Raw genomic sequence first — 223,414 nt, forward strand, 5'->3', positions numbered from 1 at the left:
CATCACAGATGGTGAGGCCCAGGCACCCTCTTGGTCAGTCTAGTGAGGCCCAGGCATTGCATTGGTCTGTTTGGTGAGGCTCCAGAAGAAAAAGTTTGAGAAGCGCTGCTTTACACTATGTTTGATAGATCTCCCCCACAGTGTGCAAATAACAGTGGCAAACTGTACAAACAGGAATGGCATATTTTGTACTAATAATGAATGTGCATATAGAACTGTCATACTGTGTGATTAAATGCTGTCATACTGCTGCTATTCTCTATACATAAATAATACCACCATCTACTGCACACACAGATAATGTGGTTACATATGTCATGCAGATAATGCTGCCATATACTGTGCACACAAATAATTACCCCATATACAGTACAAAAAACATGTGCTGCCATATATTGAAAGCACATAAAATACTGCAATACATTTGTAGGCAGAAGTACTGGCACCCCTAAAAAATACCCACACCATGTAAAATATCTCCTGAAAGAAAAGGCCAAGATTCACTAAAACTGTCTTTTTGCTAAACAGGAAGTTTCTGTCCTGTCTGAGCTTACCTTAGGACCCTATCTTCATTACAGCTTTACAGGTGTACCACCCCAATCAAACACCTCATCTTTCACTGACTTCTTAGATAATGTAAACTTTAGGAGCGATTACAGTTAAAGGGAACCGATCAGCCCAATTGGGCTGATTTGGTTACCCGCAGCACTGCATAAAGCTCTTGTGCAGCTCATGGCACGCAGCAGCAGCTTTATACCCGAGAGAATTAAGTTTAATCCCCCCGCACGCGACAGGTAGACATCTGGGCGGCTCACTGCCTGTGTCACCGCTCTCTCCCTGTCATATACCTCCCAACTTTTGCAAAGAGCAAAGAGGGACATGTGCGCCACGGTCCCCATAGCCACGCCCCCATAGCCACGCCCCCATAGCGACCCTCCATAGCCACTCCCCTACAGTCACCACATGCTGCTGACTGAATAGTGCCCTATACAGTATCCAATCCCCCCAAAAATGCCCAATATAGCATACAATCCCCCATATAGCGCCCCACATAGTATCCAATCCCCCATTATAGTGCCCCACATAGTATCCAATCCCCCATTATAGTGCCCCACATAGTATCCAATCCCCCACATAGTGCCCCACATAGTATCCAATCCCCCATATAGTGTCCACATAGTAGTCAATCCCCATATAGCGCCCCACATAGTAGCCAATCCCCCATATAGTGCCCCACATAGTAGCGAATCCCCCATAGTGTCCACATAGTAGCCAATGCCCCCATATAGTGCCCACATAGTAGCCAATGCCCCCATATAGTGCCCACATAGTAGCCAATGCCCCCCATATAGTGCCCCACATATTATCCAATCCCCCCATATAGCGCCCCACATAGTAGCCAATCCTCCCCTTTGTGTGGCCCGACCAGAAAAACAATAAACCAGTAACTCACCTGTCCACCGGTCCCAGCAGCTCCTCTCCCGGCAGAGCGCGCACTCCCGTCATCCTCCGGGGCGGGCAGCGGGGTATACAGACACTGACTGTGCCGGAAGTAATTCATGATAGAGGCTGCAGGTCACTTCCGGCACAGTCAGTGTCTGTATACCCCGCTACCCGCCCTGGAGTATGACGGGAGTGCGCGCTCTGCCGGGAGAGGAGCAGCTGGGACCGGCGGACAGGTGAGTTACTGGTTTATTGTTTTTCTGGTCGGGGATGATTGACAGGGAGAGGCACCAGAAACTAGCGGCTCTGCCTGCCACCCATCCCTGCCGAGCATGCTGACAGGAAGAGAATGGTGACTAGACATGGGCAGTGAGCCACCCAAACGCCTACCTGCCGCGCCTCTCCCTCCGTTTCTCCCTGCATTGGAAATAACCTTCATCTTCTCAGGTATAAAGCTGCTGCTGCAGCCGCTACATGTCACGAGCTGCACAGGAGCTTTATACAGTGCTGCAAAGAACCAAATAAACCCAAATGGGCTGATTGTTTTCTATTAAAGAGCCCGAACCAGCCGGTGGACCCCAGTTCACCTGGTGCTGCCCCCGATTCCTGCTGCAACAAGTTCAACAGCAGGGGGGGCAAAAATGTTTGGGCTAGCCTCTATTCCTTTAGGGCTTGGGCCCTGAACATTTTTGCTTAGCGAATCCCCTGCTGACAACAGTTCTTTGTATTTTATATAATACCATGTGCTTTGAAATGTTTCTATTTACAATCACCATCACAGTATACAATAAATCAACTGAGTTAAATAATAAACTAACAGCAAAAAATATGACATTCATCAAAAACAAAAAAATATTTGCAGTGAAGTGTTGTAGTTCTTACTGGAGAACTTGAGGTGCATCGTTAGGATCTATTCGGCAGTGTAAACAGTTCTAAACATTCAGTGGATAATATTTACTTCTCCAGACTGTCTGCACAATTTTAGTGTCATTTTGGTAGAAGCGTAAGAAATAACTACAGTAAATTATTTATTTAAAAGTAATAACTTTTCTAGGGAGTAACTCCACAGACATGGAAATGCTACAGGATATTTGCATTTTTAATAATTGCTGGAGTTATTTGGTTTAATCATTGCAGCATGGCTTAAAAAGGGAAAGGCATTCATGATAACATTAAATACTTAAAGGACTATCTGTAAACTGGTTTTCAAGCACTGACCTATCCCAGACATTTTCAGATATTTTGATAATTTGCCGACCACCATTCATTAAGAGAAACACCAATAAATGTTACACTGCTGATACTTCTCGTTACCTTGATACTCTTTTACTTAAATTCCACAATTCTGAATCAGAAAGCTGTGTGTTTGTGTAAGGGAACCCAGAACCAGGATCGAATACAGGGACAGACAGACAGTGTGAGCCCTAGCACTAGACCCCCCAAGACTGTCTGTACCTACTTGCCAGCCCAACTTTAGCAGATAGGTGTGGTGGACACCTGTCAATCACCACAAAGCAAGTACTAGCCTAAAGGCTGTATAACACGACACAATGTTTCAGGCAAGAGAGCACCGACCTGTTAGTTCAGTGCTCACTCCCCCCTTGTTCCCTGCATGCTGTCTGTGCCATTACACGCAGACAGCAAGTGAGGAGGATCATTCGGACAGCCCATTGAAGTCAGCAGCGGTCTGCTGCCACTGCTCCTATTACACAAAGTTGCGCATAGCAGACGTGATCTCTCAGTGTGTTGAAAGCCTACGATCATCTGAAATCGTGCATGTCGGCTGATCAATGCCTTTCAACATGCACTATTACACTCAATGATTATTGGCCTAAACGGCCAGGTAGAGACGAAAATCCTTTAGTGTAATAGGGCGTTAAGACACAGTTCCGACTGGTGCAAGTGAAACATATACATGTTCACTGAAAGAGCTAAGACATAAGAGAACCTGTCACCCCCCCCCCCCCCCCCGTGCGGAGAGCCCGGCCGACCCATATATTTACCGACTTATCCACTAAGTCCCGGAGCCCGTCCCGCCGCCGAGATAGCCGTCTGAAGCCGCGCGTGCTCATCAGAGATGAGTCCGATGCCCATAGAGAATGACGCCTCCAGTCACTCTCTATGGACATCAGACTCATTTCTAGTGAGTGCGCGTGCAGCTTCGGACGGGGATTTCTCGGCGGCGGGACAGGCTATGGGACTTCGTCGTGGAAGCGGTAAGTATATGGGTCTGCACCAGGGGATCGTCCGGGCTCTGCCCCGGCATGGGGGGGGAAGGGGGTGACAGGTTCTCTTTAATGTTTCTTTTAAAAAATGATTTGACACTTAAATTATGGCTATATATTAGTGATGAGTGAGCATGCTTGTCCGAGCTTGGTACCCCTTCAAGTATTAAGGTACTTAAAGGCGCTCGATGCTCGGATGAGCATCTCGCGATACTCGAGAAAATGGAATCATCCTTTTCCTGCAAGTTTGAGCACAATTTCTCAGCCAATAAACATGCAGGAGACTCTTTGGTACATCGTGCGATGACGTGGGACGCATATAAGGCGATAGCAGGAATTGGTTGGCCAGATCAGATGACCCGAGCATATAAGAATCTGGGCCGGCGGTGCTCGCCTTACATGCATGCTGGAAGAGATTAGGGACAGAGCTGCTGATTGTTAGGGAGAGCGTTAGGTAGGGAATTAGCGTTCCTGTAGGCAGCGATACTAGACAAAGAAAGCCCTTGTAAGGGCTTAAAAAATTTTCTTTTTTTTTTTGGAGTACTCCAGACTGCTGGCTGGGGCTTGCAGTGCAGCTACCACAATCTTAGCTGCACACTGTCTGATCGACTGCTGGCAGAAAGGGGACAGCAGGTGGTGCATAAAGACCCCAAAGAAGTCCTCAGTACCAGGGCTGTATTTACCACTAGGCACCCGTGGTCCGGTGCCTAGGGCAGCACCTTGCAGGGGGGCAGCACCAGGGAGCAGGGGGAAGGAGACAACTTTTTTTTTTGTTTTTATTTTTTTAGTCTCCCACCTCCCATTCAGACTTGCCAGTAAATCTGGTGTCTTTTCAAGGGGGGAGGGGAGGGGGTTTATGGTGCAATTGTTTAAGTCTGGGGCTATTACCTACCAATCCTGTGGTGAGATTTTCGTCAGACAATATGCAGACGGCTGTAATCAGTGATTCAATGTGAAACTTTATGTTTTAAGCTGTTAAAAACCAGGAAAAAACGTGATTCAAACAATGTAGAGAAATGCATGTGGCGAAACCACTGTCCTCACGCTCCCCAAGATGGGGCGTCTCCAGGGTTAGTGCCTAGGGCAGCAGCAGCTGGTAATATGGCCCTGCTCAGTACTATTATTTTTTTTTGTGGCTGGTGCTGCTGCTGTTATACATTGTATTGCTGTGATTTGTAGTACAGCTGCATAGAACCTCATTGCTCATTGTTCTATTTAAGAGGTGGCATACACCATAAAGCACCACTTACACACAGACTCTATACGACTACCTCCAAAAACCTGTCTGACCAGTATCTGTTGTCATCTGCAGCCAATCTGCAAGGTTGCTTTCTTTTTTAGTGCAGCCATATCCAACCTAACTGCTCATTGTCCTGTATAAGACGTGGCATGCACCATATAGCACCACTTACATACAGACTCTATACGACAACCTCCATGCATGCTGCCCCAGCTGTTTCCTGTCAATTTCTGTGGTGTTTCCATCATTTTCTGAGGTTGACAGGTTTTCACGCAACCTTCCCTGGGCTGAGCTTGGGTCCCCTGCAAAAATGCTCGAGTTTCCCATTGACTTGAATAGGGTTCGTTACTCGAAACAAGCACCCGAGCATCGGGAAATATTCGTCTCGACAACCGAGCACCCAAGCATTTTAGTACTCGCTCATCACTATATATATGTATATATACATACTGAACCCAAGAAACCATATATAACTTTTCTTACCATTCAGATGAATGTAGAAAGCGGACAGTTAGACCTGTTAGAAAGAAACATACAATTCAGACACTGAATCATGGCCAAAAGCACAGTCTCGGCTGTACTTTATGGGCAAAGGACTTCACTGAGGTCTGAACAGGCATGGTCATATCAGTTTGTGGATCATCTTTTATATGTATATAATATTAGTAGATTTTATTCTTTTAAATGCTGGGATCCAATCCTGTTTTTGCCTAAATAATTCTGATGGAAGTATGAAGTGCAGATGTAGGCATATACATGAGCCCCAATAACAAGGAAAAAAGACATAGGTCTAACGGTTGTATTTAACCTTTGGGAGGCACAGTTCTTTTAAATGACGCATTCAATATTGTAGAAGCAACAGCACACTCTTCAACAGAGGTATGAAGGGCAATATACATGTGAAGGCCATTATATTATTCACAACAGAAAGTCATCCTCATTCATACAAGAATTTATGTCTTCATGTGAACTACTATCAGTATGTATGTGCACAGGCATAAGTAGGATGTTGTTATAATAAAGAAAAGGAATTTATAGTATCACATTGTTACAGCTACAGATAATGTAGAAATATAAGTGTGCATGAATACTTCATACTGTATGTACAGACTTACAGTTGATGTATTAACAGATAAATCTAAAAAAAGGGAGAGTTCTATATGCTGAAAAGTGTATGTATGCAAAGGCGTGTAAAGACCACACTTTAGCCAGGGTGCCCAATTTCTGCTTGTACTTCATGTGTTCATCCCACCCCACTGGCAGTAGTTTAATCCATGGCTAGAATCTGTGACAAATCCTCAAGAAAAAGAGTACATTGTGGGTTTGAAATGTATAAAGTCTGTGGATTTTACCTGACCTCGCAAGTCCACAAATAAATTCTACAGCTTTTCTGCCAAGTGTCATGGCCTCAGCCAGGCCAATATATACCAAAATAGCTTGTTTTCTGCTGGATGGAACAGTGCACAGGACTGCACGATTCCATACCATGGCATTTAAAAAAAAAAAAAAAAGGTTTTTGTACTCCATATAATAGATATGCTCCACTGTGACCCCATTGCGACATTAGGCCTCCTTTGCCTCTATACATTAGGCTCATCTGTGCCCCAGTGTTGAATTAGGCCCCTTCTGCATAGTACTTAGGCCCCTTCTGTGCCCCTGTGTAGTACATAAGCCCCCTTTGTGTTCCTGAATAGTATTAGGACTCCACACTGCTTTTATTTAATAGAATGGGAAAAAACTTGCCTCTGATACTGCTCTCACATGGCTCCCCACGGCACTCCAGTTCCTGCAGCTACTCTGTGAATTTCCAGTGCAGGCATCATCATACCGAGATGCTGCCTGTGTCAAAAGGTCCATATTCTCTGAACCTCTGTGTTGTACCTTCCAACTGTGTGTCTTAAATACGCACACACTGCTGGAAAGCATGCTCACTCTGGGATTTGGGTCATATATCCCGGATCCCCAGTTGGCCCCTTTCCCCTGAAAGCCTGGTCATGGTACATCATGACCTGTGGCCCTGTAGATTCCTTATGGAAACAACCTAGCCCTCCTCTGGACCAGGTTCATACCCTACTGATAAAACATCAATGACCTTAATGTTCCACCTCTAGAAAACCACTTTTAATAGATACAGCTATATAGTTGTTAAGTTATGAAATTACATCCCATAAAGAGCAAAAAGAGGCATGCCATTACAGAGAGTCACGGCACAATGTGTCCATCAATCACATGACTGCCTTCTCTGTGAGCACTCAGATGACCTGGAAAACACAGGACTTCCTGTGCTTAGACTCTGCAAAAAAAAAGTCTAAACACAGGAAGTCCAGTGTTTCCCTGGTCATCTGCACTCACAGAGAAGGTAGTCATGTGATTGATGGACACATTGTGCCGTGACTCTCTGTACTGGCCAGGACTTCATGTGTTTAGTCTCTTTTCTTCAATCTGCACAACGCTAAAATCGGGAGACTGGACCTGGATTTCTGGTGAGTACAGCTTTGTTTTAGAACATGATAAAAAAATTAAAAAAATAATGAATGTATATGGCAAACTTACTTTATTTACCATCTGCTGTTGATTTAGATTTTTAAAGTTATAACGACAGCGACAATATAAAGGAGAGCAACTCTCCCCCCCTTTATTAACGCACATTACTAAGTTATATAACTTATGTTAGCTTTGTTTTACAGCATAACATATAAAGAAAAAAAAAGATTAATGTAAACTTGCTTTATCACTTCTACTGTTGACTTAGATTTTGAAAGTTATAACGACAGTGACACTTTAAGTTAAATATAGTAAACCTTGTTCAGTGTACAGTATTAGTAAATGTATACACTGCTGTGACTGGCTGTATACCAAATGGTCATTTTGTTTATAAGATTGCTGTGTATGGAGAAGCATGTGACCCCCCCCCCGCGCCCATTACTAAGCCTGTATATGTCCAAGGAGGACACCGGGAGGGGGATGGTCACATGCTCCCCCATGTCGGCCATCTTATGGACAGACTCACCACAGAGTAGGGCAGCACAGTCTGGAGGAAGGGAGTCTGATTAGCTCTAAGAGGTACACAGGGAGTTGCTGTCAGTAAGTGCAGTGAGCACACTTATACTGTACAGAGCAATTTTGCTATAAAGTGGCCAACCCCTTTAATCACAGATGGTTTTATCACAAGAGTATAGACTGAACACTCAGTGTAATAGAAATATAGAACACCCTGGATAGGCCATATTGACATTACATGAGTAATATGTCCAATTGCTATGTAAATCATTTCAACACAGGCAAAAAGAAAAAAAAAACCCTTGCATGTAAATCTTAAAGGAACGGACAGTTTGTAGGTAAGGAGCCTGCAATGAAAACCAGAGCAGTGATACTACAGGACACTGATTACTAAGCATAAGCGAGCAGAGCCTGAGTGTAAAAGAAACGTTCATCATTACATGCAGATTGGCAGCTATGAACACTGACGTAGCACTACCTACACATTAAGGTTTTCATAGACTATTAGGTTATGATGTCCAACTAAGAAATCACTTAGCGCTTAGAGCTTCCTATTTTCTTGTGCAAGAACTGCAGGATGTTAGATTCAGTAGATTTCTAATTTATACTAAGCATTGGCTGTTATTTAGTTTATAGCTTCCCTGGCATATTTAGACACGACTAGGTTTATGCAATAGGAGGCAGTGAATCCCTGTGGTTCCTTCCAGTTTGTTTCACCTTCTTACTTCATGTGATCTTTCTTTTATCACAGCAGAAGGAGTGCAGCTGTTGGTGCTGCTGGAAGCATTTATGGCACCTTCTGACCTCTTGTCTATTAATCTCTTTGTGGTGCTGGCTTACTTTGGGTTCATTAGATTCAGAGCTATCTTCAGTTTTTTCTTTAACTATTACGAGATGTGCAATTAAAGGCTATATATTCTCTTTTTACTCTTAAGAGGTTTGCAGTGTTTTACTTATATAGCAGTAGTCATAAAATACACCAGTAGTTATTTTCTAATTGTGCAGTTTTTCTGGTTCCAGCATGTAATATGGAACATTAGACTATGTAGTGTAGACTACTCAAGAACCTGTATGACTATTCATGTCCATAACTAGAAACAAACATTTTTTTTTATAGTTCCTTTAAGCTGGAATCACATGTACATGTGTGTATTTTAACCAAACACAGAAGTGGATCCAAAAAAAGGAAGAGAGGACTAGTTGTCCTCTGAAAAATTTAAGCTTAAATCTGATTGGTAGCTGTGGGCAACTCTTCCACTATTTCATTGTTTAAGGGTTGATAAATACCCCCATGTGTTTCCAGTCTCTAGGAATAATTTATACTCACACGTAAAAGGGGTCATTTTATTAGAGCTACCACTTTTCGAGTAGCTTAAAAAGCAGCAACTTTTATCATGCCACACATTTGCTCTGGAGGGAAGATGTAGAAAGTCATTTTTCATAAGCAGCTAATCACTCTGGTCCGCAGAAGGAAGATCTGAATAGGCACCCTCTCCTAAGACATCAATACCAAAGAATATTGCATATGGACAGCTGATGCCTTGGTTAGGTATATTACAGAAGGGAACTGCTTAAAAAGCAATCCCATAATATGGTAGTATCCATTGATGCTATCTGGTTAGTAGCAAAGTAATGTATTTAAAGTCTGATATACAGGGTGAAGAAGGGCTGTGTGAACTAGACTGCACTGCCCAGGGGGCAGAAATCATGGATGACATTTTAGCTATAGTGTTTGCAAAAATGTTTATATCAATATAAGCATGGTATGGTATAAGTGAGTAGACTTACACATGTAAAAAAAAAACGAGATTATACAGAAGTAGCATGCAAATCTTGTCTCATACTAGGAAAATGAAAAGGACTAGATTTCATCTCTAGACATGATCAAGGTCAGCTGTGGATGACAAAGTTCCTTCAGGTTCTTGGGGCAGCAGCATTGAGCTTGAAGCTGGATTGCATCTCCTTTGCTAGACAAACCACATGCTCACTTCTGCATGGCCTTACCTTCTGAATCAAATGGCTTGGGGTGTTCTTCAGTCACACAGCAGAGGGGCTGGAGCTCACAACTGATCTTGAGAAGTGCACGTCTTTCACACCCATAATGACCAGTAATGATATTACTTCTTATTCGATTGAGTGCTTAATCACAAAAAAAAGAAAAAAAGATATCTATGCATATCATTTCATTGCTATTGTTTTAATTATTTTTTCTTCAATAATTTGTTTTACCATACGCTCTAATTTTCCAAAAGAAACTGGTTATCAAGTCTGCATATAGTATTCCTCGAAATTTCCTAGACAGAACAAGCTGTGACACTTACTCATTACTTGAAAGAATGGCCTGCCAAGATTTTATTTCCCTACTTGCGTCGTACGTGTTCAGAATATAAGTCACGCTGTTACATTTTGGTTTTTTTCTTCTCCCTAGGATGAGGAGCCAATGTAGTCAAATTTCAGGCTCTGGCTCCTCCCCTGCAACAGTCCCAACTCTAGGAAGGCTGAGCATCCCCCACATAGGATCACACAATAAAGACAAAACCAGTCCAATTTAAGGGTTCAGTTCCAGCTGATTTTATTTCCTTTAAAAAAGTTATTTACAGAAGAATATCAACAATCTGACAGGCAGTGAAGTAACCATGGTTAGCTGGCATGAAGGTATGCCTCAAATCTTTGTATTGTGGATTGATGGTTAGACAAAAGTATTTTACACGGCATATTGCACAGGATGGATTAAAAAATAAATGTAAAAAATTAGGTTAAAAACAGAGCTGCCAGCTCCGGCAGAAGTTCTAGTGCCTGTCATGTAATACATACATAAAACACACAATCTTTTTTTTTTTGTCATTTTTTTGCTTATTATAATAGACTTAAAGGTACAAAGATGTTTTCACTTTCTTGTTTTTTTTTTTTTCATTTAAAACACAATAGCTAGAAACCTGAATACATATGCTATCATCATGCCCAAAAGAGACTAAAACAATCATAGTTTAGCGACAAGTAGAAAGGATTAAATAGTCAAATACGAGAATGAAAATGCAGTACATAGTGTCGCGAACTCAAATCGGCATTTAGATAGGTCCAGTGGTTTAAACGGCACGGTTTTAGTTTTTATTTTTTTGTAATATAAAAAAAGTGCAAATATGTGGTCTAGAAGTTAAAGCTACAGGATCCCTTTTTTTGCTTAGAATGTGCACTGGTTGCTTTAAAGCATTTGAGTACAGGCTAGCATGTTTAACCCCTGAGGGTAACCATATTTCCAGGGTTAGGAGAAGCAAGCCTCTATTACAGAAGACTGGCATGGCATTTCTAACAAAAAAGACAAGTGTGTGGCTCAATGTTCTACCCCTATAGGCAACTAACATTGTTCCTTTCCTCCTTGAAGCATTAACAGTGCCAAACCCTATGTGCTGCCACTATTCCACAAAGGAGATGGCGGCACAATAATAATAAAAAAAACCTCTGAAGTAGAGTTATAAAGAGCTATATAAATACTACACAAGATTATTAATACAAAGACTTTTTTTTTTTGTAAGTTTTCAACCGATATACAGTGTATTAGGGACACTCTGGAGGTGACTGCTGAGTGCACTAGGCTGGAAGGGATGCTGTGACTTTAAGAAGCCTGCAGACTAAGAGTGTAAACATGGATAAGTATAGGCTGGTGAACTTTCTTGGTATTAACCAGCCTCCCTGTTTGTAGTATTGACAGGATATTCAAAACTGCAATTGACACCGGTTAAAACACCCCCTTTATATATTTTTTACAAAAATACACTGAGAAAATAATCAAACGTTTTTTCATCTGTTTTTTTTTTGTGTTTTTTGTGTTTTTTTTTTAAAGTGTCAAAAGTCTACATTTAAATATAAAAAATTAAAAGTTAAAACTCTAGCCCTTCAGTGAAGGATACATAAAAATGGTGTGGAGGGGGGAAGGAGAAGCTACCAAACAAAAGGAAACATAAAAAAGTTTGGCCAGTATAAATAGGTCCACATAGAAAAATGGGAGCTGAAGTACATATACAAGAAGGGGGGGGGGGGGTAACAATATGGATTACCAATGAGAAAGGGAACCCAAAAACGAACAGTCTGTCCATGTACAGCTATTGAGTACTAAGAAGAACACATACATACTCTGAGGAAAACAATTTGGTCCTGAATCATTAGTTTAGTCCAGCACAGATTTGAGTTGCGTTTGAATCCTTAAAGAGTTAAGAATGAGAAAAAAAGCTGGTGATTTTCTTAGGAATCAAACATAGCGCCACCTATCGGCTGTAGATTTATCCTAACACTAAAACTGTTCAACAGTCTTACAGAAACCTTAAAAGATAGACAGGATAACATGCTATATTATTAACCCACCAGTGAAATAATCCGACACCATCACGATTCTGAGAAACACATTGTAAAAGAGCCGCCCTCTCCCCCCAGGTACCACATAAATATGTAACAACATCTCTCCTCCTTGCCCAAGTAGTGTCCTTGTCTCAATGTCCATCTCTTCTCATGGATGGGTGCAGAAAAAAAAAGCTGGCAGCCTCCTCCAAAGGTGCCCTCCTTCTCCAGACGTGCAAATCCATTACAGTCAACTAGTAAAAGCCTCCCCTGTCCCAGCTGCCTGGGGGGCTGCCGGGGAGATCCACAGCCGCCACAAGAAGCATAAGAAGGTGGAAGTCTATTGTTTAAACTTTCCTTGTGCTCCTTCCTCTCCTCTCCATGTGGAAGGTAAAAGCTGCACTGGTGCTGGCGGGGAGGAATGCTAAAGAGTGGGCAGAGCCGGGCTCCCCCTCCCTCCCTACCGCAGGGCTGCTGCTGCTGCTGATGGCTTGCAGTATGTGGCGAGCAGTAGCCCCTTGTATAAGTGCCATGTTCCCGTGTGATGATGCCCAGCAGGCTGCAGTGCTTCTCTCTGGTGGGGACAGACAAGTGCCGCTCACACAACAATTCTCCATTCTCGTACACAGTCCGTGGAAAGCAGACGTGTAGTCGGCTCAGTAGGTGAACACCAGGTTGGAGATGCTGGACTCCAGCCAGTCCCCGGAGATCATCTCGCTCACCTCGGGCGTGCAATAGTCCGGGAACTCGAAGTGGGAGCGGGAGCCCGCCTCGAAGTTAAAGTCCAGGTCTCTGTCCAGGGCCGCCGAGCTGAAGCTGCCCAGGGACATGCTCTCAAAGCCCGGGCTGGGGTTGAGCTCCAGCAGCTCGTCCTCCAGCTCCTCGTCCGAGGAGGAAGCCGATGAAGAGGAGGAGGAGGATGCGGAGGAGGGGGAGGATGCAGCCGAAGAAGAGGAGGAGTGAGAGGAGGACGGGGCCGGGGAGGACGCCCTCGGGTAGCCGTCGTGCTCGGATGGAGAGTCCGGGGAGTTGTGCATGGAGCCAGCCCCGTCATCGTACAGGCTGAGCGGGTCGCTGGCCTCGCCAGAGCTGCAGCTCAGGGTGGGACTGGCGGGCACGGCCATGGGGGACGAGCCGGGGGCGCCGAAGATGTAGAGCCGGTGCTTGGGCTTCTTGGTGTCGGCGGCAGCGGCCTGGCGGCTGGAGGTGCCGGTGCTCCGGGACTTGTACAGGGAGTGATGGTCCAGGATGCACGGCTGCTCGGGGAAGCCTTTGCCGCTGCCCAGGAGCAGCTTGGTGTGAGGCTTGCTGCACAGCTTGGCCCCACCACCACCGCCGCCGCTGCTGCTCTTCTTCATGGGGGGCTTGGAGGAGCTGCAGCCGCTGGCAGGGTTCCCGGCCCCCGGGCTGCTGCAGCCCTTCTCCCCGGGCTTGGAGGCGCCGGACTTGACCTTCTTCCGGGGCCGGTATTTGTAGTCCGGGTAGTCGGCCATGTGCTTGAGCCGCAGCCGCTCGGCCTCCCGGATGAAGGGGATCTTGTCGCCGTCCTTCAGCTGCTTCCAGCGCTTGCCCAGCCGCTTGGAGATCTCGGCGTTGTGCATGTCCGGGGACTGCTCCATGATCTTCCGGCGCTCGATCTGCGACCACACCATGAAGGCGTTCATCGGTCTCTTGATGTGGCCGCTCGGCGTCTTGCACCAGCTCGGGTCGTCGGCTTTGCCCCCGGTGGAGGCGGTGGAGCCCGGAGTGGGAGAAGATGCCATATCCAGCTCGATGCCGGCCCCGGACTCCGAGCTCTCTCCCGCCAGCAGTGCCTCCGTGTTCTCGGCGTTGCCGCTCTGCTGCACCATGGTGACTGCTGTGTCCCGGCACACGGATCCAGGCACTGGGGCATCCAATAGGCGGGCCACGTTGTGCTGCTCCCCTGCTTACTGGCAGCTCCAGCAGCCGCTGGCAGGCATCACTCAGTCTCTAGGAGTTTATGGTGACTGCAGTTACTTGCTATAGTTGTGTAGGGCTCCAGCGCAGCAGGGCTACAGGAGAGTCCCAGGCAGAGCTGTGTATAGTCCTGAGTGGTGACGAGTGCGGGGGTTACACACACAGATGGCCGGCAGACATGTATGGGGACTGGAGGAGACGCTGGACTCTACACTAGCGCCGCTCCTCACACAGCTAACAGCGCCGCTCTATGCAGCCTCGCGTCCCTTTATCCCTTCCCGGGGTGCTCAGCGGCCAATCGCCGGCTGTTTCTAACGTTTTCTCGTGCCAAACCCCGCCCTCTGGCCTCCTATTGGCTGGGAACGCGATGCAATAATAATCACCGCGTGCAATGAGAAGCTCCAGAGCTGACCTCATTCCGATTCACACTGCAAACTTTCCTGCGAGGCCGGGGGAGAGAGAGAGAGAGAGAGCGCCAGCCCCACGTATAGCTGCTATACATACTACATGTGTGAGGAGGGATGGACGCTCACTGTATACTGTGCACCTCACCACCTGTATACTGTGCTCACATACAGAGAGAGCGCCAGCCCCACGTATAGCTGCTATACATACTACATGTGTGAGGAGGGATGGACGCTCACTGTATACTGTGCACCTCACCACCTGTATACTGTGCTCACATATAGAGAGATATAGAGAGAGAGCGCCAGCCCCACGTATAGCTGCTATACATACTACATGTGTGAGGAGGGATGGACGCTCACTGTATACTGTGCACACATACACGTGTGTGAGGAGGGAGGGATGGCCGCTCACTGTATACTGCACACCTCCTGTATACTGTGCACACACACATAGCACACGTGTGAGGAGGGATGGCCGCTCACTGTATACTGTGCACACATACACGTGTGTGAGGAGGGAGGGATGGCTGCACACCTCCTGTATACTGTGCACACGTGTGTGAGGGTCCGGCCGCTGAGCGCCTCCCCCGTCTGGGCACACTAGGTGCACGGCTCCCGCACTGTATGGGCTGAGTGCGCCCTGTACACACCACCTGCACAGCATGACATCACTGGCTATAGATAGTGCTCACTATACACAGCATTACCTCACTGCCCGTACCTGCTACTGTGTGTCATACAGTCCTCACTGTGTATATACCTGCATTATGTATATACAGCATTGTGGGCTGGATATAGCTATATACCGTATAGCTAAAAGAGCCTTGCTGTAGTATATACGTGTCTATTCTCTCCCTATGTATAGCTGTATATACACTGCTGTATACCATGCCCAGTGCATTACCTCATTGTCTCTCTATATATAGTGTATATAGCGCACACCCCTCTGCCTGCACACACGGCGCCATGTGCTCGCATTGTTTATACAGCGACAGCCGCTGTCTGCGCCATATACACCTGTGTGTACTCCCCACACCCGCTATATACACCTGTGTGTACTCCCCACACCCGCTATATACACCTGTGTGATCTCTACACCCGCTATATACACCTGTGTGATCTCTACACCCGCTATATACACCTGTGTGATCTCTACACCCGCTATATACACCTGTGTGATCTCTATACCCGCTATATCCCTCTGTGTGATCTGTATACCCGCTATACCCCTCTGTATACCCTTCTGTATACCCCTCTGTGTGCCCTCAGTGACGGCCGGTGCTTATATCCGGGCACAGGCCGCTCAGCAGTGTGTGGCCCCCGGCAGGTGTCTGTCAGTGTGAGCGCCGGTTGCTGCTGCTGCTGTGGAGAGTCGGCCGGTCACGCCCCCTCAGCGTGGCGCTCCACACACCTCTCAGCGCCCGGGATGGCAGCCTCGTCAGCAGGCACGGAGCCGGCTATGTGTACGGGGCTCCGGCGCTGCCCGTTCCCTTACACCGAGCGGCAGCGGCGGGCACAGCCAGCACACGTGCTGCTTGTGTGGAGTCTGCCCCGGGCCAGTGACAGGAGGGGGAAGGCGGCAAGGAGCGGCAGCTGCTCGGGGAGGGCTCGCAGCACACAAGGTGACAGGGGCGGGGCCTGACTCTCCTCCCCGTCTTGTCCGCATGGAGCGGCCTGTGGGCGGGGCGGAGACGTCCGGCCTTGTTTACACAATGAGGCCACGCCCCCTCCTCCAGGAGCTGGGGGTGTGCGCCGTCTGGCTGACTGTCTGCGGTGGGGGAGGGGAGGCTGCTGCTGCTGAACCCGAGGCGGCTGAGGTCAGCGCGCTGATCGCACGGGCTCCTTGTCACTATTATTCATAGCACGCCGCTCCGTGTCTGGGAGGAGGGCTGACATCACATTAACCCCTGCCGTGCCGCCGCCTGTCATCATGCTGCACCGCGCTCTGCCCCGCAACAAGCCTGTCACATCCCCAAATGTGTCCCGGGGGGGCGGCCATTCAGCCTGGTAACACGATACACGCCCACCGTGCCGCACGGCTGCTGCTGCCGCCGCCGCATAGAGACAGCCCGAGCTGCCGCCCTATGGCCGCCGCCGCTCAGCCTCTGCTCGGATACAGCGCCGTGATTTGCTGCGTGCTCCGGTGCTGTCACCCGGATGTCCGCGCTCACAGCTGCCGCTCCTGTGCAGAGGTCACTGCAGGCGGGGAGCCCTGTCCTCACTCCCCGGCGTGTTACCGGGACTTGTCCTGGACCCGGGGAAGAGTTCAGCCGAGGTTGCTCGCACTGTCTCGGGTCAGACTGAGCGGCAGAGAACGCTGGGTGGCAGAGCTGAGCCTCTAACTACACAGGAGAGGGAGGAGGGTGTGCTCTGCTGTATACAGTGCCAGGCGTGCTCTGCTGTATAAGGTGCCAGGCGTGCTCTGCTGTATACAGTGCCAGGCGTGCTCTGCTGTATACAGTGCCGGGCGTGCTCTGCTGTATACAGTGCCGGGCGTGCTCTGCTGTATACAGTGCCGGGCGTGCTCTGCTGTATACAGTGCCAGGCGTGCTCTGCTGTATACAGTGCCAGGCGTGCTCTGCTGTATACAGTGCCAGGCGTGCTCTGCTGTATACAGTGCCAGAGTGCTCTGCTGTATACAGTGCCAGGCGTGCTCTGCTGTATACAGTGCCAGGCGTGCTCTGCTGTATACAGTGCCAGGCGTGCTCTGCTGTATACAGTGCCAGGCGTGCTCTGCTGTATACAGTGCCAGGCGTGCTCTGCTGTATACAGTGCCAGAGTGCTCTGCTATATACAGTGCCAGGCGTGCTCTGCTGTATACAGTGCCAGGCGTGCTCTGCTGTATACAGTGCCAGGCGTGCTCTGCTGTATACAGTGCCAGAGTGCTCTGCTATATACAGTGCCAGGCGTGCTCTGCTGTATACAGTGCCAGGCGTGCTCTGCTGTATACAGTGCCAGGCGTGCTCTGCTGTATACAGTGCCAGGCGTGCTCTGCTGTATACAGTGCCAGGCGTGCTCTGCTGTATACAGTGCCAGGCGTGCTCTGCTGTATACAGTGCCAGGCGTGCTCTGCTGTATACAGTGCCAGGCGTGCTCTGCTGTATACAGTGCCAGGCGTGCTCTGCTGTATACAGTGCCAGGCGTGCTCTGCTGTATACAGTGCCAGGCGTGCTCTGCTGTATACAGTGCCAGGCGTGCTCTGCTGTATACAGTGCCAGGCGTGCTCTGCTGTATACAGTGCCAGGCGTGCTCTGCTGTATACAGTGCCAGGCGTGCTCTGCTGTATACAGTGCCAGGCGCGCTCTGCTGTATACAGTGCCAGGCGCGCTCTGCTGTATACAGTGCCAGTGCCAGGCGTGCTCTGCTGTATACAGTGCCAGGCGCGCTCTGCTGTATACAGTGCCAGAGTGCTCTGCTGTATACAGTGCCAGGCGTGCTCTGCTGTATACAGTGCCAGAGTGCTCTGCTGTATACAGTGCCAGGCGTGCTCTGCTGTATACAGTGCCAGGCGTGCTCTGCTGTATACAGTGCCAGGCGTGCTCTGCTGTATACAGTGCCAGGCGTGCTCTGCTGTATACAGTGCCAGGCGTGCTCTGCTGTATACAGTGCCAGGCGTGCCCCCTACCTCCTCTCACTACACACAGGAGAGGGAGGGTGTTCTCTGCTGTATACAGTGCCAGGCGTGCTCTGCTGTATACAGTGCCAGGCGCGCTCTGCTGTATACAGTGCCAGGCGCGCTCTGCTGTATACAGTGCCAGGCGCGCTCTGCTGTATACAGTGCCAGGCGCGCTTTGCTGTATACAGTGCCAGGCGCGCTTTGCTGTATACAGTGCCAGGCGCGCTCTGCTGTATACAGTGCCAGGCGCGCTCTGCTGTATACAGTGCCAGGCGCGCTCTGCTGTATACAGTGCCAGGCGCGCTCTGCTGTATACAGTGCCAGGCGTGCTCTGCTGTATACAGTGCCAGTGCCAGGCGTGCTCTGCTGTATACAGTGCCAGGCGCGCTCTGCTGTATACAGTGCCAGGCGCGCTCTGCTGTATACAGTGCCAGGCGTGCCCCCTGCCTCCTCACTACACACAGTAGAGGGAGGGTGTGCTCTGCTGTATACAGTGCCAGGCGTGCTCTGCTGTATACAGTGCCAGGCGTGCTCTGCTGTATACAGTGCCAGGTGTGCTCTGCTGTATACAGTGCCAGGCGTGCCCCTGCCTCCTCACTACACACAGGAGAGGGAGGGTGTGCTCTGCTGTATACAGTGCCAGGCATGCCCCCTGCCTCCTCACTGCACAGGAGAGCGGGAGGGTGTGCCCTGCTGTATACAGTACCAGGCGCGCTCTGCTGTATACAGTGCCAGGCGTGCTCTGCTGTATACAGTGCCAGGCGTGCCCCCTACCTCCTCACTACACACAGGAGAGGGAGGGTGTGCTCTGCTGTATACAGTGCCAGGCGTGCCCCCTGCCTCCTCACTTCACACAGGGGAGGGAGGGTGTGCTCTGCTGTATACAGCGCCAGGCGTGCTCTGCTGTATACAGTGCCAGGCGTGCCCCCTGCCTCCTCACTACACACAGGAGAGGGAGGGTGTGCTCTGCTGTATACAGTAACAGGCGTGCTCTGCTGTATACAGTGCCAAGCGTGCTCTGCTGCCTTTCACTACACAGGAGAGGGAGGGTGTGCTCTGCTGTATACAGTAACAGGCGTGCTCTGCTGTATACAGTGCCAAGCGTGCTCTGCTGTATACAGTGCCAGGCGTGCCCCCTGCCTCCTCACTGCACAGGAGAGCGGGAGGGTGTGCCCTGCTGTATACAGTGCCAGGCGCGCTCTGCTGTATACAGTGCCAGGCGTGCTCTGCTGTATACAGTGCCAGGCGTGCCCCCTACCTCCTCACTACACACAGGAGAGGGAGGGTGTGCTCTGCTGTATACAGTGCCAGGCGTGCTCTGCTGTATACAGTGCCAGGCGTGCCCCCTGCCTCCTCACTACACACAGGAGAGGGAGGGTGTGCTCTGCTGTATACAGTAACAGGCGTGCTCTGCTGTATACAGTGCCAAGCGTGCTCTGCTGCCTTTCACTACACAGGAGAGGGAGGGTGTGCTCTGCTGTAAACAGTGCCAGGCGTGCTTTGCTGTATACAGTGCCAGGCGTGCTTTGCTGTATACAGTGCCAGGCGCGCTCTGCTGTATACAGTGCCAGGCGCGCTCTGCTGTATACAGTGCCAGTGCCAGGCGTGCTCTGCTGTATACAGTGCCAGGCGCGCTCTGCTGTATACAGTGCCAGTGCCAGGCGTGCTCTGCTGTATACAGTGCCAGGCGTGCTCTGCTGTATACAGTGCCAGGCGCGCTCTGCTGTATACAGTGCCAGGCGTGCCCCCTGCCTCCTCACTACACACAGTAGAGGGAGGGTGTGCTCTGCTGTATACAGTGCCAGGCGTGCTCTGCTGTATACAGTGCCAGGCGTGCTCTGCTGTATACAGTGCCAGGTGTGCTCTGCTGTATACAGTGCCAGGCGTGCCCCTGCCTCCTCACTACACACAGGAGAGGGAGGGTGTGCTCTGCTGTATACAGTGCCAGGCATGCCCCCTGCCTCCTCACTGCACAGGAGAGCGGGAGGGTGTGCCCTGCTGTATACAGTACCAGGCGCGCTCTGCTGTATACAGTGCCAGGCGTGCTCTGCTGTATACAGTGCCAGGCGTGCCCCCTACCTCCTCACTACACACAGGAGAGGGAGGGTGTGCTCTGCTGTATACAGTGCCAGGCGTGCCCCCTGCCTCCTCACTTCACACAGGGGAGGGAGGGTGTGCTCTGCTGTATACAGCGCCAGGCGTGCTCTGCTGTATACAGTGCCAGGCGTGCCCCCTGCCTCCTCACTACACACAGGAGAGGGAGGGTGTGCTCTGCTGTATACAGTAACAGGCGTGCTCTGCTGTATACAGTGCCAAGCGTGCTCTGCTGCCTTTCACTACACAGGAGAGGGAGGGTGTGCTCTGCTGTATACAGTAACAGGCGTGCTCTGCTGTATACAGTGCCAAGCGTGCTCTGCTGTATACAGTGCCAGGCGTGCCCCCTGCCTCCTCACTGCACAGGAGAGCGGGAGGGTGTGCCCTGCTGTATACAGTGCCAGGCGCGCTCTGCTGTATACAGTGCCAGGCGTGCTCTGCTGTATACAGTGCCAGGCGTGCCCCCTACCTCCTCACTACACACAGGAGAGGGAGGGTGTGCTCTGCTGTATACAGTGCCAGGCGTGCTCTGCTGTATACAGTGCCAGGCGTGCCCCCTGCCTCCTCACTACACACAGGAGAGGGAGGGTGTGCTCTGCTGTATACAGTAACAGGCGTGCTCTGCTGTATACAGTGCCAAGCGTGCTCTGCTGCCTTTCACTACACAGGAGAGGGAGGGTGTGCTCTGCTGTAAACAGTGCCAGGCGTGCTTTGCTGTATACAGTGCCAGGCGTGCTTTGCTGTATACAGTGCCAGGCGTGCTTTGCTGTATACAGTGCCAGGCGTGCTTTGCTGTATACAGTGCCAGGTGTGCTCTGCTGTATACAGTGCCAGGTGTGCCCCCTACCTCCTCACTACACACAGGAGAGGGAGGGTGTGCTCTGCTGTATACAGTGCCAGGTGTGCCCCCTGCCTCCTCACTTCACACAGGAGAGAGGGAGGGTGTGCTCTGCTGTATACAGTGCCAGGCGTGCTCTGCTGTATACAGTGCCAGGCGCGCCCCCTGCTTCCTCACTACACAGGAGAGAGAGAGTGTGCTCTGCTGTATACAGTGCCAGGTGTGCTCCCTACCTCTAATTACACAGGAGAGGGAGGGTGTTCTCTGCTGTATACAGTGCCAGGCGTGCCCCCTACCTCCTAACTACACAGGAGAGGGAGTGTGTGCTCTGCAGTATACAGTGCCAGGCGTGCCCCCTGCCTCCTCACTTCACACAGGAGAGGGAGGGTGTGCTCTGCTGTATACAGTGCCAGGTGTGCTCTGCTGTATACAGTGCCAGGCGTGCCCCCTGCCTCCTCTCACTACACACAGGAAAGGGAGGGTGTGCTCTGCAGTATACAGTGCCAGGCGTGCCCCCTGCCTCCTCACTACACACAGGAGAGCGGGAGGGTGTGCTCTGCTGTATACAGTGCCAGGCGTGCCCCCTGCCTCCTCACTACACAGGAGAGGGAGGGTGTTCTCTGCTGTATACAGTGCCAGGCATGCTCTGCTGTATACAGTGCCAGGCGTGTCCCCTGCCTCCTCTAACTACACACAGGAGAGCGGTAGGGTGTGCTCTGCTGTATACAGTGCCAGGCGTGCTCTGCTGTATACAGTGCCAGGCATGCTCTAGTGTATACAGTGCCAGGCGTGCCCCCTGCCTCCTCACTACACACAGGAGAGAGGGAGGGTGTGCTCTGCTGTATACAGTGGCAGGCGTGCTCTGCTGTATACAGTGCCAGGCGTGCTCTGCTGTATACAGTGCCAGGCGCGCCCCCTGCTTCCTCACTACACAGGAGAGGGAGAGTGTGCTCTGCTGTATACAGTGCCAGGCGTGCTCTGCTGTATACAGTGCCAGGTGTGCTCCCTACCTCTAATTACACAGGAGAGGGAGGGTGTTCTCTACTGTATACAGTGCCAGGCGTGCCCCCTGCCTCCTCTCACTACACACAGGAGAGGGAGGGTGTGCTCTTCTGTATACAGTGCCAGGCGTGCCCCCTGCCTCCTCACTACACAGGAGAGGGAGGGTGTGCTCTGCTGTATGCAGTGCCAGCCGTGCCACCTGCCTCCTCACTACACACAGGAGAGCGGGAGGGTGTGCTCTGCTGTATACAGTGCCAGGCGTGCTCTGCTGTATACAGTGCCAGGTGTGCTCCCTACCTCTAATTACACAGGAGAGGGAGGGTGTTCTCTACTGTATACAGTGCCAGGCGTGCCCCCTGCCTCCTCTCACTACACACAGGAGAGGGAGGGTGTGCTCTTCTGTATACAGTGCCAGGCGTGCCCCCTGCCTCCTCACTACACAGGAGAGGGAGGGTGTGCTCTGCTGTATGCAGTGCCAGCCGTGCCACCTGCCTCCTCACTACACACAGGAGAGCGGGAGGGTGTGCTCTGCTGTATACAGTGCCAGGCGTGCTCTGCTGTATACAGTGACAGGCGTGCCCCCTGCCTCCTCTTACCGTGCTAAATATGATGGTCACTTACTGAAGGGTAAATCTAGGCTTTCCACTCATCACTCACCACCCATAAAGCTTGTGTAAATACTAGTTTAGAAATGCTAAAAAACTTGCAGAAAATCTTTTAAAACTTTACTTTTTTAAACCATACCTACACGACCACCATCACTACTATTGGTACTTATGGATATGACAGCAGCACTCCAAAATCATTAGGAATGGTTTATTTATTAACACGTTTTCATAATAATAATAATTTAATAATAATAATAATAATAATTTAATAATAAATTTACCATTCTTCTTGATTTTGGAGTGCTGCTGTCTTATCCATTGGACTGTATATTTCCACCTGTGGACCCAGGTGGGAGATCTGGCACCCAGCTTTTTCCATTATATCCTGAGTGCTGCGAGTTCTTGTGTTTGTTACTATTGGTGCCAGTCGTATATAAAAACAATCGCATAATGTGAACAGTTCCTTATTGTATACACAGCCTTTTTTCTATATACAAGATTCTTATTTAACTTTGCAACTCTGGACCTTCTGTGCTAGATTATTATTGTAATACATATCCCAGAATACTGCGGTATTCAAATGGTTAACAAAATACAGTACTCATACACTCACCGGCCACTTTATTAGGTACACCATGCTAGTAACGGGTTGGACCCCCTTTTGCCTTCAGAACTGCCTCAATTCTTCGTGGCATAGATACAACAAGGTGCTGGAAGCATTCCTCAGAGATTTTGGTCCATATTGACATGATGGCATCACACAGTTGCCGCAGATTTGTCGGCTGCACATCCATGATGCGAATCTCCCGTTCCACCACATCCCAAAGATGCTCTATTGGATTGAGATCTGGTGACTGTGGAGGCCACTTGAGTACAGTGAACTCATTGTCATGTTCAAGAAACCAGTCTGAGATGATTCTAGCTTTATGACATGGCGCATTATCCTGCTGAAAGTAGCCATCAGATGTTGGGTACATTGTGGTCATAAAGGGATGGACATGGTCAGCAACAATACTCAGGTAGGCTGTGGCATTGCAACGATGCTCAATTGGTACCAAGGGGCCCAAAGAGTGCCAAGAAAATATTCCCCACACCATGACACCACCACCAGCCTGAACCGTTGATACAAGGCAGGATGGATCCATGCTTTCATGTTGTTGATGCCAAATTCTAACCCTACCATCCGAATGTCGCAGCAGAAATCCAGACTCATCAGACCAGGCAACGTTTTTCCAATCTTCTACTGTCCAATTTCGATGAGCTTGTGCAAATTGTAGCCTCAGTTTCCTGTTCTTAGCTGAAAGGAGTGGCACCTGGTGTGGTCTTCTGCTGCTGTAGCCCATCTGCCTCAAAGTTCAACGTAGTGTGCGTTCAGAGATGCTCTTCTGCCTACCTTGGTTGTAACGGTTGGCTATTTGAGTCACTGTTGCCTTTCTATCAGCTCGAACCAGTCTGCCCATTCTCCTCTGACCTCTGGCATCAACAAGGCATTTCCGCCCACAGAACTGCCGCTCACTGGATGTTTTTTCTTTTTCGGACCATTCTCTGTAAACCCTAGAGATGGTTGTATTGTGAAAATCCCAGTAGATCAGCAGTTTCTGAAATACTCAGACCAGCCCTTCTGGCACCAACAACCATGTCACGTTCAAAGGCACTCAAATCACCTATCTTCCCCATACTGATGCTCGGTTTGAACTGCAGGAGATTGTATTGACCATGTCTACATGCCTAAATGTACTGAGTTGCCGCCATGTGATTGGCTGATTAGAAATTAAGTGGTAACATGCAGTTGGACAGGTGTACCTAATAAAGTGGCCGGTGAGTGTATGTGCAAAGCATTACTTGCTTTTTTTCCCTAAGGTGTTGAATCCACATGGTGTTTAACCCCTTCGTGCTGCAGCTAGTTTGGGCCTTAATGACCAGGCTAATTTTTCAAAATCTGACCTGTCTCACTTTATGCTCTTATAGCTCAGTGATGCTTTAACGTATGCTAGCGATTCTGAGATAGTTTTTTCGTCACATATGGCACTTTATGTTAGTGGCAAAATTTGGTCACTACTTTGAAATTCTCTGCTTCTAAAAAAAGAACGTCGTAGCACATAAATTAGTTACTAAGTCACATTACCAATATGTCTTCTTTATTCTGGCATAATTTGGTAAACATATTTTACTTTTTTAGGGTGTTATGGGGCTTAGAAATTTATCAGCAAATTATCAGATTTTCGTGAAAGTTTCCAAAACTGATTTTTTTTAGGGACCAGTTCTTTTTTTAAATGAATTTAGAAGTCTGGTATCCTGAAAACCCCCATAAGTGACCCCATTTTCGAAACTACACACCTTAAAGAATTAATCTAGGGGTATAATGAGCATTTTAACCCTACAGGGGCTGGAGGAAAGTATTCACAATTAGGCAGTAAAAAAATGGAAAATTTAAATTTTCCGATAATATATACGTTTAGTTTAAAGTTTCTCATTTTCAAAAGGAACATGAGAGAAAATGCACCACAAAATTTGTAACGCAGGTTCTCTTGAGTACAACGGTACCCCATATGTGGGCGTAAACCACTGTATGGGCACACAGCCGGGCTCAGAAGGAAGGGAGCGCCAATTAGCTTTTCCAATGCAGATTTTGCTGAAGAAGTTTGAGTGCCAGGTGCGTTTGCAGTGCCCCTGTAGTGTCAGCAGAGAGGAAACCCCCCCATAAGTCACCCCATTTTGGAAAGTGCACCCCTCAAAGAATTGATCTTGGTGTGTGGTGACCATTTTGACCCCACAGGTATTACAGGAAAGTATTTAAAAGAAGACAGTAAAAATGAAAAACTCAAATTTTTCCAATAATATGTTCCTTTAGTTTGAAATTTCTCAATTTCACGAGGAATAGGAGAGAAATGTCACCCCAATATATGTAACGCAGGTTCTCCTGAGTAGAACGGTACCCCATATGTGGGCATAAACCACTGCATGGGCACACAGCCGGGCTCAGAAGGAAAGGAGCGCCAATTAGCATTTTCAGTGCAGCTTTTTCTGAAGAAGTTTCTGAGCGCTAGGTGCGTTTGCAAAGCCCCTGTAGTGTCAGCAGAATAGATTCCCCCCAAAAGTCACCCCATTTTGGAAAGTGCACCTCTTAAAGAATTCATCTTGTGGTGTGGTGACCATTTTTACCCCAAAGGTATTAGAGGAAAGTATTCAAAATTGGCCAGTAAAAATGAAAAACTCGAATTTTTCCAATAATATGTTGGTTTAGTTTGAAATTTCTCAATTTGACGAGGAACAGGAGAGAAAACGTACCCCAAAATCTGTAACGCAGGTTCTTCTGAGTAAAACGGTACCTCATATGTGGGCAAAAACCACGGTATGGGCACACAGCAGTGCTCAGAAGGGAAGGAGCGCCAATTTACTGGAACAAAACCGCAGCTAGTAATGGTTATTAGAATAGCGCAGTTACTAAAATAAAATAAAAAAAATGAGATTACAGGTAATGTGGGGTGGTTATGGACAGTCTGGGGTGGTTATGGGCAACCTGAGGTAGTTACAGGTAATCTGGGGTGGTTACGGACAACATAGGGTGGTCACTGACAACATGGGGTGGTCACTGGCAACCTGGGGTGGTCACTGGCAACCTGCTGTGCTTACAGACAATCTGGGGTGGTTACGGGCAATGTTGGGTGGTTACGGGCAACCTGCAGTGCTTACAGACAAACTGGGGTGGATATGGGCAACGTGGGGTGGTTACGGGCAACCTGCAGTGCTTACGGGCAATCTGGGGTGGTTACGGGCAACATGTGGTGGTTACGGGCAACCTGCTGTGCTTACAGACAATCTGGGGTGGTTACGGGCAATGTTGGGTGGTTACGGGCAACCTGCAGTGCTTACAGACAATCTGGGGTGGTTACGGGCAACGTGGGGTGGTTACGGATAAACTGAAGTTCTTATAGGCAATCTGGGGTGGGTACCTGTAATCTGGCATGGGCACCGCAATCGGGAGGGGGGCATTGGCAATTTGGGGTGGTCAGAGGCGACGTGTGGTGGTCAAAGGCAAGGTGCGGTGGTCAGAGGCATCGTGGCGTGGTCAGAGGCAACGTGCGGTGGTTACGTGCAAACTGGGGGGTTACATATAATCTGGCGTGATTACGGGGAACCTGGGGGGTTATGTGCAACCTGGAAGGGTTACAGACAATCTGGGATTGTTACTGATAAACTGATGTGCTTATAGGTAATCTGGGGTGGGTACATGTAATTTGGGGTGGTTACGGGCAATCTGGAGGGGGTCACTGGCAATGTGCGGTGGTTATGGGCAACGCGCGGTGGTTACGGGCAACGCGCGGTAGTTACGGGCAACGTGCGGTGGTTACGGGCAACGTGCGGTAGTTACGGGTAATCTGGGGGGGGTTAGGGGTAATTTGGGAGTAAACTGCAATTACTATAATAAAAAGTGTGTTTTATTTTTTTGTATGTTTGTCACTTTTTGTACTTTATACATTCATTTTCACTGTATTACTATGATTACTGTGATATTTTCTATCACAGTAATCATAGTTCAGTGACAGAGTCCAAATTGGTCTCTGTCACTTTAAATTTTTAGATTTGGCTGGTTCTGGAGCGCATGCGCACTTCATAACCAGCCAGGACGCCGAAGAGGAAGGAGCTCCAGGATCAGGTAACGTATAAGGGGTAGGGGGGGTGACTGGGGGATGGGGGTGACAGGGGGGGTGACAGGGGGGGTGGGGGGCGACTTGGGGGGTGAGGGGACATCACTTTTTATCCCCTGTCACCAATCATTCATGGTGACAGGGGATAAAAAGTGCCGGGATGCACGTGGCACAAGCGATCAGCGGTATATAGTATATACCACTGATCGCTTGTACCGGGACCCCACAGGGGGGTCCCCGATCACTGCCCCATGCTCTCCACTACCTCCGGTGGCGGAGAGCATGGGGTTTTCATTCATTTTAACTTTTCCATCGCTGTGAACAGACATTAGTCTGTTCACAGCGATGGCGGCGGCCATCTTGGATCTGATGGCCACCGGGGGAGGGGGTTAGTGATCGCCCTACTAGGGGGGGCTGATCTGAGGTCTGGGGGACACTTATTTCATCTCCCCCCGCCGTAGATTCACGGCGGGGGGAGATGAAAGGCGGCGGCATCGGTAATCCCCTTTACCGACGGCCGCCACTATAACGTTAATAGCGGCGATCGTCGGTTAGGGGGGGGGGGGGGGGGCGGGACGGAGCCTTATTCTCTGCCATTGCCGTAAAAAGCTGATGGCAGCAGAATAAGGACCCTTAGTGACCGCCGTAAAAAGCCGTATCGGCGGTCACTAAGGGGTTAAAAACTATTGGATTACCCGTGGCTGAAGAAGTTGGATGCATTCACACATCTGTAGATTGTGCAGACGTACAGTCGATTTACTGATCCTATAGTGGTCTGTCACATTGTGGTGTACTGTATGTTTGTAGCCATGCAGTGTGGAAGTCACAGCTGATCCGGCAACGGTCCTTATAATAGATACGCTTTAAATGAAGGTTACAAATTATACAGTGGTCAGAAAATGCGTTACTACTCATATCCACACATGACAGCTTATTCTGTAAAGGAAAAATTCTGAAATGGATGATATCTACTCTTACTTTTTCTTACAAAGAGAAACTGGAAACAACAGATATACAGCATAATTTCCTAGTGAGCATTGATCTCTCCATAGCAATTTTAGGGAATGACTTGCATATACCCTAAAGTTCCCATTTGTAGTTAACCCCTTAAGGACAGAGCCTGAAATGGCCTTAATGACAGAGACAAATTTTATGAATATGACCAGTGTCACTTTATTCATTAATAACTTCGGGATGCTTTTACCTATCCGGCTGATTCTGAGATTGTTTTCTCGTGACATATTGTACTTTACATTTCTGGTAAATTGGAGTCGATACTCATAACAAATCTTTATGAAAAAAACCCAAATAATGTGAAAAAATGCATTTTTCCAACTTTGAAACTTTTTTGCGTATACAGAAAGTGGTTATACCACATAAATTATATATTAAATAGCATAAGCAACATGTCTACTTTATGTTGGCGGCATTTATTAAACTATCTTTCATTTTTTTTAGACAATAGGAAGCTTAAAACATTAGCAGCAAATTTCCAAATTTTCAGTAAAATTTCAAAATCAGATATTTTTAGGGACCTGTTCAGGTTTAAAGTGTATTTGAGGGGCCTTTATGTTAGAAAGCCCCACAAAGCACCCCATTTCAGAAACTGCACCCCCCAAACTCTGCAAAAGCATATCCAGAAAGTGTTTTAACCCTTTAGGGGAGTCACAGAAATTAAAGCTAAGTGTGTAAGGAATTTGAAAATTTTAATTTTCTGTGCAGAGATTTTATTGTAATCCAATATTTTTCATTATTATAAACCTATTACCAGAGAAATGCACCCCAATAATTATTGTCCCGTTTCTGCAGTTTATAGAAATACCCCATATGTGACCCTATTGCGCTATTTGACGCAACCACAAGCCTCAGATACAAAGGAGCGCCTAGTGAATTTCAACGCCTCCATTATATTTGGTCATTTTTGACTGTACCACTTCAGGTTGGCAGAGGCTCTGGGGTGCCAAAAACTAAAAAACACCCCTAAAGGGACACCATTTAGAAAACTACACCCCTCAAGGAATGTAACAAGGGGTGCGGTGAGCATCTGGACCCCACAGGTGCTTCACAGATTTTCAGAACAATATGGCTTGAAAAAAGAAAAAAAATTTTTTACACTAAAATGTTGTTCTAGCCTTCAATTTTTCATTTTCTTAATGGGATAAAAAGGGAAAAAAAGACAAAAAATGTGTAGCGCAGTTTCTCCCGAGTACGGAAATACCCCACATGTGGCGATAAAGTGCCAAGGGGGCGCAGGACAAGCCTCCAAAGGGAAGGAGCGCCAATTGGCTTTTGGAAGCTGAATTTCACTGAAAAGGATTTCAAGGGCCATGTCGCATTTACAGAGCCCTCGTGCTGCCAAGACACTGGAAACCCCCCACAAGTGACTCCATTCTGGAAACTACACCCCTCAAGGAATCTAACAAGGGGTTCAGTGAGCATATGGACCCCACTGGTGACGGGCACAAATGTGGAACAATGTGACGTGAAAGGGAAAAATTTCATTTTTTCACTTTCATGGCACAAATGTGCCCGTCATCAAGGGGTCCATATCCTCACTGCACCCCTTGTTAGATTCCCTGAGGGGTGCAGTTTCCAGAATGGGGTCACTTGTGGGGGGTTTCCAGTGTTTTGGCAGCACGAGGGCTCTGTAAATGCGACATGGCGTTCATCATCCATTCTAGCCAAATCCAACCTCCAAAATCCAAATGGCGCTCCTTCCCTTCGGAGGCTTGCCCTGCGCCCACATGGCGCTTTATGTCCACATGTGGGGTATTTACGGACTCGGGGGAAATTGCTCTACACATTTTGTTTTTTTTTTCCTCTTTTAACCCCTTGTGAAAATGATAAATTCAAGGCTAAACCAACATTATAGTGTAAAAAATTTAATATTTCATTTTCACGCCACATTGTTCCACATTTGTGCCCGTCACCAGTGGGGTCCATATGCTGACTACACCCCTTGTTACATTCCTTGAGGGGTGTAGTTTCCATAATAGGGTCACTTGTGGGGGGTTTAACTGTCTTGGCAACACAGGGGCCTCTTGAATGCAACATGGCCCCTCAAAATCCATTCCATCCAAATCCAGCCTTCAAAAACCAAATGGCGCTCCTTCCCTTCGGAGGCTTACCCTGCACCCGCATGGCGCTTTATGTCCACATGTGGGGTATTTCCGTACTCAGGGGAAATTGCGCTACACATTAAATGTTTTTTTTTATCTTTTAACCCCTTGTGAAAATGAAAAAATCATGACAAGATTAATGATTTAGAGTAAAAATTTTACAAAAATTACACTAAATGTTGGTCTAGCCTTGATTTTTTTCCATTTCCACAAGGGGTTAAAAAAGAAAATGAACACAAAACGTGTAGGGTAGTTTCCCCTGAGTACGAAAATACCCCACATGTGGGCATAATGTGCCATATGGGCACAGGGCAAGCCACCAAAGGGACAGAGCACCATTTAGAGGCTGGAATGGAGGATGGAGGCCATGTCGCAATTACAAAGCTCCTGTGCTGCCAGGTCAGTAGAAACCCCCGACAAGTGACCCCATTCTGGAAACTACACCCCATAAGGAATCTAACAAGGGGTGCAGTGAGCATATGGACCCCACTGGTGACGGGCACTTACGTAGAACATGTGCCGAGAAAATAAAAAATACAATTTTTTTCATTTTCACGTCCCAAATGTGGCCGTCACCAGGGGGCCATATCCCCGCTGCCCCCCTTGTTAGATTCCTTATGGGGTGTAGTTTCCAGAATGGGGTCACTTGTCGGGGGTTTCTACTGTCCTGGCCGCACAGAGGCTTTATATTTGCATCATGGCATCCTCTAATGGGAATGGCGGCCATACCTATTTAGCTGGGGAAAAGGGACAATTCTAATTTATTTGGGGGTATTAGGCCAATTATTAGTTTATAAGGTTGGAAATGACAGGTGTCCATCAAACTCAACCTGTGTTGATCCAGAGGAAGGCAAAAAACCCTCGTGAGGCAGACGACAGTAGCCTCATCACAGGGGAAAAATTCCTTCCCGACTCCATAATGGCGATCAGAATAATCCCTGGATCAACGTGACCCCTGAAATAGGAATAAGGGACAGAATTTAGATAATGTAGAACCCCAATGACGTGTAGTGCGCCTTGGAGCGATCCAGTATGCAGAGGCCGGGGTGATCAGGACAGGTGTCACACTGGAAAATGGTGCCCTTCCTGATCCCCCTGTTACGCCACACTCTGCACTTCTTCTGGGGTCTCCCTTTCTCCAGTGTGGGGGACGTCACCTGGAAAATGTTGCCCTGGTGCGATACGGGGTCCTTCATATCCAGAAGCGCTGGGTCTGCTCCATGGCTGCTAAATATTAGGGCCCTATTACGGCTTCTGATATTTACGGATCGTGCCGCAAGCTACAGGGCAGCGAGGGACCGGAAGAAGGGGGGCTGGTATAAAAGTTATCCCCGTACAGGTGGTAACCTTTATCCAGCAGTGGGAAGATCAGTTCCCGGACGATCTCCCTACTAACTCCGAGGATGGGGGGGGAGGGGGCATCTGGGGGCTGCATTCGGGTGTCCCTTCCTACATACACTCTAAGGGTACATGCACACTGCGGAATCGCGACAGATAACCCTTCGTTCATTCCGCAGTTGGCACCCGCCGGCGGAGTGATGCAGGCGCACGTCTCCATCCGTGTCATAGACTCCATTCTATGCACGGGCGGATTCCGCTCTCTGTCCAACGTATTCATTCTTTGGATGGACGATGGAATCCGCCCGTGCATAGAATGGAGTCTATGACACGGGCGGAGACGCGCGCCCGCATCAGTCCGCCGGTGGGTGCCAGCTGCGGAATGCACAAAGGGTTATCCTTCGCCATTCCGCAGTGTGCACGTACCCTAAATCTGTAAGTGTACCCAGAGGTACTCTCACAGAGTTTGTAGAATTTCACTCCATACCGTCATCTCTTATTGGGACGGTACTGGCGGAAAAAACGTGTCTGGGGGGCAGCGTACGCTACGCTACCCCCCAGACATGTCACTGGATGATGAGGATGATGAGGATGAATGGAGGAAAGAAGGATCCCCCCCATTCATCCTTACTGGCTGTTTCGGTGTCGGAGGCAATAATAACGTATTCCTCTGACACCGAAAACACCCTGGGGGCCATCTTTATATGGGGATTGGTATATGGGGTATGTAGTGGTGTATTGTCAAACTTTATTCAATGTAGTGTGGTGTAATGTAGTGTTTTTTACGTGTTTTTTTACAGTAAGTATAAAAAAAAACCTACGCCAACAAAGGAGTTGCTGATAAATGCCGCACTTATGTGCGGCACTTATCAGCAGACCGTGGCAGTAGAATATAGAAAAAAAACACCCTACGCCAAAAAGGAGGAGTTGCTGATTAGCAGCGCACTTTCGTGCGATGCTGATCAACACTCAGCGGCGATAGGGTGCGGAAAATAGAAAAAAAAAAATTTGGAAAAAAATTTTTTTTTCTACATTCTGAACATCCCTGTAGCTGCTGATAAGTGTATTACACATATCAGCCGCTAGAGGGCAGCAGAGCGCAAAATACGGAAAAAGCCGACGCTGGAGCCGAAAATAGCTGAGAGAAGCCGAACGTGACGTCACGGAGGAAGCCGAAGACCCGAACGAAGACGAGGACGCCGCGAACCCGGAAGACGCCGATCAGGAGCCCGGGACAGGTGAGTAATGTACAAATACCTGCTCTGGACCCCTCGGCTACCTAGCTGAGGGGTCCAGGGCAGGTATTTACTATTTTGTGGGACTCTGATCGCCGTGCCACCGGCCCGATTTTTACAGTAATGGCGGTCGGTGCCGTCCTCGGACAGCACCGACCGCCATTTTTTTCCGGGTCATCGGGTCGCCGATGACCCGGAAAGGTTCCGATCGCCGCTATTGGCTGATCTGAATTGATCAGCCTATAGCGGCGATCGTAAGCACGGGGGGGGGGGTTAACCACCCCCCGTGCCGTGAAGCTAAGATGGCCTGCTATGAATCATAGCAGGCCATCTTCCCCGATCGCTGTGTGCGAACACGCAGCGATCGGGGAAACATCGGGCGTAAATTTACGCCCTGATGCGCCAAGTACCAGGGCGCGAGGGCGTAAGTTTACGCCCAATGTCGTTAAGGGGTTAAAGGGAATATGTCAGCTGCAATTCACATTACAAATTGCGGACACTGTTAGCTGTCAAGAACACGCATGGTGCCTTTCAAATATCCCTTCCCCTAGAATATAGAAACATGCTTTTATTCTATAGACTGAAGAGTCAAAGAGGCGTTTTCGAGCTTCTGCAGTGCAGCAAGCTGTAACACGTCATCCCCTTTGTGACTCACCTTACAACCATCAGGCGGGGGGGTTGGGGGTGGAAGCATTAAAGCCTGCAGTGGATCAGGAGCTTTAAAAAGCTTCTTTGACTCTTCATAATATTGAATATGTTTCTAAATTCTGGAAGCACAGCTGGATATATGAAAGGTACCATGTGTCTCCTTCACCTAAGATTCACAGCAGTTTGGAATGTGAATTACAGCTGACAGATTCCCTTTAACAATCAAAAGAGGATTGTACTGTATACCTGTTGTCCCTGGTGCCTAAGCAGCATGATACAAGAGAGCTTCACTGTATTGCAGGTGGTATGTATTGTAGACACAAACTGCCCTGACATCTAAAGAAATGCTGCCAACCATCTGAGTGGCCCATCAAGCTCTGCGTGTATGACGATGCTTGTTTGAAGGAGCCTTCAATGTGGCACAGTAATCTGTTGAATTTTCCTATCCTATGGTTATTGTTGGGATCTAGGTTATGTGTTGTTAGGTCGCCTCAGTAACTGGTGGGTGCAGTTATAGCACCAGGTTCGGTATTATAATGTAAGCATGCACTTTCTCTACATTATATAGTAAATGTGTTATTTCAATGCTCCAGGGGGTGACGAACAGTAAGGCAGCGCTGCGGGGGGACAGGTAAGTAGCGCTTCTTTATTATGTTCCCCCCTGCTTTCAGAAAAATTTTCATGCTGGCCGGACTCCTCTTTCAACACGACCCAGTATACCGATGACAATATTACCAATAACAACACTATGCAAAGGGTAAATAATACTGCCACATCCTGACCACATATTATCACTGCCTAATGACAGAAAAATACCTCCATACACTAACCCTATACACAGACCAACATTAACCCCATACACTGACCATATAGTGATTACAGTGCAGGCTTCTTTCATAATGTTTTACTATTCCCATCTTTTGTCATTTGGCCCCGACCACCATGAAAACTTTCTTCAGGACTGTATATATCGGGCTGCCATTTGTTAAAAACCTAAACCTAAATCTTATATTTAATTGATGCTTTTGTATACTGCTGAAAAAAAAAATAAAGGGAACACTTAAACAACACAATATAACTCTGAATCAATCACACCTTTATGAAATAACCATGTCCAGTTATGAAGCAACACTGATGGTGAATAAATTTCTCCTGCTTTTGTGCAAATGGAACAATTAACAGGTAGAAATAGCAGGACAACCCCTTATAAAGGAGAGATTCTGCAGGTGGTGACCACAGACCATTTCCCTGTTCTCATTCCATTTGGCTGTTTTTTTTTGTCACTTTTGCATTTTGTCATTGCTCTTGCCTATAGAGGTAGCATGAGGCAGTGTCTGCAACCCATAGAATGTGCTCAGGTAGTGCAGCTCATCCAGGAAGACACATCAACGTGAGCTGTGGCAAGTAAGTCTGTCAGCACAGTGAACAGAGCATGGAGCAGATACCAGGAGACACGAGGAGATGAGGAGGGAGTCGTAGGAGGGCAACAACCTAGCAGCAGGACCACCACCTCCGCCTTTGTGCAAGGAGGAGAAGTGCCAGAGCCCTGTAAAATGACCTTTAGCAGCCACAAATATCCATGTGTCTGCTTAAACTGTCAGAAACCGACTCCATGAGGGTGGAATGTGTGCCCAACATCCCCAAGTTGGTTTGATCACAGCCCAACACCGTACAGGGAGACTGGCATTTACCAGAGAACGAGATTGGCAGATTCAAAATTGGTGCCCTTTGCTCTTCACAGATGACAGCAGGTTTACACTGAGCATGTGACAAAGTCTAGAGATGCCGTAAAGAGCAATATGCTGCCTGCAACTTCCTTCAGCATGACCAGTTTGCCAGTGGGTCAGTAATGGTGTGGGGTGGCGTTTCTTTGGAGGGCCGCACAGCCCTCCATGTGCTCACCAGAGGTAGCCTGACTGCCATTAGGTACCAAGATGAGATTCTCAGACCCCTTGTGACACCATATACTGGTGTGGTTAGCCCTGGGTTCCTCCTAATGCAGGACAATGCTAGACCTCATGTGGCTGGAGTGTGTCAGCAGTTCCTCTAAGATGAAGGCATTGAAACTATGGACTGGCCTGTCCATTCCCCAGACCTGAATCCGATTGAGCACATCTGGGACATCATATCTCGCTCCGTCCACCAATGTTGTGTTGCACCACAGACTGTCCAGGAGTTGGCAGATGCTTTAGTCCAGGTCTGGAAGGAGATCCCTTTAGAAGGGAGGCGTTGTAGGGAGGTCATACAGGTATGTGGAGGCCACAAACAATACGGAGCCTTATATTGAGTTGTTTTAAGGACATTACATCAAAGTTGGATCAGCCTGGAGTGGGGTTTTCCACATGAATTTTGTGTGTGACTCCTAATCCAGGCCTTTATTGGTTAATAAATTTGATTTCTATTGATGATTTTTGTGATTATGTTGTCAGCAAAATCAACTTTGTAAAGAACAAAATATTCAATGAGAATATTTCATTCATTCAGATCTAGGATGTGTTGAGTGTTCCCTTTATTTTTTGAGCAATGTATATTGTCTGGCTTGTCTGACCTCACTAGCTATAGTGAACATCACGACAATGGCAGCTTACAGTTATGGTGTACTACAACTGGCAGTCAAGAACAGATGCTGCCTAAGGGAGGCCCAAGATGTTTTGCTACAGAGTCTTAGAGATTTTAGCTATGGCCTTGCCCTCCACAGTTTGAGGCCTAGAAATGTTTTACCTCTTTTGCAGAATATGTCCACCCCCTATAGTGACAAACTGAATGTTTTGTTTCCTTTCAGTTGTGGTAGCCTCCTGGAAGTGGTAGAGGTAGTGCTGCCTCTAATGCTCAAATATTGTACCATCTGTCCTGTGCTCCCAATCTTATGCCAGGTTAGCTGTTCCAAAAGCATTCAGAGATACTCACATCCCTCAACAAATTGCAGCATCCTGAAGGAAGTAACAATAAGCACCTGATCTATCAAACATTACTTTCAAAGGTGAAAGCTTGCAGATAAGCAATCTGTAATTGCTCGGCTACATACTGCAAGTAATATTCCTGTGTATCTGAGATGTGAGGATGCGGATACTACCACAATAAATGTGGCAATTGATATGGTTGGGTGAAAGATTAGAGATGTATACTTCTAAAGCCTGAAGTTTCAGAAGCCACAGTTCTTTACCTCCTGATTATGCTCAGACTCTGCAGAGCTCCAGAGATTTGTTTTTAGAACAGGCGTAACAAAACTAAGACAGACATCAACTTATTGACCTCTATGAGAGCGTGCACATGATCTGTGTAAACTGCATTTGACAAAGTGCTTCATGGGGAAGGAGAAACTTAACAGGTAGGGCTGGGTGATATGTCCCCCCCCCAAAAAAAAAAAAAAATATATATATATATAATTTTTTTTTTTTAAAGATTATGGAAAACTATTGTTTTTTGTTTTCTTAATAGAAAATGTTCTCCTTGCAGCCTCAGATACTATTTTGTTTTGCTTTCTACTGTAACAGTGCTCCCTGTACCCCCATATTGTATAGGAGGTCTTCTTTCTGCCTCCATCTAGGTAGGGTGTAGTTGTATAAGTATAGTGGATAAGGGGTTTAGTAGTAGTAGTTGAGGTATAATGGATAAGGGGTGTAGCAATGGTAATAGAGGTATAGTGGATGAGGGGTATAGTAGTAGTACAGGTATACATCAGGGGTGTAGTAGTACAGGTAGAGATGAGCAAATTTACAGTAAAAATGAACTGAATCACTTTGTTAGCTCAGCAGTCGGATTATCAGCCAGCTACCTTTAATGTCTGTGCCGCTGCTGGTGCCAGGAAAAGCTGGATTCAGTCCTGGGAAACTTCTCCAGCTTTTCTAGGCAACTGTGGAGGAGCGGCACTGACTTTAAAGGTAGCCAACGCACTTTTTTTTGTTTTTTTACTGTAAATTCACTCATCTCTAAAGGACCTACTCCATAGAACAATTATCGACCGTCGCTCCGTGGAATAGGAGAAGTGGCAGCAGACCGCCGCTATCCTCTATGGGCTGCCCGGACGATCTAGCGATCACCCGGGAAGCCCCCCCGCGGCCCCTACCGCACTCACCCGCTTTCTGCGGCCTCGTGTAATAGCGGCGGCAGCGAGAGGGGATCGAGGAGCAAGCGAGCGCTAATAGTGCTCATTTGCTCCTCATAGTCGCCCCGTGGTTCTTAAGGACAGGTATAGATGAGGGAGTGTAGTAGTAGTAGTAAAGGAATAGATGAGGAGTGTAGTAGTATTACAGGTATAGATAAGGGGTGTAGTAGTACCTATATAGTAGTGGGTGTGGGTGGGGCATAGTGCTGGCTCCTCCCCCTGTTCTCTGGTGATGTTGCTCTAGCACTGGGTCACTCTCCTTCTCCTTCCACCGCTCTACCTCTGGTGATGGTCCTAGGGGCTCTTTAGGGCCAGTTGCCACTGAAGATCTCCGCTTCTGTTTATAGGCGTAAAGGATTAAGCAGAGTCAGCAGCGCTTGATCCAGCAGGGGACACCCTTGCCTCTGCAGCCTATTTTGTCCTTAAAGGGGTTGTCCAGCGCTACAAAAACATGGCCCCTTTTCCCCCTCTCTTGTCTCTAGATTGAATGGGGTTTTAAACTCAGTACCATTGAAATAAATGGAGCTTAAAGGACAACTCCGGCGGGACCCCCCCCCCCCCAAAAAAAAACCACAGACACCATACTCACCATCCCTCCGGTGACGATCGCCACTCCATTCGCCCGCCGTACGCCTCACCGTCACCTGCGTCCGCCGTCCAGCGATGCCTCTTACTTGCGGGTCCATGGGGGAGAAAAGGCTGCCAGTGCGCTTGCGCACCGGCTGCCTTTTTCATTGGCTGGAGCGCATCACATGGCTTCCAGCAAGCTCAGCCAATCAGGGTCAGAAAGTGGGGGAAGGGTGCCAGACCGGCCATTAGACCACATTACAAAGTTATATAACTTTGTAATGTGTGTTAAATAAGCCAAAAAAAAATTTTGTGGGAGTTGTCCTTTAATTGCAAACCACACCTGAACTGGAGACAAGAGAGGAGGAAAAGTGGCCATGTTTTTGTAGCACTGGATACCCCTTTAATAACCAGGCCAATTTTTTTTTTACATTCATTCATTACATTGATTACACTGGTCAATGCTATACTATTGCATTGCCAATACGATGGCACAACATTAATCAGTGTAATCTGCAATCTTTACATGACTGAGGCAGACTCTATGAGAAGAGTTGCCAAGCTGTCTGCATGGAGGTAAGTATCAGACCTTCTGCAGACAGGGAAAACGATTGGGACCCCTGCAGTCACACTGAAGGGGCCCCTAATCAGACAGTGACAGGAGTGCAACTCCTGAGACTTAAAGAGAGCCTATCAGCTATCTATCTACTGTCCCTAATGTGTCTCTATAAGAGTCCCTAAATCTAACTATAAAGATACAGACTGCCTTTGCAGTCTGTATCTAATACTTTACCCGATTCTCTGTTCCAGTGGGCGCCGCCATCTTGGTGACGTCACTGCATTTCTGCGATGCGTTCCAGCAGTGGAACGCAGTGGTGTCATCAAGATGGCGGCGCCCACCGGAACAGCCAGGGAACAGAGGATCAGGCAAAATATTAGATACAGACTGCAAAGGCAGTCTGTATCTTTAAAGTTAGATTTAGGGACTCTTCACATTAAGGATCCACTGTTTTGGTGGCCGCCGCCTCGATGACATCACTGCGTTCCACCGCTGGAACGCACCACGGGAATGCAGTGACGTCACCAAGATGGTGGCGCCCACCGGAACAGCCGGGGAACAGGTTATCGGGTAAAGTATTAGATACAGACTGCAAAGGCAGTCTGTATCTTTATAGTGAGATTAAGGGACACTTAGAGACACAGTAATACACAGTGTAATAACAAATCGTCGGGAAAAGTATCATGGGATCCTATCCTGCCGCTCTGCATGCCGGGAAGTTCCGGGCTCGTGCCGACTCTTTTCAAAAGAGCCAGCGCAAGACAGGAAAATAAAATGGGAATAATATTTTACACATGTTATTAAAATATTAATTTACATCTAATTAGGGAATAAAAAAAATAGATTTTCGTCCACGATTGGTTCTCTTTAAATGCAGAAACCAAAGTGTTCCTAAGGCTTTAATGGTGGACGACAGCACATTAACGGTAAGGTACTTACTCTCTGTGAAGAGAGCTCCAGCACATAATGACGTCCTGGGACGTTATCATGTGGGAACTTACTGCAAGGTTAACCCCTAGACGACCAATGATGTACAAATACATCATGGATGTCTGTCACCAGACGACCCTTGACAAAACTGTACGTCATAGGTCTCTAAGGTGCTATGAAGCGCGCTCCAGAGCAGAGCGTGCTTCATAGCAGGTAGGGGCTGGCTGCAGTCAGCACCCTGGTCCTCACTGTTAATGACAGGCTTCACCAATCGCACTGCAGCCTGTCATTAACCCCAGCAGCTCCTGTCACTTACCATTAGGGACCCCCGCAGTGTCACTGCAGGGGTCCTAATCACTTTTGTGGACCGTCGGAAGTCCCTTACCTTCCTCCGTGCGGTCCGATTGGCGCTCTGCTGATTGAGTCTTCCACAGGCAGGCTCAATGAGAAGAGCGCCTATTACACTGATCAATGCTATGCCTATGGCATAGCAATGATCAGTGTATGCAATCTAAAGATGTATGTAAAAGTCCCCCAAGGGGACTTAAAATGTGTTAAGAAAAAATGTTTTTAAAAATACCCCAAACCCCCTCCCCCAATAAAGATTAAAATCACCCCCTTATCCCATTATATAAATAAAACATATAAAAATAATTGAATAACGATATTATATACTGTAGCGTGCGTATTTGTCCGATCTATTAAAATATAACAATTGTCATCGTGTGCAGCAAAGTAGACAAAAAGAGGGGAAAAAGTGCCAGGATTATTAATTTTTTTGTTACATTATATTTAAAAAAAAATTAATAAAAAGTGATCAAAACGTCCAAGCTACACAAATATGGCATTAATAAAAAACTAGAGATCATGGCAAAAAAATGACACCCCATACAGCCCCAAAGGTGAAAAACTAAAACCGGTATAAGAGTCACAATAGGACCATTTTCTTAATAATTAAAGGACAAGTGCCATGAAAATTTTTTATTCAGTAATAAAAGCACATTGCAAAGTTATATAACTCTGCAATGTACTTCTATTACCGATTAGCAAGCATTACAGGTTTATGACACATACTCACCCCCACCAGGAAGTATCAAGCCTATGCAAATGCGTCTGTGGCGTCGTCACCATCTAGCCCGGGATCCTCCTTTGGGTGACGACGACGTCACTGTGCCGAATCCGCCCTCTGTGCTGTCCTTCATCTCCTCTGACCGGCCCCCCTGCTCCACGTCAGACGATGACGTCACCGGCGCGTTCCGATTGGCTGTTACAGAGTATGGCCATCCTTTTTGTCCAATTGAAACTGCCCGGGCGAGCATGCTCAGAAGCATCAGACAGTTTTTTATGGACAGAGTACATTCACTGCTTCTGCGCTTGCGCAAATAGCGCAGAAGCAGCCAATCGGCGCACATCTTTATTCTATAAGGTGAAGTGGAATGTGCAGGCCAGGGAATAAAGATGGTTCCGGCGTGTTGAAAGTGCTGCTCCCACTATGCAGTCTTGAAAACAGATTGCACAGTGAGAGCATGCTCAGTAAGGACTCTGGTGTGCATTACTATAGTTGGTCTTAGGGGAGTTTTCTAGGGGCGGGCATCAGGGGGAGGAATAATAGCTCAAGGGGCGTATGTTTACAGCCAATAGGATGATGATTTAACCGCAGTGCATTATGGGACGCGTCGTGTGACGTCATCACGCGGTACGCTCCCGAATCCAGGAAGTGAGTTAATTTTGAACCGGAGCCCGGGATGCTGACGGGGACCCTGAAAGTCGCGCATTCGGGCGCAAATAGTGTCAGGTAGGACAGAAAGTATACTGCAACTATTGGTTTGTTTATTTTTTAAAATGAGGATCGTGGCACTTGTCCTTTAATTGCAAAAAAGAAGGATTTCATAAAAAATACATATATAACATTAGAAAATCTGTGTAAACCTACATATGGTTGTGTTTGGACTGACCTATAGAATAATGGTAACATTTCGCTGTTACCGTATAGTGCATTTTGTAGACACTGGAACCCCCCCAAAGTTATAATATTGCATTCTTTTTTCCAATTTCACCAATTTATATTTTCATACATTTCATCATACATGTTATGGAAGAATTAAAGACACTTTTACAAAGTACAACTACTCCTGTAAAAAACAAGGCCTTACATGACCCTGTAGATAGAAAAATGAAAGAGCTAGAGCTCTTAGAAGGGGAGGAGGAAAAAACGAAACCGCAAAAAGGAACATTGGTGCGGTCCACTGGGTCATTTTGGGCTTGGTCCTCAAAGGCTTAACCATTTTAGTTGAGATTAGAGATGGTCCAAACCTGCCGAGGTTCGGGTTCGTACGAACCCGAACTCTCAGCAATGATTCCAGCTGTCTGCCCGCTCCGTGGAGAGGGTGGATACAGCTGGAGGAACGCCTGGAAAACTGGGATACAGGATACAGCCATAGGCCAGACAGCGGGAATCTGATGCCGAGCGTTCGGGTTCATACGAACCCAAACCTCGGCAGGTTCGGATCATCCTTAGTTGAGATGTGAATACCCTTTTAGGCTATGTTCCCAGGCAGTAGTTTGGCTCAGTATTTTGCAATCAAAACCTGGAGTGGATAGAAAACACAGAAAGGCTATGTTATCACACTGTTAAAATTTAGTGGATGGCCGTCATTTAATGGCAAATAATTGCCATTATTTCAAAACAACTGTTGTTTTGAAATAGACATTATTTGCCATTAAATGTCCTTTTCCTGGTTGCACTGTCTGAAAATGAAATGAGTTTTTCCTTTTTGTCCCTTTTTGTTGAAAGGTAAAAAAATAGACCAAATAGAACACTGGAGTTATTGTCTTTGTCATCTGTAGTGTAACTGGCAGCTGATAGAGCTGCCTCCAGCAGCCTGTGACTTAGTTGTCTCAAAGACTGACCTATCTATGAAATCAGATTCATTGTCAAGGAGACCATGAGATGACTTTTATATGTTATTAGGGCCACCATTATACACAGAATCATGATCACAGACATTGATAAGTTGTGAGGTTTTTTTTGCAGATATGTACAGGGACACTGAATTTATTGTTGCAGCGTTATAATTTTATAAAGTTAAATTCATATATTTTTTTGCTTTCTCTATCCGGTCCTTATGGAGAACATTAAATAAGACAGTATGAGCTGGCACATTGAAAGAGCACATTAATACTCAAAGGAAGACAAAGCGTCTTACATCACAGTAATATACTGTTGTATAGTTGTTTCCACATATCTATATAACAAAGGCATTTCTCAAACTGAGATATTTCTTATTCAGAACATCTATAATTAAAGGGGGTTTCCAAAGCAAAAAAGTTTGATGGCATATCCACAGAATAGTTTATCAGTAATAATCAGTCGTATACAGATACCCAGCACTCCTGCTAATCAGCTCTTCAGCTCCCATACTACACTATGAAGGGGTTTGGTAACAGTTGGCTCTGTTCACTCTGTGGTGGCTGGACCTGGTTACTGCAGCCTAGCTCCTGTTCACTAAGGGTGCCTTCACACCTACCGACTCGCAGCGTTAATAACGCTGCGAGTCGGCTAGGTCCTGGCAGATCACTGTCAGTACATGTGTGTATATCGCTGCGTGTATGTAAATCCGCCGGCCGCTTAACCCCTTCTGATGTCGGCCGGCCGCCTCCCGCTCAGCTCTGTATACATTACCTCCTCGCTCCACGGGGTCCCGGCGTCCTGCTCTCGGGCCCGGCCAATAAGTGTGTTGCCCAGCCGCAGCCACTGATTGGCCGGGCGGGAGAGCAGGACGCCGGGACCCCGTTCAGCGAGGAGGTAATGTATACAGAGCTGAGCGGGAGGCGGCCGGCTGGCATCAGAAGGGGTTAAGCGGCCGACCGCTGCGTGTATGTACTGACAGTGATCTGCCAGGACCTAGCCGACTCGCTGCGAGTTGGTAGGTGTGAAGGCACCCTTAAAGCGACTCTGTACCCATAATCTGTCTTGTCTCCCCCCAAAACCGCTTGTACTGTCGGATAGCTGCTTTTAATCCAAGATCTGTCCTGGGGTCCGTTTTGCAGGTGATGGCAGTTATTGTCCTAAAAAAACTTTTAGGGTACAAACCCACTTGACGTATTTGCTGCGTGAATCAGTCTTAAAAATAAGCAGGCAAAACGCAGGTTGGCTTTATACGATTGTTCTGCATTAAAATACGCAATTGCGTATTTTTGAAGCGTGAAGCTTGTTGTTAGCAAAGCATCAGTTGTTAACAACCTGTGTGAAAAACGCATGTAGCTTCACGCTTCAAAAATACGCAATTGCGTATTTTAATGCAGAACAATCGTATAAAGCCAACCTGCGTTTTGCCTGCTTATTTTTAAGACTGATTCACGCAGTAAATACGTCAAGTGGGTTTGTACCCTAAAACTTACAGCCCTGTGTCAAATTGGCGTGGCCTAGAGTGTCTGTGCCCTGTGTCGTCCCTCCTCCCCGCCCTCTTCACTATTAGGAACGCCCCAGGCAGGATTTCTCCAATTTATCACTTGACTGAACACTGCACAGGCACAGAAACCCTAGGCCACACCAATTTAACACAGGGCTGTTAATAGCTGCATCACCTGCCGAACGAACCCCAGGACAGATCTTGGATTGAAAGCAGCTATCCGAAGGTACAAGCAGTTTGGGACGAGGCGGGGGGGGGGGCAGATTGTGGGTACAGAGTCACTTTGAATGGGAGTTAATCTGCTGTTAGGTGTTGCCACTGATACTCAAAGAATGGAGCCAACAGCTTCTGGTACCGGTTGGTTATTCATTGATGGACAGGCGATTAATCTGTTTTACCCCTAAATCCCCTTTAGCTAGTTTTATTGTGACTTGTGGCCGATCAATACAACATGGTGTATATGGCCTTGTGATGTAAGAGTGGCTCCATATATGTGTTATAAAGAAGCCTCACAGCTTTTTTTAAACCAAGAGAAAATAGATTATTGACTTGTAATGTAACCACCTATTAATCTGGTATTGTTTGTTAAGCAAAGATTGTAATGTTTACAACTACGCTGTATTGTCACTTAACAGGTGTTGAAACATATGGTGGTATCCCCATATAACATATGTAACTTTGGTGTGCCCAAAGTGAACTACACAATAACAAAGATTTTCCAGTATGTATGTGTATTATCATCCTGACAATAAACTACAAATTGAACCATTTTTTCTTCATCAAACAGCCATTACAATAAAACCACATGCCTAATATTGTGTTATGTCCCCCAGTGTGGCCAAAACTGCTGACTCATTGGGCATGGAGTATGCAAGACCATACTGTCCTGTAGCAAATGTACACCCCTTAAAGGGGTACTCTGGCAAAAAGAAAATGTTTTCAAATCAACTAGTTTCAGAAAGTTTTAGAGATTTGTAATGTACTTTTATATAAAAATCTCCAGCTTACCAGTAATAATCAGCTGCCGTATGTCCTACAGGAAGTGGTGTATTCTTTCTAGTCTGACACAGTGCTCTCTGCTGCCACCTCTGCCGGGATGTTTTCATGGGGATTTGCTACTGCTCTAGACAGTTCCTGTCACAAACAGGCCTGTATTTAGAGTTCATGCTGCCGGGCGCCGCTGGGGTGCCGCGCTGCTTGATGCCCGCTCTTCTAATCAGACGTGATGGAGGAAGAAAGGAGGCCAGGGACGTCTTAGTTCGGGGACCGCTTCTGTCCAGTGTCAGACTGGGGTACCTGGGGCCCACCTGAGGAAATGATCCTTGGGGCCCACCTATATTGAACCAGTGAGACACAACATGCTGGTCCAGTCCTTTACTGGATTCTTCTGTATCTGTGACAAATCCTTTGTGAATAACATGTTTAGTTGAACTAAAACTTTCAGAACCCCCTACAATTATACAACTCTCAGGGTATGCTGGGAGTTGTAGTCTCTGAGAGGAGAACCCTTTAATAATTCACTGTGTGCAGAGTCTCCTGGTGGCTGCAATCTGTGGGTGACAACCATCAGCCCTGAAGGTCCAGCAATACATCTGTCTACAGCGGAAGTTATCAGAGGATCGTCTATTCACTGTACTACAACTCCCAGCATTTCCTGAGGGCTGCAGACTGTCAGTAAATGTTGGGAGTTGTAGTGCCTGCAGCTGTTGGGTCCTAGGTGCATTATACACTGGATGCTTTGTGGGAGATCAGAATACATAGATCTGTGGGGGCTCAGTGCAGGGAAGTGACCCCAGAACATCACTAATAGAGGATAGAACAAAAACATCTACCCCTATTAGTGCTGTTCTGGGGTCACTTCCCTTCCCTGACAGTCTGCAGCCCTCAGAATATGCTGGGAGTAGTAGTGTGTGCAACTGTTGTAGTTGGGTTCTAGTTTAAAAGTTTGTGCTAGTGTACTGTAGTGACCACGCACTGTCTCAGTACACTATCGCAAACAATACATGGACCCATTTTGACCCCAATGGTACACAGGCTCTGCAAACTGATTAAGTGATTAGACAAAGTGATTACAGTGCAGTTACTAATGCCTCACAGGGGGCATCTTCTCCGATTGCCGTCACTCACTTTTTGCTTTCTTCTCCATCTGGTGCAGCCATCACTCACTTTTTGCTTTCTTCTCCATCTGGTGCAGCCATCATAAAGACTTCTCTGACCACAACTCATTTGCAGAGGGGCAGCTGGGGTTGGCAGGGGAAGCAGCTGGGGTGACAGGGGGAGAAGCTGGGGGGCAGGGGGAGCAGCTGTGGTGACAGGGGGAGGGGGAAAAGCTGGGGGGCAAGAGGAGCAGCTGAGGGGATAAAGACAGGGGGAACGGCTGGGGTGACAGGGGCCAGGGGAGAAGCTGGGGAGGCATGGGGAGCAGCTTAGGGTGGCAGGGGGAGAAATTGGGGGCAGGGGGAGCAGCTGGGGTAGCATGGGGAGAAGATAGGGGGCAGCTGGGGTGGCAGGGGGAGCAGCTGAGGTGAAAGGCAGAGGGAGCAGATGGGGAAGCAGGGGGAGCAGATAGAGAAGCAGGGGGAGTGGCCGAGAGGCAGAAGAAGTGTGTGTGTGGGGGGGGGGCAGAGGGAGCAGCCGGGGGGCAGGGGGAGATGGGAAGGGGGGGCAGCTGAGGTGACAGGCAAGGGTAGCAGATGGGGGGCAGATGGAGAAGCAGGGGGAGCACCGGGGGGCAAAGGGAGCAGCCAGGTGGCAGGGGGAGAAGTCCCGGGCAGAGGCAGGCTGGGCAGGTAACCCCCCCAGTGTAGCTTCAGGACCGGGGTGAGCTTCCAGCACAGACAGCCTGTATCGCACAGACCGGAAGCTCGCAGCTGCAGCCTCGCGGTGCCCGAACTTCCTTCCTGCTTGGCGGTGCACATGTGACGTCATCGTGGTGCTACAGAGCAGGAGAGAAGTTCGGGCACCGCGGGGCTGCAGCTGTGAGCTTTCAGTCTGTGTGATACAGGCTGTCTGTGCCGAATGCTCACCCCGGCCAACCTATCACCAATAGGGTGTTAAAAAAATAAGATTAAAAAAATGTGTCCTGCGGATGCCCAAGGCACCGGACCACAGGTGCCTAGTGGAAAATACGGCCCTAGTAACAAACTGAAGTAGCAGCAGAAAGCATTGTGTCAGACTGAAAAGAATACACCACTTCCTGTAGGGCATAAAGCAGCTGATAAGTACTGAGTACTTTTCCGCTAGAGTACTCCTCCTGTCATTTGCAAGATATGGTCTTGTACCTTCAGATAGCTGCTTTTAATCCAAGATCTGTCCTGCGGTCTGTTAGGCAGGTGATGCAGTTATTGTCCTGAAAAACAACTTTTAAACTTGCAGCCGTGTCAAATTGGCATGGCCTAGAGTGTCTGTGGCCTGGAGTGTCTGTGACCTAGGATTGTAAAGCCCCTCCGTCCCTCCTCCCCATACTTCTCATCATTTCGAATTCCCCCATGCAGGATTTTTCCAATTTATCACCTGTCTGAACACTGCACAGGTGCCTTAACATCAAGCACACGTGCAGTGTTCACACCGGTGATGAATAGGAGAAATTGTTCTAGGGGCATTCCTAATGATGAGGAGGGCGGGGAGGAGGGGTGTTGCAATCCTAGGACATGAATACTCTAGGCCACGGCAGTTTGGCACAGGGCTGCAAGTTTCAAGTTGTTTTTTAGTACAATAACTGCATCACCTGCCGAACAGACCCCAGGACAGATTAAAAGCAGCTTTCCGAAGGTACAAGCGGGGAGGGCAGATTGTGGGTACGAAGTCGCTTTAAAGCGAATGTACCATCAGCTGAGCAAAACCTGCGCAGGGAGGCCGGTCTATTCCCGGGCACCAACCCGGGCTAAAGCACTGTAGGTGGGCCGACCCGCCCCCCAGTGTGAGGAAAATTCCTGCTCCTCTACGACGCTGCTCCATTGAGTCTAATGGTTTAAAAAAGAAAATAATCTTAAATCGGACGCACATCTCTCCATGCAATAGATGTGCCGCTCGACAGCCAATTAAAGCAAAGGGCTACAGACATTGCTATTGTCCGTGTAGAACCATCTCTCAGAGGTTTACCTTAAAGTGATGAGATGCTACATAATATTTGATCAGATGGTTTGCCAAGAACCTCGTTTTCTTTCATATATTTAATAGTTTTGCCATTCTAAATATTTATATTATGTATAATGTATGTCTTAGCAATTGAAGCATGCTTTGGCTCTGTTTTGTTTTTGTCTCTAGCTTAGGGCCGTATTACACGGCCTAAAAACTAATGTAAGCGGATGCCGATCTTCTAGATCGGCGTTCGCTTACAAAGCCCATTATACGGCTCGACTTTCGTGCAGCCCTCGCCTTAAGTGTAAAATAATAAACTTTATACCTTGTCCACACTCGTGTTGCTTGGGGGCCGCCGTCTCCACCGGTGGAGTTTGGGGGGCCTTTGGTCCTGTGACATTGGGGTTGCAGAGCCATTCTGTGGCCTCCCTTCCCTGCTTCCGCACGCTTTGCGGGGATTGCGTTTGCTGACCGGCACAGTGTTGTTTGGCTAGGGACTCATGTGTATCATAGACCTGCACACGGTACATGAGGCAATATGGTTTGATCAAATTATATACTAACTTCTGATGTTGGTTTTTAATGTAGCTGAACAGGCTTTTGTAACAACCATGAGTGCGATGTGCAGCCATTTCTGTCCTCCAGGCTTGTGCATATTTTATGTATTCTGTCCCTTTTCTTTGTGGCTAGCTCTCCTCCTTTGTAAGACCCATGTGATCAAAATTTGCAGGAAGCACCTAGTACCTTTGTACATATGGTAAGAATCTCCTCTTTCTCCCATCCTACCTGCTGATGGTTTGGTGAGTAGTAACACTTTGTTCACACTTGTGTTGCTTGGCGACTGCCTTCTTTGCCGGCGGCGTTTGGGGGGGCCTTTAGGGTTTGGTCCTGTGACAGTGGGGTTGCAGGGCCATTCTGTGGCCTCCCTTCCCTGCTTCCACTCACTTAGCAGGGTTGGTGTTCGCTGACCAGCACTGTGTCGTTCAGCGTAGAGACTCGTGTATCAGAAGACCTGCACGTGGTACATGAGGCAATATGGTTTCATCAAATTATATACTTACTTCTGATGTTGGATTTTAATGTAGCTGAAAAGGCTTTCATATGAACCATGGGTGCGATCAGGGCCGCTTTAACCAGAGGGCACATGGTGCACGTGCACCGGGCCCACTGGTTAAAGGGGCCCTACCTGAGCAGGGCCGGCCTTTTCTCTGTGCGACCAGGGCAGCCTGCCAGGGGGCGCCCACTTGCAGGCCCCCCCCCCTGCGGCGCTCTGCACTGTAGCTATGAGCGCTCGTATCGAGCGCTCATAGGTACGGGCAGCAGCAGCATCACTGACAGGTTGGGAGCCATTGGCTCCCTCCCTGTCATTCACCCTTGTGGCCGCAGGCAGTGCTATACCTGCAGTCACAAGAAGCCGCCCTCCTTTAGTGGTATCAGCACTGAGTGACGTCACTCAGCGCCGCCATCGCGAGAGGGGACAGCAGCCTCTACTGGGGGGGGGGGGGGGGGATGGCACGCTCAGGGGGGTATATATAATTGGGAGGGGGGCACACAGGGTGTGTATATATATATAACCGGGAGCACATAGGGGGGTATATATAACTGGGGAGGGGCACGGGGGTATATATAACTCGGTAAGCGCACAAAGGGGGCTATATACTACACGGGGGGGGGGTGCATCAGGGTTATTTATAACTTAGAGAGTGCACAGGGGGGCTATATACTACTGGGGGGTGCACAGGGGGGTTTATATAACTGGGGGAGTGCAGAGGGGGGCTATATAGTACTGGGGGGTATATATAACTGGGGGGGTGCACAGGGGATATATATAACTGGGGGAGCGCAGAGGGGGCTATAAACTACTGGCGGGTGCACAGGGGTATGTATAACTGGGGGAGCGCAGAGGGGGGCTATATACTACTGGGGGCACACAGGGGATATATATACAACTGGGGGGTGCACTGGGGTATATATAACTGGGGGTGCACAGGGAGGTATATATAACTGGTATATATAACGGGGAGCACACATGGGGCTATAAACTACTGGGGGGGAGAACAGGGGATATATATAACTGGGGGGTGCAAAGGGGGTATATATAACTGGGAAAGCATACTGGGGGCGCACAGGGGATATATATACTACTGGGTGTGCACAGGGGGAGTATATACTACTGGGGGGAGCACAGGGGATATATATATACTGCTGGGGGGTGCACAGGGGGGTATATATACTACTGGGGGATATATATAACTGGGGGAGCACAGAGGGGGCTATATACTACTGTGGGCCGCACAGGGGGTCTATATACTACTGGGGGCAGCACAATGGGGTCTATATACTACTGGGGGCAGCACACAGGGGGTCTATATACTACTGGGGGCAGCACACAGCAGTCTATATACTACTGGGGGCAGCACACAGCTTTCTATACTACTGAGCGCAGCACACAGGGGGCTATACTAACATTGGGGCTGCACAGAGGTGCCTTTATTATATAGGGACCTTACTACTATATTGGGGCACAGAGCATACCTAATTATTAAGTGGGAGCACAGAGGGGTGTAACTACTAAATAGGGGCACAGAGGGGGGTAACTACTATATAGGGGTACATAGGGGGTAACTACTGTATAGAGGTACAGGGGACCTTGTTACTGTATGTTTTGGAGCTTAAAATGTTTCTCTGGCAGATTCTGGAGAGCAGATTCACAGCCGGGGGAGACATCATGGTGGCCCACGCTGGATGGAGCGAAAGAAAAGGTGAAAGACTCTCATCAGAGAAGACGCCTCCTGTGAGTCACTGGATGTAACTGCACAATGTTATAGGGTCTGTAGTGATTGTGGTCATGGTGTGGCGGTATTATGTAATGGTATCATTGATGATATTTTTATAAGGTTGAGCTTTATAAAGTAGAGATGAGCGAACCGGGTTCGAGTCGATCCGAACCCGAACTTTCGGCATTTGATTAGCTGGGGCTGCTGAATTTGGATAAAGCTCTAAGGTTGTCTGGAAAACGTGGATATAGCCAATGTCTATATCCATGTTTTCCACATAGCCTTAGGGCTTTATTCAACTTCAACAGCCACCGCTAATCAAATGCCGAACGTTCGAGTTCGGATCGACTCGAGCATGCTCGAGGTTCGCTCATCTCTAGTTATAAGGTAACTACCGTATGTATTGGGGCTCTTAATACAGTGTTGGGTCAATTTCAGGGCATTATACGGTGTGTGGAGCTCAGATTCTGATAACACTGGGTTGGGTTGGGGGGGGGGAACTCTTGAGGGCTGTGCACTGGGCCCACCAATGTATTAAAACGGCCCTGGGTGCGATGTGCAGCCATTTTTGTCCTCCAGGCTTGTGCATAAACTTTATACATACCTGTCCACACTTTCCGGTGTTCTATGTCCTCACCTCTCTCCACAACTGCTGCTTGAACTTCTGAGCTGGTCTCACTTCAGAGACAAGCTCACAAGTTTCAGTGGTGGCGCAGACAGGTATTTTTATTATAACATGTGTTTCTTTTCCCTTTCATCAGCAGTCAGCCACGGATCTCTATTACATGTATCGATCCGCGGCCAGCAATTTGGCCTCCATTTGGCCGTGCACTCCACCCACCCCTGTTTTAAAGGGGAACTATCAGCAGGTTAGTCAAATCAAACCTGCTTGTAGGTCCCTTTTGTGCACAGGGTGCTGAAGATGAAGGTACGTCTTAAAGTGTCAATGTTGTTATATTTTTTGCAGACATCAATAGTCCAGGCGATTTTAGGAAACTTTGTAATTGGGTTTATTAGGCAAATATGCCATTATCTGCATTTAAAAAGCCTTTTCCCAGGTCCCCCCTCCTCTCCTTTCTGTCATCCACTGCTCAGAATCAGGAAATCTTGACTTTTTTTTTATCAGTCGGATTCTGTCAGAGCTATGGAGAGGGGAGGAGGAAGGAGGGAGGAGCGAGATTAGTCAGCAGCAGAGAACAAAGGATTACACAGCAGGGGAGCTATTCAGAGTGCTATTCAGAGGTCAGAGAGATCAGTGGTGACATCGGAGAGCAGAGACTGGTGATGTAGCTATAAATTAACTCTTTGTTGTCCTGTTTTGGTGCCTCATTTCCCTCTGTCCATAGGAAAACTATGAAGACAGGGGGAGAGCTTCAAACTGCTTTTTCATGACAAAAAAATCATTTGTCGGCTAATAAACCCAATTACAAAGTTTCTTAAAATCGCCTGTACTATTGATTTCTGCAAAAAATTTTAACGACAGTGACACTTTAACCCTTAGAAGACAGGGACAATTTAAATTTTTGCGTTTTCGTTATTTCCACCTTGTGCTTAAAAGGCCATAGCACTTGCATTTTTTTCACCTAGAAACCCACCTGAGCTGTTATTTTTTTCTGTCACTAATTGTACTTTGCAACGACAGGCTCAATTTTTTTTATAAAGTACACTGCGAAACCAGTGTTTGGTAAAATTGAAAAAAAACAAAAACAAAACGCACTTCTTTTATTTGGAGGGTTTTTTTTACGCCATTCGCCCTGGGGTAAAACTGACTTGTTACTTATGTTCCTCAAGTCGTTACGATTACATTGATATGTAACATGTAGAACTTTTATATTATGAGATGGCTTGTAAAAAATTCAAACCATTGTTAACAAATATATGTTCCTTAAAATCGCTCCATTCCCATGCTTATAACGCTTTTATCCTAGTCTATGGGGCTGTGTCAGGTGTCATTTATTGCGCCATGATGTGTTCTTTCTATCGGTACCTTGATTGCGCATATGCGACTTTTCGATCGCTTTTTAATACAATTTTTCTGGATTTGATGCAACCAAAAATGCGCAACTTTGCACTTTGGGATTTTTTCGCGCTTGCGCAGTTTACTGTGCAAGATCAGGAATGTGGTTAATAGTTCGGACTAGGGATGGTCCGAACAGAGTTTGGTTCGGGTTCGTACGAACCCGAACCCTCGGTAATGGTTCCCGCTGTCTGCCAGCTCCGTGGAGCGGGCGGATCCAGCGGGAGGACCGCCTGGAAAACTGGGATAGAGCCATAGCCATAATCCCAGTTTTAAGGGCGTTACTCCCGCTGGATCCGCCCGCTCCACGGAGCGGGCAGACAGCGGGAATCTGCTGCCGAGCGTTCAGGTTCATACGAACCCGAACCTCGGCAGGTTCGGACCATCCCTAGTTCGGACGATTACGCACGCGGCGATACCAAACATGTTTGTTTATTTATTTATTCTTTTATAATATGGGAAAAGGGGGGTGATTCACAGTTTAATTAGGGGATGGGGCTTTTTATTATTACTGACACTTCTTTTTTTTTTTTAAACTTATACTAGAAGCCCCCATGGGGGACTTCTAGTATAAGTGCACTGATCTCTCATTGCGATCTATGCTGCATAGTAATACAGCATAGATCGATGAGATAGGCACTCAATTGCTTCCGGCTGCTGCAGCTGGAAGCAACCGAATGCCGAGCTGGGATCAGCGCCATTACGGCGCAGACCCCGGGCGGGTGAAGACACGGGAATCGCTCCTCCGGCACAACGTCCTGGGGGGGGCGATCTCCGCCACTAGACACCAGGGAACGGCTGCATCAGGTAATCAGATGCAGCTGTTATCTTTGACAGCTGCATCCGATTATCTAATGAGTGGGCACGGCTATCGGACTGTGCCCGCTAATAGCCATGGTCCCGGGCTACATGTGGCACCCGGGACCGCGGCGGTTCTGAGCATGGCCGCCGTGCGGCCCCGCTCTGAACACCTGTGGGCGGCCCTGGACGTACAGGTATGTCCAGGGTCGGCTTAGGGTTAAATTCATACCGGGTGCTGTTCCCTTGCAGTTTTAATGTAGTCCTTAGTCAGGTAAGGCTGTTTAGAGCACTGCCATGCATCCGGAGTGCCAATCCACCCCTGGCCAGCCTGTGCCTTCTAATATTTATCAGTGAAGCCGACCAGATCAGCTCTCTGGGGGCAGGACAGTGTTTCAAACAGCCTTACCAGACAGAGGAATACATTAAGGCTAGGTTCACACTATGTATCTGTGCGGCTGTATTGCGGGCGGTAAATCATCGGCCGGATTTTTCCGGTTCATGCGTACGCTGGAAAGTATACGATATACGGCTGCACAGTGCACACTATGTATGAGCCTACGGCCCGATCGTAAACGGACCCGTAAAAAATGAACAAGACCATTGTTTGCGGCTGGAACTGTGCAAATTCACGGCCGTGGATTGACAGGCGGTCCGTACGGAGTACTTCAAAAATAGCCAGCAATAATGCCGAATGCCGATGCCTCTAATAGTTAATATATTAAATGAATAAAACACATTTTCTTTGTAATAAAGTCCCTTTCGTTGTTTAATAATTTAATTCTAACGAATCCATCATTGTGCAATTAAATATACTGTTAAAATATATATATATATATAAATAAATGTATATTTATATATATATTTATTTTTTGACAGTATATTTAATTGCACAATGATGGATTCGTTAGAATTAATTTATTGAACAACGAAACTGATTTTATTACAACGAAAATGTGTTTTATTAATTAAATATTAATTAGTACAGGAAGCTCCATTAAGCCGTTAATTCATATTGCCGGCAATAGAGCATTCTGTACTAATCATCACTTTACTTAAGTGAAAAAATGTTTCTTCTAATTATGTTATCACAATAGCATTATTAGAAGAAACATTTAGAATTATATGTGCGCTCAGCTGAGCGCACATATAAAGAGCTGCTCCGCAGTACAGTGACTTCATTGTGCTGCGGACCAGCGAAGAGACAACATCGGGGTGAGTATAAAGCTCCCAGCAAGAAAGGGGGGGGTCACTTAACCCCTTCCTTGCTGGTATGGGTGCAGTCTGACACCAGTCTGGCCCCCAAGGGGTTAAGGGGGATGCAATACATCCTCCCTTAACCCCTTGGGGGCCAGACTGTAAGCAGCGATCTGTAAAGATGCTGCATACTGTAAGGAGCACAACACCGCTCACAATGATGGGTGTTGTGCTCCTGTTTGTGTGTTTTTTGTGTTTCTCCCTTTTTGTTTTTCAGATATCGGTATCCTGGGGATTACGTCGGATTCCATGGACTACGTCGATGACCAGCGGTTCTTTGGTGTTTTTTTTTTTTTTTATAAAATGGTCAATGAGGGGTGTGGGGGTGTTTTTATTTGAATAAAAAAAAAATTTCACTTGTGTCTTGTCTTTATTTCTTTACTTTATAGACTTAGTAGTGGAAGCCGTCTAATAGACGGAATCCATTACTAAGTCGGAGCCTAGTGTTAGCCGGTATAAAATGGCTAACACTAACCCCCCATTATTACCCCAGTACCCAATGCCACCAGGGGTACTGGGAAGAGCCGGGTGCCAGTGGTCCAAAATGAGTGTCAAAATTGGTGCTCCTGGACTGGGCGGCAGCAGGCTGGTAAGATTTAGGCTGGGGAGGGCCTAAAACAATGGCTCCTCCCACCCTGGTGTTACCAGGCTGCTATCGTTTGGTTTTTAACCCGGCTGGTTATAAAGATAGGGGGGACCCTATGCGGTTTTTTTTAAATAATTTATTTATTTATTTATTTTTTTAAACGCATAGGGTCCCCCCTATTTTTATAACCAGCCGGGTTAAAAACCAGGGACTTTATTACAACGAAAATGTGTTTTATTAATTAAATATATTAACCATGAGAGGCATCGGCATTACTGCAGAGGATCGCAAACTCCGGTAATAGCGATTCCTGTAAACTGTTTCCCTGCTTTCCCAGATGCATCCAGGTGTTTGCATCACTTTCTAAAGATTTTATTTGTTATTTTTAGTTGAACCAGATTTCCAAGTAAATGACCGTATGTTTTCAGCCGCATGTCTATTTTCTTCCACGGCCGTAGTTTCAGCCGCACATTTCCAGCCGCATAAAAAATACAGCCGCACAGATACATAGTGTGAACATAGCCTAAAACTGCACGGGAATGATACGGAGGATGAAGGTAAGAGACATATTTTTATCTCACCTCAGCTCCCCATGCACTATAGGGAACCATCAGCAGCTTAGATTCGTCTAACTCTGATATTTCTCCTTTAAGCAGAGACTAGTATAATTCTACATGCCCAGTGTATAGGCTTAGTGTTAGCTTAAAGGGGAACTCCGAATAAGGAAAACTTGTTTTCTATTAAAAGTACATTAAAAGTTATATAGATGTGTCTATACAATGTATTAACGTATCTGTACAGTTCTGCCATACTGGTAGCTGATAGAAATCCAGGAAGTGAAAAAAATTGCCTCTGTGCCAATCCACATTGTTTCCTGCTCCTTCTATCCCCCCTTAGGAGACAAATATTCCATGCCTCTGTCTCACATTGTGTGTGTTTGCTAGACATAGGCTGATGATGCAGAGAGGGGACAGGGCGTGATTCACCATCTCTGACCGGCCAGAAGCAGGTGTTTCAACTTCGCTAATTGTGCAAATGTCTACAGAGAAATTAGGGCTGTGTTCGCACATGTTGGAGTGTCAGTGCAGTACTGCAATATCTGCACAAAAATAATGCAGTAACACAAATAGATAATTCTAAACAGCAGAGAGGATAAGAGCCGACACTGCCAATCCCACCTGCACAAAAAAACAAGGCATAAACAGAACATCCCATGTAAGATAGTATCAAATAAAGTCCTTTTTGTGGGAATCAGCTTCAAAGATAAAAGATACTTGATCATAATATGTGTGTGGAAAGGAAAAGAAAAAAAAATAATTAAAAAAGTTATTTGCTTTATTCCAATATCAGCATTACAGGTAGAAAATACAGCATGCTGTGCGGGTGGGACCACAATGAAATGATATAGTACTGAAAATAATTCAGTAACACAATGAAACTGCAATGTGTGAACACAGCCTAGATGTTCTGCAACAGCTTTGGGCAAGGAATAGGCAGGGTGGGGGACTGTGATGGAACAGCTGAGGAAAAGCATTGCATTCTGGAACCTGTAGTACTGAGTACATCTGCTCAACCAGGAAATACAGAAACACAAAACAGAACAAAACCCCCCAAAACAAATGGATTTTTGGTAGTTTCAAAACTGGGATAGATAGAAAAGTATTGATATATGCTTCTGCAGAAGTTTCATTTTTTTTCTACCTCTAACCGGAGTTCCCCTTTAAGAAGTCAGTATCAGTGTAGGACCAGCTCTCTGAGGTTCATCTTAACATTGTGAGATGGTACATTCTGTTTGATCAAATGGTTTGCTAAGAACCTCATTAAAAAAAGATCTATAGGTGTTTTTTACATTCTAAATATCTTTATTATATTATGTCCTAGTAAGTTCAGTGTGCAGTTGCACTCTTCTGTTTTTGTCTGTATCTTAGCCATGGCAGCGCACACCTTCATAGTGTGAACAGTGGTATTGGTTGTACTGTTAATTTTTTTGTTTTTCTATGTCACAGACACATGTCAAAAGTTTGATCAGTCAAGGTGTGAGTGTTTAGATCGCAACAGATCAGGAGAATGAGCAAGGAGAAGTCTGTGCTCTGTGTGTTCTCTCCCATCTCTGTGTTAAGTCACCTGTAAGTTTATGCAGCAGTCCAACTCATACAGACACAGAGCAGGGAGAGCAACGCACAGCAGTGCTGTTGTCTACACTGGTTCTTCTGATCAGTTGCAGTCTGAACACTCAGACCCTGACTGATCAAAACTTTTTAAATGTCTGTTACATGTCAAAAGGTTTTCCCAATAACAGGTATGTATTTCATTGAGCTGTTTTCAGCTTCCCAGCCACCACTGGCAGCCACAACAAACTGGACAGGGTTGGCGCCTTTGTTCGTAAGACAGGTTTGGATCTCAGAGGTGTATAACCATAAATATCGAAATAAGGGTACCCCCTTTATTTACTATGTGAGTATGTCTCAGACTAGCACATGAATTCTGTTATGTGGCTATGTCCATTTCCTTACAGAACATTGCCATGTTTTACACTTTCCATCTGAAAGTAAACAGGTATTCCTGAGACTGATATTAAATCTTTATGTAGATATATGTACTGATTCCAGCTTGACTTATAACTATTATTTACATGTGCCTGTGTTTATGCCTAAATATCTACAGTATCTGGAATGTATTATTCAGTGCACAATATATATATAGTATCTATTTTGCCAATAAAATTATTAAATATTCATTCCATACTTGTTATCATCTGTTAAGTCTCCTTCCCCCAGTTCTGAGTGACTGCTTTCTGATGAAGACACAAAAAAAGTGTGTGAGCTTTTTTCTCCATCTGCCCCTCCCTCCCCCTTTTCTTTTGAAACGGCTCATGTAAATAAGTCCCTGAAAGACTTTATCTGCAACTCTGTAGCTTCTTAATTTCGTGAAGAGTTAATCTGGGGTGAAGTTGCTGATGAACTCACTGTGATTAACCATTACAAAATTGCTACAAAGTTGTGGATAGAGACTTGTTTACATAAGCTGTCTCACAAGGGAGGGGGGAGGAGACAGAGAAAAGAGCTCACACACTGTTTTTTTACGTCTTCAGCCGAAGACAGATTAGAACTAGGGGAAGGAGACTGACTAGATAATAAGTGTGAGATGAACTGTTAGTCCCATCCTGAGCAGCAACACATGAAAAGTTATGTTTGAGCGGGATGCCCCTTTAAAAAAAAAATAAGTTATTGAAAAACAGCTTATCATTTTCTACATGATATGCAATTTTTGGCTCCCAATTTTTCTCAGCTGGCTCCCAGACCAGTGAAATTGGTCTAGGCTTGATTCTAAATAATTAAACAAAAAACATATCTGACAGATTTGATCTATTATAGTGGACATTTCATCTGTGCATAGTTGCTCACAAGGCACAAAGATCTACTCAATATCATGAATATTAGGCAGTGCTTCATTGGCTCATTATAAACTGACAGCTTGCATAATTGTGTACCCCACAAAATAGATGCTCACATTATCAGTACATGACAGCCAGTATATAGTTAATGTCCTGTAAAATGTGTGATCTTGACACTTAAATCTAGTCTATATGTAATTTCTCCTGTGCTACCCACTGGAATTCCATTTGTAAAATATTATTTACCAGCAGTGTCTTAAAGGAGGTGTTATTTTCTCTGTGCAATATTCTTACATTTACTGTAAATTGTAAACCGCAATATGATACATACTTTATAGAGTGTATATATATACCATTGTGGTCATCATTATAGCTCTGTCCCCTGGGGATAAGTGCTGGGTCATGGTGAAAACTGAAACAGAGGAAACTGAAACCAGTAGAAACCAATCTGGTGTTTTCTCTTTTTTAGAAAATAAGTATATTGCATGCTGTCAGGATCAAAGCACCTGTTGATGGTTTCAGGTTTTTGCTTGTTTCTACAGGGTAAGGAGGAGATAGGCCAGATGGCAGGTGGGTGAGTGAGCAAGCAGAGAGCTTTCACAGTAGTCGCCTGAGGCACATGCTGCAACAAGAGAGTTTCAAAGCTATGCCTGACTTAGCTATAACTGAAGATGTATGTGATCAAAGATCAGTTAATTTATCCTTAGTTAGTTTAATTTACTTATTGCTTTTACAGACTTTACCTTTGTAGCCACATGTGTAAAAACCACATCAATCTCACTATTTATTTCTCAACAGAAACATATTATTGTATATGAAAGGTTTTGAAGGTATACAGATGCTAGACAAGAGTTCATGAATACAAACGATATAGTATGTATGAGTAAAGGAGAAGTCCAGCGGATTATAAAGTCTGGCAGGGGAAAATTGATTACAAGTACTAACTTACCTTTCCCTGTACCCGCGGTGAGCGGCGGGACCGGCCATGGGACCCCTGACGGGCTCCAGGATCTCTGGAGCTGATACATCACGACCCGGCTGATGGACTGGCCACTCCAGTCACTGATTGGCTGAGCGGACAGTCCGTCAGCCAGGACAGGCCTTTCCCCTGAGCTCTCTTGAGAAATAAGGTCGGAACCTTTGAAACGCGTCGAGAAAGTTTGCCTCACACAGCCATCCGTAGCACCTGTGACGTCACAGAGGACTTTCACTTAGGATTACTCCAGCAAGTGCTATACGCGCCACCGGCCGGGGCGCGCACCTTGTGAACTACAAGGACTCTTCTGCCATCCGTGGAAACCAGAGGAATTAACCCTATTGACATCTACTTCACTGACGTGAAGGACCACAAGTCAAAGCATACCCACACAAACAGACTTGGTGAGTGATTGTACTTATGAACTACTGAGTGTGGGATAATTTGCTTCACTAGTGTATACCTTCTGTGTTGCGTGGCACAACACTTAAGTTTAAAACTTGTTTTTTAGGACAATAACTGCATCACCTGCCGAACGGACCACAGGACATATCTTGGGTTAAAAGCAGCTATCTGAAGGTACAAGCGGTTTGGAGGGGGACAGATCGCTTTAAGGCCCTTTTACACAGGCTGATAACTGATAAACAATAATCGATAATCAGCCTTGGTAAAAGTACCAGAAATCAGCTGACAAGCAAGCTACCCACTCGTCAACTGATTTGATGTTTTGTGTTTTATGTAATTGCAGAACATGTGAATGGCCCTTAGTTTTTATCTAATTCAGTACAACAGCTTATAAGACACACTTACATGATGGGTTTCATTTTACTTACAGGACCAATGATGGATGTGACCAGTCGATCGACTAAATGGGTCCATCAGGTTCCTCCATTGTGTACTGACAGACTAGCTGAGCATTGGGCCCGCTAAACAAACAACAAATTAAAGACATAAAACCTGAATACAATGTGATGAGTTGAAGATTGATTAATGCTCTATAGAAGTACCTATTGTATGTTCTGACTATATAGTCTGGAAAATAAACAAAGAATACACTGATCTTTGAGCTAATAAGTTAAAAACATTTTATTTTTAAAAGATAGATAAAAAAAAAGAATAAATATAATTACTAATGGTGGCATCTGGTGCCACCCAGAAAGAAGACAATTTTTTTTTTTAAAAACCCAGACTGCAGAAAAATGGAAACATTTTTCCATAGCTTGCACTGCACTTGCAAAGTGAATTGGAAGATGGTACAGCACTATAAAATTGGGGGGTTAACTTGTAGTTAAAGGAGAAGTCTGGCAAAATGTAAACTTTTCCAGCAGCCAGGGGCAGGGGGGAAACATAATAAATAAGCACTACTTACCTCTCCCTGTGCCCCCGAAGTGCCGCATCACAGCCCCTGGATCCCCACCGGAACTCATGACTGGGGGAAAATACTCGACACGGCTAATGGATTGCCCGCTCAGCCAATGAGGGACTAGAGCGGTGTCCAGCCAATGAGGGACTAGAGCGGGCAATCCATCTGCCAGGTTGTGACATTGCTTGAGGAGATCCAGGAGCCCAGCAAGAGTCCGGGAGCGATAAGTGGGAGCTGCAGCTTACCGACTCCACAGCCCTGGGTAAAAGATTACTATTTATGGATTCAGTTACCATTTAGTTATGCTAGGGCTGGGTGATATTGGTGTAAATTAATATTGCGGTTAATCGTACATGTAGCTGCGGTAACGATAACTGAATAATAATTATGACTTTTGAAAGCCACACCCCTTTTTGTAATGCAGGTATGCAACCCCTACAGGACGTATATACATAGGTATACAGCTATGTACACACTACAGGATGTGTATACACAGGTATACAGCTATGTACACACTACAGGACGTTTATATACAGGTATACAGCTATGTACACACTACAGGACCTGTATACACAGGGAGTCACACAGGAATAGAGGTGTATGACTATATGGGGGGGTACATAGGGGCAGGGGTGTATGACTATAAAGGGGGGATACATAGGGATAGGTGTATGACTATACAGGGGGGACACATAGGGACAGGGGTGTATGCCTATACAAGGGAGACACATAGGGACAGGGGTGTATGACTATACGGGAGGGGCAGATAGGGACAGGGGTGTGTGACTATAAAGAGGGCACAGACTATAAACTATGACACACTGCATGCTGGGACCTGTAATCCCTGCACTTACAATACATGACGCCGGCCCTGCTGAGGGCGCTCTGTCAAGCCATGCTGGGCGGGGGGGGGGGCTCTGTCACACCGGTCTTGCAGCGCTGACACGCTTTGCCTGAGGTGCTCTGTCAGGCCATGCTGGGAGCAGGGGCCTTGCAGGGCGCACCGAGATGCCGTCCCGGGCGGGGGGACAAATGGCAACAGAGCAACACCTGAAGGGGAAAGTAAGCAATCAATTAACTAACTAAAGAAGGCGGCAAGGAGAACACTAATGAGCCTGAAAGAATACAGGTCTACTTCACAAAATCCGAGGGGAAAGCTACAACTTTTCTCATTCTATTGAGCAAGTCTGGACTTTATAAACCAGGGGGTGCTCTGTCAAGCCGGGCCGAGCGGGGAGATCTCTGACACATACAGCGCATATAGCTCAGACAGGGAGATAAAAAAAAACCCACAAATACCGTCCTGGCGAAGTTGAGTTCAGTTAACCGACGCCAGAGACGGTATCGGTATTTTTTTTCAGTATATTGCCCAGCCCTAGGTCATGCATTTGATTACCACAACATGTAGGGAGAGATTTATCATCTCTGCACCTGGGGAGATATCTCATCTCTGTGATTATTTTAAAGTATTCGCCAGACGCAACCCTGTTCGCCTAAAGGGCCAGCAAGTGGGACACAGCAAGGCAGGGAGGAAGCTGCCTCCTCCAGTGACTGATTTATTATGATTTACACCTACAAGCAGGCGTAAATCACACTAAAAATTATGCCTGCTCCGGTGTAGGCGTATATTTTTGCACCCATCCCAGGCTGCCCGGAATTATCAAGAGCCACAGGGATGTGAAATTTAATTTTAAAAGATTTTCTCCATAGTCTCTAAGCCAAGCCAGAACCATGATAGGTCCTATGAGTGTCCTCTACAATGTCTCCCCACAGTCTCTGTCCTTTTCTCTAGAATCTGTACAACTCCTCTATCTTTCCTCTAGGATTGATTCTTTGGGATTAGAGCCTTATTTTGCAGGAGTTTATGTGCCCTAAACAATCCAAGGTAAAAATTAAAGCATCTAACCTGCTGATACAGTGAGTCCAAGAAGTGTTTGATCCCTTGCTGATTTTCTTTGTTTGCCCACTAATAAAGACATGATCATTCTATACTTTTAATGGTAGATGTATTCTTACATGGAGAGACAGAATATTAAAAAGAAAATCCAGAAAATAAATCTAAGGAATATATATTAATTGATTTGTATTTCATGGAGTGAAATAAGTATTTGATCCCTTAGTATTCATTAGCAGTTCTGGCTTTTACAGACCAGTTAGACACTCCCAATCAATGTGTTACCTGACCTGAAGCCACCTGTTCTCACTAATCACTTGTGTGAAAAACAACTGTCCACAGAATCAGACAGATCACACAGATTTCAAGTCTCCAACATGGGTAAAACCAAAGAGCTGTCACAGGACCTCAGAGTCAGAATTGTTGACCTTCACAAAGCTGGAATGGGCTACAAAAAGATTAGTAAGGTGTTGGATGTGAAAGTAACAACTATTGGTGCAATTATCAGAAAGTTTAAAGAGTATAACATGACAATCAACAGACCTCGGCCCGGTGCTCCAAAGAAGATTTCGCCTGGTGGGGTGGCAATGATGCTGAGAACAGTCAGAAATCGTCCTGCAACCACTCGGCAGGAGTTAGCAAATGACCTGAAGGCAGCTGGGACCACAGTTTGCAAGGAAACAATTGGCAACACTTTGCGCAACAATGGATTCACATCCTGCAGTGCCCGAAAGGTACCGCTGCTGAAGAGAGCACATGTGGAGGCGCGCCTCAAGTATGCCAATGATCATTTGAAAGATGAACCAAGTTATTGGGAGAAGGTTTTGTGGTCAGATGAGACCAAAATTGAACTTTTTGGCCTCAACTCCACCCGCCATATGTGGAGGAAGAAAAATGCTGCCTATGACCCCAAGAACACTGTGCCCACCGTCAAGCATGGAGGTGGAAGCATAATGTTTTGGGGGTGCTTCTCTGCCAAGGGTACAGGGCTACCTCACCGCATCACTGGGAAGATGGATGGAGCCATGTACCGCACAATCCTGAGGGACAACCTCCTCCCTTCTGCCAGGGTTCTGAAAATGGGCCGTGGTTGGGTCTTCCAACATGATAACGACCCTAAACATACAGCAAAGGCAACAAAGGATTGGCTCAAGAAAAATCACATTAAGGTCATGGAGCGGCCCAGCCAGTCGCCAGACCTCAATCCGATGGAAAATCTATGGAGGGAGCTGAAGGTCAGAGTTGCCAAGCGACAGCCCACCAACCTTCATGATTTAGAGAGAATCTGCAAAGAAAAAAATTCCCCCTGGTGTGTGTGCTAAACTTGTGGTTAACTACAACAAACGTCTCACCGCTGTGCTTGCAAACAAAGGCTTTGCCAGTAAGTATTGAGTGTGTTTGGTAAGAGGGATCAAATACTTATTTTCCTCATTGAAATACAAATTAATTAAAATATATTCTTTAAAATTATATTCTGGATTTTTTTCTTGATATTCTGTCTCTCCATGTTAGAATATATCTACCATTAAAAGTGCTGAAGGATAGTGTGTGTATTAGTGGGCAAACAAAGAAAATCAGCAAGGGATCAAATACTTCTTGGACTCACTGTATGTCCCTATAGCGCATGGGGTGCTGAGGTGAAGGTTAAGAAACTTCATTTATGTGTACTTTGTAGTTCAATGTATATGCTAATGAGGTAGCTTGGTGCATGGGCAGCGGGACTACCATGGTCTGTGCACTGAACCACCCCAGTCGGCCCTTCTAATAAATATTAGTCTGGCCTCTGCAATGATATGTGCTGAAGCTATGTCACTCCGGAGCGCTGCCCAAGGATGGCCAGGATGGATCGGTGCACTGAAGGTGGTGGCCCTTCCCACATTGCACCAAAATGCTTTATTAGCATACAAATTATATATATTTAAATATATTTTTGCCAGAAAACATCTTTAAGACACTGGTCCTCTCCAAAGCAGAGGCCTCATTAGTAAGGTTTGGACACTGGCCCTCTCCAGATGTGGGGTAGAACAAGGCAGACTACCCTTAACACTTTCTCTTACTTAACCCTTTAAGGACATGGCCCATTTTCGTTTTTACGTTTTCGGTTTTTCCTCCTTGTGTTTAAAAGGTCATAGCATTTGCATTTTTCCACCTAGAAACCCACATGACCCCTTATTTTTTGCTTCACTAATTGTACTTTGCAATTACAGGCTGAATTTTTGCATAAAGTACACTGCGAAACCAGAAAAAAATTCAAAGTGTGGTGAAATTGAAAAAAAAAAACGCATTTCTTTTATTTGGGGGAAATGTGTTTTTACGCCATTCGCCCTGTGGTAAAACTGACTTGTTATGCATGTTCCTCAAGTTGTTACGATTAAAACGATATATAACATGTATAACTTATATTGTATCTGATGGCCTGTAAAAAATTCAAACCGTTGTTAACCAATATACGTGCCTTAAAATCGCTCCATTCCCAGGCTTATAGCACTTTTATCCTTTGGTCTATGGGGCTGTGCGAGGTGTCATTTTTTGCGCCATGATGTGATCTTTCTATCGGTACCTTGATTGCGCATATACGACTTTTTGATCGCTTTATATTACATTTTTTCTGGATTTGATGCGACCAAAAATGCGCAATTTTGCACTTTGGGATTTTTTTGCGTTGACGCCGTTAACCGTACGAGATCAGGAATGTGATTAATTAATAGTTCGGGCGATTACGCACACGGCGATAGCAAACATGTTTATTTATTTATTTATTTGTTTACTTTTATTTAAAACCTGGGAAAAGGGGGGTGATTCAGACTTTTATTAGGGGAGGGGGCTTTTTACTATTAACAACACTTTATTTTATTTTTTTACACATATACTAGAAGCCCCCCTAGGGGACTTCTAGTATATACACTGTGATCTATCATTGAGATCTCTGCAGCATAGATATGCTGCAGAGATCCATGAGATCGGCACTCGTTTGCTTTCGGCTGCTGCAGCCGAAAACGAACGAGTGCCGAGCCGAGGACGGCGCCATCTTGGACGCGTCCCCGGCCGGCATCAGTAACGGAGATCGCTCCTCCGGGACAAGGTCCCGGAGGAGCGATCTCCCCCACTAGACACCAGGGAAACGTTGCCTCCGGTAATCGGAGGCAGCTGTCAACTTTGACAGCTGCCTCCGATTAGCTAATTAGCGGGCACGGCGATCAGACCGTGCCCGCTAATAGCAGCGGTCCCGGGCTACTCGCGGCACCCGGGATCGCGGCACTTCAAAGTGGGGCCGCCGCGCGGCCCCGCTTTGAAGTGCAAGTGAGGACATATGACGTACCGGTACGTCATATGTCCTTAAGAGGTTAAAGGGGTATTCCAGGAAAAATTCACTTTACCCTCATCAACAGGATAGGGGGAACATAGGTGATTGCGGGGACCTCTGTACCCCTGCCAATCTCTGTATCAGGCCCGTCGTCTCTGTTATGAATAGAGCCGCAGGTACGGCACATGACCCACAGCTCTATTTACTCCTATGAAGTGACGAAAAGAGCCGAGCACACCAAAAGAATGATGTACACGGCTCTTTCTGTCAGGTCCGAAGGAATGACTAGAGTCACGGGCCAACGGGGCCCGATACGGAGATTGGTGGGGGTCACAGAGGTCAAACCCCCCCCCCCCCCAAACAAACAATCTCCTGTGGATATGGGGAAAGTGAATTTTTTCTGGTATACCTCTTTAAGGTGCCCATAAACTTTATTCGCCATGACCACTGCTTCTGGCATGTTTGGCTACCCCGATGCTCCACTGACATATGTCTGTGAAAATAGGGGTCAGTCATGATGGAAAGATCACCGCCCGAGTCCTTAGTTCTCAGAGAGAGAAGCCACCAATAGAAAGGCCGCCCCATAGAGAGCACAGGAAAGATTGACTGGGCTAAAGTGGGCCCGTTATTAACTAGAATGTCCCTATTGTTAAAGGGGAACTTTGAGCTGGTTAGCTCCCTATTGTGCACAGGGCCCTGAGGATGAATGTATGTTTCTTACCTTCATCTTTGGCACCGTTTCCCGTTCAGTTTTAATGCAGAGCTTTGTAAGGTAGGGCTGTTTGGCATACTGCCCTGCCCCCCAGAGCACTGATCTGGACCACTCTACTGATAATCATTAGTAGAGACAGATGGGCGATCTGGGGGGGGGTGCAGTGCCCAAACGGCCTTACCGTACAAAGTGCTACATTAAAACTCGAAGGAAACAGCGCAAGATTCGTCTAACCTGTTGATAGTTCTTCTTTAACCTATGGATCTATGTAAGTGAATGGGCTTTTCTTCACCTTAAGGGGACATTCATATTGCTATCGACAGGAATTCGGTAGCTCTGAGACGGTTTGAATCCTTGCGCTACTGTACTGACACTTTGTGCAGAGCACAAGACCTCTTTGACCCTTTAGGGCAGTGGAGAAAAGCATGAACAAAGTGGCCCCCAGGGCCACGTACCATGGAGGCAACATTGATGTCACAATGTACCCATTCCAGCAAGGAAGGGGGTTAATTGCTCCCCTTTCTTGCTGGGATGGGTACAGTTACGGGGTGGAGGGGGACCCTATTGATACTCACCCTGACGTTTTCCTTCTTCAGCAGACCCTGGCACACTGAGCTAAAAGTGTGCTAGGCTATGCCTTTTCAAAGATGGAGAAGGTGAATCAACGGCCGCAGTCAGGACACTGCTGATTGGCTAAGATGACAATGCTCAAGCGTCATCTCAGCCAATCAGTGGGTGAAAGAGTGTCAGCTCAGCTGCTGATTATACCAAGACCCCCAGAACAGATCAGTCAGACTCACAGGGGGTTAATTAACCTCCTGGGGACCAGATTGTGTCATTCTGCATTCCTCCCCCCCCCCCTGCACCCAGATATGGCATACAATAAGCTTTGTGTGCTATGTCTGCCACCTGCTCCAGCAAGGCAGGTGTTACTTAACCCCTTTCTTTCTGGAGCAGGTGCATTCGGGGCGGCATTTTGACCCAAACACGGACTTTATGTTTGGGGAAAAACGCCACAATTCTCAATGAAACTTTCATTCAGCGAGGCAAAAAACGCCATGGCATTTTTGTGGCTGGGGGGGGGGGGGGGGGGATTGGGGCAGAGAGAAGGTGCTCAGTAAGAATCCCCAAGGAAACTGCAATGACTAAAGAGTGGAGTATGAAGGGCAAGGGTTGGGGTATTGTGCCTGCATCCCAACACTGAGAATGGCAGAGCTGTCATTGTCAGTGATTCTCGGCGCTGTATACAGAGGTCGGGACGCTGACTACCTGCAGACAGGTGAGCAGGGCGCTGTGTGTGACACAGACTCCACAGGATCCGGAGACAACTTTGCTCCAGGTGTACAGCTGCCGCACGACACTTGCCTTACAAGGAGCCCGGAGCGTGCGCTGACGTCACGTGACAGGAGGGCTGAGCGCGGGAGAATTTGGCGCCCAGTGCCGCGCGCTGTGACAGCCGCCCGCGCGCTCACCTCACGTGCCTGGAGAAGTACGTGCTGTAATCACGTGGTGGGGAGTGAGGAAGGGAAACACAGTACATGAAGGAGAGATCCTCCGGTAGGTCACACCGACAAGGCAGCGAGTAACGTACATGACACAGGATACAGGCCGTGTTGTATGGGCTGTAGGTCTGTGTAACTCTTCTCTTTTATCACGTTTGAACACAACGTTTCGGCGCATACCTTCCACACGTCCCTGATCCGGCGGGACATTCCCGGTGTGTGTGATTGGGGGGCGGGTGTGTGTGTGTGATTGGGGGGTGTGATTGAGGGGCGGGGGGGGGGGGGGTGTGTGTGTGTGTGTGATTGGGGGGTGTGATTGAGGGGCGGGGTGTGTGATTGGGGGGCGGGGGGTGTGATTGGGGGGTGCGGGGGTGGTGGTGTGTGATTGGGGGGCGCGGGGGGTGTGTGATTGGGGGGCGCGGGGGGGGGTGTGATTGGGGGGCGGGGGGAGTTGTGATTGGGGGGGGGGGGGTGATTGGATTGCCCAAAATCTTTTGCCCACTGCATAGAGAAAGCAGATAAGCATTGCCAGTCCTCCAGTGGCTGTTTAGGGCTGCAGTCGGCACCTTTCACCATGACTGGGCCCTCAGTTTAAGGGGAATGTGCCTGGGCACCTAGGATTTTAGTCCCAGATCCCCGATCCAGAGTGCGCTTTAGCTGTGTGTATGTCTTTAACCCATTAAGGTCAAAGCCAATTTTCGTTTTTGCGCTTTAGCTTTTTCCACTTTATGTTTAAAAGGCCATAGCGCTTGCATTGTTTCACCTAGAGACCCACATGAGCCCTTATTTTTTGTGACGCCAATTGTACTTTGCAATGACAGACTTTTTTCCTATAAAATATGCCGTGAAACCGAAAAAAAAATCATTTGTCCTGTCAAATTGAAAAAAAAGGAATTTGTTTTCATTTCAGGGAGTTTCGTTTTTACGCAGTTTACCCTGGGGTAAAACTGTCTTCTTATATATGTTCCTCAAGTCGTTACGATTGCAACGATATGTAACATGTATAACTTTTCTTGTATCTGGTGGCTTTTAAAAAAAATCAAACCATTGTTAACAAATATATGTTCCTTAAAATCGCTCTATTACCATGCTTATAGCGCTTTAATCCTTTGGTCTATGGGGCTGTGTGAGGTGTCATTTTTCCCACCATGATATGTACTTTCTGTCGGTACCTTGATTGCACATATGTGACTTTTTGATCGCTTTTTATTACATTTTTTCTGGATTTAATGCGACCAAAAATGCGCAATTTTGCACTTTGGAATTTTTTAGTCCTTACGCCGTTTACTGTGGGAGATGAGGAATGTGATAATTTAATAGTTCTGGCGATTACGCACGCGGCGATACCAAATATGTTTATTTGTTTATTTATATTTATAAAATGGGAAAAGGGGGGTGATTTGGACTTTTAATAGGGGAGGGGATTGTTTATTAATAAAAAAAAAACAAAACATTTTTACTTTTTTTTAACTTTAACTGGAAGCCTCCTGGGGGACTTGTATATACACAGCACTGATTTGTCATAGAGATCAATGCAGTGTATATGCATAGCAATGATTAGTGAGATCACTGATACATTGCTCTGGCCTGCTGCAGGCCAGAGCAATGTATTGTCGAGTCGGGATCAGCAGGGAAGCACCAAGCTAAGCATCTAAATGCAACTGTCAGGTTTGACAGCTGCATTTAGATGCTTAATTAGCCGGCGCGGCAACGGGACCCGCGCCAGCTAATAGAGGCGCTACCCGGCTGCAAATAACAGCCGGGAAGCGGCGCCGTTCAGAGCGGGGTCCTGGCGAGACCCCTCTCTGAACTTCCCCCGCGTCACCATGAGGTACCAGACACGTCATGGGATGCTAAGGTATTAAGTCACAGTCCAGCTAGAAGGAACGTAGTACCAGAGCAGAGACCTGGGCGTAATCGGTGTGGGAAACCTCTGTATATTACATTGGCTGCCTGCATCTGAAGCTGGACTTGCTTAGAATACAAAGGAGCATGTGTGAGGTGAGTAGACGTTTTTTTTTTTTTTTTTTTTAATGGGGACTTTACTGTGCAGTGGCTGAACAGAGACGGGGGCTATACTATAAAGGAGCCTGTACTGTACTCAGGCTGAACAGAACAGGGCTGTGCTTCAGGGGGGCCTATACTACAGAGGCTGCACAGAGCTGGATAATGCTACCGTGGAGCTCTACTACAGAGGGGGGCTATGCTACAGAGGCTAAACATAGGAGGGGGGCTATACTATAAAGGCTGCTTAATAGGGACTATACTACAGAGTAGGGCTGGGCGATAATGGCCTACTCTGTGTAATCCCATTTCCCCCCAATGTGTGCTCCCCACCTGATGGCCGCCAGCGGCTAACCCCCATCAACTGACCCGGTGTTTGCTGCCCCCACCCACCGTGAATCGCCCTGTGCTGGCCGCTGCTCCCCCACCCTTCGTGAATCGCCCTTTGCTGGCCACCAGCGACAACCCTCCACCCCCTGTGAATCACCCGGTGCTGGCCGCCAGCGGCACCTTTCCACGGACCAGCGGCACCCCCACCCCTGCAAATTGCCCGGTGCTGGCCGCCAGCGGCAAAACCACCGCCCCAGGTTGCAGAACTACATCTCCCATCATGTCCTTTTGCCAGGTCCCAGCAAGCAGCAGGAAGCACTGCATGCTGGGAAATGTAGTGTCCGGCCAGCACCATCTTGTATACATGTATTGGCTTTTAGAAAAACTTTTTCTCAGGAACAGCAGCAGCTAGAAAGACGGGTGATGGCTCAATATACTCAGTTGAGTAAGACCAGCTAGGTTTGGGAGAATTTAATTTTTTGGCTCTTGGGGGGGAATACCCCTTTAAGAGCTCCCTGTGCTGGGTGGGAGGGAAAGTCAGGGAGGGGCATGGTCTGCATGTATGCTACCCAGAAAGTCTCCCTCACTTTCCAAAACATAGCAGATCTACTTCAGGCTGAGGCTTGTATCAGGGGACAGGAGTGTGGAGGTAATCTCGGTAGTTGTAACCCTTCTCTACCTGGACAGAGAGTGCTGCATTTATATACCCACATATGCCCTGTTCATTCCTTCATGCTCCCTGCAGTCTCTGTCAGCCCTTGTGTTTACCATCCTCTCCATTCCTGCTATAATGCGCCTGCACTCACACTCAGCTATACACACTAGTGCTATAATGTGCCCTCACTCACACTTAGCTACACATACTGCTGCTATAATCTGCCTGTACTTAAACTGCTGGATAGAAAAGTTTCTGTTACTGTCCTCCTGTACAGCTCTGTGATTCTCACTTCATGATTGGTCCATGCTGAACACACCCCCCTTACCTATTGTGCAACAGCCCTGATTCTCTATTCTAGCGTGTTTTACAGTGTTCCTGCATTATGGTATCTGCACCTTCATTCTGTATCTGCTGTTTTTTCATTCTTATGCACATACTATACATTATACTTCACATGCTGCTTGGCTATACTGTACAAAAACTTATAATATGACATATCCAGCTTTCTAACTTTTTGTTTTACCTGTTATTTAGAATAAAAATCATTATTTTTGTGGAACCATTTGTTTGCATTTCAATGATTTCTTATGAGAAAATTTGCCTTGGTTTAAGAGTGATTTTGCATTACAAGCACAGTCCCAGAACAGATTATGCTCATAATCCAGGACGTGTATACACAGGTATACAGCCGGGAAGGGGGCTGCTATGTCATGGGGGGAGGGAGGGGTTTATCCTCTGACACACTAGCGTCCCTGCACATACAGCTCACCAACCGGTAGTGCTCACGGCTCAGACATTAGACAGTGAGATAGAAAGATAAAAATACTGCAAATACTGCCCTGGCAAAGTAGTAGTTAGTTAACTTATCCCAGAGACTTATCCCAGTAGTTGCAGCAGTAGTTGCTGGTGCAACGACCTAGAGGAATCCAACACCTCAACAATAGTAGATAATGAGAAGGAGTGATGGTTGGCACATCCAAGAGTAAAAAAGTTTTTTTATTTCTTTGCTTTAAAATCCATGTCACAATTCCAATAAATATACAAGGCACGATCTGACGCGTTTCTGGCACTCAGCCCTTAGTCATAGATCACTGGATCAGCTGGATCCCCGGATGTAGTGTCGGAGCTCAGTGATATCAGAGGCCTGAGACAGGAAGGGGGCAACTCGGCTCATATGATTAGCTGCAGCCATGTCCTGCCTGCCTTTTCCCCCAACTTACAGCTAAACCTGAACAACACCCGACCTGGAGGGTTGGGGGGTGTTCTTACACGCTGGTGTCCCTGCGTCGCTGCACATACAGCACACCAACCTATGCAACATTCACAGCTCAGACCTCAGGTGAAGAGATATAAATACAGCAAATACTGTCCTAGCAAAGTTTAGGTCTGTTAACTGAAGTCAGAGTGAATATCGGTATTTTCACAGTAAATCACCCAGCCCCACCACAGAGGGGACTATGCTACAGGTGGGGGGCTATACTACAGAGGTTTTTTTTTTTTTTTTAAAAAAAAAAGGTTTTATTTATTGCTTTTAAGATTTAACAGTAAAAGGCATAAACTTATAGCAACAGAGACAAAACATCCATACTAGTGAGCAAAAGGGTACAGCAGTAGTACATTTCAACCCTCAGATCAAAGGAAAATATGGAGGTCAACCTCACTATTATACAGCGGCCTATGCAAGGGTGCCCCGGATGTGGCAGCAAGGTATAAACTAAATCAAAGTCCTCATCATTGTATAGGGCCTGTTCTACAAGAAAACACATGTACTATTTATTCGCTCACTCCATTCACACATTGCTCGGGAGCTGTGCCTCATCCCTCAACCCAGCCAAAGTGGTTTTAGCAGATAACCAAGGTTCCCAAATGTAATAGAACCTTTTAGGGGTGCCTCTAGCCGAATACGTAACATTATACATTTCCAAATCGTCATCTACCAGTTTCAGCCAGTGGGACAAAGTAGGACGCTTAGGAGGTTTCCAATTCAGTAGAATTGTTTTACGGGCATAATATAGCAGGAACCTATACAGAACAGGCTATATTTAGTAGGTACCAAATCATTTACCAGACCAAGCAGACTATTTTCAGGTGCGTATACTCCCGGAAGCCCCAACTATGCATTCAGTAAGTGATGCGCTTTGGACCAGAAGTTTTGAATGACTGGACAAAGCCAAATCATATGGATCCATGTACCCCCCCCCCCCCCCCCCCCCCGCCCACCACACCTAGAGCAAGTGTCCACTGAAAGGCTGCCCATCCGCACTAATTTAACTGGGGTAAGGTACACTCTGTGGAGCCACTTAACCTGGATCAGTTGGTCTCTAGCACATATTACAGATTTTTTCCAATAGCTTACCAATTCTTTAAGATGATGGTCTTCAAGAGAGGGAATATCAGCCTGGCATTTGGCAAATGAACTGTCAATCGGGGCACTCTGCATGGACATTATCGTTGAGTATAATGATGATACCGGTTTCTGCAGAGGGTCCCTACGTATCACCCCTTCAATGGGGCCACAATCCAATATAATGCGTTCCCCCCCCAAACTGTACTCTGCAAGCGTGTCTTAACTGAAAGTATCGGCATAAGGCAGATTGAGGGAGATTAAGGTCTGCGAATGTGGAGAAGACACCTGGGTACAACTGAAGGTTGAGCAAAGGGGGGCTATACTACAGAATGTGGGCTGTGCTACGGAGGGCTATATTGCCGAGGCTTCATAGAGGGGGGCTATGCTACAGAGGCCAAACAGATGGGGGGGCTATAATGTACAAAGGACCCTGTACTACAGAGGAGGCCTATACTATAACGTCCGTACCGTAAGCTTAACGTCCATTGTGGGGAAACTATTTGAGGGGCTTATAAGGGACTACATCCAGGAATATGTAGTGGCTAATAGTATTATAGGTGATAACCAGCATGGTTTTACTAAGGACAGAAGCTGTCAAACCAACCTAATATGTTTCTATGAAGAGGTAAGTAGAAGCCTGGATGGCGGCGCGGCTGTGGATATAGTGTACCTGGATTTTGCAAAAGCGTTTGACACAGTTCCTCATGGACGTCTGATGGGTAAGTTAAAGTCTATCGGTTTGGAAAATTTAATGTGTAACTGGATTGAAAACTGGCTTAATAATCGTACCCAGAGAGTGGTGGTCAATGATTCCTACTCCGAATGGTCCCCGGTAATAAGTGGTGTACCCCAAGGGTCAGTACTGGGCCCTCTTCTGTTTAACTTGTTTATTAATGATATTGAGAATGGAATTAACAGCAATGTTTCTATCTTTGCAGATGACACCAAGCTTTGTAGTACAGTACAGTCTATGGAGGATGTGCAGATGTTACAGGATGACTTAGACACACTGAGTGTTTGGGCGTCCACTTGGCAAATGAGGTTCAGTGTGGATAAATGTAAAGTTATGCACCTGGGTACTAATAACCCGCATGCATCATATGTCCTGGGGGAGTTACTCTGGGAGAGTCACTGATAGAGAAGGATCTGGGTGTACTTGTAGATAATAGACTACAGAACAGCACACAATGTCAGTCAGTGGCTTCTAAGGCCAGTAGGATATTGTCATGCATTAAAACAGGCATGGACTCTCGGGACAGGGATATATTATTACCGCTTTATAAAGCTTTGGTGCGGCCTCATCTGGAGTATGCCGTCCAGTTTTGGAACCCGATTCTTAAAAAGGATGTTCTAGAGCTGGAGAGGGTACAAAGACGGGCAACTAAACTAATAAGGGGAATGGAGCATCTTAGTTATGAGGAGAGATTAAAAGAATTACATTTGTTTAGTCTGGAGAAGAGACGTTTAAGGGGAGATATGATTAACTTATTTAAATATATAAATGGCCCCTACAAGAGATATGGGGAAAAGATGTTCCAGGTAAAACCCCCTCAAAGGACAAGAGGGCACTGCCTCCGCCTGGAGAAAAAAAGGTTCAATCTCCGGAGGCGACAAGCCTTCTTTACCATGAGAACTGTGAATCTGTGGAACAGTCTACCACAGGATCTGGTCACAGCAAAAACAGTAGAGGGCTTCAAAACAGGGCTAGACAGGTTCTTAGAGCAAAATAATATAGATGCATATGTATAGAACATATCACCCCTCCCCCTTCCCTGTATCCATCCCCTCCTTGTATATCCCCCTTCCCTGTATCCATCCCCTCCTTGTATATCCCCCTTCCCTGTATCCATCCCCTCCTTGGTTGAACTTGATGGACATGTGTCTTTTTTCAACCGTATTAACTATGTAACTATATGTAACTATACAGGGGCTGCACAGGTCAGTCCTATACTATACTGTAGAGGGGCACTGAGGAAACCTATACTATATGGGGGCTGCTCAAGGGAAGACTATACTATATAGGGACTGCACAGAGGAGGCCTAACAACTATATGGTGGGAGTGCAGCGGTAGGCCTATTGACTACACAGGGAGCAATACAAATGGGGAGTTTGTATAAGAATTAGAATGATACTTGAGTGAGGAGCCTAAAATGTTTGGCAGATCCTGTGGAGATGAGTCATGGCAGGAGAGGTTTTCATGATGGCCGGTCCAGATGGAAAAGAAAAGAGAAAGTGAACGACTTTGAATATCATAAATATCATCTGCAGTTCATAGAGATTAGACACCTCCTGTGAGTCACTGCACTATAATCACTTATAAAGTGCACAAACCTGTATACAGCTTGATCTACCTCTCTATAGCCACTGCTTAGGGAGAACTTTTGTCTTTATTGTATTTTATTCAGTGAGGTTATTGGTCATGGTGTGAAAGTATTACTTGTCCTGTATATTATTAATAATTTTTGTTCAGTGACCGCATAGAGCACAGGTGTCCCACTGTGGCCCTCCAGCTGTTGCAAAACTACCATGCCTGGACTTTAGCTGTCCATGCATGATGGAAATTGTAGTTTTGCAACAGCTGGAGGGCGGTGAGTTTGACACCCCTGGTATAGTGGTATTAGTCATTGTGATGAGGATGGTGGTAGTCATGGTGTTGAGGCATTATTTCCAAATACATAAAAATGGGTTCTTGCCAGCATAACAGAGATGTATTTTTGTTTCCGTGTTATGGTGGCAATTCCTGGTCGGACTGTGGGTCCAATTAGCAAAAGAGGGCCTGTGCCCCAGATGTTTTAGGACCCTAGCAACGCCCCTGGAGTTAACAGTGGGGATGTCTACAGGGGGAGGGGGTGGCTAGTAGTGGTTTTGCCTATATTGGGAATGCTATGTGCTGCAGATGGGGCCCAAAAGGGGAATTAGCTACAGTATTACGGCTTATAAATTAGGTAACACTTTATACTTGGGGGAGGGGTCTAATTTAGGTAGGTACCCTATAGGAGGGGTACCTAAATTAGGTGATACTATTTAACTACCATTGTAAATACTACATACTGGCGAACTTACTAATGGAGGGCGTTACCAACAGGGGGGTTCCTGCTTACCAGGCAGACTACTTACAGGAGCATTAGCTGCATGAAAATACTACTGAAGGGGGACTTACTGCACAGGGAGAATGAACTACTAAATATATGCACAGAGGAGGGTCTGACTACTATATGGGTGCACATAGAAGGCCTACATACTATATGTGTTCGACAGAGAGGTCCTATTGTTTATATGGAGGTACTGAGCAGGGCTGTGGAGTCGGTAAGCCGCAACTCCGACTCCTGAATTTTATCAGGACCGACTCCGACTCCTGAATTTTATCAGGACCGACTCCGACTCCCGACTCTGACTTCTGCTCCTTCATAAATGGCCAGTCAGTTATTTATCACACTGGCTCAGCAACTTCACCCTATTGTATTACATGATCCTGGGGCGACTTCTGAAGCTTCTCCTGTATGTGCAGTGGGTGCAGCCAATCTCCAGCCTCCATGTCCTGAACAACTCAGAACTAGACTAGATGGAGCAGGTGGCCTTTTCCTGCTGACAGTCTTCTATGTTTCTAACTAAATATTCACCATACTTAAAGAAACACTGTTAACAATGCCAGATACCTGTAATATAGAGTAGGGATGGTCCGAACCTGGTTCGGACGGGGTTCGTACGAACCCGAACCCTCCGCAATGATTACCGCTGTCTGCCCGCTCCGTGCAGCGGGTGAATCCAGCGGGAGGAATGCCTGGAAAACTGGGATACAGCCATAGCCATAGGCTGTATCCCAGTTTTCCAGGCATTCCTCCGCTGTATCTGCCCGCTGCACGGAGCAGGCAGACAGCAGGAATCCGATGCCGAGCGTTCGGGGTTCAGCCGAACCTCGGCGGGTTTGGACCATCCCTAATATAGAGGTCAGCCATAGTAATATACAGGGGGTCATACATAGTTATATAGAGAGGGGTCACACATAGTGAAATAGATGTTACACAGTAATATAGAAGGTCACTGTGGGGGCACACAATAGCACTGGCACACACACACACACACACACACAGCCTGCTGCAGCTATAGCACACACACAGCCTGCTTCAGCCATAGCACACACACACAGCCTGCTGCAGCCATAGCACACACACAGCCTGCTGCAGCCATAGCACACACACACACAGCCTGCTGCAGGCATATCACACACACAGCTTGCTGCAGCCATTGCGCACACCACACACACACACAGCCTGCTGCGTCCATAGCACACATATACACAGCCTGCTGCAGCCATAGTGTGAACACACACACACACCCAGCTTGCTGCAGCCAAAGCACACATACACACAGCCTGCTGCAGCCATAGCACACACACACATAGCCTGCTGTAGTCATAGCACACATACACACATCCTACTGCAGCCATAGCACACACAGCCTGCTGCAGCCATAGCATATACACACAGCCTGCAGTAGTCATAGCACACACACAGCCTACTGCAGCCATAGCACGTGCACACACACATACAGGTGCAGCCATAGAACACTGAAGAAAATCACAATCTTCTCACAGAGAGAAAACACCACGCTGAGGACAGAGGTTACTGCTACACTACTTATGTCTCCTCCTCTATATTACACTGCTGCTCATATACAGTCATCAGGCATCCAGGAAGAGAACAGCACAGATCTCCCCCCACACAATGGACTCTTCCAGCTCAGAAACAAGCTGCCAAATAGTGACCGACAACTTTTCCATGACCACCCTTATGTAATAGGGCCAGTGTCCTATTACTGATATATTACCCGACCACCCTTATCTAATAGGGCCAGTGTCCTATTACTGCTATATTCCCTGACCCCCCTTATGTAATAGGGCCAGTGTTCTATTAGAATGTTGCTTACAATATATATTCATGAGCAAAACTTGTAAAATTTATATCAAAATTCAATTCTACATTTTTTAAAGATTTTTTAAAGCTGGAGTCGTAGTCGGTACATTTTTTTCCGAGTCCGACTCCGACTCCAGCCAAAGCTAGCTTCGACTCTGACTCTAGCCAAAACTAGCTCCGACTCCACGACTCCGACTCCACAGCCCTGGTACTGAGAGGGTTATCTATTATATGAGGGCACAGATGGGACCTTTCTTCTATGTGGGGGCATAGAGGTGGCCTAAGTACTGTTTAGTGGTTAAAATTGGTCCTAAATACTACATGGGGGCCTTATTACAGTGTGAAGCAATACTGATGGGGACTTTGTATAGAGGTGAAAATGCTGCTGGAGCCTAAAATCTTTGGCAGATTCTGTGGAGACAAGACATCACCAAGAGAAGTCATCATGATGGCTGGGCCACATGGAGAAGACAGGAAAAGGTAACTCCTATGAGAGAAGAGACCCCCTGAGTCAATGGCTGTAACTGCACTGTAATCCCTTTAGTTTGCAGAGCCTTATCTACCTCTATATGGTCAGTGTTTGGGGGGATACTGGTCTTTGTAAAGTGGATGTTATTAAGTAATTGTATGGTGGTATTAATCACTGAGGGTCATGGTGTTGCAATATTATGTTTCTTTTATGGTACAATTGGTCTTGTTGCTTGTATTATTGTTCATGGTATACTGGATTTTAGTAATGGTGTAGTGAAAATAATTGTTTCTTATATATTGGTGTTATTTGTTTTGGTATACTGGATTTTAGTAATTATATGGGGGTAGTCACTGCGGTGGTAATGATGGTAGATATAGATATAGGACTGATAAGCTGATGTACTGTATGCTGACATTTTCTGTATTTCACACCTGCAGTGGCTTCCTAAGTGTTATAAAAAGGTCCCTTAGTCTGGTTCAGTATGCAGTTTTTCAGTATACTGAAAAAAAAAATTGTTGACATTCTAATTTATTGCAAACCACTGTATGTTCCCACTACCGAACATTACCTGTTACGTAGGCATCAGAGCAGTGTTCGAACCTTAACTTATAACAACTGGCGGGTAATAGTTTGTAGTGATGTCTCTGTGGGTGTGATTACCAATGAGGAGCCTGCAGGGTCACTGAGGAAGATATAAGACGGCCCCTCAGTGATACTACAGGTGTGATTACAGACAATTTCCTGCCTGCCATGACCAGTTTACATTCAAACACCAACCCAATGGCTACTTAACTGATAATTAGCATACAGCACGGGTATCTATTAAACTGTGTTTTCGGGCGCAAGCACAGGATGTCATTGTAGTTGGCATTTGTCGTGGTGAAAGATACAGTACCCCTGTCACTCTAACAGCCATATTGATGGGTTATTTGACTTTGTTTTTACAATTGGCTACTGGTATGTTATCAACTAGTGATCAACCGTTTTTTTGTGGAGGAGAAGCACGAGGAGGTTCTAAGCCACGCCTCTTTCTGCTGGGTGCTGTAGCTTACCAGTGATCTAGGTGACCCATGCCGTCCTAGAGTGGTGTTGGAGCTCCGGAGACATTAGGCTAGAGATCGGTGTGTCTGGCGAGCTATAGGCGGCCAGTGTGAGTCGGTGGCATTCTATGTGTGCAGTGTCCGAGGAAGGATCCCTGTTGGTGGCCTGTGTTGCCGAGCTGAGCGGCTGTGGGGCTGGTGCCTGACAATTCAGTAGGATTCCAGGGAGCGACACGGCGCAGACATCAGATGCACAGTCAATCAGAGGCTGTCCAGAGTGGGACACCAATAAGAGCGGTGTGTGAGTGGGCTGGCAGTGCTCCTCGGTGTTTGCCTCAGAGATTGCGGTCTGGACGAAGCGACAAGGCATTTGCAAGGGTGCCGGTTAGAGCAGCACAAAGTTAGATCTGGATGCTATATTGGAGACTGATGCGGAGCGACAAGGCTTTAGAGGAGAACACCTTTGACAGTAATGCGAGGTTCTGCTTACTGGTAGCAGTTGTGGGAGTTAGCACCGAAGGTGGTCGCTGGTGAGAGCGGCGTAGAAACTTCATGTGGTGCTTGGTCCCATGAGGTTTCTTGAATCAAAGGGCCCTGTGGTATTGAAAGGGTATTGAAAGCTCAGGTCTGCGATGGTGAGAGCAGTGCTTCAGAATGGCCTGTCAGCTGACAGGCCACTCAGCCAATCACAGGCCGCGGCGGTCCCGACTTGTGATTGGCTGAGCGCTCCGTCAGCTGACAGGCCACTCTGAAGCTAGAGCGCGTGGGACCCGGGGAGGAAGACAGAGCAGAGGAGAAGCCCTGCAGGTAATGTATTGTGCTTCTCAAATCGTTGGTCGCCCGCCGCGCACCGTTATTCCACCGTAGCGATGCGCGGTGGGGGAACGATGATTGTAGGTCTGGCCCTAAATGAATGATCAGCCAATGACACGATCATCGGTTGATCGTTCTCTCTATTCCACCGAGCGATAATCGGCCGAATTGGACCAATTCGGCCGATTAGCGTTCCTGTGGAATAGGGCCCTTAGTCAAGGCCGTAAGAATGACAATGGAATTAGATGATAATCCTGTTACTAAATCATCTCAGGACAGGATGTTTCAGGGTCTTAGGCCGAATTCACACGTCCGTTGATCTGTCCACAATTGCGGGCAGAATATAAAACCATTGTTATTGAGTGGCCCTTTTCACACGTCCGTATGGGTATACGGGGCCGCAATCCGTGCCGCAAAAAATCTGGACATGTTGTAATGTGGACCATTTTCTTGCGGCACGGATCGCTAGGGTAATAGTGTGAATGTAGTACTCTGTGAAGCATGGAGTACTACAAATGCACATTCGTTGTGCGGGTCCGCAGTCGCGGTTTGCACTACAGGTGTGTGAACATGGCCTTACTCCAAAGAAAAAGACGGTCTTTCCTATTCATCAGAGTATAAAAGACTTGATAAAGAAGGAATGGGCTAATCCAGATAGAAAGTTTTTTGTTCCCAGAGCCATGAAACGGAGGTACCCCTGTAATGAGGAAGAAACTACCGCTTGGGATAGAGCCCCTAAAATGGATGCATCGGTAGCTAAAATTTTTTAAAAAAAGCTGCTTTACCCTTTGAAGATTCAACGTCCTTAACCCCTTAAGGACAGAGCCAATTTCGATTTTTGCGTTTTCGTTTTTTCCTCCTTGTGCATCAAAGGCCATAGCACTTGCATTTTTCCACCTAGAAACCCACATGAGCCCTTATCTTTTGCGTCACTAATTGTACTTTGCAATGACAGGCTGAATTTTTGCATAAAGTATAACCAGAAAAAAATTCAAAGTGTGGTGAAATTGAAAAAAAAAAACACATTTTGTTTATTTGGGGGAAATGTGTTTTTACGACATACGCCCTGGGGTAAAATTGACTTGTTATGCACGTTCCTCAAGTCGTTACGATTAAAACGATATGTAACATGTATAACTTTTATTGTATCGGATGGCCTGTAAAAAATTCAAACCATTGTCAACAAATATACGTTCCTTAACCCCTTCAAGACCAAGCCTATTTGCACCTAAAAGACCAGGCTCTGACCTGTCTCACTTTATGCGCTTATAGCTCAGTGATGCTTTAACGTATGCTAGCGATTCTGAGATTGTTTTTTCGTCACATATGGCACTTTATATTAGTGGCAAAATTTGGTCACTACTTTGTGTGTTTTTTGTGAAAAACATCAAAATATCATGAAAAATTGAAAAAATTAGCATTTTATGAACTTTGAAATTCTCTGCTTCTAAAAAAAGAAAGTTGTATTACATAAATTAGTTACTAAGTCACATTACCGATATGTCCTCTTTATTCTGGCTTCATTTCATAAACATATTTTACTTTTTTAGGGTGTTACGGGGCTTAGAAATTTATCAGCAAATTACCACATTTTCGTGAAAGTTTCCAAAACTGATTTTTTTAGGGACCAGTTCTTATTTTAAGTTGATTTAGGAGGTTTGTATACTGGAAACCCCCATAAGTGACCCCATTTTGGAAACTAGACACCTTAAAGAATTAATCTAGGGGTATAATGAGCATTTTAACCCTACAGGGGCTGGAGGAAAGTATTCACCATTAGGCTGGGTTCACACTATGTATATTTGAGGCTGTATTTGGTCCTCATGTCAGGTCCTCATAGCAACCAAAACCAGGAGTGGATTGAAAACACAGAAAGGATCTGTTCACACAATGTTGAAATTGAGTGGATGGCCGCCATATAACAGTAAATAACGGCCATTATTTCAATACCACAGCCGTTGTTTTAAAATAACAGCAAATATTTGCCATTAAATGATGGCCATCCACTCAATTACAACATTATGTGAACATAGCCTTTCTGTGTTTTCAATCCACTCCTGGTTTTGGTTGCTATACAGCCTCACAAATACAGCCTCAAATATACATAGTGTGAACCCAGCCTATGGCTGTAAAAAAATGAAAAATTAAAATTTTCCAATAATATATACATTTAGATTAAAGTTTCTCATTTTCAAAAGGAACATGAGAGAAAAAGCACCCCAAAATTTGTAACACATGTTCTCTTGAGTACTACGGTACCCCATATGTGGGCGTAAACCACTGCATGGGCACACAGCAGGGCTCAGAAGGGAAGGAGCGCCAATTAGCTTTTCCATTGCAGATTTTGCTGAAGAAGTTTCCGAGCGCCAGGTGCATTTGCAGTGCCCCTGTAGTGTCAGCAGAGAGAAAAAACCCCATAAGTCACCCCATTTTGGAAAGTACACCCCTCAAAGAATTCATCTTGGGGTAGGATGAGCAATTTGACCCCACAGGTGTTAGAGGAAAGTATTCAAAATTAGACAGTAAAAATGAAAAACTAAAATTTTTTCCAATAATATGTTCCTTTAGTTTGAAATTTTTCAATTTCACGAGGAAAAAGAGAAAAAAAGTACCCCAAAATTTGTAACGCAGGTTCTCCTGAGTAAAAAGGTACCTCATATGCCGGTATAAACCACTGTATGGGCACACATCAGGGCTCAGAAGGGAAGAAGCGCCAATTAGCTTTTTCAATGCAGATTTTGCTGAAGAAGTTTCTGAGCGCCAGGTGGGTTTGCAGTGCCCTTGTAGTGTCAGCAGAGTAAAATCTCGCCATAAGTCACCCCATTTTGGAAAGTGCACCCCTCAAAGAATTCATCTTGGTGTGTGGTGAGCATTTTGAACCCACAGGTATTAGAGGAAAGTATTCAAAAGTAGACAGTAAAAATGAAAAACTCGAATTTTTCCAAAAATATGTTCCTTTAGTTGGAAATTTCTCAATTTCACGAGGAACAGGAGAGAAAATTCACCCCAAAATCTGTAACGCAGGGTCTCCTGAGTAGAACGGTACCCCATATGTGGGCATAAACCACTGTATGGGCACACAGCCGGGCTCAGAAGGGAAGGAGCGCCAATTAGCATTTTCTCTGCAGATTTTTCTGAAGAAGTTTCTGAGCACCAGGTGCTTTTGTAGTGCCCCTGTAGTGTCTACAGAATAAATTCCCCCCAAAAGTCACCCCATTTCGGAAAGTACACCCCTAAAAGAATTCATCTTGGGGTAGGATGAGCATTTTGGCCCCACAGGTATTAGAGGAAAGTATTCAAAATTGGCCAGTAAAAATGAAAAACTTGAATTTTTCCAAAAATATGTTGGTTTAGTTTGAAATTTCTAAATTTCACAAGGAACAGGATAAAAAATGTACCCCAAAATCTGTAACTCAGGTTCTCCTGAGTACAACGGTACCCCATATGTGGGCATAAACCACTGTATGGGCACACAGCAGGGCTCAGAAGGGAAGGAGCGCCAATTTGCTGGAGCAAAACCACAGCTAGTAATGGTTATTAGAATAGCGCAGTTACTAAAATACAATAAAAAAAATTAGATTACAGGTAATGTGGGGTGGTTACGGACAGTCTTGGGTGGTTCCGGGTAATCTAGAGGTGGTTCCGGGCAGTCTGAGGTGGTTACGGGCAGTCTGAGGTGGTTACGGGCAGTCTGAGGTGGTTACGGGCAGTCTGGGGTGGTTACGGGCAGTCTGGGGTGGTTACGGGCAGTCTGGGGTGGTTACGGGCAGTCTGGGGTGGTTACGGGCAGTCTGGGGTGGTTACGGGCAGTCTGGGGTGGTTACGGGCAATCTGGGGTGGTTACGGGCAATCTGGGGTGGTTACGGGTAATCTGGGGTGGTTACGGATAATCTGGGGTGGATACGGTCAACATGGGGTGGTCACAGGCAACCTGCTGTGGTTAGAGGCAACCTGGTGTGGTTAGAGGCAACCTGGGGTGGTTAGAGGCAACCTGGGGTGGTTAGAGGCAACCTGGGGTGGTTAGAGGCAACCTGGGGTGGTTAGAGGCAACCTGGGGTGGTTATGGGCAATGTGGGGTGAATACGGACAACCTGCTGTGGTTACAGACAATCTGGTATGGTTACAGGCAACCTGCTGTGGTTACGGACAATCTGGGGTGGTTGCGGACAATCTGGGGTGGTTACAGGCAACCTGCTGTGGTTACGGATAAACTGAAGTGCTAATAGGTAATCTGAGGTGGGTACCTGTAATCTGGCGTGGTTACGGGCAATCTGGAGGGGGTCACTGGCAATTTGGGGTGGTTAGAGGCAAGGTGCAGTGTTCAGAGGCAAGGTGCGGTGGTCAGATGCAAGGTGCGGTGGTCATAAGCGATGTGCGGTGGTCATAGGTGACGTGCGGTGGTCAGAGGCAAGGTGCGGTGGTCATAGGCGACGTGCGGTAGTCAGAGGCGACGTGCGGTGGTCAGAGGCGACGTGCGGTGGTCAGAGGCGACGTGCGGTGGTCAGAGGCGACGTGCGGTGGTCAGAGGCAACCTGCGGTGGTTGCGTGCAATCTGGGTGGTTACATGTAATCTGGCATGATTACGGGCAATCTGGGGTGGTTATGCCCAACCTGCGGTGGTTAGGGGCAACCTGGAGGGGTTACAGACAATCTAGAATTGTTACGGATAGAGTGAAGTGCTTATAGCTAATCTGGGGTGGTTACATGTAATTTGGGGTGGTTACAGGCAATCTGGGGTGATTACGGACAATCTGGAGGGGGTCACTGGCAATGTGTGGTGGTTACGGGCAACGTGCGGTGGTTACGGGCAACGTGCGGTGGTTATGGGCAACGTGCGGTGGTTACGGGTAATCTGGGGGGTTACGTGCAATCTGTCGTGATTACGGACAACCTGGGGTGGTTACGGGCAACGTGCGGTGGTTACGGGCAACCTGCGGTGGTTACGGGTAATCTGGGGGGGGGTTAGGGGTAATTTGGGAGTAAACTGTAATTATTACTATAATAAAAAGTGTGTGTTTTATTTTTTTGTATGTTTGTCACTTTTTGTACTTTATACATTCATTTTCACTGTATTACTATGATTACTGTGATATTTTCTATCACAGTAATCATAGTTCAGTGACAGAGACCAAATTGGTCTCTGTCACTTTAAATTTTCAGAGCTGGCTGGTTGTGGAGCGCATGCGCACTTCATAACCAGCCAGGACACCGAAGAGGAAGGAGCTCCGTGGATCCGGTGAGTTAGCTAAGGGGTTAATGGGGGTCAGCTGCGGAATCGCCGCTGATCCTCATTATCTCCGGTGCTGTACACAGATGAGAGCGGGATCGCTGTCCCTGCATCGATCCCGTTCTCATCACAAAGCCCCTGTCAGTCAGGAACGTATATGTACATTCCTACTGCACGGGGCATGTGCAATAGGAACGTATATATACAGATGGCTGACGTGAAGGGGTTAAAATCGCCCCATTCCCAGGCTTATAGCGCTTTTATCCTTTGGTCTATGGGGCTGTGTGAGGTGTAATTTTTTGCGCCATGATGTGTTCTTTCTATTGGTAGCAGGTACAGTAGAAAAAAGCTGAAAGCACTCACCGCTCTGATGCAAGGTGTCTTTATTTCATAGTGGATTAAAACATGGACATTAGTCCTGCAGGACGGCAGATGCTGACTCCTACGCAAACAACTCTCTCATGACGGCCATTTCGCGCGCATGCGCGCTTCGTCAGATGAACGCCCTACCTGCAGGTCTCGGGACAAATACCCGGGATGACGTATGCAGGTGGGCGTATCACAAAGAAGGGTAATTCAACCTTTATACATAAAAACATTTAAAATCATTGTAAGCTATATTCTATGTCTGTGACTATAGGTTGTAGAAAAGTATAAATCTATATAAACATTCCCAGCTCTATCCTTTCATTGAGACCGCTATTCCCTTGCGCTCCTGTTGCCAAGATTAAACGTGCTTCAATTTTTAATAATTCAGTATTACTATCTCGTCCTGCCTTATTGTGGACTCTTCTGAGCCCTATAAATTTAAGGCAGGTAGTGTCGGCATTGTGTTGTTGGTTGACGTGTTCAATAATTCTCATTGTGCTTTTTTTGTTTTTTATTGCATAAATGTGTTCGTAAAATCTGCGGTGTAGTGGTCGTAGGGTCTTCCCTATATAGAAGAGCCCGCAAATACATGTAATGGCGTACACTACGCCTTTTGTTCTGCAACAGATGAACTCGTTGATGTCGCATTGTATGCCTCCTAAAGTGATTGTTTTTGCAGTATGTGCCTGGTCACACCACGAACAACTACCGCATCTGAACATGCCTCTGGGTGCTGTTGAATTTAGCCAGGTATGTTCTTGTGTAGTTTTATTGTTTTTAAATTTACTATGGACTAGAATGTCTTTTAAATTTTTGCATCTTTTGTATGCAACAACCGGTTTTTCTGAAAAAAGTTCTGATAATATTGGATCATTTTGAATCAGATACCAATTTTTGTAAATTATTTCTTTAATAGTATTTGCCATAGGGCTATATTTAAAAGTGAAAGTGAAGTTTGATCTTTGTACGCTGAAACCACATCTTTTCATTTCTTTTTTTCTATATAATAGGGATTTTCTATCCACTGCAAAAGCCCTCTCCTCTGATGCACGCAAATCGCCTTCCGGGTAGCCCCGCTGCAACAGACGACAGGTAAGTTCTCTTGCTTTCTCTTTGTACATGGCATCTGAGCTATTTATGCGTCTTAGCCGTAAATATTGCCCATAGGGTACTGCTGTTTTTACGTGGGGAGGATGGTAACTAGTGTGGTGCAATAGAGAATTACATGCTGTAGGTTTACGATAGCTGCTAACTGACAGACTGTTGTTAATTACTTTTACAGTAGTGTCTAAAAATTCCATTTCTGTTGGACTGATTTTACTAGTAAATGTCATACTGAACTCATTCTGGTTAATGTATTTTACAAAGTCATCGAAAGCCTTGGGGGTATCGTTCCATATTATAAATATGTCGTCCACATAACGATAATATGCGCTTATCGCTAAAGTGAACGGATTATCTGTACTGAAAATTTTTGTCCTTTCAAACTCCCCTAAAAAAAGATTGGCTAGGGTGCATGCCACTGGTGTGCCCATCGCGGTACCATTTTGTTGCTGGTACCACGTGTCATCAAAAATAAAAGCATTATTTTCCAGAATGAGTTTCAGAGAATCACAAATAAAATTCACAAAGTTATCACTTTTTTCTAATTTTTTCAGCATGTCACCTATCACTTTTACTCCCAAAGCTTGCGGTATGTTTGTGTATAGGCTTTCTACGTCTATGGACGCCAGAAAAGCCCCTGGTGGTAAAACGCATGTGTCCATTGTTTTCAAAAATTCGTTTGTATCCTTAATCAGTGCTGGCACTTCGTCCAATAGAGGCCTCGGAAGCCAATCAATATACTGAGAAATAGGTTCGGTAATGGATCCAATCCCGGAGACTATGGGTCTTCCGGGTGGACGTAGGAGCGATTTGTGGATTTTTGGGACGAAGTACCAGCACGGATGTTTCGGAATTTTTGGCAGAAGTTTTTCTGCTTTTGCTGAAGAAATGATGTTCTTTTCTACATATTTTTGTAAAAGGGACCGTAGTTTTTCTTTAATTTTTTCTGTGGGGTTTGCTGTTAGTTTTATATATGTCTTTGTGTCTCCTAGTTGTCTTAATGCTTCTTCTTGATAGTACGTTTTGTTCATTAGGACTACATTTCCCCCCTTGTCGGCTTTTTTAATTTCTATGTTTTTATTATTTTGTAGTTGGCGTAGAGCCCTTTTTTCATTAGGGGTAAGATTGGAGGGGGGATCTGGATAAACCAGTGCCCTCATTTCCTCCATAACTTTAAATTGGAACATATCGATATTACTACCTGGCACGACTGGGGGGGTAAATGTAGATTTTATACCTCCTGAAAAAAATGGTGTGACCTTAGAATATGCATCAAAAACATTTTCCTCCACATTCTCAGTGCAAGTATCAGTGTGAGTATTAAAGAAATAATTAACAAAAATTGGTATCTGATTCAAAATGATCCAATATTATCAGAACTTTTTTCAGAAAAACCGGTTGTTGCATACAAAAGATGCAAAAATTTAAAAGACATTCTAGTCCATAGTACATTTAAAAACAATAAAACTACACAAGAACATACCTGGCTAAATTCAACAGCACCCAGAGGCATGTTCAGATGCGGTAGTTGTTCGTGGTGTGACCAGGCACATACTGCAAAAACAATCACTTTAGGAGGCATACAATGCGACATCAACGAGTTCATCTGTTGCAGAACAAAAGGCGTAGTGTACGCCATTACATGTATTTGCGGGCTCTTCTATATAGGGAAGACCCTACGACCACTACACCGCAGATTTTACGAACACATTTATGCAATAAAAAACAAAAAAAGCACAATGAGAATTATTGAACACGTCAACCAACAACACAATGCCGACACTACCTGCCTTAAATTTATAGGGCTCAGAAGAGTCCACAATAAGGCAGGACGAGATAGTAATACTGAATTATTAAAAATTGAAGCACGTTTAATCTTGGCAACAGGAGCGCAAGGGAATAGCGGTCTCAATGAAAGGATAGAGCTGGGAATGTTTATATAGATTTATACTTTTCTACAACCTATAGTCACAGACATAGAATATAGCTTACAATGATTTTAAATGTTTTTATGTATAAAGGTTGAATTACCCTTCTTTGTGATACGCCCACCTGCATACGTCATCCCGGGTATTTGTCCCGAGACCTGCAGGTAGGGCGTTCATCTGACGAAGCGCGCATGCGCGCGAAATGGCCGTCATGAGAGAGTTGTTTGCGTAGGAGTCAGCATCTGCCGTCCTGCAGGACTAATGTCCATGTTTTAATCCACTATGAAATAAAGACACCTTGCATCAGAGCGGTGAGTGCTTTCAGCTTTTTTCTACTGTACCTGCTATCGCTATATCTGATTTTTGAAATGCACCCCGACGCGAGGATTTGCCACAAGTCCTAGATCAACGATCCAAGGTCCAGATCTTGTCCGGAGTAGTGCCGGTGACTTTTCTAAGTTTCGCTGCTATTTCTTTCTATTGGTACCTTGATTGCGCATATACGACTTTTTGATCGCTTTTTATTAAAATTTTTCTGGATTTGATGCGACCAAAAATGCGCAATTTTGCACTTTGGGATTTTTTTGTGCTGACGCCGTTTACCGTACGAGATCAGGAATGTCATTAATTAATAGTTCGGGCGATTACGCACGCGGCGATAGAAACATGTTTGTTTATTTATTTATTTGTTTACTTTTATTTATAACCTGGGAAAAGGGGGGTGATTCAGACTTTTATTAGGGGAGGGGGCTTTTTATTGACAACAACACTATATATATTTTTTTTACACATATACTAGAAGCCCCCCCTGGGGGACTTCTAGTATATACACTTTGATCTCTCATTGAGATCTCTGCAGCATAGATATGCTGCAGAGATCCATGAGATAGGCACTCGTTTACTTTTGGCTGCCGCAGCCGGAAGTAAACGAGTGCCGAGCCGGGGACGGCGCCATCTTGGAGCGGTCCCCGGCCGGCTTCAGAAACGGAGATCGCTCCTCCGGGATAACATCCCGGAGGAGCGATCTCCACCACTTGACACCAGGGAGACGCTGGATCCGGTAATCGGATGCAGCTGTCATGTTTGACAGCTGCATCTGATTACTGTATTAGCGGGCACGGCGATCGGACCGTGCCCGCTAATACCTACGGTCCCGGGCAACAAGTGGCACCCGGGACCGCCGCGGTTCAGAGCGGGGTCGCCGTGCGGCCCCGCTCTGAACGCCCTCACCGGCAATAGGGCGTACCTATACGCCCTTTGTCGTTAAGGGGTTAAAGGACCCTATGGGCAAGAGAGCAGAAGTCTACTTTAAGAAGGGGTGGGAAGCCGCTACTGCCTCAACTGCAGATAGACGTAAAAAAAAAAATGAAACTTCTGCAGAAGCATATAGCATTATTTACCTATCTATGCCAGTTTTGAAACTACCAAAAATCCATTTGTTTTTGTTTTTTTTTGTCCTTTTATGTTTCTGTACTTAATGGTTGAGCAGATATACACAGTTCAACAGGTTCCAGAATGCATTGCTTTCCCTCAGCTGTTCATCACAGTTCCCCACCCTGCACATTCCTTGCCCAAATCAGTTGCAGAACACCTAGGCTGTGTTCACACATTGCAGTTTCATTGTGTTACTGAATTATTTGCAGTAGTTTATCATTTCATTGTAGTCCCACCCACACAGCACTATATTCTCTACCTGTCCAACACTGATATTGGAATAAAGCAAAGAACTTTTTATTTTATTTTTTTTCTTTTCATCTCCATGCACACATTATGATCAAGCATCTTTTATCTTTGAAGTTGATTCCCACAATAAGGAAATTATCATATATTATCTTACATGGGATATACTGTTTATGCCTTGTTTTTTGTCCAGATGGTATTGGCAGTGCCAGCTTTGATCCTCTCTGATCCGTTTATCATCATTTTATAGTGTGATGGTGCGTTTACACGTAACGATTATCGTGCAAATTTGCGCAATAACAATCGAATTCGAACGATAATCGTACGTGTAAACGCAGCGAACGATCAAACGACGAACGAGACATCGTTCGTTTTGATCTTTCAACATGTCATCAAATCGTCGTTCGCAAAAAATTCGCCGATTGTTCCGTGTAAACAGTCGTCGCGCGATAGTCCGGCAGCCCCAGAACGCCGCCCCACCCCCGCTCATCCGCAGCCCCCTGCGCCTGCTCGATCGCCACCCCCGCCGCTCTCATCGCCGCCGCTCCGGTAGCCCCCCCCTGCCGCCGCCGCTCTGGTCGCCAACCCCCCGCCGTCGCCGCTCTGATCGCCCCCGCCGGCCCACGATCATACGTTACCTGCTCCGTGCAGCAGGTCTTCAGACATTCCCGACTCCGCTCTTCAGTGCACTGATTGGCTGAAGAGGGGAGCCGGGAATTTCATACGGCTCCTCTTCAGCCAATCAGTGCTCCTCTTCAGCACTGATTGGCTGAAGAGGGGAGTCGGGAATTTCAAACGGCTCCTCTTTAGCCAATCAGTGCTGAAGAGGAGCACTGATTGGCTGAAGAGGAGCCGTTTGAAATGCCCGGCTCCCCTCTTCAGCCAATCAGTGCAATGAAGAGCGGAGCCAGGGATGTCTGAAGACCTGCTGCGCGTAGCAGGTAACGTATGACCGCAGGCCGGCGGGGGCAATCGGAGCGGCGGGGGGGGGGGGGGGGCGACCGGAGCGGCGGGTGGCGATTAGAGCGGCGGGTGGCGATCAGAGCAACGGGGGTGGCGATCGAGCCGGCGCAGGGGGCTGCGGATGAGCGGGGGTCCGGGCTGCGAGCGCGGGGCCAGGCTGCGGGTGCGCGATCGCAAAACGGTCGCAAAACTATTTTACCGTACGATATATCGTACCGTCTAAACGCCGATCGTTATGAAAAAAAATCGGTACTCCGACATCGTACGATCGGGCCAATTATCGTTTCATGTAAACGCACCATGACTTCATCATTTTTGTGCAAATGCTGCAGTACTGCAATGAATCTCCAGCATGTGTGAACATAGCCCTAATTTCACTGCAGAGAAGTTGAAACACCTGCCCCCTCTCTGCATCATTAGCCTGTGTCTAGCAAACACACACAATGTGAGACAGAGGCATGGAATATTTGTCTCCTAAGGTGGGAGATCAGTGGGAGCAGGAGACAATGTGAATTGGCACAGAGGCCATTTTTTTTTTTTTTTCACTTCCATGTTTTCTATCAGCTACCAGTGTGGCAGAACTGTACAGATATGGTAATACATCGTATAGACACATCTATATAACTTTTAATGTAATTTTAATTGATAACAATTTTTTCTTATCTGGAGTTCCCCTTTAAGCCCCTCATTGCAGCTACCTCTGTTTGCGAGATCCTTAGAAGTTTGGATTGATGAACTGGCCACCATTATAAAGAACAATAGATCCAAGGAAAAGATACTGGCATCCATTCCAACTATAAGTAGTGCAGTAAAGTTTCTATCAGAGGCATCGGCAGATTCCCTAAGATTGTCCTCAAGAGTTGCTGCCTTGTCTAATTCGGCATGGCGTACTGTCTGGTTGAAGGACTGGAAAGGGTATGTCACCTCTAAAGGGAAATTGTGTGCCGTCCCCTGTGAAGGGGAATTTTTATTTGGGTCAACCTTAGATTCTGTTCTTGAGAAGGCATCTGACAAGAAGAAGGGGTTCCAAATCATTCCTCAACAGTCTAAGAAGAGTAACGGGGCAGAGGTAGGGGGGGGCAGAGAGGAGGCTCTGCCACTAGGACAGAGTGGAGGGCCTCCAAAAAGAGCAAAGGGTTCCTCTTTTCAGCTACGGATGCTGCTAAAAAGCCTAGCACCCAATAACACCTGGCCCCGGTGGGTGGTCACCTTGTCTTATTTAGTGAGGAGTGAGAAAATATCTGCCAGTACCGATATTCTGCACACAATAAAAACTGGTTTGAAAATTTCTTTTGGGTCCCCTCCAGGTTTTAGGTTTGTTACCACTTATTTCTGGGACCCTGAGTATCAAATGGCCATGGAATTGGAGGTACAATCTCTCCTTGACAAATAGGTGTTGGTCCCTGTTCCAGTGGAAGAGAGAGGAGAAGGCTTTTACTCCACTCTTTTCCTGGTCAGGAACCCAAATGATACCTTTCTTACCATTATTAATTTAAAACCATAAGTTTCTTACTTATGAAAAGTTCAGAATGGAGTCCATCTCCTGAGCCATTCTGAACCTTTCCAAAGATTGCTCCATGGTCACCCTTGACTTTCAGGGATGCATACTACCATATCCCTATACACCCTGAACATCAAAGATTTCTTATAGTTGCAGTTTTGTTCAAAGGTTCCCTCCATCACTTTCAGTTTAGAGCCTTGCCATTTAGTATCTCACAGGCCCCTACATGACTTTCTCTTGATAGCAGCTTCTTTTGAGATCCTACAGAAACAGGTTAAACAGGATATTCTCCATAACTTGGGATGGGGGATCAATCAAGACATCTTCCTACACTTGCAACATTATCCTTCTTGATTCTAGAGTTCAGAAGTACTTTCTTCCACCTAGTTAGGTGGACCTGATGTTGTCTAGACTATTACACTTAGAGAGGCTATGTCTGTCCTAGGGCTCATGACTTCCTGCATTCCCGCTGTTCCCTGGGCCCCATACCACTCTTGAACACTACAGTCCCAGATTCTTGCTCAGTGGGATAGATCTGCAGACACCTTAGATACTCTATGGGGGACATGTATCAACGGGCTTACATTTTGTTTTCGTCGGAAAGTGCCGATTTGCGCATGATTTTATTTGCAAATGGCCGATTTGCGAATAAAATATTCGCAAATCGGCACTTTCCGCCGGCTACGGCAGGGAGGGGGTGTGAAGGGGGCGGAACGGAGGGCGCGGACTTAGAGTCCGCGCGATTCACCATTCGTTCCGCCAAAACATACGCCGAAAACCTACTCCAGTCCTCAGCTGGCGTAGGTTTTCGGCAGTCCGCCTCTACATAAATCCCCGTAGTGCTGGAGATGCGGGGAAATTTTTAAGTCTGGTGTAAAAAACGTCGGACTTAATAAATGTCCCCCTATGTGCTTTCTCTCCACAGACATTATGATCCCTAAATTGGTGGACCTAGAGAAGAGATCTGGAGATGGAGGTTCCCTGGGTGCGCTCATACGAAGTTATGCTTACAATAGAAGCCAGCCCTCTTGGCTGGGGAGCTTACACAGGAGACCTTATACTACAGGGGTTATGAAAGCCAGAGGAAGCTGTTCTGTCGCAAAACGTTAGAGAGTCGAAAGCGTTTTTTCTTTTCTTATCCCATGCCTTGCCTCATACACAACAAGGATGTAAAGGTTCGACAGACAATTGCTCTGTAGTAGCTTACATAAACGACCAGGGGGGCACAAGGTCCGAAGATCTGATGCAAGGCTGTCACTTCATTTTCCGACTGGTAGAACCTCACCTATCCTCTCTTACAGCACTACACCTGAAAGGGTCAAAAACATCAGAGAACACTGAGCAGACATCAGTTGAATCAGGGGGAATGGAGTCTGTCAGAGACTGTGTTTCAACAGATCTGTACCAGATGGGGCCATCCAGAGGTAGATCTGTTCGCTTCCAGATTGAACAGGAAGGTAGAGAAGTTTCTCTCCCTCAGCCCATCAGACAGACCAATAGGAGTAGATGCTCTAGCTCATTCATGGAATCAGGTACTACTGTATGCATTTCCCCCAATCAGGTTGATCCCCAGAGTGCTCAGGAAAGTCAGGCAGGATAGAGCTCTCGTAATCATGATAGCTCAATTTTGGCCCAGGAGGGTGTGGTTCACTTGGTTAAGGGTCATGTTCATTACCCCTAGGTACTGCCAGAGACTCCACATCTTCTCAGTCAGGGCCCGATACTCCATCCGGAAGTCAAGAATCTGCACCTGACAGCTTGGCTATTGAGAGGCAGATCCAAATTGATAGAGGCCTTTAATGGTGCGTTTACACAGAGAGATTTATCTGACCAATTTTGGAAGCCAAAGCCAGGAATGGATTTGAAAAGAGGAGAAATCACAATCTTTCCTGTATGGCCTGTTCTTTGTCTATAGTCTGTTCCTGGTTTTGGCTTAAAAAATCTGTCAGATAAATCTGTCTGTGTAAACACACCATCAGATCAAGTAATATCTACTCTTCTAGCTAGTAAAAAGATATTGCTCGATAATTGCCCTGTTTTAGGCTATATTCAGACATAGGGATTAATCAGCGCTATTTTGCAGCGAATTCCGCAATCGAGCTAAAATAGCGCTATTTTTGCCAAAATTCTGTCAAAATCGCAGCAAAAATAGTACTCTTTTACCATGAATTGTGCAAGCCGCAGCAAAATAGCGCTAATTAAACACTATAGGGGAAATTTATAAAACTGGTAAAAAGAAGAATTGTCTTAGTTGCCCCTAGCAACCAATCAGATTCCACCTTTCATTTTTCAAAGAATCTGTGAGGAATGAAACGTGGAATCTGATTGGTTTCTAGGGGCAACTAAGACAGTTCTACTTTACACCATGTTTGATAAATCTCTCCATGTGTAAACATTGGCTGAAAGGGACCTTAAAGAGCTATATTGTTAGCAGCCAGAGTGACAGGAGACGGATTATGTTCAGAGACCACCACAGGTGGACAGACTAGCAGATGCACCAAAGGAGAGAAATGGACACAGAAAAATTATGAAAAAGATTTTTACTAAACGCTGTATATTGCTTTAAAACAAATATTTACACATTTTCAGGACTTTGTGTATAAAAATATCTCCCTTAATTTAATAGCTTGTACTCACAAATAGAGAATATTTCTCATGTCAGTGCATCCAAGTACAATTACAGCTCAGAATAGCTTGTACTCTAGCAGACATTTATCACAGTGTTGCTGACATACTTTTATAGAGTCTGACTGTACTGGCAGGTTCTCTTGCGTCTGGATTAGTACGTGAACTAAAGTAGAACGGAACATCCTAATCATGCTGATCCACATGATGTACACTTCTGCACAGACTGTGTTAGTGGTAAGGAATCTTTAAATACTTTATAGAAAGGCTTTAATGTCCTACTTAAAAATAATGATTAATATAAGTTGCAGCTGAGCTGTTGAATATTTTAGTATATACTTTTTCTTTAGCACTAGTATATTCTGAAGTTGGTAAGATTGAAGCAACTTTTAAATCATGATGAAACCTAAAGTGACACTGTCACCCCCTTTGTGCGTTCTGACATCTCTACACAGGTGTAAAGGGTAAATTTAGCGTTTTTCATACCTTATTTCATATCATACGTCATGGTGCTAAGTAAAAAGTCATCTTTTATCAACTGCAGATTGTACTAAGTGGGCGTGGCCTCGCGGCATTAGTGCCACTTAGCCACGCCCACAACGGCTCCATTGGTCCCGCCTCTTGACGCCCATTGGTTGGTCGACGTAAAGGGAGTGGGGTCTAGACCTTTCAGCCAATCTGTTCCAATGACCGGCGAGGGGCCGGGGCCAACTGTGGCGTTGTGGGCTAAGTGGTGCTAATGCCGCGAGGCCACGCCCACTTAACACAATCAGCAGTTGATAAAAGATTACTTTTTACTTGAACAAGCACCATGACGTATGATATAAAGGTATGAAAAACGCTAAATTTACCCTTTACACCTGTGTAGAGATGTCAGAATGAAAAAGAGGTGACAGTGTCACTTTAAAGGGGTTGTCCAGTGAAAATCTTATTCTTTCAAATCAAAAGCGCTATAAGCATGGGAATAGAGCGATTTTAACCCCTTCACGTCAGCAATCTGTATATATACGTTCCTATTGCACATGCCCCGTGCAGTAGGAATGTATATATACGTTCCTGACTGACAGGGGCTTTATGATGAGAGCGGGATCGCTGCAGAGAGAGCGATCCCGCTCTCATGTGTGTCCGGGGCCGGAGGTAATGAGAATCAGCTGCGGTCCCGCAGCTTACCCTCATTAACCCCTAATGGGCCGGCGCCTTCGCTGATTTTCATCTCCCCCCACCGGGAATCCATAGTGGGGGGAGATGAAAAGTGTCCATCAGACCCCAGATCAGCCCCCCCCTACCTAGTAGGCCATCAGATCCAAGATGGACGCCGCCATCGCTGTAAACAGAATGTCTGTTCACAGCGATGGAAAACTAAAAATGAATGAAAGCCCCATGCTCTCTGCCACCGGAGGTAGCGGAGAGCATGGGGTAGTGATCAGGGACCCCCCTGTGGGGTCCTGGTATAAGCGATCAGTGGTATATACTATATACCGCTGATCGCTTGTACCATGTGCTGATCAGCACTTTTTATGCCCTGTCACCATAAATGATTGGTGACAGGGGATAAAAAGTGAAGTGTCCTGTCCCCCCAGTCAACCCCCCCCCCCCACCCCATATACTCACCTGATCCTGGAGCTCTTTCCTCCTTGACGTCCTGGCTGGTTATGAAGTGCTCATGCGCTCCACAACCAGCCAACTCTGAAAATTTAAAGTGACAGAGACCAATTTGGTCTCTGTCACTGAACTATGATTACTGTGATAGAAAATATCACAGTAATCATAGAAATACAGTGAAAAGGAATGTGCAAAGTACAAAAAGTGACAAACATACAAAAAAATAAAACACACACTCTTTATTATAGTAATAATTGCAGTTTACTCCCAAATTACCCCTAACCCCCCAGATTACCCGTAACCACCGCACGTTGCCCGTAACACCACACGTTGCCCGTAACCACCGCACGTTGCCGTAACCACCGCACATTGCCAGTGACCCCCTCCAGATTGTCCGTAATCTCCCCAGATTGCCTGTTACCCCCCCTTAAATTACATGCACCCACCCCAGATTACCTATAAGCACTTCAGTCTATCCGTAACAATCCCAGATTGTCTGTAAGCCCCCCAGGTTACCCGTAACCCCCGCAGGTTGCGCATAACCACCCCAGGTTGCCCGTAATCATGCCAGATTACATGTAACCCGCCAGATTGCAGGCAACCACCGCACGTTGCCTCTGACCACCGCACCTTGCCACTGACCACCGCACCTTGCCTCTGACCACCGCACCTTGCCACTGACCACCGCACCTTGCCTCTGACCACCGCACCTTGCCTCTGACCACCGCACCTTGCCTCTGACCACCGCACCTTGCCTCTGACCACCGCACCTTGCCTCTGACAACCGCACCTTGCCTCTAACCACCCCAAATTGCCAATGACCCCCTCCAGATTGCCTGTAACCACGCCAGATTACAGGTACCCACCTCAGATTACCTATAAGCACTTCAGTTTATCCGTAACCACCCCAGATTGTCTGTAACCACCCTAAATATTCTGTAACCACCGCAGGTTGTCCGCAACCACCCCACGTTGCCTGTAACCAGCCCAGGTTGCCTCTAACCACCCCAGGTTGCCTGTAACTACCCCAGATTGCCGTAACCACAGCAGGTTGCCCGTGACCACCCCATGTTGACCGTATCCACCCCAGATTACCCGTAACCACCCCAGGTTGCCCGTAACCACCTCCAGATTACCCGGAACCACCCCAGACTGTACATAACCACCTCCAGATTACCCGTAACCACCCCAGGTTGCCCGTAACCACCCCACATTACCTGTAATCTCATTTTTTTATTTTATTTTAGTAACTGCGCTATTCTAATAACTATTACTAGCTGTGGTTTTGCTCCAGCAAATTGGCACTCCTTCCCTTCTGAGCTCTGCTGTGTGCCCATACAGTGGTTTATGCCCACATATGGGGTACCGTTGTACTCAGGAGAACCTGCGTTGCAGATTTTGGGGTACATTTTCTCCCCTGTTTCTTGTGAAATTTAGAAATTTCAAACTAAACCAACATATTATTGGAAAAATTCGAGTTTTTCATTTTTACTGACCAATTTTGAATACTTTCTTCTAATACCTGTGGGGTCAAAATGCTCATCCTACCCCAAGATGAATTCTTTGAGGGGTGCACTTTCCAAAATGGGGTGACTTTTGGGTTGTTCTATTCTGTAGACATTACAGGGGCTCTGCAAACACACCTGGCGCTCAGAAACTTCTTCAGCAAAATCTACACTGAAAATGCTAATTGGCGCCCCCTTCCTTCTGAGCCCGACTGTGTTCCCATACAGTGGATTATGCCCACATATGAGGTACTGTTCTACTCAGGAGAACCTGCGTTACAGATTTTGGGGTGAATTTTCTCTCCTGTTCCTCGTGAAATTGAGAAATTTTAAACTAAAGGAACATATTATTGGAAAAATTTGAGTTTTTCATTTTTACTGTCTACTTTTGAATACTTTCCTCTAATACCTGTGGGGTCAAAATGCTCACCACACCCCAAAATGAATTCTTTGAGGGGTGTACTTTCCAAAATGGGGTGACTTATGGGGAGATTTTACTCCGCTGGCACTACAGGGGCTCTGCAAAGGCACCTGGCGCTCAGAAACTTCTTCAGCAAAATCTGCATTGAAAAAGCTAATTGGCGCTCCTTTCCTTCTGAGCCCCGCTGTGTGCCCATGCAGTGGTTTATGCCCACATATGAGGTAACTTTTTACTCAGGAGAACCTGCGTTACAAATTTTGGGGTACTTTTTTTTCTCTTGTTCCTCGTGAAATTGAGAAATTTCAAACTAAACGAACATATTATTGGAAAAATTTGAGTTTTTCATTTTTACTGTCTACTTTTGAATACTTTCCTCTAATACCTAGGGGGTCAAAATGCTCATTCTACCCCAAGATGAATTTTTTGAGTGGTGTACTTTACACAATGGGGTGACTTATAGGGGGTTTCCTCTCTGCTGACACTACAGGGGCTCTGCAAACGCACCCGGCGTTCGGAAACTTCTTTAGCAAAATCTGCAATGGAAAAGCTAGTTGGCGCTCCCTTCCTTCTGAGCCCCGCTGTGTGCCCATGCAGTGGTTTACGCCCACATATGGGGTACCGTAGTACTCAAGAGAACCTGTGTTACAAATTTTGGGGTGCTTTTTCTCTCATGTTCCTTTTGAAAATGAGAAACTTTAATCTAAACGTATATATTATTGGAAAATTTTAATTTTTCATTTTTTACGGCCTAATGGTGAATACTTTCCTCCAGCCCCTGTAGGGTTAAAATGCTCATTGTACCCCTAGATTAATTCTTTAAGGTGTGTAGTTTCCAAAATGGGGTCACTTATGGGGGTTTCCAGTATGCAAACCTCCTAAATCTACTTAAATAAAGAACTGGTCCCTAAAAAAAAGTCAGTTTTGGAAACTTTCACGAAAATGTGGTAATTTGCTGATAAATTTCTAAGTCCCGTAACACCCTAAAAAAGTAAAATATGTTTATGAAATAAAGCCAGAATAAAGAGGACATATCGGTAATGTGACTTAGTAACTAATTTATGTGATACGACTTTCTTTTTTTTTAGAAGCAGAGAATTTCAAAGTTCATAAAATGCTAGTTTTTTAAATTTTTCATGATATTTTGATGTCTTTCACAAAAAACACACAAAGTAGTGACAAAATTGTGCCACTTATTTAAAGTACCATATGTAACGAAAAAACAATCTCAGAATCGCTAGCATACGTTAAAGCATCAATGAGCTATAAGCGCATAAAGTGAGACAGGTCAGATTTTGAAAAATGAGCCTGGTCTTTTAGGTGCAAATAGGCTTGGTCCCTAAGGGGTTAAGGAATATATTTTTGTTAACAATGGTTTGAATTTTTTACAGGCCATCAGATACAATAAAAGTCATACATGTTACATATCGTTGTAATCGTAACGACATGACCAACATATATAACAAGTCAGTTTTACCCCAGGGCGAGCGGCGTAAAAACGAAAACACCCCAAATAAAAGAAATGTGTTTTTCTTTTTCAATTTCACCACACATTGAATTTTATTCTGGTTTTGCAGTGTACTTTATGAAAAAATTCTGCCTGTGTTTGCAAAGTACAATTAGTGGCGCTAAAATAAGGGCTCATGTGGGTCTCTTGGTGAAAAAATGCAAGTGTTATGGCCTTTTAAGCACAAGGAGGAAAAAACGAAACTGCAAAAATTTAAATTGGCCCGGTCCTCTAAGGGTTAAGAAGTTAAAGCGTACCTGTCACTACAAATAACTTTTGACGTGTTATCAGACATGTCAAAGGTTTTTGACCACAGTGGGTCTCACTGCCGATACCTGCTTTGATTAGAAGATCTAGTCATGGAGAGATTGCAGAAGCACGAGCAACTCCCCAGGAGGCCACTTATTCCGTCAATATTTTCTCAATGTGAGGGTTCGTTCACACTACAGAATGGGCGCCAAAATTCTGTGCGAAACAACCCCACGTCAATTCTTTGAGCAGACAGGCATGGAGAGTCATCCCATTTAAACAGATAGAAGATAGGTTTTGCTGCTTTCCGCGCAGGGGGGTCCAGAATTTCGGCACCTATTCCGTAATGTGAACTGGCCCTTAAAGGGGAACTCCGGATTAGAAAAACTTGTTTTCTATTAAAAGTACATTAAAAGTTAAATATATGTGTCTATACAATGTATTATCGTATCTGTACGGTTCTGCCACACTGGTAGCTGATAGTAATCCAGGAAGTGTATAAAAATAACCCCTGTGCAAATCCACATTGTCTCCTGCTCCTTCTGCTATCCCCCCTTAGGAGACAAATCTTCCATGCCTCTGTCTCACATTGTGTGTGTTTGCTGAGCACAGGCTGATGATGCAGACAGGGGGCAGGGCGGGATATCCCTGGAGGCTTGGCTGGATCCCCCAATCCCCTGAGTGATCCACCATCTCTGACCAGCCAGAAGCAGGTGTTGCACTGATTTCTCTAATTGTGCAGAAGTGTGCAGTGAAAATAGGGCTGTGTTTACACATGTTGGAGTGTCATTACAGTACTGCAGCATATTCACAAAAATGATGCAGTAACACAGGTAAATGATGCTAAACGGCAGAGAGGATCAGAGCCTTATTGTGGGGCTCAACTTTAAACATAACAGATGCTTGATCATAATATGTGCGGGGAAATGAAAAGAAAAAAAAATTCTAAACGTTCTTTACTTTATTCCAATATCAGCGTTACAGGTAGAGAATACAGTGTGCTGTGTGAAAATAATTCAGTAACACAATAAAACTGCAATGTGTGAACACAGCCTAGATGTTCTGCAACAGCTTTGGGCGGGGAATAGGCAGGGTGGAGGACTGTGATGAACAGCTGAGGGAAAGCATTGCATTCTGGAACCTGCATCCTGGAAGTGCAGAAACACAAAACAGAACAAAAACCCCCAAAACAAATGGATTTTTGGTATTTTTGAAAATTGAATAGATAGGTAAGTAATGCTTTATGCTTCTGCAGAAGTTTCATTTTTTTTAACCTCTACCTGGGGTTCTTCTTAAATCTATGAGACAATATTGACGGAATGCAGTGTGTCTGATGACATTTAAAAAAATTATTTGTTTATTTGACGGTGCCCATTTAAGTACATTAAATTTAAATTCATTAAAAACTAATGAGCATGGAGATGGCAGCTGGTGCAGGCTCCTCTTCTTGCTTTGTGTCTGTGACCTAGACAGGCCCCATAGGCTTGCATTGGAAGTTCGCTAAGGTCACGTGACACAGAGCTGAAAGTGAATGCATGATCTTCTCCTGGTTTGTTCTGAACACTTTGACCATGAAAAGTTTGACATCTCTCTCTGATTTTTTTTTTATCGACAGTGCCCATGTAAAAGTGTGTTCTGACAGTCAGGTTTTGCTTTGCAGTTATTGAAACCAAGGCCAGGAACAGATTATAAACGGAGGATGGGTCATAATTAAAAAACTGAGGTTTTTCATTTTTTCAGATACATTCCTGGCTTTGTTTTCATCGATTGCAATAAAAAACCTGAATGTGTAAATATACCATACCATCTCAGCTAATGTGTTTGTGTGTGTATTATTCTAAATATGTATACTATAGCTTTATATACACCAGCCAGACCACTGCTTTTTGAGTAGCAAGTGATTGGTAACGATAATTTAACTTAAACATGCCCTACAAGTTAACCCCTTCAAGACAGACATATTTTCATTTTTACTTTTCCGTTTTTTTTCCTCCTCACATTCTAAAAGCCATAAAAAGGGCTTGTTTTTTGCAGTACTAACTGTACTTTGTAATGACACACTATATTGTACCATAAAGTGTACTACTTCTTGCTCTTATGCTGTTCACCGTTTGGTGAAGCTGACATGTATGTATTCCTCAGGACAGGACAATTACAATCATACCTAGTTTGTATAGTTATGTTCTACTACATTTAAAAAATGAAAAACTTTTTACAAGAGAAAATTGCTTTAACCTGTTTCCGACGGAGGACGTAACTGTATGTCCATTTTTGTGGTGCATTACCGCTCATGGACGTACTTGGATGAAACGGTTGCAGGTGCCGTCTGTCAATTAACCTTATAGATGCTGTGATCAGATATTCCAATGGTAGCTATGACAACCGGAGGCCTCCCAGACACCTCCAGTGTCGTAGCTGTGAGGGCTGATCAGGTTTAGCCCAAAGCGGCCTTTTACACGTCATGTGTAAAAATGACACTAATCCACAAAGGACAGGGAAAATGCCCAATCCTTGGCTGATCAGGTCTTTAGAGCAGGCTGTACAATTTATTGTTGTTGGCCGCACATTTCTCTGTAAACAGGGTTATGTGTGACCAAGAACAATAACAGAAAACTGACAGCAGTTTTGCAATGTAATGTGCCGGTCATAGGCATAGCTGATCAGACTCAGCCTTAAAGCACAATTATAAAATATTTTTTCAATTTATTTTTAGCTAGCCTAGGCCTTAATAAGAATCTTAGCAAGTTATAGTAATAAGCAAAATTGAACATTTTTCGAAATACATGCAGATAAGTGTCCCTTCAGAGCTGTGTTTGGCTCTGAGTTACTTGTTCAAACCTGTCCTGCAGCTTTGTACGGATTCCCAGATAAGTCCGCCCCAGTCCCGCCCCCCTCGCTTCATCCCTCCCCCTTCACTGGCCAACGAGAACCATATCAGTGCGAGAACCTCTCCTCTCTCCTGGGCACTGTTGTTTTTCTCTGTGCCCCTCAGTATTGCGGGTCATCTGCTGGCTTCTATGTAGGCAAGTTGGCATTCACATTGGTATACTCCTTCCCTGCAGCATGGGTACTACAGATGCTGCTGTTCTCTCTTCATGGCCACTCCGCCAGTGTTGCTGCTCCTTTTTGTGGTCACCTTACCAACCCCCCGGCATTCCACTAGCACACACAGCACCCCCCCCCCCAGATCGCTGCTGTCTCCTCATGCCCTCTGCACATATGCCCCACTGCCAGAGTTGCTGCCGTCCAATCCCTTCTCCTAAGATTGCTGCTGCCATTCCCCTATCTGTGTGCCCCTGCTGTTGTCTGCCCCCCTCACACCCGGACCGCTATCTGTGCCCCTGCTGTTTACCCCCCCCCCCCCCCCCCGCGCCTTTATTGCTATCTGTGTGCCCCTGCCATCACCCCCATACAACCCCCCCCCCCCGCCTGGTCCGCTATCTGTGTATCCCTGATGACACCCCCCGCCTAAATCGCTTTCTGTGTGTCCCTGATAACACCCCCCGCCTGGATCGCTATCTGTGTGCCCCTGCCAACGCCCCCCCCCCCCGCCTGGATCGCTATCTGTGTGCCCCTGCCAAACACTTTCATCATCCCCCGACCCTATCAGCATCACTCTGATCATCCCCCGACCTTATCAGCATCCCCCGACACTCTCATTATCCCCCAACCCTCTCAGCATTACTCTCATCATCCCCCAACCCTCTCAGCATTACTCTCATCATCCCTCGACCCTCTCAGCATCACTCTCACCATCCCCTGACCCTCTCATCATCCCTGTCATCATCACTCTCATCATCCCTGTCCTCATCACTCTCATCATCCCTGTTATCATCACTCTCATAACCCCTGTCATCATCACTCTCATCATCCCTGTCATCATCCCTCTCATCATCCCTGTCATCATCACTCACCTCATCCCTCTCATCCTCCCCTGACCCTCTCATCATCTTTCTCCCTCACATCATTCCTCTCATCATCCCCTCACATGAGAGGAGGTGATGATGATAATAATAATGATGAGAGGGACAGGGGATCATGAGAGGGATGATGTGAGAGAGAAGGATGATGAGAAGGATCATGTGAGGGACAGGGATGATAAGAGGGAGATGTGGCTCTATACCTGTGACAAAACTACTATTCCAATAATGCCCGGACAGCCTTTTGCTATCTGTGAATGATGGGAGTTGTAGTTTTTCCCAGCTGTAAAGCAACAGACAGAACAGTATAAATGCATAATTTCTGCTGTACCCGAGGCTCTAAAGCTGTGACAAAATGATAACTCCCATCATGCTGTGACAGCTAGTGGATTTTCAGGGTATTATGGGAGCTGTAGTGTTGAAACATGTGCTAGACAATGGAAACAGGGATAGGGATATCTCAGCAAGCGCGCGAGATATCCACACAATTTATGGCTCTTTTTTAAGGGTAACACGTGGGCTTTTCCAAAGAGTAATTTCATTTTTTGGCTATATAAATTATAGTTACGCTTTAAAATTTTTATTAAAGTATTGTATTGCTTCCCAAAAGTTAGGGCCAGTTGACATGGAGTAAAACTGTCCGAATCCGGGCAGCCTCCGTGTCATACTGGCAGTCAATGGAGGGCTTGCGCGCCTCCTCTCTTTGTGCATAAGAATTGACATGTCAATTCTTCAGAGCAGATAATTCTGCCATTTTTACTCCGTGTGAACTGGCCCAAATCGCCAATATACACGTATTACTGGAAGTGCACATAAAGTGCTTTTCCTGTACTTACTACTGCATGCATTCTTCACTTCCCGGATAAAAATGGTAATGTTACGACTAGAGATGAGCGAACCTCGAGCTTGCTCGAGTCGATCCGAACCAGAACTTTCGGCATTTAATTAGCGGTGGCTGCTGAACTTGGATAAAGCCCTGAGGCTATGTGGAAAACATGGATATAGTCATTGGCTGTATCCATGTTTTCCAGACAACCTTAGAGCTTTATCCAAGTTCAGCAGCCATAGCTAATCAAATACCGAATGTTCGGGTTCGGATCGACTCGAACCCGAACCCGGTTTGCTCATCTCTAGTTACGACCCAACTTTTTCTGGAGATGGCAGGGGGATGCTCAGTGTCAGATCTGTCCCCCTCCTGGTCTCCCTGCCGCAGCTCTCCCCCAGTGTGCTGGTCCCCACCAGAACACGCCCTGCTGTCCCCGCTCCCCACCAGGACACCCCTTGCTCTCCCCCAGCGTGCCAGCTCTCCTTATTTTCCCCTGTGTGCCTGCTGCCCACACCACCCGGCGGGACCTTCTCAGATGTCATCCAGACAGCGGCATATTCAAACTAGCCAGCACTTTCTTTCCCCAGCCGCTGCTGTCTTTTTCTTTCCCCCACCCAGGACTTCTCTACTCACATCCCAGTGGGAAGATGTCCCTTCAGCCGCTGCAGGGGGGATGTGAGGCTTGCAACTGAGGCTCCTCGCACCCCTTTTTTGCATATTTTAATTTATAGTGGGCAATGTATCAATGGATACTCTTGAGTGAGCACTTCATTGAATTTTTTTCACTGATCTTCCTGAGCTCAGTGATTGTTGTTTTTTGTTAGTCTACTATTCATTGCTCCCATTAGCCAGAATCCTGTTCCACACTGATGAGGGGGAAATACCCTGAAACAGCTGTCTGTGGATAGATGCCTGGCTTTGTTAAACCTTTGTCATGTCGCAATACTCGCAAGTGAGTTAAACCTTGACACAAAAAGAGCCACCCGGGTATTTCCCTATCTGTGTCCCAATTCTCACAACCGAGTATGACTTAAAGTGACCCCCCCAAACCACTTGTACCTTCGGATAGCTGCTTTTAATCCAAGATCTGTCCTGGGGTCCATTCGGCAGGTGATGCAGTTATTGTTTTAAAAACAACTTTTTTAATTTGGCTGCGCTGTGTCTAATGGCCGGGGCTTACATTAGTATATGCATTAGGCTGGCACAACCTCTCTGTCCTTCCTCCCCACCCTCCTCATGATTAGGAATGATCCAGGCAGATTGCTTCCTATTCCCCACCTGTGGCAGCCCGTCACATGGGCTGGATCGTTAAGACACCTGTGCAAAGCTCAAACAGCAGTAAATGTTCCTGGATCATTCCTAATGCTGAGGAGGGCGGGGAGGAGGGAAGGAGAGGTTGTGCCAGCCTAATGCATATACAAATGTAAGCCCGGCCGTTAGACACAGCGCTGTAGGATTAAAAATTGTTTTTAGGACAATAACTGCATCACCTGCCAAACGGACCCCAGGACAGATCTTGGAGTAAAAGCAGCTATCCGAAGGTACAAGTGGTTTTTTTTTTTGGGGGGGGGGGGGGGGGTCAGATTGTGAGTACAGAGTCGCTTTAAGGGGCTATCAGGGTGGTTTGGTGATCTTCCCACTGGGAGGCACCCCTTGGCAACAGGTTTTTCTTCCCTGGAGGGATATCTGGCTATTACCTGTTTTGATGCTCCACTGACCCTTTTTTGCATATTTAAATTTATAGGGGGCAATGTATCAATTGAAGACTCTTAAGTGAGTACTTCATTGAATTTTTCACTGATATCCCTGAGCTCAGTAATTGCTGTGTTTTGCTGAACACAAAAATATGCCATAACAATGGCACAAAAAGATAAATGTGCCCCTAATTGTTTATTTGTTTAAAAGTTAAATTAAGTTTAACTGCAACATCAAATCCATTTCACTGCACTTTATCTTTTTTTCTTAGCCTGTAAACACAGGATTCACCAATTTCTTAGCCTGTAAACACAGGATTCACCAATTGTTACTTAGTCTAAAAGGACTAACGCTAAGTAATTGAGTGTGGTTGATTTAGCATAAATCGCTATTGTTAGCTGCATTGATAAATATAATTGCAGCTCATTTGTCATTAATGATAAATATGCCATTACATTTAGTTTTGTTCTCACAAATGGAATATGTATGATGATTGCACTCATGAAAATGTTGATCATAACAAATCTTCAAACCACTAGTTCTGTACATATGGGGAAGACTAATTGCAAATACAGTGACCCAGATTTATTAATCTGAAATTGGACATGTTTTTGTTTCAGACAGATAGTAACCAATCACAGTCCGTTTTTTTTTTTTTAAATGAAAGCTGAGCTGTGATTTGCTATTTCAGACAAAAATGTGTCCAATTTTTGTCTCGCACAGACTGATAAATCTGAGTAATTGTATTATTTATCAGACAACTGCTGCTGTTGGCTCTAGAGCAGTTATTCTCAAACTATGAGTGTGGTAAGCTGCAGGGTCCCTGCCTGTGTCAGGAATAGGCACACAGCAGGGAATGGAAAATGCTAGTCCTGCATTATTAGTGTAGTCTATTTGTTTAGAATGGATAAAGAACCTATGAAGATGTCATAGTCACATGACCATTACGCTCACAGGTCCTTCAACTCATCAGCGAAACTTATTGCGGAGGACATAGCGCAGCTGCTATGGATCTACAACATCGATAAGAACTTATTTCCCTTCTCCTTCACTCTACTGGTCAGTCTACTTAATGTTGAGGAGAGGACAGGTAAGAAGGAAGGGTAGTCAATATTGTTAATAGTGGGGGAGAGGGAGAAGAGGTGAAAACTGCCAGTTTGGTAGACGGTTAGGATTAGGGACAGTACTGCTGCACCATGATAATGGTTTGTTGCTGGTTAAAAAGTATACATTGATACATTGACCAATTTAGGTAACCTGAAAAGCCATTAGCAAAATTTAAGCACAGTTGGGGAGTAGATAGAGATAAGGGGGCAGATGTAGGGAGGTGCAGCACTGTGGAGAGCTTTCTGAGTGAGCAAGAGGAGTTTATACAGTGGTAGCTTGGTTCTCGAACTTAATTGGTTCCGGAAGGCAGTTTGAGAACCGAGCAGTGTCCTCCTATAAGAAATAATGTAATTGTGTTTAATTGGTTCCAGCACCGGCTAATAATTACCTACAGTACCCCTTTATTACATAGATAAATGCAAAAATTTAATCAGTACAGCACAGAGCATCACTATACTGTACAGGGCATTACAGAGCCGCACTATAATGTACAGTACATTATATACAAGAAATATTCAACAAAACCAGCAATTTTAGTACAGTAGTCACCTAACTCCTCACTCATCCTTTACTGTATAGAGTCCCCCCCCCCCCCCAATCCCAGAATTGTAAAGTATGGGATATGGTGGTGCACTGCCTGTGCTACAACTGTAATGTATATGCACTCCAGGAGTCTTATATAGTACTGTACTGTATATGAAGCCTCACCACTGCTAAACTCACCAGGTGCACCAACTTACCCTTCACCAAACACATCCTCTATTGGGGGGAGGTATATTGATGATATCCTGATATTCTGGGACTTTGTCACGACACTCAACACTAATGATCTAGGCCTACAATTCACATCTGAAACCCACCACAAACACATTAACTTCCTGGACTCACCATAACAATTGAAGATACTGGACGAATATCTACCCAGATATATTGGGAAAAGACTGCTACAAACAACTTCCTTTAATGGACAAGCCACCATCCGATTCCACTTAAGGAAGCAATCCCCATAGGTCAATACCTCCGGGCGAGAAGAAACTGCTCAGACGAGTAGTCCTACCTCACAGAGTTTCATAGGGACAGTTGTCAAATCACTGTATAATCATGACCATTCATATTAATACATCATTAATCTCATTAATCAGCGCCTCCAAATTATCTAAGACAACACAAGTACAGTTGAAAGGTGCAACATCAGTTCGATTAGGCATAGATGGTATATTATTCCTCGATACAACATAACAGACACACTGGCCCCTGGGACTAAGTACTGGATCATGCACGTTAGTAGCTTACAACTTTGCCTACAACTAAGTGCCAATTCCTGTGCACTGGGTACCTCATGATTGCCAGTACTCTATCTTCTGAATCATTCATGACCTTGAAGTACTATACATGCACGCCCCTTGCGCTAAGTGTCAACATTAACTGTTGGCAATTAGGGTCCTATTACACGGAGAGATTTTTAACGATTAACGACTAACTGTAAACAATCGCAAATGAGATTATTTATCGTTTACCTGAAATCATTCACCATATTACACAGAATGATAGTCGTTAGATACGATCGTTATTTTGATCGTTACTATGATCGTTTATTCCTTCTGATCTCAGGAAAACAATGGGCAATGTGCTATTACACTGAACGATTAGTGAAAAAATGCAGAACTTGAACGAACGTGGAATTACAGCGAACGATTAACGATAATTTTAGGTTCAGATCTAAATCAACGATTAACGACATACGAACGATTTTTCGATCGCTGCCTGCAATTACAAAGGACAATTATCGTTAATAATCGTCCCGTGTATAAGGGCCCTTATTCGATCTCCGAAATCATGCGCACTCACCACTAGTGTCTGATATATATGCGCTTCTGAGACTATGGCTCAATACTTAAGGTAGGGTAGGGTAGCCTGACTCCCCTTAGTGACCACCATAAAAACACATAGGGCTGGTGACAAAGGAGTTAAAATCTGTGCATTGTTTAAATCTAACATTTTTCACCTGATTTACAACCCTTTTATTACTTGCGTTTACTGCTCATTGGTTTGTAAAATTTTATTACACAGTATCTCACTATGTATGGCCTCACAGTTCTTTTTCTGGGAAAATAAAAAGTACTGTTAATGATGTAACAAAACTTCTTAGCAATATGTTTATAAATGTGTCCATCAGGTTCACATGTTGCAGTTCTGTGCCACACGGCCATTATCACAGCTATTGGCCATGCAGTTTTTGGCTATGTTCCCCCACAGTATTTTTGCTCAGTATTTTCCCACCAAAACCAAGAGTGTATTAACAACACAGAAAGGCTATGTCCACACACTGTTGAAATTGAGTAGATGGCCGCCATTTAATGGCAAATAATGGCTGTTGTTTTTTAATAATTGTAATTTTTTGCCATTAAATGGCGGCCATCTACTTAATTTCAACAGTATGTGAACATAGCCAATCTGTGTGTTTAATCATCTCCTGGTTTTGGTTTCAAAATAGTGAGCAAAAATCTATGTGGGAAAATAGCCTTACAGGTAAAATATGATGTAAGACCAGTGAACGATTCACAAATCTTCTGTTCACTATAAAAGGAAAATATTTTTGTTGCTTAGCAATTGCAATTTCAGCACACTGCTTACACATGAAAATCCAATTGGTAACATGAAAGATAATAAAATAAAAAATGTTACATAGTGTAATTGACTACATTGTCTATTATTAACCCCTTAACGACCGCGGGCGTAAGTGTACGCCCCCAAAACCCGTGCCTTAACTCAAACGGGCGTACATTTACGCCCGCGGTTTCCCCGATCGCTGCGTGTACACACGCAGCGATCGGGGAAGATGGCCTGCTATAATGTATAGCAGGCCATCCCTGCTTGTCGGCACGGGGGGTGATTAACCCCTCCCGTGCTGACGATCGCCGCTATTGGCTGATCAATTCAGATCAGCATATGGCGGCGATCTGCAGCTTTCCGGGTCATCTGTGACCCGATGGCCCGGAAAGCAATGGCGGTCGGTGCTGTCCGAGGACGGCACCGACCGCCATTACTGTTAAAAGTAACGGTGGCCACGGTGCCACGTCCCGATCGCCGGGACCGGCCGGCCAGGAGCGGCCGGCCGATCACGGCGATATAAGTACCCCATAAAAGGGTTAAATACCTGCTGTGGACACCTCAGCTAGGTAGCTGAGGTGTCCAGAGCAGGTATTGACCCATACTCACCGGATCCAGCGTCCCGAGCGCGTCTTCCGGGTTCCGAACGCGACTTCCGGGTTCCGAACGCGTCATCGTCTTCGTCGGCGTCTTCGTCTTTTTCCGGCGGTCCCCATCGGTAATCATCGGCTCTAGCGTCGTCAAACTTCGGCTTTTTCCGGAATTGGCGTTCTACTGCCCCCTAGCGGCTGATAAGTGTATATAATACACATATCAGTAGCTATAGGGTTGAAGAAAGATTTTTTTTTTTTTTTTTTTTCCCAATTTTTTTTTTTTCTATTTTCCGCACCCTATCGCCGCTGAGTGCTGATCAGCATCGCACGTAAGTGCGCCGCTGATCAGCAACTCCTCCTTTTTGGCGTAGAGTGTTTTTTTCCTATATCCTACAGCCACGGTCTGCTTATAAGTGCCGCACATAATGTTAAAAAAACATGTAAAAAACACCATTACACTACACGGAATAAAGTTTGACACTACACCACTACATACCCCATATACCAATCCCCGTATAAAGATGGTTCCCAGGGTGTTTTCGGTGTCGGACGCATATGCTATTATTGCCTCCGACACCGAAACAGCCAGTGAGGATGAATGGGGGGGTCATTTGTTCCTCCATTCATCCTCATCCTCATCATCCAGTGACGTGTCTGGGGGTAGCGTAGCGTACGCTGCCCCCCAGACACGTCTTTTCCGCCAGTACCGTCCCAATAAGAGATCACGGTATGGCGTGAAATTCTACAAACTCTGTGAGAGTACCTCTGGGTACACTTACAGATTTAGGGTACGTGCACACTGCGGAATGGCGAAGGATAACCCTTTGTGCATTCCGCAGCTGGCACCCGCCGGCAGACTGATGCAGGCGCGCGTCTCCACCCGTGTCATAGACTCCATGTTATGCTTGGGCGGATTCCATCGTCCGTCCAAAAAATGAACACATTTGACGGAGAGCGGAATCCACCTGTACATAGAATGGAGTCTATGACACGGACGGAGACGCGCGCCCGCATCAGTCCGCCGGTGGGTGCCAGCTGCGGAATGCACAAAGGGTTATCCTTCGCCATTCCGCAGTGTGCACGTGCACTTAGAGTGTATGTAGGAAGGGACACCCGAATCCAGCCCCCAGATGCCCCCTCCCCCCCCCCATCCTCGGAGTTAGTGGGAAGATCGTTCGGGAACTGATCTTCCCACTGCTGGATAAAGGTCACCACCTGTACGGGGATAACTTTTATACCAGCACCCCCTCTTCCGGTCCCTCGCTGCCCTGTAGCTTGCGGCACGATCCAAACATATCAGTAGTAATAGCGCCCTAATATTTAGCAGCCATGGAGTGGACCCAGCGCTTATGGATATGAAGGACCCCGTATCGCACCAGGACAACATTTTCAGGTGACGTCCCCCACACTGGAAAACAGGAGACCCCAGAAGAAGTGCAGAGTGTGGTGTAACAGGGGGATCAGGAAGGACACCATTTTCCAGTGTGACGCCTGTCCTGATCACCCCGGCCTCTGCATACTGGATCGCTCCAAGGCGCACCACACGTCACTGGGGTTCTACATTATCTAAATTCTGTCCCTTATTCCTATTTCAGGGGTCACGTTGATCCAGGGATTATTCTGATCGCCATTATGGAGTTAGGAAGGAATTTTTCCCCTGTGATGAGGCTACTGTCGTCTGCCTCACGAGGGTTTTTTTGCCTTCCTCTGGGTCAACACAGGTTGAGTTTGATGGACACCTGTCATTTCCAACCTTATAAAGTAATAATTGGCCTAATACCCCCAAATAAATTAGAATTGTCCCTTTTCCCCAGCTAAATAGGTATGGCCGCCATTCCTATTAGAGGATGCCATGATGCAATTACAAAGCCTCTGTGCGGCCAGGACAGTAGAAACCCCCCGACAAGTGACCCCATTCTGGAAACTACACCCCATAAGGAATCTAACAAGGGGGGCAGCGGGGATATGGCCCCCTGGTGACGGCCACATTTGGGACGTGAAAATGAAAAAAAATTGTATTTTTTATTTTCACACCACATGTTCTACATATGTGCCCGTCACCAGTGGGGTCCATATGCTCACTGCACCCCTTGTTAGATTCGTTATGGGGTGTAGTTTCCAGAATGGGGTCACTTGTGGGGGGTTTCTACTGTCCTGGCAGCACAGGAGCTTTGTAATTGCGACATGGCCTCCATCCTCCATTCCAGCCTCTAAATGGCGCTCTGTCCCTTTGGTGGCTTGCCCTTTGCCCATATGGCACATTATGTCCACATGTGGGGTATTTTCGTACTCAGGGGAAATTACCCTACACGCTTTGCGTTTATTTTCTTTTTTAACGCCTTGTGGAAATGGAAAAAAATCAAGGCTAGACCAACATTTGGTGTAATTTGTTTTAAATTTTTACTCTTAATCATTAATCTTGTCTTGATTTTTTCATTTTCACAAGGGGCTAAAAAATAAAAAAAACACAAAATTTGTAGAGCAATTTCCCCTGAGTACGGAAATACCCCACATGTGGACATAAAGCGCCATGCGGGTGCAGGGTAAGCCTCCAAAGGGAAGGAGCGCCATTTGGTTTTTTGAGGCTGGATTTGGCTGGAATGAATTTCGAGGGGCCATGTTGCATTTAAAAGGCTCCTGTGTTGCCAAGACAGTTGAAACCCCCCACAAGTGACCCCATTATGGAAACTACACCCCTCAGGGAATGTAACAAGGGGTGTAGTGAGCATATGGACCCCACTGGTGACGGACACAAATATGGAACAATGTGGCGTGAAAATGAAATATTACATTTTTTACACTATAATGTTGGTCTAGCCTTGAATTTATTATTTTCACAAGGGGTTAAAAGAGAAAAAAAAACACAAAATGTTTAGAGCAATTTCCCCCGAGTCCGTAAATACCCCACATGTGGACATAAAGCGCCATGTGGGCACAGGGCAAGCCTCCGAAGGGAAGGAGCGCCATTTGGATTTTGGAGGTTGGATTTGGCTAGAATGGATGATGAACGCCATGTCGCATTTATAGAGCCCTCGTGCTGCCAAAACACTGGAAACCGCCCACAAGTGACCCCATTCTGGAAACTACACCCCTCAAGGAATCTAACAAGGGGTGCAATGAGGATATGGACCCCTTGATGACGGGCACATTTTTGCCGTGAAAGTGAAAAAATGAAATTTTTCACTTTCACGTCACATTGTTCCACATTTGTGCCCGTCACCAGTGGGGTCCATATGCTCACTGAACCCCTTGTTAGATTCCTTGAGGGGTGTAGTTTCCAGAATGGGGTCACTTGTGGGGGGTTTCCAGTGTTTTGGCAGCACGAGGGCTCTGTAAATGCGACGTGGCCCTTGAAATCCATTCCAGTAAAATCCAGCTTCCAAAGGCCAATTGGCGCTCCTTCCCTTTGGAGGCTCGTCCTGCGCCCACTTGGCACTTTATGTCCACATGTGGGGTATTTCCGTACTCGGGAGAAACTGCGCTACATGTTTTGTGTTTTTTTTTTCCTTTTATCCCTTTGTGAAAATGAAAAATTGAAGTCTAGAACAACGTTTTAGTGTAAAAAATACTTTTGTCTTTTTTCACGCCATATTGTTGGGAAAATCTGTGAAGCACCTGTGGGGTCCAGATGCTCACCGCACCCCTTGTTACATTCCTTGAGGGGTGTAGTTTTCTGAATGGTGTCCCTTTAGGGGTGTTTTTTAGGTTTTGGCACCCCAGAGCCTCTGCCAAGCTGAAGTGATACAGTCAGAAATGACCAAATATAACGGAGCCATTGAAATGCACTAGGCGCTCCCTTATATCTGAGGCTTGTGGTTGCGTCAAATAGCGCAATAGGGTCACATATGGGGTATTTCTATAAACTGCAGAAGCGGGGCAATAAATATTGGGGCGTATTTCTCTGGTAATAAGTTTATAATTATGAAAAATATTGGATTACAATAAAATCTCTGCACAGAAAATTAAAATTTTCAAATTTCTTACACACTTTGCTTTTATTTCTGTGACTCCCCTAAAGGGTTAAAACACTTTCTGGATCTGCTTTTGCAGAGTTTGGGGGGTGTAGTTTCTGAAATGGGGTGCTTTGTGGGGCTTTCTAACATACAGGCCCCTCAAATACACTTTAATGCTGGGTTCACACTATGTATATTTGAGGCTGTATTTGGTCCTCATGTCAGGTCCTCATAGCAACCAAAACCAGGAGTGGATTGAAAACACAGAAAGGATCTGTTCACACAATGTTGAAATTGAGTGGATGGCCGCCATATAACAGTAAATAACGGCCATTATTTCAATACCACAGCCGTTGTTTTAAAATAACAGCAAATATTTGCCATTAAATGATGGCCATCCACTCAATTACAACATTATGTGAACAGAACCTTTCTGTGTTTTCAATCCACTCCTGGTTTTGGTTGCTATACAGCCTCACAAATACAGCCTCAAATATACATAGTGTGAACCCAGCTTAAACCTGAACAGGTCCCTAAAAATATCTGATTTTGAAATTTTACTGAAAATTTGGAAATTTGCTGCTAATGTTTTACGCTTTCTATTGTCTAAAAAAAATGAAATATAGTTTAATAAATGCCGCCAACATAAAGTAGACATGTTGCTAATGCTATTTAATATATAATTTATGTGGCATAACCATTTTCTGTATAAGCAGAAAAGGTTTAAAGTTGGAAAAATGCATTTTTTTACAATTTTTCACGTTATTTTGGTTTTTTTCATAAAGATTCGTTATAAGTATCGACTCCAATTTACAAGAAATGTGAAGTACAATATGTCACGAGAAAACAATCTCAGAATCAGCCGGATAGGTAAAAGCATCCCGAAGTTATTAATGAATAAAGTGACACAGGTCATATTCATAAAATTTGCTCCGGTCCTTAAGGCCATTTTAGGCCCGGTCCTTAAGGGGTTAATAAAGGGGTATTCCCATCTAAACTAATACAGGTAATCTTTGTAGGACTTTTCAAATTTATTTTATTTTTTTTTTTTGCGAATACATTCGTTTAGCAAACTTGCCTCATCCTAATATGCTGCTCTCTTTTCATCTTATCGTTGACAGCTTGCTGTCTAGATTGCAGACCACCATTCTGTTTTAAAAACATTGGTCTGTCTGAGATAGATAGGTAGAGTAGGTCTGGGCGATTAATTGTGAAATAGAACGAAAGTGAATATGGCCTTGGTTACCCTACCTGATCTCCTGCTGCAAGTGTTTTTTGTTTGTTTTTTTAAGTTTTTTTTTTTTTTCACGGCTTGTTAGGTCCTGAAAGTTGATCACACGTGCTCCATGTCCATCATGTGTGGCCTGCAAGGAAGTGTGGCTTATTAAGGGGCATGGAATAATAGTTGTTAAATAATTGTAGTCCAGGTTACATGTTCAATTAATATTGATAATCATGCCCAAAGATATAGTATACATATATATTATATAGTATACACACATGGTGGGGAAGATTTATGAAGGCTGCGTCCCTGGCTTGTGCCAGGGAGAAGGTGCAGATTCTTGCCTTCTCCTGGCGTACACCTACTGCATCCCCCACTCGCCTGATGGGTGGGGACTAGGGATGGTCCGAACCTGCCGAGGTTCGGGTTTGTACGAACCCGGACTATCGGCAATGATTCCCGCTGTCTTAAACGTCCGTGCAGGGGGTGGATACAGCAGGAGGACCGTCTGGAAAACTGGGATACAGCCACAGCCATAGGCTGTATCCCAGTTTTCCAGGTGGTCTTCCGCGTTTATCCACCCTCTCCACGGAGGTTTAAGATAGCGGGAATCATTGCCGAGAGTCTGGGTTCGTACGAACCTGAACCTCGGCAGGTTCGGACCATCCCTTGTGGGGACGAGACGTGGCCTCCTCTTTCACCTGATTTATTAAGGTGTATGCCGAAAAACAGGCAAAAATCTACAACTGCTCTAAGGATGCGTCTCTTAATAAATACAGCTGTCCCCCTGTATCTCTATTCATCTACATTATAGTTATATATACACTAGACAGTCATCTGTCAACAATGGGAAGGAAAGAGCAGTAAAATCAGTAAAATTAGGCAATTTTGCTAAATGAATGTATTTTCAAAAATATTTAAAGGGGTTATCCAGCGCTACAAAAACATGGCCACTTTCTTTCAGAGACAACACGACTCTTGTCTCCAGTTCAGGTGCGGTTTGCAATTAAGCTCCATTCACTTTAATGAAACTGAGCAGCAAAACCCCGCCCAAGCTGGAGACAAGAGTGGGGCTGTCTCTGGAGGAAAGTGGCCATGTTTTTGTAGCGCTGGCTAACCCCTTTAACATGGCACATGACATGTTAGTTGAGATGAGAATACCCCTTTAAAGCGACTCTGTACCCACAATCTGACCCCCCCCCCCCCCCAAACCACTTGTACCTTTGGATACCTGCTTTTAAAGGGACTGTACCATCAGGCCTGGGCTGAAGCACTGGAGGCGGGCTAACCCACCCCCAGTGGGAGAAAACCTCTGCCCCTCTATGACATTGCTCCATTAGAATCAATAGAGCTGTATCATAGAGGAACGGTGGTTTCCTACCTGTGGGGGTGGGTCAACCCGCCTCCAGTGCTTAAGCCCAGGCCTGATGGTACAGTCCCTTTAATCCAAGATCTGTCCTGGGGTCCATTCGGCAGGGGATGCAGTTATTGTCATAAAAACAACTTTTAATCCTACAGCGCTGTATCTAGCGGCCGGGGCTTACATTTGTATATGCATAAGGCTGGCACACCTTCTCTGTCCTTGCTCCCCACCCTCCTCATCATTAGGAATGCTCCAGGCAGATTGCTTCCTATTCCCCACCTGTGTGTATAATGAACGTGGGCTGGATCGTTAAGACACCTGTGCAAAGCTCAAACAGCAGTAAATGTTCCTGGATCATTCCTAATGATGAGGAGGGTGGGGAAGAAGGACGGAGAGGTGGTTCCAGCCTAATGCATATACAAATGTAAGCCCCGGCCGCTAGACACAGCGCTGTAGGATTAAAGGTTGTTTTTATGACAATAACTGCATCCCCTGCCAAACACACCCCAGGACAGACCTGGGATAAAAAGCAGCTATCTGAAGGTACAAGTGGTTTGGGGGGTCAGATTGTGGGTACAGAGTCGCTTTAAGAAAGGACACCACCAAATACTAGTAAATAGTTGTGACCAGGGTTCTACATGTGCAAACAAAACCTAGATTAAAAAAATGTATGAAAAACAAAAGAAATGCTACTACTAAAGCTTAAAGGGGTACTCCAGAAAAAATGTATTTTTAATATGTTATTTAATAAGGAAAGGTATACAAATCTCTAATATATACTAATTATGGGAAATTTTCCCATAATATTTTCCCTCAATTAGTAGATCAGGCAAGGTTCACTTCCTCTAAAAAACGTGACGTGCGGTGAGCATTCCTGCACCTTCTCTGTATGCATCAACCTGTCCTCTCTGAGATACCCACAGCGCAGGAGCAGGTCGGGGTGAGTGCTGAGGCACAGTGGGGCACTGAGGCTGTCCTGGTCCCGGTCCTCCTGCGCTGTGGGTATCTCAGAGAGGACGGGTTGATGCATACAGAGAATGTGCAGGAACGCTCACCGCGACCTGCACCAGGCGGCTAGATGGGGTGGTGCAGGAGCGCTCACCCCGCCGAGTGAGTGTCAGCCAACACAGGGAGGGATAAGGCACTGATACATCTACATAGATGCATACATCATACACTTTTTAGAGGAAGTGAACCTTGTCTGATCTACTAATTTTCGGAAAATAGCACCATATGTGCATTTGCCATAATTTTGTGTTTATTAAGGATTTGTATAACTTTCCTTATGTAATAACATATTAAAAATACATTTTGGCCAGAGTACCCCTTTAAGTTCACACTAGGTTGAATAATATATAAAAAGCTCTATTAATTATAGGCTATAAATAGAGTTAAAAGCAGTTAAAACCACCTGGTTCCCATGATCGGCAACTGTTTCTTCATGTGCCTGCTGTATGCACTCGAGGTGAGCCTGGCGTCCCCAGTTTAACAATATCCCCTCCCCTCAATGATGCACCTCCATTTGAATCAAGTCTGACTGCGTCACTGTGGAGAGGCGATATTGTTACACTGGGGGCACTGGTCCCACCTGCAGTGCATAGAGCGGGCTGAAGTGCACATGCAGAAACTGGACTGTGCCCCTAGGATCTCATCACAGGCTCCGACAAGGTAGTGTTTAAAAAAAAAAAAAAAAAAGTGGTATATTCACTTTAACTTATGTCTAATTTAGAACTACAGTGGGGAAAAAAAGTATTTAGTCAGTCACTAATAGTGCAAGTTCTCCCACTTAAAAAGATGAGAGGCGTCTGTAATTTACATCATAGGTAGACCTCAACTATGAGAGACAAAATGAGAAAACAAATCCCAAATATCACATTGTCTGATTTTGTAAGAATTTATTTGCGAATTATGGTGGAAAATAAGTATTTGGTCACCTACAAACAATCAAGATTTCTGGCTCTCACAGACCTGTAACTTCTTCTTTAAGAGTCTCCTCTTTCCTCCACTCATTACCTGTAGTAATGGCACCTGTTTAAACTTGTTATCAGTATAAAAAGACACCTGTGCACACCCTCAAACGGTCAGACTTCAAACTCCACTATGGTGAAGACCAAAGAGCTGTCAAAGGACACCAGAAACAAAATTGTAGCCCTGCACCAGGCTGGGAAGACTGAATCTGCAATAGGCAACCAGCTTGGAGTGAAGAAATCAACTGTGGGAGCAATAATTAGAAAATGGAAGACATACAAGACCACTGATAATCTCCCTCGATCTGGGGCTCCACACAAAATCTCACCCCGTGGGGTCAAAATCATCACAAGAACGGTGAGCAGAAATCCCAGAACCAAGCGGGGGGAACTGGTGAATGAACTGCAGAGAGCTGGGACCAATGTAACAATGTAACACACTACGCCGCCAGGGACTCAGATCCTGCAGTGCCAGACGTGTCGCACTGCTTAATCCAGTACATGTCCGGGCCCGTCTGAAGTTTGCTAGAGAGCATTTGGATGATCCAGAAGAGTATTGGGAGAATGTCCTCTGGTCTGATGAAACCAAAGTGGAACTGTTTGGTAGAAACACAACTTGTCGTGTTTGGAGGAAAAAGAATACTGAGTTGCATCCATCAAACACCATACCTACTGTAAAGCATGGGGGTGGAAACATCATGCTTTGGGGCTGTTTCTCTGCAAAGGGGCCAGGACGACTGATCCGGGTACATGAAAGAATGAATGGGGCCATGTATCGTGAGATTTTGAGTGCAAACCTCCTTCCATCAGCAAGGGCATTGAAGATGAAACGTGGCTGGGTCTTTCAACATGAGAATGATCCAAAGCACACCGCCAGGGCAACGAAGGAGTGGCTTCGTAAGAAGCATTTCAAGGTCCTGGAGTGGCCTAGCCAGTCTCCAGATCTCAATCCTATAGAAAACCTTTGGAGGGAGTTGAAAGTCCGTGTTGCCAAACGACAGCCCCAAAACATCACTGCTCTAGAGGAGATCTGCATGGAGGAATGGGCCAACATACCAACAACAGTGTGTGCCAACCTTGTGAAAACTTAAAGAAAACGTTTTACCTCTGTCATTGCCAACAAAGGATATATAACAAAGTATTGAGATGAAATTTTGTTACTGACCAAATACTTATTTTCCACCATAATTTGCAAATAAATTCTTACAAAATCAGACAATGTGATTTTCTGGATTTGTTTTCTCATTTTGTCTCCCATAGTTGAGGTCCTACATATGGTGTCAATTACAGGCCTCTCTCATCTTTTTAAGTGGTGGAACTTGCACTATTGGTGACTGACTAAATACTTTTTTTCCCCCACTGTATAAGGTCTTTGTACAGGGTGGGCCATAAGTATGATACACCCTGATAAAATGATTATACATCAAAATTCTGTGTGACGGACACATCACAATACATTTAACTCATGTGAGCTGCGCATTTTATAGTCCCATCACAATTTAACCCTTGCTTGGAAACCCACTACAATAAGTTATACAACCAAAACACATGGGCATATATTTCCATGTTAAAAAGAATTTTATTGATCACTTTATAAATATACAATTAAAAGACGTAACAATAGCAAGATATTAAACCTATGCTCACAAAAGATGACTCTAATTACAGACCACCGCCTCTACCAGTTATATGGTGATAATAGATTAGTTATGTAAAACACAGTCAAAAACTGGTATACTGAGAGTGCAGATATCAGCCACTATATCTTCCTAAATAATCAGACGTTTCCAATTGTATAGACATCAACGCAATAGAATCCAAATGCACGTCTTACCCATATTATACTGGTTGTGTTTCGCGATAGATGCTTCCTCCAGGGGCCGGAAGATATAGTGGCTGATATCTGCACTCTCAGTATACCAGTTTGGATATCTGCAATTGCTACGTGATGATGTGTTTCCCTCTCTGTGCACTGAAGCTGGCCCATTCCCTGAGTTCTTACAGCAAGATGGTGCACCACCACATTATGGATGTCCGGTCCAGATATTCCTCGATGAACAGTTTCCTGGGAAGTGGAACCTACCCTAAAGTTAACCCGTCCTGTCAGTAACATGTATATATACGTTCCTACTGCACATACCCCCTGCAGTAGGAATGTATATATACGTTCCTACACTGACTGGGTTACTGATGTGTGCGGGACCGCTGCTGTGTGTCCGGGGCCGGAGGTAATGAGAGGCAGCTGCGATCCCGCAGCTATGTCTCATTAACCCCTTAAATGCCACGATCTATAGCGATCGCGGCATTTAAGGAACTCAGTGACGGAACAAACATCTGTCACTAAGTGATCGTGACCCCCCCAGTCATGCTGCCGACAGGCGGGGTAAACTTCTTACCTCCGTCCCGTCGGATCGCCAATCCATGTGTAGAGTCTGCTCTCGGGCAGGTTCTATACATAGATTGCCGATAACACTGATCTATGCTATGCTATGGCATAGCACAGATCAGTACATGCAATCTATTGATTGCATTTTTTACAGTATTAAAAAGTGTAAAAAAATATTTAAAAAGTTTTCTAAAAGTATTAAAAAACCCTTATTAACCCCCTCCCAATAAAAGTTTAAAATACCCCCGTGCCCATTATAAAAATATAAAAAATAAACATACAGTGGTGCCTTGGATTACGAGCATAATTCGTTCTGGGACCGTGCTTGTAATTCAAATCCACTCTTAGGTTACAAACCCACTTGCCGGATCTGCAGCGAGTCTCCTTGCTGCGTTTTTGCAGCGAGACTCGCTGCAGATCCTGGCCCTATACTTTCATTAGCAGAGAAACTCGCAGCAGGGATGTACATCCCTGCTGCGATTTTGTCTGCAGCCCGCCCCATTAACCCCCCGGCCGCCGGACATTATACATTACCGGGTCCCCGTTCCTGCTTGCTTCGGGGCTCCCGGTGTCTTCACGGCCCGCCCGGCCAATCAGTGCGCTGCGGCGGGGCCGGGAGCCGCCGAAGCAAGCAGGAGCGGGGACCTGGTAATGTATATCCTGCCCGCCCCCCTGCAGCCCCGATCGCCCCGCAGCCCCCGGCCGCACGATCGCCCCCAACTCCGCAGCCCCCGGCCGCATGATCGCCCCCAGCCCCGCAGCCCCCGGCTGCATGATCGCCCGCTGGGGGCGATCGTGCAGTCGGGGGCTGCGATGCTGGGGGCGATCGTGAGATCGGGGGCTGCAGGGCTGGGGTCGATCGTGCAGCCGGGGGCTGCGGCCGATGGTGCGGTCGGGGGCTGCGGGGCTGGGGGCGATCGTGCGGCCGGGGGCTGCGGGCGATATACATTACCTGATCCCGGCTCCTGCTTGCTTCAGCGGCTCCCGGCACGTTCCGCCCGGCCAATCAGTGCGCTGCCCCGCCGCAGCGCACTGATTGGCCGGGCGGGCCGTGAAGACACCGGGAGCCCCGAAGCAAGCAGGAACGGGGACCCGGTAATGTATAATGTCCGGCGGCCGGGGGGTTAATGGGGCGGGCTGCAGACAAAATCGTAGCAGGGATGTACATCCCTGCTGCGAGTTTCTCTGCTATTGAAAGTATAGGGCCAGGATCTGCAGTGAGTCTCGCTGCAAAAACGCAGCAAGGAGACTCGCTGCAGATCCGGCAAGTGGGTTTGTAACCTTAAAGCAAATCTTCTCATAGGAAATCATTAAATGCAGACAATTGGTTCCACAACCCAAAAGTAATGATTTAATATTCTGAATAACATGTAAAACAAATAAACAAACAATGAAAAACAGCTGAATATGTGATATTATAAGTTACTGTACAGTATAGCAATCAGCATTTGGAGTATAATGTATAGTAACTGCATAAACCTGAAAAACAGCAGCAGTTTGTAAATACAGGATGAAACTTCAGATCCCTATGATGCAGTAGCATAGTACAACAGGCAAGAATAGAGAAGCAGGGCTGCTGTCAGAGGTCTGTGTGGTCACATGACAGCAATGGGGAAGGGGGGTGTGTTCAGCATGGACCAATCAGGGCTGACAGAGACTGCAGGGAGCATGAAGGAATGAGCAGGGCAGATGTGGGCACAGTATAGCAGCACTCTCTGTCTGGGGAGAGAGGGGTCACAGCTATGGAGTGATTACCCCCACAATCCTGTCCCTGCCCCAGCCTGAAGTGGATCTGCTATGATTTGGAAGGTGAGGGAGACTTCCTGGGTCAGAGTACAGTGCTGTAGACCCCGCTATGCAGGCCTTGCCCCTCCCCCACTCGCGCTCCCACCCAGTACAGGGAGCTCTTAAACCAAAGCAATGCTCTTAAACCAAGTCACAATTTTGAAAAACTGTGAGCTCTTAAACCAAAACGCTCTTAAACCAAGTTACTTTTAAACCAAGGTACCACTGTATTACATATCGTAGCGTGCGATATTGTCCAATCTATTAAAATATAACATTATTTTTCCTGCACGGTAAACGGAAACAAAAAAAAAAAAACACACTAGGATTGCTGATTTTAATAAATTATCAGAAAAAAAATGTATAAAAAGTGATCAAAATTTTTCTGTTACACCAATATGATATTATTAAAAACTAGAGATCATGGCGCCAAAAATGACACCCCAACCAGCCCTGTAGGTGGAAAAATAAAGCGCTAAGGCTCTTAGAAGGCGGGGAGGAGCATTGACCTGGACTTTTGTGCATCAAAGGGCTCTGTCTTGAAGGGGTTAAAGGGTTAAAGGTAGGTTGTTGTTTCTAACCTCTCATAAGTTTCCTAAAATATAACTTGTCTACTCTAGTGCTGATCCTTTACTGTTGGGAAATCAGAGAATATTGCAGGACTATAAAGCTGATAATTCTAATATGTATGTTTAAATTATACGGACACTGCTGAAGCTGGTACCTTTTTTATTTTAATATTTTATCCATGGCTGGCCCATATACTAGGACACTGATGTAGCTAGAGCATTTATTGACTAATTGTGCCAGTGTCAATAATATAATTTGGACAATAAGATGCACCTGACTGTAGCGCCCACCCCTAACCCCCCAAATTAAAACAGCTGAAAACGCAATTCTTCTTACATCACCAGTAATCAAATGCCAAGAGTTGGGTTCAGACGAAACCTAAATGTACTCAAAGTTTGCTTATCTCTATTTGGCACACAGTTCTTCATAGAAACACAGGTCTATAATTGCAGGTTGAAACTACTGTTAGGGCAGCCAGCTTTGAGCACTACTATGTGAAATAATTTAGGGGCAACATTTGCATTATCTGCAGTTAGTTAATGGGGCCCAGATAATAATTACATTGGGAGGAAGCATATATCTGGAAAATTGGCTTTTATTCCTCAATGCCAGCTATTCTTATGTTATGCGAAAGGCACTTAGCTGTCATCCTTTGTAAATAGCATCATGTTGCCATTTTTGCTTGCCTTTGATTTTGATGAACGTTTTCAGTTTAGTAGTGTGTCTTCCAGTCGTTATCCCCCCAGAGACATTGATGTACCAATTGGCCAATTGTCTAGGGTCCATTTACACAGAAAGATTATCTGACAGATTATCTTCCAAAGATTTGAAGCCAAAGCCAGGAATGGATTTGAAAAGAGGAAAAATCTCAGGCTGTCCTTTATGAACTGATCTCTGTTTATATTCTTTTTCTGGCTTTGGCTTCAAATCTTTGAGATAATCTGTCAAGTAATCATTCTGTGTAAATGGACCCCTAGGCTGGGTTCACACTACTTATATTTCAGTCAGTATTGTGGTCCTCATATTGCAACCAAAACCAGGAGTGGATTGAAAACACAGAAAGGATCTGTTCACACAATGTTGAAATTGAGTGGATGGTTGCCATTTAATGGCAAATATTTGCTGTTATTTTAAAACAACGGCTGTTATATTAAAATAATGGCAGTTATTTACTGTTATATGGCGGCCATCCACTCAATTACAACATTGTGTGAGCAGATCCTTTCTGTGTTTTCAATCCACTCCTGGTTTTGGTTGCAATATGAGGACCACAATACTGACTGAAATATATGTAGTGTGAACCCAGCCTAAGGGTGGTATTACACGGGCTGATGGAGCCCGATAATACCTGTAAACGAGCAGTGATCTGCTAGATCGTCGCTCGTTTACTGGGCCTATTACACAGCCCGATAATCGTTTAACAAGGGCTGCAAGGACATCGTTACCGATGTCCTTGTAGCCCTTGCTGAAACTACATACATTACCTATCCTCGATCCAGGGCTGCTGCTGCGGTGCGCTTCTCCACAGGTCCCGCTCGCTCTAGCTTCAGAGCGGCCTGTCACATGACAGGCCGCTCTGAAGCTAGAGCGAGCGGGACCCCGGTAGAAGACCGCAGGAACAGCCCTGGAACGTGGATAGGTAATTTATATCGTCAGTCGCCAGCCGCGCACCACTATTACACGTAGCGGTGCGCGGTCGGCGCCACCGACGTAAATAGGTCAGAACCTATATCAACGATCAGCCGATGATCGTTGTCATCGGCTGATCGTTGTATTTATTACATGGAGCGATAATCGGCCGAATCGGGCCGATTATCATTCCGTGTAATAGTACCCTTAGCCTATAATGCAATCTCTGAAATAAGCAGAGTGAAGTTGAAGTGAGGGTCAGAGTAGATGGACCACTGATTATACATTTATTACACCTCCTAGCCATAGATCATCGATGTATTTAGTGGAAAAACATGACATCACATTAATGTAATATTAATTAAGCTCATGCTGCATTTTCACTTCAAAAAGTGTCACCCAGCCAATGCCCAGTCAGGCCATGAAAGTTTTCAGTGTGTTTAAAATGAGTCCAAAGAATCAAAGCTTAATGCAACAAGACTGCAGGTAGATAACCTCTTTGGAAAATAAGCTCCTCTACAACTGTTTCTGTCCCTAGGTTACTAAATCACATAAACTGAACTAAACTGTGTTTATAGAGGGCCAGGTGCATGCGACCTAATCTTATCTGCCATTTGTTTTAGGCAGCTGCAACTGTTGTTATCTGTTAATAAGTTACTATATTCCGTTTTTATGTTTGATGTTTGTATTTTCTATGACATTTATCTTTCCTGGGAGATATATTAATAATTTGTAAGCTGACATTATTTACCCCAGTTAACTGTAGATATGTGCTACCTCCGAGGTGGCATCAAATCTCTGTATAGGAACATATGTTCTAGTCATTTGACCTGTTCTCTTTCTAAAACATATCTGGGAAGAAAGAATATGCAAAGTAGCTCTCACACCTTTTAAGCAAAGAGATATCCCTTCAAGTCAAGTCTCGCTCAGTCAAGGAGCCTTAGAACATTGACTGGAGATTTTATGCCAAGCCAAACTATCTCTCCAAAAGGAAAGATTTCCCATCTGCAGATAGCTATTTCGGGTTTTTGACCCTCATCAGTGCAGAGCAGGGTGTTGGCTGGCTAGTGAGAGGTCTATTGACGTGGGTCAAAGGGGTAATAAGGGTCAAAAACCCGAAATAGCTATCTGCAGATGGGAAATCTTTCCTTTTGGAGAGATAGTTTGGCTTGGCATAAAATCTCCAGTCAATGTTCTAAGGCTCCTTGACTGAGCGAGACTTGACTTGAAGGGATATCTCTTTGCTTAAGAGGTGTGAGAGCTACTTTGCATATTCTTTCTTCCCAGAATTCCTAGTGGAGCAGCAATGGTCTGTAAGTCTCCACACGTCCTTGAGACGGGCTCTCCTTAAGGAGAGTCATTACCCCTTTGACCTAAAACATATCTGTCAGTTACAGTACATTTTACTGGTGTTGTGACAGATGAAGCCATATGTTTCATTATATCATAGAAAATGCTCTCTACGAAAGATGTCACGTGTGACACAAGATTGGACTATTAAACAGTTTTCAAAGTTTTCAAAGTAAGTGGAATAAGCAATAAAGACAACTCAAATCATGTTTTTAGACAGTGAAACCTTATTTGTATTTTCACACTTCAGCACTGCCAGTGGCACCGTCCTTTTTTTGAACCACGGCCCAGTTCCCACGCATGGCACCGGCCTGACCTGAAGCACTGGAGGCAGGCCCGCCCGTCCCTAGTATGACGTTCTGCCCTCCTCTCTGTGACAAGGCTCCATTAAAATGAATAGAGCCGTGTCACAGAGGCAAGGGCTTTTTTCACACTGGGGTCGGGCAGGCCAGCCTCCAGTGCTTCAGGCCAGGCCGATGATCAAGAATAGACCGGCACCGCGCACAGGAACCAGACCGAGGTTCAAACAAAGGATCGCTCTGCCGCCAGTCTGTTGATGTAAAAATCTGAAAGTGATGTACCTCATGGTACATTTGCTTTATCAGATTGTGTAAACTACCAGAATTGGCTCCCAAAATTTGAATATCTATAGCCCACTTAGGAGTATGTGATGACAGAAATTGGTATTATATTGATATTATATTTGTTTTGCAATATGTATATAATGCTGACAAACCACCAATTCTGCATTCAGAATTTATTACCTTTTGTATCTGTGGTGGACATTATTTTCTTAAACCACTTCCTGGAAGTGGGTGCCAGCTGCTATCTCATCAGTAAATAATGACATTGAAGATGACTCAGATGCCGTTCATTTGACTGGTTAGATGACCAATAGCAATCAAAACAAATAAGTTTGAACCTATGCCATTGGTGGTTCCGGGGTCCAATTGGCACCTCTGCAACTTAATCGAGGGGTACCAACTGGCTGTCACAGCAGCCCAAAGTCTCTACTAGGCTTTGGTGTCTGCTCTGATGTTACTGCCCCAAAGTGCTGCCATGCTAATACGTGCATAGATGAGGCAGATTGATCTTGTAACAGACTGATGATTCATCTTGTGTTATACCTTAACGGCATTCTGTGGCAATTGTTGTATCTCTATCCTGTATCATACTACTAGAGGACTCATACTGTGGTTGTTGACTAATAGTCTCTTAGAGGGTGAATAACACCCAATGGTGGCCCCATCTGGGGTTCAGGGTTATGCAGGGATGGATAGGTTCCAGTGCAGGGCTTACTTTTTAAGGGCATTACACTCTGCGTAGGCCTAGGAAGTGATGATTTTACAGATAAAATTGCATTATTGTGTTTGATGAAGGCAGTTTTATCTACGCTTTTTTTGTATGATGGTGGATTTTAAATAAAATATGTTGGATCCACATGGATGACTCCTTGGCTACGCTGTGACCTGTATCTTTGCGTGTGGACCTGGTTATGCGTGGACCTTTACCATCCTTTGCTGGCTTCTTCTTTGCCATTACTTTAGGCCTAAGAAGTGGTTTAAGACCAGTATTCTTAGGACCCAGACATACGTCCGCAATACACAGTCCATGCACGGACTGTATACTGTGGACTGGACCTGTAACTCCCAACATCGTAATTCATTAAGAGTTTCTGGGCCCTTATGCCTAGTCTTCTACACTTCCCATATTGCTAATAGCGCCAGATAACTGAATAAGGGTAGGTTTTTATTTTATGCTTGGAATTTTATGCTCAAAATTGCGCCCTGGCATACACCATGGAAAAGGCCTTGCTTGCCTGATTTGGGGGGGGGGTGCAAGCAAGTCAGTCCTGCATCTCATTTATGGATACAGCCCTAGGGAGTCCTGTAAACCATGAATATAGCCTATGGCGTTCTCCATGTTTTCCAGGCAGCTTTAGTACTGCTTCCAACTTTTCCAGCCACTGAAATGAAATCCTGTGCGCGTTTAGGTTTAGACAAACTTGAGGGTGCTCGAGGTTTGCTCTTCTCTACTTTCTAACATCTAAACTAACTGTTCATATGCCAAATAATATACTCTGTACAACAACAGGTGATTCTGACAGAAGCCAATGTTATTTGTTTCACCCATTTGTGGTTTATGCATGCATTTACATGTTTCTAAGTTTTTAATCACAATTTTTAATTAAAATGCAAACAGGAACGGGTCTAAAACGACAAGTTTTTTCTTTATGCGTGTCTTCCATTTATGATTGGTTCCTGGTTTTGTATTCAAATAATTGCAATTAAAATATTTTAACCTTTCCCTAAGGCTATGTTTCCACATTTGCATTTGAGAACTGCATAGAAAATGCACTGAAAAAAACACATGGCGTTTTCAAAAACTATAGTGTGCATATTTTAGATTAGGCTTGATAAGGAGCAGCTGGCAAAACATGACTTAGTAACAGTCTTATCTGTATTCTAAACAATCTGACAAGCCTAGTAATGCTGATCATATTGTACAGCCCAGGCAGACCGTTTACTTTCTTACTATGTAAACACATAAATTTGGCAAAAACGCTACAAAATAAAGCTAATTGGGAAGCACAGCCTTAGGGTGGTATTACACGGGCCGATGGGGGCCCGATAATACCTGTAAATGAACGCCGATCTGCCAAATCGGCACTCGTTTACTGGGCCTATTACACGGCCCAATAATCGTTTAACAAGGGCTGCAAGGACATCGTTACCGATGTTAAATTATATACTTTACCTATCCACGCCAGGGCCGCTTTAACCAGAGGGCACATGGTGCACGTGCACCGGGCCCACTGGTTAAAGGGGCCCCCCCCGAGCAGGCCGGCCGTTGCTATGTGCGACCAATGCGGTCGCACAGGGCTCCGGCCACCAGCCTGTCATGGGGGAGCGCCATGGATGGGTAATCTACTTACCCCTCCATGGCGCCCCCTGCAGGGCCCCCCCGTCCGCCGCTGCCCCCGTCCGCTGCTGCTGCGGCGCTTCAGCGCTGCAGCAGCAGCGACACTGACAGAGAGAGAGCCATTGGCTCCCTCCCTGTCAGTCACTCACTCTTGTGGCCGCACTTCCTGCAGTCACAAGAGGCCGCGCTCTCCCTCTAGCGCCCGACGTCACTGGAGCGTCGGCGCGAGGGTAAGGGGAGTGCAGCCTCTTGTGACCGCAGGAAGTGCGGCCTCAGGAGGGAAGAGAAGAGGAACGCGTGGACCCAGGTGAGTAACAGTGTTTGTTTTTTTCAATGTTATATAGCAGGGGGAGCTATATACTATGGGGGGGCACAGGGGGCTATATACTATGGGGGGGCACAGGGGGCTATATACTATGGGGGAGGACGGGGCTATATACTATAGGGGAGGACAGGGGGCTATATACTATGGGGGAGCACAGGGGGCTATATACTATGGGGGGGCACAGGGGGCTATATACTATGGGGGAGGACGGGGCTATATACTATAGGGGAGGACAGGGGGCTATATACTATGGGGGAGCACAGGGGGCTATATACTACTGGGGAGCACAGGGGAGCTATATACTATGGGGGAGCACAGGGGAGCTATATACTATGGGGGGGCACAGGGGGCTATATACTATGGGGGAGAACAGGGGGCTATATACTATGGGGGAGAACGGGGGCTATATACTATGGGGGAGAACGGGGGCTATATACTATTGGGGAGCACAGGGGGCTATATACTATGGGGGAGAACGGGGGCTATATACTATTGGGGAGCACAGGGGGCTATATACTATGGGGGAGAACGGGGGCTATATACTATTGGGGAGCACATGGGGGGCTATATACTATGGGGGAGAACAGGGGGCTATATACTATGGGGGAGAACAGGGGGCTATATACTACTGGGGAGCACAGGGGAGCTATATACTATGGGGGAGCACAGGGGGGCTATATACTATGGGGGGGCACAGAGGGCTATATACTATGGGGGGGCACAGGGGGCTATATACTATGGGGGAGGACGGGGCTATATACTATAGGGGAGGACAGGGGGCTATATACTATGGGGGAGCACAGGGGGCTATATACTACTGGGGAGCACAGGGGAGCTATATACTATGGGGGAGCACAGGGGAGCTATATACTATGGGGGGGCACAGGGGGCTATATACTATGGGGGAGAACAGGGGGCTATATACTATGGGGGAGAACGGGGGCTATATACTATGGGGGAGAACGGGGGCTATATACTATTGGGGAGCACAGGGGGCTATATACTATGGGGGAGAACGGGGGCTATATACTATTGGGGAGCACAGGGGGCTATATACTATGGGGGAGAACGGGGGCTATATACTATTGGGGAGCACATGGGGGGCTATATACTATGGGGGAGAACAGGGGGCTATATACTATGGGGGAGAACAGGGGGCTATATACTATGGGGGAGAACGGGGGCTATATACTATGGGGGGGCACAGGGGGCTATATACTATGGGGGGGCACAGGGGGCTATATACTATGGGGGAGAACAGGGGGCTATATACTATGGGGGAGAACGGGGGCTATATACTATTGGGGAGCACAGGGGGGCTATATACTAGGGGGGAGAACGGGGGCTATATACTATTGGGGAGCACAGGGGGGCTATATACTATGGGGGAGCACAGGGGAGCTATATACTATGGGGGAGCTATATACTATCAGGGAGCACAGGGGGGCTATATACTATGGGGGAGAACGGGGGCTATATACTATTGGGGAGAACGGGGGCTATATACTATGGGGGAGAACGGGGGCTATATACTATTGGGGAGCACAGGGGGGCTATATACTATGGGGGAGAACGGGGGCTATATACTATTGGGGAGCACAGGGGGGCTATATACTATGGGGGAGCACAGGGGAGCTATATACTATGGGGGAGCTATATACTATCAGGGAGCACAGGGGGGCTATATACTATGGGGGAGAACGGGGGCTATATACTATTGGGGAGAACGGGGGCTATATACTATGGGGGAGAACGGGGGCTATATACTATTGGGGAGCACAGGGGGCTATATACTATGGGGGAGCACAGGGGGCTATATACTATGGGGGAGCACAGGGGAGCTATATACTATGGGGGAGCACAGGGGGCTATACACTATGGGGGAGCACAGGGGAGCTATATACTATTGGGGAGCACAGGGGAGCTATATACTATGGGGGAGCACAGGGAGCTATATACTACTGGGGAGCACAGGGGGCTATATACTGTGGGGGAGAACGGGGGCTATATACTATTGGGGAGCACAGGGGGCTATATACTATTGGGGAGCACAGGGGGCTATATACTATGGGGGAGAACGGGGGCTATATACTATTGGGGAGCACAGGGGGCTATATACTATGGGGGAGCACAGGGGGCTATATACTATGGGGGAGCACAGGGGAGCTATATACTATGGGGGAGCACAGGGGGCTATACACTATGGGGGAGCACAGGGGAGCTATATACTATGGGGGAGCACAGGGGAGCTATATACTATGGGGGAGCACAGGGGAGCTATATACTATGGGGGAGCACAGGGGGCTATATACTATGGGGGAGCACAGGGGGTTATATACTATTGGGGAGCACAGGTTAGCTATATACTATTGGGGAGCACAGGGGCTATATACTATTGGGGAGCACAGGGGAGCTATATACTATTGGGGAGCACAGGGGTCTATATACTATGGGGGAGAGCACAGGGGGCTATATATTATGGAGAGCACAGGGGGGCTATATACTATTGAGGGGGAGCACAGGGGGGCTATATACTATTGGGGGAGAGCACAGGGGGGCTATATACTATTGTGGGAGAGCACAGGGGGGCTATATACTATTGGGGGAGAGCACAGGGGGCTATATACTATTGTGGGAGAGCACAGGGGGGCTATATACTATTGTGGGAGAGCACAGGGGGGCTATATACTATTGTGGGAGAGCATAGGGGGGCTATATACTATTGGGGGAGAGCACAGGGGGGCTATATACTATTGTGGGTGAGCACAGGGGGCTATATACTACTGGGGAGAGTGCACAGGGGGGCTATATACTAATGGGGGAGCGCACAGGAGGGCTGTATATAACTGGAGGAGCACATGAGGGTCTATATACTACAGGGACACCTTAAAACTATGGAGGCACAGAGGGGTGTAACTATGTAGGAGTACAGAGGGGTGTAACTACTGTATAGGGGTACAAGGGACCTAACTACTGTATGTGTTGGAGCCTAAAATATTTGTCTGGCAGATTCTGGAGAGAAGATTCACAGCCAGGAGAAGACTTCAAGGTGGCCCACGCTGGATGGAGAGAAAAAGAAAAGGTGACAGACTCTGATCGGAGAAGACGCCTCCGGTGAGTCACTGGATGTAACTTCACTCTGTTATAGGCTTGTACTGATAGGGGTCATGGTATGGCGGTATTATGTAATGGTATCAATGGTGATATCTTTCTGTTTTGTTTAGTGCAGTTTTTATGTAATATGTAATCACTGAATGGTGGAAATAGTGTTATAAGGTAACTACTGTATGTACTGGGGCTCTTGATACAGTGTGGGGGCAAATTCAGTACATTATACAATGTGCAGAAAGGTAAGGGGGGGCCCACTCTTGAGGGCTGTGCACTGGGCCCACCAATGTATTAAAACGGCCCTGATCCACGCTCCAGGGCTGCTTCTGCGGTCTGCTTCTCCCCGACAAATATAGGTTCTAACCTATATCAACGATCAGCCGACGACAACGATCATCGTCTGATCGTTGCCTTTATTACACGGAGCGATAATCAGCCGAATCGTACTATTAACGATTTTGAAGTAACGATTTTTTTTTTTTTAATAACGATCAGCGTTTAGACGGAACGATATATTGTACGGAAAAATCGTTTTGTGATCGTTTTGCGATCGCTTAAGCCTATCTCGCACATAGGTTAAATCGGTGAACAACTGTTTACACGGAACGATCTGCAAATTTTTTACTAACGACGTCGCTTGTCGCTTGATCGTTTGCTGCGTTTACACGTACGATTAACGTTTGAATTCGATCGTTATTGTGCAAATTCGCATGATAATCGTTCTGTGTAAACGCAGCATTATGCAGTACAGTTTAGTTCCAGCTTTTGCAGCACCTTTGATGACAGGTGTGGATCAAAATGAATTAGATAATATAAAAAATAGATGCTATTATCTTGGTGTGTGGTGTGAAATGGGTTTATTAAAAAAAAAATCAATAGCGACTGTTTATATTATCTAAATCATTATGAGCAACATCTAGTTTTGGCTTTACAGGTGCTGGTAAAACAAATAAACTGTACTGTGTAAGAGCAGCTTAAATGTTGATTGGCTGATTGGTGTATAAAAAGTGGTATGTACAGTGTAGAATTGTCGGACAAGTGAATAATGTGACATCCAAAGAAACCCCAGAATTTTTAATACAATTGAATTTCTGGGGAAGATGCATTTCATAACAGGGATATGTTTCGGGCAGCAGGCTGTAGCATTAATTACCTTGGACCCTATATTTTTATTTTAATATTACATCTTTTCTATAGTACATATATATTTCTTTTGGATATCACAGTATTCAGTTGTTTGACACATATTTACAGGTCAATTAGGTCCCTACATTTAACTCCTTTCTGACCTGAACATAGTTGTTGTTTTTTTTGCTTAACTTATCTTCCTCCTTACCTTTTAAGACCTATAAGGGGACATCTATAAACCCTACAGCAGGGGCAAACGACAGGGAGAATGTGCAGGTTCGCCCTTTTTCCCTGGCGTGCGGGGGCGCGCCAATGCGGGGAGGAAGCATGACCTCCTCTCGCACCTCATAAATCTTGATCCAAATCCAATCTTGATCCTGGGTGTATATTTGTTACATTGGGCGCAGGTTCGGGTGCCTGGCTGGCCGAATTCGCTAAGAGGCGTGTGTCTCTGCACGTCTGCGTTGACCCTGACCCTGAACCTGAGCCACCTTCCACAACCCTTCTGCTTGTTTGCCTCCTGCCCATGACCTACACTTGGACCTACACCTACCTATACAGAAATCTTTGGTGCCATGCACCAGTGTCTCCTGGTACGCTGTGTCAGCAGGTGCCCCACTGTGACCATTCTTGGGAAGCTTCTACATCCTGGAGTAGGATGAATGTCAAAAACCTAGGGGGTAACTGGGTGCTGTTCCTGAGTTTAGTCCCTCAGTCAAACCAGTTGTGTAGCCAAGTACTTGTTGCTTGTTACAGTAAGGCTGAAATGTTACTTCTCTTTAACTATTTCAAAGACCACCAATTTGAGTTTGAGGTTGTATATAGGCATTATGACAGGAGTTAACCCCTTCAAGACTGAGCCCATTGATGCATGGATGTCAATGCCAAGTTAGTGCTATGTTGCTCCCCGGGTTCTAAGAACCATAGCGCTTTTATATTTCCACCTACAGGGCTGGTTGAGGTGTCACTTTTTGTGCCATGATCTCTAGTTTTTATTAATATCATATTGGTGTAACAAAAAATTTTGATCGCTTTTTATAAAATATTTTTCTGATGTATCATGGTGAAAAATCAGCAATCCTGGTGGTTTTCTTTTTTTTTTTTCGTTTACACGGTTTACCGTGCGGGAACAATAATGTTATATTTTAATAGATTGGACAATTCCGCACGCTATGATATAATGTTTGTTTATTTTTAAAAATATTTTTATTTTTATAATAGGTAAGGAGGTATATTAAACTTTTATTGGAGGGAGGGGCATATAAGGGGTTTTTAATACTTAAAAAAAAAAAATTATTACACTTTTTTTTAACTTGTATTTCAATAGATTGCATATACTGATCTATGCTATGCCATGTCTGAGAGCAGACTCTATCCATAGATGGCCGATCCGACAGGACGGAGGTAAGTGGAAACTGATGTGTGCTGGACCGCTCTCACTGCAGCGTTCCCACACACATCAAACCCCTCTGACACGCAGGAATCTATATGTACATTCCTACTGCACAGGGTTTGTGCAGTAGGAACGTATATGTACCTATTACTGATGGGAAGGGGTTAAATAATAGAATGTCATTAGCCTGTCAAGGATTTTAGATCCTTTGCTTACTGAAAATACTCCAGATTCTCATGGTCCAAAAAGATTTTGACTGGAAATGTTAAGACGCACTATTTATATAAGACTAGTTTGCATGGCAGTAATTATTTTGAAGCCATTAATATGAAACAACCCAGTGACTTCTTGGACACCCTTGTGATAACTTTGTCATCCAATAAGCAACACCAAATGTATTTAACAGCCTCTTGTGCCCCAGTTGAAATAACATGTTCAAGCTCATGGACGTCCATCAGCCAATCAGTGCGCTGCCCCGCTGCAGCCACTGATTGGCTGAGCAGGACATCCAAATGCCGGGAGCTCCTGAAGCAAGCCAGAGGGCAGACCAGTAAAGTATGTACCAGCCAGCAGGGGGTTAAGAGGCCTGTCACTTACATACTTGCAGCAGGATGTCAATCCCACAGCGAGTATGTATTCTCATTGAAAATGACAGGCAATGGATCCACAGCGGATTTCGCTGCGATTCGCAGAGTGAAATTCGCTGCGGATTTAGTATGTGTGATCCCACCCTATAGTGTGTAACAAAGTAGTATTGCTATTTAAAGCAATTCCTGCATGCTCTCTGATTCAAAGCAATACTATCATTTGGAGTAACTTTTGTGACAGGTCTCCAAGTTTAATTCACATAATCAGGTACAGCAATGTAATGTTTTGATTCTAAGGGACTTTGTCTAGCATTGTTTGACAAATTGTTTGTCAAATGCTGTGGAACTTCTCCTTTCTATGTCTTTAGACATGGCAAAAATTATTGATCGCATTGGGTCTCACCTGCTGAGACCCTGACATACAGCGAGAAGGGCTGCATGGCAGTGAGCTCCACTCCCCAGTCGTTAAAATTTCTCACTTGTGATCAGTCATTTTTACCATGTCTAATGTCATGTCAAAAATTACAAAATTATTCCAAATGACAGTAATGCTTTAAGATGATTCTATATTGTAAACATGGCTATACTGCAGCTCTGGTATTCTTTGGGTAACGGTCTTGGAAAATGAAGAGAAGACCAAGAGATACATATGGACAGATTGATAACTAGAGATGCATCCATGAGATAACTAGGCTAAATTCAACTTCTTCAGCCACCAGTAATCAAATGCCCCACAAGGTTCGCTGTCTCTAATAATATTTATTCTTTTATATGGGTACAGAGGAATAAGCTCTTTTATCATCAGTAAAAAGACATTTATACACGATCAGGGATTACAGGCCCACCTTGGGGGTAGACTTAGACGTTGGATGTACCCCTTAGCATGTTGGTAGTAGAGACTCAGCTTTTGCACTTAGCTTAACTACTGGCTTTCCTGGTTTTCACCACAGTCTCTCCATGGGTGCTCAGGCTGACATGGCTAGGGTATCGCCAGATATAAAGAATAAGGAATAGTCCCACAACATGGTCCTTGCCTCAGGCCAGGGCCTGCAGGAACCCAACCAGCAGGTTCTTCCAGGCTCTTCGAGCGGGGGGGGGGGGGGGGGGGGTATGGGGATCTAATTGGACAAGGAGACCGGACAGCCTCTGGTGATAGGTTAACATTCTCTTAGGTAGCTATCCCAGGGATTGGTCAAGGTAAAGAATCATAAGACAGTGACATGAGTCACACAATCAATAGAGACATTCGTTAACACTTTTGTAGTTTACCTTCAGCCCTGCAAACATAAGGTGCAAATCACAGTGACACCTGGTGGTGGGAGCAGAATTCTACGAGCTTTAGCCCCAGAGCCTACAACACACAGTACCGACCTATACATGCTGCTACAATAGCAGTGGACATCCACTTTGGGACACTGCATCTGTAGTTATTTTAGTTTTAGCTTCGTTATAGTGTGTGACAGCTGCTCAGCTTAAAACTAGATTACTGCTATTATAATAACATTTTGTGGCATTAAATTGTGACCATGTCAAATATTCTATCTTAACATAGAGAAGAATACGTTGCATATGGCCATATGGAATGCAGTGTATTCATGCGAAAGAAATATACAAGAATGATGTGTAATCTAACTGGCTGCAGACAATACGGGTCACTGCAGTTGGAGTGCTACTCTGATTCAATAATGTTTCAGCAAAATTTCCCTACAAATACAACCACTGCCTAGTATTGTGAGTTACACATTAATTCTCTTACTTTAGGGCTTTTAATGTGATGAGTTCAGACAGCAGTCTCTTTCACTAGATATTCTTCTGTGTAGTCAAAACTTTAATGACAGTCCTGAGATGTAAATGGGTTGGAATTGTCAGCATAATTGGCTAAAAGCATGCAAAATCCTTTGCTTTCAGCTTAAACCAACAGTTGAGAAAACATACTAACATTAACAGAAAGGAACAGAACTAAAAGAGGACACTGATATATGTCAACCATTCCTACTATAATGATTTTCTAAATTAAATACAACTGTTCAAACCTATAGTCCTAGTTTGTATTTATTTGGCATATAGGATGACAAGAATAGAATAGATTTCTGTACAGTAGCCCATGTGATCAAATGCAAAAGCTGTGATCTTGTTCTAATTATAAACTGGAAATCTTGGCATTTGTTCAGCGTCTTGGCAGGTAACATCTCAGGAATGTCTATGCAACATGATTACCATCAGCACATTTGCCAGATAGAGCAAAAAGCATGGGTAGCATCAGAGAAGAATGATATCCTATATGTTAAATAAATACTTGTATTGGTTGTTGAATTTTAAAGTTACATGTTCATCTGTTTTTGCTTTGACAGCTTACCACAACTGGACAAAACGCAAATGGGCGTACAGTTATGTCCATAGCATAACAAAGGCACAGAAGATGTGTCTGTGTCATCCATAGTAGCAGCCAGCTGTCACATATTGCCAAGCTTGCACTGAAACTGTCAAGAAAAAACAAAACACTGTCAAGAAAAAACAATACAGAGAAGTAATTTTTTTTTTAAATATACACAAAAAATATAACACAATACCCCTTTGCAAATAATTAACAAAAAAACTCTACGGAATGTTTTTATGTAATAATTTGCTTTGGGCATGTGTGTGTGTGTGTGGGGGGGGGGGGTGTCAAAATGTCCAGTATACTTCTTTATACATTGAAGGGGGTCACTTTTTTTTTTTTTTTTTTTTTTTTTTTGGGGGGGGGGGGGGGTAGGGGTCTTTTAATATTTAATGTCAGATATGTGTATTTTGGGTATTAACACTGTGTAACTTACTACAATACGCCTAAGTGTTTGGCCACATATAGGGGGTTATTTAAAGCCCAGGCATCCAGGGCTATAATCAGCTCAGCTTCAGTATCCAATGGATAGGAAAGCGGAGAGTCTCCTCAAAAAAGTATGGGAAACCTCCTTTTATATAATTAAAAGGGCTGTCAGGGATGGGGGGAGATGAGGGAAATCTTCTGCTTCCCACAGTTCACTTCCTTAAATTCCACCCTTCAAAAGTATTTTTTCAGAGACATGAAGGGGTGGGTGCAAATTTAAATCAGTTTTGTCCTCACATGATGTCAAATTGCTGTACAATTTCAACAATCCATGTTTTGCCTGTACACAATGCTAGCAACCTAGATTGACCCCTCCATGGGGAGGGGGGGCAGAAAGTTTCAACACTGGGGAGCAGAAGGCTTTAACCATGTTCTTCCCAAACTACTTTTAAAAACTAAATCCTCATAAATGAGAAAAAGTAGAAGTAACAAGCCAAACGTCTTCAGAAAACTTCATCCAAAAACACAATGCAATGTCACTCACAAATATAAACAATAGATAGCAGTTACAGAAACATATTTAGTTCTATCCTATCATTTAGACCTAGGGCCACTTGTGCATTTGTTTTATAATCCACTTGGCTTCCACGCACAACAGCATTGTTTGTCTCTCCATACAGGGATTAGGGATAGGCCTCCTTACATGTTCTAATCCTACAAATTTAAGAATACCTGGGTTGCCATCATGCATCTCCCTAACATACTAGATCAACTGTGTTGCACCTACTCTTGTTCGCATTGAGCGAAAGTGCTCGTAAAAGGGCTTAAACCAGGAAAGTAGTTCTACAACACGAAAAGTGTCTCACTCTATACATATATATGCATTATCATTTAGTGTTACTTGTTTTGTTGTTAGGCAGAATTTACACCAATAACAGAATTTACACCAAAGACATCTTTTAAATTCCTTTTATGTCTAAACGTGATAAAGGGCTTTTTACTGGCCAACTCTGACAATAATGGACCTCTCTCGATTAGATACCAGTATTTATTTATGGTAGATCTAATGGTGTCAGCTAAGTGGGGTAAATTGAAAGAAAAATGAAAAACTTTACATTTCCCTTCCTTTTTCACTTTTATTCTGTAGTAGTATTCTTACTTGCAGCTTTTTGGAAAGCTTCTTCTATTGCAGAGTCTGGATAGCCATGTTAGGTCACATTAATAAAAAACTACAAACAAAAAAAAGCTACAAGTAAGAATAGATCAGCCCCATATGATGTTTAGACGTAGTAGGAATTTAAAAGACATCCTGGCATCTAGTAAGTGTAGAGGGAGAGAGGACAAGGAAATAAAAGATGGGCCTGTTGGAAATTTTAGATTTAAGGGATGTAATTAGTGTAAATTCTCTATAACAACAAAAAAAAGTAACACGGAATGGTAATGTATGTAGATTGAGGCACTTTTCATGTTATAAAACTACTTTCCTGGTTTATGCCCGGATGTGCCCTTGCAGCTGCTTTTACATGGGGCATGACATTGCGAGTGCTACATCTGCAGGTAATGGTGCGTTTACACAGAGAGATTTATCTGACAGATTTCTGAAGCCAAAACCAGGAATGGATTTGAAAAGAGGAGAAATCTCAGTCTTTCCTTTATGACCTGTTCTCAGTTTATAGTCTGTTCCTGGCTTTGGTTTCAAAGATCTGTCAGATAAATCTGTCTGTGTAAATGCACCCTAAGGCTGGGTTCACACTATGTATATTTGAGGCTGTATTTGGTCCTCATGTCAGGTCCTCATAGCAACCAAAACCAGGAGTGGATTGAAAACACAGAAAGGATCTGTTCACACAATGTTGAAATTGAGTGGATGGCCGCCATATAACAGTAAATAACGGCCATTATTTCAATACCACAGCCGTTGTTTTAAAATAACAGCAAATATTTGCCATTAAATGACGGCCATCCACTCAATTACAACATTATGTGAACAGAGCCTTTCTGTGTTTTCAATCCACTCCTGGTTTTGGTTGCTATACAGCCTCACAAATACAGCCTCAAATATACATAGTGTGAACCCAGCCTAAGAGAGCACTTTCGCTCAGTGCGAACAGGAGCAGGTGCAGCACGGCTAATCAAACACATCAGGGAGTTGCGTGATGATGATGCAGGTATTTCTAAATTTGTAGAATTAGAACATGTAAGAGGCGATCCCTAAACAGAGAGACACAAAATGCTGTTGCTTGCAGAAGCCAGGTGGATTATAAAGACAAATGCTAAAGGTCTAAATGACAAGATAGAACTTAATATGTTTCTGTAACTACTGTACCATCCACTCTTTATATTTGTGACTCACCTTGTGTAATGTTTTTATTTATTTATTTTTTTTCTTTATTAACAATGCACCACAGCCCACCTGTATACGTCATGAGTGGAGGGAGTTAAAAGACAAGGCGTGTTCTTGGGTGTGAGGTCCGATGAAGCACCTATGATGGTGTGAAATGGCTGTAACCGCGAAGGGGGGAAGTACACTCAGACAAGAACTGTGGATAAAGTTGTGGTCCGCTGCCATCCTTTCAAAGAACATACTTTGTTCTGACATGTTTAAGGACCAACACGTGTTTGGGCCCGATCTTGATACGATCTTGCAGAAGATGCAGAAATGCAGAAGATAAGAAAAAAAGTTTTCCATTTAAAAGGTTCCCCAAAAAGTCTCAGTCTTTGGTAAAAAAAAAACCAAAAAAAACCCCAAGAACTATAAAGGGAAAGGAAAATCAGGCCATTGGAGCTACCCTAATGGAGGAAAGGGCAGAAATGTTATCCTTAACCCTAACTATAACTCCTCTACTGCAGACTATAAATGACTTGTTACCAATTGGAATAGACTCTTAAACATGAAATCCCTGGGTTAGCCAGATAATATCCCCAGGATACAAAATGGAGTCCTAGAGTCTCCCTCCTGACACGTTTTAGGTCACCTTGGTCTCAATACGATCTATCCCTAATTCAATAGATTCTATAGATCCCGGTCCAAAACATTCTCAAGTGGGCAGAAGGGTCAGCTTTTTTATCTGCAGTTCATTTAAAAGAGTCCAAGAATCAGGTAGTGAACTTTTTAAGCAGGTTCCAAGAAAATTGAATCTCAGAAAAATGGGGAACGCTTGCCATAGATGTTTGTTAACAAAAAAAACACAAAAGTGTCTTGTATTTACTCCCTGATCCCAAGTTGTGCTTCACTGGCTCAAGAGGAACTGGTTTCCATCTTGGAAGGCCTGTCCATAGACACTCCTCTATCTTTCAGAGTAGATTTTCTCAATTGGGGACCTCTCTTGTTTCCAGAGGGTAGGTAGATAATGCAAAAGTAAGCAATTTTGCAAATGCTTTTCATTAGCAAAATAGCTTCTTTTTTTTGTACTTACCGACTATGAGTCTCTGAGCAGTGGTTGGGCTACCACCTCGTTGGCTGGGGGGCTCATGAATTGTAAATGTACTTTTAGGGTTTCTGTGTTTCCCTCTGAGATCACAGACATCTTCATGGCTTGTGGATTGTCCCTGGAGGCATGTAATTTCAGTGGGAGAAACAGATGCAGAACTGATTCAGCTCAGCATCACTGTGACGTGACCTCACCCTCCCCCCACCCCACAAAAAGCAGGAAGTGAGAGTTTGATGTAACAGAGCTAAGCTGAATCGGTCAGGTAAGAATACTCCTTTAAGAATAACAAAACACAGGACTAGCCAGAAATCCCTCTGGGAAGGACCCAGCCAAGGGGTGGCTCCTGTAAGGAAACCACCAAAACCACCATATTAAGTGGCCCTATAAGTCAATGTAATGACAAGGGAAAAACCAAGGCCAGGTATCCATCCACATACAGCTGTTTCGGGGTGTTGCCCCTCATCAGTGGGGAGCAGGATTCTGGCTAGGTGGGAGCAATGCCTAGTAGAGCCATAAGAGACACAGATCGCTGATCTCAGGGAGAACAGCCAAACGATAACACTGCTGGCTGCTAGCGGAAGCGCTCAATGCAGTAAAATTCTAGGTGCATTACCCCCTGGGAAACCTGAATATGCAAAAGAAGAGCCCGTGGAGCCTCATTGAAGAGTCTCAAAACACAGGACTAGCCAGAAATCCCTCCGGGAAGGACCCAGACAAGGGGTGGCTCCTGTAAGGAAAACCACCATAACCACCATATTGGGTGGCCCTATAAGTCTTTGTAATGACAAGGGAAAAACCAAGGCCAGGTATCCATCCACATACAGCTGTTTTGGGGTGTTGCCCCTCATAAGTGTGGAGCAGGATTCTGGCTAGTTGGGAGCAATGCCAAGTAGAGCCATAAGAGACACAGGTAGCTGAGACCAGCCAAATGATAACACTGCTGGCTGATCAATGTTTCTAAATTTCTATTTTGGAAGACTGCTTTTCTACTGGCAGTTACTTTAGCACATAGAGTGGACCAAATCATTTGGTGGACAGTGTCACTGAGGTGGGGCTTTTCTGCTGGTCAGCACTGTAATTCACTTCCTCCTGTGACTTTGCCGGGGGTCTCTCAATATATCAGAAGCACCATCTTGATACATTTGAATTGCCTCACCACAATGTCATAGGGGGTTTTGGGCATGGACTACAGTGGTGGACCGGGGCAGGGAGAAGGGGTCACATAAGAAAAGCACTGCCTTGGTGACATTCAAATAAGAAAACAAGAAAAGCACACCATGGAAAATGTATTTCTGCCTCAGTGTTTCAATGTGATGCCTCATGCGCCCCTGCTTTCCACCACTCTCCGTTCAAAGAATTGCAATGTCAATTTAATCCAAATGTGTTCTCACAGGAATCATACATCATTCTTCCTTGTTTTCTCAACCCAACATTGATTCTACGCAATACAGTCAGTAGTGAGCACCACCATATACATGCATCATCCAGCATAAGGTGAAATGATTATGGAAAATACTTCATCTCAGTAGTGCCGGTTTCTGTTTCTATTTTTTCATGAAGTATAATTGTCTTAGTTGCCCCTAGCAACCAATCAGATTTCACTTTCTCACTGATTCTTTGAAAAATAAAAGGTGCAAGTCAATATCTTCTTCCTGGGTAGGCTTGCTCGAACATCGGGAAAAGCTAGTTTCAATAGAACTCGAACCTTGCCGGACCTTCCACATTTCATTGCTGATGTCTTGACGGTCCATACGGAAGGAGGAGACATCCCGGGGACCCACTGGAATTCCGGGATACAGCCTATTACATAGGCTGAATCCCAGGAATTCCAGGCGGTCTCCGGGATGTCTTTTATTTCCGCATGGACCGTGAAGACATCAGCTTTTCCCGATGTTCGAGCAAGCCTATTCCTGGGCAGAGAGAGCCCATTTCTCCCTAGATCAAATCTGCAGGGCAGCAACGTAGTCTTACATCTAAACGTATGCCAAGCATTACAGTTTTGGACTCAGTGTCTTTCAGGCAGTGGTTACACCCTGAGCTACTTCTATGGTATGTCTCCATTCACTGTGCCATCATGAGGGAGAATATTGTGGAAAATAGGAATTATTCCTACCGATAATTTGGTTAAGTGTCTCATGATCGTATCACCTTACATCCCTCCTTGGTGATTGGGGGTGGCATGGTTAGTTCATCTCCCTGTTCTGACTGGGTAAAGCACTGAGGGGGATTGTAAGGCGTTTGCTTTTTACCTCTTTTCCTGTCCCTAAAGCAATAGGGGGAGCATTCTATATTCATGGTGCCATCACAAGGGACTTAGGAATTATTCCTAACATTAATGCAGTTTCCCATTTTTAAAAACTTAAGTGTTTTTAGAACAGGGCTATTCATAGGGGCTTCTAACATACAGCTTTTTTAACCCCTTGATGACCCAGGGCTCACCTGTATGTTCTAGGTCAGGGGGTTCAGAGGGGGGATCACGCAGGCACATGCCATGTCCACTAATTAGCCATGTAAATGCAGCTGTCAAAACTGACATCTGCATTTAAATGGCCTTTGTTCCCCATCCACGGTGGTCAAGTGGTGGAATCACCCCCCCATACCCCAGGCGATGCAATTGCAGAGGGGCAATCCCTGCATGTTTTGGGGCCGGGGCTCTGCGCTATAATGGTGCTGATCCTGGCTTGGACATCTGTTGCTCTGGGCTCCAGTGATCCATTGCTCTGGGATTTTCCCATTTTATAAATTAAAAATTATTAAATAAAATAAATAAATATATTTGGTGTTTCCGTGCGCGTAATCGACCTAACTTTTAAATGAGATTTATGATCATGCTTGGTAAACAGCATACAGTGCTGGCCAAAAGTATTGGAACTCATTGATGGTTACCGGAAGCAGAAGAGCATTGTAAGAAATTCATTGATGGTTACCGGAAGCGGTTGTTCGCAGTTATTTTGTCTAAAGGTTGTGCTACCAAGTATAAGGCTGAAGGTGCCAATACTTTTGTCCGGCCCATTTTTGGAGTTTTGTGTAAAATGATCAATGATTTGACTTTTTTCTCATTCTCTTTTGTGTTTTTTCATTACAAGCAAAATAAGTGAAGATATTATTACCAAAGCATTTGTGATTGCAATCATTTTCTGGAAGAAATTGAGTATTATCTGACAGAATTGCAGGGGTGCCAATACTTTTGGCCAGCACTGTAAGTGGAAAAAAAGCCAACCACAATATTGGTGATTTTTAGTCACATCAAATCTAGAAAAAATTGGAATAAAATTGATCAAAAAGTTGCATACACACAAGCAAGGTACCTATTGAAAGTACTGATCATGGCGCAAAAAAATTACATCACACAGCCCCAAAGACCAAAGGATAAAAGCGGTATAAGGATGGTTAAAAAGCGATTTTTTTTTTTTTTTTTTTTTTTAGTTTTTAAAAGCCATCAAATAAAATAAAGGTTATATAGGTTACATATCGTTGTAATCATACTGACCCGAGGAACATATATAACATGTCAGTTTTACCAGTTTTTCTTTCATATTCACTATGCTAATAATTCTTTTCCAGCTTTTCTGCATATTTTATGGAAAACGTAAGTCTTTCTTTGCAAAGTACAATTGGTGTTGCAAAAAATGAGGGCTCATGTACGTCTATAGGTGAAAGATGCAAGCGCTATGGCCTTTTAAACACAAGGAACAAATGAAAGCGCAAGAATGAAATTTGGCCTCGTTTATAAAGTGTTAAAATCCACTTCAAAACCAAACCAATGCTCAAATAAAAATAGGATTTAGACATTTCTGTGAATTTCCTTTCCCAACTAATTTATGAGACATGACTATCTTTCTTCCAAGCATAGTTGTTCAAATTTAGCAGCTGCTGCTGCTCCTGGCACAGTTGTGGTGCCGGTATCCCCTTCCCCAGGATAATACTATTACCCATCTCTGGTGGGGCAGTGTTCCCCTCTGCCCCAGGGGATGCTCAGTGTCCCGGCTACTCCCTCTATCTTCCCGATGCAGGGATCTCCTCCACCTCTCTCCCCTTGGCATGCCCGATCCCCACCTGGTGGCAAATTCAAACAAGCCGGAGCTGCTGCTGTCTCTCTCTCCCCCACCAGGACTCCACTCCTCACATCCACCTGCTGGTACTCTGCTGGGGATGGAGCAGAGTTTATTTTTGGGGGGTTTCTAATTGGGTCTTTTTTGGGTCTAGTTTGCACACACATTTTGTCACTTCTTTACTATAATTACTATACTTGCACTAGAAATAGACATAAATTGTAGCTCAAATCTTTGCCAGTTCATAGCTGGTAAGATTTCAATTTGTGGTGCTCGAACAACCACAGATGTGACAAAGTTATCAGGAGGCTGGTGCTCTTTAATAAATGTCAAGTTTAATTCGAAACCTTCATGAAAAATATTGGTCTTAAGTAAATCTTCCCCAAGGACTACAAGAAACATTTAAAAACTCTATGATAGATGTACACATACTGTGTAATTTTGTGGTTATTCACTGTGGCGAGTAATAGACATGATTAGAGCATAGTTATTATTTATTGATAATGAAGGATTTTGTAAAAGCACACGTCAAGTGTCTGTGCTTGCCATAGGTCTTTGAAGACTCTCCAAACAGCATGTTTAAGCCATAGTAGAAATGGCGAGAAAAGATAAAAGAAGACAAAGAGATGTTGTGCGCTCTATTTGTACGCATAATTCCTTGGTGACATCCAGTATTCATATAATGTATTGTGATAAGTACATGATTCTAATTAATGCTTAGTGAATGTGTGGATTCAATGAGAACAGCAGGTATAATACACTTCCTGCATAATGGACTACCCACTGCTTAATCAGTGGTAGCATTGTATGAAATAAAGCTCAATGCTATATAGAAGCAAAGCACATGTAATTCTTTCAAAGTTAAATTCAGCATGGCTCATCAACTGGGGAACATTTAGGCTGTGTTCCCACTATGTACAGATGAGTGTAAATAAGAACTGTTATGGCTGTAAAACCATGGCTGTCATTAATGTTTGTGATCATTAATTCCGGCCGTAGTTTTTCCACCACGACCATGGTTTAGAGTTAAACAACGGCTGTTCACTAAACCATTAATACATAGTGGGAACATAGCCTTATCCTGCCTTTCATGTGTACATGTGAATGTCTAAAAGACAATGTCAGTCCAAAATTACATGATTCTTGTAGGTCTGGTCTTTGAGAAAAGTATAGTTATCTGCAGAAAAAGAGAAACTATTTGTAGTTCACTACTAGAGAGAAGCGCACCTCAGTGTACGGCATTTGATTATCGGTGACCATAGGCTGTAACCAGGACTCTCTAGGGCTGCATCCAACTTCTTCAGCCACTGATATTCAAATGCCACACACTAAGGTTCGCCCATCTCTATGCCAAGAAATTATAATTCTTTGTTATATTGTTGATGGTTTTTAGCAAGTTACTCTATGAAAGGTCTTATGTTTTAATCAGGTGAGCAGATTTCCTGATTAACATTTCTGTACGTACAGTACACATCCTTGAAAATAAATACAGTTCAAAACTACAGTTCACTCATCCCTGTAGCATTGCTTCAGTGCATGAGATCATTGGGGAGAATATACTCAATGCAGCTAAGAATGTGTAGGGGTATGTTCACACCTGCTAGAGTTTCACTGTAGTAACACAATGAAGGACTGCTGGATGGCAATTAAATGAGTAAATACTGCAATGAGATGATGCAGTACTGCAATGCAATGATAAATTACTGCAATTAAGTGATGCAGGAATACAATGAAAATGCATGTGTGAACACAGCCTAAGTATTTTGTTATTCTCTCTGAAGTTTACCTATGGTATTTTATAATATTGAGTGAAGGAGGTTGTAATTTTTTAAAAACATACATACTTTCTTGCCTGTAAATTTTGTTTTTTAAAGTCTAACACTAAATGGTGGCGGTAGGCACTGGGGCAACAATGCAGATGTTAGTATTAGCTGTCTTAGGCACTAACACCAAGCCCAAGCTTAGTAATGTAGGTCGTCAATCAGATGGCTCCACTACTAAGCCTGTATAGTAAAGTATAAATCGGCTGGTCATGGCCGTAGTCATCCAGTTCCACATACCTTCTGCATTCAGGAATCTGAAAAATAAAAAAAAGAGCAAAAAAAAGAAGTTAGTACATAAAGGGCACACTTTCCCTCTGAACTAGCAGCCAGCACTAACGTATACAAACTGCTGGTGAGAACTGGATTTGCAAGTCAAAAACTTTCCTGTGATATTAACAGAATGTCGTTGTAAAGGATGGTGGTGTAGTTGCTATGAAGGGTGTGGATGGCTAGAGAAGTGAGGAGCCACAGATGTCTGATAAACAAATTAGTCAGTAGAACTGGTAGCTTATTATAGAGCCTATTGGTCGGCAAACTCCAGAGGGAAAAAGTGTCTCTGGAATTCAATGATTAACCCTTCAAAGAACTTTCAAAGAACCTTCATAGAGGAGAAAAGCATCCTGGCTCATTTTATGCGCAGCATATAGGTTGTGTCTAGAAGGTTCTGGAAGAGAGAAAACTGCCACAACCATTTACTACCACATAAAAAGGTTAATATTGCCAAAAGTTACATGGACAAACCACAATCCTGAGAAAATGCTTTTTGGATAGATGAAGCCAAAGTATAGCTCTTTGGTAATGCCTATTAACTTTACAGGAACAATGCAATCAGGGGATCATCAGAGCATTTTACAGCAAAACATTGTGCAACCAAGTATTAAAGAAGAGTGTCTTTAATCCTATTTATGTAATATAAAGGGTTAGCAAAACTTTCCCAACTAAGACGGCTCAGGGGCATTCTGTTGCTCCACATGAGATGAAAAGCAGACAGGCACTTCAGATGGTGTGCTCACCATTTATTAAGTAAATATTTTAGTATAAAAAGTTGAGGCAATATCATAAAAAAATAATTAGACATGTAAGACAGACATAAACAATGCAGCATCTGTAGTGCAATCTATGAGGAGTTATTCACATGATCCAGTACAGTAAAATGCAACGTTTTAACCTCAGACCAGGTCTTTTTTAAAGCATGCTTAGGTAAAAAGAAATGTCAAAATCTCACCTGGATATTTTGTCCAAAGGGTGAGGCACAACTCTCAATAGCGTTAGTAGTTAGATTGCAGCCACTGCCAAGGATCCTCTGGAGATCAATATACAGACAAGAAACCTCCTTCCACTCAATCTTGGGTAAACACTTTTCAAAGACGGACTGGCTTTTTTTTTCAATTGTCATACCACTTCTGAAAATCTACAAAAGCCTCAAAAATACTGTAAAAAAATATCAATGCCTATTCACACATGCTGTGGTATAGCTGTCTTGGCAGCTTTAAAGGGGTTATCCAGCACTACAAAAACATGGCCACTTTCCCCCTACTGTTGTCTCCAGTTTGGGTGAAGTTTTGAAACTCAGTTCCATGAAAGTAAATGGAGCTTAACCCCTTAATGACGCATGACGGGTATACCCATCATGCGACCGTTAAGGTGGATCAGAGAGGGCTCCCGGCATGAGCCCTCTCTGCAGCCCGCGGTTGTGCAGCCAGGGACCGCAGGTCTTAGCCGCCGTGGCCGATCGCCGCTGCGGGCTAATTAACTATTCAAATGCAGCTGTCAAAACTGACAGCTGCATTTGAATAGTGTATGTGGCCCCTGTCCCTGGTGTCTAGTAGGATATCTCCCCCCCGCGATGCGATCGCAGAGGGGAGATCTGTTGCAATGAGCCGGACGGGGCTCAGCTTCGGAATGACGCTGATCCTGGCTCGCCAATCCATGTTTGTGGTCTGCAGCAGACCATTATAATAGAGCACCGATCTGATGGGTCATTGCGCTATTATATACACAGCGTTGATCTCAATGGGAGATCAGTGCTGTGTATATAGAAGTCCCCCAGGGGGCTTCTAATTACTGTATGTGAAAAAAGAATAAAGTGTTTTTATTAATAAATAACCCCCTCCCCTAATAAAAGTCAAAATCACCTCCCTTTTCCCATTTTATAAATAAACAAACATGTTTGGTATCGCCGTGTTCGTAATTGCCCAAAATATAAATGTATTTCATTTCTGATCTCGCACGGTAAACAGCCTAAGCACAAACAAATTTCAAAGTGCAAAATTGCAAGATAGAAAGTACAGATCATGGCGCAAAAAATGACACCTTACACAGCCCCAAAGGATAAAAGCGCTATAAGCATGGGAATACAGCGATTTTAAGGAACGTTTATTTTCTGTAAAAGGTTTTATTTTTTTACGAGCCATCAATTAGTATAAAAGTTATACACGTTGCATATCGTTTTAATTGTACCGAATTGAGGAACATATATAACATGTCAGTTTTTCAATAGGATTCACGGCGTAAAAACGACCCCCCCCCCCAAAGAAAAACGTTTTTTCTTTAATTTCACCGCGCATATTATTTTTTTTCTGGTTTCGCAGCATATTTTATGCAAAAATGCCTGTCATTGCAAAGTACAATTAGTGATGCAAAAAATAAGGGCTCATTTGGGTCCGTAGGTGTAAAAATGCAACTGCTATGGCCTAATAAATACAAGGAGGAAAAAATTAAACCGCAAAAAACAAAAATTAGCCCGGTCTTTAAGGGGTCAATTGCAAGCCGCAACTGAACTGGAGACAACAGTAGGGAGAAAAGTGGCCATGTTTTTGTAGCGCTGGATAACCCCTTTAAGATAGCATGGGTAAATAAACATGACCATTATTTGCACAATTTTTTAAACAATCGTGCCAATAACAATTTTGAACTAGTATGCTGAGAGGGTGCCTTTTTCAGGTTATTCTTCCCACTTTTTAAAGAATGTTGAGAAAATGCAAAAATGGGTTGCCACTCATCTGTAAATTTCTACAGTCCATAAAACTAATTGCTGCATTTATTTAAGAAACTGCATGGCATGACGCATGACGCCACAAAAATTGGCCAAGCAACTGACAGCAGTTTTTCCTTTTTTTAACGTTTGTTTTCTGGCATTTTCTCTTTTTTTTTTTTTTCTAACCAAGACTTTTATTAAAGAATTGGGGAAAAAGCAGTGATATGCATATAGACATGACTCCCCTATAGTAAAATGTGGGGACATACTCGAACTACCATGAAAAAAACACCACAGAAAAATGTTATGCGGGTGTTGTGTTTCATTGTTCCCCATTGACTCTGTTAGCATCTGGCCACAACGTTTTTAAGCCCAAAAATGTGCCATTTTTTGCATTTTTAGTGTGGTGGTGTTAAAGCAACTCTGTACCCACAATCTGCCCCCCCCCCCCCCCCCGTCCAAACTGCATGTACATTGGGATATCTGCTTTTAGTCCAAGAATCCTGGGGTTCGTTCGGCAGGTGATAGTTATTTTCCTAAAGAACAACTTTTAAACTTGCAGCCCTTTGTCAAATTGGCTTCCGCCTCTCCATCCCTCCTCCACGTCCTTCTCACTATTAGGAATGCCCCAAGCAGAATTTCTCCTAATCATCACCTGTTAAAACACTCCAGATGTGTTGAATCATTAAGGCTCCTGTGCAGTGTTCAGACAATAGGAGAAATCCTGCCTGGTTTTTTTTCTTATGATGAAGAGAGTGGGGAGGAGGGATGGGAAGGCGGTGCAAGCCTAGGGCATAGACAGTCTAGGCCAAGCCAATTTGACACAGGGCTACAAGTTTAAAAGTAATTTTTTGGGACAATAACTGCATCACCTGCCGAACGGACCCCAGGACAGATCTTGGATTAGAAGCAGCTATCTGAAGGTACAAGTGGTTGGGGGGTGGGGCAGATTGTTGGTACAGAGTTGCTTTAAGCAACACCTACAAGGGAATTTATCTGCGTGTTTACTTTTGGTCTCTTTGTCCTATGTCTATGTCTGACACTGGATATGGGAGGGGTTACAACCTTTTATGCTCAGTTTAACAGAGGAAAGATATCTTAGCTTATTTACATTTTTGTAAACGCCAACACATTACAGACAAGTAGTGCAACACTGAGAAAATGTTCATGATTAACAAACCATACAAAGCTAAAATGTGATATAGAATAGTAATTCAAATCCAGACAGTGCTTGGCGACCCCTTCAGGATCAAACCTGGATTTAAAGCACTGCATCTCAGTTTAGCTAAAAGATTCCAGTTCTCAGTCATATGACTTGTATGAGACACAATTAGGGCTTTTGTTTAACTCAGTGTATGAAACCCACTCCCAGCAGCTCTCTTGTAGAATATAAGCAGTGTTCATTCACCCAATAACGGTATACTTACTGTATGAATTGCTATTAGCTTTTCCTAATAGCTTCACAAATTAATGGAGAGCAAAATGTCTCTTTTGTGTTGCATGTTAAAGAATGTGAAGGGATTTAGTAACACTGTTTTGTGTCTATATATGCAATATTGACATACAGGACTTATTGATATAAAATAATACTCTGAAGCCAGCTTTACATATTCCGTTTAAAAACCAACTTCACAGTTATCATCACACAGCAACAAAAGCTTTTTTGTTACCAAAAAAAAAAAAAAAAAAAAGAAGATGCCTAATCTTACGTCAGCATGTCTGAGATTTCAGACAGTCAGCTAGCTTCATGTGGCCAGAGTTCCTGTGAGCAAAACTGCACGCGTTGCACTAGGAGTGACTTTCAGGTGTTCAGACAGACAAGTCTGGCTAGCTGTTACAATGTTATTTTAAATTTTGGAATGCTCTCCGCAGTGCTTTTTTTCCTCCGAAAATTGGCCTTTTTTTTGGGTAGAGGACATTGAATGATAACACTACAAGTCAGCTGACTGCTGTGTCACAGAGCTGCTGCTTTCTACATTTCCACAACTGCAAGAGCTCTTTCTACTGCAGTTTTCTGGTCGCAGTGCGGCAATACAGACGCATAGGACGGGATACGGAAGATTTTTTTTCTTGGGAATTTATCTTTATGCTTATTTCGGATACAAGAAGGATTGGTCTTTTTTTGGATAAGAGCTGGAAAGTATCTTGGATATAGATGGTAACAACGAACATGCAAAATTTTTCAATTAAACAAACACTGCTTAAAGGCTGGAATCCAAAAAGCTTTGAAAGAACGGAGAAACATCTGCCTTCTCACCTGGTATAATAGTTTTTTGTGCCACGCTAGCCTACCTGCAAAGGAACCTTAAGACAAAGGATCCGATGCTTCCTGGTATCTAGATCTGGGGCCTTTGCAGCCATTGTACAGCTGAATCTACCTTATACATCCTGGTTAACATGTAAAGCTGGCAAAACAGTACAAAGCAGTTTACGTTGCATATGAAAAAGAAACAGGCTAAAAAGAGTAGCCAGACTTGCTGACCTAAATGAATCCCAATCCTTCTCTGGATACAGGGCAGGAGCCGTCTAGCAGTGACACTACCAGCCATCATGTGGAGAATTTCTGGGATTGCAATGTCTGTTGGATGGAACATCAACGAATGAAACACACTACTTTTGCCTCTTGTTTTATTGCTTTTCTTTTGGATATACCTGCAGCAGCTGTCGGCTTATTGTGTTTTCTTCGTTTGCAGCAATGAGTCGTCTGGTCTAAGTGCCTGTGCGTGTGGATTAGTCTGTCTGTAATGCAGTCCTTATCTGCTCCTGCTGGAAATCAGGGCACTAAGTCAGCCTGCTTTAACAGTTGTTTTGCGTGATGCTATGCAGCTAGGATGCCTCGCTGACAACAAAGGAGAAAGCACAAAGCATCACTTTATCTTCTGGCTTGTTACAGGAGAACAACTCCTCTTCTGTATGATGCCTCATCCTTTTCCTTCATTTTCTTCTTTTGTTTCTAATCCATCTAATCGAAGAACCTAACAGAAATCGTCATGGATGTGTGTGGGGATTTTTTAATGGTTTTGAAAAATACAGCCCGTGAAGACTGCAGCACATTTTAGGTTATTGCCAATTTGAAATACTTGGTTTGCTGAAGCTGAGCCCTAAGGGACAAGCTCAGTAGCTGAAAAAGAGATCGTAGATAAAGAAATAAAAATGACAAGCGAAATGGAGGCTCTGGAAAAGACACTGTCAGAGAATCAGTTCATGGGTAGCAGTTTCTTCAGTATGAATCTGAATAATTCATAGATCGAAATTACCCTGCTTTCACCTTTCTATTTAAAGCGACATGATCTGAATCTCTAATAAATTTTCAGGATAAAGTAAAATGGCAATTTGAATGTGAAGTGCTTTTGAAACCAGATGCTGAATCCTGAATCTTTCGATATCTTTCACAATTATGCGGTGAGAACTCCCCTTCATCACGAAGCAGCTTTACCAAGGAAAATTACAGTGATTACAAAAGCTACAATAGGATGCCATCAAATGCTCTCTAATTTGCCTAATTTTCAAAGACTGACAGTCGCTCTTGAATGGCGATTGCAACACCTATTCTGGCAACCATGGATCAATACTCTCTTTAAACAACAATGTTTTCCATGTTGTCATTTCTATGCTGAAACAGCAAAAAAAGCAAACTGACTGTGATTACGACATACCATAAATCTGTCCTTAACTATCTTTGTTTGTACTCACTGTATTATAATTGTATTACTTTACACTTTCCTAAGCTCTCACTGCTGTACAGGTGAATGTCAATTCTATTCTATGCCGGCCCACACAATGGCCACTTCTATGCTTTGTACGCATGGTTAAACTGTCTGTTTAATGTGAGCTACACGCTTTCATTTGTCTCTTGTGGAGTAACTTTTTGTAACTGGCTGTAGATATTCTTCATTTGAAGCACCTGCTGCTGAAAAGATACATATGAAGCCCGCCAAGCTATACAATTCTGCCACTTCAATATATTTCTTTCATAAAGAGCCAGACACAAAGCCTTTGGAGCAACTCATACTCTAGCTATGTAAGTAAGCAAACATGAATAAGATGGCATTGCGCTGTAAGAGATGCTGTAGCTGCCTGTTCTGTAATTTGGGAGTTAGCAACTTATAGGATAGCTACCATTTTAATATGTGGTACATACTTTGAATTACCTGGAATGTCTTAGGTCTCTAATAAAAAATATCTTATATTATTATCTACAACATGTAAAGAGAGACAGAAAGGCCATTCTCTTTCTTTCTGTGTACTCAGTTTTCTGAGTGCATACCTGTCTATAGTTTGGTTAGATTTGGGCATCAACACACTTAAAAACAGCCTCAAACATAGGAAATTATTGCAAATAAAATGTTCTTACCTTTTTAAGATTGTTTTGATAAGTAAGCCAGAAAACCGCATGCTATAATAAAATTGAGATTCTGAAATTTCCTTTGCAGTAAAATGCACCAACCTACGCCAAATGCTTCATATACTAAATGCATATCACGATTAATGCTGGGGAGAAATAGAATCATAGTGATGATTCAGTGCAATATAGCCAAATGGAGTGCAATACTATCAAGAATGTATTGTTCATATTAGATCTAGATACTAGATAGATACTAGATAGATCTAGATACTGTGCTGGAATAGCTTGTGGGGCCTGCAGACAGACAAAGGGTTAACATGAAGATGTACAGTAGTCTGCTGACCTGGTGTAATGGTGTGTAATCATAAAAAACATTTTTATACAATAACTTAAATTTTGATCTCGTGATTATCTTGTTAGGATATAAATAGCTACAGACTATGTACTTACAGTATTTTATGTTTATGTGCTTAAATCCTTCAGGAGATAAATGGATTGTTAGTGTTATGATACAAATGGTAATATAACATCAAAATAGCATTGCTATTCATGTTGACCTAGATATGCTTTGTGTTTCTTTCATCCCCCTGGAAAATGTCACACTCAGACAGTCATTCATTTTGATACAGTCAGACTGCTCTCCTTCCCAAGGGCTATATTCCTAATGTTGTGTGTTTTCAGGTTCACATAGCATAAATGGTGACTCAGCCATGAAGATGAATATATTCTGCTTAGCATGTTACCAGTAATTATGACAGTATGTTTTGTGTGAAAGAGGATATAAATGCTCTTTGTGCTGCATAAATGTATTATTTTCTATTATTTGCTGTAAATGGTATCCTGAATTATTGGATTTCAGTGTATGTGATCAGAATGGTACTATGTTGCAGCCTGTATTTGTGAGTTATTTTTCCAGGCCACTACATAACTGTTATGTATGTTGTCAGGCAATTGTGTAACAACCGCCCCCCCCCCCACTCCCACCCCCCGTACCATACTCTGACGTTCTGTCTGGCCATGAAAAATGAATGGATTAAACACAGCAAAATGCACATTTCATATAGAATTCTCATGTAAGCCTCAGGTTATTCTAGGTAAGAGAACTGTAATGTAAAAGGCAACTACTGTGCATAAAATGAATATAGAATTATAACACATGAGCAAATGAGGCAAGGGTAAAGCAGGTAAGTTGTAGCTCAGGTACATAGATGTTTAAAAACTTTTTATACAAATATTTTGCATACAAATGGACATGACAGATCATGGCCACTCAAGAAAAAAATACTTTTAACTTACATTACATGCCAGAGCTTATAAACCAATAGACCCTTCTATATAGTTTTTTGGCCATAAGACCCATCGCTCTGTAAAAACTATGTCTGGCATATAGTTTTGTCTCAGATTTACTTACTTATTTCAGTCAGCAACTTAGCAGTGGCTACCGCTAGGTAGCGCACAACGCTTTAGTACATAACCTTCTGTACTTATATCTGAATTACCGTTTTAGCTTAACTCAATAACAACTTTATTGCCATAGTGCTTGACTACGTCATTAAACCACTTAGTTAACTTATCTTGCCAAGGGTCACATTATATGCCACAAGAGATGAAAATAATCCTTAGTTAGTGCTTACATTTATATACCATAAAATACCATTTGTATTATCCCTATTTTCCATTCACATTTGTACACATGGAAATCAAACTGATTGTTTATAAGTAAAGTATTTATCAGTCATTTTTGTATAAAGCAGCTATGCATAATATTATATGGACAATTATATGATGTGTGTATTAAAGTAGCATGACTGGTAAAAAATGAATTGTATAATAGAAAAGATTATATAATAATCACTATACAGTGGTCCCTCAAGTTGCAATATTAATTGGTTCAAGGACGACATGTATGTTGAAAATATTGTATATCAAGAGCAAAACTCTATGGAAAACTGGTAATTGGTTCTGCAGCCCCAAAATGTCCTCTCAAAATGGGGGGGGAAATTAAGATTTAAAGAAAAACAAGCAGATAACTAATATTGATAAAGCAGTACAGCAGTCAGAAAGGGCTACTGGAAACTGCAAATTACTTTCAATGTAGAAGACTGGAACATTTTCAGGGTCCTGTGTAGTGCACATACAGGGTCCCAGAAAAATAAGATGAAGTCACCCTCACCTGGTGCCCAAAGGATCAAAGCATCTTGGCACGAGCAGTGTGTAACATGCAACATCACATTGGACTATAGAGAGGCACTACTAGACAGCCAATCACTGCAGACACCTAAGCAATACTGGAATTTTACTAGTAAAAGGCAACTTCTATTGGTTGATCATCTAGGTATTCACATGTGCTGCAAGTATATAGCAATGTATGTTGAGTCCGGTCTTATGTTACGATGGTCCACAAAGGACCTTTTGAATGTTGAAAATATTGTAACCTGAGGCCATTATAAGTTGAGGGACCACTGTATTGTTGGCACAATGCTGTTTTACACGCCAATGGTCTGTCATAGAGGTATATAAAAGCCATATGATGGGATGCCCAGGAAAGTTTATGCCCGTGTAGTGTAGAGTTGGAGGTCCTGTATACCCATAGTGTAGAGTTGGTGAAGGTCCTGTATACCTGTAGTGTATACTTGGTGGAGGTGCTGTATACCTGTATTGTAGAGTTGTGGGGGTCCTGTATACCTGTAGTGTAGAATTAGTGGAGGTCCTGCATACCTGTACTGTATAGTTTGAAGTCTTGTATACCTGTAGTGTATAGTTCTGGGGGGTCCTGTATACCTGTAATGTATAGTTCAGGGTCCTGTATACCTGTAGTACATAGTTGTTGGAGGTCCTGTATACCTGTAGTATGTAGTTGTTGGAGGTTCTGTATACCTGTAGGGTAAAGTTCGGGGGGTCCTGTATACCTGTACTGTATAGTTCAGGGGTACTATAGAGTTGGGGAGGGTCCTGTATAACTGTACTGTATAATTGGTGGAGGTCCTATATATCAGTACTGTATAGTTCAGTAGGTCCTGTGTACCTGTAGTGTAGAGTTGGTGGAGGTCCTATATACCTGTAGTATACAGTTGGTGGGGGTGCTGTATACCTGCAGTGTATAGTTCGGGCAATCCTGTATACCTGTAGTGTAGAGATGGTGGACATCTGGCAAGGATGGGACCTTTGCTCTAACCTTCCCAGGCACCCAATGTATCTGCGTGCCAAATTTGGGGTCAAACAGTTCAGGCGTTCGGAAGTCTATAGATGACAGACATTATATAGATGGGACTGTCTTGACTAAAAGTGTTCAGTCTGTGATATGCAGCCAGAACACGAGCCATATATCATAAGAGGTTATCCAAAGAGCAGAAAAGGTCCTACCTCTTCTGCTTTCCGGGGCTCCACTTTCCCCCTCTGCTACCTGAGCTGATAACTTTCGCAGATGAGCGGGAGCATGTTGCTTCAGGCATTGTGTGCAAGCGAAACCGTGCCCTCACATGATATCCTGTGTCCATTAAGTTTAACCATTGTTAGATCTGGTTTGTTCCGAGTAGCAAACAGAATCCCCAGGGATAACTGTAACCAGTACCTTACATGTGCCCTATTTCCTACATGGGGGAAAAAACTGTTACATGTAAAATAAATTTTACTCACAGACCAGTGACCAACCATATACACAGCAAGCTATAATGCTCTGTGTGTTCTCATACTCTCCTATCATAACCAGCATAACAACTTTCATTGTAGAGGTGCTTTGACCCAGTTGACCAGACATCACAAGGCTTGCCCAGTTTTCCTAAATCAACCATCAACTTCAAGAACAGTCTTCACTTGCTGTTTGGGTTATGTACACACATGATTTACACATTTGTTTTAAGTTTTTGATGTGTTTTGCCATAATTTTTGCCGTAAATTATGTAAAATCACAACAAAAATGGCACCGTTACAATTATTGCACAGTTCATTTAAAAAATAGCTTCAAAAATACATTAAAAATGTTTTTAAAAAATGCCATGTGGGAACACCACCTCAATATACCCCACTGTTCAGAAGGTTTCATTGTCATGAAATAATTCATGTTATTCACATCACCTGTTAGAAGTAAAAGCATGTGCAAGCAAGGACACCAGCAGACCTTATACCAGTTCCAAGGAAAGGAATAGCCCATAATTGTGAAAAGCTTGTGAAAGACTGCTCAAAATGTTAGACCTAAGTTTGACAATTTAAGCCCTTAAGGACCGGGCCAAATGGCCTTTAGGACCGAGGCAAATTTTATGGATATGACCTGTGTTTATTCATTAATAACTTGGGAGTGCTTCAACCTCTTAAGGACCCATGACGTACCGGTACGTCATGGATCCCTGTCCCTTAAGGACCCATGACGTACCGGTATGCTGGCCCTTTAACGGGGCGCCGCGGCCGTCCGGGTCCCGATGGGGGGAGATAGCCTGCTATAATACATAGCAGGCCATCTCTCCCTGTCGGCACAGGGGGTGGTTAGCAGCCCCCCCCCCCCCGTGCCGACGATCACTGCTATTGGCTGATCAGTTCGGATCAGCCAATAACAGTAATCTACAGCTTTCTGTTAAAAGTAATGGTGGCCACGGTGCCACGTCCCGACCGCCGTTATCGGCCGGTCGGCCGATTACGGCGATATTAGTCTAAAAAGTGTCAAAATACCTGCTCTGATCACCTTAGCTATGTAGCTGAGGTGTTCAGAGCAGGTATTGGCCCATACTCACCTGATCCCGACGTCCGGATCGGTGTCTTCCAGGTCCCACGGCGTCTTCTTCCGGGCGGCTGTGTTCGGCTTTTTTCGGCGCTTCATCTACGGGTTTTTCCGGCGCTTCAACTTCGGCTTTTTCTTGCTCCTGTCGTATGTCTTCAGCTTTTTGTCTTCTACTGCCCCCTAGTGGCTGATAAGTGTATATAATACACTTATCAGTAACTATAGGGTTCCCCATTTTTTTTTTTTCTTTTCATTTTCTGCACCCTACCGCCGCTGAGTGCTGATCAGCATCGCTCAAAAGTGCGCCGATGATCAGCAACTCCTCCTTTTTGGCGTAGGTGCTTTTTTTCCCCCCTTTATCCTACCGCCACTTTCTGCTGATAAGTGCCGCACATAAGTGCGGCATTTATCAGCAACTCCTTTGTTGGCGTAGGTTTTTTTCTTACTGTTAAATAAAAAACGTAAAAAAACACTACATTACACTACACTACACGAAATAAAGTTTTACACTACACTACATTACACATTTACATACCCCATATACTAGTCCCCGTATAAAGATGGCCCCCAGGGTGTTTTCAGTGTCGGATGCATACGTTATTATCGCCTCCGACACCGAAACAGCCAGTGAGGATGAATGGGGAGATCCTTTTTCCCTCCATTCATCCTCATCCTCATCCAATGACGTATCTGGGGGTAGCGTAGCGTATGCTGCCCCCCAGACACGTCTTTTCCCGCCAGTACCGTCCCAATAAGGGATAACGGTATGGCGTGAAATTCTCCAAACTCTGTGAGAGTACCTCAGGGTACACTTACAGATTTATAAGGCTGGGTTCACACTACGTATATTTCAGTCAGTATTGTGGTCCTCATATTGCAACCAAAACCAGGAGTGGATTAAATTGCTCTTCAATAACATTAAGTCCTCCGAAGTGGGAACATAGTCTTAATGTATATTAACCCCTTAGTGACCGCCGATACGGCTTTTTACGGCGGTCCCGCCCCCCCCCCCTAACGGACGATCGCCGCTATTCACGTTATAGCGACGGCCGTCGGTAAAGGGGATTACCGGTGCCGCCGCCGCCGCCTTTCATCTCCCCCCGCCGTGAATCTACGGTGGGGGGAGATGAAATAAGTGTTCCCCAGACCTCAGATCAGCCCCCCCTAGTAGGGCGATCACTAACCCCCCTCCCCCGGCGGCCATCATTTCCAAGATGGCCGCCGCCATCGCTGTGAACCGACTAATGTCTGTTCACAGCGATGGAAAAGTTAAAATGAATGAAAGCCCCATGCTCTCCGCCACCGGAGGTAGCGGAGAGCATGGGGCAGTCATCGGGACCCCCCCTGTATATATACTATATACCGCTGATCGCTTGTACCATGTGCTCCCGGCACTTTTTATCCCCTGTCACCATGAATGATTGGTGACAGGGGATAAAAAGTGATGTCCCCCCAACCCCTAAGTCGCCCCCCACCCCCCCTATCACCCCCGTCCCCCAGTCACCTCCCCTACCCCTTATACGTTACCTGATCCTGGAGCTCCTTCCTCTTCGGCGTCCTGGCTGGTTATGAAGTGCGCATGCGCTCCACAACCAGCCAACTCTGAAAATTTAAAGTGACAGAGACCAATTTGGTCTTTGTCACTGAACTATGATTACTGTGATAGAAAATATCACAGTAATCATAGTAATACAGTGAAAATGAATGTGTAAAGTACAAAAAGTGACAAACATAAAAAAAAAATAAAACACACACTTTTTATTATAGTAATAATTGCAGTTTACTCCCAAATTACCCCTAACCCCCCCCCAGATTACCCGTAACCACTGCACGTTGCCCATAACAACCGCACGTTGCCCGTAACCACCGCACGTTGCCCGTAACCACCGCACGTTGCCCGTTACCACCGCACGTTGCCCGTAACCACCCCAAATTGCCAGTGACCCCCTCCAGATTGCCCGTAACCACCCCAAATTACATGTACCCACCCCAGATTACCTATAAGCACTTCAGTTTATCAGTAACAATCCCAGATTATCTGTAAACCTTCCAGGTTGCACATAACCCCCCCAGGTTCCCCGTAATCACGCCAGATTACATGTAACCCCCCCCCAGATTGCACGTAACCACCGCACGTTGCCTCTGACCACACCACGATGCCTCTGACCACCGCACGTTGCCTCTGACCACCACACGTCACCTCTGACCACCACATGTCGCCTCTGACCACCACACGTTGCCTCTGACCACGCCACGGCGCCTCTGACCACCCCAAATTGCCAATGACCCCGTCCAGATTGCAGTGCCCATGCCAGATTACAGGTACCCACCCCAGATTGCCTATAAGAACTTCAGTTTATCCGTAACCACCCCACATTGCCCGTAACTACCCCAGATTGTAAGCACTGCAGGTTGCCCGTAACCACCCCACGTTGCCCGTATCCACCCCAGATTGTCTGTAAGCACTGCAGGTTGCCCGTAACCACCCCACGTTGCCCGTAACCACCCCAGATTGTCTGTAAGCACTGCAGGTTGCCCGTAACCACCCCAGATTGTCTGTAAGCACTGCAGGTTGCCCGTAACCACCCCACGTTTCCCGTAACCACCCCAGATTGTCTGTAAGCACAGCAGGTTGCCCGTAACCAGCCCACGTTGCCTGTAACCACCCCACATTGCCTGTAACCACAGCAGGTTGCCCATAACCACCCCACGTTGCCTGTAACCACCCCAGGTTGCCGTAACCACAGCAGGTTGCCCGTGACCACCCCATGTTGTCCGTAACCACCCCAGATTACCTGTAACCACCCCAGGCTGTCCGTAACCACCCCACATTACCTGTAATCTCATTTTTTTTATTTTATTTTAGTAACTGCGCTATTCTAATAACCATTACTAGCTGCGGTTTTGCTCCAGTAAATTGGCGCTCCTTCCCTTCTGAGCCCTGCTGTGTGCCCATACAGTGGTTTATGCCCACATATGGGATACCGTTGTACTCAGGAGAACCTGCGTTACAGATTTTTGGGTACATTTTCTCTCCTGTTCCTCGTCAAATTGAGAAATTTCAAACTAATCCAACATATTATTGGAAAAATTCGAGTTTTTCATTTTTACTGGCCAATTTTGAATACTTTCCTCTGATACCTGTGGGGTAAAAAAGGTCACCACAACCAAAGATGAATTCTTTGAGGGGTGCACTTTCCAAAATGGGTTGACTTTTGGGGGGAATCTATTCTGCTGACACTACAGGGGCTCTGCAAAGGCACCTGGCGCTCAGAAACTTCTTCAGAAAAATCTGCACTGAAAATGCTAATTGGCGCTCCTTACCTTCTGAGCCCGGCTGTGTGCCCATGCAGTGGTTTATGCCCACATATGGTGTACCTTTCTACTCAGGAGAACCTGCTTTACATATATTAGGTGACATTTCTCTCCTGTTCCCCGTGAAATTGAGAAATTTCAAACTAAAGGAACATATTATTGGAAAAATTCGAGTTTTTCATTTTTACTGTCTACTTTTGAATACTTTCCTCTAATACCTGTGGGGTCAAAATGCTCACCACACCCCAAAATGAATTCTTTGAGGGGTGCACTTTCCAAAATGGAGTGACTTATTGGGAGATTTTACTCTGCTAGCACTACAGGGGCTCTGCAAACGCACCTGGCGCTCAGAAACTTCTTCAGCAAAATCTGCATTGAAAAAGCTAATTGGCACTCCTTTCCTTCTGAGCCCTCCTGTGTGCCCATGCAGTGGTTTATGCCCACATATGAGGTACCTTTTCACTTAGGAGAACCTGCGTTATAAATTTTGGGGTACTTTTTTCCTCTTGTTCCTCATAAAATTGAGAAATTTCAAACTAAAAGAACATAATATTGGAAAAATGTGAGTTTTTCATTTTTACTGTCTACTTTTGAATACTTTCCTCTAAAATCCTGTGGGGTCAAAATGGTCACCACACACCAAAATGAATACTTTGAGGGGTGCACTTTCCAAAATGGGGTGACTTATGGTGAGATTTTACTCTGATGGCACTACAGGGGCACTGCAAACGCACCTGGCGCTCGGAGACTTCTGCAGAAAAATCTGCATTGAAAAAGCTAATTGGCGCTCCTTCCCTTCTGAGCCCTCCTGTGTGCCCATACAGTGGTTTATGCCCACATATGGGGTACCATTGTTCTCAGGAGAACCTGCGTTACAAATTTTGGGGTACTTTTTTCCTCTTGTTCCTCGTGAAATTGAGAAATTTCAAACTAAGGGTGCCTTCCCACCTACCGTATTGCAGTAGAAAATCTGCAGCAGATTTAACTAAATGAATGAACACAGCATTAAATACGCACTGTCAAATCCGCTGCGGATCCGCAGCAGATTTGTAAGTGCGGATTTAGTGCTGTGTTCATTCATTTCGTTAAATCCGCTGCGGATCTGCTGCGGATTTGCTACTGCGATACGGTAGGTGTGAAGGCACCCTAAACGAACATATTATTGGAAGAATTCGAGTTTTTCATTTTTACTGTCTTCTTTTGAATACTTTCCTGTAATACCTGTGGGGCCAAAATGGTCACCACACACCAAGATGAATTCTTTGAGGGGTGCACTTTCCAAAATGGGGTGACTTATGGGGGTTTTTCTCTCTGCTGACACTACAGGGGCACTGCAAACGCACCTGGCGCTCAGAAACTTCTTCAGCAAAATTTGCATTGGAAAAGCTAATTGGCGCTCCTTCCATTCTGAGCCCCGCTGTGTGCCCATACAGTGGTTTACGCCCACATATGGGGTACCGTTGTACTCAGGAGAACCTGCATTACAAATTTTGGGGTACTTTTTCTCTCATGTTCCTTTTGAAAATGAGAAACTTTAATCTAAACGTATATATTATTGGAAAATTAAAATTTTCCATTTTTTTACTGCCTAATTGTGAATACTTTCCTCCAGCCCCTGTAGGGTTAAAATGCTCATTATACCCCTAGATTAATTCTTTAAGGTGTGTAGTTTCCAAAATGGGGTCACTTATGGGGGTTTTCAGGATACCAGACTTCTAAATCCATTTAAAAAAAGAACTGGTCCCTAAAAAAATCAGTTTTGGAAACTTTCACGAAAATGTGATAATTTGCTGATAAATTTCTAAGCCCCATAACACCCTAAAAAAGTTAAATATGTTTACCAAATTATGCCAGAATAAAGAAGACATATTGGTAATGTGACTTAGTAACTAATTTATGTGCTCTGACGTTCTTTTTTTAGAAGCAGAGAATTTTAAAGTTCATAAAATGCAAATTTTTAAAATTTTTCATGATATTTTGATGTTTTTCACAAAAAAACACACAAAGTAGTGACCAAATTTTGCCACTAACATAAAGTGCCATATGTGACGAAAAAACAATCTCAGAATCGCTAGCATACGTTAAAGCATCACTGAGCTATAAGAGCATAAAGTGAGACAGGTCAGATTTTGAAAAAATAGCCTGGTCATTAAGGCCCAAACTAGCTGCAGGACGAAGGGGTTAATATCAATTCTGTTGCATTTTGCTTTTTTTCAGCATACACTGATTTTCATGTGTTACTATAAAGTTTAAATATTTTTAAAGCTTGTTTTTAAGTTTTTTTTTTAATTGTATATACCAGTACTTTAGTCTGTGTACTAGTTTATACTAGGTTATACTATATTTATATTTATGTGTGCCCTAAGAACACGAAATATGGACCTTGGACTGGCTGCTCATGCTTAGCATGGGTTTTGTAGTGTGTCACAGAAATTCTCTTTAATGCAGTCAAAGAGGAGGATTTTTTCAGTCTGACTTTGAATGCCATGGTTAGCTGTGGTTGCAGTATTCAAAGATTTAAATAAAGGAGATCAGAGGTTCATCTGTGGTTAGAGCAGGGCTGTAGCTATTTTGTACAGCCATATCCCTGCTCATTTTTGCTGTGTGCTGCTGTGAAGGGAAACTGACAGCACGGATATTCATATATCAATGCTGTCAGTTTCTAGTCAGTTTTTTTTTACAAGCATTGTGTAAGTACCTATACTGGATCGGATGCAGCAGGTTAGCAAAAATATGTTTAATTGAAGGGGACAGTGTAACAGAGGTGACCCTTCTTTGAGACCAGACCTCCGTCATTCTGCTGCCCCACCACCCCTGAGAAAGATTGACATGGTGGCTCTTCTTGGCTTAGGTAAAATCTTGTACTTGTGGCATCCTCATATTCTCTGGCGCATGTTCTGTTTGATCTTCATGTTGTCTGCAACTTCAGCAATCTACTGCACTTGCAAACACTGACAGGCAGCAATAGAGGGAGAGGAGATCTCGCAATGGTGTTCGGCCTGTCAGTGTCAGGGTATGTGCTGTAGGAAGCTGAAGTCATCACAGAACATGCGCCAAGGAAGGAGAGCAAAGTATGCACTAGAGAGACTTCAACTAAAGGCCCTATTCCACGGAACGTTTATCGTCCGTATTCGGCCGCTACGAACGATAATCGTCCTGTGGAATAGAGTGCAACGATCAGCCGACATCGTTCATGTCGGCTGATCGTTGCAGTCGCTTGTTTTTCAACATGTTGAAAAACAAGCGACTGATATAGCAGCGATCTGCTGCCGTCACTTCGTTGAATAGGAGCGTCGGCAGCAGACGCTGCTATATCCTATGGGCTGCCCGGACGATCATCGATCACCCGAGCAGCTCCCCGCCGCCCCTCCCGCACTCACTCGCTCGCTGCAGCCGCGTTGAATAGCGGCGGCAGCGAGCGGGGAACAAGGAGCAAACGAGCGCTGAGAGCGCTCGTTTGCTCCTCTGACGACCCGTGGAATAGGGGCAAATGCGGTAGAACGGGAGGGGTGCAGACAGTTTCACAGACCAGCCTCACTGTCCCTGCAATTAATCTGTTGTTTTGCTAACTTGACACATTGGATCTACAAAGTAAAGGTACCTATGCAATGTGTGTAAAATAGGCTACTGGAAACTGACAGCACTGATATATGCATATCTGTGCTGTAAAGAGCCTGTCACAGTATCCTCTACTACCTTTCATGCCAAACAATAATTTCCAACGATTATTATTGGAAGCAGCATCTCCATGATAGTTTCTGTCCTAGTAAATGTACACTGGCCCAGATTACTAAATCTAAGACAAAAACTGTCATAGTGATTGGTTGCTAAAAGCAACAAAACAGATCAGACAGTTTTAGTAAATGTGAGATATTAGACTTTATACTGTTACTGATTAAAAAGTCTAAAGAGCATTCAAAATCTGTCTGCCACAATATCCCTTAATAGCCACCAAAAATGAATGTAAACTTTTATAAACAAGCCAATGATCCATCATTTTGCTCAGATTACCTGAATAATAGTTAGTCTCAGAAATAAACCTTCCAGAGCACAAACTACGGACATGCGTGTGTACATACATATTATATATAAATATTAGTAGTAGTTATAATGTAATCCTTATATAACTCCAATCAGTGGCATTTGCAAGGGGTACATTTCATTTTGTTAACCTTCTCCTTGAGCTTCTTTCAACTGTACAGATATTCTCAGGACATGGACATAGAATGATGTCAGCTGACCAGGTAGGACTTTCTTATTCCAAGGGATTCCAGAAAGGAGGAAGCGGGTAACACGGGCCATACACCTGCAAAATCCAGGGGGATGAAAATGCAGAAATCCCCAGCTCCATAAAACTTCTAAGGCTTTATTTTGGCATATTAAAAAACATGAACAGATAAAATACGCGCCTATGCGTTTCAGGAATGTTGCCATGATTAAGGGACATTCCTGAAATGCATAGGTGCGTATTTTATCTGTTTATGTTTTTTAATATGCCGAAATAAAGTCTTAGAAGTTTTGATGGAGCTGGGGATTTCTGCATTTTCATTCCTCTGGATTCTCAGGACATGCAGACAGTGGAAAACTATGACACTCAATGTGTATAGGTGCACTACAGAGACACCTACTGTGTTTGTGAACAACTCCTGTGTGTGAGGGAGTAACACACATACTGTGTGTGGAAACACTATCTTTGTTGTGGGCAATGACTGAGGAGGCACTTTTTATTTGTCATAGCACTATGTGTGCGTTTACTTTGTGTGACACCACAATGGGGCACTTACAGTGTATGGATGCATTAAAGAGTTTTTGTGGGCATACTTAGTATGTGGGGGTACTGACTTGTGTAGAGAGTAGATAGGTTGAAAGGGTGCTGGAGAAGCAAGAAGTCAAATATATCTGCAGACATGAGTTGCCTGGAAGAAGTTATCATGGCAGTCTGAGCCATACGGACCGTTATGGGGTCGACCGTGTAATTTATCTGTAAGAAGAATACTGAAACAGTACATTTGTTGAACCATTTGGCCATTTTGAAATATGATAAATAAGAATAGGTCTAACACCAATAAAGGTTTCCTTGAACTGGAAAATTTGAAACACACATGTGAAAATCTTTGTTCATTCTACCAACGCTCTCAACTCTTTTTTAAAAAGTGTGGCCTAGCAAGAGGAAGGTATAGCAGCCCAACACATCTGTATTATAAGTAATTTGTCTTTTTGTCTGTCTTCTATATGAGAAACATGGCATCCTTTGGCACAAAATGTGGCACTTACAAGCAGGAAAAGATACCAGTGCACCAGCTTGCTGCTTTCAAGTCCGTAAATGCATAAAGTAAGCATCAAGGAGTTAGCAAAGTTCCTTTATTCTGTAAATTCCAGGACATATAAAACAGCATGGAAACAAATCATTTACACATTTCAGCTGGATGACTTGATCAAAACATATAATCATTGTAATGCTGGGAGAGTTAGGGCCCTATTACAAAAAAAAAAAAATGTTGCATGCACCCCAAAATAGTATCACTAAAAACATTACCTCTTTCTGCCGTAATCATACCGACCTGCAAAATAAAGTTATCTTGTCATTCAGACCGGTATGGTGTCCAAAAAAATTGCAACAATTTCTTCTTTTTAACCCCTTCACGTCAGCAATACTTATATATACGTTCCTGCTACAGATGCCCCGTGCATCAGCATTATATATATATATATATATATATATGTATATATATACATACTCTATACATACTCTGTTGCAAACCCAAAATGGTGCTTAAAAACCACTCTAATAAAAGGAAGGCCCCGAAAATCACAAGTTGGGCCTTCTAAGACCTGTATGTTTCACAGCTAGCACACTAAGGGCCAAAAGTGGGATATTTCTAAAAACTTCATGAATGGGGTTACAAAAAAAAAAATGGATTATTACTGAAAAATTGGCCAAATAATTCCAACCTTGTACCCCCACTTTACATTAGATTCTGTGACTGTAACGCCTGAAGTCGTGGATCCACTGAACCGTCACTAGCGATGGCACAAACCTCACCAGGGAGCGGAGTCTAAGGGGCCGCTGGTTTTCACCAGAGCCCCCCGGCGGGATGGGCTTGCTGCAGCAGGCGACCCCCAGGTCGCTACTCCTGGCTTGGTTGCTAGTGACGGCAGGCGAGGCGTGGCAGGAGCAGCAGGCAGGAGATAGTGCTGGCAGAGGTCTGTAGGCGTAATCGCAGGTGGCAGACAGTACTCAGGAACAATAGGAAGGCAGCGGACAGGAACTAGGGACCGGGTAGCGAACAGGAACAAGGACTGAGGTCAGGAACAACAGGGAGCTGGGCCAAACGCTATGGGAAGCATGTAGAGGCTCCAACACGAGGGACAGGGAATGCTGGGATTTATAGGGAGTGATTGGTGCAACCTCCAATTAGGGACGGACTGGCCCTTTAAATCTGAGACAGCCGGCACGCGCGCGCCCTAGGAGGCGTGGAATTGCGCGCCGGCCGGCACAGACTGAGACAGGAGCGGGGCGAGGTAAGGCGCCCCCCGGGGCCGAACTGGTAGCAGCGCCGGGTCCCTGCACATGGACACCGGCGGCTGCATGGGGCAGAGAGAGGTTGCGGCGGTGGCCCGGATTACGGGACGCCGCCGTGACAGTGACCCAACTAAAGGATTAACAAACATTGCAAATCATGTTATTCTTTCAGAGGTGCAGTTTTTAACCCCTTGCCTCTTCAGCCTGTTTTGGCCTTATTGCTCAGGGCCTATTTTACAAATCTGACCTGTCTCTCTTTATGTAGTTATAACTACTTTCCTAAGAAAGATAGTCATGCCACGTGAACTAATTATTAATGCAACATCTACAACATGTCTTCTATATAGTGATGTCATTTGGTGAACGTCCTTTTACTTGTTAGGATGTTAGAGGACTTCGAAATTTTGCAGCGATTTTTGAAATTTTTATGAAAATTTCAATTCTGATTTTATTAGGGACCAGTTCAGTTCTGAAGTGGATTTTTGGGGCCTGTATGTTAGTTACCCCCCTAAATCCCTCCACTGTAAAAACTACACCCCTCAAAGTATTGTAGTATAGTAGTAGTGTGACACAGCCTCCTCCTGTTGCCCGATTGTAGTTAGGGACAGTGGGGGGGGAGCATGGACAGCATGTTGCAGGAACTACCTGCTTTACATGACGTTCCAGGAACGTCATTTTGCGGCAAGGGGTTAAAATGGTGTGATCTATGGGGGTTTCTAATTTACAGCTCTTTCAAATAAATCTAATAACTAACTGGTCCCTAATAAAACAGATTTTGGAAATTTTCATAAAAATTGGTTATTTGCTGCTAAAATTCTACACCTTCTGATGTCCTACAAAAGTAAAAAGATTGAATGATGCCAACATAAAGTAGACAAATTGTTAGTGTGAATTTAAAGAGAATTTTAAAAATGCAACAAAAACATGCCACTGGCAGAAAGTACTATTTGTCACAAAAAAACTCACAATCACGTGGATAAGCTAAAGCATCTCCAAGTATATATATATATATATATATATATATATATATATATATATATATATATAGAAACGGCAAGAGACTGCAGCACACCGAAGTAAAGGTGAATAGTGTTTATTCCATCATCAAGGTACATAAATGTATGTAACTTGATGATGGAATAAACACTTGTGCTGCAGTCTCTTGCCGTTTCTACATTGGGGATCCTATGCCATAGGACTTTCACTGCACAGCATCCACCGCTCTGGATCTGGACGTGCGGCTGTTACTCTGCCCTATATATATATATATATATATATATATATATATATATATATATATATATGTTATAGCTTCATAATACAATAGTATTTTTACTTTCTTGCTATTTGTCTACCAGCTGTATTGCTTTTCTTTCTGCCATTCTGCTCTATAGTAAATTTGTGTTTTACACAATTATAGTACTGAGCATATGGCATTGCCTGATTTGGACATAGATTCCACATTGAAAAGCATGGCCATTTAATATCACCTAGTGGGCTTCATTCAGATACAAATGTTGGCATTTGCCACAAAACACAGAAGACCTGGTGTTACCTAACTGTTCCTGTTAGGACCTCAACATGGTCCTTGTCTTGTGGTATACAGCCGAGACTGCACTTTTTGTCATAGATTAATATTTGTATGTTTCATCTGCCAGACTGAATACTGCTTAATTCCTTCTACCTTAGTAATTGTTTATCTACCACACCTATCTCTTCCCTGTATAGATCCCTCCAGTCAGTGAACAGTTAACTTTTGTTGTCCTTTTGATTGACACTATGCCTGTATTCTGATTTTGAACCACATGCTCCTTTGGATTTGACTTTGGCCTGTTTGACTAGCCTTGTGTTTCTTCATCTTGTCCTTGTTTTATGTTACACATTATTGCAGGTTAGGGACTGTCACCCAGTTGCCCACAATCATCTAGGGCCGTCCGAGGCAAGTAGACTGGGACAATAGGCAGGGGCAAGTTCAGTAAGCAGGAGGCTGAGCAGCATTGATTATTCATCAAGAGGAGGAAGGAGTGGTGAGGCGCATAATCCACTGCACGGACAAATTGCAAAAAAGGCACCATGTTGACAAGGAGACTGCAAACTACAGCACTCAGTCAGCACCTCAGGTAGGGCCCAGGAGCTGCCAGATTCCCTTTAAGGAAACCAATTGCCAGGATGAAGCTGGAAAAAGCACAAGCAACGCTCAGTAGATGTGGTAACAATGTTTACTAACATATCACAGGTGCCAGGACATAGAGGGCTCTTTGCCCTATCAGTTAATTAAAAGAAGTGTTTCCTACATCTAAAGGTACCACGCAATGCAAAGAAGATAAGCTAGGAAACATTATTACGACATCTATTGGGCACTGCTGCAAAACAAAAAAAGTGCAACACAACACTGCAAATGCAAAGATATATAGTTAAAGGGTAACTCCAGGTAGAGGTAAAAAAAAATGCTGCAGAAGCATATAGCATTGTTTACCTGTCTAACCGAGTTTTGAAACTACCAAAAATCTTTTTGTTTTGGGGAGATTTGTTCTGTATTGTGTGGCTGTACTTCCTGATTGAGCAGTTGTACACAGTAGTACAGGTTCCAGAATGCATTGCTTTCCCTCAGCTGTTCATCACAGTCCTCCACCCTGCCCATTCCCCGCCCAAATCTGTTGCAAAACATCTAGGCTGTGTTCACACATTGAAGCTTCATTGTGCTATGGAATTATTTACACTACTTTATCATTTCATTGTGGTCCCACCCACACAGCGCTCTGTATTATTTACCTGTAACACCACACAGAACGCTGTATTCTCTACCTGTAATGCAGATATTGGAATAAAGTAAATAACATGTTGAATTATTATTTTTTTTTCTTTTCATCTCTACGCACATATGATCAAGCATCCTTTAAATTTGCAGTTGAGCCCCCACAATATCCAATACTGTGTATGACTCCTATTTTGTCCAGGCGGGATTGGCAGTTACAGCTCTGATCCTCTGTGCCGTTTAGCAACATTTTATTGTGTTACTGCATCATTTTTGTGCAGATGCTGCAGTACTGCAATGACACTCCAACATGTGTAAACATAGACCTATATTCACTGCAGACTTCTGCACAATCAGTGACGTTGCATCAGCTGCCTCTGTCACCCAGGTGTAGGCTGGAGGGGCTGTTTAGAGATGATTATTCACTCATGGGATTGGGGGATCCAGCCAAGCCTCCTGTGAGATCACGCCCTGCCTCCTGTCTGCATCATCTGCCTGCGCTCAGCAAACACACACAATGTGAGACAGAAGCATGTAATCTCTGTCTCCTAAGGGGGGATAGCAGAGGGAGCAGGAGACAATGTGGATTGGCACAGAGACCATTTTTCTTCACTTCCTGGATGTCAATCAGCTACCAGTGTGGCAGAACCGTACAGATATGGTAATACATTATACAGACAGATCTATATATCTTTTAATGTACTTTTAATAGAAAACAAGTTTTCCTTATCTGGAGTTCCCCTTTAAAGGAGAACTCTGTCCAGGACCCATTTTTTTCTAAACATCCGGGGAGGGGGTGGGTAAAAACAATAACATGAATTTACTGTACATCCACAGCTCCAGCAATGTCCCCCACATACCACTGCTCCGGTCCATGGACGTTTCCTGGTATTGGGAAAGGACTTTATATGGGACTTGCATCCCATACAAACAATAGTTTCTGGAGATGTTCATTGTGTCTACATCAGACATGTACAGGGAGCTAACAGATCCTCTTCACATCTAAAACCTTTAGCAAAATAATGTTTCAGATGTAAAATTTGAATACATAGATAATTGTATTGTAATTAAAACACCTTACAATGGCCCGTATCTCTTCCCCCGCGGATTCCTCCTTTTCTGCTTTAAACAGCTAATTGTAAACTTTGAAGTCTAAAATCATTACAATTCTGGACTGGAGGGGTGGGGTGGGGTTCGGTACACTTTTTATACAGCCCAGGGCCCATGGTTCTGGCTGTTGATTCTGCTTTATCACTTTCCTATTTGGAAACATTCGCAAAACTTAAGCAGTGTTCAAACATTTAGACTTTGCCTATGGCAAATCCAATACGGATTTTTTTTTAAAACTGCATAAATGCTCTGTGCCTTGTACTAAAAACTGTATTAAGAGAAAGCATGGTTGCCACGCTACACATTTATATCATTGCATCCAGTGGAGGTAATTCACCATTAATTCCACAACATTAAAATGACGTCTGTCTTTCGGGACAGCCGTCATTATAGCACTACAAGATGGATGTCTATTGCTACTGACAGCTGTCGTTTTAATGTTGTGGGAACATATTATATACCAAAGTTATTGTAATCAAAGATCTTAAAGGGGGGGCTTACATTAAAAGAATGTATAAAGAAATATTAGTAATGGGGGCACAGTGGCCAGGGAAAGGGGTTCTAACTACTTGATACACTACCAACGAAAGGTATGCTTACCTTATACTTGCTGCTTTACTATTGCACTTTAGGGTGCATTAACACATACATGATGCTGTGTACAGTTATTTAGATCAAATCTGCTGCGGAAAATCTGCTGCGGTACAGTGTGTGTGAAGCTACCCTCAAAAAAACATTTACAGTTAAGCAGGTTGCTTTTTTCAGTCCCCATCTGTATGTTAGCAGGAAAAAAATAGTATTTTATTTTCTTTTTACTATATAATTTTAAAAAAATTGCAATTCTGGTGTTTTTTTCCCACTTTTCATTTACACTGTTCACTGTGCGGAAGCAATATTGTTATACAGTAGTTTAATAGAGCGGACAATTCTGCACGCTACGATATGTTATATGTTTATATTTTTTTTATATTTTTATTTGTATAATGGGAAAAGAGGTAATATAAATCTTTATTGAAGCATTTTATTAGGGTTTTTTTTTTTTTTTAAATAGTATGCCTGAGAGCAGACTCTATAAACAGATCAAAGATCCAACAGGACGGAGGTAAGTGGATTACCCCTGCCTGTCAGTACAAGTGATCAGGTCCCAATCAGTCAGTGACAGGTCCTTGTCCTGTCACTGACTACCTTAAATGCCGTGATTGCTGTGCATCGCAGCGTTTCAGGGGGTTAATGACAGGCAGCTGCGGGACCTCATCTGCCTGTCATTCCCGGGTCTGAGGGCTGTAATGTGTGCAGGGACGATCACTTTGAAATGGCCCTGCACACATTAAAACCTCTTCACAGCCAGGAACATTTATATATGTTGCTGCTGCATGGGGTATGTGCAGCAGGAATTTATATAGCTGTATGGCTGACATGAAGGGGTTAAGCAATGCCCTTCCAACTAAAAGTGTCTCAGTTGTTGTACAATTGGAGAGAAAATTCTGCTATAAAAGCCATAGTATATGTAGGCCAATGTGTTTTGGAGGAGAAGTTCATATTAATTAGGAACCCCCATAAATTAACTGTTCCAGATTATGTTCACACAATGTTTGTTTTCACTATATTTCTGGATGGCTGGCTTTTTGAGCCGAAAATACAGCAGTATTTTTAAAATCACTGTAATTCTCAACTTAACATCTTTTTTGGCCGTTTGTTGGCCTTTGTTTGAGGCCAAACTGGACATTTTTTAAAAATAATGTCCGTTATTCCACCAATAACAGCCATTGTTTTTAAATAACGTCTGTTGTTTGGCTGCGAAATGATGGCCATCCAAAAGAATATCTGTCAGACAGCCAAAAAAAGGCGTTTTGTGGTCGTGGCCTAACAATGTTAGTACACAATGACAGCCTAGATGATCTACCATACAGAAAATAAATAACTGTTCTTTATATGCTATAATAACCCTCCATTGTGCTCTTTTCTTTTTTACAGGCTCTACAGAAATGAGCAGGAACCAAACTCAAAGTACAGGAATGAAGAGGAACCAAAACAGCCTCATCGATCTCTGGATAATCTCATCTTTATTTAGTCCAGCTGCATTTCTTTTGCCCCTAGGCTGTTGTTGGGTTATTTATGATTGCCAGTAGGTAAAATTGAAGTTTGCAGAGCTTCTGTAAGAGGAAAATGTAAGAATAAAAACTGAAGTCAAAACATATATATAAAAAAAAAAATCGGGTAATACTCAGGCTCATCCTGAGTGCATGCTCATATGGCAAAGAAGCAGCTTAATAGCACGCACCTTATGTTCAATTACATGTAGAGTTGCTTTTTTTTTACAGATTGCTTTCGTATGACGACACAATTTTATCATCACATGTATCCAGATGTTGAGAAGGTAATCATAGAATATTTATAGCATCCATCAACTTCAATAAATTAATGTGTTTTACTAGATATATTTACAGACCCATGAAATGTTCTTTTTATAACATGTTTATGCACAATGAACAAGCGAGAGGTCTCGTGAAGCTAAACACTTTGAAAGCTTAGCATGTGATTTTGGTTATAATCACAAGTCAAGATCAGAGCAATTTTCTACAGATTGAGATGCATGTACAAAAGCAGCTCTGTTTCTTGACTCACAAGTCAAAGCATATTTTTGAAATATAGTTATATCCTCCTCTTTGAAAAAATCATCCCCTCTAGAGTACCAGTATTGCAGCCCCTTAGGCCTTTGCATGTCAGCACAGTGCAGTCACTAAGCTGACTGTAAATGCTTTTAGTGTTTTAGCCTGGTAATGGACTGATTGTCAGTAAATAGATTTCTATAATTGTACACTGTGCCTCTGCTTACAACATAAAGCACTTAGGGTTTCATCTTGGACATTATTGATATGAAACAAAAGGCCTTGATACAATTACAAGTCATTGTGACTCAATTATTCATTGCTGATTACCTAAATTACCTTTTTATTGTATTTGTGGTATCTGCATACAGTATTTCAAGCTAATATTTAAAGGGGAACCTGCAGACTAAATATGACTAAATAGGTTGGAAGTCGCATTTAAAGGAAATGTATTGCCTAGACTTTTTGTTTGTACTGATTTGAGCTACTGAAACATTTTTTTCGAATCCTTTAATTTTGTGATTGTAATTTTTTATTTCATCTTTTGCAGATTATTATGAGGGCTATTATCTTGCCTGAGCTATTTTTAACAGATATTCTTCTGAGAAAACCTCATTGACAAATGGTATCAAAAGACAGGAGTTGTCCCATTGCCATGAATGAGAAAGAGTACTGGTAGAGATGAGCAAACCTCGAGCATGCTCGAGTCCATCCAAACCCGATCGTTCAGCATTTGATTAGCGGGGGCTGCTGAAGTTGGATAAAGCCCTAAGGCTATGTGGAAAACATGGATATAGTCATTGACTGTATCCATGTTTTCCAGACAACCTTAGAGCTTTATCCAACTTCAGCAGCCACCGCTAATCAAATGCCGAACGAGTTCGGGTTCGGATGGACTCGAGCATGCTCGAGGTTCGCTCATCTCTAATTACTGGGTTTACTCTGTGACTGTTGAAGATGTTGTTCCAAAAGGAAGGGAAGACTAAAATAAAAACTAAATACGACCATAATTTTAAGTGAAAATAAAACAGGTGTGTGAAGAGGTTAAAAAAAAAGTTTTTTTTGCAAAAGCAGGTAATAAATAATGAGCATGTTAATTATTTGGACGGTCATAATCAATTACGGTCATTATTCTGTACCATGTGTGCACTGCCAGCCAATTTTTCATTGACTGTAAACTGAAAATATGGCTGTATTTTTACCTCAACATTACAGACATATTCCTGTGTTGTTTTACTGTGTGTGAACATATTCTAAGGGTATGTGCATACTACTGAATAGGCAGGGAGTTTCAAACCTCTACTTGGGGTCAAAGGGATAGTGACTTTCCTTAACCCCTTAGTGACTGCCGATACGGCTTTTTACGGCGGTCACTAATGGGCCTAATTCTGCTTCCATCAGCTTTTTATCAGCGAATTAGAGAATTATGCAGGGGCGCCGGTAAGGCCCGCACCCTGTCTATCAGCTTCCGGAGGTAGCTGAGGGGTCGAGGCAGTGTGTGGGGTCCGTCTTGGCCGGCCCCCGCATAGCAATCGCCGTTAATATCGTTATAGCGGCGGCAGCCAGTACCGGCCATTTTCGGTGCTGCTGCATGCTTTCATCTCCCCTAACCGTGAATCCGCGGCGAGGGGAGATGAAAAAATGTCTCCCCCCCCACCCCCACCCCCAGATTAACCCCCTAGTAGGCAATCACTAACCCTCCCCTCCCTGGGCAGCCATCACTTCGAAGATGGCTGCCGCCATCGCTGTGAGCAGACTATGTCTTTTCACAGTGCTGGATATGTAAAAATAATCAAAGCCCCATTCTCTCCGCCACCCTGTGTGGTCCCGACACAAGCAATCAGCGGTATATACTATATACTGCTGATCACTTGTTCCCAGCGTAGCGATGCACTTTTTTATCTCCTGTCACAATAAATCATTGGTGATGTGATAAAAAGTGGAGTGTGCCCCCCCCCTCCCCGAAGTTGATATACTTACCTTCCCTCTCTGCGACCAGACTGCTTCTGAAGTGCGCATGTGCTTCAGAAGCAGTCAACTCTGAAAATTTAAAGTGACCGGGACCAATTTGGTCCCTGCCACTGAACTATGATTACTGTGATAGATGTATCACAGTGATCATAAAAGTACAGTAAAAAAAAAAAAGTAAAAGTACAAAAAGTGAAAGCATACAAAAAAAAAATAAAACACACTTTTTATTCTAGTAATAATTGCGGTTTACCCCCAGATTACCCGTAAACCCCCCCCCCCCCCCCAGATTACCTGTAACCAGCACAGGTTGCCTGTAATTACGCCAGATTACACATAACCACCGCACGTTGCCTATAACCACCGCATGTTGCCTGTAACCACCACAAAATGCCAGTGACCTCCTCCAGATTGTCCGTAATCACCCCAGATTGCCCGTAACCAACCCAAATTACATGTACTCACCCCAGACTACCTATAAGTAATTCAGTTTATCCGTAACAACCCCAGATGGTCCGTAACCATTCCAGATTGTCCGTAACCACCCCAAATTGTCTGTAACCCCCCCCCCCCCCCTATATTACCCGTAACCCCCCCAGGTTGCCCGTTACCACCCCAGGTTGCCCATAATCATGCCAGATTACACGTAACCCCCAGATTGCCTCTCCCCACCGCACGTTGCCTGTAACCACCCCAAATTGACAGTGACCCTCTCCAGATTGCCTGTAACCACACCAGATTGCCGTAACCACTCCAAATGACATGTACCCACCCCAGATTACCTTTAAGCACTTCATTTTATCCGTAACCACCCCAGATTGTCTGTAACCAACCCAGATTGTTCGTAACCCCCCAGATTGTCCGTAATCACCCCATGTTGCCCGAAACCACCCCATGTTGCCCGAAACCACGGCAGGTTACCTGTAACCACCCCATGTTGCCCCTAATCACCCCATGTTGCCCATAACCACAGCAAGTTGCTGTAACCACCCCAGGTTGCCTGTGACCACCGCAGATTGTCCGTAACCACCCCAGATTGTCTGTAACCCCCAGATTGTCCGTAACCTCCCCATGTTGCCCTTAACCACCCCATGTTGCCCGTAAACACCCCATGTGGCCAGTAACCACCCCAGATTGTCTGTAAGCAGTGCACATTGCCCGTAACCACAGCAAGTTGCCTATTGCCTTAACCACAGCAGGTTGCCGGTGACCACCCCAGGTTGCCGTAACCACCGCAGCTTATCCATAACCACCCCAGGTTGCCCATAACCACCCCAGATTGTCCGTAACCACAGCAGGTTGCCCGTAACCTCATTTTTTAAATTTTATTTTAGTAACTGCGCTATTCTAATAACTGTTACTAGCTGCGGTTTTGCTCCTGCAAATTACGCTCCTTCCCTTCTGAGCCCTACTGTGTGCCCATACAGTGGTTTATGCCCACATATGGGGTACTCAGGAGAAACTTCGTTACAGATTTTGGGATGTATTTTCTCTCCTGTTCCTCGTGAAATTGTGAAATTTTAAACTAAACCAACATATTATTGGAAAAATTCTAGTTTTTCATTTTTACTGTATAATTTTGAATACTTCCCGCAAATTCCTGTGGGGTCAAAATGCTCACCACACCCCAAGATGAATTCTTTGAGGGGGTTACTTTCCAAAATGGGGTGTGGGGTGTTTTTTTTTTTTTTTTTACTCCGCTTGCACTATAGGGGCACTGGAAACGCACCTGGTGCTCAGAAACATCTGCAGAAAAATCTGCACTGGAAATGCTATTTGGCGCTTTTTCCGTTCTGAGCCCTGCTGTATGCCCATACAGTGGTTTATGCCCACATATAGGGTACCATTGTATTCAGGAGAACATGCGTTACAAATTTTGTGGTGCCTTTTCTCTCCTGTTCTTCGTAAAATTGAGAAATTTCAAACTAAACGAAAATATTATTGGAAAAGTTCGTTTTTTATTTTTACGTTTTGAATACTTTCCTCTAATACCTGTGGGGTCAAAATGCTCACCACACCCCAAGATGAATTCTTTGAGGGATGTATTTTCCAAAATGGGGTGACTTATGGGGGGGGGTTTCTCTCTGCTGAAACTACTGGGGCGCTGCAAACGCACCTAGCGCTCAGAAACGTCTTCAACAAAATCTGGCATTGGCAGGGCTCTTTCCGTTCTGAGCCCTGCTGTGTGCCCATACAGTGGTTTATGCCCACATATAAGGTACTATTTTACTCAGGAAAACCTGCGTTACAAATTTGGTGGGTGCTTTTTCTCTCATGTTCTCATGTTTGAAAATAAGAAACTTTAACCCCTTGCCTCCGCAGCCTGTTTTGGCCTTAATGACCAGGGCCTATTTTTCAAATCTGACCTGTCTCTCTTTATGTAGTAATAACTCTGCGACGTTTTAACTATCGCGGTTATTCTGAGATTGTTTTTTCGTGACATATTCCTCTTTATGTTTGTGGTATACTTTGGTTGATACACTCAGTAGTTTTTTGTAAAAAAACACAACATTTGCGCAAAAATTTGAAAAATGTATGTTTCTTTATCTTCAAAACTCTCTTTTCCTAAGAAAGATAGTCATGCCACATGAACTAATTATTACTGCAACATCTATAACATCTCTGCTTTATGGTGACGTCATTTGGTGAACGTCCTTTTACTTTTTAGGTTGTTAGAGGGCTTCGAAATTTTGCAGCGATTTTTCAAATTTTCAGGAAAATTTCAAATTCTGATTTCATTAGGGACCAGTTTAGTTCTGTAGTGGATTTGTGGGGCCTGTATGTTAGTTACCCCCATAAATCTCTCCACTGTAAAAACTGCACCCCATAAAGTATTCAAAGTAACCTTTCATAAGTTTATTAACCCTTTAGGTGTTTTGCAGAAATTTAAGCAAGTTGGAGGGGAAATTTAACATTTTCATTTTTTTGGCAGATATTCCATTTGAATCCATTTTTTTCCTCTAACACAGCAAATACTAACTGAGAAATGGAACTAAATATTTATTCCGCTTATTCTAATGTTTCTAGTAATCCCCCATATGTGGCCGCAGTGCTTCACCTGTCTCGACCACAGACCTCAGACATGACAGAGGCCTGGGGAATTTTGGGGCCTTTTTTTATTTCAGTTTTTTTTTTAGCCATTATACCATGTCACAGAGGCCTTGTGGTGCCAAAATATTTGTGTAAGACAAGTTGACGTTTCCATCTGTACCATTCGGGGGGACATGTGACACCCTGATCATTTTTTAATTAATTTTTTATGAGGTGGTACGAATAAAAAACACTATTTAGCAGCTGTTTTTCACCATTTTTTTGTACGCCGTTTACTATACGTTACATATGATATGTTATCTTTATTTGTCAGGTCAGTACGATTACAGTGATATCCATATTATATAACTTTTGTAATAGTTTATGGCATTTATACTTTCTAAACTGTTTGTGTCTTGCATATTGTAAGAGCAGTAATATTTAAATTTTTTCACCAATGGAGTTATGTGAGGGCTTTTTTTTTGTGGCATAAGCTGACGCTTTTAGTGGTTCACCTTTTGGGTACATGTGACTTTTTGATAGGTTTTTCCTTTATTTTTTAGGGGGCGGGATTAACGAAAAATTTTCATTTTTGTTAGTTTTTTATTTATTTTTTTAATGGCGTTAATCGGGTGGAATAATTAATGTAACGGGTTAATATACAGGGACACGGACACGGCGATACCACATATATGTATCTTATTTATAGGGGATCATTTATAAAGGGGGATAGGAAATGTGTATATTTATTTAATTTATAAATATTTATTTATTTTATTATTCATTTATTTATTATGTATTTATTTAATTAATTTATTTATTGTAATTAATTACTTCTTTAATTATGTATGTATATATGTATGTGTTTACTGTTGTTTTTTTTTACTTTCACTTTTTCACATATATAATGCATTACAGCACATGATCAGTGCTGTAATGCATTATATATTGAATGATCTGTCAGTGTTACACACTGACAGATCATTCAAATGATCAGGTCCCTGCCTCAGTGCAGGGACCCGATCATTAGAAATCATAGCAGCCCATACGCACTGGAAAGCGTCTGGGTTGCTATGGATACCCTCCCAGAGTCGCGCGATTGTTCGCGCGGCTCTGGGGGGAGTGAGTGCAGAGGGAGCCGGGGGAGGGGGGGGGGAAGCACGGGGGGGGGGGGGGGCTCGGAAGAGGAAGGACAGCCTGGGGGGAGCGCAGCAGCATGTGCCGCAGCTTCCTCCCAGGCACCCGATCGGCGGGGGGGGGGGGCTCACGATGGGGGAGCACAGGGAGGGGGCGGCCACGTAGGGGAGCACGGGGAGGGGGCGGGGGAGCACGGGGAGGTGGCGGCTGCATGGGGGGCTCAGCAGCAGAGAAGGGGAGCCTGGGGGAGCGCAGCAGCATGTGCCGCAGCCTCCTCCCAGGCACCCGATCGTCAGGCAGGAGCATATCTTCCCATAGACGCTGCGGTTGCACCGACCGCGGCGTCTATGGGGTTAACTGCCCGGGGGGAGCACGGCTCCTCTTTGGGCAGTGGCAGCAGGAGGAGGCTGTGTGAGACAGCCTCCTCCCGCTGCCAGATCTCACCTAGGGACAGAGGGGGGAGGAAGGGAAAGCATGACGTCCAGGGATGTCATGATGCGTTCTGACACTGCTTTTCATGACGTCCCTGGACGTCATATTGGGGGAAGGGGTTAATCTAAACAATATATTATTGGAAATTTTTAATTTTCCATTTTTTTACGGTCTAAGGCTATGTTCACACTACGTATATTTGAGGCTGTATAGCAACCAAAACAAGGAGTGGATTGAAAACACAGAAAGGCTCTGTTCACATAATGTTGTAATTGAGTGGATGGCCGTCATTTAATGGCAAATATGTGCTGTTATTTTAAAACAACGGCTGTTGTATTGAAATAATGGCAGTTATTTACTGTTATATGGCGGCCATCCACTCAATTACAACATTGTGTGAACAGAGCCTTTCTGTGTTTTCAATCCACTCCTGGTTTTGGTTGCTATGAGGACCTGACATGAGGAACAAATACAGCCTCAGATATACATAGTGTGAACCCAGCCTAATGGTTAATACTTTCCTCAAGCCCCTGTGGGGTTTATTTTACCCCTAGATTAATTCTTTAGGGTGTGTAGTTTCAAAAATGGGGTAACTCATGGGGGTTTCCAGTATACAAGCCTCCTAAATCCATTAAAAAAAAAAAGAACTGGTCCCTAAAAAAATCAGTTTTGGAAACTTTCAGAAACTAAGTTATGTGCTATGACTTCCTTTTTTTAGAAGCAGAGAATTTCAAAGTTCATAAAATGCAAATTTTTATTTTGATGTTTTTCACAAAAAAATACACACAATAGTGTCCAAATTTTGCCACTACCATAAAGTGCCATATGTTGCGAAAAAATAATCATCGCTAGCATACGTTAAAGCATCACTGAGCTATAAGCGCATAAAGTGAGACAGGTCAGATTTTGAAAAATGAGCCTGGTCATTAAAGAGGACCTGTCACCCCCTGTGCCAGGGTGACAGGCTCCCGACCCCCAGCTAGATCCCCTTATACTGATCTCATCCCGCTGAGTCCCCGAGCCGGTCCCGGGACGGAGATATCCTGGTAAGAAGCCAGCGCGCGCACTGTGGAGATAGGTCTGGCGTCCATAGAGAATGAATGGAGCCGGACTCATCTCTGCAGCACGCGCACGGCTCCATTCATTCTCTATGGATGCCAGACCTATCTCCACAGCGCCCGCGCGCCCGCTTCTGACCAGGATATCTCCGTTCCGGCTCCGGGAGCGGGACTCGGTGGGATGAGGTCAGTATAAGGGGATCTAGCTGGGGGTCGGGCGCCTGTCACCCCGGCACAGGGGGTGACAGGTCTCCTTTAAGGACCATACTAGCTGCAGCACTAAGGGGATAAGGAGAGCCCGTCATCCTTTTTTTCCAAGCCTCTGCTTAAAAATTCTGCCCTCCTTTTGATTCAGTAGAATTTCTCAATCACAATCCACCATCCGCCCAAAGAATTGACATGTCTAATGTCTAGATCACTTTTCAGCAGTTTCCTACTTATTAGCACAGACAGAACAGGAAGTCTCAGTTTAGTTTTAGGTTTAGTGATGTTAATGGAAACTGCAAGATTCTAAAACTACTGATAGGGCAGGAGACAGTGAGGCTGACACTACCTCTATTTTTTCTAGTTTTAGAGTATTGCACAAAAAAAACTTATGGGGTGCCCACTCCCAGTAGTGGCAGATACCAAATACTGGACTGGAGAAGCAATAAGTTGTCACACATCACTGAGTAACTGGTGTCCTCACTGTCTGCTTTACACTGCATGGCGTTTTGATGATTTTCCCACAATAAAATGTAAAGTTTTATGGTGTGTGGTCTTTTACTTTCTTGATTCTTGCACTGCTAATGAATATATCTCTGGCCCTCTACAGTAATGCCATTCTCAACCACCATTCTTTGCAGAGGGCTGGGTAAATATTCATTAGTAGGCATTCTGCAGGAGATGGTGAGTGGGCCCATTGGTACACCAAGGGAAAGAGGAATTCCCCACAGCATCTAAACCCCCAATTTACTAGAAATTACATACTAGGGGCCTATCTATAAGAGAAACTTACCTACTGGGGCCCTGTATACTGGGGAAACACAAAACTGAGGGCTATCTACAGGAGAAATTGCATATGGAGGACATACTGAAGGAAAGTGCCTACTGGTTGCCAATATATTGAAGAAACTACCTACAGGTGGCATATATACTCGAGAAACTGCCCACTGGTGGCATCAAATTAATATGGGACACTACATACCATTGAAGTTAACCACCCACCTATTGGGAATACTTACCTAACCATTCCCTGAACCTTCTTACCTATCCATTTTCCTGTATGGGACACCAGGGGACATTATTACTGTTTAGCACTATAGATAAGGGGAACAAATAGGAGGATCTGGAAAAGTGCACAATCTAAGATGTTTGGCAGCTTCTGCAGAGATGATTCATGAATGAAGGCAATCATCCTGGAGGTCTGGGCGAGATAGAGATACAAAAGCACAAGTGATCAACTCCAATGAGAAGATGTCGCCTGGATGTCACTGGATGTAATTGCACTATAGTCATTTATATGGTCTTTCGAGAAGACATCCCCTGGGAGTTACTGGATGTAACTGCACTATAATCACTTGTATGATCGTCAGACACCCACCACCCATTGAGAAAATTTGGCACACGTTCCTTCTTAATATATTAAGATGTATGCAGAAATGCATACTGTGCATACTATGATAAAATAAAAACTGCGTTTTGAGGTATTATCTTTCTACATTGGAATTGACAAAATATCACAAAATGTTGAAATAATCTTTAGTCAGTCTCAGAGACTGTCACCTGTCACCCATAGGCTATATTCAAACAACAATGTTTTTAAGTAAAGAACAAACGCTGATTGCAATGGGATTAGCGTCCGTTCTTTACTGCAGGGGCGGCATTGCATTAAAGTCAAATTCTAAAAATCCAAATTCTTTAGAACAGGTGTTTAAAATAATGTACATGCCTATTATTTCAAGATGTTATTCAATAAAAAAACAGGAAATAGCTCTTCACACAATGTAAAGTGTGGTGGTGGCAGACTTTACATTGAAGTGAATGGTTAATTGATTTGCTGTTAAACGCTGTGTGAACATAGCCATGTAATGCAGGGGCGTAGCTAATGTCTCATGGGCCCTGATGCAAGGGGTCAACTTACCTCCCTGCCACACACACACGCACGATGCCACATTGCCCCAAACCTATCCCCCTTGCAGGAATGTGATAATTTATTATTGACAATCCTGTACACGAATTCACCAAATTTTTTATTGGGAAAACAGGGGTTGATTTTAGTTATTACTATGGGTGGGCGTTATTAATATTAATATTTTTATACACTTTTTTTAGTTGGTTGTGCATACTGATTAATGCAATACTGAGGTTACCCAGGAGATGTTGAGTGCAGTAGTGTATATTACATGTTATGTACAGCAGGTTATCCAGGAGATGTTGGGTGCAGTAGTGTATATAACATGTTATGTACAGCAGGTTATCCAGGAGATGTTGGGTGCAGTAGTGTATATTACATGTTACATACAACAGGTTGGCCAGGAGATGTTGGGTGCAGTAGTGTATATTACATGTTACATAAAGCAGGTTGGCCAGAAGATGTTGGGTGCAGTAGTGTATATTACATGTTACATACAGCAGGTTGGCCAGAAGATGTTGGGTGCAGTAGTGTATTGTATTACATGTTATATACAGCAGGTTATCCAGGATATAGTGGGTGCAGTAGTGTATATTACATGTTACATACAGCATGTTATCCAGGAGATGTTGGGTACAGTAGTGTATAGTATTACATGTTACATACAGCATGTTATCCAGGAGATGTTGGGTGCAGTAGTGTATGTTACATTATATATACAGCAGGTTGGCCAGGAGATGCTGGGTGCAGTGATGTATATTCCATGTCATATACAGCAGGTTGGCCAGGAGATGCTGGGTGCAGTAGAGTATATTACATGTTACATACAGCAGGTTGACCAGGGGATGCTGGGTGCAGTAGTGAATATTACATGTTACATACAGCAGGTTGGCCAGGAGATGTTGGGTGCAGTAGTGTATATTACATGTTACATACAGCAGGTTGGTCAGGGGATGCTGGGTGCAGTAGTGTATATTACATGTTACATACAGCAGGTTGGCCAGGAGATATTGGGTGCAGTAGTGCACATTACATTGTATATACAGCAGGTTATCCAGGAGATGTTGGGTGCAGTAGTGTATATTACATGTTACATACAGCATGTTATCCAGGAGATGTTGGGTGCAGTAGTGTATATTACATTGTATATACAGCAGGTTGGCCAGGAGATGCTGGGTGCAGTAGTGTATAGTATATGTTACATAAAGCAGGTTGGCTAGGAGATGCTGGGTACAGTAGTGTATATTACATGTTACATACAGCAGGTTGGCCAGGAGATGCTGGGTGCAGTAGTGTATATTACATGTTACATACAGCAGGTTGGCCAGGAGATGTTGGGTGCAGTAGTGCACATTACATTGTATATACAGCAGGTTATCTAGGAGATGTTGGGTGCAGTAGTGTATATTACATGTTACATACAGCATGTTATCCAGTAGATGTTGGGTGCAGTAGTGTATATTACATTGTATATACATCAGGTTGGCCAGGAGATGCTGGGTGCAGTAGTGTATAGTATTATATGTTACATAAAGCAGGTTGGCCAGGAGATGCTGGGTACAGTAGTGTATATTACATGTTACATACAGCTGGTTGGCCAGGAGATGCTGGGTGCAGTAGTGTATATTACATGTTACATACAGCAGGTTGGGCAGGAGATGTTGGGTGCAGTAGTGTATATTACATCCTATATACAGCAGGTTACCTAAGAGATGTTGGGTGCAGTAGTCCCCAGGCACTCAGTCTCTGTAGGTGCAGGTCCTGGTCGCTGCAGAAGAGGTTGCTGGTCGCTTCTTCCCTGCTGGGGCCCCAGTGTTGGTAGTAGCGGAGCAGGAGACACAGGTACTGTACTCTGTACTGGATGCTCTGCATGGTGCCCTTCCCTGGGGCCCCCAGCCTCACCCTGCCCCAAGATGGACACAGTGCATTCATCCTGTCAGGTGTCGGATGAGCCCTCTAACACTGCAGGCCGGGCGGAGCTGGTTAGTTGGCTGGTCTGCTTCGCACCATCTGCCGCCCCCTGCAGGCTGGGAGGAGAGAGCTGCCTGAAGAAAAGCTCTCACCCCCCTCAGGGATGGTGCAGTTCAGGGCACAGAAGACGTAACTGTATGGCTAATGTGGGGGAGGGGCCTCAGCGGACAGGTGAGCCGGGCCCCGAGGGTGCAATTTAGCAGCAACTGCTGCATCCATGGGTCTTTGGGAGTCTGTCACCCATGCAGGGCAAGTTTTAGACTAAATGTGGCCCTGGGCAAATTTGAAGGTGGGGCCCCAAATGCTGAAATATTGTAGCAGCAATTTAAGGTTCCCATACATTTTACACTTTTGTTGGTGGTACCTGCTGCTCGTGGTGGGTTCGGCCATCAGTGTAAGGAGTATGAGGCTCTCTGGACAGTCCTCTGACAGATTATATCAGTGGACATAGGGGGTTAGGCTTGATGGAAAAATCAATGCCCAACTTCTTTGTTCTCAGAGAGGCAAGCCGCCATCAGATCTGTGTGGCTATGGCTTACCCCTCCCATAGAGAACACAGGAAAACTCAGCTGTGCCGAACATTACTGTGTATGGGGAGGACAGGGCCAGATTATATATATATACACAGTATATATATATATAGATATATATATCATTAGTGATGTGTGTGCAGCCCTTGCTGTATATCGTGAACAATAAAGATATATACTACCTGATCACGTTTCCCGGTGTCCTCAGGCCTTGTCTCTGGGATCCCCCAGTCCCAGCTCTAACTTCTGGTCCTCTCTCAAGTAATATGACGTTCAGCCAGTCACTGGCCGTAACAAACAGACAAGGCCTTAGGACACCGGGGAACGTGATCAGGTAATGATTTTTACACTTGCCAAAAGACAATGATCATTTGATTACTGTTGTCTCTATATACACAGAGTGATATCGGCTGGATTCGGACAATTTTCGCTCCGTGTATTATGGCCTTTAGTCACATTGAGTCAATTTAGAAGGTTACATGCCAGAACTGCCGCTACATGTCAGGACCGCCACTACATGCTGGGACCGCCGCTACATGTCAGGACCGCCACTACATGCCAGGACTGTCACTAGTGGTGTAAACACAAAAACTATTTATATGCATTGTTTTAAAAAATAAAATAAAAAACAATCACTATCAGGACCAAATATTACCTCCTTACCGTAATTGAAGAAAACTTTACTATATATAGGCCAAGATTACCTCCATAGAGTGACTGCCACATAATGACACTATTTACACGCCAATATTAGCACCACACCATCACCGCCACATAATGATTCTATATACACTATAAACAGACCAATATTACTGCCATAGAGTGGCCACCACATAATGACTCTATATATACACTATATACAGACCAATATTACCGCTATAGAGTGACCACCACATTATGACTCTATATACAGACCAGCACACACCATGACCACCACATAATGACTCCATATACTGTATACACCATATACAGACCAATATTACTGCCATAGAGTGACCGCCACATAATGACTCTATATACACTATATACAAACCAATATCATGTGGCGGTCACTCTATGGCGGTAATAATAGTTTGTATATAGTGTATATAGAGTCATTATGCATTATGTTGCGGTCAGTCTGTGGTGGTAATATTGGTCTGTATATAGTGTATATAGCAGGGGTACTCAACAACTTTTAGTGAAGGTCCACTTACCGGGGTCTATTGTCAGGTGAAGGTCCGAGCTGAACATCAGTAGTAAACGTGTTTTGTTACTTTTCACAAACGTTGTTGAACTATTTACATACAGAATTGCTGCCTATTAGTGGGAAAACTGGCATTTTCTCTCTCACCAGCCCTTTAAAATGAGGTACAAAGGGGGTGACTGCCCAATAGTATATAGCCCCCCTGTGCGCTCTCCCCAGTATATAGCCCCCCTGTGCACTCTCCCCAGTATATAGCCCCTCTGTGCACTCTCCCCCAGTATATAGCCCCCCTGTGCGCTCTCCCCCAGTATATAGCCCCCCGTGCGCTCTCCCCCAGTATATAGCCCCCCTGTGCGCTCACCCCCAGTATATAGCCCCCCTGTGGGCTCTCCCCCAGTATATAGCCCCCCTGTGCGCTCTCCCCCAGTATATAGCCCCCCTGTGCGATCTTCCCCAGTATAATAGCCCCTTTGTGTGCTCTCCCCCAGTATACAGCCCCTCTGGGTGCTCTCCCTCTGTATATAGCCCCCCTGTGTGCTCTCCCTCAGTATATAGCCCCCCGTGCGCTCTCCACCAGTATATAGCCCCCCTGTGCGCTCTCCCCCAGTATATAGCCCCCCTGTGCTCTCTCCCCCAGTATATAGCCCCCCTGTGCACTCTCCCCCAGTATATAGCCCCTCTGTGCGCTCTCCCCCAGTATATAGCCCCCCTGTGCGCTCACCCCCAGTATATAGCCCCCCTGTGCGCTCTCCCCCAGTATATAGCCCCCCTGTGCGCTTTCCCCAGTATATAGCCCCCCTGTGCACTCTCCCCCAGTATAATAGCCCCTTTGTGTGCTCTCCCCCAGTATACAGCCCCTCTGGGTGCTCTCCCCCTGTATATAGCCCCCTTGTGTGCTCTCCCTCAGTATATAGCCCCCCGTGCGCTCTCCCCCAGTATGGTACACCCCTAAGCTGATGAAGGCCATGCTTGGCCGAAACACGTCCTTGTACCATATGTTTGCTACACTACAATAAAGAAGCATAATCTACTTGGTGAGTGCCGGGCTCTTCCTAATATCTGATCATTTTTCTCACCTCGAGCACCACCTCCACGGAAGTGCCGTCTTCTACATATTTCTCCCCCAGTATATAGCCCCCCTGTGCGCTCTCCCTCAGTATATAGCCCCCCTGTGCTCTCTCCCCCAGTATATAGCCCCCCTGTGCGCTCTCCCCCAGTATATAGGCCCCCCTATGTGCTCTCCCCAGTATATAGCCCCCCTGTGCGCTCTCCCCCAGTATATAGCCCCTCTGTGCACTCTCCCCCAGTATATAGCCCCCCCGTGCGCTCTCCCCCAGTATATAGCCCTCCGTGCGCTCTCGCCCAGTATATAGCCCCCCTGTGCGCTCACCCCCAGTATATAGCCCCCCTGTGCTCTCTCCCCCAGTATATAGCCCCCCTGTGCGCTCTCCCCCAGTATATAGCCCCCCTGTGCGCTCTCCCCCAGTATATAGCCCCCCTGTGCTCTCTCCCCCAGTATATAGCCCCCCTGTGCGCTTTCCCCCATTATATAGCCCCCCTGTGCGCTCTCCCCCAGTATATAGCCCCCCCTATGTGCTCTCCCCAGTATATAGCCCCCCTGTGCGCTCTCCCCCAGTATATAGCCCCCCTGTGGGCTCTCCCCCAGTATATAGCCCCCCTGTGCGCTCTCCCCCAGTATATAGCCCCCCTGTGCGCTCTCCCCCAGTATATAGCCCCCCTGTGCGCTCTCCCCCAGTATATAGCCCCCTATGCGCTCTCCCCCCAGTATATAGTCCCCGTGTGCTCTCCCCCAGTATATAGCCCCTCTGTGTGCTCTCCCCCTGTAGTATATAGCCCCCCTGTGTGCTCTCCCCCAGTATATAGCCCCTCTGTGAGCTCTCCCCGAGTATATAGCCCCCCTGTGCGCTCTCCCCCAGTATATAGCTCCCCTGTGTGCTCTCCCCAGTATATAGCCCCCTGTGTGCTTTCCCCCAGTATATAGCCCCCCTTGTGCGCTCTCCCCCAGTATTTAGCCCCCCTGTGGGCTCTACCCCAGTATATAGCCCCCCTGTGCGCTCTTCCCCAGTATATAGCCCCCCCTGTGCGCTCTCCCCCAGTATATAGCCCCCTATGCACTCTCCCCCCAGTATATAGCCCCCCTGTGTGCTCTCCCCCAGTATATAGCCCCTCTGTGTGCTCTCCCCCTGTAGTATATAGCCCCCCTGTGCGCTCTCCCCCAGTATATAGCCCCTCTGTGTGCTCTCCCCCAGTATATAGCCCCCTATGCGCTCTCCCCAGTATATAGCCCCGTGTGTTCTCCCCCAGTATACAGCCCCCCTTGTGCGCTCACCCCCAGTATATTGCCCCTCTGTGCACTCTCCCCCAGTATATAGCCCCCCCTGTGCGCTCTCCCCCTCCCATATACATAAAAGAAACAAACCACTTATACTCACCTGAGTCCTGCGCATCCTCTTCTCTTCCTCCTGTGGCCGCACTGCAGCGGTCACTAGAGGCCGCTCTCCCCGCCGGCGCAGGAACGTCACTAGAGCGCCAACACCAGAGGGGGAGCGCGGGCTCTTGTGACCGCTGCGGCCACGAGAGTGACTGACAGGGAGGGAGCCGATGGCTCCCTCTCTGTCAGTGCCGCTGCTGCTGCTTAGTATCTATGAGCGCTCGCTTCGAGCGCTCATAGATAGTTACTGTGCAGGGAGCAGCGCCGCGGCCAGGGTCCGGACAGCTGGCCACCGCAGTCCAGGTCCGCCAGTTGAGGACCCCTGGTATATAGAGTCATTATGTGGCGGTCACTCTATGGCGGTAATAACTCTATATTCACCGATTACCTGCAGCAATTACATAGTACTGATCAAGCCAGAGAATGGCTGCAGCTCCTATGTACAGTCTATTCACCTCAACACTTCTGCTGGACAGAGGAGTCAGCAGTGCTGATACACACACAGGGCTCCAGACTAAAAAATTTACCTAGGAGCCATTGGCTCCTAACCTGAAAAATTTAGGCGCCAAATAGAATATTTGGTCGCCAACATTTTAAACCATGTAAAATTAATGTTATGTTAAATGGGACTTACTGTGTGCAGAGGCCACGGCAGCAGCCTCCTCCTTTAGATCCTTTCTTTTCTTAGTTTGAAAACGTTCAACATGGAAACTTGCAACTTGACAACCATATACAGTCTGACAACCATATCCAGTCTGACTCAGTACTTCAGCCTCACTTGGCTAGCCTTTTAATGAGGCTTACTCTTCTGAACTTGAACTTAAAGGGAACCTGTCGACCCCCGTGCCGGGGTGACAGGCTCCCAACCCCCCGTTAGAGCCCCCTATATTCACCTCATCGCGCCGGGTCCCGCTTCTGAAGATGGTCGGGTCACGGAGATCTCAGCCGCTGCAGCCCGGCGTGCGCTGAGAGATGAGTCCAACGCTCATAGAGAATGATGGGAGAGTCCAGCGCTCCGTCATTCTCTATGAGCGTTGGACTCATCTCTCAGTGTGCGCGCCGGGCTGCAGCGGCTGAGATCTCCGTGACCCGACCATCTTCAGAAGCGGGACCCGGCGCGATGAGGTGAGTATAGGGGGCTCTAACGGGGGGTTGGGAGCCTGTCACCCCGTCACGGGGGGTGACAGGTTCCCTTTAAAAGCTTGCAACAGTCTATACATACTGAGCTAGACTTCTGACTGCAGCCATAGTGACCCCCCACAAGATGTGTATATAGATAGATATATCTCTCACCTAGTGACTAATGCAAGTGACCCCCTACAATACAGACACCTGAGGGGCCCTGATAATAATAATAATTGTGCATATATCTATCTCCCAGTGTCTGCAGCCAGTCTGCCCTACACTTATAGATGGCCCCCTCCCCTTATAGATGACCCCCTCTACCCCCATTATAGATGCCCCCTCCTCCCCCCCATTATAGATGCCCCTCCTCCCCCCCATTATAGATACCCCCTCTTCTCCCCCCCATTATAGATACCCCCTCTTCTCCCCCCCATTATAGATACCCCCTCTTCTCCCCCCCTTATAGATGCCCCCTCTTCTCCCCCCATTATAGATACCCCCTCTCCCCCCCCCATTATAGATGCCCCCTCCTCCCCCCCATTATAGATACCCCCTCTTCTCCCCCCCATTATAGATACCCCCTCTTCTCCCCCCATTATAGATGCCCCCTCTTCTCCCCCCATTATAGATACCCCCTCTTCTCCCCCCCATTATAGATGCCCCCTCTTCTCCCCCCCTTATAGATACCCCCTCACCTTATAGATGCCCCCTCTCCCCCCCCCCCATTATAGATGCCCCCTCTTCTCCCCCCCATTATAGATGCCCCCTCTTCTCCCCCCCTTATAGATACCCCCTCACCTTATAGATGCCCCCTCTCCCCCCCCCCATTATAGATGCCCCCTCTTCTCCCCCCCTTATAGATGGCCCCCTCTCCCCCCCTTGAAGATGGCCCCTCTTCTCCCCCCATTATAGATGCCCCCCCCCCTTTCCTCTATGCTAAGCAATATTTAAAAAAAAACAAACACACAAACTCACCTGACCCGCTCCCCCGGCGATCCTCTTCTTCTTCAGGCGCTGTCCCCGGCTGATGCGCGGCTGCCGGGGGTGTCCCGTCCTATCCCCGGCAGCGCGGCGCATCAGTGAGCTCCTGTACGCCGGGGCTGTGACTTCTGACACAGGAAGCGTCTCTGACGTGCGCTTCCTGTGCCGGAAGTCAGGGCCCCAGGCAGCTCACTGATGCGCCGCGCTGCCGGGGATAGGACGGGACACCCCCGGCAGCCGCGCATCAGCCGCGCATCTTAAAGAGACAGCGCGCCGCCGCCGGGGCCAGTCGCAAATGGCGCCCAGATTAATAAATCTGGGCGCCATTTGCAAAAAGTCAGTCGCATTGGCGACCATTTTGGTCGCCATCTGGAGCCCTGACACATATATATATATATATATATATATATATATATATATATATACATATATACACACACACATCCATAAAAACACATTATACAAATCCAAAACATCCAGTCCATACACTATACACATGACATGTAACACACACTACATTCATCCATTATACGCATAGCATTCATACACACACTACATATACAGTATACTTACCCCCTCTAGCAGCATGCTGGGTGTAGTTGTCCTTGTCCATGGCGGCAGCAGCAGCAGGAGGCTGTGATCCTCACCCTTTAGCCCTCTCCTCCATCGTCCCGACACACACTGTACATACTCTGGTAGCAGAGCGTCCTGCAGCCTCTGTGTGACCCCTGATAGCAGCCATCACTGCCAGAGGCTACAGGACACTTTCTGTGCGCTCCTGCACCTCCAAATTACATCAAGGGTAGGGGGCAGTAAAGTAGTCAAGCTCAAGGTCCTCTGGCGCATCCAAGATGGTGCATTGCTTTATGGAACCTTCTTTATGACATAAGCGCTTGTCATCACAGTGCACGGTTGCCATGGTTACTGGAGGTAAACATATCTGAAGGATTAACCATTAATGCCTGGCAATGCGCTTTACTGCAGAGTTAACTAAACACATACCTCCCAACTTTTGCTGGGAGGATATAGCCACGCCCTCCCCATAACCACGCCCCCCATAGCCACACCCTTATATCCACGTCTTCTATTACCATTATACTACTATACAAGATGCTGGGAAAGCTGGGTGACCTCCATTATACTGTCTACTATACAAGATGCTGGGAAAGCTGGGTGACCGCCATTATACTGACTACTATACAAGATGCTAGGAAAGCTGGGTGACCTTCATTATACTACTATACAAGATGCTGGGAACGCTGGGTGTTCTCCATTGTACAAGATGGTAGGAAAGCTTGGTGACCTCATTATACAAGATGCTAGGAAAGCTGGGTGACCTCAATTATACATGATGCTAGGAAAGCTGGGTGACCTTCATTATACTTCTATACAAGATGCTGGGAAAGCTGGGTGACCTCCATTATACTGCCTACTATACAAGATGCTGAGAAAGCTGGGTGACCTTCATTATACTACTATACAAGATGCTGGGAACGCTGGGTGACCTCCATTATACAAGATGGTAGGAAAGCTTGGTGACCTCATTATACAAGATGCTAGGAAAGCTGGGTGACCTTCATTATACTTCTATACAAGATGCTGGGAAAGCTGGGTGACCTCCATTATACTGCCTACTATACAAGATGCTGAGAAAGCTGGGTGACCGCCATTATACTGACTATGAGATACTGGGAAAGCTGGGTGACCTGCATTATCTTGACTATGAGATACTGGGAAAGCTGGGTGACCTGCATTATCTTGACTATGAGATACTGGGAAAGCTGGGTGACCTGATTTATACTGACTATGAGATACTGGGAAAGCTGGGTGACCTCCATTATACTGGCTATGAGATACTCGGAAAGCTGGGTGACCTCCATTATACTCACTTCAATAGATGATGCTGGAAAGCTGGGTGACCTCCACTATACTCACTTCAATAGATGATGCTGGAAAGCTGGGTGATCTAACAGTCAGTGTTACTATACCTCCCGCGGTTGGCTTCGGGGGCGGGGCTTATCAACAGGGGCGGGGAGATAACGGGATCGGCCGTGGGTAAAATCTTGTAAGTGTGCCCCCAGCCCTGGACCATTCCTCCCCCACCCTACACTTCCATTACCTACATCTGTAGTGGGGCTTGTGCTCCCTGGCCTCCAGCAGCTCTGCCCGGGGAGACACTTGTCGGCCAGATACCTCTGCAGCCTCAGCGCCTCCTCAGCTCCCCCACAGATAGAGCCTGCAGCAGCAGCACGTGTACCGCGGTGACCGGGTCACACAGGAAGCAGCTACAGCCCGGGCACCGCAGCACACTGTCTCCTCCATCCACATCACACCAGCCCCCGCACTGCCACAGGGTACACAGAGCGACAGTTACAGCTCCTTCACTCTGCCGCTCCACACCAGTTCCCACAGAATTTTGAATCACCCCGACCTCCCGCGTACCCCCTCAGCCTGCGCCGCCCGCAGGTTGAGAATCCCTGCTCTAGAGTATATGAGGGGCCTCCATGTGACTCCCATCTTCTGTCAAAAGCTCGCAGCTGTGGTGGAGGAGGAGCTAGCCCATCAGCAGTGCGGCGGACCCCGGCTGGGGAGAGGTGCGCGGCAGGGGGACACATGGGGGCTGTACCGGGACGGCGGGACATGACCCCAAAATCGGGACCGTCCCGCCAGATCCGGGACAGTTGAGAGGTATGCTAAACACACCTGTGACCAAGCAAAAAGCTTATGGTTAGGCCACACTAAGAACACTAAATAATATGTATGTGGCCCCTAGCAACCAATCACAGCCCAGCTTTCTTTTCTCAAATTACTCTGGTAAAATAAAAGCTGAACTGTGATTGGTTGCCATGCGCATCTTAGACAGTCTAACTTTCCCCTAGCAACCAATCAAAGCTCAGCTTTAATTTTAAGAGCTTGTTAAAATATTAAAGGTGATCTGTGATTGGTTGCTATAGGCGAATCATACTGTGTTTTCTGTGGCAGTGTCTCTGGCAGATTGATAAAGCTGCTCCATTGATGTAAAGCTTATGATAATGATGATGACTGAAAACACATGACATCAAGCTTCCCCATAATGCTTTGCAGTCAGCCCTTCCTCCACACCTACCAACTATTTGGAGGGACACTTGTAGTTCACAGACATTTATATACACTACAATTCCCAGCATTTCAGGTCACTCAGTTTAGAATCCACTGGTATATGGTTTTATATGGAAGATTTGTTAACATGAAGCAGACGGCTGACAATCTGATGTAATTGTATGCTGAAAGGTCTGCCAAAGAGTATTATAGATAAAGCTGCTGAAATGAATAGACAAGAAGGGGAACCCTACCTGGAAATCCTCCAGAGTAATGAGAAGCAGTATGGGTGGCATGTAAAGTTACATTATCTGCCAAAGATTTGAAGCCAAAGCAAGAAACAGACTATAAACAGAGAACAGGTCATAAAGGAAAGCCTGAAATCTCTCCTTTCTCTTTTCAAATCCATTCCTGGTTTTGGATTACAAATCTATATAACTTTCTGACACCAGTTGATTTTTTTACCTGCTGGAGCTGTTCTTTACAAATAAAATAAAAAATGTAAAGAGCAGCAACCCACAGCAACATGATCAGACTTGGCAGCTTTCGGCCTTGTTCACACAGTGCGCTTATGATGCGATTTGGTTGGTGAACTCGCAAGTCTTTCAATAAATTCACCAATCAAAATGTTAAAAATGCAACAGATATACGCATTGTGTGAACATAGCCTTCTCCCAGAAACAGTTTCGCTCCTGTCTATAGGATAGCTCTTCCTTAATGATTTCCAACAGCCACCAGCATCCTGCAACTCCTCCCGCTGCAACGTCACATATTGGCTGATAATTCGCCCGCCCTGCCAATCACTGACTAGGGATGTAGACCACTGCAGTCATAGACTGGATGTGCAGGCAAGCCATCAGCCGAGTAGGTGACATTGCAGCTAAAGGAGCTGGAGCCGTGACATACACATAACCTGGTCGAAAAATGACTGAAAATGACTTTCAGCGGCTGTGGGAGAGAGAGCAGCGCAGGGGCACAGGGACTGGTGAGTATAGTTTCTTTATAATCTTTCTGCACCACCGCCTGCCTGTCATTTGTTAGTTTCACAAGACTTCCCCTTTAGGGTCGCTTCACACATACCGGATTTGCAGTGGATTTCACACCGCGAGCTTGCAGAGAAATCCGCTACGAATCCTGGTAATGTCATTTCAATAGGGTTACATACCCGCAGCGTAATTTTCATTCCGCTACGAGGATGTCACCCGGACCCTTTAACCCCCCCCCCCCCCACACCGCATACATTACCTGCTCGACGCCACGGTTGTATGTGAGGCTCCCAGCTCCTGTCGGTCCCGCTCAGCCAATCAGTGCACGGCCCCCCGCAGTCACTGATTGGCTGAGCGTGACCCACGAGAGCCTTATATGCAGCCGCGGCGTTGAGCAGGTAATGTATGCTGCAGTTGGTGGGGGGTTGAAGGGGCCGGGTTACATACTTGCAATAGAATGAAAATTTCACTGCAAACTCCCAGCGTGAAAACCGCAGCGAATCTGGTGAGTTCGGTGACGCTACCGTTAAAGGGCATCACTGCACGTGTTCTGTGAGTAAGATCACTGCACGGCCTGCCTTGCACTTTATAACTACTACGTGTCCACTTCCTTGTTTATTTATCTTCTTTGTCCTGAGCTAATATCTCTTACATGTTGCATGATTAGCCATACTTAGAGAATGTTCCTCTGGAATAATCTATACTCGTCTTTACTGGGATACTCTATTTGGTTTGCTACCCATGCATCTGTATTCTATCCTCTTTTTCTCTTTTTATGATTTGTACCGGGAGGTGTTGGACAAGTCTTACATACTTTACCTCTGAGTATTTTTATTCTTGCACTAAGCTACTTAGATGCCATGCAGTTTCTCTTTCCCTGCTGTGTGTTTTGTCTTGCCTTCATATTTTACTTTTAAATATACGTCTTCAATAAACTGTAATATTTTTGGAAATTATTTTTGTGACTCGTGTTTGTTTCTTTGGGGTTAATATTTGCTGAGGTTCACATTTTTGAGCTCTATTGTTTGGGATCTGTTTGGGGTCATATAGCATATATTTTGGTGGTTGCTAAAAGAACAGCAGCAGTTTGTAGATACAGAATGGAGATGCAGATACCCACAATGCAGTACCGTAGTAAAACAGGCTAGAATAGAGAAGCAGGGCTGCTGTCAGAGGTCTGTGTGGTCACATGACAGCAATGGGGAAGGGGAGTTATTCAGCATGGACCAATCAGGCAGGGAGAATCACATAGCTGTGCAGGAGAACAGTGATATAAACTTTTCTATACAGCAGTGTGAATGGTTGAGTGTGAGTGCAGGCACTGTATAGCAGAAGTGTGTATAGCTGAGTGTAAGTGCAGGCACATTATAGCAGGAATGGAGAGAATGGCAAACACAAGGGCTGACAGAGACTGCAGGGAGCAGGAAGGAATAAGCAGGGCAGGTGTGGGCACATAAATGCAGCACTCTCTGTCCGGGGAGAGAGGGGTTACAGCTATGAAGAGATTATCTACACAGTCCTGTCCCCTGAAACAAAACTTGGCGTTTTGCAGTGAGGAGAAGCTTGATAAAGATGTCAGTCCGACACCAAAACGCATTGCCCATTTTTAAGCCTAGTGTGAATAAACGCCCAAGAAAGACGCTCGTGAGGTCCTTGGATTTATTTTTAGAATCCTGCGCCGTGGCTGTATGTATGGTCCAATGGTCAATTCCAAACTTTTAATGTATTTCACCAAGAGATCAGAAATTAATTGTGTGAGACCTAAAGCCACACATACTGAATACTGAAAAGACTGAAAGAATGATACAAAGGGTAGGGATGAGCGAATTTACAAGAGTAGTGAAGCAAGTTGCTTCGCTAAGCTTGGCGGTTGGCTTGTCAGCCTTTGAACTCTGTGCCGCTCCTCTCCTGGTGACTAGAAAAGCTGGATATATTCCTGGAAAACTAGACTAGATCCAGCTTTTCCAGGCACCTGAAGCAGAGTGTCATGCAGTAACACGGAGTTCCATGGCAGTTGGCTGACAAGCCGTCCACTGGGCTTAAGAAAGCGACTTGCGTTGCTACTACTGTAAATTCACTCATCCCTAACAAATGTCAGACGTCTTAACATGTAAAGTCTATCTTCTTTAATAGTCTGCTAAGTAGTTCCATAAAGTCTTAGAAGTTTTTCTATACCATAAGTAACACTTACACTTGCTTGAATAGCCAGAATCTACACATTACATATCTCTCAGCAGAGAAAAGCTTGTTAGAACATAATGTTTCCTTAGAAAGAGACTTTCAAGCAGTGTTAACAGTGCTAAAGAGAGATGAGTGACTTCTTTAGCTTGTCAATTTGACAGGAGCCTCCCAAAGGCAGCACCTTTTTTCTCCATCCACTTTTATAATTGGAATCAGTAACTGAGTGCGTTTGTCATGCTGAAACTCTTAGGAAAGCTCACTGTCATTATTCTCTTCTGTCTCGTATGTGCTGGTCTCCAGCAGGGATAGCAAGCTACTCCCGTGTGGTGCTTGCAGAGTAACTAGATAGAAGTTGCACATTAAACAATGAAGACAGCTTGAAAATAGGGGATCTTAATTGAGTGTGACATGGATGTCATGGAACAGATGGCAAGATGATTTAAGCCACTAAAGGTTTGAATAAGACTACAGACATTATAAAAAAGTAGAAGCAAAAACTGTTCTCCCAAGAATATTGTATTCTCCTTGGATTTTTGCATTCTTTTTAACTGATTGTAATATGTTCTAGCAAGCAACAAGAATTCTTAGCGGATATAATTTTTAATACTGCTATCTATTAACATCATTTCAGTTATTTAGATTATGATTTTTTGCAACTTCTTAATTCTGCAATAAATATGTGTTATATTAAATTAAAAAAAATCCATCTTTTACTATGCATTATACACACATCAGAGTACAAAACTAATCTGAAAGAAACGTCTGCATACACCCTAGCTTATCCATTGGAGAAGGGATGTAGTTTTATGATCTGTATATCAAATAAATATTTGCGGTCATTTTACTTTTCATACTAGCTGGGTTCACACTACGTATATTTCAGTCAGTATTGTGGTCCTCATATTGCAACCAAAACCAGGAGTGGATTAAAAACACAGAAAGGCTCTGTCCACACAATGTTGAAATTGAGTGGATGGCCGCCATATAATAGTAAATAACGGCCATTATTTCAATATAACAGCCGTTGTTTTAAAATAACAGCAAATATTTGCAATTAAATGGCAGCCATCCACTCAATTTCAACATTATGTGAACAGATCCTTTCTGTGTTTTCAATCCACTCCCGGTTTTGGTTGCAATATGAGGACCACAATACTGACTGAAATATACGTAGTGTGAACCCAGCCTAACATCAGATGGTAGATATGGTGAAGCAAACAGAATAGTGCATTATAGATTGTGTCACAGCATAAGAGCCTTAGGCCTATGCCAATTCCTGTATCCAACAATAAATCACTTGCTATTTGCTTATTTCACATTGCTTTGTGCAAGGTGCTAGCTTTGAAATTTCCCAAGTTTCACTCAGATTGCACATCTGCAGAAAGAGCTGAACAACTAGTCTGATCCAAGAAGGTACCACCTCACAACTTTAAGAACTAAAAGGATCTACTTCTAACATCTTGGTACCAGATACCAGGTAGTATATAACTTAGTGGTCAGAGTTGTTCTACAAGGCAGTTGGTTTAGGGCTGGGTTTACATATTGCATTTATTTTGTGTTAATTATGTGTTTTTGCTATGATTTTGAAAATATTTTTCAGCGAACTGCACAATTTCGGTAAAATAGCACCATTTTTGCAGCGATTCCATCTAAATCTCTACAAAATGGCACTATATTACAGCGATTGCTCGATTCAATGCAAAAATACATCATTGAAAGAAAATAAATGCCATGTATGAACACAGCCCTAATGCCTTAGGTGATTAATGTATTAATGTAGATGCATATATAGATGGTATATAGATGTGTTTGACAGAAATTGCATTGTTGCATGTGTCATTTCCTTTTAGGTTGTGGTTTGACAAAAGTTGCCGAGACCAAACTGGGTCACTTTACTTTCAAAGGATTTGTATAAATATTTTAACATGATCCTAAAGATAAGACTAGTTAGAGTGCAAGAATTTCCAGGTATATTACTCCTCTTACTGAAATAAATGACGGCAGTTAATGGAAAGTATATTTTTGAGTGATAACTTCACACTTAGCTTGTAATGAATGGACGAATAAATAAATAATGACTACAAAGGTCAGACCTATGCTCCTCATGTTGGCGCCAATCGTTTACCTTACAGTTTAATAGGCTACGTTCACACTACGTATATTTCAGTCAGTATATGTATATTTCAGTCAGTATATTTCAGTCAGTGTTGCAACCAAAACCAGGAGTGGATTAAAAACACAGAAAGGCAATGTTGAAATTGAGTGGATGGCCGCCATTTAATGGCAAATATTTGCTGTTATTTTAAAATAATGGCAGTTATTTACTGTTATATGGCAGCCATCCACTCAATTTCAACATTGTGTGGACAGAGCCTTTCTGTGTTTTTAATCCACTCCTGGTTTTGGTTGCAATACTGACTGAAATATACGTAGTGTGAACCCAGCCTGAGTCACAGTCGATTTGACTTGCTGGCATATTTTGTGGAGCTATACCTGGACGCAACAAGCCAAGTCAAGGAATACAGTAACATCTCAATTGTATTATTCATAGTGCCTACTTCTCCTAAATTATTTTTACTATTTGCATGTTTATTGTACTGTTTATCACATAGAATCTTGTCTTCACAAGCATCCCTATATATTGTTACCTATCCCTACGCCGTTTGTTACCTATCCCTACCCCAGCTGTCGCCTATCCATATCCCTGTTTTTAACCTTATTTTACAGACCTCTACTTCTTCCTGGTGGCAAAACCTGCAAACCACCTATGTATTGTCATACAAAGTTCAGGTGCTTATAAAATTCAACAGAGTAACCAAGAGACACTGGGATCCAACTTGTGCACACTGTGCAGCAAAGATGTTTTTTTTTCCTGTCTCTGAGTATGAAACAGGACACAGGACTACGAGTCTTTTGGACTGTTCTGAAGGGTAAAAAAAAGAGAGCATCGTTTCAGAGCAACTTTGGGACATCTGCATTGTGGACTCATGTATAGATAACAATGATACAAGTCCAATTTATAGACCTATTTTCATGTTGTGGGTCCATTGTTGTTGATGAACATGATATAAACAAAATTTTGTTTAAAAAAAGAAAAAAAAGTTCGGGCCCATGCTAAATTTTGAGTAAAAGAGTTTTAAAACTTTTTTTTTTTCAAGTTCACACCAAAATATCCATGGGTCATCACTAGTAATTTGTCAACAGCTTTGAGAATAATGTGCTTCTTAATCTTTTTTTTTTTTTTTTTTTTTTATAACAAGTAAAGGTTCCTAATCATTTTTTTGTTAGAGCTATGTTGGCCAACATGTAACATCTGCATGAAGTAATTAAAAATTATGGAAATAATATGAAAAAAAAAGAACACCATGCATGAAGTTGGTATGCATTCACATTGCTTTTGCATATTTGATTCAGGTGAACATAGCTATAGTGCCCCATATAAGTGCCCTTTTCACTAGGACATCAATGTTTTACTCTAGGTAAAAGCATGACTAGTATATTCCATGCAGAGGCATACAGTAAAATATGATAAACACAGTTGTGAACAGTCATATCCTAATTAACAGAACAGTAGCATCCTAAAGGGTTTTTCTAAATTCCTCAAAATCTGTCTAAAGTAACTATGTACTATGTTCTATATTGCTTACCTGACAAATCCCTAATTGATTCAGTGCCACTGATCCAATTGTATCCATTAATCTTTGTTTACTTGGCTGCATTGATAATGTGCTGGTCTCCATGATGTACGGTGGAATAACACTGAGGCCAGTGACGGGCAGTAGTGGGCACATGGAAATACGTGTTTAAACTGGAGTCAAATAAAAAACAGTGGGAGGAGGACCAAAATGAAGTGATAGAGCAGTGCATGATTTGTCAGGTACATAATTCTTTTGTTACTTTATGGCATTTCCTTATTTTAGACAATTATTTTTTTAAAACTCAAAAAGCCCTTTAAGCATTATAGAAACTGCATCACTTTAATAAAATGTCAGATAGAAGTTATTATGTGCCAGATTGATAACAGCGCAAGTAAATAATCTTGCCAGTAATACCATTACAACACTAGCATTTGCAAATGTCATGACTTTAGAAACGTGCATTAGATGAGGTCATATTGTTAGTTATACAGCGGATGGAGAAATTGTAGTGTTCACTGAGTGATAAACACTCCTATTGATATAAATCACATTGTAATATATCCATTTAAAGATTAGCTTGCAAAGGTTGGTTATTACATAGAATGGTTTGGCTTTGCCTTAGTTTCACGTGGCTACACAATATTTTGATGCTAAAAAACAAATGATACTGCCTACTTAGCTACAGAGTAATCATGTTTACATGTGGAATGGCAACCAAGTATATAGGTTGCATTAGTTGGATAGATCTTCAAGTTTCAAGTAGCAAGTTGTCCCTAAAAGCTTATAGAGACCAACCTGCTGGGTGCCACAATTATATGCTGATCTTATTCCCAAGTGTTCCTGCATGCCAGCCATGTCTGGCTAGTAAACCTCTAGTGAGGCTACCAATGTCTGAGGGGCTATCCTAAACCCCCTCCCTTCAAAAGCCATGAAATGCTCACCAGGAGATTACTCTAATCAGCAGTTTTGAAAGAGCAACTAAAGCAAACTTTGCTGCAACTTTCTAGGACCTAAAGGGCAACCCCAATAGCTACCTCACCCTTAAGTGGGGGCTATATTCCTGGATTGCGTTGCTGTGTGCCCTCGGGAGCTGGGAGTATAGGTTATTTTTTCAAGTATATCGCCACAACTCCAAAGCGGTTAGAGCCCTCCAGCTGAGCACAGTACTATATAGATAGGCTTCCACCTCACGGTAGCCTTCCTAACTCTCAAGACAAGTCTTAAACTTATCAAGTAATCTCCTTTAAGAGACTTTGCTAATTCTCCAGATTCTTCCTAAACTCAGTATACCTGCTAATAGCAGTGAGTCAAGTGCCCCAGGTGTTAAAGGGATATTGCCAGCCAACTCTAAAGCCACAGTATTTTTTTCCACCTTGCGTACTAGGACTCTATGATTCCTCTATGCTGCCCCTCCACACTACAAGGACATCAGGGACTACCTTAACCTTTAATGGGTGTGTGTTTGGGACCCAAAGAGGGCATATACCACTCCAGTGTGACTTGAACACCTGCCCTTGAAAGTTCCACCTAACACACCACAGAGTGTATTTTTTCAATTGTCAAACCCCGGTGGTTGCTTAGAGGTACACGGTTTGGCACCACTTTGTGTATTTTGGAGTGATAGATTAATAGATAGATAGAAAGATAAAACTTAGATAAAATTGTCAGAATAGCACCTGATAAGCAAAGACATATATTAGGCAGCATTCTTGAAGATGTGCAAGTAAAGGATCTTACCAACTATATGGATCCAACTGACTAGGGACAAATTGAGATGGCTAGACAACTGTATCAAAACATCTCAAAAACATGGTAAGTTCAAAACAGTGGTAAGTTCCTACCGAAAGTGGTCCAAGTAAGGACAATCCTTGAGTTGGTGACAGGATTACAGGGGCCCAAGCTCTTTTATACGCATGCAGTGCTAAGGCTAGCTCACTTGAACAGAAGAGCTGATTTAGCACAAATTGCTAAAAGCCTCAGTGCTGGCTATAATAGAAAGGCATCAAAATACACAGCCACATACCAGTCATTGTGTATGTTGACCACTGTTTGTCACTATATTGAGTGGACTTGCGAAACTGTTCAACTTTAGCAACATTCTTCAAACCCGAATGCTGGGCATTTGACTCCTGGCATCTAGAAAAGTTAAATGCCGCCCTAGGGAGTCCTGGAAACTTTAATACTTTAATGTTCACACGTTTTTTTCAGCTCCGTTTAAAATTACGTCCGTTATTTTGAGTCTAAAATAACGGACGTTTTTCGAAGCCTGGCATTCCCTTAGTGCACATTATTTTTGTTTGGGGTTACTAATTGGCCTTTGGTTGTGGCTTAATTGAAAAATCCATTGAATTTAATAGTAAAAACGGAGAAACTGTGAAGAACTGTGTATGAACAACTACTGTAATAAAAAACGTCCGCTATTTGCAAAAAACGTCTGAACATAATGTTCATTATTTTGATGTCCGCTGCAAAAACATCAGTTTTTCAATGCATTGTGTACATAGGACGTCTGTCTTCCCATTGACTTCAATGCAATTGCATTGAAGTCCGTTAAATTGCTGCAAAAACGGACGTTTTTTTAAATAGCGAAATCGGCAGTTTTTTCTCCATTTTTGACGTTGTGTGAACATAGCCACAGGCTATATCTATGTTTTCCTGGCAGCCATAGGGCTGCATCCATTTGGATCACCAAATTCATCACCAAAAGCTCTTACAATGGGAGCATCAGAAATCAGCCAATAAGCAATGAAAGAAGCTAGCCACATTTCATTAATCATGTTTTCTTTTACAGCTTACAAATGACTAGAAGTGTATGTGCCATTTACTGGGGGAGAAATGGTACCAGGATGCACATGAGACGAAGGTAAGCTGGTCAGTGAGAGGCTTTGGGCAGGGAAATTCTGGCATTTATGGGGTTGTTACAGTCACACCTACTTACCTTACCAAGTACATCCCTTCATGCTAAGAGTATTCTCTAATGGAAGTGGCCTTTTATAGTACGCCGCTAAAATTATTCAGCAATGGTTTGAGGAACTTGACAGAGTTCAGGGTGCTGACTTGGCAAATCAGAGCACTTTTATTGTGTGTGATGCTTTTGGTTTATTGAAGTAAATCTTTAAATTAAATTAGCTAGACTACACCTAAAAAATCCTGTCTAATAGGAAAGGTGCAGCAGCATGATTCTCCTCTACCATATCGCAAAGTTCAGTATACAGATGTGACTAGTCCTAGTTTGCTAGGAATGTAGACTAACTAGTTGCCACTATACTAATAATGTTAGGTCATTTTGTTCTTAATATGGAGCAATGTATGTCCTGTATGGCACTATAGGACTAAGACATGTTTATGAGCCTGATATTAGCTGAAGCAAGAGACAACTGTACTTTTATGGTGATCTCCTGGTTAAGCTGCCATTACACCCCTGGAATTTTTGGCAAGTTTGATCTACTGAAAAGTTTAAAACTTTTCTATGTATAGACAATTACTGAATTGGAGTCCCAGACTCTATTTCCAGACTGACATTTTCAGACCATCTTGTCTGTACCTGTAATGAAAACCACAACAGAAGATTAAAAAAATAAATAAAATAAAGACGATTGGGTGTAACTCTTTTTTCTATAATTATAACATGTCACAATCCCAAGTTTATTATGCCACCCCCCCCCCCCCCGTGTCCAACACTGAGCCTGTATATGTTTATGGAGGACACTTGGGGGCAGGGGCAGGGGCATGGTCACATGCTCATCTAGGTTGGAGGAGGGCAGTCTGTTGGTAGGAGGAGGGGAGTCTGTTGGTAGGAGGAGGGGAGTCTGTTGTTAGGAGGAGGGGAGTCTGTTGGTAGGAGGAGGGGAGTCTGTTGTTAGGAGGAGGGGAGTCTGTTGGTAGGAGGAGGGGAGTCTGTTGGTAGGAGGAGGGGAGTCTGTTGTTAGGAGGAGGGGAGTCTGTTGTTAGGAGGAGGGGAGTCTGATGTTAGGAGGAGGGGAGTCTGATGTTAGGAGGAGGGGAGTCTGATGTTAGGAGGAGAGGAGTCTGATGTTAGGAGGAGGGGAGTCTGATGTTAGGAGGAGGGGAGTCTGTTGTTAGGAGGAGGGGAGTCTGATGTTAGGAGGAGGGGAGTCTGCTTCCCTAGCTTGTTTCGAAGCGATCTGAAACAGGTCATTTACTTGGAAATCTTCACCCAGCCCAGTAAACCACACAGAACCTTTTGGATCTAAAAATCACGTTCAATTTGGCTGAAATAAGTACTCCGTCCTCAAACAATGGTCTTGTTCATTTTTCACGGCGCCGTATACGATCCGGCCTTAATCTCATACGTAGTGTGCATTGTGCGGCCATATATCGTATACTTTCAAGCGAACGCATCAACCTCAAAACTACGTGTGTATATTCGCGGTTCACACTACGGCCGGAAAGATACATCGTGTGAACATAGCCTATATCCGTACACCACCTTTGTTTTAGTGATCAGTGAAGGTGTCTCAACTCCTGGACCCCCACTAATCAAAATAATATTATTTTTTTTTTAAAGTTTAGGTACCCTTTAACCCCTTGCCTCCGCAGCCTGTTTTGGCCTTAATGACCAGGGCCTATTTTTTAAATCTGACCTGTCTCTCTTTATGTAGTGATAACTCTGCAATGCTTTTAATTATCGCAGTTATTCTGAGATAGTTTTTTCGTGACATATTCCTCTTGATGTTTGTGGTATACTTTGGTTGATACACTCAGTAGTTTTTTGTACACAACACAACATTTGTGCAAAAATTAGATAAATTTACAATCCTTTATATTCAAAATTCTCATGCCACATGACCGAATTATTACTGCAACATCTACTACATGTCTACTTTATGGTGACGTCATTTAGTGAACATCCCTTTACCTGTTAGGATGTTAGAAGGCTTCGAAATTTTGCAGCAATTTTTCACATTTTCACGAAAATTTCAAATTCAGATTTTTGTAGGCACCAGTTCTGAAGTGGATTTGTGGGGCCTGTATGTTAGTTACCCCCATAAATCCCTCCACTGTAAAAACTACACCCCTCAAAGTATTCAAAGTAGCATTCCGTAAGTTTATTAACCCTTTAGGTGTTTCACAGAAATTTAAGCAAGTTGGATGGAAAATTTAAAATTTTCATTTTTTTTGGCAGATATTCCATTTTAATCCATTTTTTTCCTCTAACACAGCAAATACTAACTGAGAAATGAAACTCAATATTTATTCCCCATATTCCAGTGTTTCTAGAAATCCCCCATATGTGGCCGCAATGCGTCACCTGACTCAACCACAAGCCACAGACATGACAGCGACCTGGTGAATTTTAGGGCCTTTTTTTACTTCAGGTTTTTTTTAGCCATTATACCATGTCACAGGGCTTTGGGGTGCCAAAATATTTGTGTAAGACGGGTTGACGTTTCCATTGGTACCATTCTAAGGGAAACATGTGACACCCTGATCAATATTTAATTAATTTTTTATAAGGTGGTACGAATAAAAAACACAATTTAGCAGCTGTTTTTCACCATTTTTTTGTACGCCGTTTACTATACGTTACATATGACATGTCATTGTTATTCAACAGGGCGGTACGATTACAGTGATATCCATTTTATATAGCTTTTGTTATAGTTTATGGCATTTATACTATACATAGTGTGTCTTGCATATTGTAAGAGCAGTAATATTTGTATTTTTTCGCCAATCGAGTTATTTTAAGGATTTTTTTTTTTTGCGGCATAAGCTGACGTTTTTATTGGTACACCTTTTGGATACATGTGATGTTTTGATAGCTTTTATCTATATTTTTTAGGGGGCGGGATTAACAAAAAATTTTCATTTTGGTTAGTTTTTTTTATTTATTTTTTTAATTGCGTTCATCAGGTGGTATAATTAATGTAACAGGTTAATAGACGGGGTCATTACGGACGCGGTGATACCAAATATGTGTATCTTATTTATAGGGGATCATTTATAAAGGGGGGATGGTGAATGTGTATATTTATTTATTTATTTTTTAATTATTTATGTATTTATTTAATTAATTTTTAATTGATTAATTAATATTTTTGTGTCGGGGGGAGGACGTCAGCAGTGGCGGCAGGAGGAGGCAATTTAAGTAGCCGGATGCATCATATCTCCCCATAGACGTAGCGGTCGCAACGACCGCGGCGTCTATGGGGTTAACTGCCCGGGGGGAGCACGGCTCCCCTCCGGGCAGTGGCAGCGGCAGGAGACTGTGTTACAAAGCCTCCTCCCGCTGCCCGATCTCAGATAGGGACAGTGGGGGGAGGCAAAGAAGGCATGACGTCCAGGGACGTCATGATGCATTCTGGCACTGCTTTTCATGACGTCCCTGGACGTCATATTGGCGGAAGGGGTTAAAGACAACACCACCACTCTTATCCTCTATCTTTGTGTTTTGCAGCACAGTTCCATTGAACTGAATCCAGTCAATACTACAAACAACCTGAGAATAAGTGTGGTTTTGTTTTTGGAAGAAAGCAACTATGTTTTTCTAATCCGGGATAAAAACAGGAGTACGAGTACAGAACAGTGGCTGTGTTCATAGCAAAGGAGCCAGGGCCTATACGGAGATTGGCAACAAGTATCGTCAGGACCTCCTGAGATCTCTTACTTGTTCTCTATCCAGTGGAGTTTGCCTGGGCAATCTCTTCAACATTAGGAGATAGGTTCTCAAAAAACAGTTTGCAAAAAACGGATGCATTTGTGTGCATCCGTTTTTGATCTGTTTTTCCATTGACTTCCATTATAAAAAAAAAGGATGTGTTTTTTTTTGACGCACAATAAAGTACTGTTGACACTACTTTTTTGATCGTTAAAAAATACGGATCCGTTAAACGGATGCTGAAAACGCAGGGTGATCCTAGCCTAAGACAAATCTAACCTGCTGATAGCCCTCTATAGCTCCTGTCTTACCCTCCTCCTCAGCGCCGGTCCTGCGCTGTTAGTTGGTGTAATCTTTGGCCGGGAGCGGGCGGGCCGGATGATGCTGTGGGTGGGGGGGGGTGGGCAAGGCTCCTAACAGTGGTCCCAAATAGGGATGGTCCGAAACTGCTGAGGTTCGGGTTCGTATGAACCCGAATGCTCGGCATCAGATTCCCGCTGTCTGCCCGCTCCGTGCAGCGGGTGGATACAGCGGGAGGACCGCCTGGAAAACTGGGATACAGCCTATGGCTATGGCTGTATCCCAGTTTTCCAGGCGGTCCTCCCGCTGTATCCACCCTCTCCACGGAGAGGGCAGACAACGGGAATCATTGCAGAGAGTTCGGGTTCGTACGAACCCGAACTGAACTCGGTTCGGACCATCCCTAGTCCCAAAGATTATGCCAACTAACAGCGCAGGACTGGCCCTGAGGAGGAAGGTAAGACACATACCTTCCTCCTCAGCATCCTGAGAGATAAAGGGGGCTACAGTATCAGCAGGTTAGATGCTGGAATTACAGCCTCTACCAGGTATTGTATAAGTTGATAAAGTTATCCTGAGCAATTCCATTTTCACAAATCAGTAGAATTGTATTCAATACTAGGTTTTTGCACAGATTGTTAGCCTCATAAGATTTACAGTCAAAATTCACCAATAACAATTAAGATATTTTCTGAAACATGTTTATGTACTTGTAGCTATTCTTTCTTTCTGTGCCCCTCACTTCTCCTTTCGGCTTAGTAATCATTATCTGTGCCCCTCACTTTGGCTTAGTAATCATTATCAGGTACTTACAGAACTAAATTAATTGACAATGTCGAAAGCATATAATTCTGAGAACATGAGATCATACATTTGGCTCTGGAAGTTTTTTTTAACTCAAGTAACAAACATTACTCAGAGAAAAGCAATTCATAATATGATAATTATATCTGGTTTACACATTAAGAACATACAATACTTTCTCCTGTGTGCTTTTCTATGACATACAAGTCTTACATATATTGTAGTTTATATGTGCTTTGTGAAAGGTAATCTGAGGATTATAAGTCCCTAAATGAAAAAATATATATATTGTCTATGTACTAAGTATGTAAAATAGTAACATCTCACATTACAGTAGTCATTTATTTGCTCTTTTTTCAAAATACTTAAAGGGGTTATCCAGCACTACAAAAACATGGCCACTGTTTCTCCCTCTATGGTCTCCAGTTCAGGTGTGGTCTGCAATTAAGCTCCATTTACTTCAATGTAACTGAGTTTAAAACCCCATTCAATCTGGAGACAATAGAGGGGGAAAAGTGGCCATGTTTTTGTAGCGCTGGATAACCCCTTTAAATAAAGAAGCAATAAATCATTGTGACAGTAAAGCTTTATCTAAGTTTAGTACCCTCCAGTTACCTAATATAAATAGGGGTCTTTGAACAATATAACAAATACATTTTTCTATATTTTGGAGAAAAAAGAGATTCAGTATCAGTCTAAATAGGGTATTCTTTGTTTGTTCCAATGGAGACACATATGCCTGTATAGGAGCAGACACAAAATAGTAGAACATTTTTAAACATTACAATTTGCACAATTGCTTGTGTGTTCTTTTTAGATGCATCTTTTGCAAAGGTATATAATGTATAGACTAGAGATGAGCGGAACTTTCAGACTTTAGGTCCGAAAGCCAATCACTCCAGTGCGATGCCTGCGATCCCGGGTGCATAGTTGCGCTCCCGGGAATCTGTGGCCGGGATCTTCCAGGGAATTCAAGATATGTTCCCTGGAAATCCAGGGAATGTATCTTGAATTCCCTGGAAGATCCTGCCTGCAGATTCCTGGGAGCGCAACTACGCTCCCGGGATCGCAGGCATAGTAATTGAACCAGGATGCCGTTGGACCAAAAGTCAGACGGTTTGCTCATCCCTAGTATAGACCTTAAATGATCACTGTCATTTCAACTGACTTTGTGTAAAAAGTGAAGACATGGTTGTAAAAAAGAAACACCCCCTCCAAATTTGCTCACTTGTGTTTTTCCTTTTTATTTTCACCCTACAAATAACTTTTTTACAGTTTTCACAGTATATGTAAGGGTAAAAGGAATAGTTTTACAACAAAGTACAATTGGCTCTTTAAAACAGGGGTGGGGAACCTTCAGCCCTCCAGCTGTTGCAAAACTACAATTCTCATCATGCCTGGGCATAAACCCTCATATGGCCCTGTAGATGGAAAAATCAGAGAGTACAGCTATGTACCTGATAAATCTGATGCTTATGATACAAACTTGGCAATACAAATCCATGAATCATTGGTAGAAGTTAAGAAAATGTTAGGCTTAAACACTAATTGATGTATTGTATTGCAAAATTCACTTAAGGTTTATTATAATTCTATCCTTACAATTTGGTTTCTATTTTTCCAAGATACCAATCTATAGTGACATTTTTAATAAAGTTAAAGAAGAAGTCCAAAGTAAATGAAAAATTTCAAGTAGGCATGGAGGAACATAATAAACAAGCCCTACTTACCTCTCCCTGTGCCTCTGTAGCATTGTCTCATCACTTCAGGACCCTGCCGGGCTCGGGAATCCCCTGCTTCAGCAACGTGATGACACAATTAATGGATAGCCTGCTCAGCCAATCAGTTACTAGGGTGGAACACCACTGCAGTCACTGATTACCTAAGCAGGCAGTCCATCAGCTGGATCGGACATATTTCCCCAAGTCATGACGACATCAGAACTTGGGGGGAAATTAGTTCTGGTGGAATCCTGGAACCTGTGACACAGCGTTTCGAGGAATGGGAAGAGGTAAATGGGGCACAATAAGATGTAATTCTCCCTGTGGTAAAAGCAAAGGGTAAAGAGGGATAAAGTTGTTTTAGTATCTTTGCCTTTTTCTTTTATTAGCGCCATGCTAAGCTGTTTAAGGCTATGTTCACACAACATAAAAATTAAAATTTCTCCCATTATATTTTTGACTGCATCTGTTGCATTTATTTTATCATTGGAATAAAGTATTATTAGCCTATACATACTATACATACTCACAGAGAAACTTTTCAAAGAAAACTGTCTTGCTGCAGAACATGAAAATGTATATGTATCTACTATAATATTTGCATATATGTGTGCCTGAAGACATTTCTGAATACCATCAAATACATATTACAGTTGTAATATACTGCAGGACTTTGTTATAAATTCTTGTACATTTTATACATTATAAATGGTATATTAAAGAAATTTAAGTAATAGCCCTAAAGACAAAATTTCCAAGTTATTAAACCTTCCTTTCAAACCTGTTGCACAGTTCATGTCCATATTCAAAAAAGACTGGTAGGTAATGAACCAGCCGGCCAGATGCACTGGCACGTGTGAATACCACTTACCAGTACATTGAAGACAGCCAGCTTTATTATCCTAAACAAGGAAATAAGGGCTATATTGTACCATGTTTCTGTGTGACAGATGCTGCTTCTTTTGTTGACTGGCAATTACTGCTTCATGTCAGAGACAGAAAATAGAACCGTATGAGTTACATTTACATGATTGGTATTGATATAAAAATGTACACATTTGTTCTTCTCAGTAGGCCCTCTTGTATGTAAGCATCTGTATTTGTCCTCTCTGCACCTGGTGTGAAGAGCAGCAGTGCATACGCCTATTAAACCATACTAACTCAAATATTATCTCTCTTTTATTATATTAAAAGCCAGCTATGATTTTGGTCAATAACACAATGACATGTTTTCAATTAGTGAATTTCTTATTTCAGTCATTCAATGTATTCATTTTTATTATTGCTGCTGTACATTAAAGGATACATTTAATACTGAAGGATTAGGAGAGTGCCCCCTGACACAGTTTTTTTGTGTTGTTTTTCTTACCTCCAAATAAACCCCACAAAAGTGCTGATGAAGAGTGTGGTGTTTTTTTCTCACGTGTTTGCTATTCTTGGGGGGGGGGGGGGGGGGGGGGGGGGTGTTTCTGGTGTCTTTTCCTTTTATGTGTGAATAATGTTTGTTTTTTTTTGGCGTTTTTGTGGGCTTCCGGGAGTGGCTTTTTTTGCAAGAATTAGTGGGTGGATAGCATAGGAAATCTGACACCCGCTTTTGATCTCATTTCCTCAGTAGAGTTCTATTTAAGTCCGCCCCTGCAGATTCACTTCCTCCTTGTTTTGGGGTTCACACTACATAGCTTGTTCATGATGCCTGGCAGTCAAGGAAGATTGTGTCCTAATCAATTTGTTGTTGTTGTTGTTGGTACATAGGATTCATTTAATGCCTCGGGTAAGGCATTATTTGATTGTTAATTATTTTGAAAGCTTTACATTATTTGTGACCAATGTGATTGATTTTTTAGGGGTGTTATTTACGCAGACACGTCTTAAGGCCCTATTCCACGGAATGATTATCGGCCATATTCGGCAGATATCGGCTGTTACGGACGATAATCGTTCCGTAGAGTAGAAGGCAACGATCAGCCGACATCGTTCATGTCGGCTGATCGTTGCGTCGTTTGTCTTTCAAACATGTTGAAAGACAAACGACTCATACAGCAACGATCTGCTGCCGACACTCCTTGGAATAGGAGTGGCGGCAGCAGACCACTGCTGAATGGTATCGGCTGCCCGGACGATCTAGCGATCACCCGGGCAGCTCCCCCGCATCTCCCCACAGCCCCCCCTGTACTCACCCGCTCGCTGCTGCTGCATGGAATAGTGGCAGTGAGTGGGGAATGAGGAGCAAACGAGCACTGACAGCGCTCGTTTGCTCCTCCAGAGTCGGGCCGTGGAATAGGGCCTTTATTTTTTGAATCTGTATCAGTCATTGTGGAGGTAAGAATGCTAGATTTATTTGGTACCTTGCAATTGTCTAGAGTAGAAAAGTACACTTCTGTATGTTGTATGTTTATTTTAAAATATATGTAACAATGTTAGACAACACACAGCCACTGGTGCCTTCATTCTATCATCTGTAATATTATCGACTGTGAGTAACAATAGAGCACACACATTAGTAAGCCCCTGAAGTCAGGAGCGTATACAGTGAAATCTCCCGGGCAGACCACTTCTTTGAGAAGACCACCTCCCTTTCAGAGCAATTTTTTTTTGTGTCCGACTGACCGTCCTTCTCTGGTAATTAGCGTCCTCTGGAGGGCACAGGTACAGAAAAGCTTTGCCATTGTCACCCTTGGTGGGTCCCAATGGTGGGTTTAAATGATAGCCGTTTCCCCTCCCCAACTGTCAGCACTGGAGCCATGTTCCAGCACTGACAGTTAACTCTGTAAATGCACAACGGCAGCATCTATAGGGCTGCAGAGAGAGAATTCTCCTCCACGGCTAATACCAGTTATGTAATATAATAGTGTATTCAGCTGATGCCAATGATGTAATAAAATGGTGTATTCAGCTGATACAAGTGATGTAATAGAATGGTGTATTCAGCTGATACCAGTGATGTAATAAAATGATGTATAGATCCTGGTATCAGTGATATATTAGAATCGTGTATAGAGCTGATACTGTACATATGTTATACTGTATTCAGTTCCAAGAATAGTTTTAGAACTGGGCAATACTTCCCTTATGTAGGAATGTACAAAAAAAAAGTTCATATTAAACACATGATAAAATACATGACTGTGCTCTTTCACCATTATTTATGTATAGATGTACGCTGTACATGGTCTTGCTTAAATTAGACTCCTTATTCTGCATTTTCTGTACATTGTTCTTTTACCAGACCACCCTCATAAAAGACCAAATTTTTTCTGCAAAATTTAGTGGTCGGCTCATAGAGGTTTCACTGTGTATACATTCCTACTGCATGGGGTATGTGCGGTAGGAACGTATATTTACGGATTACTGACGGGAAGGGATTAAGCATGGAAAGGAGTATTGGGATGTCTGGCGGTCTAGTCTGGGCTGCAATCTCTAAGATGTCAATAGTCAACACTCCTTCAGATACATATTTTACCAGTAGCCCTGCTGGGCCCAAGTTGTCTCGACCACCCCACCCCTGCAAGGGCCACAAATTTGGGTCTATATATACCTAAGTATTTGAACTACATTACCCCTGGAATATGATGTGCTTGTATAATAGGTAAGTCAGGGAGGGGATCATGAGGCAAAAGCCCACACACACACTTCACATCCCCCACAAAGAGCAACTATACTCGCCAATGGCACAAAAAAGGGAAGAGCGGACATCCCTTCCTGGTGCCCCTGGCAAGGGGAATTGCCTCAGAGAGCAAACCATTAACTCTCAATCGCGCCATAGGCATAGTATACCAGAGTTTGACCCACTGTACTGTATATACTTAGGGCCCAATCCCATGTATTCACTTGTTTGTTAAAAATTACAAGCCTGTAGATGAAGAAATAAAAGCACTATAGAAGGCGAGGAGGAAAAAACTAAATTGCAAAAATAAAAAATTGTCCTGGCCATTTCGGGCTTGTTTGTGAAGGGGTTAATTGTTCTCAGTAGTATATTGTTTGATATTTTATTGATTTTTTTTTTGCTATTTTCCGCAGGAGGTGGCATGATAAATAATACAGACCCTACTTTTTACAAAACAGTGTGACTCTGGCCCATGCTTTGACTTTAAGCGTCTGGATGAAGGTAGACCCTGATTGATGTTTGTAGATGCTACAAAATACAGAGATAAATTAGATTTTGAAGGAAATGTAGTGTTGTAAATCATCATCTAGCAGGATGGTGGCGAGCAGAATGTGTACGTTGATTTATGATTAGTCAAGCAGCCTCGCCCAAAATTTCACCAAGAAAATACAATAAACATCCATAAATCCAAAAGATCACTAAATCAAGTAAAAGGTTTACTGCAAGTCATTCATATGACAACTGAAGCTCAGTGTTATGTTTTCTTTTAAAGGTCTCTTAGAAGATGCACTCTTCATCTCAAACAGACCACCGTAAAGCTGGTATAAGATGCTGACACCCTAAAAGCATTTGTTGACTTGGTGTGTCAAAAGAGTTGGAGGTCTTACTATTTGCCCTCTGACCTTATTGGAAGGCATAAATATAGAATTTAAAAACTAAGCTAACATTAAAATAATTTGATTCACTCCGAAGAATATCCTCTCCACGCACAACAGCAACTGATGGAAGGAGACTGATAATTGAGCAACCATACTAATAGAAGCTGCCGTAACCCACAATCCAATAGCAGGAGGACATTTTTAGATAAACATCTTCAAAATAAACATATGTTGCCATGAGTATTCCGAACCAAGTCTCAAATAATTTATTCAGGAATGTTCCATTGTTTTAGCTGAAGTATTCTTTAAGAAGGTTAGGTTACAAGTAACATGGAAGGAATGCACTGTGACATATGTTTTAATTGGGCAGTTTTCACCAGGCACCAAATCTTGGGAGGTATTAATGTCTTTACCAAAATACCTTTTTCTTTATAATATTTCTATGGTTACTGTGTTTTACAGCCTATAATGGATAATGACTTTGGTACCACATTTACATTGTCTCGCTTTTATAGTGTCTGTTAGCAGTTACTCAGAAACCAAGAATAAATGTGGTTATATTCTAAGGGGTTATGAAACTGAACTAAAACTTACTTAAACAAACTCCCTTGTTTTGTATAGAATACCAGAAAACTTAACAGTTAGTTAATCTTCCTCCAGCTGTATAGAGGTATCGGTGATTTAATGGAATGTCATATGTCAATAAGTTAAAAACATGAAGAGTTTCTCGTACTGAAGATATTGATAGAAGGTTTTTCCTAATCTCTTTCTGACATTCACATGGTGAGTTGCTTCAAGTTCACATGTCCGTATTGCTGCCCGCGGCTACAGTCAGCCCAATGGATATGCATCTGTGGCCGTCCACAATTACTCTGACCCATTCATAGGTCAATAGTAAAGAGATCACAACCCTTCACAGACTCATCAGACCTATGGCAATGTGAACGCAACCATAGAAATTAAATGTATCTGCAGTCTAGACATATATAGTGGACGTATGAGTGTAACCTAAGTCCTAAATGCAGCAGCTAGGCTTATTTCCCTGTCCAGCTTGTACACCAATTATACGTTTTGGCTTACACTTCCGGGTATATACAAAGAAAATGGTAATTTTGTTCCGTAAAAGTGTTATTATTCTGTTTCAGTAAAAGAAGTGAGTTATATCAGATGTTGAAGATAAAAACTAGTAAAATGTTGTGTCCTCCGATTGAATCCGAAAGCATTCACTTTGTTCTTACATTAACAGGCACCCTATGGTGTTAAAAACTTTTGATATTCTTTCCTGTACTGTGGTTGATGAGATGAAAGCAATAAAATTAATCTCTCAGAAAATAAACAGCATGAGTTTTTGCTAATATCGGTTCAAATGAATTCAAAGTGTTAGTCTTATATATGTTGGCGAACACATCTACTGAGATCTACTTTGCAATGTGTTTGTGTTGGCAGAAAAACAGATACTTTTATTAAATGTGTATGAAATAGAAAATATTTACTTTGTCCGTAAAAATCACACAAAAGGGCTCTTAAAGTAAATCATTTTTACACATTTGGTATCACTGGGAAAGTAACTGTAAACTAAATTGGTTCTTGTACACTTTAAAGTGACTCTGTACCCACAATCTGTCCCTCCCAAACCACTTGTACCTTCAGATAGCTGCTTTTAATCCAAGATCTGTCCTGGGGTCCGTTCGGCAGGTGATGCAGTTATTGTCCTAAAAAAAACTTTTAATCTGTGTCAAATTGGCGTGGCCTAGAGTGTGTGTGCAATAGTATTGCAACACCCCTCCATCCCTCCCCCCGCCCTCTTCATCATTAGGAATGCCCCTAGAACATTTTCTCCTATTCCTCACCTGTATGAACATTGCACAGGCCTTAAAGATCCATGTGCAGTTTTCACACAGGTGAGGAGAAGACTGTGCAGCTATCAGTGACTGAACAGCTCATGCAGCAGTTGGGCACAGGGCACTCTTTAGCAAGATATTTTCTTGCTGAAAAACTGAGTCTTAGGGTATAAACCCACACACCGTATATGCAGCAGATATGCAACAAATACGCAGCAGATTTGTTGGTACAGATTTGATGCTGTGTTCAGTTATTTAGATCTAATCTGCTGCGAGATTGCTGCGAGTTTGCTGCGTATCGCAGCAGTAAATACGCTGCATATACGGTGTGTGGGTTTATACCCTTATAAAAGAAAAATATGGTACAGTGGTGCCTTAGATTAAGAGCATAATTTGTTCCGTGCTTGTAATCCAAATCACTCTTAAACCAAAACAAATTTTCCCATAAGAAATCACTGATATGCAGACAATTGATTTCACACACCAAAATAATGATTTTTTTTATTCTCAATAACATGTAAAACAAATTAAACAAACATTTAGAAACAGCAGAATATGTGATATTATAAATTACTGTACAGTATAGCAATCAGCATGTGGAGTATAATGTATAGTAAGGGTCCATTTACACAGAAAGATTATCGGCCAAAGATTTGAAGCCAAA

At 44.5% G+C, this 223,414-nt stretch overlaps 2 protein-coding genes across 2 annotated transcripts; one reads left to right on the top strand and one right to left on the bottom strand.

Moving 5' to 3' along the window:
• Positions 1-10,455: 10,455 nt before the first annotated feature.
• Positions 10,456-14,425, bottom strand: SOX4 (SRY-box transcription factor 4). The gene has a single exon (XM_069957932.1). It carries the CDS (start codon positions 14,088-14,090, stop codon positions 12,897-12,899), a length of 1,194 nt encoding a protein of 397 aa, XP_069814033.1. The 5' UTR covers positions 14,091-14,425; the 3' UTR covers positions 10,456-12,896.
• Positions 14,426-38,930: 24,505 nt separating this feature from the next.
• On the top strand, positions 38,931-222,162 carry LOC138784150 (uncharacterized). Its single transcript, XM_069959664.1, has 13 exons — positions 38,931-38,980; positions 39,215-39,331; positions 39,405-39,533; positions 39,841-39,889; positions 68,920-69,020; positions 109,619-109,752; positions 177,557-177,607; positions 178,480-178,630; positions 178,827-178,882; positions 179,665-179,739; positions 209,772-209,843; positions 220,445-220,532; positions 220,804-222,162. The coding sequence occupies exons 1-9, from the start codon at positions 38,931-38,933 to the stop codon at positions 178,876-178,878; spliced, it is 834 nt and encodes a 277-aa protein (XP_069815765.1). The 3' UTR covers positions 178,879-178,882; positions 179,665-179,739; positions 209,772-209,843; positions 220,445-220,532; positions 220,804-222,162.
• The last annotated feature ends 1,252 nt before the right edge of the window (positions 222,163-223,414 follow it).

Source organism: Dendropsophus ebraccatus, chromosome 2 (genome assembly GCF_027789765.1).
Source record: "Dendropsophus ebraccatus isolate aDenEbr1 chromosome 2, aDenEbr1.pat, whole genome shotgun sequence".
In the NCBI taxonomy this organism is placed as follows: Eukaryota; Metazoa; Chordata; class Amphibia; order Anura; family Hylidae; genus Dendropsophus; species Dendropsophus ebraccatus.

Bases quoted from the DNA above. Each gene is read 5' to 3' on its own strand.
- SOX4 (XM_069957932.1), bottom strand. From the start codon at position 14,090: ATGGTGCAGCAGAGCGGCAACGCCGAGAACACGGAGGCACTGCTGGCG.
- LOC138784150 (XM_069959664.1), top strand. From the start codon at position 38,931: ATGACTGAGGCAGACTCTATGAGAAGAGTTGCCAAGCTGTCTGCATGG. The intron at 39,332-39,404 runs GCAAAATATTAG...CTTCACATTAAG, and splicing joins GCCAGGGAACAGAGGATCAG to GATCCACTGTTTTGGTGGCC. The intron at 109,753-177,556 runs GTAAGAAGGAAG...TTTTTTAAATAG, and splicing joins TAATGTTGAGGAGAGGACAG to TATGCCTGAGAGCAGACTCT.